General features: G+C 42.7%; 7 protein-coding genes and 4 long non-coding RNA genes across 23 annotated transcripts in view; 7 read left to right on the forward strand and 4 right to left on the reverse strand.

Annotated features, from left to right (window-relative positions):
* Window positions 1-9,667: 9,667 nt before the first annotated feature.
* On the forward strand, window positions 9,668-16,663 carry LOC115200920 (GATOR complex protein WDR24). Of its 3 annotated transcripts, none has more exons than XM_029764039.1 (12): window positions 9,668-9,761; window positions 10,477-10,599; window positions 11,072-11,147; window positions 11,492-11,975; window positions 12,209-12,386; window positions 12,582-13,254; window positions 13,779-13,888; window positions 13,996-14,111; window positions 14,753-14,875; window positions 15,061-15,401; window positions 15,673-15,857; window positions 16,016-16,663. In XM_029764039.1, exons 4-12 carry the CDS (start codon window positions 11,495-11,497, stop codon window positions 16,182-16,184), a joined length of 2,376 nt encoding a protein of 791 aa, XP_029619899.1. In that variant the 5' UTR covers window positions 9,668-9,761; window positions 10,477-10,599; window positions 11,072-11,147; window positions 11,492-11,494; the 3' UTR covers window positions 16,185-16,663. The 3 variants fall into 3 exon arrangements, with proteins under 3 accessions (XP_029619899.1, XP_029619900.1, XP_029619901.1); XM_029764040.1 differs by having other exon boundaries at window positions 15,064-15,401; XM_029764041.1 differs by having other exon boundaries at window positions 14,771-14,875.
* Window positions 16,664-17,746: 1,083 nt separating this feature from the next.
* Window positions 17,747-19,300, reverse strand: LOC115200923 (uncharacterized). Of its 3 annotated transcripts, none has more exons than XR_003879631.1 (4): window positions 18,444-18,798; window positions 18,179-18,357; window positions 17,954-18,049; window positions 17,747-17,862 (listed from the first exon to the last, which is right to left on the reverse strand). It is a non-coding gene; the product is annotated as an uncharacterized LOC115200923 (long non-coding RNA). The 3 variants fall into 3 exon arrangements; XR_003879630.1 differs by adding an exon at window positions 18,947-19,300 and having other exon boundaries at window positions 17,773-18,049; window positions 18,444-18,657; XR_003879629.1 differs by having other exon boundaries at window positions 17,773-18,049.
* Window positions 19,301-24,965: 5,665 nt separating this feature from the next.
* On the forward strand, window positions 24,966-31,895 carry LOC115200921 (histone H3.3). Of its 3 annotated transcripts, none has more exons than XM_029764044.1 (5): window positions 24,966-25,122; window positions 25,972-26,118; window positions 26,201-26,354; window positions 29,977-30,132; window positions 31,652-31,895. In XM_029764044.1, exons 2-4 carry the CDS (start codon window positions 25,991-25,993, stop codon window positions 30,103-30,105), a joined length of 411 nt encoding a protein of 136 aa, XP_029619904.1. In that variant the 5' UTR covers window positions 24,966-25,122; window positions 25,972-25,990; the 3' UTR covers window positions 30,106-30,132; window positions 31,652-31,895. The 3 variants fall into 3 exon arrangements, with proteins under 3 accessions (XP_029619904.1, XP_029619903.1, XP_029619902.1); XM_029764043.1 differs by lacking the exon at window positions 31,652-31,895 and adding an exon at window positions 30,795-30,997 and having other exon boundaries at window positions 24,967-25,122; XM_029764042.1 differs by lacking the exon at window positions 31,652-31,895 and having other exon boundaries at window positions 24,968-25,122; window positions 29,977-30,997.
* Window positions 30,881-33,003, reverse strand: LOC115200922 (uncharacterized). Its single transcript, XR_003879628.1, has 2 exons — window positions 32,748-33,003; window positions 30,881-31,874 (listed from the first exon to the last, which is right to left on the reverse strand). It is a non-coding gene; the product is annotated as an uncharacterized LOC115200922 (long non-coding RNA).
* A 23,247-nt stretch (window positions 33,004-56,250) lies between these two features.
* Window positions 56,251-69,563, forward strand: LOC115200924 (3-phosphoinositide-dependent protein kinase 1). Its single transcript, XM_029764046.1, has 14 exons — window positions 56,251-56,755; window positions 62,205-62,483; window positions 64,163-64,205; window positions 64,355-64,492; window positions 64,644-64,788; window positions 64,988-65,085; window positions 65,235-65,310; window positions 65,437-65,505; window positions 65,693-65,789; window positions 65,948-66,121; window positions 66,303-66,526; window positions 66,698-66,755; window positions 67,037-67,189; window positions 67,349-69,563. The coding sequence occupies exons 1-14, from the start codon at window positions 56,732-56,734 to the stop codon at window positions 67,460-67,462; spliced, it is 1,692 nt and encodes a 563-aa protein (XP_029619906.1). The 5' UTR covers window positions 56,251-56,731; the 3' UTR covers window positions 67,463-69,563.
* Window positions 69,564-69,935: 372 nt separating this feature from the next.
* On the forward strand, window positions 69,936-122,137 carry LOC115200926 (BTB/POZ domain-containing protein KCTD5). The gene is made up of 6 exons (XM_029764051.1): window positions 69,936-70,205; window positions 105,616-105,724; window positions 105,876-105,967; window positions 110,883-110,978; window positions 114,651-114,776; window positions 119,745-122,137. The coding sequence occupies exons 1-6, from the start codon at window positions 69,984-69,986 to the stop codon at window positions 119,772-119,774; spliced, it is 675 nt and encodes a 224-aa protein (XP_029619911.1). The 5' UTR covers window positions 69,936-69,983; the 3' UTR covers window positions 119,775-122,137.
* A 746-nt stretch (window positions 122,138-122,883) lies between these two features.
* On the forward strand, window positions 122,884-145,493 carry LOC115200925 (SUMO-conjugating enzyme UBC9-B). 3 transcript variants are annotated; one of them, XM_029764047.1, is made up of 8 exons: window positions 122,884-123,037; window positions 127,189-127,368; window positions 138,060-138,138; window positions 143,502-143,585; window positions 143,894-143,966; window positions 144,124-144,233; window positions 144,326-144,405; window positions 144,680-145,493. In XM_029764047.1, the coding sequence occupies exons 1-8, from the start codon at window positions 122,898-122,900 to the stop codon at window positions 144,741-144,743; spliced, it is 810 nt and encodes a 269-aa protein (XP_029619907.1). In that variant the 5' UTR covers window positions 122,884-122,897; the 3' UTR covers window positions 144,744-145,493. The 3 variants fall into 3 exon arrangements, with proteins under 3 accessions (XP_029619907.1, XP_029619908.1, XP_029619909.1); XM_029764048.1 differs by having other exon boundaries at window positions 127,318-127,368; XM_029764049.1 differs by lacking the exon at window positions 127,189-127,368.
* Window positions 145,494-159,697: 14,204 nt separating this feature from the next.
* LOC115200927 (E3 ubiquitin-protein ligase BRE1B) lies at window positions 159,698-183,259 on the forward strand. Its single transcript, XM_029764052.1, has 20 exons — window positions 159,698-159,977; window positions 160,659-160,817; window positions 160,924-161,091; window positions 162,683-162,896; window positions 163,126-163,323; window positions 163,482-163,603; window positions 163,808-163,954; window positions 164,285-164,359; window positions 164,520-164,639; window positions 164,970-165,149; window positions 165,685-165,820; window positions 166,165-166,286; window positions 166,605-166,867; window positions 167,016-167,133; window positions 167,307-167,456; window positions 179,060-179,272; window positions 179,532-179,657; window positions 179,868-180,008; window positions 180,889-180,990; window positions 181,147-183,259. The coding sequence occupies exons 2-20, from the start codon at window positions 160,677-160,679 to the stop codon at window positions 181,321-181,323; spliced, it is 2,913 nt and encodes a 970-aa protein (XP_029619912.1). The 5' UTR covers window positions 159,698-159,977; window positions 160,659-160,676; the 3' UTR covers window positions 181,324-183,259.
* Window positions 183,260-198,393: 15,134 nt separating this feature from the next.
* LOC115200928 (uncharacterized) lies at window positions 198,394-210,760 on the forward strand. 3 transcript variants are annotated; one of them, XR_003879633.1, is made up of 5 exons: window positions 198,394-198,552; window positions 209,070-209,168; window positions 209,289-209,471; window positions 209,592-209,644; window positions 209,832-210,760. It is a non-coding gene; the product is annotated as an uncharacterized LOC115200928 (long non-coding RNA). The 3 variants fall into 3 exon arrangements; XR_003879632.1 differs by having other exon boundaries at window positions 209,289-209,432; XR_003879634.1 differs by having other exon boundaries at window positions 209,289-209,432; window positions 209,592-209,640.
* Window positions 210,761-226,730: 15,970 nt separating this feature from the next.
* On the reverse strand, window positions 226,731-238,121 carry LOC115200930 (zinc finger protein 646). 2 transcript variants are annotated; one of them, XM_029764054.1, is made up of 4 exons: window positions 237,516-238,121; window positions 233,988-236,774; window positions 231,235-232,341; window positions 226,731-227,925 (listed from the first exon to the last, which is right to left on the reverse strand). In XM_029764054.1, exons 2-4 carry the CDS (start codon window positions 236,570-236,572, stop codon window positions 227,034-227,036), a joined length of 4,584 nt encoding a protein of 1,527 aa, XP_029619914.1. In that variant the 5' UTR covers window positions 236,573-236,774; window positions 237,516-238,121; the 3' UTR covers window positions 226,731-227,033. The 2 variants fall into 2 exon arrangements, with proteins under 2 accessions (XP_029619914.1, XP_029619913.1); XM_029764053.1 differs by having other exon boundaries at window positions 237,430-238,121.
* A 43,914-nt stretch (window positions 238,122-282,035) lies between these two features.
* LOC115200931 (uncharacterized) overlaps window positions 282,036-288,358 on the reverse strand; it is a 10,666-nt gene continuing 4,343 nt past the window's right edge. For both annotated transcript variants that reach the window (XR_003879636.1, XR_003879635.1), the window contains 2 exons: window positions 284,058-284,134; window positions 282,036-283,921 (listed from right to left, as the gene is read on the reverse strand). This is a non-coding gene — a long non-coding RNA (uncharacterized LOC115200931). The remainder of the gene's footprint in view (window positions 283,922-284,057; window positions 284,135-288,358) is intronic.

The following is a 288,358-nucleotide window of genomic DNA, read 5'->3' on the forward strand; positions in this document are numbered from 1 at the left end:
GCTGCATCCAAACACAGTAGTACTAGCAACACATCTTCTACAAAAGCCAATCCAATCGCACTCTCGTTTTGGTTGAGATGCCTCTGCTTTGTCCAGACATCCGAGGATCTGGAGGGAGAGGCATAAATGCTGTGATGAAGGAGCAAGTGTCATTTTCAGGCTGACATATGTGACCGCTTTAGATGGTGCGAATGTGTGTCTGTGAGCGATGGTGGGAGAGGGGGAACAGAGGAGGAGGATCGGAGATGGCACCACTCATAAAACACTATTGGGGTCAAAGCAACTGTGTGTGCCTTCATATCTTGTCTTATTCCCATCACAACGCCTTGGGCGTCAGAAATGATGTTTGGCTGTTACGTGGGGCTCTGTTCTACCAGGACCCGGGGCTCCACCACTGTAAACATGATCTCTTTTTCTTTAAGTAGATGTGAAAGGCTGCATGATGTTGATTTAATTGCTGTCTTTTATGTGACACGTTTGTTTCATCGACATAGGGGGACCTGGTGAAGAATAGGATGAGTAGGATAGGGGCCAGCCAACCATACCATGTGATCCATTATAGAAATGATGCTCTATTGATTAGAACCCCACCACCACCTCTTTAGTGAGTGGTCTACTGACCACACCCCTCCCCCTTCACATTCACTATATAAGCAAAGCTATGCGGACACCCCTTCAAATTAGTGGATTCAGCTATTTCAGCCACACCCGTTGATGACAGGTGTATAAAATTGAGCACGTAGCTATACAATCTCCATAGACAAACATTGGCAGTAGAATGGCCTTACTGAAGAGCTCAGTGACTTTCAACGTGGCACCGTCATAGGATGCCACCTTTCCAACAAGTCAGTTCCTCAAATTTCTGCCCTGCTAGAGCTGCCCTGGTCAACTGTCAGTGCTGTTATTGTGAAGTGGAAACATCTAGGAGAAACAACAGCTCAGCCGTGAAGTGGTAGGCCACACAAGCTCACAGAATGGGACCGCCAAGTGCTGAAGCGCGTAGTGCTTAAAAATCACCTGTCCTCGGTTGCAACACTCACTACAGAGTTCCAAACTGCCTCTGGAAGCAACATCAGCACAAGAACTGTTGGCCGGGAGCTTCATGAAATGGGTTTCTTTGGCAGAGCAGCCGTACACAAGCCTAAGATCACCATGCACAATACAAAGTGTTGGCTGGAGTGGTGTAAAGCTCGCCGCCATTGGACTCTTGAGCAGTGGAAACACGTTCTCTGGAGTGATGAATCAGGCTTCACCATCTGGCAGTCTGACGGACGAATCTGGGTTTGGCAGATGCCAGGAGAAAGCTACCTGCCCCAATACATAGTGCCAACTGTAAAGCTTGGCAGAGGAGGAATAATGGTCTGGGGCTGTTTTTTATGGTTCGGGCTAGGCTCCTTAGTTCCAGTGAAGGGAAGTCTTCCATACAGAAATGGTTGGTGTAGATCGGTGTGGAAGAACTTGACTGGCCTGCACCGAGCCCTGACCTCAACCCCATCAAATACCTTTGGGATGAATTGGAACACTGACTGTGAGCCAGGCCTAATTGCCCAACATCAGTGCCCGACCTCACTAATGCTCTTGTGGCTGAATGGCGGCAAGTCCCCGCAGCAATGTTCCAACATCTCATGGAAAGCCTTCCCAGAAGAGTGGAGGCTGTTATAGCAGCAAAGGGGAGACCAACTCCATATTAATGCCCATGATTTAGAATGAGATGTTCAACAAGCAGGTGTCCACATACTTTTGATTATGTAGTGTATTTATCAGTGTCCATGCATAGCCTAACATTTTGAAGGAAGGAAGGACCGTTATTGAACCACATCACCATTTAAAGGACGTCACTGTTAAAACCAATGATATATATAAACCCTTGATTGCTGATGCTAATGTATGTATTGGCCAATGACAGGCTTTGAAGCCACTGGTCGGTCATATTGGCACTCCTCAGAAAAGCAGTCCTCAATAAGAATGAATGGAATTCTAAATCTTCTCTAGTGTGTATATATAAATCATTGGTTAAAACAAAAAGTGGGACCAACATACCACCTTGCCATGTGCCCTCCATTTTCCTTGGATGCATCAACCCCATAGTTGACATCATTCTATGTGGCCGTTCTCAAACCACTTTCCCTGTTTATCCTTTCTGTGTTCATGTCTAAATGCAACAAAACTTTTGTAGCAAGCATATTTGAGATGTATACTGTTATTAGATACTCCAAACTCTTGTGCTTTGACATGAGTGAGCTTTTTTGCACTTGTTGTAATGTGGTAAACTGACATGTCATCGTGCCAATATGTTATAGTGCCATTTTGTTCTTTATGCTTTCATTGGTATTACCTCCTTACCCCAATTTGTTGTGCTCTTATGGATAATGCCTTGTTACAACTAGTGCATCTACATTCTAAACTTAGCAATGGGAGAGGGGGCTTGGCTTTTGCGTTTGTATGTGATTAAAGGCATCAGGTTATGAGGGTCACTGCACTGCGTCACTGATCTGATCTTTATATAGTATGGATATGTAGATCAACCAACCTTAATTATATCAATATGCAGTACTAAGTACTAAGCTGATGCTTGTGAACAAGCAGGTTGCCTTCTCCCAGTACGTGTCAGTGGTGTACAACTTGAACATGGGGTACTTTAATGCTGTACTGTATGAGGCAGGCTACTGTAGCTCATTAGACAGATAAACTGTTATTTTAAATAAAAATCAAAGCAAGCAAACCAGCGATTTACTTTTCCAGGATCAACTTCTAATATTAAATAATTTGAGCGCAGTGGAATCCACACATGGTTTGACCAACATACAACAATCACCAGTGCTGAATAGTTATCCAAGTTGTTTTCATCTATCTCTAGACCATTAGAATACCAGTATATGGAGGTTTTGAATGCAGCATATGGTACAGCAGTTATGGATAACTGAGGCCGTTTGGTTTATGGTCATATGTGTGCTGCTGTGGTAGTTTTCACTGGCTGTTCTCTTGCATTGATAAAAATGTTGCCAAGCTTAGGAGGTTAAGTCTCCAAATCCAGACCAGAGGTTGTACCAAAACAGCGTTTACAAAAAAAGAATAAAAAATGAATAGAGAGGCTATTTTTCTCTGGGTCACAAAATGTATGTAAATATGGATAGTTTATATTAAATTCCTCATTAATTATTTAATGATGTATTGTACTTTTTAAATGTTCTGAATTGAACCCTTTTATATTGTATATATTTATGTTTTATTTTGTACTGTTCATTGTACTTGCTTTAATTTCGGAACAATACGAATAAAGAACAATACTGTGGAAATGTCTCATCTTCCCACTGCTATATTACTAGCCTCCTTGTCCTTGTACATATTATCAAGTGGGCACTGGGCACTACACATTGTGGGTACATGGGGTGAGTTAACCAATCACAGTGCCAGATGCAAAATCAATCCTGTTTAATATCAAAGATTTATTTGCAAGTTACACTATACAAATCTACTGTAGACGTAAAGACAAAATACTACACTGCTCAAAAAAATAAAGGGAACACTTAAACAACACAATGTAACTCCAAGTCAATCACACTTCTGTGAAATCAAACTGTCCACTTAGGAAGCAACACTGATTGACAATAAATTTCACATGCTGTTGTGCAAATGGAATAGACAACAGGTGGAAATTATAGGCAATTAGCAAGACACCCCCAATAAAGGAGTGGTTCTGCAGGTGGGGACCACAGACCACTTCTCAGTTCCTATGGTTCCTGGCTGATGTTTTGGTCACTTTTGAATGCTTGCAGTGCTTTCACTCTAGTGGTAGCATGAGACGGAGTCTACAACCCACACAAGTGGCTCAGGTAGTGCAGCTCATCCAGGATGGCACATCTATGCGAGCTGTGGCAAGAAGGTTTGCTGTGTCTGTCAGCGTAGTGTCCAGAGCATGGAGGCGCTACCAGGAGACAAGCCAGTACATCAGGAGACGTGGAGGAGGCCGTAGGAGGGCAACAACCCAGCAGCAGGACCGCTACCTCCGCCTTTGTGCAAGGGGGAGCAGGAGGAGCACTGCCAGAGCCCTGCAAAATGACCTCCAGCAGCCCACAAATGTGCATGTGTCTGCTCAAACGGTCAGAAACAGACTCCATGAGGGTGGTATGAGGGCCCGACGTCCACAGGTGCGGGTTGTGCTTACAGCCCAACACCGTGCAGGACTTTTGGCATTTGCCAGAGAACACCAAGATTGGCAAATTCGCCACTGGCGCCCTGTGCTCTTCACAGATGAAAGCAGGTTCACACTGAGCACGTGACAGACGTGACAGAGTCTGGAGACGCCGTGGAGAACGTTCTGCTGCCTGCAACATCCTCCAGCATGACCGGTTTGGCGGTGGGTCAGTCATGGTGTGGGGTGGCATTTCTTTGGGGGGCCGCACAGCCCTCCATGTGCTCGCCAGAGGTAGCCTGACTGCCATTAGGTACCGAGATGAGATGCTCAGACCCCTTGTGAGACCATATGCTGTTGCAGTTGGCCCTAGGTTCCTCCTAATGGAAGACAATGCTAGACCTCATGTGGCTGGAGTGTGTCAGCAGTTCCTGCAAGAGGAAGGCATTGATGCTATGGACTGGCCCGCCCGTTCCCCAGACCTGAATCCAATTGAGCACATCTGGGACATCATGTCTCGCTCCATCCACCAACGCCACGTTGCACCACAGACTGTCCAGGAGTTGGCGGATGCTTTAGTCCAGGTCTGGGAGGAGATCCCTCAGGAGACCATCCGTCACCTCATCAGGAGCATGCCCAGGCGTTGTAGGGAGGTCATACAGGCACGTGGAGGCCACACACACTACTGAGCCTCATTTTGACTTGTTTTAAGGACATTACATCAAAGTTGGATCAGCCTGTAGTGTGGTTTTCCACTTTCATTTTGAGTGTGACTCCAAATCCAGACCTCCATGGGTTGATAAATTGGATTTCCATTGATTATTTTTGTGTGATTTTGTTGTCAGCACATTCAACTATGCAAAGAAAAAAGTATTTAATAAGATTATTTATTTCATTCAGATCTAGGATGTGTTGTTTAAGTGTTCCCTTTATTTTTTTGAGCAGTGTATATTGTCATGATGTTGAGGTAGCCTTCTTTCATCAGTCATATTCTCCATAGTTAAAGGCTTAACAAGGTTGTTTGTTGAAGTAAAACCGGGTTTACTTTGTCCTCTGTCTCTTAGCTGGCCTGTCATTGGTCTCTGGGTCTGTCTTATTGCTGAGGCTGCTCTCTAGATTGACGTCCTTCATCAGGGGAAGCTGCAGCTGATTGGCTACAGCCCATGCCCACAAACACAGCTCCACCCTGTTCGCTGTTCACTGAGCGAGATGGAGGAGGCGGGTCAACAAACAACATCAGCATAGACTACAGCACAGGGTTTTCACATCCTCATGTCTCTCACACAAACAAACCAGGAGCAATGGACATGGAGCAATACTACAATGTTGCAGATAGATCATATTTTCACCCACTGAATATGTATCCACAAATGTGCATTCCAGAGCACAGGTTCACACTCTAACCAAGTTGCTATCTCACCTTTGTTAAGTGTTTAACTTAAGTGTTTTACTTTTAAACTCGGACAAAACAGAGATGCTTGTTCTAGGTCCCAAGAAACAAAGAGATCTGTTGAATCTGACAATTAATCTTGATGGTTGTACAGTCATCTCAAATAAAACTGTGAAGGACCCTGATCTCTCTTTTGACGAACATATCAAGACTGTTTCAAGGACAGCTTTTTTCCATCTATGGAACATTGCAGAAATCTGAAACTTTCTGTCCAAAAAGGATGCAGAAAAATTCATCCATGCTTTTGTCACTTCTAGGTTACACTACTGCAATGCTCTACTTTCCGGCTACCCGGATAAAGCACTAAATAAACTTCAGTTAGTGCTAAACACGGCTGCTAGAATGACTTGACTAGAACCCAAAAATGTGATCATATTACTCCAGTGCTAGCCTCTCTACACTGGCTTCCTGTAAAGGCAAGGGCTGATTTCAAGGTTGTATTGCTAACCTACAAAGCACTACATGGTCTTGCTCCTACCTGTCTTTCCGATTTGGTTCTGCCGTACATACCTACACGTACGCTACGGTCACAAGACGCAGGCCTCCTTACTGTCCCTAGAATTTCTAAGCAAACAGCTGGAGGCAGGGCTTTCTCCTATAGAGCTCCATTTTTATGGAATGGCCTGCCTACCCATGTGAGAGACGCAGACTCGGTCTCAACCTTTAAGTCTTTATTGAAGACTCTCTTCAGTAGGGCCTATGATTGAGTGTAGTCTGGCCCAGGAGTGTGAAGGTGAACGGAAAGGCACTGGAGCAATGAACCGCCTTTGCTGTCTCTGCCTGGCCGGTTCCCCTCTCTCTGCCTCTAACCCTATTACAGGGGCTGAGTCACTGGCTTACTGGTGCTCTTCCATGCCGTAGGAGGGGTGCGTCACTTGAGTGGGTTGAGTCACTGACGTGATCTTCCTGTCCAGGTTGGCGCCCTTAGTTGCTGCTGACCTGAGGCGGTGGCTGGGCCCAGGGCTTTGAGAGAGCTGAGTTCTGTGATAGCTGCCTGTATGTCAGGGAGGAAACTGAAGGCCTTTCTGGAGCAGTTCTCCATATCTCCTCACTGTTAGTGGCCACCAGCTGCTGCAGCCACGGGCGGAACTTCCCCCTCTGCAGGGATAAAGTGCCAAGACATTTCACAACCAGTCAGGGAGCAGGGAGTTTAAAGAGATTCCTCTGCTCATGCAAAGTAAGTAAAGCACAGCTTTATTTATCTTAGTATGAGATGTTTTCATTTCACATTATTACCTTGAATTTCAGAAACATCGAAAAAATGCCATGCACCACTTACTATTGAGTCAATAAGGCTCTGCATCTATCTGCACTACAGTACTTACAGTGAGAATCCACTCCATCCGTTTCACCAGCTCTGGTTGGGTGATATTTGTAAGGACACACAGCGATGGCTGCATGCAGCTCTTGATACTTGGCTGGAGACAAGTCTCAGACTCAATATCCCATGTTAACTTACATCAATCAAAAAGCATGGCAAATAGTGCTCCATTCATTGCTGTACAGGGTTAATGGTGGGCTGAAACTACCTCAGACCTGGGGAGACAGCACACACAAGGGAATGTTGTTATTACCCAAAACTCCTGAGGGGGTGCTTTTTTCCCCTGACACACACTGCGAGGACTGCCGCTGTCTAAACCTTCATGCATTGGAGAACAGAAACCAGTGTTGACAAGCCTCATTCTCAGTTCAGTACTCTCTGTATTGATATTAATTTTGGCCAAAAATAGCATATTCAATGGATGCCCATGAACTGAAACTGTATGAAAGAACACGAAAAATGTACTCAGCTGCAACTTCAAAGACAGTCATGATGCCAGAATAATAAACGTTAGACAAACACTTACCATGTGTGGCTGCAACCTGGTCTCAGAGCATTTCGTATTATTCTGTATGTAAATCCGAGACACTCCATTTAGTATGATATGTTGCATTCGCATCATTCGCCCAACCACCCTACTTTCGCGTTATATGCCCGCCCACCCTACTTTCTTTAAGTAACCATCTGTCTTATGTATGGAGGAGAGATTTGGAAATGGTGGCGAGTAGTGCGGGCGAAATGGAGGAAATGGATAAAAAGTTGGTGAAGCAACAGCTGTGCTGGAATGCGACCAATATTGGTGTCAGTTTGCATAGTATGGAGTGGGAGGATGAGGGTCAAGGACCGTAATGGTCAGTAGTGGAAAGACATAGGAAGAAGAGAGATTGTGATACAGTAAGCAGTGGAGCATCTAGTAAGGAAAGCATAAAGACGGCCAAGGTAGGAAGCAAGAGTATTGATATGTTAGGGTGGAAAGTGGGGATAGTGTTTGATGAGACCACATGGCCTCATTTACACCCTATCTAACTAACTATTGCCATAGAGAAATAGGTAGGGGAAGTCAAATTAGTTTGGTTCATTGGAAATGGTCAATTGTTCATATGTTGTGGTAGCCAGGCTCAGTAAGAGAAGATTCTGAAAATGGAAAAGCTTAATGGGAAGAAATTAAAAGCCATGTTCCTGGTGCTTATGCTAGACTGAGGGGAGTCATCACTGGGGTCCCAATATCTATGTCCGTAGATGATAATAAAGAAAATGTGAAGGGGGAAGAGTGATTGAGACCGAAAGGTTGATCAGTAGGAAAGAAGGTCAAAGAAGTGAAAGCCTATCAGTGCTGCTGAGGTTTGAGAAGCTTATGCCTGGAAAAGTACAGAGAGGATTCCTTAGTTTCAATGTCAGAGAATTTTTCCCATCTGTATTGCGGTGTTTTAAATGCCCAAGAATGGGACATGTAGCTGTTCAATGTAAAGGAAAGAAAAGATGTGCCAAGTGTGGAGGGAACATGATTACAGTGAATGTGGGAGCAAAGTGAAGGTTAAGTGTTGTAATTGTGTGGGGGAACATTGTGCATCATTTGGTGGATGCCAGGTGCAAAAAGAGGCTAGAGAGGCTCAGGGATATATAATTAGTCATGCTGTATCGTATGTTGAGCCTGTAAGACAGATTGGTGGAACTACAGTGTGGAATGATGGAGCTTCCACGGCTGGTCCTGTACTAAGTGGACCTAATGTCAGTGCTGGGTCATTCCTAGTAAGAGGTGCCTTTTCTGTCCCCAGGAAATATCAGTTCTTATTTAGTGTAAAATGTGGATTCCAAAAGTCTTTAAAACACCAAATATGGATCCTGAAAGGGAATTTTATGCATTTTAAACACTTTTTGTCAGTGGATGTAGATGTTTTTGCCATGTCCCCAGGTGTTATTTATTTATTTTATTTTAATTTCACCTTTATTTAACCAGGTAGGCCAGTTGAGAACAAGTTCTCATTTACAACTGCGACCTGACCAAGATAGAGCAAAGCAGTGCGACACAAACAGCAGAGTTACACATGGGATAAACAAACATACATTCAATAACACAATAGAAAAGTCTATATACAGTGTGTGCAAATGTTGTAAGATTAGGGAGCAGCATGTAGACTTCGGTATAAGCCTTAAAATAATAAAATGTTTCAAATGTTTCTTCATTATTTAATAGTGATAGTTAAAGTATCTTTCATCAATAATCTTTTTTTCATGATTATTGTATTTATTTTATTTTATTTAAGATTTTCTGTTTGTCCCTGATACCACTTTCCACCCTGTTAGTTTGTTGTAATTCTCCATTGAAGAAAACAACCACTTCCTACAATGATACCATATTCAGGAAGTGTCATAATTTCTTTGGTGGGAAAACAATTGTGCGAAGCTCAATCAATATAAACACTCAGTTGTATCTATTTGTCATGTTTCATGTTGTTCGTCTGTATGTCCCACTCATACATTTCCACCCTACTATCCTAAATTATAGAGAAAAACATTATAAAATACAAAAAATTTAAATATGTTTGATAGAGAAGGTAAAATCCGGTTCAAGTGTTCACCATTATGCTAGCTCAATCTTGCTCACTCACAGAGCCATGGCTAATTTATTGATTGGTCGTACATTCCAGCACAGTATGTGGCGGCATGCACTTAAACGATTGTTTGTGGACCGCCATGATATCGAAGAAGAAGAAAATGAAAACGTGATGATGAGTGAATTCCTTTTAGAGCATGTACTTCCGTTTTGTAATGCTTGTTTTTGTTAAATTCATGTGAATGACACTTATAACTTCCGGTTCTCCAGTGCCGTGAATTATTTGTTGTTGTTTAGAAGCAAGGTAAGTCCTACAAAATTAGGGCCAATTATTGTGTACTGAGAACATTTATGTAGAGAAATAACAGTAAATATCTCGTCACGCTAATGTTCTGAACCTGTTAGTGAAAGATTTAGCAACATTGGTCATCTGACTGTGATGTTGCAACTAGCTACTTTAACAAGCCAGCGACCTAGCTTTGAATTTGGCTCCCAGGTGATTTCTACCTGCAAATTAGAAGACAAATGTTCGATATTGATGTGCACTCATTGGCTGTGTGTCTCAGTCATGTTGTGTTTGGTGTAAGGTAATTCTGAGAACATAAACACCAAAATGTGCATGACAGCCACCCTAGCCAGATGCTAACTAGCTTAGCTCTATTTATATGAATACTTCAAATGACAATCAACGTCCCTAAACATTGCATAGTTTAGTGGCTACATTGTTTTAAGCAATTTATGTATATCTCGGGTTTATGCATCTTGATTTAGGTAGAACTGGAATTATCACAAGGTTAACAGGCCATGTTTATGTTGTTAAACTCATGCTCACCCCTATACCAGACCTGACCATAGGTCATGGACTGTGGTCATGCTAATGTCATCATCAACAATTACTCTAGGCTTAGGGACCCACATGACAAAGTATAGTGTGTGTTTCCACAGACTGTCCAGGATCATTTGCTTTAGTATGGAGTAAAGCTGCATAAACCATAACAAGGCTCTCCCTCCTCTTTCAGCACCTTAGTGTGTCATTCTTTGCTGTGGTCCAACCTCAACCAGGGCCCCTCTGTTATAATCACACAGGACTCTGGAGAGCTGGGAGCATTAAGCAGTCTGCTATTCACCTCTGGAAAATGGAGGTGAATATTCTCTTAAGCCATTTTATAGAAGACTATTGGGTTGTAGGTAAGCTTAATGTGAATGTTCAATCTGGTTGCAATATTTGATGTATCAGTGTAGCTACTCTTGAGAGAACTTTGATCTTGAAGAGTTGCTATGACAGTCAGGCTTTTTGCTCCAGCTTGGACATCAGCACCTGAACAGGAAGGAACATTGTCTTAGTAGAGACTGGTTAGGCCTTGGTTCTATCAGGTCGTGGCTGGCTGGCTGGTGGGTTACCTTTCTCAGCTCTACAACATGAACATAAGTGTGGATAATTGTTGAAGTGGATGATTTATTAATTCAATTTTTGTACTTTTTACATTTGTGTATATTGTTAGATATTACTACACTGTTTGAGCTAGGAACACAAGCATTTTGCTACACCCGCAATAACATCTGCTAAATGTGTATGTGACCAATACAAAGTGATGATAATGTCCCTTTTCTCAGGTAACTTCTGACAGGACTGTATGAGGAGGCCTCTGTGTTTCTTTAGAGGCAGAGAAGACCACCGCTGCTATTTGAAGTAAGTCCATTGGAATTAATTAGAGAGGGATTAGAGGGTCATATAAATATGTGACAGACCACTGCCAGCAGCACGGCTCAAGTACCAAACTGAGCTCACCTCATAGGTGTAGTGCCATCTTCTGGTGGAACTAGGGGCATTCTTTTAAAATTTCCCAATAAGCTAGAATGGCTTTGTCCATGTATTAGAAATGTGGTGGTTGTTGAATGCTGTTCTGACTTTGCCATTGAAAAACAGTTATTTGGAATGTGCATGATCAATTTTTGTTTGCTTGTTGTGTACCTCTGCTGCTTTGAGTCTAGCACCTTCCCTGAACCAAACCACCCTTCTATGTCCCCAACCAGGCCATGGAGAAGATGTCTCGGGTCACTACGGCCCTAGGCAGCAGCGCCATCAGCGGGCGCACCATGTTCTGCCACCTGGACGCGCCCGCCAACGCCATCAGTGTGTGCCGCGATGCCACGCAGGTGGTGGTGGCCGGCCGCAATATCTTCAAGATCTACGGCCTGGAGGAGGAGCAGTTTGTGGAGAAGCTCAACCTGCGCGTGGGCCGCAAGCCCTCGCTCAACTTCAGCTGCGCCGACGTCATGTGGCACCAGATGGAGGAGAACCTGCTGGCCACGGCTGCCACCAACGGGGCAGTAGTCACCTGGAACCTGGGCAAACCGTCGCGCAACAAGCAGGACCAGCTGTTCACCGAGCACAAGCGCACAGTCAATAAGGTGTGCTTCCACCCCACCGAAGTTTACATGCTGCTTAGTGGCTCCCAGGACGGCTACATGAAGTGCTTCGACCTGCGCAAGAAAGAGTCTGTCAGCACCTTCTCAGGTATGTGTGTGGGGACTCTTTGCACTCTGAGGTTTAACACAGGAGTAACACCTTCAAAATACCTACCTGCTTATGTCCAGGAATGCCGCTGGGCTACAAAACAAACAGCATCTTATTTGTTACTACTGTCTTAAATGACATTTTTCAGACAGTATCTTAAACCGCACGTTTTGACATGGGAATGAACCTGGCCTGAGGACTTTTTTTTTTTTTTTCTATTTTATTTCTCTCAGGTCAGTCAGAGAGTGTAAGAGATGTTCAGTTTAGCATGAAGGATTACTTTACTTTCGCTGCTTCCTTTGAGAACGGTAATGTTCAGCTGTGGGACATACGGAGGCCAGACCGGTATGAGAGGATGTTCACAGCCCACACCGGACCTGTGTTTTGCTGTGACTGGCACCCCGATGACAGGTAGGGAGAGACTTTTTAGAGAAAATTTAGTGAAAGACATGTCAATACATGTTGAAAAAACATTGATGTTTGCATTAGTTGACCATTAATCTAAAGTGAATTTGCTTTAGATACAGTAATCATTCTTGCTTACAGTGTGGCTGTTAATACACTTAAATGATTGTGCATTGCTAATGTATTGGTCTCTGTCTGCAGGGGCTGGCTGGCCACTGGTGGCCGGGACAAGATGGTGAAGGTGTGGGACATGACCACCAACCGGGCCAAGGAGATCTATTGCGTCCAGACTATCGCCTCGGTGGCCCGGGTCAAGTGGCGTCCTGAGAGGAAGTGGCACCTGGCCACCTGCTCCATGATGGTGGACCACAACATCTATGTGTGGGACATCCGGAGGCCCTTCATCCCCTTTGCCACCTTCGAGGAGCACAAGGACGTGACCACAGGTATTGTGTGGCGCCACCAGCACGACCCCTACTTCCTATTGTCAGGTTCCAAGGACAGCACGCTCTACCAGCACATGTTCAAGGATGCCAGCCGGCCCGTGGACCAGGCCAACCCTGAGGGACTGTGCTTCGGCCTGTTTGGCGACCTGGCCTTCGCTGCCAAGGAGAGCCTCATCAGTGGCGACGCCAACAGGAAGCCGTACCCGGGTGGTGACCGCCGCTACCCCATCTTCTTCTTCAAAAAGCCCGACCTGACAGAGCAGTTTGCCCACGTGTCCAGCGCCCTCAGTGTGTTTGAGTCGTCTTTGGAGTGCAGGCGCATGGACTGGTTTGTCAAGACGGCACGCCTCTACCTCCTCAGCGGCAAACCCTTTGCCGAGTTGTGTGACCACAATGCCAAGATGGCCAAGGAGCTCAACAGACCTCAGGTCAGTCAGACTGCCCTTAAGAGATGAGCTGCATTCATTGGGGGGAATAATATATACACTACCATTCAAAAGTTTAGGTCACTTAGAAATGTCCTTGTTTTTGAAAGAAAAGCAAAATAAATTGTCAGTTTAAAATATCATCAAATAGATCAGAAATACAGTGTAGACATTGTTAATGTTGTAAAGGACTATCTACATGGGTGTACAGAGGCCCATTATCAGCAACCATCACTCCTGTGTTCCAATGGCACGTTGTGTTAGCTAATCCAAGTTTATAATTTTAAAAGGCTAACACAACGTGCTACAATAGTTATTTACAACATTAACAATGTCTACATTGTGTTTCTGATCAATTTGATGTTATTTTAAAGGACAAAATTAGCTTTTCTTTCAAAAACAAGGACATTTCTAAGTGACCCCAAACTTTTGAACGGTGGTGTATATCCTATTCAACATTTTTGAGGAACTAAGTCGAGTTTTGATGATCAATAGCAAACCTCTTTCATATTCCCCCCCACTTGAAGGTTTCCACTACATGGACGATGCTTCGGATCATGTTCTCAGACCCAGCAAACCTCTCAACGCCGGGTCCAAATCACATTGGCAAACTGGGCACCCTTCCTTTAATGAACAGGTACTTCCCACATGCTTCACATAAACGCATAGGCTGTACAATTGTGTGGACAAACAAACTAAAGACTTAAAAGTAAAATCTTTAATCCTTTTTTTTGTCTGCCCTAGTTTCAGTATGAAGGAGATGGGCATGGGGACGGAGAGCAGGCTGGACCGCAGTAAAGGAGAGAGCAGACAGGACAACATTCACCTAGAGCTTGGGAACTCCCTAATCAACAACGATGGTGAGAGTGAGCTCTAAACTCAAGCTGCTCCCACTTCACTGAAGAAATGCATAAACATAAACACAGTGTACAAAACATTAGGAACACCTGCCTAATATTGAGTTGCACCCCTCTTTTCCCTCAGAACAGCCTCAATTTGTCAGGGCATGGACTCTTCAAGGTGTTGAAAGTGTTCCACAAGAATGCTGGCCCATGTTGACTCCAATGCTTTTCACAGTTGTGTCAAGTTGCCTGGATGTCCTTTGGGTGGTGGACCATTTTTTTATACACACAGGAAACTGTTGAGCGTGAAACCCAGCAGTGTTGCAGTTCTTGACACACACAAACCGGCGCCCCTAGCACCTCCTACCATACCCCGTTCAAAGGCACTTAAATATTTTGTCTTGCCCATTCACTCTCTGAATGGCACACATACACAATCCATGTCTCAATTGTCTCAAGGCTTAAAAAACCTGCCTCCTACCCTTCGACACTGATTGAAGTGGATTTAACAAGTGACGTCAATAGCTTTCACCTCGATTCACCTGGTCAGTCTATCATGGAAAGAGGTGTACCTAATGTTTTGTACACTCAGTGTAGGTGGTTCTTGTGAACTACATTTAGTAACATGTGACTTACTATGCTAGATGAGTAAAAAATAGATATTTGTCCCACTGCAGAGAATGAAGAGACAGAGGGAAGTGAGGGCCAGGCGGAGTACATGTTTGGTGATGCTGAGCTGGACGACGATGACCTTTACTCTATGGAGCACGACAACCAGGCCGGTGAGTCTCTGACCCCTATATAGGTCCTATACATTGAACATTGACAACTTGGATGTAGCCACTAGCCACCACTAACCTTACATGTCTATTGTCATAAAAAATGTAAGCTACAGCCATGATTGAGGGCTGGTCTATGATCTACCCCAAGTACTTTCTGAGCATGTTCTTCTCTCTGGTGTTTTCAGCAGAAGAGCAGGAGTACACGCTCCCCCAGGAGGCCTTCCCACTGCGCCACGAGATCATGGACAACCCGTTGGCGCCGGAGCACCTGCAGCAGGACAAGGCCGACTCGCCGCATGCCAGCGGAAATGAGGCAGAGGTCATGTGCTTGACGCCCATCGAGTCCTTCTCCCTGATCTCAATCTCCCAGCCACTGTTCAGCCCCCACCTTCCTGCCCACTTCTTCTGCCCTGTGGTCAGGGAGATGCTGAGCCATTATGCCGAGCAGGGCGACGTGCAGATGGCTGTCTCAGTGCTCATCGTCCTGGGAGACCGCATCCGCAAGGAGATTGACGACCTCACTCAGGTCAGAGCTAGGGATATAGTGTTCTATAACACTATAATAATGTTAAAATCTATGGTCGGTTCCTGAAGTAGAATCCAGATTCTATGATTATGCGTTGCATAAAATTTATTGGGATGCTCTTGAGAATTCTATTTGAACGATTTAACATGGTTGATTGCTTGATAGAAAAAGTTATGATGGAGATTAGTCTTGGTAATCTGAATATTCTCCAAGCTGGCAAATATGTTGTTCATTTCGGCATGTTCTAATAATAGAGGTGACCCTATTTCAGGAGCACTGGTACATGTCCTACATTGACTTGCTGCAGCGTTTCGAGCTGTGGAACGTGTCCAACGAGGTCATCAAGTTGAGCACGTGCAGCACCATCACCTGTCTGAACCAGACATCCACCACTCTGCATGTCAACTGCAGCAACTGCAAACGGCCCATGAGCAACAAGGGCTGGATCTGTGACAGGTATAACTTAAAACCATAACGTATAACTTTGACCCACCTGACACAGTAAAGGGAAGGGTTAATAACCTATTAGAAACAATATAGAGCTCAAAGTCAAGAGAACATTTGGAAGTTAGACCAATATGTCTTACCACTCGACATCTTTGCCCATTCTCCAGATGCCACCAGTGTGCCAGCGTTTGTGCCGTGTGCCATCACGTGGTGAAGGGGCTGTTCGTGTGGTGCCAGGGCTGCAGTCACGGCGGGCACTTGGAGCACGTGAAGAACTGGCTAAAGAGCAGTTCCCACTGCCCGGCCGGCTGCGGTCACCTGTGTGAGTACACCTGACCCTCCGCTCCACCCCTGCCCAGCTTGCTCTCTGTGTGAGGGAGCACCACACCTCAGTGCCTGGCTCACCCTGGCCTGGGTCTCACACTCCAGGCTGGCGTCTCCTGAGACTGGGGTCCACAAGGGTCTGGCCATGGTAGCAAGATGGCTACTATTAGAAGACAGGTGGGTAAGACTGGAGTCCAATCCACAGAACCAGTCTGAGAGGAGGACATGTATGTACCGTATGGAGCACTGTTAAAAGTTTGATGGGCCCCTGCCCTACTCAGTGCTCACCTTGACAATGACAGAAACTTGAAGTTAAGTGAAAACAATCATTTGTGTGTGTGTATATATATGCATATGCTGAAATGGCCTTTATTTTATTTTTAATTTCTTCAATGTATTGCTCAGCTGGCCTTGTCTCTCACACACACAGCTGGGCAGACCTCCATGTTCAGCACAGAGTTTTCTATGGCAATAAAACATTTTAGACCGAAGCTCCGCTGTCTCTGTACCATTAACCATGTGAACTCGTATTACCGCTGTCAGTGACCTTTTGAATGGGACACATTGCCATAACAATTATTATGGAACTAATATTTTAAAAGGAATAAGTTACACTATATTAGACAGGTTAAATTGTGTTTACATCTTATTCATTAATAAGACTTGTGTAACTTTCATACTAAAATGTTGAGAAATTACTTTTTGTTAGGGATGAATAATAGCCTGGAAAGTTAAAATGTGCATTAGATTTGATCATTGAATAGGTTCACTGACACGATGCAAAACGTGGATTTATTGAGCTTATGATTACACACCCACACAGAACACTAAATTCACTGTGGTCATGCTTAAAGAAAGATGTAAACATCAATAACAATAAAATGGGAAGTTTGTGTGGTTCAGAGAGAAATATCCCAGAAAAACATTCCAGAAGAGACAAGTAACATAGGCGTAGTGAAAGATTAACACTGGAGGTTACGGACATTGTTTTCCTCTTTTGGGATTTTCTGTTCCAGACATTACATTCAGAAGGATGACACTTCCTAACATGAAACAGAATACATTAAGATATTTTATTTTAAAGACCACAACTGATTTTAGGGGATATCAAAAATGAATTTACATTTCTCTTCCTGTCAAAGATCAGGTTAGTTAGAAACATAAGTGATCTTTAATTTGTTTGGCTGCGTCACTGATCACAGCATGTGCATTCAGACAGACCCCTTCCCTTTTTCCACATTTTGTTAAGTTACAGCTTAATTCTAAAATATTTTTTTCCTCCCTCAATCTACACACAATACCTCATAATGACAAAGCGAAAAAACAGGTTTTTAGAAATGTAAAAAAATACCTTTATATAAGTATTCAGTTCCTTTGCTATGAGACTTGAAATTGAGCTCCGGTGCATCCTGTTTCCATTGATCATCTTTGAGATGCTTCAAGAACTTGATTGGAGTCAATTCAATTGTTTGGACATGATTTGGAAAGGCGCACACCTGTCCTACAGTACCAGTAAAAAGGTTGGACACACCTACTCATTCCAGGGTTTCTTTTTTTACTATTTTCTACATTGTATAATAATATAACACACATGGAATCATGTAGTAAGCAAAAAAGTGTTAAACAGAGTAGCTAATCTTGGCATTCTCTCAACCAGCTTCATGAGGTAGTGAAGCCAGACCCTGGCTCTCTGCAGGTGAGAAACGTGTCATTACACACCTCATGATTGAGTAGTTGGACATAGATTGTTGTGGTTGTATTCATTAACTGAAGATACTCACTTTACATTGGCATTATGGGCCAGCAGGAACTTAACCATCTGCTGATGCAGTGGAGCAGGGCTGTCCAGCCTTGAGTCTTCAGCTCCAACTCAGCACCTTGTTTTTGGGAGAAATCTTTCCATAATGTACAACACCACCACCCATTACACTAACGTTCAACCTAAACTTGAGGTTAATTTGTGTTACAAATTAAAACAATATTTGATTCAGAGAAGTAAATCTGACCTGCATTAGGAAGTATGCAGGATTTTCATTCCCACAGCTCGCTGCCAGCATAAGGGGTGTCAGGCCTTTGCCAGTGGTGGCATTGCCCTTCAGTTTCCAGCAAGAGATTAGCAATCTATGAAGCATACATCAGCGGAGTCCAGCCACCAATGTTCTTTCTATCCACGTTCACCTCCCCTCTAAAAAGACATAGTATCACATTACTATCAATGAATGTTGTGAGAAACATCTCTCACACCAAATTCAACATTGATGAGGTACTCACTTTTTAATACACTGATGCTACATCATACTGGCCAATGTAGCAGGCAGTGTGGTGGTGGAGTGGTACATCCAATTCCTCAGGTCGTACTAAAGTGTTAATGTCCCCTAGCCACAGGGAGAGGCTGACACCAAACTGCTCCGATTCACTCGCATCATCGCTCTATTCCGACATTCTTACCCCAGCACAGAGCTGCAATCTGCACACAGGTGCCCAACTAAGAAAGAAAGCAGTGGAGAAATTGTTTCTAGCTAGCCAACTTTAGCCTGGTCCCATACTGTATGTGCTGTAACCAACTCTTCTGTAGCTAGCTTACAGGCCAAGCTAATTTGTTGCGCCCTTTTTGGGGGATGGGACTAAAAGCTACCAACTAGCTAGCTATTTGCAATAAGATACCGACCCCACCGTTACGCTTGTTTAAAGTGAGCTGCACTGGGGTCTGAACACAATCATGGTTACATTAAGACACTGTGGAGCCAGCGCGAGATATTGGTCGGAAAACATACCTCAATGCAGGGATGGGATATGCCACTGTACTCCAAATTGTACCTTTATCCACACTGCTCCGTCGAGAAGATTGAAATACTGCTAGTTTTCCCAGAAAACTGCCCTTTTCTTCTAGCTAGCTAGCAGTAGTCACCGTAGCCATTTTTGGAATGGCACGTGGCATTGGAACTGATCCAGGGCGAGGGATCCTAAGAGGCTCCCTGTGAGTAGACAGAGGCAATAGAGAGTGATAAAAATGAACATGTATTTCAGTAAGGTTGGCTTCTTAGTGTTCATAGCCATGGTTATCAACTGTAACACAGAAATGGAAAGGAAATCACAGAAAATAGATATAGTGGTGGCCGCCACAGAGAAGTATTTAGCTGTACAAGATTTTACTGCAGAAGAGTTACAAGGTGTGTTGAATGATAGTGTCCTGTCCTCCCAGGCAGCCGGCCTGGTGTAGAATCAAATAGGGCCAAGTAGTGGAATAGTGGTGAGGTTTTAATGGGTGTCCTGTTGGTAGGGCAATTTTTCTTCCCTATCCTTTTTCCCTTCCCTTTGTGTCACAAAGTGTAATGATTTCACATTCTAGAACAGTAGGCGAAAACAAGTGGCGTAGCGGGGAAGTTTTGTTAAGAGCCCTGACACTCAATCGAAACATTAAAACGTGTTGCTTGCGGTACGGTTTTGGAAGCATGAGGACCTTATCTTTCATATCAGCTAAAATAATATATATGGTTAAATTGATGCACACAGCCACCTGTGCTATTTAACTATTTAGCATGCTCCGAACACCTGTTTGTAAGTGTAGCGGAAGTGCAGCTTTGTCGGATGGAAGTACCCATAGCAGTATGGATCTATGCAAAACTGCTACAGTAAGTATAATTTTTCGCTGATTAAAGATAAGTGCCATATATTTCGAAAGCCGTATCACAAGCAATGATTTATTGAGGTTTCTAAACTTTAAAACACAGCGTTGGGATTGAAGTTCACATGAGGTTGTCGTGGGCGAAGATAGTGGCTGAAAACTGTAGGGAGAAGGCCGCCTAGAGTTTGAGAGCTACGTGGGGGGGTGTTACGCCATTGGCAAAAACGCATGGCTAGATAAGAGAAATAGATTAATAGTTGTTAGGCAAAAAAAAGACACGTGCGCAACTATAGGGTAAAACAGACTGTTGGCTTAGTTGACAACATGTAAACTATATTTTGTCTCCAATGTTTATTGACAACAAATACATCAGCCAAAACACCTCAAAACAATACATTGTGTCAAGAACAAGATGAAAGGAGTAATTTACGATTACCCACATGGCAGTTTCTTGTCATTGTTGGTAGCTATCTGGCCATCCAGAAATCACAACAACAACGGACTTCTGACCCATTGAAGCATGCTCGTGACGTTTTCAGCTAACCCATCTATAGGGAGACCGGCCTCACACTCCAGTACAGTAGGTGGCGGTGTATGCACCGTTCAGTTGGATACGATCTGCCAATATAAATTTAAAGAAGGAGGAGGAGCTGATTGGGAGCTTGTAACAGTAAACATGGATCGAAAGGGTCTTAGCCAGAAAAAAATGATTGAGGATGAAAATGGCATCCCTTGAGAGGGTAAGAATGAGATATGTTAGAAGTGCAATATTATCATAAGGAGATATATACTTGGAATACAGAAGAGGAATGGAGGGAAAAAGAGGCAGAGGAGGTCAAAGAGAGAGTGGGAGGAAGATGGTATGTCAAAGAAGAATGTTAGAAAGTGTAAGCAGAGTGAGTCGTACGCTGGATCGAGATCTAGAGGAGAAATGGAAGTGAATGAGGGCGAATTATCGGGGGTGGCTTCTGTGTTAATCCTTGGAGCATGAGGTTTGCATCGATGGTCAGGATAAAGATGAGTCTGTGACAGTAGGAGTGACATTTTTGAAGGTGGGCTACTGCCTTTTGGCTGATCCATTTGTGGTTTCAGGGTGGGTGAAAACGGAGTTGGGTGCTGTGGAATCGCTGAAGGTAACCCGAAGTGGTCTTGTGATGATTGTTTGTGCTTCTGCTGGTCAGGGGGAGTAGGTGCTTCGCGCCAAACGAATTGGAACAAGAGATGTCTTGTTTTGCTCTCAAGAAAAGGGCACCATTGAAAGGAGTGATTACTGGGTTAGCGGTAAATGTGAAAGTGCTGTTTCCTAGATTAGTGGTGTTTGTGATGCTCATCATTTAGTGCAACGCAGACAGGGTGGCGTGAATGGTGAAACAGAAAAGTCATTGTCTGTTCTTTTGAGTCCCAAGGAGTCCGGAAAGCACTGACCGATACAGTCTGGCCACGACCAGATCAAAGACAGTATAATATGAAGATAGGCTAAAAATTGCTTGTAGGCAAAGTTGGCTAGCTAAGCTCATGCTTAGAAACTATATGGGTGCAACTCGGGCCTGCAATTCGGGACATTCCTGCATGTGGAAGCACTCTTTTATACTTCTATTGGAATTGCGGGCACTGTTTCCCCGCAGATCTGTTAAGGCATTTGGCAGGGCAGGAGCGAAGGACACTGTGCTAGCTTAACCAGCTAGTCCTAAGGAGGACTCCGGTACACTGCAGATGGGGCAACTAGTGTGCTAACTAGTGTTGGGTTATATTTCATTAAACTAGATGTGTTGCATAGCATATGAATACATTAATGTTAAACATAACAGGTTTGTATTGCATTAACATAGAATAGACGTGACTAACTGGAGGGTTGCTGGGCAGCTAGGGTGTAGGCTGAGTAGACTCGTGACACACACACACACACTGCCTGGTTGTGGAACCACTCAAGGACATGTGTACGTGAGGGACTGGTAGAATGGAAGATAGCTGTAGCACAAAAGCAGAAACTGTCCTAACTGTAGCATAAAAACAGACACTGTCCTTGGGTGTATGACTCTCGGGTACACACACGAAGATAAGCTAGAAGACAACTATGCTTGGCAATAGTGATGCGCCAGGAGGCTGGGACCAGCCTGTGCGCCTACGATAGGCTGAGTAAGTCTAAACCACACTCAGCCTCTACTCTGACAGGCCCGCTCCGAGCGGGAACTATCTCTGTCCGAGTATTAAAGAAGAACTTTGTGTTTGAACAGTTAGTTCTCTGTTTTGCCCTGCGTGGTGTCACAGTGAGCCCGTATATACAAACATCATACTTACCATTTATAAATCATTGCATTAATTAAAATACAAAGAAACAGAAGTTGCTCTGTGCTGACTGTTTTTGTTCTAATACCAGATTCGAATTGACGCAACCTAACACTAGCAAGCAGTGTCGCTCCCACCTGCTATGTTTTTAAATTATTATTATTATTACATTTTACCTTTATTTAACTAGGCAAGTCAGTTAAGAAAAAACTCTTATTTACAATGACAGCCTAATGGGGAACAGCCTTGTTCAGGGGCAGAACGACAGATTTTGTTGTCAGCTCGGGGATTCGATCCAGCAACCTTTCGGTTACTGGCCCAATGCTCTAACCACCAGGCTACCTGCCACCACTATGTACCTGAGTAGCTAGTAGTAGCTGTCATTCACCCCCACATGTTCAGGCAGGGTTTTCTCCGGTACACAGCAGGCGGGAGGAAATGTGTCGCTAACTAGGATGTGGGGGTGACCGGTAGACAGTGTCCTTTGTCCCTGTTGGGCACGGTTTTCTCGGGTACACAGCAGGCGGGAGGAGAGGGCGACACCGTGTATACATTTTATTAATCAAAAGGTTTACAATACATAGTCAAACCATGACCAATAGCATTATCACGACCAAAGCAAAGAACTTTATAAGACCCTCAAAATAGTTTCTCAGAGCAAATCAGAGGAAGTTGAAGCAGAACTCTTCCTTAGCAGAGGTGAAGACCAAAGTTGAGTTCTCCTGGTTCTGCACACTTGTGTTTTGAGTTTGTGCCTGGAAAGTATCTTGTTGACTCTTTGCAAAAGCTATGAAAGCTATGATCCGATAATGAGGTTAAATCCACTTCAATCAGTGGAGATGATGGGGAGGAGACAGGTTAAATAAGGATTTTTAAGCCTTGAGACAATTGAGACATGGATTGTATGCCATTCAGAGGGTGAATGGGCAAGACAGACTTAAGTGCCTTTGAACAGGGTATGGTAGTAGGTGCCATGCGCACCAGTTTGAGTGTGTCAAGAATTGCAACGCTGCTGGGTTTTTCACACTCAACAGTTTTCCATGTGTAACTCAATATTAGGAAGCTGCTCTTAATGTTTTGTACAATCAGTATATTTGAGGATGGTGTGTATCCCTGGAAATAATCAGAATTCATGTTAACATTACAGTTTTGAAACGGAGCCTGTCCAAAAAGGTGGCATCTTGGCACAACTTACCCCCGGGTATGGAGTATGTTAAATCGTGGGACAAGGTAAGTTAAGCTGCCTGCCTACAAACTTCTGTACTGAATTAAATATTAACACTACCTTTTTTAAAAGCATGTCTATCTTTATTTCCCAAACACAATTCAACACAATCGCTTTTTTGTATTTTAATTAATCATTTTAAGCATCTTTTAACACAGGCTTAACATCTAACAAACACTTCGTTTTTTTAACACTTTTAACATACGCCATTGCCCTTTTGTTTCCTCATATCCCAGCGATAATGCCTTGCAATAGGCCTGGGAAGAAAACACTTACATTTGCTCAACTTGCCATTGGCTCAATCATTGGCTCAACTTACCCCATGGCCATGGGGCTGAACTTTTCCCTGTCCTTAGTTCCATTCAATTTATTTTTACCCAAAAAACTCCCCAGTCCTTAAGGATTAAAAGCATACCCATAACATATTGCAGCCACCACTATGCTTGAACATATGGAGAACGACACTGTAATGTATTGGATTTGCCCCAAACACAACGCTTTGTATTCAGGACAAAAAGTTAGTTGCTTTGACACATTTTTTGCATTATTACTTTAGTACCTAGTTGCAAACAGGATGCATGTTTTGGATTTTTTACAATTCTGTACAGGCTTCCTTCTTTGCACTGTCAATTAGGTTAGTATTTTGGTGTAACTACAATGTTGTTGATCCATCCTCAGGTTCTCCTATCACAGCCATTAAACTCTTAACTGTTTTAAAGTCACCATTGGCCTCATGGTGAAATCTGAACAGTTTCCTTCTTCTCTGGCAACTGAGTTAGGAAGGATGCCTGTATTTCTAGTGACTGGGTGTATTGATATACCATCCAAAGTGTAGTTAATAACTTCACCATGCTCAATGTCTGATTTTTATTTTATTTTACTCAATGTCTGCATTGAAAAACCTCCCTGGTCTTTGTGGTTGAATCTGTGTTTGTAATTCACTGCTTGACTGAGGGACCTTACAAAAAAATCAAATGTTATTGGTCACATACACATGGTTAGCAGATGTTAATGCAGATGTAGCGAAATGCAATTATTTGTATGTGTGGGGTACTGAGATATTCATAAAAAAAATCACGTTAAACACTATTATTGCACACAGAATGAGTCCATGCAATTTAAGTGACTTGTTAAGCAAATGTTTACTCCTGAATGTATTTAGGTTTGCCGTAACAAAGGGGTTGAATATGTATTGACATTTCAGCTATTCATTTTTTTAAATTCATTTCAAACATTTCGAAAAACATAATTCCACTTTGACATTATGGGGTATAGTGTGTACAAATGTGGCAAAAGTCCAGAGGTGTGAATACTTTCTGAAGGCTTTGAAAAAATGCACAATGCTATTTCAAGCAGCCAAATTACTACCATGTCAGTCTTTCTTCGATAGGAATGCATCGACCTTTTTACACGTTTTCGTTATTCCGACAAGTAAAAGTTTCCAAAATACTTTTGTTTCCACTATTCAGATTTTTGTTGCTAGATGCCAGTTTCTATATAGGAAATGAACCACAATGTATTATATTTATTAAACTACTTTAATCTCATATTTAGCTTGGAAATGCCTTCTAGAAATGTGATTCAATTTGTAAACAAGTCTCGGCGTCGTAGGGCGTCATTTTGGTTTGACCAATACATATGCGTTTTGCTGGTGTTTGTGGGCAGGTCTACAAATTAGACGTCAAGAAAAGTATAAACACAAATACCATTTCTTGTTCAAAACTCTACCAAACTGTAACGGTGTATCTGGCATCTAAGAACATTGTAGTAGTGGTTTGTTCTCAGTTAAGATTTTACCAAGCTAAATACACTAGGTAAGTGTTTTGTGGTTGTTCATATTGAAATATAGTTAGCCAAAACTACTATTTTTATCCGTTGTTGGTAGCTAATTAACGTCGAGCGTTAACTAAAAACAGGTGGTTTGCGTGGGCACTAGTTTGTCAACCTGGCTTATTTAGCTATCCACGTTAACTAACTACTGTAGGTAACTTAAATAAACCAGGCCTTGCAGGCAATTTTGAAATGCTGCTTGGCTAACTAAGGTAGCTAACGTTACATTGAAGATAACGAGGTTACAATCTCGTTATGGTAGCTTGAATAACGTTAGTGTAGACATTTGAACTATTGTTAACATTTGCTAGGTAACGAACGACAGTTCGCCTTGTTTGGCCTTTCTCAATTTTAGTGTCTAGTTTGTTACTTATTTGATGTTAATGCTAACACTATCTAGCTGGTTTTAGAACCAATATGGGGGTAACAATCGGACGTAGCTTGCTACCTAACGTTAAATTGTCTGCTAGTGCGTGATAGAATAATGCTACCTTCAGTTGAACCGCCATACGGGGTTAGAAAGCTGTCGCCCTGCGTCCAATATGTTTAAACATCCTGTGTTGCTAGCTAGCCGACTGGGTGGGTGGGGTCTCGGCTAGCTTCTTGGCGCCATTAGCCTTATGAAGCTAGTAGTAGCCTTTTGGCACTTTTTTTTATGGTGTAGTTGCATGCCTGCTGATATAGGTATCACCATTTATTTGGCTGTCTAATGCAACCACTACGATTGGTTTCAAAACTCGAGAGATTAAATGTGCTGGCCATCCGTAACCTTGTTTATTGAGTAGTGACGCCACGTGGTTTATTGTGCATTTTAGAATTTCACCTATTTTCAGATAAGTCTACAAGTGAGCTATGGCACGTACCAAGCAGACCGCCCGTAAATCCACTGGTGGAAAAGCACCCAGGAAACAACTGGCCACCAAGGCTGCAAGGAAAAGTGCTCCATCTACTGGCGGTGTGAAGAAACCTCACCGATACAGGTAACGCTTCTCACCTGGACCTTTCTCAATTTGCTGCAACAGGACACTTCTTGGCATGTGTACTGACTGTGTGTGTGTGTAGGCCGGGTACAGTGGCTCTGAGAGAAATTCGTCGGTACCAGAAATCCACTGAGCTGCTGATCAGGAAACTGCCTTTTCAGCGGCTGGTCCGTGAGATTGCCCAGGACTTCAAGACAGACCTCCGCTTCCAGAGTGCTGCCATTGGTGCTCTGCAGGCAAGTTAACCATAGGATTTGAGTTGAAACAGGTTGCTTATGGATAGGTGTAGTCCAGGGTTTCTGTTTTTGCCCAAAAAGCCTGTTGCAGCTGAAAACAGGAAAAAACAAATAGATAAATAGTGCTTTTATTCACTGCTGGCAATACCAGTCGATTTAAGTAAATTTGACTTATGCTTATTGGTCTATAGGTTAATTTGCATAATTTATTGGTATTAAGTTGGCCTGTATTTTCTTTAGTCATGGATCTTATTTATCCAACACAACTACAACATGTGCACAGTATACAGAGCCTATTTTGCACTGGATCTCTTGTATGTCCTAAGCTGGTTGCTGCTGGAGTGAAATATAATTTAAAAAATAGTTGCACAATAATTCTAAATGCTATTGTGCATTCAATTTTGGTGCGCAACTAAAGAGACTATATTTCTCAACTGCCAACTGAAGTGTGCCTCCCATTCAAGTAAATGCTCGCAGCCCATCACCCACCACCATTTCTCTAGACACTGATCTTGCTTCAAAGTAGCCTATAGGCATAATCTGACAATGTCAACATGGATGCAATAATTTTGTCAGTTTTAAGGTTGGGGAAAGCTAGCAATTTATCTTAACATTTACTACTTTTTAAGGGGGTGGCAGGGTAGCCTAGTGGTTAGAGCATTGGGCTAGTAACCGAAAGGTTGCAAGTTCGAATCCCCGAGCTGACAAGGTACAAATCTGTCGTTCTGCCCCTGAACAAGGCAGTTAACTCACTGTTCCTAGGCCATCATTGAAAATAAGAATTTGTTCTGAACTGACTTGCCTAGTTAAATAAAGGTAAACAAGTGCAGTTAGGATTTTCATATGTGCAGTTTTGTTTTCTTAATCAGTCATGTTAATCATGAACCTGAGTTCAAATGATAGAAATCTGAAAGTTAAGCAAACTTCAGATTTCATCACCAACCTCTGCCATATGGACACAGATACTAGAGGTCGACTGATTATTGGAGGACCAAAAAAAGCTGATGCAGACATTTATTTGTAATAATGACCATTACAACAATACTGAATTAACATGTTTATTTTAACTTGCTATATAATACATCAATAAAATCAATTTCGTTTCAAATAAATGAAACGTGTTCAATTGGGTTTAAATAATGCAAAAAGTGTGGAGAAAGTAAAAGTGCAGTATGTGCCATGTAAAAAAAATAAAAACTAACGTTTAAATTCCTTGCTCAGAACATGAGAACATATGAAAGCTGGTGGTTCCTTTTAACATGAGTCATCAATATTCTCAGTTAAGTTTTAGGTTGTAAATATTATAGGACTATACCATTTGTATTTCATATACCTTTGACTATTGGCTGTTATAGGCACTATAGTATTGCCAGCCTAATCTCGGGAGTTGATAGGCTTGAAGTCATAAACAGCGCTGTGCCTCAAGCATTGCTAAGAGCTGTTGGCAAACATAGAAAAGTGCTGTTTGAATGCTTACGAGCATGCTGCCTACCACTGCTCTATCAAATCATAGACTTAATTATAATATAATAAACACAGAAATACGAGTCTTAGGTCATTAATATGGTCAAATCTGGAAACTATCATTTCAAAAACAAAACGTTAATTCTTTCAGTGAAATACGGAACCGTTCCGTATTTTATCTAATGGGTGGCATCCATAAGTCTAAATATTGCTGTTACATTGCATAACCTTCAATGTCATAATTGTGGCACATTAATTACGGTGTTGGCCTTCAGTTTACAACGAGCCAGGCGGTCCAAACTGCTGCGCTTACCCTGACTCGGCTTGCGCAGAACGCAAGAGAAGTGACAATTTCCCTAGTTAATATTGCCTGCTAACATGAATTTCTTAACTAAATATGCAGGTTTAAAAAATATATATACTTGTGTATTGATTTTAAGAAGGGCATTGATGTTTATGGTAAGGTATATTGGTGCACTGGTAGTGCTTTTTTCACAACTGCGCTTGTTAAATCATTACCCTGTGATTCGATGATAAATTAACAGGCATTGCGTTGATTATTTGCAACGCAGGACAAGCTAGTTAAACTGGTAATATTTTTACATTTAAGTCATTTAGCAATTTGGTAATATCAACCATGTGTAGTTAACTAGTGATTATGGTAAGTTTTAATGCTAGCTAGCAACTTACCTTTGCTTGTTGCTGCACTTGCGTAACAGGTGGTCAGCCTGCCACGCAGTCTCCTCGGAGTGCAATGTAATCGGTGTCCAAAAGTGTTTAAGAACTTGAAATCGGTCATGCTGATTAATCGGTCGACCTCTAACAGATACATTGATCCATTGGCAGCTAAATGAGTGCACAGAACTCGTAGCCTCCTAACTTCTATTGCGTTTTCACGCTGAGGATTGTTGGCGGTTGTTGGAAATATTTTTCTAATAGGTTACCGTGGAACTAGTTTTAATAAAATATAGTTCGCAGTGGATGTTCCTCTTTCCTACATTTCCACACAGCAGGCAAGGTACTTCTATGCATGCACGCTCCCTCAACATCAGGACTGAGAAACCAGACATGCGCATTGCTCACATGGAGCACTCCAAACAAAAGACAATGAGAAATTGACAAATCTCATAAATGGTTATGAAATAAACCAAAACTCACAAGTGTAGAAGGTTGTAAACTCTGCAAACAGTGTTTCTATTCAATGAGAACAGTAAAATGACTAATGCATGCATTAAGCAGAAATTGTAACCAAATGACAGCTTAACAGTACATTTACTAAAATCAAAGGGCAAACAATTTACACTGAATTGGCGGGAGACAGCTGAGCAATTCTGTAGACTCGACCATCTTCGCCACACACCCCTCCCCCTTGTCCCAACATTTAAAAATTATACTCCAGACAGCTTCACACATTTTAGATTTTCAAGACAGCCGTAACTCAATCAGCTAGGTCTTATTGCCCTGCGTTTACCAAATTGCAGACTTCCCAAATGGGTATCGGCCTACGTGCTTGTGATTTTGAAACGATCCACAGCAACAAAAAAAAAGTAAGATGCCAATGATCCTCGGTTCCTTTCTGGGGAAGTGTGTCGAATGGTCTTATTCCTCTATGGACAAGTACTTTTGACATGCATTTCCATTCCCTATTGGGCCCACCCCTATGCCATTAATCCCGTTCTATTGGTTTTCATATTTACTTTATTTCGTTGTCCAGAAGCAAAAGGTACAATCCTAGTCATATTAGCAACCCATCCAAGTTCAATCTTTAGATTCCCCTGCCTTCTAACTTGAAAATAGTTTTATTGATTGCTGCGACAAATGCGTTGCTTTTTCTGTTAAGATGCATTGCTATATTCTGAGCACTGTGGGTGGATGCCCTAATGGTTTATGCATACGTGTCTGGTAAATTTCTCTCTTCCCGGTCACATTGTCTGGAAACTTATTCTACCCCCCCCCCCCCAAATAGGAACCTTGGTTCAGTCCCATTGGCTGTTGCTCTAACATGGGCAGACAACCCAGGCAGTGGTGTGCCAGATTAGCCTTGGTCCCAATTATGTAGCAGGTAAATCATGACTTGGTTAGCTGCTGCTGCTGCACTTAAATTAATATGTACTGATGCCAATAGATTCTGATTATGGGCTTTTCTCTCCCCATACAGGAAGCCAGTGAGGCATACCTTGTTGGCCTGTTTGAGGACACCAACCTGTGTGCCATCCATGCCAAGAGGGTCACCATCATGCCCAAAGACATCCAGCTGGCCAGGCGAATCCGGGGCGAGCGTGCATAATATGAACTTTGAACTCTTGGCGGGAAGGTGGGTGAGATTGGCTGGGGTGTTCAACCATAAATTACTATGCTGGACAAAGATGTATAAATGCAACAATTTCATTGCTTTTACTGAGTGCATAAGGCAATCAGTCAATTTTAAATAAATTCATTAGGCCCTAATCTATAGATTTCACATGACTGGGTACAGGTATGCATCTGTTGGTCACAAATACCTTAGAATGGGACTCAGGATCTCATCGGTTTTGAGCATTCAAATTGCCATCGCTAAAATGCAATTGTTTTCATTCTGTAGCTTATGCCTGCCCATACATAACCCCACCATGGGGCACTCTGTTCACAACATGAACATCAGCAATGGTTGAGGCCAGTTGGACGTACTGCCAAATTCTCTTAAACAATGTTGGATGCGGCTTATCAGCTCTGGTGGACATTCCTGCAGTCAGAATGCCAATTTCATGCTCGCCCAACTTGAGACATCTGGCATTGTGACAACTGTGCATTTTAATTGGCCTTTGTCCCCAGCACAAGGTGCCCCTGTGTAATGATCATGCTGTTTAATCAGCTTCTTGATATGCCACACCTGTCAGGTAAATGGAAAATGAGAAATGCTCACTAATGGGGATGTAAAACAATTTGTGCACAAAATTTAAGATTTGTGTGTAAAATATCTTTATTTTTTTATTTCAGCTTGAACTTGGGACCAAATCTTTGTTCAGTGTATGTAGTCATTTTTGTATGGTTTCATGCAAAAACATTCCTACTCTTTTCTCTCAGGTTTTGAAATATTTTTATTTTTTAAAATTGGTAATACTTTTAGGTCATCTTAATGTAGTATTCATATCACATTATGGCCATTTGTTGTAAATAAACTTTCCACTACCTCACTTGGACTACATTGTTTATGACCCTCATTTATGCAAATTCTAGGCTGAGCTATACTTTCTTAGCCATGGCTGAGGCAAAATTGACTATGCCCAGGATTGGTGTTTGTTGATTTTAAAGTGAGGCAGTATGTTAAGTACAAGGCTCTGCATTAACATTTTAAAACCAACAGTCTACAAGGCATTGCTACAAATACACAGCCAAAGACTATCTTCTGCAAAATTACATCTAATTCATATTGTACACAACTTGGTTTCACCATATGTTTATGACTACTTGCCTGAAGGTTGGACGGAAGCATGGTTAGTGTTACCTTTCCTTCACGCGATTGACAATGTTGAGTGAGGTTCATAAAGTCTAAATCTTGGATAGTAAACATTTTGAATGATAATTGCATTTTGCTCCTTAATTATTGAACCTCGGCACTTACAGGTGGATGGCCAGAGCATTAATACCTCAGGCTCACTGCTCATCGACATGGAAGCATACACAAATTGTGTATTCCAGACATTGCCTAATCTAGCTAAAATAAATTACCTGAAATTAAACTTTCAGTTGCACAATATTAGCTAGATTTGCTTTGTTCTTCATCCAAGAGTAAGCCAGGTAAATGTTCATAGATTCTTCTCAAGCTGTCCATCAAAGTCTGTCTCGCCCCTCAGTGCACACCACAGCAAGAAGCTCACCCCAAAGAGACTGATGGGGAGGACTTTCCACCACGGCCGCTGATACTTGCTTCCAAGGGACTGGTCTACATCCCAAGTCTTGTGACTGGCTTTGCTGGTACTGAACTTGATGGGATGACTGAGCTCCTCACCATCCTCATCTGCTGTTGACTTAGCCAGCCTCTGGGAGGTAAGGGAGAGGGTCCGTGCATGGTTTAATCTAAACATTTAAAAAAAAAAATCTATAATAAAAAATTTTAAAAAAACAAGCCACCGTTACATTTCAATAAATGGCATTGAACAGAATGCCACTCCCCACCCCTAAATTCCCCCCCCCATATAGTGACTTTACTGATGCTACTTTGAGGAAAAACGTACTTTCTATGACAGATGTGGTAGCACTGGATAAGAGCGTCTGCCAAATAACTAATGTACTATTTTAGGAGCTGGGCGTCTAGGATTTTTTTTGCCAGCCTACAGAAAGCTGTTACGCAATATCGTATTCCCCCCCCCCCCCCCCTCATATTTGAACGTTTGAAAAGGCTTCAGATATGCAGCTACTCAAGATCCTGGGGCGGCATGTAGCCTAGTGGTTAGAGCGTTGGGCCAGTAAACGAATGGTTGCTAAATCGAATCCCCGAGCTGACATGGTAAAAATCTGTTTTTGCCCCTGAACAAGGCAGTTAACCCACTGTTCTTAGTCCGTCATTGTAAGTAAGAATTTGTTCTTAACTGACTTGCCTAGTTAAATAAAATAAAAACATGACCGTAGGAAATGTAGCTAGCAAGCCATCACTGTTAGCTAATGTGTGAGTCAGTCGCTCCTGGTTGATCACGTGGGGTGCAGGAAGGTCGAAGAGCCCCTTAATCTAATAGGTAAAATAACCAGCGTCACTGAACACTGAGTGATGGTTTTAAAACCTGAACCAAATGTGTACACCTTTGCTAGCTTGGTTTCAGTCAGGTTTGTTTGATTCACTGAACTACTCTGTCCATGATGAAACTGAACTGTATAGCTAGCTGCCTAAACGCAACTCCTGGAGTTTAATTGAGTACTGCATAGGTAGCTGTATATTTATCATATTGTACATACCTCTGCTTTGTCATGTTAACATAAATCACAATCTCACGATGGTGTGACAAACTAGATAAAACAGTCCTACTCTCGACATCGTGAAGAATGGCCATCACAGGTCAAAATTCTCAGTTCGAAGCAGATCATGTAACATTTCGTTGTGTAACACTGAATTGTGTTCGTCAAAAAAGCTAACGAGAAAATGATTCCTAAACATTCGACAGGTAGTTGAGGCCTTTTAATTTTACAGTATGATCACAGATGCTGCCAATATATTTAAACAAAACTAGAATATTATATTTTTTACATTTAATCTATGGTGGACGTCAAATTCTTATGATAAACAATGCAAGATACTGTGCTTGCATAAAATGTTGGATAATATTGCCATCTACTGTCATCTATTGGAATTGCAAGAACACTCAGACAATTATGTAGCCTACGGGTCATGCTTAAAACCAGTGCTTAATTTGTAAATCGCAATGTGCCAGAACAAGTAAGCAAGCGGGGTGACTTGGTATCAGAACGCATAGGAGACGATCTGTTTTATGTTAAAGAATTGTAAGCAAATCAAAGCATTTGTGTTGTGGCATAGAGCAGCATAGAAGTTGCACACATGGGGAGCATTTTTAGTAGCCTAGGGTCCTGGATAAATGCATTTCATGCAATTCTGTGTCATTTTACATGACTGGAAACTTTGGCAGAGTTTATACTGAACAAATTATCAAAATGACAGGCTACTTTTTGACACTGACAAACTGAGAATCTGAGATCAATATAAACAACCTTGTCTTGAATCCAATAACAGCGAAGGCTCCTCAGAGGAAGGAGAGGGCCATCCTCAATGAATTTCATAAAAATAGTCAAACATGAGAAAATATGATTTTTAGCTAAATCTATACTAAATATGTTAACGTCACCAAATAATTGATTAAAACACAGTCTTACAGTGACTGTCTACAGTAGCCTCAACAGCACTCTGTAAGGTAGCACAATGGTGTAGCTGGAGGACAGCTAGTTTCTGTCCTCCTCTAGGTACATTGACTTCAATACGAAACCTAGTAGGCTCATGGTTCTCACCCCTTCCCATAGACTTACACAGTAATTATGATAGGTTGGAGGACGTCCTCCAACCTAACAGAGCAGATTGTCCACCCAATCAAAGGATCAGAGAATGAATCTAGTACTGAAAGCATAAGTGTGACTGTTCTTCCATGCCGTCCCTGGGAGGGGTGCGTCACTTGAGTGGGTTGAGTCACTGACGTGGTCTTCCTGTCTGGGTTGGCCCCCCCCCTTGGGTTGTGCCATGGCGGAGATCTTTGTGGGCTATACTCGGCCTTGTCTCGGGATGGTATGTTGATGGTTGGAGATATCCCTCCAGTGGTGTGGGGGCTGTGCTTTGGCAAAGTGGGTGGGGTTATATCCTACCTGTTTGGCCCTGTCTGGGGGTTTCATCGGATGGGGCCACAGTGTCTCCTGACCCCTCCTGTCTCAGCCTCCAGTATTTATGCTGCAGTAGTTTATGTGTTGGGGGGCTAGGGTCAGTCTGTCACATCTGGAGTATTTCTCTTGTCTTTTCCGGAGTCCTGTGTGAATTTAAATATGCTCTCTCTAATTCTCTCTTTCTTTCTCTCTCTTGGAGGACCTAAGCCCTAGGACCATGCCTCAGGACTACCTGGCTTGATGACTCCTTGCTGTCCCCAGTTCACCTGGCCGTGCTGCTGCTCCAGTTCCAACTGTTCTGCCTGCGGCTATGGAACCCTGACCAGTTCACCGGACGTGCTACCTGTCCCAGACCTGCTGGAACCCTGACCTGTTCACCGGACGTGCTACCTGTCCCAGACCTGCTGTTTTCAACTCTCTAGAGACAGCAGGAGCGGTAGAGATACTCTCAAAGATCGGCTATGAAAACGCCAACTCACACTTACTCTTGTGTTACTGACTTGTTGCACTCTCGACAACTACTATGATTATTATTATTTGACCATGCTGGTCATTTATGAACATTTGAACATCTTGGCCATGTGCTGTTATAATCTCTACCCGGCACAGCCAGAAGAGGACTGGCCACCCCTCATAGCCTGGTTCCTCTCTAGGTTTCTTCCTAGGTTTTGGCCTTTCTAGGGAGTTTTTCCTAGCCACCGTGCTTCTACACCTGCATTGCTTGCTGTTTGGGGTTTTAGGCTGGGTTTCTGTACAGCACTTTGAGATATCAGCTGATGTAAGAGGGGCTATATAAGTACATTTGATAAGCTATAGCTAGCTAGCACTGCAGTACATAAAATGTGGTGAGTAGTTGACTGAGAGAAAGACAATAGTTGAACAGTTTTGAGCAAATATATTTCTTCAAAAATGAAGGACGAGAGAGACCGTTAGCTAGCTATATTTCTTGGTACAGTGCCTTCGGAAAGTATTCAGAAGTCTTGACTTTTTCCACATTTTGTTACGTTACAGCCTTATTCGAATATGGATTAAATTCATTTTTTTCCTACACACAATAACCCATAATGACAAAGCGCAATGTTTTTTTTGTTGAATTTTTTACAAATGTATTAAAAATAAACAAACCTTATTTACATAAGTATTCAGACCTCTTGCAACTTGAAATTGAGCTCAGGTGCATCCTGATTTCATTGATTATCCTTCAGATGTTTCTACAACTTGGAATCCACCTGTGGTAAATTCAATTGGTTGGACATGATTTGGGAAGGTGGACACCTGTCTAAGGTCCCACAGTTGACAGTGAATGTCAGAGCAAAACCCAAGCCATGAAGACGAAGGAATTGTCTGTAGAGCTCCGAGACAGGACTGTGTCGAGGCACAGATCTGGGGAAGGGTACCAAAAAATGTCTGCAACATTGAAGGTCACCAAGAACAAAGTGGCCTCCATCATTCTTAAATGGAAGAAGTTTGGAACAACCAATCTTCCTAAAGCGGTCCGTCTGGCCAAACTAAGCAATCGGGGGAGAAGGGCCTTGGTCAGGGAGGTGACCAAGAACCTGATGGTCACTCTGACAGAGCTCTAGAGTTCCTCTGTGGAGATGGGAGAACCTTCCAGAAGGACAGCCATCTCTGCAGCACTCCACCATTCAGGCCTTTATGGTAGAGCGGCCAGCCAGAAGCCAATCCTCAGTAAAAGGCACATGACAGCCCGCTTGGAGTTTGACAAAAGGCACCGAAAGACTCTCAGACTATGAGAAACAAGATAATCTGGTCTGATGAAACCAAGATTGAACTCTTTGGCCTGAATGCCAAGCGTCACATCCGGAGGGAAATTGACACCATCCCTACAGTGAAGCTCGGTGGTGGCAGCATCATGCTGTGGGGATGTTTTTCAGCGGCAGGGACTGGGAAACTAGTTAGGATCAAGGCAAAGATAAACAGTGCAAACCTGCTCCAGAGCGCTCAGGACCTCAGACTGGGGTGAAGGTTCACCTTCCCACAGGACAACGACCCTAAGCAAACAGCCAAGTCAACGCAGGCGTGGCTTCGGGACAAGTCTCAATGTCCTTCCTTGAGTCGCCCAGCCAGAGCCCTGACTTGAACCCGATCGAACTCTGGAGAGACCTGAAAATATCTGGGCAGCAACGCTCCCTATCCAACCTGACAGAGCTTGAGAGGATCTGCAAAGAAGAATGGGAGGAACTCTGTGCCAAGCTTGTAGCGTCATTCCAAAGACTCAAGGCTGTAATCGCTGCCAAAGTGCTTCAACAAAGTACTGCGTAAAGGGTCTGAATACTTATGTAAAAATGATATCAGTTTTCTATTTAATACATTTGCAAAAATGTCTAAACCTGTTTTTGCTTTGCCATTATGGAGTATTGTGTGTCTATTGATGAGATTTAATTTGAAAAAAAATACATATTAGAATAAGGCTAATGTAAAAAATGTGGGGAAAGTCAAGGGGTCTGAATACTTTATGAATGCACTGTATATAAATATTTGCGCATAAGTGTTTCCACCGACACTTCTATCATTCATTTTACCGACACAAAAGATCCCACCTTGTCTAGCATATTGTTTTTTCAACATTTCGAAAGCTGAACGAAAAATGTTCTGTTTTCATCAGGCCTGTTATGACATTTTCTTATCTGATATGTACTTTATGGACATATCGAAATTTACTGGGTGGGAGGGGCTGGTCCAACTCAAGGTGGCATAAAAAAATGCACTGCCCTTCTCAAAGTAAAACATATTTTGACATGACACTCCCCTATACTGTAAAAGAATTTGAACAAATTGCAATATTTTCATAACCATCTTTGTAGGCCAATTTTGAACGAAGAGCCATTTGGGAGCCAAATGAACGGCTCTTACGGAGCCAAATATCCAGTCTATTCCAGTGTTTCTCAATCCTGGTCCTGGGGATCCAAAGTGCACATTTTTGTTTTTTTCATGTAAACCATGTATTTGATACCATTCCATTTATTCTGCTCCAGCCATTACGACAAGCCTGTTCTCAACTAAGGTGCCACCAACCACCTGTGATCTGGACATACCCTACGATTGCAACTCTGTAGTTAAGTAGCCCTGCTTATGGCTTGACAAAATATACACCTACATTTTACAATATCACTGATTTCCAGTGGAAGAACTCAAGAAGAGCTGGGACTCTCTCCAAACTCAATATACAAGATATACAAATAATCTGAAGAAAAGACTAAGAGACAAAAATGGGTCATGGACAAGCTGCAGTTTTTATACCCCCACACAAAACACAGCATCAAGGTACAGTAATTGGCTACAGTTTACACAAAATAACATGCAGTGCCTCATGACATTTTACCTCAATGGGTCAAAATGCATAGTTTGTGTCTTGCAATTAACAGAGAGGTCCATCGTCAGAAGATTATTATCCGGGTGACAGCAATGACAGTGGTGGTGAGGTGCTGTCAGCGGTGGAGGTCCCACTGGACGATGTAGATTATTTTGATGGTGAGGAGACTGGTAAATCAAAACTCAACACTGCCGTTAGAATAAGAAAATATGTAAGCAGCTGCTGAGGACCAACCTGTAAGGAGGATGACAGCGCCGTGACAAGAAGCCTTTGAGAAGCAGCCTGTGAGGAGGATGACATTTCTCTTTACATCACCCATCTGGAGTGCAAACTGAGAAAACTACAAGATCCAAGAGTTCTTCTGGAGATTCAGAACCAAATCAACCAAGCTTGTTTCCAGGCACTGATCAGCCAGATGCCTCAGAAGAACCACAATGGACAAGGGTCCTCTTTCCAGTAAAGGTATCCTTGCCACTGACTTGCATGTGCCTGCATTGCACACAGACAAACTGAGCTGATGTGCTGGTTAAAGCACCTTAATGCATTTTACGACAAAAGCATTGGCATTTTCTCAAGGCTGTACCTTTTTTATTTTCTTAAAGATGTTTTCTCAAACATTTGGCATATTCCTTGTCCTTCCTTTGTTAGCAGAGGTATGATTTTAGCCCAGACAGACAGTGGAGTTGAAAGAAAAAAATATTTCTAAGAATGTATGTCAAAGGAGAGCACTGGTAGTCCTCACAGTCAATAAAGCAATGTCGCAACTCAGGTGTCGATCCTACACAGTAACACTCACTGGACTCTTCACCTTATCTGTCCGCGGAGGGAAGGAAGGGTGCAAACATGTTAACGTTGTATTGACCAATGAAATCATAACATGTTACTTAAGAAGGGATTCCTTTCCTACATACAGTCCCGAGTGGCGCAGTGGTCTAAGGCACTGCATCGCAGTGCTAGCTGTGCCATTAGAGATTCTGGGTTCAAGTCCAGGCTCTGTCGCAGCTGACCGGGAGACCCATGGGGCAGTGCACAATTGGCTCAGCGTTGTCCGGGTTAGGGGAGGGTTTGGCTGGCAGTGATGTCCTTGTCCCATTGCGCACTAGCGACTCCTGTGGCGGGCGCAGTGCACGATGACACGGTCGCAATGTGCACCGTGTTGCCTCAGACACATTGGTGCGGTTGGCTTCCGGGTTAAGTGGGCATTGTGTCAAGAAGCAGTGCGGCTTGGTTGGGTTGTGTTTCAGAGGACGCATGGCTCTCGAACTTTGCCTCTCCCGAGTCCGTACGGGAGTTGAGCGATTAGACAAGATTGTAACTACCAATTGGACACCATGAAATTGGGGAGAAAACGGGGTTAAAAAAAAGTTGACTCACCTACTCATTCCAGGGTTTCTCTTTATTGGTACTATTTTCTACATTGTAGAATAATAGTGAAGACATTCTTCAAAGTAGCCATTCTTTGCATTGACAGCTTTGCACACTCTTGGCATTCTCTCAACCAGCTTCATGAGGTAGTCACCTGGAATGCATTTCAATTAACAGGTGTGTTTTAAGGTATCAAGGTAAGACCCAAGTGCAGACTGTGTGAAGTAACAATGTTTATTGTAACAACAGGGGCAGGCAAACGACAGGTCAAGGTAGGCAGGGGTCGATAATCCAGAGATGGAGGAAAGGTACAGGACGGCAGGCAGGCTCAGGGACAGGCAAGGGTCAAAAACCAGTAGGATGAGAAAAAGAGCGGCTGGGAACAGCCAGGAGCTGACAGGACAAACGCTGGTAAGCTTGACAAACAAGACGAACTGGCACAGACAGACAGAAAACACCGGTATAAATACCCAGAGTGGTGAAGATGGGTGACACCTGGAGGGGGTGCAGACAAGCACAAGGACAGGTGAAACATCAGGGCGTGACAGGTGTGCCTTGAAAGTTAATTTGTGGAATTTCTTTCCTTCTTAATGCGTTTGAGCCAATCAGTTGTGTTGTGACAAGGTAGGGGTGGTATACAGAAGATAGCCCTATTTGGTAAAAGACCAAGTCCATATTATGGCAAGAACAGCTCAAATAAGCAAAGAGAAACGACAGTCTATCATTACTTTAAATTAAGACATGAAGGAAAATTTGAAGAACTTTGAAACTTCAAGTGCAGTCGCAAAAACCATCAAGCTCTATGATGAAACTGGCTCTCAAGAGGACCGCCACAGGAAAGGAAAACCCAGAGTTACCTCTGCTGCAGAATATAAGTTCATTAGAGTTACCAGCCTCAGAAATTGCAGCCCAAATAAATGCTTCACAGAGGAACAAACACATCTCAACATCAACTGTTCAGAGGAGACTGCGTGAATCAGGCCTTCCTGGTTGAATTGCTGCAAAGAAACCACTACTAAAGGACACCAATAAGAAGAGGAGACTTGCTTGGGCCAAGAAACAAGAGCAATGGACATTAGACTAGTGGAAATCTATCCTTTGATCTGATGAGTCAAAGTTAGAGATTTTTGGTTCCAACCGCCGTGTCTTTGTGAGACGCAGTGTAGGTGAACAGATGATCTCCGCATGTGTGGTTCCTACCGTGAAGCTTGGAGGAGGAGGTGTGATGGTGCTTTGCTGGTGACACTGTCAGTGATTTGTTTAGAATTCAAGGCACACTTAACTAGCGTGGCTACCGCAGCATTCTGCAGCGATACGCCATCCCATCTGGTTTGGGCCTAGTGGGACTGTCATTTGTTTTTCAACAGGACAATGACCCAACACACCTCCAGCCTTGTAAGGGCTATTTGACCAAGAAGGAGAGTGATCGAGTGCATCAGATGACCTGGCCTCCACAATCACCCGACCTCAACCAAATTGAGATGGTTTGGGATGAGTTGGACAGCAGAGTGAAGGAAAAGCAGCCAAGTGCTCATTATATGTGGGAGCTCCTTCGAGACTGTTGGAAAAGCTGGTTGAGAGAATACCAAGAGTGTGCAACGCTGTCATCAAGGCAAAGGGTGGCTACTTTGAAGAATCTCAAATATAAAATATATTTTGATTTGTTTAACACTTTTGTTTACTACATGATTCAATATGTGTTATTTCATAGTTTTGATGTCTTCTACAATGTAGAAAATAGTAAAAATAAAGAGAACCCCTGGAATGAGTAGGTGTGTCCAAACTTTTGACTGATACTGTATATATTTTAAAAAATGAAGCAAATTGAGGTGTCTTCAGGAGTTGTCGAAGTTGACTGTAAACAATGTCCACAGAATTGCCCGAGCCGAAAAACAAATTGGAGAAGGGCTTTAAATTCTACGTGTTGTCCAATTTAACGGCTTACAAAGGTATGTATACTTATCATTATTAGCAAACTGCCTAGCTCAGTACTTGCCAACATTAGCCGGCTCGCTAAACTAGTAAACAAAACAACCAAAGTGAACTTACTAACTGGCAATCTAAGCAGAGTTGTGTCAATGAGGAGATCGGTTCTCAGTTGGCAAACACGTATCACAGTGTTTGTGCAGGCAGAAATATGGTGTGTTGAGATCAGGGATGCACGCTATATCGGTGAACATATCAGAATCGGACGATATTAGCTAAAAATGCCAACATCGGTATCAGCCCGATGTCTGGTTTAACGCCGATGTGCATAACCGACGTGCATACTTATATAAGGTAGGTACAGTGAGGGGGAAAAAGTATTTGATCCCCTGCTGATTTTGTACGTTTGCCCACTGACAAAAATGATCAGTCTATAATTTTAATGGTAGGTTTATTTGAACAGTGACAGACAGAATAACAACAACAAAAATCTAGAAAAACGCATGTCAAAAATATTATAAAATGATTTGCATTTTAATGAGGGAAATAAGTATTTGACCCCTCTGCAAAACATGACTTAGTACTTGGTGGCAAAACCCTTGTTGGCAATCACAGAGGTCAGACGTTTCTTGTAGTTGGCCACCAGGTTTGCACACATCTCAGGAGGGATTTTGTCCCACTCCTCTTTGCAGATCTTCTCCAAGTCATTAAGGTTTCGAGGCTGACATTTGGCAACTCGAACCTTCAGCTCCCTCCACAGATTTTCTATGGGATTAAGGTCTGGAGACTGGCTAGGCCACTCCAGGACCTTAATGTGCTTCTTCTTGAGCCACTCCTTTGTTGCCTTGGCCGTGTGTTTTGGGTCATTGTCATGCTGGAATACCCACCCACGACCCATTTTCAATGCCTTGGCTGAGGGAAGGAGGTTCTCACCCAAGATTTGACGGTACATGGCCCCGTCCATCGTCCCTTTGATGCGGTGAAGTTGTCCTGTCCCCTTAGCAGAAAAACACCCCCAAAGCATAATGTTTCCACCTCCATGTTTGACGGTGAGGATGGTGTTCTTGGGGCCATAGGCAGCATTCCTCCTCCTCCAAACACGGCGAGTTGAGTTGATGCCAAAGAGCTCCATTTTGGTCTCATCTGACCACAACACTTTCACCCAGTTGTCCTCTGAATCATTCAGATGTTCATTGGCAAACTTCAGACGGGCATGCATATGTGCTTTCTTGAGCCTTACGGGCGCTGCAGGATTTCAGTCCTTCACGGCGTAGTGTGTTACCAATTTGTTTTCTTGGTGACTATGGTCCCAGCTGCCTTGAGATCATTGACAAGATCCTTCCGTGTAGTTCTGGGCTGATTCCTCACCGTTCTCATGATTATTGCAACTCCACGAGGTGAGATCTTGCATGGAGCCCCAGGTCGAGGGAGATTGACAGTTATTTTGTGTTTCTTCCATTTGCGAATAATCGCACCAACTGTTGTCACTTTCTCACCAAGCTGCTTGGCGATGATCTTGTAGCCCATTCCAGCCTTGTGTAGGTCTACAATCTTGTCCCTGACATCCTTGGAGAGCTCTTTGGTCTTGGCCATGGTGGAGAGTTTGGAATCTGATTGATTGATTGCTTCTGTGGACAGGTGTCTTTTATACAGGTAACAAACTGAGATTAGGAGCACTCCCTTTAAGAGTGTGCTCCTAATCTCAGCTCATTACCTGTATAAAAGACACCTGGGAGCCAGAAATATTTCTGTTTGAGAGGGGGTCAAATACTTATTTCCCTCATTTAAAATGCAAATCATTTTATAACATTTTTGACATGCGTCTTTCTGGATTTTTTTGTTGTTATTCTGTCTCTCACTGTTCAAATAAACCTACCATTAAAATTATAGACTGATCATTTCTTTGTCAGCGGGCAAACGTACAAAATCAGCAGGGGATCAAATACTTTTTTCTCTCACTGTACATGATGTAATGACGCCACGTAAAATTTTGCGCTACATGTGTAACACAGCATTCCTAACCTAGCCCACAATGTCTTCTGTGTAGATTGAGCAGTCAACAAGTCAATAGGTCATTTGAAAGAGTAAGAGATTTTCAGTGAGACAACTAAAAGGCATAATCCATTAACGCCAAAATAATGGAATTCACTGCCCTTGACAATCAACCGTTCTCTGTTGTGGGTAATGTTGGCTTTCGCCGACTGGTCGAGCAAGTGTGCTAGTTTTCAAACGTTGCCCTACCGGAGTTACACAATAATACAGTCACTGCTATTAGCTTCACCACTGACATTTGGACCAGTGATATCAGCCCCATGAGCATGCTGAGTCTGACAGCACAGTGGGTCGTTGAGGATTTCGTACTGAGGAAAGTTGTATTGCATGCTCATGAATGATGGTTGTCATACCGCTGCTGCCATTTCAATGGCATTTGAGAACATGTTTGAAACATGAACACACTAGCTAGCTCCATTCAAACAACTGACTCGAGAAATAAGCTCATCAACTGCGCCTGCAGCTGACGTGATGCCCTCTGGCATGGATTTGAAATGCCTGCTCAACAAAACTGCCAACACAGGCTGTGAACAAGCGATTCGGTGGCATTCTCTCTTTACTGTGTTGCCACCATGCTCGATGCTTGGTACAAGGACCGCTACTTCGATGCAGACAAGAAACGGGGTTTACGTGAAATGTTACATACGCAGCTGGACAAGATCAAAACGGACACAGTGACTGTGGGCACCGAGGAAGAGAGGCCACGGACAGACGGAGCTGAAACTTCACTACTTGACATGTATGATGAAATCCTAGTTGAGAATGAAACGACTGAACAAATGATCAATGAAACAGCACAGCAAGTAAGTGAAAGAAACAGGGTTTGATTATGTTTTACTGGTAATGGGGACGTGTGTGTGTGTGTGTGTGTGTGTGTGTGTAATCTTTATTTAATTAGGCAAGTCAGTTAGAACATATTCTTATTTACAATGACAGCCTACCCCGGTCAAACCCAGACGATGCTGGGCCAATTGTGAGCCACCCTATGGGACTCCCAATCATGGCCGGATTTGATACAGCCTGGATTCGAACCAGGGACTGTAGTGACGCCTCTTGCACTGAGATGCAGTGCCTTAGACTGCTGTGTCCATGTGTGTGTTAACTATTTAACTGTACTAGAATTCTTTAAAACGTCACAAAAATTGTAAATATCGGTTATTGGTATTGTTTTTTTGGGCAAGGAACATATTGGATATCGGTATCGGCGCTTCACTAGTTGAGATACTATCAGCAGTGGTGTAAACTAAAGTACCAGTACTTAAAGATGCACTCCAGGATCTTAAGCACAACAAACTTGTAACATATGTTACGAATCCAATTCGTACTATCATAGGAATTGCACACAAAAAAATTGATGACGTAGTACACAAAAAAAGGAAAATGGTCCAATTCACACACTTATCAAAACAACATCCCTGGTCATCCCTACTGCCTCTGACCTGGCGGACTCACTAAACACAAATGCTTTGTTTGAAAATTATGTCTGAGTGTTGGAGTGTGCCCCTGACTATCCATTATATTTGTTTTATTATTATTGTGCCATCTAGTTTGCTTAATATAAGTAATGTGAGCATATTTAAGCACATTTAAAACCAAATACTTTCAGACTTTTACTCAATGAGTATTTTACTGGGTGACTTTCATTTTTACTTCAGTCATTTTCTATTAAGGTATCTTTACTTCTATTCAAGTATGAGAATTGGGTACTTTTTCCACCACTGGCTATTGGTGCACTATAATTACAAGTACCCCTCAAGATAAACTTCATTATAACTAGCCAAGTTCTGTGTAACACCTAGTAATTACATTGTACTTATGCAGATATTACATGTACTGTGGTGTGCTCTTGTATTTATTCTCCCACTTGGATCTCGCTTCCACAAGCTTTTAAATAGAGGGACAGATTCTCAGTATGGGTAATGTACTGTATAAGTACGCAAGTTTAGTTACAAGTTAGTACTCCTCAAGATACACTTAATTTTAACTAGCTAAATCCTGTGTAACAATTAGTAATTACATTGTACTTAGGCAAACATTACATGTGCTTTGAAATAGTGTCCTATTCCTCGTCTGGGATGACACTCGAATTAAATCTGTTTTCGTTAGCTCAACCAAGTTAACCCAGGTGGTATGCTTTTTGGGGGGGTCAAGTGCTAGCAACAATGTGGACTGGAGATATATTTTGTACAGTGCACATTCATGATTTAATTAGAGCCTATTGAACATAAGCTATAATCTCTCAGACACCCAGCACATCCACAAGGGATCCCAACCTTTGTCACAGTTGTTAATGACTCAGATGCATCTGAGAAGAAGTAAAATACTAAGTTGGTGAATTTAGTGGAAACCTGCCCATTTGTAACAAGCATGGTAACAAGCATTCGCTGTTATACTTCTGTAATTACAGACCACAATTACTACCAGGTAGTTATTACATTGTAACTATGAGTCATTACACTTAACTACAGTATTGTTAGTGTAATTACAAAAAGGACCCTTTAAAAGGAAGTGTTACCATGTTTTGCATTTACTTTCCCGAACCTAAATATGCTGCACTTTCCGCGAATTCTAAAACATTGTCTTCTCTGAATTTTTTTTAACTACAGTAGGCCTGCTTACAGTGGTAGCCTACACACTTCAATGCAAAATATCAACTGTCTGTTCACCTGTTAAGTTCTACTGTATGTTATAAACCGCGTTGCCTTTCAGATGCATAGAGCAAAAACTTTAAGTTATAATATGTTATCTAATAGGCCCAATTAAATGAGAGATGTGCATGGTAATTCGTTTTTTGGCTACTTCGGAAATATTGTGCATGGGAGAAATCCTCACTATCACTGTATAAGCAATTTGGATGTACGCACCGAACATTGCTCTGGGAACCGAAAGGGGTATCTCAGTTTCAAGGTCTCAGCTTTGAGAGAAGAAGCCCCATCAGTCACATGCAGGAACCAACTATTAATAATGTAAATCATGCTTATATGACTTGTTTTGTATAGCAGTATATAAGGACTGAACGGGAACGCCCTTTTCAGAGTTTTCATCAAGCTTGGATTGAATTTGTGAACCTCTCCGGCCGTGATAATAAAGATTGATTCATTTACATTGAGTTTGAGTCCTTAGTGGTGAATTTCCACGACATTTGACATTACAGTATTCAGGCGTAGCCTACAAATGGCAACGGTGAACCGTCTGTTCTATTGTTAAACTGCACTTCGGATGAGATCACATAAAGCAAAATACTTTAAATAGCTTATCTAGTTACTACTGTGAAGTGGGTCCAATTAGATGATAGATAGGATAGGCTACCATTCGTCCGATCTAACTTGTTGTATGCCTACAGGCTATTTCGTGAGTATGAAACCATCACAGTCAGAAGAGGTAAGGAATTTATTCTGCAATGATCATGGAAGTTAAATAATCTGAGAAAAAAAAATCTATTTTTTTTTTATAATGTAAATATTTAAAAATGATTTTCCCTCTTCTCACAAATGATAGCATCCTGTTATTATATTTAGCTACTTGTTATTTTGTTTTGAATAAGTCATCATATATTCCCCATTTGCGCAAGGCAACTAGGCTACTTTTGTCTTCTTGCAATGCAATACTTCAGCCAGTAGACATTGTGTGTACGCATGGTTTGAAGTAGAATAAGCACATTCTCATGTCAAGTTCAGTTTTTTATAAATGGCAACTTTTGTCAAAATAACTGATGCACGTGTCAGGGGTTCGCCTTGGGGTCATGATAGGGGCTGTACCAAATGTTTGATGTACTATAATAATTGATTATGCTTATGTTGTATGAATAGAAGGGAGGGGTTATAAGACCCCCAGACTACAGATTAACTATCTCTATATATATATATATATATATATATATATATATACACATTATGAGGTTTAATATTGTTCCACAGTACTTTTCTAGTCTCTCTGCCTCCTATGAAGAAACTGTGTGAAATGTGTGACTGTGAAGACGATTAGTCAGACATTCCACATTGGACATTTACTACTAAGCTTTTAGATAACACTAAAAGTCTTGTTTATATAGCTGTGTAGACATGGTTTTGGTCTAATGAGCAGAAGGTAATGACGTAGACAGTGACATCACTAAGGCTGGACTTTGGGTTTAATAAAATAACTTGGACCCTTGACTATTTTGCAGAACTTACTCGGGAACATGCGTGTTATGTTCCTGTTGTCAACTTCTGTCTGCAATTGAATTAATAAAGGTTTTTGAATGATTTAATTAAAGATATTGTCAGAATGCTAATTTCACCAATGAGCCAATGATTGACAAGGAACAAGGGAATGTATGTATGTTTTGTGCGTATGCAATGCTTATAAATGAGGCCCCAGGTGAAGTTTCCCTACCTCTTGTGAAGTGTAGATTATTAAGATTATTGGAGCATATCTCAATAGTATATGTGACAGGAAACTAGGCGTATGTCGTGCATCACTACTTCACAGGAGAGGCATTTGAATGTAAAAAAATAAATTAAAATGTGTTTTTTTGCAAAAATGCCTTCTGGAACATGTGAACTGTCAGGTGCCTTAATAAGAAACGTGTATACTATCTGTAAATACAAATAAAATAATACAATTATGAGCCTAATTGGTTTAGCCATGGAAAAAGTTAGGAACCTTCCCGCTAGCCATGATTGGCTGAGATAATGGTTGGGCTGGACATGCCAAGAGATGAGTTCGGATTGGTATGCCATGTAGCGTGCTTCTGTCTATAGCATGAGCTGCTCAGTATGTGAAGGTAATTTTGGACCAGCAGGCTGCTGAAGTCATGCAGCCTGTCATTTTTGTGTTTATACTTCTTCATAATGACAACGACAAGTTTGATATCAGACAACAATAGAATGTTCATGTCGTCACTGCGACAACTGTATACAGACATGTATGATAAGCTATTTTCTAGCTCTGTGAGTCCCTACTTTTATCCAATGTAAAAAAACACAATTTCAAATGTTTCTACATAACACCGAATTGAGCTGGTCGGTCACATATGTAAGTGTTTGAATAGTTGGAAATCAGAGTCCTGTGCTGTTTTTATTTTTCTGGGACATTGTAGCTCTGAATCGACTGGCTGTCATTGACTGCGCTTGGGCTAAACTCGAGGAGACACCCTTCAATAAGATGATAGGTAGTCATCCTCAGTTGCAGCCAACCCAGTGAACTACGGCAAGCCCTGCAAGCTGTCTTGTGTGGAGGCTTTTGCTGCACATTCTGCATTGTAGGTAAGGCTTGAGCTATTCTGCAGTTAATTCATAACCCGTGGTATCGTATCGCATGATCCATTACATTTACCTGGATAGAAGATTTTACGCAAAATGCTCATCTATACAAATTAATTGGTTTTACCATCAGATTACCTTAGTAGTGGTAAGTGTTGGCAGTGTCATCATCAATCAGGAATTAGCATGTCTGAAATGCAGGCTTTCGGGACCTGGCCATGATTCTGCTGAGGAAGTTTAAGTGGGGGACAATGCTGGAGCCCTATGCAACTTGTCAGTCAGAGGAGCTGCTGGCTGTGGAGAAAGCATACCTCAGTATCCCTCCTGAAGAAGTGGAGTTCGGTAATTTACTGTAAGGTATGTTTTGGGCCAAATCCCAGGAAATCTCTTGCCCTCATCTGTAGGCACCTGTTGACTCGTCTTAGGTTGAGAGGTGATCGGTTAGCCATACAAGGGTTTAAGAAAACCGTGATACGCATTTAGAGCGAAGAGCAATATAGATATGTAAAGCTTTAACATATTTTACTTTAAGTGGAAATATTTAATGTTTGTGTATTTCTTCAGAGACCGTTTTGAACCAAAAAGTCCATCCATTGTCTTTGCAGAGCCATTCGATGCTGACTGCATGAATCTCAACAGACCCCTTCGTTAATAAGACATGTTGCTTTGTATTGCATTGAAAATCATAATATGTTTAATTGTCTCACATTTGTTGTGACAACTACACTACCGGTCAAAAGATTTAGAACACCTACTCATTCAAGGGTTTTTCTTTATATTACTATTTTATACATTGTAGAATAATAGAGAAAACATAAACTATGAAATAACAAATATGGAAATATGTAGTAACCAAAAAAGTGTTAAATCAAAATATATTTTATATTTGAGATTCTTCAAATAGCCACCCTTTGCCTTGTTGACAGCTTTGCACATTCTTGGCATTGTCTCAACCAGCTTCACCTGGAATGATTTTCCAACAGTCTTGGAGTTCCCACATATGCTGAGCACTTGTTGATGGCTTTTTTTCTCACTCTGCTGTCCAACTCATCCCAAACCATCTCAAATTGGTTGAGGTTGGGGGATTGTGAAAGCCAGGTCATCTGATGCAGCACTCCATCACTCTCCTTCTTGGTCAAATAGCCCTTACACAGCCTGGACATGTGTTGGGTCATTGTCCTGTTAAAAAACAAATGATAGTCCCACTAAGCCCTAACCAGCATATCGCTGCAGAATCCTGTGGTAGCCATGCTGGTTAAGTGTAAATTATAAATAAATCACTGACACTGACAGTGTCACCAGCAAAGCACCATCACACCTCCTCCACTCCAGACCAAAGGACAAATTTCCACCAATCCATTGCTCGTGTTTCTTGGCCCAAGCAAGTCTCTTCTTCTTATTGGTGTCCTTTAGTAGTGGTTTCTTTGCAGCAATTCGACCATGAAGGCCTGATTTACACAGTCTCCTCTTAACAGTTGATGTTGAGATGTGTCTGTTACTTGAACTCTGTAAAGCATTTATTTGGGCTGCATTTTCTGAAGCTCGTAAGTTTAACCTTTCTGGCGCAGGCGTTCCGCTAGCGACCCATCTCAACAACATCCGGTGAAATTGCAGAGCGTGAAATTCAAATGACAGAAATAGAAATATTTAACATTCATGAAAATACAAGTGTAATACATCAAAATAAAGCTTCATTTCTTGTTAATCCAGCCGCTGTGTCAGATTTCAAAAAGGCTTTACGGCAAAAGCACACCATGCGATTATCTGAGGACAGCGCCCCACATTCAAAAGCATGAAAAACATTTTTCAACCAGGCAGGTGCGCCACAAAAGTCAGAAATAGCGATATAATAAAAGCCTTACCTCTGAAGATCTTCTTCTGCTGGCACTCCAAAAGATCCCAGCTACATCACAAATGGTCCTTTTGTTCGATAAAGTCCTTCTTTATAACCCCAAAAACTCAGTTTAGCTGGCGAAATTCATTCAATAATCCACCGGTTTCCCTCCTTGAAATGAATCCCAAACGTTACCAATAAACTTCTCCAAACAAGACAAACAACGTTTATAATCAAACCTCAGGTACCCTAATACGTAAATAAACAATACAATTTTAGACGGAGAATCGTTAATGTCTTTACCTGAGATAAACAACAAAGAACACGCTTTCATCCACGCGCATGAAAACACTACAGCCAAAATGGGAGCCACTTAGAAAAACTAGAAATTCTAGCTCATTTTTCCCAAAACAAGCCTGAAACTATTTCTAAAGACTGTTGACATCTAGTGGAAGCCCTAGGAACTGCAATCTGGGAGGATTTCGCCTCATAATACATTTACATTTACGTCATTTAGCAGACGCTCTTATCCAGAGCGACTTACAAATTGGTGCATTCACCTTAGGATATCCAGTGGAACAACCACTTTACAATAGTACATCTATATCTTTTTTGGGGGGGGCGGGGGGGGGGTAGAAGGATTACTATATCCTAATAAACATGAAAGCCAATGGAAACAATGGTAGGCTGAAATTTCTTTGGGGGGGATGGTTTGTCCTCGGGTTTCGCCTGCCATATCAGTTCTGTTATACTCACAGACATTATTTTAACAGTTTTAGAAACTTTAGAGTGTTTTCTCTCCAAATCTACCCATTATATGCATATCCTAGCTTCTGGGCCTGAGTAACAGGCAGTTTACTTTGGGCATGCTTTTCATCCAGGCGTCAAAATACTGCCCCCTAGCCCAAAGAGGTTAAAGAAGAAGGGTAGAAAGTGTAAGCAGAGGGAGATGAAGAGAGGAGGAGAAATGGAAGTGAATGAGGGGGAAGTATCGGAGGTGGTAGGTGTGGTGAAGTTATCGGAGATCGAGGTATGCACCGAGGGTCAGGATAAAGATGAGTCTGTGACAGTAGGAGTGAACTTAATGGAAAAAGTGGACTCTTGCCTTTGGCTGATCCATTTGTGGTTTCACGGTGGGTGAAAAAAAGAGTTGGGTAATGTGGAATCGGTGAAGGTAACCAGAAGTGGTCTAGTGATAATTGTTTGTGTTTCTGTTGGTCAGAGGGAGAATGTGCTTGGAGTAAAACAAATGGGGTAAGAAAAGTATTTTTGTATTTTTTCACTCTCAAGAAAAGGGCACCAATGAAAGGAGTGATAACTGGGGTAGCAGTAAATATAAAAGTTGACCAGCTGAGGAGAAAGATTCCCGGTGTATGGGATGCTCGTCGCATCACACAGACAGGGTGGCAAGAGTGGAGAAACAGAAGAGTCATTGTCTGTTCTTTTGAGTTTTGAAGTTGAGTCTTTGCCCGACAAAGTGAAGTTAGGATATATAAGTTATCCTGTACGAGCATATGTGCCGAATACATTACGATGTTACAGGTGTCAAGCTTATGGGCATGTGGCAGCAGTGTGTAGGAGGGAGGGTCCAAGGTGTGAGAAGTGTGCAGAAGGGCATGAGACAAAGAAATGTGTACTATTGGGGAAAGTAGTGGAATGTGTTAATTGTAGGGGTGCCCATGGGGCTGGGGATCAGAAATGTCCTGTGCGAGAGAGGCAGGTTGAGGTTTCCAGGGTTAGAGTGGTGCAGAAGTTGTCATATGCTGAGGCAGTGAAGAAAGTAGAGGAAGATGGGTAAAGGGGATGCGTGGTGAGAGTAGTAGCGCTATACCAGTACAGAGGGATAGGCCAAAAAGTGATATAAGTTTAAGTAAGATTGGACTTTTAGCATTTATAGCAACGGTTATCAACTGCGCTGCAGGGATAGAACGAAAGTCGCAGAAAATTGAGATTGTGGTGGTAGCTGCAGGGAGGTATTTGGGTGTGTGAGACTAGATATCAGAAGAGCTACAGGGTGTGTCAAGTGGTGATGTCCCATCCTTTCAGGATGATGGCATGAGGTAGGAATAAATACATTTAATTAGATGGTAGGGTATTTATTTTGTACATTTTTATTTTTCAAGCAGTGTGAGTTGTACTCCAGTCTAGTAGGTGGCGGCAATGCAGAAAATTGGATGCCAAATGCCGTTAAACCTCATAGAAGAAGGAGAGGGTCTACTTCGTGTATCCACCCCTCTTTGCGTTTCAACAGAACTTTATAAAAATGTAGACCGTGACGGTCGTTTTAGGAAAGGTCATCAATTTCGTACAAACCCTGTTTCAAAGTGCCTTTGCATTGCATAACTTTTATTTTGTCCTGTGCCATGATTGCGTCTTAATTGCAGTTCCATGTCGGCAGGCAACAGTATACCAAACATTAGGAACACCTTCCTAATATTGAATTGCACCCAACCTTTTGACCTCAGAACAGCCTCAATTCATCGTGTCGAAAGTGTTCCACAGGGATTCTAGCCCATGTTGACTCCAATGTTTCCCACAGTTGTGTTAAGTTGGCTGGATGTCCTTTGGGTGGTGGACCATTCTTGATACACACAGGAAATTGTTGAGTGTGGAAAAACCCAGCAGCGTTGCAGTTCTTGACAAACTGGTGCTTCTGACACCTACTGTCATACCCTGTTCAAAGGCACTTCAATATTTTGTCTTGCCCATCGCCCTCAGAATGCCACACACACATACACAATCCATGACGCAATGGTCTCAAGGCTGTCTCTTCCCTTTCATCTACACTGATAGAAGAGGATTTAACAAGTAACATCAATAAGGGATCATAGCTTTCACCTGGATTCACGTGGTCAGTCTGTCATGGAAAGAGCAGGTGTCCTTAGTGTTTTGTACACTCAGTGTACATTCATTATCATTGAGTATCAGCAGGATACAAAAAACTTTGTTTCAAGAATAATAGGCCAATACTGTATACTATTCACACTGTACATACTCCATGTCATGATCTTCTCTTTCAAATGTTTACCTTAAAAGGGATGGCATTTTAGCAATGAAGTATTTTTTGCTACTTACTCAGAGTCAGATGAACTCATGGATACCATTTCTGTGTGCAGTTTGAAGGGAGTTGAAAGTAGTTTCTGGAGCCATTGCTAACTTGCGTTATGACTGGAAGTCTACAGGAGTAGCTAGTGTGCAATCTCGAACTATCCCTTTAATAAATAGGTCCATCGCATGTTCAAATATATTTTCTACCATCCACACACTTTCATTTTCATACTAAATCTCTTCTTTTTGCTCTTGATGCCTGTCATTCATTTTTTATTTAACTAGGCAAGTCAGTTAACAACAAATTCTTATTTACAATGACAGTTTACCAAGAGGTAAAAGGCCTCCTGCGGAACGGGGGCTGGGATTAAAACATAACAAATATATATATAGGACGAAACACACATCACGACAAGAGAGACAACACAACACTACATAAAGAGAGGCCTAAGACAACAACATAGCAAAGTAGCCACACAACATGGTACAAACATTATTGGGCACAGACAACAGCACACATTTCACAGGGAAGAGAAAATAACACGTTATAACAGTTTCACACCAACCTTGCTAAGAATGAGATTGTAGCTTGGGCTAACCTTGCAAAAATCTAGTGGCTCTCTTCACATTTTTAGGGCACAGCTCTGTCTCTAGAAGCCTTGCCTTTCCAAATTATAATTATTGATACAGTTGAAGTGGAAAGTTTACATACACCTTACAGGCTGACTACACCGCTGGCGTCGCATGCGCGAGCGTTGCAAAATAAATTTAGAAATCTATATCATTCAATTATTGCACCCACGCTGCGTTGCCAAGGGCTAAAATAGAAGTCAGTTCCATTTCTGACGCAGATCGCACTGCAAGTCCTGCCTCTCCCATCTCCTCATTGGTTTATAGAAGCAGGTACCCATGTGCCATCTCCTCATTGGTTATACCCACGTGGGTGACTGAAAGACGGACGAACGAGGTCGGTGGCGGTAATGCACCTAATTTATGAAAGTTGCCAATCGCAATATAAAGTCAAGAAAAGAAAAAGCCTAGGGGGAGAGATGACTAGAAACGATTCGGTTGACCGTTTTATGTGTGGATTAATTATTGGAGTAGAGGACCTTGTGCATTTCAGGTAAAATAACAAGTCAATGTTTATATCCCAGGACAAATTAGCTAGCAACAGCAAGCTAGCTAAATAGGACAAATTAGCTAGCAAGTGCAAGCTAGCTAGCTAAATTGCCATAAAGGTTTAATGCTTTTCAACCTATCCCCAAATTAATGCAATTGGTTCAGAGTTTGTTTTGATATTTTAACCTACGTGTCGTGATCGCATTTGGTGTGGGGGGACAAAATAAATGTATGCACGATGGCGCACGTGCGTAGCCGGTTTGGGTTCCTTGTTAGCCAAATACATTTAAACTCAGTTTCTCACAATTCTTGACATTTAATCAGAGTAAAAATTCCCTGTCTTAGGTCAGTTAGGATCACCATTTTATGAATGTGAGTAGAGAGAATGATTTATTTCAGCTTTTATTTCTTTCATCACATTCCCAGTGGGTCAGAAGTTTACATACACTCAATTAGTATTTGGTAGCATTGCCTTTAAATTGTTTAATTTGGGTCAAAGATTTTGGGTAGCTTTCCACAAGCTTCCCACAATAAATTGGGTGAATTTTGGCCCATTCCTCCAGACAGAGCTGGTGTAACTGAGTCAGGTTTTTAGGCCTCCTTGCTTGCACACGTTTTTTCAGTTCTGCCCACAAATTTACTATGGGATTGAGGTCAGGGCTTTGTGATGACCACTCCAATACCTTGACTTTGCTGTCCTTATGCCATTTTGCCACAACTTTGGAAGTATGCTTGGGGTCATTGTCCATTTGGAAGACCCATTTGCAACCAAGCTTTAAGTTCCTGACTGATGTCTTGAGATGTTGCTTCAGTATATCCACATATATCCACGACCTACCCCAGCCAAACCCGGAAGACGCAGGGCCAATTGTGTGCCGCCCTATGGGACTCCCAATCACGGATGGATGTGATACAGCCTGTATTCGAACCAGGGACTGTGGTGACACCTCTTGCACTGAGATGCAGTGTCTTAGACCGCTGTGCCACTCGGGAGCCCCTATTTACTAATAGCCTATAGATGGGTTAGCTGACAACATCACAAAACAATGTGCATGCTTCAATGGGGCAGAAGTCTGTTTTGTTTGTGATTCTTCATGGCCAGATAGCTATTCACAATGACAAGAAGCTGCCATGTGGGAAATCGTAATGTAGGTGGCTCATTTCAGCTAGTTTTATCTTTTTCTTAGGTGCTTTGACTTGATGTCACGTCTATGCTAATATTGCTAAAATTCACTACCTAGCTAACCAACAACTGTAACGATGTATTTGAGAGACAAGTGCTCATTGTGAAAATGTATTTATGTTTTCAATAAACATTGGAGACTAAATATACTGCAGTTTACATGTTGTCAACAATCTAAGCAAACCATGTCTGTTTTTTTTGTTGGCATTCCCTCAACCAGCTTCATGTGGTAGTTACCTGGAATGCATTTCATTTAACAGGTGTGCCTTCTTAAAAGTTAATTTGTGGAATTTCTTTCCTTCTTAATGCATCTGAGCCAATCAGTTGTGTTGTGACAAGGTAGGGGGACATACAGAAGATAGCCCTATTTGGTAAAAGACCAAGTCCATATTATGGCAAGAACATCTCAAATAGGCAAAGATAAATGACGGTCCATCATTACTTTAAGACATGAAAGTCAGTCAATACGGAACATTTCAAAAACATTTAAAGTTTATTCAGGTGCAATCGCAAAAGCCATTCATGCGCTATGATGAAACTGGCTCTCATGAGGACCGCCACAGGAATGAAAGATCCAGAGTTACCTCTGCTGCAGAGGATAAATTCATTAACAACCATCTCTTTTTTCCCGCCATTTTTATCATACTCAAACTCACCCTCTTCCCTTTCTCTCTTAGACCTCTCCCTATCCTTTTCCCTCCTCCGTTTTCCAAGTATACATGTTCTTATACTGTACTACTCCTGACAACCATCTTGTTCTTGCTTTCTCTAGGGACTCCATTTCCGCTGAGGTGTCTTCGCTCTCCGTCCAACCCAATTTCTACCTCGGTCCCGTTTGCCGCTTTGTGGACAACCGACCTCTCCGATCCTCTCCCTTCTTTGCTGGATTAGTTATAAACATCTTGAGTAACGTCACATACTTTTCAAACTCAGGCGAAACATCGCGATATTTACAGGAACGCGTCGGCAAGCAGAATCGACAGACCACACATAGGTTTTGCAAGGCAAAGGGAGAAGTGAAAATTCGTTCTCAAATTCTAAAGGCAAAACCTAGATTAGAGAAAATGTCTTAAACAGCTGAACCTGTCATCACTACAACGCCGTGAAAGTAACAAACTGACACGTTTTAATTTTTGACGAAAAATACACGTTAAATCGAAGGAGTATCTTTCGTTTGACGGCATGCAGATGCGCAGTTCGGCGCAACACAACCGTTAGACCCGATGACGTTTTATTGCGCATGAGCTATGCTAGCTAACGTCGCAATGACATCGCCTACACGTTTGATGAGGGATTTCTATTGGAGAAGCAGTTTCTGCATATCTTCATACTAGATTGTCTTTGGTAACATTGTTGTGGAACGACGTCACAGTTGGAAAATGAAGGCGCAGAGGCAGCCATTATTGGAGGTTCTGTAATTATTTTATTCCAAATAAATAATCGAGGGAAACTTCCATGGCAAGGGCCACAAGTCAAATTGTGAGTATTGCAACGTTCATCCAAATGTCAATGTGAAGCCGTTGTCCAATACGTATTGTATGGCGGCAGTTAGACAACATTTTCGATGTGTTACTGTTAGGCCCTCATTTCCAAACAGCGGTAAGAGGACCTCTGACTAACGCATTAGCTACCTAGCTTAACGTTAGCTTAATCGACAGACTTTGCGCGTTGCTATCTAGCAACTAGGTAGCATGCTAGCTCGCTGACGTGAGATGAAATTCCTGTTAATTAATTAACGTTAACTAGCTAATGTACGGTCAACTGGCTAGCCAGCAAGCCAACTTGGCGGTTACACCTAACGTAGTTAAAGTTTCTAGCTAGCGTCGACGTTACGTTAACTGGCTAACAATATTCGTCGCTACCCTGTGATAATGGATTGCGAACAAATTAATGTGTTCATTAACGTTATTTACATTATACACTAGCTCACTATCTAGGTATTTGGCTAGTAATTTCATCTAGGTAGCTACTGTTAGTACTTTACATGGCTATTGTACTAAATTATTACTATTAGGACTTGTAAGTTAGCTGTGTCAACTTACAATCATCATTAGCTACTTTCGCAAGCTAACTTGTTGTATAAATACAGTACCTGACGCTTCAGCTATAGAATTAGCTGAGGATGCTAACAAGACAACATTAGTTGCTAGCAGACTGCTTATACTTTCCCGTGAAGTTGCATCCCCAGCTAGCTACATGTCTTAATCAACATGTAGTAACGTAAGCAAGCGAACGGTAGCTAGTTTACCGATAACAATTACACGTGGATGACTACCTTTGGCTAGCTCGAGATTTCACCTCACCGTGTTTTCAAACAATCCCGTTTCCTAAACTGGCTAGCTACAGACCTACGCTAGGTAGCTACCTAGCTTCTAATTTCCCAGGCCTATGACTGTAGCCAGCTAACGTTAACTCCGTTTAATATTTTGTCAGTGGATTCAGAATTTAAAGCTTTTCCTTTGGTTGGTGTTTAAATCGTACTTGTATGTTTTAATATCATTTTTAAGAGGGACTGGCTTGCTAACAATTCGTGACGCTTGCTGCTCACTAAAAGAAACCACCTATTTTTGCGTTGGCGTCCTTACTCACATTCACAAGCTGTAAGCCAATGCTAAACGTTAGTTAACGACTTGATGCCATGTAGCGAAAATGCACCACATAATATATTTAATTTTTGTTTACCAGTCAATCAACTTTGTTAATATTGTCTGTAATTTATTTTAAATCCATCGTCAAATTTGAGTATTTTGTGTCTGATTGGAGGAGGACGTAAATGGGATTTTTCATCCAGGGAAATGTTTGGGTCCTGAATTTTTTTCATCTACTTCACGTTTTGTCTACAAGATTCATCTCCACACTGAGTTGTTAAATTGCTCAATAGTGAACATAAGGTATGAGGTCACTTACTGGTCAGATTGAACTTAAATAGCTTGATTCAAGGCTGAATGTCCACATTGTTAAATTAATACGTTGACGTTTTGCCTCATCCTCAACAAAGCAAATATTGTCTGGAGTGGAACATGCCATAGGTTGTACAAAGAATATAATATTCAGTCAGGTTAAAGATATGCCCAAGCCCCCCACAGCTATTCTTTCCCCTCAACTTCCCATCTTAATTCTCAAAACATGTGCTGCTCTTACTTGGGCTGGGAGCCCTGCCAGTTATTGTCAAGAGAGGCAGTGATTTGTTTTCAAACACCTACCAGACATAAAATTGTTAACATGAAGGATGACTCAAAGGTGCTATGGGAATCGTATCCCCTGGCAGTGGCGATTAAAACTTCTTAGGGATCAAATCCTGTTATTAACGGGATCGATTTGACAACAGCCAGTGAAAGTGCAGGGCGCCAAATTCAAACAACAGATCTCATAATTAAAATTCCTCAAACATACAAGTATTATACACCATTTTAAAGAAACTTCTTGTTAATCCAACCACAGTGTCCGATTTCAAAAAGGCTTTACGGTGAAAGCATACCATGCGATTATGTTAGGTCAGCACCTAGTCACAAAAAAAACATACAGCCATTTTCCAGCCAAAGAGAGGAGTCACAAAAAGCAGAAATAGAGAATTAATCACTAACCTTTGATGATCTTCATCAGATGGCACTCATAGGACTTCATGTTACACAATACATGTATGTTTTGTTCGATAAAGTTCATATTTATATCCAAAAATCTCAGTTAACATTGGCGCGTTATGTTCAGTAATGTTTTGCTTCCAAAACATCCGGTGATTTTGCAGAGAGCCACATCAATTTACAGAAATACTCATCATAAACGTTGATGAAAGATACAAGTGTTATGCATAGAATTAAAGATAAACTTCTCTTTAATGCAACCGCTGTGTCAGATTTCAAAAAAGCTTTATGGTGTAAGCACACCATGCAATAATCTGAGTACAGCGCTCAGTCACCAAAACAAGCCATACAGATACCCGCCATGTTGCGGAGACAGTGAAAGTCATAAATAGCGTTATAAATATTCACTTACCTTTGATCTTCATCGGAATGCACTCCCAGGTATCCCAGTTCCACAATTAATGTTCGTTTTGTTCGATAAAGTTAATCTTTGTCCAAATACCTCCTTTTTGTTCGCGCGTTTAGTTCACTATTCCAAATGCACAAGGCGCGGGCACTAAGTCCAGACGAAAAGTCAAAGTTCCATTACAGTTTGTAGAAACATGTATAGAATCGATCTTTAGGATGTTTTTATCATAAATCTTCAATAATATTACAACCTGACAATTCCTTTGTCTTTTGAAATTAAATGAAAGGGAACGGAGCTCGTGCTCACGGCCGCACGCGTGACTAAACTAAAGGCTTTCAGCCAGACCACTGGTTCAAACTAGAGGTCGCCCAATTATGATTTTTCAGCGCCGATACCGATTATTGGAAGACCAAAAAAAGCCGATACTGATTAATTGGCCGATGTTTATTTTCATTTATTTGTAATAATGACAATTACAACATTACTGAATGAACACTTATTTTAACTTAATATAATACATCAATAAAATCAATTTGATCTCAAGTAAATAATTAAACATGTTCAATTTGGTTTAAATAATGCAAAAACAAAGTGTTGGAGAAGAAAGTAAAAGTGCAATATGTGCCATGTAAGAAAGCTAACGTTTAAGTGCCTTGCTCAGAACATGAGAACATATGAAAGCTGGTGGTTCCTTTTAACATGAGTCTTCAATATTCCCAGGTAAGAAGTTTTAGGTTGTAGTCATTATAGGAATTATAGGACTATTTCTCTCTACGATTTGTATTTCATATACCTTTGACTATTGGATGTTCTTATAGGGACTTTAGTATTGCCAGTGTAACAGTATAACTTCCGTCCCTCTCTTCGCTCCTACCTGGGCTCGAACCAGGAACACATCGACAACAGTCATGCAGAGCAAGGGGAACAACTACTCCAAGTCTCAGAGCGAGTGACGTTTGAAACGCTATTAGCGCGCACCCTGATAACTAGCTAGCCATTTCGTATCGGTTACACCAGCCTAATCTCAGGAGTTGATAGGCTTGAAGTCATAAACAGCGCAATGCTTGAAGCATTGTGAAGAGCTGCTGGCAAAACGCACGAAAGTGCTGTTTGAATGAATGCTTAAGAGCCTGCTGGTGCCTACCACTGCTCATTCAGACTGCTCTATCAAATCAGACTTAATTATAATATAATAAACACACAGAAATACGAGCCTTAGGTCATTAATATGGTTGAATCCGGAAACTATCATCTCGAAAACAAAACGTTTATTCTTTCGGTGAAATACGGAACCGTTCCGTATTTTATCTAACGGGTGGCATCCCTAAGTCTAAATATTCCTGTTACATTGCACAACCGTCAATGTTATGTCATAATTACGTACAATTCTGGCAAATTAGTTCGCAACAAGCCAGGTGGCCCAAACTGTTGCATATACCCTGACTCGGCGTGCAATGAACGCAAGAGAAGTGACACAATTTCACCTGGTTAATATTGCCTGCTAACCTGGATTTCTTTTAGCTAAATATGCACGTTTAAAAATATATACCTGTGTATTGATTTTAAGAAAGACATTGATGTTTATGATTAGGTACACGTTGGAGCAACGTCAGTCCTTTTCCGCGAATGCGCACCGCATCGATTATATGCAACGCAGGACAGGCTAGATAAACTAGTAATATCATTAACCATGTGTAGTCAACTAGTGATTATGATTGATTGATTGTTTTTTATAAGATACGTTTAATGCTAGCTAGCAACTTACCTTGGCTTCTTACTGCATTCGCGTAACAGGCAGGCTCCTCGTGGAGTGCAATGTAATGCAGGTGGTTAGAGCATTGGACTAGTTAACCGTAAGGTTGCAAGATTGAATCCCCGAGCTGACAAGGTAAAAATCTGTCGTTCTGCCCCTGAACAAGGCAGTTAACCCACCGTTCCTAGGCCATCATTGAAAATAAGAATGTGTTCTTAACTGACTTGCCTAGTTAAATAAAGGTGTGTCAAAAAATCGGCAAATCGGTGCCCAAAAGTACCGATTACCGATTGTTATGAAAACTTGAAAACGGCCCTAATTATTTGGCCATTCCGATTATTCGGTCGACCTCTAGTTCAAACAGCTCTTATTCGCTCCCCTTTCACAATAGAAGCCTGAAACAACGCTCTAAAGACTGTTGACATCCAGTGGAAGCATTAGGAAGTGCAATCTGTCCAAATTTACACTGTATATTGGAAAAGCAATCACTTGCAAAACTACAAACCTCAGATTTCCCACTTCCTGGTTGGCTTTTTCTCAGGTTTTCGTCTGCCGTATGAGTTCTGTTATACTCAGACATCATTCAAACAGTTTTAAAAACTTCAGAGTTTATCCACATCTACTAATAATATGCATATCTTAGCTTCTGGGCCTGAGTAACAGGCAGTTTACTCTGGGCACGCTTTTCATCCGAACATGAAAATACTGCCTTCCAGTCCAAAGAGGTTGAAGTAGTTTAGACTCTATATGCGAGAGAACATGTCTTTTATTATATTCCCTTATGCACATGTTAATGGTTTGGTAGGGGGGGAAAGGGGATACCTAGTCAGTTGCACAACTGAATGCATTCAACCGAAATGTGTTACGCATTTCCTGCACATGTGTAGCTTGAGTTAGTCTGCCTCCTCATGGGGCCCTCAGTCCCTCCAGAGAGCAGAGCTTGAACTTTTTGTTCACACCTAGATTCTTAAAGGACTGTCTGTGACTGAACATGGCATAGCCATGTTTCCTCAATGTTTTTTCAAAGTACCCAGAGTTTAGGGACAGGGTAATGCCAGAACGACAACCTAACGTTAAATGAAGACTTAGACAAGTCTAGACAATTATGCCCAGTACGTTCCTCTACCTGTTCACCCTCATCTTTTAGTTGTAATGTCACCTAATGCCCCCACCTCTCCCATACAGTATGATGTTGTGCCCATTCAATCCAGCGTGGTCATCTGTTCCTGCCCACATCCATCAATGGTAAGAAATCAGCCTGACTCCTGCTCGCCACTTGCCATCCCAGGCGCAAGTAGCAGCCACAGTACCAGCATGGAGGGCCCCACCTCTGAGTCCCGGGCCCCGGGAAAACCTGCCAGCCTGGGCGCTGAGCTCCGGGCACAGCAGGCCCCTCAGCCGCGCAAGAAGAGGCCAGAGGACTTCAAATTCGGCAAGATACTGGGAGAGGGCTCCTTCTCAACCGTAAGCAGACCAGCATTCCATTTCAGTTATAAATTAGCCCTAGATAGGTGTTGTTACATGCAAGCATTCTTGTGGTCATATACTCCAGTGACTCATCTTCAATTCATGCTAGTTGATCAGGAATGACTGAGTAGTTTCAATGGAATTTAAGTTAACCTGGCACATAATTTACTATGGGGATGAAGTGGTCTACTGAGTGAGTTGTAGAAATATATTTTCTAGTAACAATGTACAGTGCATTCGGAAAGTATTCAGACCCCTTGACTTTTTCCACATTTTGTTGCAGCCTTATTCTATAATTGACTTAAAAAATATCATCAATCTACACACAATAGAAATGTTGGAATTTTTGCAAATGTATAATTTTTTTTTTTTTTTTTAAGTATTTGCACCCTTTGCTATGAGACTTGAAATTGAGCTCAGGTGCATCCTGATTCAATTGATCATCCTTGATGTTTTTACAACTTGTTTGGAGTCCACCTGCGGTTAATTCAATTGATTGGATATGATTTGGAAAGGCACACACCTTTCTATATAAAGTCCCACAGTTGACCGTGCATGTCAGAGCAAAAACCAAGCCATGAGGTCGAAGGAATTGTCCGGAGAGCGCCGATACAGGATTGTCGAGGCACAGATCTGGGGAAGGGTACAAAAACATTTATGCAGCATTGAAGGTCCCCAAGAACACAGTGGCCTCCATCATTCTTAAATGGAAGAAGTTTGGAACCACCAACTCTTCCTAGAGCTGGCCGCCCGGCCAAACTGAGCAAACGGGGGAGAAGGGCCTTGGTCAGGGAGGTGACCAAGAACCCAATGGTCAATCTGACAGCTCTTGAGTTCCTCTGTGGAGATGGTAGTACCTTCCAGAAGGACAACCATCTCTGCAGCACTCCACCTTTCAGGCCTTTATGTTAGAGTGGCCAGATGGAAGCCACTCCTCAGTAAAAGGCAGCCCACTTGGAGTTTGCCAAAAGGCACCGAAAGGACTCTCAGACCATGAGAAACAAGATTCTCTGGCCCAATGAAACCAAGCATCACGTCTGGAGGAAATCTGCCACAATCCCCTGTGGGGATGTTTTTCAGTGTCAAGGACTGGGAGACTAGTCAGGATCAAGGGAAAGATAAACGGCGCAAAGTACAGAGATATCCTTGTTGAAAACCTGCTCCAGAATGCTCCGGACCTCAGACTGGGGTGAAGGTTAATCTTCCAACAGGACAATGACCCTAAGCAAACAGCCAAGACAATGCAGCAGTGTCTTCGGGACAAGTCTCTGAATGTCCTTGAGTGGCCAGCTAGAGCCCGGACTTGAACCCGATCGAACATCTCTGGAGAGACCTGAAAATAGCTGTGCAGCGACGCTCCACATCCAACCTGACAGTGCTTGAGAAGAATGGGAGAAACACCCCAAAATACAGTTGTGCCAAGCTTGTAGCGTCATACCTAAGAAGACTCGGCTATAATCGCTGTCAAAGGTGCATCAACAGTACTGAGTAAACGGTCTGAATACTTATGTAAATGTGATATTTCCGGGGGGTTTTTTGTTATACATTTGCAAAGATTTCTAAACTTGTTGCTTTGCCTTTATGGGGTATTGTGTATAGATTGGGGGGGAACATTTGAATCAATTTTACAGTAAGACTGTAAAAGTATATATTTTTTTTAAATTTATGTTTTATAGGTTGTCCTTGCAAGAGAACGTGCAACGGCGAAAGAATATGCAAGTAAGTTGTAATTTCGGCATTAAGTTAGAACTTGGCTTCCATGTCATACTTGTTTTTACGGATTGTCTTAAGTGCGAAGTTGCTGTTTATCCCTTTTGTCTTTTATGCTGTATTTACCCTAAACTTTACTTGTAATTTTTCTCTTCCAGTAAAAATTTTGGAGAAGCGGTATATTATGAAGGAGAACAAGGCGCAGTACGTGAAAAGAGAAAGGGATGTGATGTCGAACCTAGATCATCCATTCTTCGTCAAACTGTACTTTACATTTCAAGATGATGAAAAGTTGTGTATCCTTTAAAAACAGACCATGATGACTTGGAGCCTGACTGCATCACCAACTTGTTTAGCAACGTATCTTGTCTTGGTTGTATGGTAAACATGTTTTCTTGTGTTTACTAATTCCTTTGAGATGTGTAGTTTTCCTTAACTTGCTATTAGATTTTGGCCTTAGCTATGCTAAGAATGGAGAGCTTTTGAAATATATTCGCAAAATCGGTTCTTTTGATGAGACCTGCACTAGATTCTACTCGGCTGAAATTGTTTGTGCACTAGAATATTTGCACGAGAAGGGGATAATTCACAGGTAAGCAATGTCAGAACCTGTATATCTTTAATGATATGTTACAAGTTATCGTAGTTGAATTTATATCCTGATTATCAATTTTTATAAAAGAATTACAACATTTGTATAAATAAGGTGACTTAAACTTGCTGCCACTTTTTACACAAATGATCCCTTTTTGAAAATGTAGGTTGACTACGTTCCTTTTTTGTCTTTTCAGAGACCTTAAACCTGAGAATATTTTACTGAGCGAAGACATGCACATCCAAATAACAGACTTTGGAACAGCAAAGCAGTTATCTGCAGATGGCAAACAAGGTACATGTATAGACTTATCAACATGAAGCATTCATTGCGATTTATTTCTACCTGAACATTCCACAATTCTATGATGTTCTTACTTTTAATACACATCAGTCTCAAGTCGAGTGTGTTGTCATGTTAATACCCTTCTTGTTGTTTTGCAGCAAGAGCAAACTCCTTTGTGGGAACTGCGCAGTACGTGTCTCCAGAGCTGCTGACAGAGAAATCGGCCTGCAAGAGGTAACTGGGACTACAATTGAGAACCTTTGAGTGTTGTGCCAATGCATTATTTGCCCATGCAGTTAGTGAATGTCTGTCCTTCTCTGATAGGATATTATATTGATATCAACTGGTTGTGTGTTTCAGCTCCGACCTCTGGGCATTGGGATGCATAATTTATCAGCTAGTGGCTGGGCTACCACCCTTCAGAGCTGGGTAAGTAGAGCACGATGGCTGCTCTTGGCCTCTTTCACTGTTTTGTTTTAGCTTTTGTGATAAGCTGTAAGCCTATCTGGATATTATGTTTTATGGGGTTGCTCTTACCTCCACTTCACTCACTGTCCTTTCTCTGCCCCCCCCCCCCCCCCCCCCCCATGACTTATCTGTGCTTACTTCGGACCAGAAACGAGTACCTAATATTCCAGAAGATAATCAAGCTGGAGTATGAATTCCCTGAGAAGTTCTTTCCCAAAGCTAAGGATCTTGTTGAACAGCTTTTGGTAGGTTTTCATCAATATACTCAGTGTAATTCTGTAATATCAGCACTGCAGATTAGGATGCATATTATGGTCTATCTATCAATCATCCACACACTGGTTTAGTTAGTTGTAGTAAGAGTTGAAGGCTTTGGGTCAGTGAACGGGATTCTGTTTCTCAGTCGCTGGACCCCTCCAAGAGAATTGGTTGTGAGGAAATGGGAGGGTACGAACCCCTGATGGGACACCCGTTCTTCGAGACCATCTCTTGGGGAGACCTCCATGTGCAGACGCCCCCCAAGCTCACTCCATACCTGCCAGCCATGTCCGAGGATGACGAGGACTGCTATGGAAACGTGAGACACTTCCACACATACATTGAACATGGCAAATGAAACGGGCCTCCACGTCATTGTGGCTTGTGATGATTTTTCAAGAATCCTGTTCATCAAGGGATCCATATCTTTGTGCCATGCAAAAGCCCATGCTTTAAACCAACTTTACTACCTTCTGCCCACATCTCCTGTCTTTCCCCAGTACGATGACCTCCTGAGCCAGTTTAGCAGCATGCAGGTGACCCAATCCAGCTCATCCCACTCGCTCTCCACGCCTGAGACCATTCCCCCAGCGCCACAGAGGTCCAGCAGCAACATCGAGCAGTACATCCACGACCTGGACAACAACTCGTTTGAGCTGGACCTGCTGTTCTCTGAGGAGGAGAAGCAGCTGCTGCTGGAAAAACAGACCAGTAGGAACCCCTGGTAAGCCCCACTCTGAAGCACTCTCTCCTATTCACATTTGTTTCTTTTGCATTGACCATGAGAATTTGATGTTGAATTGGTAGTTTGTGTTTTGTAAAGACTTTGTTTCCATCACTTTGCTTTCATTTGCTTGGAAGTACTTGCTCGTAACCCTTACACTGACTTACACAGGCACCAGTTTGTTGAGAATAATTTGATCCTGAAAATGGGCCCAGTGGATAAACGGAAGGTGAGTGGAAGCCAAACCAGTGGTATTGAATATTTTACACCACATCTGAGTTTTTAACTCAAAGTAAATCACTTCATAAAAGTAGTCTTTTTCGACTTACCTAATTCTTAGTTGTTGACAATGAGGAGCAATGTTTGTATATAGTTTCACTTGTTAGAGTTGAAGAAAGCTGATCCTAGGTCAGCAGCTAGGGGGAATTCCACCTCTGGTGTGGAACATTACACTTGGCACTAGCTCCCTCTGGTGCTCATCTCATGCCACGTCTCATGACTCCATTGCAGGGTCTGTTTGCTCGGCGGAGGCAGCTGCTCCTTACTGAAGGGCCACACCTGTACTACGTGGACCCTGTCAACAAGGTCCTGAAGGGGGAGATCCCCTGGTCCCCCGAGCTGCGCCCAGAGGCCAAGAACTTCAAGACCTTCTTTGTCCACACGGTAATTGTGAACTGCAATTAACGCTTATTGATGACACTAATGGCTGAATCATATTTCAAACTAACATTATTACATAACCTCAGGTTTCTTGTCAAACAATATTGACTTTGTCTCAGCTTTGGATGTTTTTATTTAATCTTTGTTGTGATTTGTTTACAGCCCAATCGAACATACTATCTGATGGATCCCAGTGGAAACGCTGACAAGTGGTGTAAGAAGATACAGGAAGTGTGGAGAAAGATCTACCACAAGCACCAGAATCCTGGCCTATAGGAGAGCAGTTACTCCTGCGGCCACTCCTTCCTCCAAGCTCTGAGGCCAATCGCAGAGTAACATCCTCTTTAGTGCCCTTCATCACCGCAATGTAAACAAACTCTTTGAGACGCTGGCATCTAGACCTTGTTTATTTTCCTTTTCTGAAATGAGCAGAACCAATAGGAAAAAAAGACCATGGGATTCAGGGTTGCTTTGCTTGTTCTTTGTGCTCTGTGTGACTTTTAAATGAATTTTTTTCATGTGGATGATTACTGCTTCCATGCACATCGGCATTTTATACATTCTGCAGGGGTAAGAGAGAGGATAGGCTTTGTAGAATTTCACTGGTGTAGGTACCATTTAAGACCAGTGCAAGGACTGGTTTCCTTCTTCAACCATAACAAAACACAATCCAGCATTGCTTGTACACTAGAGTTTATCCCAATACAGTATGATACTCAATCCAGATCCTAATCCAACATTGTATCCCTCTGTAATTTTACCTGAACTCGACACACGTACTATAGACTAGTGCCTGGTTCAGTATTACACTGCAACCAGGCGCTTACCCAATAAAGTATATTTTTGTCAGACCCCCATTGTCCACATAGTGTATATATGAATTGGTTCTCAACGCTCTTGGTACTTATGGTTTGCAGTCTGGTTTGGGTCTGTATGTTAATGTTTCAGGGCAGAGCGCTGGTCCCCAAAGTGAGGCATAGATATGAATAGCACTCAATTGCTTCAGCGTGGGTTCTCCATACACTGAGACTGTGAGGACAGTCCCTAATAGTAAACCATTACATTGCAAATAAGGGGTGGGTGAACATGCCACTAGCTTGTACTCGTATCATAAGACTCGCTTAGCTTTCCTGCACGGACATTTTTTAGCTTAGCATTGTCTGCTTCTCTCCCAGGGCACTGGAGATATAGTTTTATTAAAGTTAAGGTGGGTATTTTGATTGCATTGGCAACCATAGATAATAATATTGAATTATTTGGCTGTTCTTTACCATTCACTGGCTATTTCTTTGTGGTTTGAATCATTTTCGTTTTATTTGGTGGGTTTGACGGTTAATCTTCAGTGTGTCCTGTTTAGAACAACAGAATGCTGACCACCCTATTATGAACATCTTTGGCGATAATGAAAGCTTCAAGAGTTACATCCACAATACTATACTATCATTTCTTGGAAGCAATCACAGTACAGCTGTAGTCCCAGGGAAAGTTGTCAGCTTTGCCTCGTTGGGTTATCAAGGTTCATTAGGAATGTCCCTGTCATTTTTCTACAACATGACATCTGGCCCAATATGTATTGATCGATTTGACTTTTGCTCTCTTTTTTTTTAAGAGATGTATAATAGTAATACTTTAAATTCTGACATTACCTAAGGTCCTCTCGAGAGATATTCCTCCAGCTCTTAGTCTGTGTGTGCGACTGGAGCAGGTGAATAATAGCCTCTGGCTTGGCTAAACTTGCTTGAACATCAACTAAAGGGTATCTGATCCAAATAAGATGAAATTGCTGTATCTGTCTCTAAAGTAAGGAAACACTATAGAAAGTGTTTGCTTACTTTAGACTTGATTTAAGTGTTTAAATCAAGTTGGGCGGCAAGTCGGTTACATTGTGTATGTAATACTCTACCTGGTTTGTAACCGACTAGAACTGTGATGTACAGACGATGTATTATTGAAATCTGAAGCAAGTAATGCAATGATATTAGGATACAGTTTTTGTATTTTTATTCTTGTATAAGGTTATTTGATGGCTATTGTTTAGCCTCTAGTTCATTCTGTGTTATTTAAATTCTAATATATGAATCATATTTGGATTGAAGTCATGTTCAGGGGCCATGTTGTGTATGTATTGAGATGTAAAGCCTTTGAATGTGAATAATTATTGTAAACTATAATATTTTACAGCTTTTTTTCTTACTATATCATATACATTTTCTATTTGCTCAGTGATTTAATCATATTTCTGATAATTTAATGACTCTGTTCATTCTCTCTCTGATTGTTTGTGCGCTAGGTCAGTAGTTGTTGAATGATGAATTTTCCACGTAATGCTTGGTAGTCCAGTAATTAAAGCATGTAGGGATTTAGGCATACAATAATACCATGCCTCCTGTCTTCTGTTACAACCTGACTGCTGAAACATTACAAATGTATCTTTCCATCAGTTTTCTGCATAGTATTACATTTATACAATATAAAAGGCTTGTAAGAAAGAGTACATTTCCATTCCAACAGGGCTAGCTGGTCAATCTTATAACTAGTTATACTGTATCCACCTGATTTTAATGTCATGTAAACATTTTTTTTAAACAATATAAATATGATAGGGATTGTATGCGTTTTGTCATATTTTATATGTCTGAAATAATTCTGCTTTTGGTCTAATGCATATTCTGTTATTGTTGATAAAGTGGAGTGGTAGGCAGCTAGTAGGTGGATGGAGTGGAGACAGCCTACTTAACTGGAGAGGAGAGGCTTCCTGTCAACAGCCTCAGTCATACCGGAGGGCAGAGAAGAGGGGATGGCAGAAAACAGCGCCGATACTTGTGGTTCCGTTTATCGGAGGTGTTTGACTCATTCTCCCTGGGAAAAACCCCAGTCAACCAGTAACGGGGCTTCCAAATGGGTTCGCTTGAACGTGGGGGGAACCTATTTCTTAACAACACGACAGACGCTGTGCCGAGACCCGAAATCATTTCTGTACCGACTGAGCCAGGCTGACCCCGACCTCGACTCTGATAAGGTAGCTAAGTTAATGTTAGCCGTGCTAGCCTTCTCCGGGTCTCGTGTGTGAATGTCTCTGTGGGTTTGCATAGGGTGTCTTCAAAGCAAATGTAAGTAGCTATATAATGGTCTTAAAATAACTTTTTAACGCATCTATAAACTGTTAGTTTACTAATTCCTGATGCCGACACGACAGATGTCAAACGACGTACTGCTAGCTAGTTACAGTAGTAGCCTGTTAGGTAACCAGCAACAGATCTGGGCCCGGTTACCCAAAAGCATTTTAAAGCTAAGATCTTACCCTTAATATGTTTCTGGGTAACCGGGCTATGATACCCCGGTTGGCTACGTTAGCTAGCTAGTGCAGATAGCACCACATTGTAAAGAATTGGTTGCTACTAGCGTTATACAACGACGTAGCAGTAGCTCACAAGGAAACGTAATTATTATCACATTTTCAACTCCAAATAGGTAATTAACGTTAACTTCTTGCACTATGTATTTTCGGTGGCAAAATTTAAATTAGTCCTTTTTGTCTCTGTGACCATGATCAGTTTGTATTGAGGATACTGGGGGGATTCAGACCAAGTCTGGTAATAGGTGGTGGGCCATAGCAAGCTATCTCTGCTTTAGTTTTCGTGATGATCGACCTTTCGAGGGAGTAAATGGTTTTTACATATTGTGTATATTTATTTCTGCTGAACACATTCTCCGTTTGATGGCAATGTCAATTCTTGCAAATGTTTTCTAAATACTTTTATGTTAGCTAGCTATACCGGCAAACGCTGCCAAGTAATACACTTACATTGGTGAGTTCGTAAATTCGCTCTGGCTAACTACTCCGATTTAAGAGCACTCGTCTTAGTGTCAGAACGCAGAATAACTGATGAATTTATGAACGCTCAACACTCGTTGAATATGGCGGGTGTCAGTAAACGTCGGCAAAAAGCGTAATTAAATTGTTGCCAGTAGCACAGTTAGTCACCAACGCTCTGGATAATATGAAAACAGCCTAACCAGCTCTGCTAGGGCGAGTAAAATGGTCAGTGAGGTGTTCTCATTTTGTCTGGAAGTAGCTAGCCAACGTTTGCCAGTTAGCTTGAGTGCGTGACCGCAGTTGTGAGGTCAGAACGCTCGGATAAACCCTAATTCTCGGCTAGAGCAACCAGTGTGCGTTCTGAACGCCCAGACCGCACTCTGAGTACCATGGCTTTGTTGAATACTTTTCTGATTTGTTTGAAGTGCATTATTTCCCTTTATAAACTGGGTGGTTCGAGCCGACTGCAGATTGGCTGAAAGCTGTGGTATATCAGACCGTATACTGCACATATGACAAGTTATTTTTACTGGTCTAATTACATTGGTAATCAGTTTATAATAACAATAAGACACCTCCGGGTTTGTGGTATATTGCCAATGTACCACTGCTAAAGGCTGTATCCAGGCACTCTTTGTTGCTTCATATATAAGAACATCCCTTAGCTGTGGTATATTGGCCCTATACCACACCCCTTCTGTGTTCCCGAGTGGCGCAGCGGACCAAGGCACTGCATCTTGACGCTTGAGGCATCACTACAGACTCCCTGGTTCAATTCCAGGCTGTATCACAACCAGCCGTGATTGGGAGTCCCATAGGGCGGCGCACAATTGGCCCAGCGTCGTCTGGGTTTGGCCGGTGTAGGCTGTCATTGTAAATAAGAATTTGTTCTTAACTGACTTGCCTAGTTAGATGTAAAAAAAAAAATTGCTAAAATAACACAGTATATCAGAAGGGTAGAATTCAATGTCTAAAATTAATTTTCTATTGAGCTGCTTTTGAATTGAAAATATTATTGGTATTGTTGAATTCGATTTTCATAATGGCAAGCTAGGACTGATTAGCTAAACTAGCAAGTCTGTTTGGTTACAAAGGCAACTACTTTTATTTCTTTTATTTAACTAGGCAAGTCAGTTAAGAAAAACGTATTTACAATAATGGCCTACCAAAAGGCCTCCTGCGGGGATGAGGGGCCTGGGATTAAAAATAAATATAGGACAAAACGCACATCACAACGAGAGACAACACTACATAAAGAGAGACCGAAGATGACAACATAGCAACACATGGCAACACAGCATGTTAGCAGCATAACAACAACATGGTATCAGCACAAAACATGGTACAAACAACTGCACAAAGGGCAAGAAGGAAGACACAATACATCATACAAAGCAGCCACAACTATCAGAGTCCATGATTTGAGTCTTTGAATGAAGAGATTGAGATAAAACGGTCCGGTTTGAGTTTGTTGCAGCTCGTTCCAGTCGCTAGCTGCAGCGAACTGAAAAGAGGAGCGACCCAGGAATGTGTGTGCTTTGGGGACCTTTAACAGAATGTGACTGGCAGGACGGGTGTTGTATGTGGAGGATGAGGGCTGCAGTAGATATCTCCGATAGGGGGGGAGTGAGGCATAAGAGGGTTTTATAAATAAGCATCAACCAGTGGGTCTTGCGACGGGTATACAGAGATGACCAGTTTACAGAGGAGTGTAGAGTGCAGTGATGTGTCCTATAAGGAGCATTGGTGGCAAATCTAATGGCCGAATGGTAAAGGAACATCTAGCCGCTCGAGAGTAATCTAGCATGGGTAGGATGGTCATCTGAATCAGGGTTAGTTTGGCAGCTGGGGTGAAAGAGGAGCGATTTACGATAGAGGAAACCAAGGCTAGATTTAACTTTAGCCTGCAGCTTTGATATGTGCTGAGAGAAGGAGAGTGTACCGTCTAGCCATACTCCCAAGTACTTGTATGAGGTGACTACCTCAAGCTCTGTACCCTCCGAGGTAGTAATCACACCTGTGGGGAGAGGGGCATTCTTCTTACCAAACCACATGACCTTTGTTTTGGAGGTGTTCAGAACAAGGTTAAGGGTAGATAAAGCTTGTTGGACACTAAGAAAGCCAGTCAGTTTATTATTGCTGAGTTTTTCCAACACTTTTGATAAACAGGGCAAAATCAAAATAGGCCTATAACAGTTAGGATTAGCTTGATCTCCCCCTTTAAATGATGGATGAACGGTGGCTGCTTTCAAAGCAATGGGAACCTCCCCAGAAAGGAGAGACAGGCTTGGCGATGATAGGGGCAGCAACATTAAAGAAGAAAGGGTCTAAACCATTTTACCCAGACGTTTTTTTGGGGTCAAGTTTAAGGAGCTCCTTTAGCACGGATTCAGTGACTGCCTGCAGGGAGAAACTTTGTAGGGGAAAAAGAGGGATAGTCGCATTAGAAGGGGTGGGAGATTAGGAAACGTTGGACGGGCAAGGAGGAATGGCTGAGTCAAATAGGAATCCTGACTTAATGAAGTGGTGATTAAAGCGCTCAGCCATGTGCTTCTTGACAGTAACAACCACATCAACATTAAGGGACATGGGCAGCTGTAAGGAGGAGGGTTTATTCTCCAGGTCTTTAACTGTTTCCCAGAACTTCTTGGTTAGCTGATCAAGCTGATTCTATACCAATTTACAACGGCCAGGTCATGAAGGAAGGCTTGCTCATTAAAGTTTTTTAGCAAGCGTCTATGACAAATCAGAACGAGTCGTTTCACTGAGCAGCCATTTCAAACACAGGCTGTAAAACAGTGATCTCTAAGGTCATTACAGAAAGGTACTAGTCTGGTGTTATCAGGATTATTTGTGAGGATAACATCAAGGAGAGTAGGCTTTTCTGGGTGTTTTGTAGTCATACCTTGTGGGATTGGTGATAATCTGAGAAAGATTTAGGAAGTCCCATTGCTTTAGGACTTGGTCAGGTGGTTTAAGCATGGCCCAATTTAGGTCACCAAGCAGGGCAAATTGACTTTGTGTAAGGGGCCAGGAGAGCGCTTAGGGCAGGTAGGGTACAGGCTGATGGAGGACGAGAGCACCCTGCAACAGTCAACGAAGAGCTATTTAAAAGTTTAATGCTTAAAACCAGAAAATCAAATTGTTTGGGGACAGACTTGGTGGAGACAACCGAAGCACTGAAGGTGATCCTTGGTAAAGATTGCCACTCCCCCACCTTTGGAAGATCTGTCTTGCTGAAAAAGGTTATAGCCAGAAAGGTTAACATCAGTATTCAAAACACTCTTCCTAAACCACATCTCAGTAATGACCAACACATTTGGATTGGAGCTGTGATCCCACACTTTCAATTTATCCATTTTAGGTAGTAAGCTTCTAGTGTTAATGTGCAGAAAACCCAGCCTTTTACAAGAGCAGAAATCAGTGAAGCAGATATCAGAGCACAAGTCAGAATTGGGTCTAGCAACAGATGGGCCAGGTTGTACATGCACATTTCCAGATATCATCAAAAGTAATACAATCAAGGCACGGCAAAGGACAGGGAGAGCTCTGCAGTGCTGATTTGACATCTGAATGTGCATCAGATGGCAACAAGATCATATTGTACAGCAATTTCCTCAGGTAACATGAATATCAGCATGTTAAATGTGCAACCAGGGGGAAAAGAACTCTGGACCACCTATACTCCACACACAGATGCATACAAAGCTCTCCCTCGCCCTCCATTTGGCAAATCTGACCATAATTCCATCCTCCTGCTTACAAGTGAAAATTAAAGCAGGAAGCACCAGTGACTAGATCAATAAAGTGGTCAGATGAAACAGATGCTAATATACAGGACTGTTTTGCTAGCACCGACTAGAATGTTCCGGGATTCCTCCAATGGCATTGAGGAGTACACCACATCTGTCATTGGCTTCATCAATAAGTGCATCGACGATGTCGTCCCCACAGTGACTGTACGTACATACCCCAACCAGAAGCCATGGATTACAGGCAACATTCGCACTTAGCTAAAGGGTAGAGCTGCTGCTTTCAAGCAGCGGGACTCTAACCCGGAAGCTTATAAGAAATCCCGCTATGCCCTCCGACGAACCATCAAAAAGGCAAAGCGTCAATACAGGACTAAGATCGAGTCGTACTACACCGGCTCTGATGCGGATGTGGCAGGGCCTGCAAACCATTAGACTACAAAGGGAAGCACAGCCGAGAGCTGCCCAGTGACACGAGCCTACCAGACGAGCTAAACTACTTCTATGCTCGCTTCAAGGCAAATAACACTGAAACATGCATGAGAGCACCAGCTGTACCTGATGATTGTAAGACCTTTAGACAGGTCGACATTCACAAGGCCGCAGGGCCAGACGGATTACCAGGACGTGTACTGCGAGCATGCTCTGACCAACTAGCAAGTGTCTTCACTAACATTTTCAATCTCTCCCTGTCCGATTCTGTAATACCAACATGTTTTAAGCAGACCACCATAGTGCCTGTGCCCAAGAACACTAAGGTAACCTGCCTAAATGACTACTGACCTGTAGCACTCACGTCTGTAGCCATGAACTGCTTTGAAAGGCTGGTCAAGCTCACATCAACACCATCATCCCAGAAACCCTAAACCTGCTCCAATTTGCATTCTCCCCCAACAGATCCACAGATGATGCAGTCTCTCTTGCACTCCACACTGCCCTTTCCCACCTGGACAAAAGGAACACCTATGTGAGAATGCTATTTATTGACTACAGCTCAGCATTCAACACCATAGTGCCCTCAAAGCTCATCAATAAGCTAAGGACCCTGGGACTAAACACCTCCCTCTGCAACTGGATCCTGGACTTCCTGACGGACCGCCCCCAGGTGGTAAGGGTAGGTAACAACTCATCCGCCACGCTGATCCTCAACACAGGGGCCCCTCAGGGGTGCGTGCTCAGCCCCCTCCTGTACTCCCTGTTCACTCATGACTGCACGACTCCAACACCATCCATAAATTTGCCGATGACAACAGTGGTAGGCCTGATCACCAACAATGATGAGATGGCCTATAGGGAGGAGGTTAGAGACCTGGCTGTGTGGTGCCAGGACAACAACCTCTCCCTCAATGTGATCAAGACAAAGGAGATGATTGTGGACTACAGGAAAGAGAGGACCGAGCACCCCCCCCCCCCATTCTCATCAACGGGGCTACTGTGGAGCAGGTTGAGCGCTTCAAGTTCCTTGGTATCCACATCACCAACAAACTAACATTGGTCCAAGCACACCATGACAGTTGTGAAGCGGGCACGACAAAACCTATTCCCCCTCAGGAGACTGAAAAGATTTGGCATGGGTCCTCAGATCCTCAATATTCTACAGCTGCACCATCGAGAGCATCCTGACTGGCTGTTATGGCAAATGCTCGGCCTCCGACCGCAAGGCACTACAGAGTAGTGCGTACGGCCCAGTACATCACTGGGGCCAAGCTTCCTGCCATCCAGGACCTCTATACCAGGCGGTGTCAGAAGAAGGCCCTAAAAAGACCCCAGCCACCCTAGTCATAGACTGTTCTCTCTGCTACCGCATGGCAAGCGGTACCAAGTCTAGATCCAAGAGACTTCTAAAGCGCTTCTACCCCCAAGCCATAAGTCTCCATAAGTCTAGTAAAATGGCTACCCAGACTATTTGCATTGCCCCCCTTACCACTGCCACACTTGTCATCTATGCATAGTCACTTTAACTCTACCTACATGTACATACTACCTCAACTAACCGGTGCCCCCGCACTTTGACTCTGTACCAGCACCCCCCTGTATATATTTGTTTTTACTGCTGCTCTTTAATTACTTGTTACTTTTCTCATTCTTATCTGTATTTTTTTTTTTAACTGCACTGTTGGTTAGGGGCTCACTGTAAGCATTTCACTGTAAGGTCGACACCTGTTGTATTTGCTGCATGTGACTAACATTTGAATACATAGCCGGTGAGAAGTGGTTAGGATGGGAGGCCAAAAGTCTGTAACCAATAGTCCCGACTGTCTGAACAAACAGTCTGTCCCATGGTTGGGTAAAGAAAGTTCATAGTCAACTAAGTAGGAGTCATGAGGCAAAATGCACAAGAAAAATATAAAATATATAACGACTTGGGCTAGCCATTGTAAGTTCAGTCACTCGCCCCAACAGTGCCTGAGTTCTGGAGGTGAGTGAAAGCTCGAGAGAGGGGTGAGTGTGGTGGGGTTACCTGTATGAGACAGGCCAGGGCAGATGGTGAACAGATCGCCAGGTATAATCCAAGCAGCACTGCAGCAGGCAACGGGACTAGGTGTCACACCCAATTGAGAGAAACTTTTTTTTATTTCTGGAGACAGATTTCTTGTAGAAAATGCCAGTGAATGGTCTTTGAACAGCAGGAGGGGGCTTCAGAGGATGCTTCAAAGACTTCTGCCACTTGTTGGGCCCAAAGGCCTCGACACTGTTTACGTCACATCTTAGTGCTAATTTTAATTTGTATTTTGTCTTTCCTTGCAAGCCTGGGATCCTTAACTCAGCATTCAGTCCCCATTTTAAAATATAATTGTAATGTACTTTATTTTTAATTTTTCTTGGCTTTCAAAATAGCATGAGACCAAACACTACTCACTCAGTTCCAGGTTGCATGGTGTCCTCAAGTCTGTTTGCTAGAGCACCCTCCGTATAGCTTGGAAAAAGAACCATGGCCACAATCTCTGGTTAATTTTGGTCAAAATTAGGTTGTGGGTTTAGAGTTTTGATCTGGAGCGATCATACTACTGTAGTGATCTAGTAAACTTGCTAGCTACTTCAGTGGATGTTGAACACATTTCTACCTGCAAATGAACACATTTGTGTTAAATTATAGCTATGGCATGAAAGGGATAATCAACTCAGGGGTTCTCTGAAAAATAATGCAACTCAGTGGAAGGTTAGTTCAACTCTGCTAGCGGATCGTGGAACGCACCTTCCATGTCGTTCATCAGCAACCACAACTAATAAATTCATTGAAACCCTTAAAGAGTTGCAGTCTGTTTTGGAATGGGTGGCCAGTAATAAACTGGTCCTGAACATCTCAAGCTAAGAGCATTGTATTTGGTACAAATAAGCTGAATCTGGTAATGAATGGTGTGGCGGTTGAACAAGTTGAGGAGACTAAATTACTTAGTTTACAATCTAAGGTAACACCGTCACGGTCAAAACATAGATTCAACGGTTGCAAAGATGGGGAAGAGGTCTAGCCGTAATAGATACTCTGCTTTTTTGACGCCACACCCCAAAAAGCAAGTTCTGCAGGCTCCAGTCCAGTGCCTTCTTCCATATGTCTGGGGAGTCTCCCACAAGCCTTTTGGCAAACACCAAACATGTTTGCTTATTTTCTTCTGCCCACTCTTCCACAAAGCTGAGCTCTGTGGAGTGTATGGCTTAAAGTGGTCCTATGGACAGATACTCCAATCTCCGCTGTGGAGCTTTGCAGCTCCTTTAGGGTTATCTTTGGTCTCTTTGTTGCCTCTGATTAATGCCCTCTTTGCCTGGTACGTGAGTTGTGGGTAGCCCTCTCTTGGCAGGTTTGTTGTGGTGCCATTTTCTTTCCATTTTTTTAAATAATGGATTTAATGGTGCTCCATGGGATGTTCGAAGTTTTGGATATTTTTTTATAACCCAACCCTGATCTGTACATCTCCACAACTTTGTCCCTGACCTGTTTGGAGAGCTCCTTGGTCTTCATGGTGTCGCTTGCTTGGTGGTGCCCCTTGCTTAGTGGTGTTGCAGACTCTGGGGCCTTTCAGAACAGGTGTGTGTGTGTTTGTATACTGAGATTGTGACAGATCATGTGACACTTAGTTAAAGTCCACCAGTGTGCAATCTATGTGATTTTGGAAGGTAATTGGTTGCACCAGATCTTACTTAGGTGCTTCATAGCAAAGGGGTGAATGCATATGCACGTACCACTTTTCCTTTTTGTAATTTTATTTCTTAACAGGTAATTTTTTTTCATTTCACCAATTTGGACTATTTTGTGTGTCCATTAAATGAAATCCAAATAAAAATCTATTTAAATTACAGGTTGTAATACAACAAAATAGGAAAAACACCAAGGGGGATGAATAATATTTCAAGGCACTGTAAAAAGCAATGAGTCTCATATAACATAAGAACGTTTAGCTTAAAATGTTCATATAAGCGCACAAGGCAGTAGGCTACGTGCAAATGTTTGTTTCTAAATGCAATTAGTGGGGAAATACAATTTGAGATATTTCATTGTGACCGTGATGAAATGTAAAAAGCAGGATTATCTAAATATGCTACAACTAGCATGGGTTGCTAATATGTGACTCACCACCTGGATTCGGTCTTATGTAGAAAAATGAGTTTTTTTTTTACATTGGATAAAAGTAGAGACTCAGAGCTACACAATTGTATATCATACACTGCATTTGAGGAGCAATGGGAAAGTAATTCTGCTTGGAAAGATGATCAACTTGTAAACTCACTTTTGACAAAATTGCCTTTGAGTGTTTTGGTATCTAGTGAAGAGCTCTTTGTCTATACCCATTCAGTGTCGTTCACACCCTCTTAAGCTTTAGCCCCACCCATCTCATTTCGCTCTTTGGAACGCACACTAGACGCTCTGACCGATGATTTGTTTACCTCTTGATAACATGGAAATAATTTCATTACGCTTTTTTTGCAGACGTTTACTGACACCGGCCATATTCAATGGGTGTTGTACTCACGTAACGTTAGCTAACCAGGCAGCCAACATTAGCCAGTTAAACAACAATGAACAAAGGCAGTGTTGGCACTAACATTAGGCTCGAATTAGAAAAGCAAACAGCTCTGGGAAACGAATAATAACATCTGCTAGGGAGCCAGCCAGCTAACACTAGCAAGCTAACAGTACACTTTAGCTTAAGACATATAGCTAGCTGGGTAAACACTGTTAAGACCACACACGTCACGTAACGTTAGCTAACGAGCCAGCCAGCTAACGTTAGCTAGTTAACCAAGCGTCCCACCTACTCAACAGCCAGTTGAATCCCGTGGCGCGTTATTCAAATACCTTAGAAATGCTATTACTTCAATTTCTCAAACATATGACTATTTTAAAGACAAGACTCTCATTAATCTAAGCCTTTTGTCCGATTTCAAAAAGGCTTTACAATGAAAGCAAAACATTAGATTATGTCAGCAGAGTACCCAGCCAGAAATAATCAGACACCCATTTTTCAAGCTAGCATATAATGTCACATAAACCCAAACCACAGCTAAATGCAGCACTAACCTTTGATCTTCATCAGATGACAATCTTAGGACATTATGTTATACAATACATGCATGTCTGTTCAATCAAGTTCATATTTATATCAAAAACCAGCTTTTTACATTAGCAGGTGACTAGCATGTGACTAGCATTCCCACCGAACACTTCCGGTGAATTTACTAAATTACTCACGATAAACGTTCACAAAAAACATAACAATTATTTTAAGAATTATAGATACAAAATTCCTCTCTGCACTCGATATGTCCGATTTTAAAATAGCTTTTCGGTGAAAGCACATTTTGCAATTTTCTAAGTAGATAGCCTGGCATCACAGGGCTAGCTATTTAGACACCCAGCAAGTTTAGCATTCACCACAGGGCTAGCTATTTAGACACCCAGCAAGTTTAGCATTCACCAAAGTCAGATTTACTATAAGAAAAATGTTATTACCTTTGCTGTCTTCGTCAGAATGCACTCCCAGGACTTCTACTTCAATAACAAATGTTGGTTTGGTCCCAAATAATCCATTGTTATATCCAAATAGCGGCGTTTTGGTCACGCATTTCGTGACAAAAAAATTCTAAATATTCCATTACCGTACTTCGAAGCATGTCAACTGCTGTTTAAAATCAATTTTTATGCCAAAAGCGATAATATTCCGACCTGCAAATCATTTTTTTTATTACAAAGAGAGTGAAAGTAAAAGCATGCTATCCCCTCATGCACGAGCCTCATTCTAATGGCCCTCTGATAGAGCACTTGCCAAACGCGCTAGTGTGTTTCAGCCTGGGCCTTGAATTACGTCATTCAGCTTTTTCCCGGGTTCTGAGAGCCTATGGGAGCCGTAGGAAGTGTCACATTACAGCAAAGATCCTCAGTCTTCAATAAAAAGAGCCAAGATGAACAAGAATTTGTCAGACAGGTCACTTCCTGTATGGAATCTTCTCAGGTTTTTGCCTGCCATATGAGTTCTGTTATACTCACAGACACCATTCAAACAGTTTTAGAAACTTTAGGGTGTTTTCTATCCAAAGTCAATAATTATATGCATATTCTAGTTACTGGGCAGGAGTAGTAACCAGATTAAATCGGGTACGTTTTTTATCCGGCCGTGTAAATACTGCCCCCTAGCCCTAACAGGTTAATCAACAAAGTGGCAACAATACCACAGTGCTGGGAGCTAACCAACCAGGTCCAATGTTAGCTAGCAAACATTACTCTAACTAGAAAAGCAAACGGCTCTGGGAAACTAATGTCAGCTAGGGAGCCAGCCAGCTAATGTTAGCTAGCTAACAGTACACTTTAGCTTGAAATTAAACCACTTTCTGTTAAAATTAGAAAAGTGTGATATATGATAGTCTAGCGATAGCTAGCTAATGTTACATTATCTTACCTGCATACATCGTCATGGACGTGTCTCCGTCAGGAATGCCATACCACTGTTGCCCTTAGTTTGAAGATGTAATCCAGAGATTAATTTTATTCGTATTTACAGATGGCATACAAGTTTAAGGCACATGAAATTCACATGTTAAAGAAGGAATTTCTGCCAAAAAAACACATTTTGATAACTTTTTTTACGTTCAAACGGCTCTCCTGTGAAGTTGTGACTTTTGACATACGCCTAGGTTCCTGAATCGGGTCACACATGACTTGGATTTTGCCTTTGGCTATTCAACAATTTAAGACATGCTTCATAATGTAGTAAAACTTTCAGGTTTCAGACAATTACGTTTTCAAATTGCCTTCAGCTCATTGAAAAGTGGCATTACGCGCTGAAGCCTGCCTAGTTCCATATGCACCTTGAATGGCAACTGGGAAGTGCTCTTCAATTATCAGTTGTAGCTCTTTTTTTTTCCCCTTTAAAAAAAAAAAATGGTGGCCATTTTATTATTTGTACTTTTTTTTTTAAATTGCCTTTTAGAACTGTTACACAAAGATTGGGTGTATTGTCAATGCTATGTCATAGAAGCCACATTTTTGCCTGCTTTAAAGACTATCTCATGCACATGAAACAACATGAATTGACCCATAGAATATGGGTGGATCTTTAAGATTAATTACCATAACCTAAATGTGATTTCTGGCGTTCAGAGCACCGTGGGTGGATGCTCTATTCAGGTTTGTCCAAACAATTCATATGGATCCGGTAAATTTAAAATGCTGCCAGTTAAATTTCCGGCGCAAGATTTTCCCACTGGAAACCCTGATGTGCACGCTTCCATGGGGCAGAAGTTGTGATTCTGGATGGCCAGATTGCTATCAAGAAGGACAAAACTGCCTGTGGGGAACTCGTAAGTGGCTTGTCTCCTCTTGTTCTTGATACCGTGTCTTGTCTCTGTCATAGTTAGCAGAATAATGAACGGATTGGCAAGATTTTGGCAATGTCAACTTTTATATAGGGTTAGTAGGGAAGTTAATCAGTTACCGTTTACCGTCTTAACAAGCGGCTGCTTGTGTTTTGTGCCGTCCGTCCAGGAAGCCCATTCACAGCTGTAGATTTTCACCCTCTCTGGTCCCTTTTCGCCACTCCTGGCAAGCTCGCCATTTATGTCATGGAAATATTTGGTCAATCATATTTCACAAATACCGGAGCATGTGAGTTCAAATAGACTTTTTATTACTTCATAATAAAAGCCGAGCTGGATCATGAATACAACTGCCTTCCAGTCTTGGCACAGACTTCTTATACATTTGTCCTCCTTACGTCATACTCATAGTAACTCTTCTTAATGGCTCATCACCTCTGGCATTTAGCCACCGTTTCCATATTGCCTTCATATTAGGACATGGAACCTGTAGAATCACAGAAATAGTTTCATGCATGTAGGACCATAGCAACAGGCCTTGGCACTCTACAGGAATAACCAATACATATCCTCCTGCTAACTCATCTGAAAGGGACAGCCCTGTTCTGGAAAAGACCCAAGAGGTGTAACCATGTAAATAGTTGGCCATAACAGTTACAAGAATAACCAGCCGTGCATGTCTAATGGTGTCAAATGACCCAAAGCACATAACTAGTTTTGCTGGCTCCTTCTGAAATAAATAATTGCCACATACAGTTGAAGTCGGAAGTTTACATATACTTAGGTTGGAGTCATTAACTTGTTTTTCATCCACTCCACAAATTTCTTGTTAAGAAACTATAGTTTTGGCAAGTCGGTTAGGACATCTACTTTGTGCATGACAAAAGTAATTTTTCCAACAATTGTTTAGACAGATTATTTCACTTATAATTCACGTATCACAATTCCAGTGGTTCAGAAGTTTACATACACTAAGTTGACAGTGCCTTTAAACAGCTCGGAAAATTCCAGAAAATGTCATGGCTTTAGAAGCTTCTGATAGGCTAATTTACATAATTTGAGTCAATTGGAGGTGTACCTGTGGATGTATTTCAAGGCCTACCTTCAAACGCAGTGTCTCTGCTTGACATCATGGGAAAATCAAAAGAAATCAGCCAAGACCTCAGAAAAAATATTGTAGACCTCCACAATTCTGGTTCATCCTTGGGAGAAATTTCCAAACGCCTGAAGGTACCACGTTCATCTGTACAAACAATACTACGCAAGTATAAACACCATGGGACCAAGCAGCTGTCATACCGCTCAGGAAGGAAACGCGTTCTGTCTCCTAGAGATGAACGTACTTTGGTGCAAAAAGTGCAAATCAATCCCAGAACAGCAAAGGACCTTGTGAAGATGCTGGAGGAAACGGGTACAAAATTATCTGTCCTATATTGATGTAACCTGAAAGGCCGCTCAGCAAGGAAGAAGCCACTGCTCCAAAACCGCTATAAAAAAGGCAGACTATGGTTTGCAACTGCACATGGGGACAAAGATCGTACTTTTTGGAGAAATGTCCTCTGGTCTGATGAAACATAAATAGAATGGTTTGGCCATAATGACCATTATTATGTTTGGAGGAAAAAGGGGGAGGCTTGCAAGAAGAAGAACACCATCCCAACCGTGAAGCACGGGGGTGGCAGCATCATGTTGTGGGGATGCTTTGCTGCAGGAGGGACTCGTGCACTTCACAAAATAGATGGCATCATGAGGAAGGAAAATTATGTGGATATATTGAAGCAACATCTCAAGACCTCAGTCAAGAAGTTACCCATAAGAAGTTATGTGGGACGCTACCGTCCCACTTGGCCAACATCCGGTGAATTTGCAGAGCGCCAAATTCAAAAACAGAAATACTCATAGAAATTCATTAAACATACAAGTGTTATTCATCGGCTTAAAGATGAACTTCTTGTTAATCCAACTGCGGTGTCAGATTTCAAAAAGGCTTTACGGCGAAAGCATACAATGCGATTATCTGAGGCCAGCACCCAGCACACAAAACATTACAGTTACCAGCCAAGTATTGGAGTTACAAAAGTCAGAAATAGCATTAAAATCAATCACTTACCTTTTGATCTTCATATGGTTGCACTCACAAGACTCCCAGTTTCACAATAAATGTTTGTTTTGTTCGATAAAGTCCCTCTTTATATCCAAAAACATCAGTTTTTGTTGTTTCGTTCAGTAATCCAATTGCTCAAAGGCAGTCACAACAGGCAGACGAAAAATCGAAATAGTATCAGTAAAGTTCGTAGAAACATGTCAAATGATGTTTATAATCAATCAGGTTGTTTTTAGTCATAATAATATTTCAACCGGACAATAGCTTCGTCAATATAAAAGAAAAACAAGAAAGGTGCGCTCTCGGTCGTGCACAGCAAACAGGTCTGGGGACTTCCCAGGGTCCACTCACTAAGTGGTCTTACTCCCTAATTCAGAATACAAGCCTGAAACCATTTCTAAAGACTGTTGACATCTAGTGGAAGCCATAGGAAGTGAAATTTGAGTCCTAAGTCAATGGATACTGTAATGGCATTCAGTAAACTACAAACATAAATAAATCCCACTTCCTGGATGCATTTTTCTCAGGTTTTCGCCTGCTATATCAGTCTGTTATACTCACAGACATTGTTTTCTATCCAAATCTACCGATGTCTTTTATTTTTTTTTATTTTTTTTTTATATGCATATCCTAGCTTCTGGGCCTGAATTGACAGGCAGTTTACTTTGGGCACGCTTTTCATCCGGAGGTGAAAATAGTGCCCCCTACCCTAGTGAGGTTAAAGCTTGGTCACAAATGGGTCTTTCAAATGGACAATGGCACCAAGCATACTTCCAAAGTTGTGGCAAAATGGCTTAAGGACAACAAAGTCAAGGTATTGGAGTGGCCATCACAAAACCCTGACCTCAATCAAATAGAAAATGTGTGGGCAGAACTGAAAGCGTGTGTGAGCAAGGAGGCCTACAAACCTGACTCAGTTACACCAGTTCTGTCAGGAGGAATGGGCCAAAATTCACCCAACTTATTGTGGGAAGCTTGTGGAAGGCTACCAAAAATATTTGACCCAAGTTAAACAATTTAAAGGCAATGCTACACTCAATTAGTATTTGGTATGTAAACTTCTGAACCATTGGGAATATGATGAAAGAAATAAAAGCTGAAATAAATCATTCTCTACTATTATTCTGACATTTCACATTCTTAAAATAAAGTGGTGATCCTAACTGACCCAAGACGGAATTTTTCCTCGGATTAAATGTCAGGAATTGTGAGAAACTTAAATGTAGTTAAAATGTATTTGGATAAGGTGTATGTAAACTTCCGTCTTCAACTGTATGTACTGAAAAATCCACAATATAGGATATATCTCATGGTGAGGAATGAACCATTTTAGTGCCCGATGATGCGCAGGCTGACTGTTTTATAAGACGGGTTGGTTGTTTAGCCCCGTAGCAACCATGGGGCAAAACAGATGGTTGTTTTTGATTCTTGACAACATGATTTGTAAACAGTATTTAGTCTCAATGTTTTATTGAAAACAAATACATTTGTACAATGAGCACTTGTCTCAAGTCCATTGTTACAATGGTTGGGTTAGCTAGTGAATTTGACGTATAAGTGTAGAAATGACGAGTCCCTGTCTTTCGGTTTTTCCCTCAGTTTACAGACAAGCAGATTCCCGGTCGGAATATTATCGCTTTTCTACGAGATAAATTGCATAAAAATTGATTTTAAACAGCGGTTGACATGCTTCGAAGTACGGTAATGGAATATTTCGAAATTTTTTGTCACATTCTGCGCCATGCGCACGACCGTGATTTACCATTCTGATAGTGTCTAGAACGCACGAACAAAACGCCGCTGTTTGGATATAACGATAGATTATTTGGGACCAAACCTACATTTGTTATTGAAGTAGAAGTCTTGGGAGTGCATTCTGACGAAGAACAGGAAAGGTAAGACCATTTTTCTTATAGGAAATGTGATTTTGGTGAAGGCTAAACTGGGTGGGTGTCTAAATAGCTAGCCCGTGATGGCTGGGCTATCTACTTAGAATATTGCAAAATGTGCTTCATCCGAAAAGCTATTTTAAAATCGGACATATCGAGTGCATAGAGGAGTTCTGTATCTATAATTCTTAAAATAATTGTTATGCTTTTTGTGAACGTTTATCGTGAGTAATTTAGTAAATTGTTAGTAAATTCCCCTGAAGTTTTCGGTGGGTATGCTAGTTCTGAACGTCCCATGCTAATGTAAAAAGCTGGTTTTTGATATAAATATGAACTTGATTAAACAGACATGCATGTATTGTATAACATAATGTCCTAGGTGTGTCATCTGATGAAGATCATCAAAGGTTAGTGCTGCATTTAGCTGTGGTTTTGTTTTTTGTGACATTATATGCTAGCTTGAAAAATGGGTGTCTGATTATTTCTGGCTGGGTACTCTGCTGACATAATCTAATGTTTTGCTTTCGCTGTAAAGCCTTTTTGAAATCGGACAGTGTGGTTAGATTAACGAGAGTCTTGTCTTTAAATAGCTGTAAAATAGTCATATGTTTGAAAAATGGACGTTTTCGGATTTTAGAGGAGTTTGTATTTCGCGCCACGCCCATCATTGGATATTGGAGCAGACGTTCTGCTAGCGGAACATCTAGATGTAAGAGGTTAAAGAGGTCAATGGAATGCAAACTGTGGGGGATAGAAGGACACCAGATTGGCGCACATTCTACTAATCTGATCTAACAAAGTGGATATTTGTAAAATCCATCAAGATTGATGTATTGTACAGGGATGCAAACTTGTCAACTTTCGGGGGAAATTCGCCGTTTTGTATCCAAAATAGGTCACCTATTGATTTGTGTAGATCCGATGAGGAAAGTTTGGGAGGGGGCTTTGGATCACTACTGTCTGTAGTAAGTGAACGAGTGATGAGCATTTGAAGCAATACTGGCTATATCCAAGGTTCAGCCAATCGTTCACAACAGAATGCAGCACAGCACACGACTGAAGAGAGAAGAGACAACGAACTTGCTAGTTACAGCATCAGCGCATGCTCTGGAAAGACAGCGGAGAGTGGCAAGGCAGCTTGCCAGTTACAGCAGCGAGTCCCCTGAACGATAACGAAGCGGTCATTTTAGGTGAGAAGCCTGACCACGGAGACGGGGGTGACAAGGTGATGAAGCCTACTTCATGAGCTGTAACCGAAAAACAGCTGGCATTTGGAAAGTTTGAGGTGAGGGAGAAAGTGTGGCGGACCAAGTATTGTTAAGTATCTTGCTAGCTGGTTCGAATTATCTGTTAGCTAGCCAGAGAAATGTTGTGCAACATCAGCCAACTAATCTGATCAAATTATTCAGTTCATGAAAATTAGCTGGCTAATAAAGTCACACAGCTAATGTTAGCTAGCTAACTAACATTAAAACATCAGATGAGCTAGCATTAGTAACCTAACCAATTCGCTATAGTATTAACTAATATACGACTCCTTGCCGTTCCTCAAGTCATAACGTGTTAGTTGCTTACTGGACCCTGGCAATCTGTGTGAAATGTTAACTAGCTAACGAACTAACCACTCTGTTAACTGTTTTCCCTCTACAGTATGTGGTTAACCTTCAGAATGAGAGAATTAGGTGAAAAAGTGGATTCAGGGATTAAATGTAGCTGGAGCTGGTCCTGGCTTAAGGTGGATGCCACTATAGAGGTGAAAGAAACACCACACACTTTCCCTCTTTCTCAATACAGTGGATAAAAATGGGTATGCTAGGTGTACTCTGCCTGAAAGAGATCAATTATGCCAACAAATGGCATCCTGCTCTGCTGGCACTTTGTAGAACAAATGTCCACAGGCAGAAAGTGTACAATGTAATAATGTGCAGTGTAGCCCAAAGATATTGCTTTTGTTGTGTTGAATTTGACAGTAACGTGTGTGTGTGTGTGTGTGTGATTTGAGGGGGGATTATAAAATGTTTTACTCTGAACTTGATCGTCAACTATAGTGGCCACTATAATAGAGCAAAAATAGAATGCCTGTTTGTTTCATTCTATTTCTATTTTTTTCCCCAAGTGCAATATTTAGATGTGTGTGTGGTCACAAGCGCTCTATTATAAAGGCTGTCATGACTAGAGGTCGACCGATTTTATGATTTTTCAACGCCGATACCGATTATTGGAGGACCAAAAAAGCCGATACCGATCAATCGACCGGAAAAAAAAGAAAAAAAATTGTATTTCCTTTTTAATTTTTTAATTTATTATTTATTTTTTAAAAAAAATTGTTTTTTCTTTACTTGTTTTACTTTTTATTCTTTAAAAAAAAAAAAATTGTGTACACATACATACATACATACATACATACATACATACATACATACATACATACATACATACATACATACACAGCTCTGAAGTGACAACGATACTGAAGTCTGCTTAGGAGACAAATACTCAACTGTTTGAATAATAAAAATAGAGTTTAAGTTACCTGTGATGAATGCTGAAAGCAAACTGTAATTTCTATATGCAGGAAATCCTATTTTTAATAATGGGCATGGTAAGAATTGACTACCAAAGTGCGAGTCATAATTCCCATGACACCTTCTAGCAAAATCTGAAAAGCGGTTCCTTCATTTATTCCATAGGATATATTTTGATTAACTTAAAATAAGGTCTGTGTTTAGTTTAGGCTTACACCACCTTGCCAATTTTATAACTGTGTAGATATCCATAGGATATAACTGATCAATATAAGCGAAGATACATTTTTTTGTAGAGTGGATTTATGAAAATATGTTGACAAACGTTACCTAGTGAGATTTACACAGGTATCAAATCGCCGAGGCGGTTTAAGCACAAAACACAGACCTTTGTTTGAAGTAGATCAAGACATTCTCTATGGAAGACATGAACGATAAAATAATGAAGGAACCCCTTTCAAGTTCAGCCGCAAGTTATTACAGGAATTATGACGCGTCGACTATTTCTCTCTAAACCATATACCTTTGACTATTACAAGCCTGCTGCTGCCTACTACCGCTCAGACTGCTATATCAAATCATAGACTTAACTATAATATAATAAACCTTAGGTCATTAATATGGTCAAATCCGGAAACTATCATCTCAAACATTATTCTTTCAGTGACATACGGAACCGTTCCGTATTTTATCCAACGGCTGGCATCCATAAGTCTAAATATTCCTGTTACATCGCACAACCTACAATGTTATTTCATAGTTCCGTAAAATTCTGGCAAATTAGTTCGCAACGAGCCAGATTCTGTATACCCTGATTCTGCGTGCAACGAACGCAAGAGAACTGACACAATTTCACCTGGTTAATATTGCCTGCTAACCTGGATTTCTTTTAGCTAAATATGCAGGTTTAAAAATGTATACTTCTGTGTATTGATTTTAAGAAAGGCATTGATGTTTATGGTTAGGTACAGTTGTGTAACGATTGTGCTTTTTTTCGCAAATGCGCTTTTGTTAAATCATCCCCGTTTGGCGAAGTTGGCTGTCTTTGTTAGGAAGAATAGTCTTCACAGTTCGCAACAAGCCAGGCGGCCCAAACTGCTGCATATACCCTGACTCTGTTTGCAAGAGAAGTGACACATTTTCCCTAGTTAAAAGAAATTCATGTTAGCAGGCAATATTAACTAAATATACAGGTTTAAAAATATATACTTGTGTATTGATTTTAAGAAAGGCTTTGATGTTTATGGTTAGGTAAACGTCGGAGCAAAGACAGTCCTTTTTCGCGAATGCGCACCACATCGATTATATGCAAAGCAGGACAGGCTAGATAAACTAGTGATATCATCAACCATGTGTAGTTAACTAGTGTTTATGATTGATTAATTGTTTTTTTTATAAGATAAGTTTAATGCTAGCTAGCAACTTACCGTGGCAACGTAAAGCAGGTGGTTAGAGCGTTGGGCTTGTTAACGTAAGGTTGCATCCCCAAGCTGACAAGGTAAAAATCTGTCATTCTGCCCCTGAACAAGGCAGTTAACCCACCGTTCCTAGGCCGTCATTGAAAATAAGAATGTGTTCTTTAACTGACTTGCCTAGTTAAATAAAGGTAAAAAAAAAAATACACTAAAAAAATTAATCGGCAAATCGGTGGCAAAAATACCGATTACCGATTTTTTTTTTTTTTTGTTTTTTTGTTATGAAAACTTGAAATCGGCCCTAATTAATCGGCCATTCCGATTAATCGGTCGACCTCTAGTCATGACTAACTGCAATATTAGTATATTGTTTTGTTCCTCAAGATTTGAGTGTTATTTTCAGTAAAGTCTCGGCAACAAATAACATTGGATTGCTTTCTTTACTTTTTTTTTTTTTAGCTGTGAGTTAGGTTCACATTAACCACTTTTTATTTTACACACAGACTGATCATGTAGATCATATTCTTTGTTGTTTAATTAGTTAACCTGCATTTCCCCCTAGCAGGGATTTTTTGTTGTTGCATGTTTCAGTGCAAAAAAGTGTCACCTTTTTGGGCCCTCGCCAGTTTGCATCCCTGATTGTAACACGCCCACAATGTGGTCCGATTTGGCTGTTTTTGGTGAAGTGACCGCTTAACTCCCGTTCGTATACAGTGCATTCAAAAATTATTCAGACCCCATTACTTTTTTAACTTAGACTTTTCCCCCCCTCAATCTACACAAAAGCCTACAACGACAAAGCGTGAACGCAGGTTTTTAGAATTTTTTGCAAATTTACATAAATATATTTACATGAATATACAGACCCTTTGCTATGAGACTTGAGGTTTAGCTCAGGTGTGTTCTGTTTCCATTGATCATCCTTGAGATGCTTCTACAACTTGATTGGAGTCCACCTGTGCTAAATTCAATTGATTGAACATGATTTGGAAAGGCGTACACCTGTCTATGTAAGGTCTCACAGTTGACCGTGCATGTCAGAGCTAAAACCAAGTCCTGAAGTCGAAGGAGGTGTCCGTAGAGCTCCGAGACAGGATTCAGTCGAGGCACAGATCTGGGGAAGGGTACCAAAACGTTTAAGGTCCCCAAGAACACAGTGGCCTCCATCATTCTTAAATGGAAGAAGTTTGGAACCACCAAGACATTTCCTAGAGCTGGCTGCCCGGCCAAACTGAGCAATCGGGAGAGAAGGGCCTTGGTCAGGGAGGTGATCAAGAACCCAATGGTCACTCTGACAGAGCTCTAGAGTTCCTCTGTGGAGATAGGGGAACTTCCAGAAGGACAACCACCTCTGCAGCACTCCATCAATCAGGCCTTTATGGTAGAGTGGCCAGACGGAAGCCACTCTTCAGTAAAAGGCACTCCTCAGTAAAAGGCACATGACAGCCCGCTTGGTTTTCCAAAAGGCACCTAACGGACTCTGACCATTGGAAACAAGATTCTCTGGTCTGATGAAACCAAGATTGAACTCTTTTTGGCCTGAATGCCAAGCGTCACATCTGGAGGAAAAGCTGGCACCATCCCTACGGTGAAGCATGGTGGTGGCAGCATCATCCTGTGGGTATATTTTTCAGCGGCAGTGCCTGGGAGACTAGTCAAGATCGAGCGAAAGATGAACGGAGCGCTCAGGACCTCAGACTAGGGTGAAGGTTCACTTTCCAACAGGACAACGACCTTAAGCAAACAGCCAAGACAACGCAGGAGTGGCTTCGGGACAAGTCTCAATGTCCTTGAGTGACCCAGCCTGGAGAGACCTGAAAATAGCTGTGCAGCGACGATCCCCATCCAACCTAACAGTGGTTGAGAAGAATGGGAGAAACTCCCCAAATACAGGTGTGCCAAGCTTGTAGCGTCATACCTAAGGCTCGAGGCTGTATTCACTGCCAAAGGTGTTTCATCAAAGTACTGAGGAAAGGGGCTGAAATGCTTATGTAAATGTGATATTTAAGTGTTTTCTGTAGATGAGGGGGGGGGGAAACAATTTAATAAATTTTAGAATAAGGCTGTAATGTAACCAAATGTGGAAAAAGTCAAGGTCTGAATACTTTCTGAATGCAGTGTAAGCTGGTAGCATAGCTAGCGTACAGAAATCTGTGGTAGTAGTCAGTCGTTTTTAACTACTGTTGATTGGTGACAATGGCATGAACATGTATTGGGGTTGACATCCATACAAGCATTACACTCCCATTTTTATCTCAACATATAAACAATAGCCCAAATATAGGCTAATTTTGCTGAGCCACAGCATCTTGTTTCAGTTGTTGGTTGAGTTCCATTTACTTCTTTACTGCCGCTATCTGACCGTTCAGAATCATAACGCTATAAGACCATCTGCCTCATTGACGCGTGTGCATCATTTTCGTGACCTTGTCAGCCAACCCGTTGATAGACTTTAGTTTGAGAGCTTACATGAATGAAAATTCTGAGCAAGTGTGGTGAATTTCCTATTCATCCGTTGGGCATTTCTGTACATGGGCAGCATCAGTTAGTGTGATGCTACTTACGCGATGATGATGATGATGATGATTTAACTGTTTTTCGAGGTTAACTCAAGTTAAATGTCCAATGCAGCTGTTTTTATCTCAATCAAACAATTTCCTGGTAACAATTAAGTACCCTGCTGTGATAGTTTTCAATTAAAGTGGTCAAAAAGAAACCGCTTCTTAGCTGTTGGTCTGTCTGAGTGGGGATTTTTCCTATTTGTCTATTAACGAATTTACCGCCTGGTGACGTCACCAGTCAGGCCAAAACTCCATCCCACCAAAACAGGCTGAAATTTCAGTCTTTTCAAACAGCGGTTACACTAAAAGGGCATTAATTTTCACAGTAGTGTGGGAGGGAAATCACAGGAAAATTGTTTTTGGCTGCACTGGGCCACCATATCTATGTGACTGTCTTTGTTATCCTTTCTCCCATGTTAGCTCTCATACGCACACAAACATATACAATGACCACCATCCTCAGTCCCTTTTACCCTCTGGCTGTGTGTCTGGTCTGTAAGGAGCAGCATGTATGGATGCCCTCTCCCTCCTACTGGCTTAGTGTTCCAGCCTTTTACCATGTGTGTTTCACTTCTCCCGGCACGGCTTTGTCTGTTTTTAAAAGCATCCTTGTGTGTTTCTCTTACTGCTCCATCACAGTCCGTTGCTCTCATCTAGCCTACTAGCACTGTTAATCTCTATCATTACCCTACATTCCCTGGATTTGCTGTTGTCTCAGTTCCTTTCATATTTATATGTATTCATCCAAATCTCCTAATCCCTCAATAGCCTAAATCGGTGTGGTTTACCCAAACGTGAACAGCTAATCATAAATGGAGCAGCCCAGCCCAATCCCCTGCCTACATGCAGATTGGGCTCTTACGCTAATGCTCTACATATCTGTCTGGTGGCAGGTTTGACTAATAGTCGCCTTTTGATATAAAAAAGATCTATTCCTGACAACCATAGTCAACTCCTTTTAAAAATGTTAATACATGAATTAGTGTGAGGCATGTGTTTCTGTCACGTTACACAACCCAACCCTGAATAGGAAGTGCCAAAGATTGATGGCTAATTCAAGTTCTATGTTTTTTGGCAGACTCAGTAGTGTTTCCCACCTCAGGAAATGAGTTGCTTGGTCTTCAGTCACGCAGGCTGACTTGCTTCAGGATGAGATCTGCATTATTCATGTTGTTAGCTAGACTGTTTAGCACATTGGGGTAAGCCAGACACAGATTGCTTGGAGGGGGGAGTTGTACACTCTCATGCAGTCAGGACAACTGACAGATACTCCCAAATTCTTGTTTCCAGAGGGATTGAGCCAGCAAAGTGTGTGTGTGTGTGTGTGTGTGTGTGTGTGTTACAGTACCAGTCAAAAGTTTGACTCATTCATGGGTTTTTCTTAATTTTTTACTATATTCTACAAAATAGTGACGACATCACAACTATGAAATGACACATATGAAATCATGTAGAAACCAAAAAAGTTTTAAACAAATCAAAATATATTTTACATTCATCAAATAGCCACCCTTTTGCCTTTGACAGCTTTGCACACTCTTGGCAGACATAGTCAAATTCCCAGATGGCCTGGTCAAAGTCCAGAAATAATCCCAATTGAGATGTTATGACAGGACTTGAAATGAGCAGTTCATGATTAAAAACCCACAAATGTTGTTCCGTTAAAGCAGTTCTGCATGCATTAGTGAGCCAAAATTCCTCCACAGCGACGTGAGCAACTACAGGAAGCATTTGGTTGCAGTCTTGTTTATTTAACTAGGCAAGTTAAGAACAAATTCTTATTTACAATGACGGTCTACCAAAAGGCCTCCTGCAGGGCCGGGGATTTAAAAAATTACAATATAAATGTAGGACAAAACACATCACAATGAGAGACCCAACACTACATAAAGAGAGACCTAAGACGACAACAGCAAAAGATGACAACACAGCATGGTAGCAACACAACATGGTAGCAGTACAAAAACATGGTGCAAAGTCAACTGCACAAAGGGCAAGAAGGTAGACACAACAATACATCATACAAAGCAGCCACAACTGTGAGTGTCCATGATCCAGTCTTTGAATGAAGAGATTGAGATAAAACGGTCCGGTTTGAGTTTGTTGCAGCTCGTTCCAGTCGCTAGTTGCAGCGAACTGAAAAGAGGAGCGACCCAGGGATGTGTGCTTTGGGGACCTTTAACCTCCCTGGGCAAGGTGGGACGTTTGCGTCCCACCTAGTCAACAGCCAGTGGAATCGTGTGGCGCGAAATACAAATGCCTCATAAATGCTATAACTTCAATTTCTCAAACATATGACTATTTTACACCATTTTAAAGACAAGACTCTCGTTAATCTAACCACACTGTCCGATTTCAAAAAGGCTTTACAACGAAAGCAAAACATTAGATTATGTCAGCAGAGTACCCAGCCAGAAATAATCACACAGCCATTTTCAAAGCATGCATATATGTCACAAAAACCAAAACCACAGCTAAATGCAGCACTAACCTTTGATCTTCATCAGATGACACTCCTAGGACATTATGTTATACAATACATGCATGTTTTGTTCAATCAAGTTCATATTTATATCAAAAAATAGCTTTTTACATTAGCATGTGATGTTCAGAACTAGCATACCCACCGCAAACTTCCGGTGAATTTACTAACTTACTCACGATTAACGTTCACAAAATACATAACAATTATTTTAAGAATTATAGATACAGAACTCCTTTATGCAATCGCGGTGTCAGATTTTAAAATAGCTTTTCGGCGAAAGCACATTTTGCAATATTCTGAGTAGATAGCCCGGCCATCACGGCTAGCTAATTTGACACCCACCAAGTTTGGCCCTCACCAAAGTCAGATTTACTATAAGAAAAATTGGATTACCTTTGCTGTTCTTCGTCAGAATGCACTCCCAGGACTTCTACTTCAACAACAAATGTTGTTTTGGTTCGAAATAATCCATAGTTATATTGAAATAGCTCCGTTTTGTTCGCGCGTTGAGGTCAGTATCCGAAGGGTGACGCGCTGGCGCATTTCGTGAAATGTTCCATTACCGTACTTCGAAGTATGTCAAACGCTGTTTAAAATCTATTTTTATGCGATTTTTCTTGTAAAATAGCGATAATATTCCAACCGGGTGACATTGTATTCGTTCAAAGAGAGAAAGAAAAACATGGAGTCCTCTCGTGCACGCGCGCTCCAGTGTCAGTATTCCCTGCCTGACCACTCACAAACTCCTGCTTTTTTTCGCCCAGAGACTGCAGAGCTCTCATTCCACTTTCTGGCGCCTTCTGAGAGCCAATGGAAGCCTTAGAAAATGTCACGTTACAGCACAGATGCTGTATTTTTGATAGAGATGCCCTAGAAGGACAACAAATTGTCAGACAAGGCACTTCCTGTATGCAATCTTCTCAGGTTTTGGCCTGCCATATGAGTTCTGTTATACTCAGAGACACCATTCAAACAGTTTTAGAAACTTTAGAGTTTTCTATCCAAATCTACTAATTATATGCATATTCTCGTTTCTGGGTAAGAGTGGTAACCAGTTTAAATCGGGTACGTTTTTTTATCCGGCCGTGCAAATACTGCCCCCATAGCCCGAACAGGTTAACAGAATGTGACTGGCAGGACGGGTGTTGTATGTGGAGGATGAGGGCTGCAGTAGATATCTCCGATAGGGGGGAGAGTGTTAAGAGGGTTTTATAAATAAGCATCAACCAGTGGGTCTTGCAACTGGTATACAGAGATGACCAGTTTACAGAGGAGTGTAGAGTGCAGTGATGTGTCCTATAAGGAGCATTGGTGGCAAATCTAATGGCCGAATGGTAAAGGAACATCTAGCCGCTCGAAAGTAATCTAGCATGGGTAGGATGGTCATCTGAATCAGGGTTAGTTTGGCAGCTGGGGTGAAAGAGGAGCGATTTACGATAGAGGAAACCAAGGCTAGATTTAACTTTAGCCTGCAGCTTTGATATGTGCTGAGAGAAGGACAGTGTACCGTCTAGCCATACTCCCAAGTACTTGTATGAGGTGACTACCTCAAGCTCTGAACCCTCCGAGGTAGTAATCACACCTGTGGGGAGAGGGGCATTCTTCTTACCAAACCACATGACCTTTTGTTTGAGGTGTTCAGAACAAGGTTAAGGGTAGAGAAAGCTTGTTGGACACTAAGAAAGCTTTGTTGTAGAGCATTTAACACAATATCCGGGGAGGAGCCAGCTGAGTATAAGAGTGTATCATCTGCATATAAATGGATGAGAGAGCTTCCTACTGCTTGACCTATGTTGTTGATGTAAATCGAGAAGAGCGTGGGGGCTAGGATTAAACCTTGGGGTACTCCCTTGGTGACAGGCAGTGGCTGAGACAGCAGATTTCCTGACTTTATACACTGCACTCTTTGAGGGGTAGTTAGCAAACCAGGCCAAAGACCCCTCAGAGACACCAATACTTGTTAGCCGGCCCACAAGAATGGAATGGTCTACCTTCTACCTCATTGCAGCTAAAGGTGGCACAACCAATTATTCAGTGTAAGGGGGAAATTAATTTTCCACACAGGGGAATTGAGTGCAACAGCATAACTTTGTTAATTAGTATCCTTTTTAATTTTTGTAAACTGTTTCCTTTATCTAATATTTAGGTTTTGGTTGAAGCGCTGATAACATTCAGTATATATGAAAAAAAAATATGCAGAAAGGGGCCAAATATTTTTTATTTATTTATATATATATATATATTATTTTATTTGTGTGTGACATTTATTCTTGTTTATTTTTCAGAAATTAATGTAATTACACCTACCACATCTTTTGACAGATTTGTGCACAAGAGTTGTGGATGGTCTGCTATCTAATGACTTTAGGACCATAACAAGCTTACAGGACCTCATCACTTCTGCCTTTGTTAATTTAAGAACAGGCTACTCCTCTCAACCAAATGCAGGACCACTCAAATTAAATTCCAGTTCTCTGGTTTTGATCGCAACATCAATATTTAAAGAATTCCTTAGCATAAAATGTATTGTTCCTTTCACATCTAATTATTTTCATATTCCTCTCCATTTGCTGGCTGAGAAGGCCCTCGCCACAGTGTGTGAGAAGCATGGTGCGCATTTAGTGCTGGGTTCATGCTTTTTCCACACCTGAGCACACTGCGGGAGGGAAGCAGGGTAAATATTTAACATTATCAGCTCCCTGTTCCTCCACTTCTGCCTTCAAACTGCCACCGCTCAACACAATGCCACAGTGCTGCTGTCACTGACAGAATGAGTTAAAAGTCAGCACCACTTCTGTGGCGATGTCACACTGGCAACTTACAAAAAAATGATAATTATGGATGACTGAACATGCCATGTTGGCCCGGTGATATAACGCTCCGAAAGTTATCGAGCTCAGTTGGTCACGTGATAGAGAAGCAGAGTCAGCTGTTATGGTCTCCCTGTCGACTGATGGTAAATATTTTACATTGTGCTGCTTTCTCTTCTTCGATACAGTACTCTTCCCCACCTAGAGTGCTCTGGACAGCAGTGATTTCCCCTTTGCCAGCCCAACCGTGATGAAACTCTAACGGCCTCTTATGATGGGAAAGCTTTCAGGGGCTTCTAAAAGGAGCTGTTAATTTGAAACATTTATCTGTCATAAATTGTTCAGTTAAATGCAAAGGCTGAGAGCCTGGTGAATGATCTGTACCTTAAATGGTCAAGGAAAGCAGAGGGGGAAAAAAACCAAGGAAAGGTCAGACTACTAAAAAAAAAAAAGACCGTTTTGAAAATTGAGATGGTTCCACACAGTTTTGTCACGTGCACAAGTACAGTGAAGTCTTTATTGCACGCTCTAAACCCAATGATGCAGTGCTCAATATCAATGTAGTAAAAAAATAAATAAGATGGGTGTGGATTATTTAGCAGTTATATTTGACAGTGAGTTTTTAGGTGTACAACTAAGGGGCATCTGCTCCAACCCTACAATGATCAGACTTCCACTAAGTGCTAGTTTCAGTCTTGTGACTTCTGGAAGGTCTATTCCTCTGTTCTGATATCTGTAGCTGCTTACTCAGATTCAAGTTCCCTAGCTACCCTTTTTTCACAACTGATGCTTAAAATGTTGGAGTGAAATTTGAACTTCTACTTTGAGATTTCAAGTGCTAGGCATTTTCAAGCTCCAGCAAACGTTTGACTTTCATGCCGTTGAAGGGTGGGCCACAGTGGTATTTCCTGCAGGAGGATATGTATTGTGTGTGGGAGAACGATTAGGGAATGCTTTAAGGCTTTCCCCTCTCAGATGTGTATTTCCCCTTCTAATTACACCTTGTTTACCCTCATGTCTTTGGGTTTGTTAAGCACTTTGTTCTATTACACAGAACAAAAATATAAATGCAACATGCAACAATTTTAAAACATTATTTTACTGTGTTACAGTTCATATAAGGAAATAAATAAATTAGGCACTAATCTATGGATTTCACATGACTGGGAATATAGATATGCACCTGTTGGTTGCAACTTTTTTTTTTTTAAGTAGGGGCGTGGATCAGAAAACCAGTGTGACCACCATTTTCCTCATGCAGTGCTATACATCTTCGCATAGAGTTGATCATGCTGTTGATTGTGGAATGTTGTCCCACTCCTTTAATGGCTGTGCGAAGTTGCTGGATATTGGAGGGAACTGGAACACTATCTCTCGTACACGTTGATCCAGAGCATCCTTAACATGCTCAATGGGTGACATGTATGGTGAGTATGCAGGTCATGGAAGAACTGGGACATTTTCAGCTTCCAGGAATTGTCTACAGAACCTTATTACATGGGGCTGTGCATTATTACGCTGAAACAGGAGGTGATGGCGGTGGATGAATGGTACGATAATGTGCCTCCAGGATCTCGTCACGGTATCTCTGTGCATTCAAATTGCCATTGATGAAATGCGATTGTGTTCGTTTTCTGTAGCTTATGTTGACATCAGCAAACTGCTCACCCACATGACTCCATACACTGTCGGTCACCTGCCCGGTTAAGTTTTAAAACCGGGATTTATCCGTGAAGAGCACACTTCTCCAGCGTGACAGTGGCCATTGAAGGTGAGCATTTTCCCACTGAAGTTGGTTACGACGCCGAACTGCAGTCAGGCCAAGACCCTGGTGAGGAAGACAAGCACCCAGGTGAGCTTCCCTGCAACTGTTTCTGACAGTTTGTGTGAAAATTCTTTGGGTGTGCAAACCCAGTTTCAGCAGATGTGCGAGGGGTGGCTGGTCTCAGATGATTATGCAGGTGAAGAAGCTGGATGTGGAGGTCCTGGGCTGGCGTGGTTACATGTGGTCTTCAGTTGTGAGGCTGGTTGAACTTACTGACAAATTCTTTAAAACAGCGTTGGATGTGGCTTATGGTAGAACTGAACATTCAATCCTCTGGCAACAGCTCTGGTGGACATTCATGCAGTCGGCATGCCAAATGCATGCTCCCTCAACTTGAGACATCTGTGGCATTGTGTTGTGACAAAACTGCACATTGTAGTCTTTTTTTTTTTTTTTTTTTTCCAGCACAAGGTGCCCCTGTGTAATGATCATGCTGTTTAATCAGCTTCTTGATAATCCATCCACCTGACATCCACCTGACAGGTGTGGAATGCCTCAGGGCACTATGAGTACCTCGTCATGCCATACGGGTTGATGAATGCTCCATCAGTCTTTCAGGCTTTTGTTGATGAGATTTTCATGGGACCTGCACAGGCAGGGTGTAGTGGTGTATATCGACGACATTCTGATATACTCCGCTACACGCGCCGAGCATGTGTCCCTTGTGCGCAGGGTGCTTGGTCGACTGTTGGAGCATGACATGTACGTCAAGGCTGAGAAATGTCTGTTCTTCCAACAGTCCGTCTCCTTCCTAGGGTACCGCATTTCCACTTCAGGGGTGGAGATGGAGAGTGACCGCATTTCAGCCGTGTGTAATTGGCCGACTCCCACCATGGTAAAGGAAGTGCAGCGGTTTCTAGGGTTTACCAACTACTACCGGAGGTTTATCCGGGGTTTTGGTCAGGTAGCGGCTCCCATTACCTCACTGCTGAAGGGGGGCCTGGTGCGACTGCAGTGGTCGGCTGAGGCGGACAGGGCTTTTGGTCACCTGAAGGCTCTGTTTACCTCGGCTCCCGTGCTGGCTCATCCGGATCCCTCTTTTGCGTTCATAGTGGAGGTGGACGCGTCCGAGGCTGGGATAGGAGCCGTGCTCTCTCAGCGCTCGGGCACGCCACCAAAGCTCCGCCCCTGTGCTTTCTTTTCGAAGAAGCTCAGCCCTGCGGAGCGAAACTATGATGTTGGGGACCGGGAGCTGTTGGCTGTTGTCAAGGCTCTGAAGGCGTGGAGACATTGGCTTGAGGGGGCTAAACACCCTTTCCTCATCTGGACTGACCACCGCAATCTGGAGTACATCCGGGCAGCGAGGAGACTGAACCCTCACCAGGCAAGGTGGGCCATGTTCTTTACCTGTTTTGTTTTCACTCTGTCCTACAGACCAGGTTCCCAGAACGCTAAGGCAGACGCACTGTCCCGGATGTTTGACACAGAGGAGCGGTCCATGGATCACACTCCCATACTTCCGGCCTCTTGCCTGGTGGCACTGGTGGTGTGGGAGCTGGACGCGGACATCGAGCGGGCATTACGCACAGGGCCCACTCCCCCTCAGTGTCCAGCTGGGCGCCTGTACGTTTTGTCTGCTGTCCGCGACCGTCTGATCTATTGGGCCCACACGTCACCCTCCTCTGGTCATCCTGGCATTGGTCGGACGGTGCGTTGACTTAGTGGGAACCACTGGTGGTCCACCTTGGCCAAGGACATGAGGGTTTATGGTTCCTCCTGCTCGGTGTGGAAGTTACAACCCCTACCCGTTCCACAACGGCCGTGGTCGCACCTGTTGGTGGACTTCCTGATGGACCTTCCTCCCCTCACAGGGCAACACCACGATCCTGGTCGTTGTGGATCGGTTTTCAAAGTCCTGGAGAGCGTTCATGGAACGTCTGGGGGTCTCGGTCAGCCTCACCTCAGGTTTTCACCCCGAGAGTAACGGGCAGGTGGAGAGAGCCTTCCCTGTGGCTCAGTTGGTAGAGCATGGTGTTTGCAACGCCAGGGTTGTGGGTTCGATTCCCACGGGGGGCCAGTACAAAAAAAATAAAAAATGCATGAAATTAAATGTATGCAATGTATGCATTCACTACTGTAAGTTGCTCTGGATAAGAGCGTCAGCTAAATGACTAAAATGTAATGTAAAATGTAATGTGTGGAGGCCTGAAGATTCTAAATGTGTTTGTTAATTAACAGTCACTTACTGTGAGACTGCCAGTCTTTTTCATGACAATAACCGGCTGACAAATTTCATGACCGCCACTGCCCCATCTAATGTATCTGGCAACAGACTGTATATCTTGCTGCCAATATCTTGCTCATGAACTAAGAGCAATTTTTCCATCTTTGGTGTACTGTTTGGCATTTTCCATCCACTGTCGATTTATATTCACCACTGTCACGTGTGCTCCCTCTCCTGCCTCTAGGTCACCAGGCTGCTCGTTATGGCGCACACCTGTCACCATCGTTACGCGCACCTGCGTGTCATCAGACTCACCTGAACTCTATCACTTCCCTGATTACTTTCCCTATATATGTCACTCCTTTGGTTTCTTCCCCAGGCGTCATTGTTTCCGTTTCCTGTCTGTGCTTTGTTAGCGTTTCTTGCTTTGGATTGTTTATTTTATTAAAACACTCACTCCCTGAACTTGCTTCCTGACTCTCAGCGCATATTGTTACAACCACAGTATGTTCACTTCACTGATCTAGCTGCTGTTGGCTTTATCTAGTCTTTACCTACCTATCCCTGTGGTTCTAGCTTTATTATATCTGGCCTTAGATGACAGTGCAGCCATTGGGGACCACAAATGGACTGGGCATAAATTAATGATGTTTTCTGTCCTTCAAGAAGGTTTGATGGGAGTTTTAAGTTACTCCCACAATGGCATGTTACATTATTCATTAGACTTGTCAGTCTTTCTTTGAATATCCTTGTGTCTTCCACCTGAGCTCATTCAAATATCATAAGTGACTTTTATGGTATCACTACCGAACATTCTTGGATGCTCCCCATCAGCATCTTAGTCTTACAACAACCACCACTTGTGATCACTTAATTTAGCTGCTTCAATTATTTCCCCTTTCTTACTCTCCTATCCCATTCTATATCACTACGTGTCCACTCTGTTACTCCCCCTCTCAATTTCCCTATGGTTTTCTCCCTTGTCCTTTCGTCCCCTTCCCTGTGTTTTGTTGACCGGTGCTCCCACAGAGGGAGGCTCTTGTTTTTCATTAAAACACTGTGCCCTTTGTGTGTGGTCCACATCAATCACGCGCCACTGCTCCTCTAATCACCACTCTCCCAAAAACAGGGTTACTTCAAGTGGGGACTCAACCACAGGGCCATGAGCATCCAGAGGACCCAGCCCAAATGAACCAACTCAAGGGGGTCCCAGCAAAGGATTAGACAGAAAGAGGCGTGTGGAGCTCACCTCATTTGCAAATGTGCAGCTTAGAGCTGACACACCGACAAGAGACAATGTACAGATATGGCATCACTAAGGCATGCTTCTACATCTAGGTGGCATGTCCGTATTGAAACTTTTTATGACCCCTCATTGTTGAACATTGACACGTACAAACATGGCAATAGATGTATTCACTATGGACCTGGCTCAGCACTTAAGTCAGTAAGTGATGTGGAGGTGCCACAACACCAGAAGATGGAAGTCTTAACTGACCTATTTCTGTTCTCCTGTACTCTCCACATGTACACTACTGTTAAAAAGTTTGGGGTCATTGAGAAATGTTATTTTTTTTATTTTTTTTAGAAACTCACATTTCTTGTCTGTTTTTAAAACAATCAGAATTACAGTGTAGATGTTGTAAATGACTATTGTAGCTGGAAACGGCTGATTTTATGGAATATCTACGTAGGTAGATATAGAAAACCCTTTTGCAATTATGTTAGCACAGCTGAACACTGTTGTCCTGATTAAAGAAGCAAACAAACAAATGCTGATGCTGCAGATACTCAACTAGTCTAAAGAAGGCCAGTTTTATTGCTTCTTTAATGAACACAACAGTTTTCAGCTGTGCTAACATAATTGCAGAAGTGTTTTCTAATATTCAATTAACCTTTTAAAATGATAATCTTGGATTAGCTAACACAACGTGCCATTGGAACACAGGAGTGATGGTTGCTGATAATGGGCCTCTGTACACCTATGTAGATATTCCATGAAAAATCTGCTGTTTCCAGCTACAATAGTCATTTACAACATTAACAATGTCTACACTGTATTTCTGATCTATTTGATGTTAATGGACCAAAAATGCGCTTTCAAAAACGAGGACATTTCTAAGTGACACCAAACTTTTGAATGGTAGTGTACCTGTGGTTAAACTTTAGTGTCTGCAGAATAATAAGAAACTGACTCAGAGCATTTAGGCTAGTTCATAACCCATGGGCTCCACTGGGGTATTTTTGCCATGGAAAGGAGGCCAGTCAGCCAAAAAGGTTCAGGTTCAGCACTATAGAGAATGCTTTGAGACAGTTTCTCATTATAGGAAAGACTAATTGGGTTTCACAACAGTTGGTGACAGTCTATCTGGTGACGGTAGCTGTGAATAGATGCATGTGTGTCAGTTGGAGTTTGCCTAGGTTTGTTAGGCTGTGACTAAGGCCTGAAAAGTATGAAAATGAACCGTGTGTTCTAGTTCCTCAGACAATTTGTCTAGATCACTCCTGAAGTCAAATACTCAACTTCATGCAAACTCACACATCCTGTTGTATTAAGTGGATTTGCACAACATTTGTTTTGTTTCACCCCTCCCCCACAAGTTTTTTTTTGTAAATGACATCCACACACCATTTCTATTTAATCCTTACTTGAATTATCTTTTAATTCTCTCCTCAGGGGACAGGTGTTACTTGCAGGTTGCTGACAAACTGTCTCAATGACTTATGTGTTTTAATGGAATGAAGAGGGTGGTTGTGTAATTTGTTACGTCTTGTAGGCCTACAGTATGTAAGATTGTGTTGCGTTCTGCAGTCTTAATTGTTTTGCATTGAAGAGGGTGCAGTAGTGTTTTCCTCTTGGTCCCCTCTGGATTCGGCCTCCTGTTCCAAATCTCATTCTGTTCTGCTCTAATTGTTTTAACCTCCCATTCCCCAAGGAGCTAACGCTGTTCTAATCACAGTACTTACAGGAATATGGGATTGCTCACTGTTTGAGCGCGAGGATCAAACCCCAAGTCCTTGTGGGAATATAGGCTAGAATCGATTGTGGAAGGCCATGGTGTTTGTGACAAGTTCAACCCATGCAGGGATTATGATCCCAGGCGCTTTCTCCATTTATATGGGCTGATGTTAGGGCTTCTGTTTCCTGATATACTTGGTGTGGTTATGTATTCTACTAACAGCTGGCCAGTGGATTTCCTCTCTTTACTCAACTTGGTCTTCATCGTCCAACAACGGTCTTGACTAAAATGAATTTTCTTTCTGTTCCATTTTCAGGATGACACTGGTGCATATCTTATAGACCGAGACCCCACATACTTTGGGCCGGTGCTGAACTACCTGAGGCATGGCAAGCTGGTGCTCAACAGGGACCTGGCTGAGGAAGGTAAGACTGGGCATGTGATATGCATATTACTGCCAAGGTGCACAGTGAAGCAGTTGGTTTCCAATGTCAGCTTTCAAGTATTATCTGTAGCAGTCCATTCAGTATGTTGATAATTCTTGCCAGGATAGATTCTAAATGTGTGTTTTTGAAGGTGTCTTAGAGGAAGCCGAATTCTACAATATCACGTCATTAATAAAGCTCCTCAAGGACAAGATCAGGGAACGTGACTGCAAAACATTACAGGTAGGTGAACTTCTCAATCGACACATTGCGCTCTATTGATTTTGTATTCATTTATTTGAAACCCTTATCAATTGTATTTGTCACATACACATGTTTAGTGAATGTTATTGCGGGTGTAGTGAAATGCTTGTGCACAAAAAACAAAATACTGGCAAGTTGCTTAGAGTAGTTCTGCTTCTAGCTCCTATCTGTCAGCGCCATCTTGTGATTTTATCTCTTTGGGGGTTCCTGGCCTTGGTTGAGTCCACTGTTAGAGTAAATGCACCTGCTCCATCCCATGCTTCAGTATCTCTGTGAGTCTGTGTGCGCGTCTCTGTGTGCGCGTCTCTGTCTCTGTGCGCGCGTCTGTCTGTGTTTCCGTTGGCTTTCAATTGCTAGCAAAAAAGAAAGCCAAAAAATAAAACTGTTGGCTTTCAATTGCTAGCAAAAAAGAAAGCCAAAAAATAAAACTGTTGCCCAAAAGGGCCGGGAGAAAATAAATCCCATTGCAAAATAATGCTTTTTATTAATTGATGGCAATACCAGTCAATGGAAATACATTTGACCATCATGGTTATTGGTTTATAGGTACATTTGCATAATTTAGTGGAAATAATTTGGCCTGTGTGTATTTTCGTGTGTATCTTATTTATCCAACACAACTGTCACACCCGCACAGCATACAGAGCCTATTTTGAGCAGGAAATTCTCCAGCAGTGCCTCAGCTGGTTGCTGCTGGAGGAAAACATGTGCTTTTATAAGCACATTCATTCAAATCGCGTGTTAAACGTTTTGGTGCGTGATTAAAGATCTACTGTTTTTAATTTTCAACTGGTAATTGAAGCGCGCCTCCTATTCAATTGCAGGAAGCAGCCTACCAGCGTGTCACCCACCACTTTACAATGTGAGTTGGAGGCCGTGTGCATTTTGAAAAAATACTTACACCTGAATGTTTTATTTCATATTATGAGTCATGTCTTACCTCCCGTCAAAGTAGCCTATAGGCAAAAACTTCATAGGCCGCTCATGAGTTTCAAGTTTGGGGAAGCTTACAATTTATCCTACCATTTCTACCGTTCTGCATGCCAGTTATGATTTTCATGTGCGCATTTTCGTGGAACAGTTTCATTTCAAAAATAACGTTTTCGTTTCGCAAAATCATTGTCATGTAGTTTATCATAGAAATCAGAATTAAAATGACACAAAGCTCAGTCAACATTGATACACTGTGATCCATTGGTGGCTAAAGAAATGAGCGCATGGAACTCAGACTGTAGGCCAATGCAGCAGTAAGCCTATAACTATCATTGCTCTTTCACACTGAGGACTGGTGATTATCAAGGGGGAGATTGTTGGACAGGTTTTTCAAATAGCTTACTGTGAGGAACTAAAATAAAGACATATACAGTTGAAGTCGGAAGTTAACATACACCTTTAGCCAAATACATTTAAACAATTTTTTTTTCACAATTCCTGACATTTTAATCCTAGTGAAAATTCTCTGTCTTAGGTCAGTTAGGATCACCGCTTTATTTTTAGAATGTGAAATGTTAGAATAATAGTAGAGGATGATTTGTTTCAGCTTTTGTTTCTTTCACCACATTCCCAGTGGGTCAGAAGTTTACATACACTCAATTAGTATTTGGTAGCATTGCCTTTAAATTGTTTAACTTGGGTGAAATGTTTCGGGTAGCCTTCCACAAGCTTCCCACAATAAGTTGGGTGAATTTTGGCCCATTCCTCCAGACAGAGCTGGTGTAACTGAGTCAGGTTTGTAGGCCTCCTTGCTCACACACGCTTTTTCAGTTCTGCCCACAAATTTTCTATAGGATTGAGGTCAGGGCTTTGCGATGGCCACTCCAATACCTTGACTTTGTTGTCCTTAAGCCATTTTGCCACAACTTTGAAAGTATGCTTGGAGTCATTGTCCATTTGGAAGACCGATTTGCGACCAAGCTTTAACTTTCTGACTGATGTCTTGATGTTGCTTCAATATATCCACATAATTTTCCTACCGTATGATGCCATCTATTTTGTGAAGTGCACCAGTCCCTCCTGCAGAAAAGCACCCCCACAACATGCTGCCACCCCCGTGCTTCGCGGTTGGGATGGTATTCTTCGGCTCGCAAGCCTCCCCCTTTTTCCTCCAAACATAACGATGGTCATTATGGCCAAACAATTCTATTTTTAGGATTGATTTGCACTTTTCGCACAAGTACGTTCATCTCTAGGAGACAGAGCGCTTCTCTGTCCTGAGCGGTATGATGGCTGCGTAGTCCCATGGTGTTTATACTTGCATACTATTGTTTGTACAGATGAACGTGGTACCTTCAGGCGTTTGGAAATTGCTCCCAAGGATGAACCAGACTTGTGGAGGTCTACAATTTATTTTTCTGAGGTTTTGGCTGATTTCTTTTGAGAAAAAAAAAGACTTGTCATGCACAAAGTAGATGTCCTAACCGACTTGCCAAAACTATAGTTGGTTAACAAGAAATTTGTAGTAGTTGAAAAACAACTTTTAATGACTCCAACCTAAGTGTATGTAAACTTCCGACTTCAAGTGTGTGTGTGCCAGTCAAAAGTTTGGACACCTACTCATTCAAGGGTTTTTCTTTATTTTTACTATTTTCTACATTGTAGAATAGTAGTGAAGACATCAAAACTATGATTGGACATTAGACCGGTGGAAATCTGGCCTTTTGGTCTGAGTCCAAATTTGAGATTTTTGGTTCCAACCGCCATGTCTTTGTAATGCAGAGTAGGTAAACGGATTATCTCCACATGTGTGGTTCCCACCGTGAAGCATGGATGAGGAGGTGTGGGGGTGCTTTGCTGGTGACCCTGCCAGGGATTTATTTAGAATTCAAGGCACACTTAACCAGCATCGCTACCACAGCATTCTGCAGCGATACACCATCCCATCTGGTTTGCGCTTAGTGGGACAATCATTTCTTTTTAAAATTACATTGAGCCAACAAACCTCCAGGCTGTGTAAGGGCTATTTGACCAAGAAGAGTGATGGAGTACTGCATCAGATGACCTGGCCTCCACAATCACCTGATCTCAAACCAATTGAGATGGTTTGGGATGAGTTGGACTGCAGAGTGAAGGAAATGTAGCCAATAATTGCTTTGCATATGTTGGAACTCCTTCAAGACTGTTGGAAAAGAATTCCAGGTGAAGCTGGTTGAGAGTGCCAAGAGTGTGCAAAGGGTGGTTGAAGAACACTTTTTTTGCTTAGTACATGATTCCATATGTGTTATTTCATAGTGTTGATGTCTTCACTATTATTCTACATTGTAGAAAATAGTGGAAATAAATGAAAGCCCTTGAATGAGTAGGTGTCCAGACTTTTGACTGTGTGTGTATTGTATTTTACCCCCCTTTTTCTCGATCTTGTCTGATCGCTGCAACTCCCCAACGGGCTCAGGAGAGGCGAAGGTGGAGTCATGCGTCCGCCTAACAACACTCCTTAACAGCCACCAGCTTAACCCGGAAGCCAGCCGCACCAATGTGTCGGAGGAAACACCGTTCAGCCTGCAGGCACCCGGCCCGTCACAAGGAGTTGCTAGGGAGCGATGAGCCAAGTAAAGCACCCTCCCCTAACCCGGACGACGCTGGGCCAATTTGTGTGCCGTCCTATGGGACTCCCAGCCACGGACGTTTGTGGCACTGCCTGGGAATGAACCCGGGGCTGTAGTAACGAATCTAGCACTGCGATGTAGTGCCTTAGACCGCTGTGCCGCTTGGGAGGCCTCATCAACTATAGTTTTTGTTTTTATATCGTTCGCAATGGATGTTAAAACACTTTCCTACATTTCCGCCAGCAGGCCAGGTACTTCTATGCGTGCCCAGGCACGCATGCTCCCTCAACATTATCAGGACATAGAAAGCAGACATGCTCATTGCTCACATGAAGCACTCAACACAAAAGACAAATCTGGTAAATGGTTATGAACTAAACCAAAACTTGTTTCTCTCACAAGTGTAGCAGGTTGTGAACTCTGCAAATAATGTTTCCACTCCAAAAATGTTAAATGATCCAAGGGTATACGAGTCGCCCAATGAATGTACAAAAATTGGTGGGAGACAGCTGGGCCATTCTGGAGAGAGACTCATCTATATCTTCGCCACATACCCCTCCCCTTTTTGTCAACATTTTTAATTATAATCAAGGCATATTTTAGATGCTTTTCACTGACAGCTGCGACTGAATAATCAGCTAGGTCTATTGTGATTTGAAACAATCCACAGCAATTTTTTTAAAGAAGCTAATGATCCTCGATTCCTTTGGCGGTCATGCTTTTTGTTGAAGTATTTTGAATTATTCTATTTCTGTGTAGACAGATGTACATTTTCTTCCCTATTGGACCCACCGCTATGCCATTTATCTTCTGTTCTATTGGTTTTCATATCAACTTTATTTCATTGTCCAGAAGCCAAAGGCACAATCCTAGTTATATTAGCAACCCATTCTAGTTGTTGCATATGGAACCGATATCCGGTTGCCTGTTTAGAATGGTGTTTTCAAATCAAAATCAAATGTTATTTGTCACACGCACCAAATACAACAGGTGTAGACCTTTACAGTGAAATGCTTATTTACAAGGCCTTAACCAACAATGCCGTTAAGAAAATGCAAAAAAAAAAGTAAGCGATAAGAATAACAAATGATTCAAGAGCAGCAGTAAATAACAATAGCAGGGGGTACCGGGTCAGAGTCAATGTGCGGGGGCACCGGTGTCGAGGTGCATGTTGGCAAATTTTCGAATATTACTTTTTATTGGCTGCTTCGTTACTTAAGTTGCATGTTCTGTTTCGATGCATTAGCATTATCTAAATGTTTTTTTGTCATTTTGAACAACATGGGTGGACGTCCTAATGGGTTATACACCCAATGCATATGGGTTGGGTAAAGCTCTCACTCTCTCCCCAGGCTCCAGTGAAGCATGTGTACCGGGTGCTGCAGTGCCAAGAGGAGGAGCTCACCCAGATGGTGTCCACAATGTCAGACGGCTGGAAGTTTGAGCAGGTAACGCTGCCTCCTACCATAAGGAGACAAATGTTCTTTATTTGTACTTCCCTCACCCCGTAATCCTCACATCACCCAAACAATCCAATACATTAATTTCAAATGGTACTTTTTTTGTCTTGTATGTGATCTGCGCATCCCTCTGTGCTCTGATTGGTTGTTGCAGCTTGTCAGTATAGTTAAGGCTGGGCCCAGCAGTCAGTTTCTGCTGAATTGTGAAAGGGGAGGAGTCTACTTTCCCAAACCACAGTGGAAAGGTGTGTCCCACAAAGGTTCTGTCCTTGGGCTGGTGACTGTATGTCTCCTATGTACCCATTCACAACCCTTTTGGCCTCTGTGTATCCCAGCTTTATGCACACGAGGTGGCCATTTTGAGTTGATTTTAAGATGTGTACTGTTTGTCTGACAAAGGACCCAAATGAACACGGCACCCTTTGTCTCTGTTTGACTATCCTCCCTCTTCACATTTTATTTTCAGTTTCAGGTAATACTCCTTGTTATTTACATGTTTTTCTTGACAATGTATTGTCTTGAGGACATTTTTGGGACCATGTTTAATCTTTAACATACAGTGCATTCAAAGTATTCTAAAATGGATTAAATAAAAATCCTCATCAATCTACACTCAATACCCCATAATGACAAAGCAAAATGTTTGTTTTATTTTTTTATTCATTAAAAATGGACATGCCTTATTTACATAAGTATTCAAACACTTTGCTATGAGACTTCAAATTGAGCTCAGGCGAATCCTATTTCCATTGATCATCCTTGATGTTTCTACAACTTCATTGGAGTCCACCTGTGGTAAATTCATCAAAACATTTCTGCAGCATTGCAGATCCCAAAGAACACTGTGGCCTCCATTATTAAACGGAAGGAGTTTGGAACCACCAAGACTTCCTAGAGCTGGCCGCCCAGCCAAACTGAGCAATCGGGAGAAGGGCTTTGGTCAGGAAGGTGACCAAAAACCCGATGGACACTCTGACAGAGCTCCAGAGTTCGTCTGTGGAGATCGGAGGCACATTACAGCCCGCCTGGAGTTTGCCAAAAGGCCCCTAAAGACACTCTCGGACCATGAGAAACAAGATTCTCTTGTCTGATGAAACCAAGATTGGACTCTTTGGCCTGAATGCCAAGCGTCACGTCTGGAGGAAACGTGGCACCATCCCTACGGTGGAGCGTGGTGGTGGCAGCATCATGCTGTGAAGATGTTTTTCAGCAGCAGGGACTGGGAGACTAGTCAGGATTGAAGTAAAGATAAGCGGAGCAAAGTACAGAGATCCTTGATGAAACGACCCTAAGCATACAGCAAAGACAACACAGGAGTGGCTTTGGGACAAGTATCTGAATGTCCTTAAGTGGCCCAGACTTGAACCCGATTGAACATCTCTGGAGAGACCTGAAAATAGCTGTGCAGCAACGCTCCCCATCCAACCTGACAGAGCTTGAGAGGATCTGCAGAGAAGAATGGGAGAAACTCCCCAAATACAGGTGTGCCAAGCATGTAGCCTCATACCCAAGAAGACTCGAGACTGTAATTGCTGCCAAAGGTGCTTAAACAAAGTACTGAGTAAAGGGTCTGAATACTTATGTAAATGTGATTTATTTCAGATTATCAAAAAAACTAAATTTGCTAAAAATTCTAAACCTGTGTTTTGCTATTGGGGGGAAATGTAATTTTTTAAACAAGGCAGCAATGTAACAATGTGAAAAAAGTCAAGGGGTCTGAATACTTTCTGAATGCACTGTATGCTAGTTGAGGAGTGAAGGAACATATTGAAGCCTGATTAGGCGATACATTGTAGTTTAAACATGGATTCTGTTAGTGGTACGTTCCAAAGCACTTAGTTTTCCAGATTCAAATTTGTCATTTTGGTCAAGCACTTAAACGCTCTTGAAAGAATTTGGAGTGTAAGTGTGTGCGCGGGTAAGCACTGATTGAGTCTTCCCTGACTCCACTGTCCCTATGGGGAGAGGATCAATGGATCTCCCAGACAGCTGGAATGTTACTAATAGTCTTACAAGGGTCAGACAGGAAACCTCTTAAAACACATACTTGACCTAAGCTTAAGGCTCAGCAGCAGTGAGCCTAGTCATCTGGGGATATGTAACCAATTACTCCTCATTCAGAGCCACTCAGTCCTGGGTTGTTAATTAGGGCACGTTTTCCAACAGAAAATTAAGACTTTTTTTTTTTATTGGAGAAGTTCAGATAGTACTGCCCAGTTTCACACCTTTTTCTGATCTTTTTCTTCAATCTGTGCTACTGAACCCGATCCTGGGCTGGCTTCAGGTTTCTAAATACTCTTGCTATGTCCACGGATCACCCACGCTAGATTGGTTGAGAAAGGTTCTTGAATCACGTTTATTTAATTTTTTTAACTAGGCAAGTCAGTTAAGAACAAATGTATTATTTTCAATGACGGCCTACCCCGGCCAAACCCGAACGACTATGGGACTCTCAATCACGGCCAGTTGCAATTCCGCCTGTAGTCGAACCAGGATCTGTAATGACGCCTCTAGTACTGAGATGCAGTGCCTTAAGCTGCCTAGTGGTGCAGCAGTCTATGTGGTGTATGAATGCTTATTCAAAGTTGGACTTGAATGGCTATCGCGATGGGTGAGAACTGAGACTGGTTGTACTTGGTACAGTAGCTGGTAGCTATAACATTTAGCATCAACATAGAGTAGCTTAATACTCTTGCCTCCTGTGTGAGACATCTCTTGGGAACAACATGGCTCCTGCAGAAGTGGCTAATGAGGTTGTGCATGTCGAGACATGCACACCCACAGAGTACACTGTACTGTACACATACTGACTGGCTGAACACAAGTTTAAAGCATTCGACTAAGAGGAGGAACAGAAGTTTGTCTGACATTGTCATATGTATTTTGTAGGCCGAAGTACTCCGCTTTGATTTGCATGACATCACCTCACTGTCTGCATGTTTGTTTAACAATCTGTTATCCCTGTCTGTTGTTTTATGTCCTTAAAAAGTTAACCATTTAAAGACCCACTCCAGCTATTTGGGAACGTTTCCTGTTGAAAAATAATATTCCAAGTATAAATACAGTACTCTCACTTAATGGTAAATAGTTGGCAATTCAAGGAGTTGGTCTGATGGGTGCACATTTTAGTTGTGAACGCCATACTGTAACTAGATCACCTGGCTGCACAACAGTGAGTGACTCACAAGGCTCTGGTCTCTCTTCATTGGTTGCTTGTAAACAAACACCATGTGATTGGGGACTACCAGTAAGCTTCATAATGAAAAGTTGTGACCGGTGAAATGAAGAACGCAATCTTTATCTCCTAACGTATCGCACAAGTTGACTGCAGGTATTTACTTAAATGTAGCTACAAATATTCAAATGTATTATTATAAAAAAAAACGTAAAATTGTTTTGACGGTATTGGAAAACCATCTAGTGGCTAATTCCAAAAACCCCGGTGTACGGTATATTACCGAAGCCTATAGCCAATTCACATTTTGTGTTCTGAACTGTTTCAAGCTCTGTCATGTTTTCTACCTATTATCTAATGCTTTTTATTACTGTTCGAACTCATCACATTTCTGTTATCTAAGTACACTGTAACCCACTTTCTGTCCTCATTTTGTCTCTGAAGCTAATTATTTCTGTGTGCTCTCTCTCCTCTCACCCCCCCAGCTGGTCAGCATTGGCTCCTCTTATAACTACGGAAACGAAGACCAATCTGAGTTCCTTTGTGTGGTCTCCAAGGAGCTGCACAACCAATCATACGGCACAAACAGTGAGCCCAGTGAGAAAGCCAAGGTGAGTGTGAACACCGGCAGTCAGGCAAGTGAGAATTCCATGACAAGCTTGTCTGAATAGTGGCTTGTTCTGGATGTCTAAAAATACCACATTTACTAACCCTGCTTCTATGGGACAGTGATAAATGGATCTGGTTTGCTGATTGACTCCTCTATGAGCGTTTACATTTTAAAGATGGGTTTGGACTGCTGCACAGAGTAATTCATTGGTGAATTTTGTATTTTCTGAAAAGTATAAAACGTTGGTCAATTAGTTAGGTTAGCGATTGAATTAGCCTTCATTGAATCAAGCCAAGTCCTTTTTCATAGCAGTTAACATTTACTTTCAACAATTTGGTGTCTAAATCAAAAGGACAGTTCTGTTAGTGTAAAGTTATCAGTCAGACTACACTCAGGCCTAAGTGCATTTCTCCAGTATTACAAGATTGATATAATGTTAGATTTGACCTTAGACCGAACCCCCCGCCAAAAAAAAAATCAAATATCCATGTTAGTAGGACCTTGAACATGGGCTTGAGGATTACTGGGACAATTAGTGGGGAAGTTCATTCTCTCTGAGGGCTTTTGGATCAAAGTAGCAGGCCTAGCTGTGGGAATTACTAGTCCCATCTGCAGGTCCCCATGTGTGCCCAGTCCTCCAGGGCATGCTTCACTCACTTATTTTCATCAGGCTCCTTCTGGTCCCAGATTTGGTTATTCTATTGAATTGTTGCAAATAAGCTGCGATTTAAGGGTGTTTTCACACACAGTTTCGAGCTATAGTTCGAATCAGTTAGATTATTTGTTGTGTTGTATTTTTTTCATTTTGGTTCGTTTGGTTTCATATTGCCAAATGTCAAACAAACAAACTAAAATGCCCCACCAAAAAAACACGTGTTCATGCAAGTAATTTGTTTATTGGAGAAAAATTCTAACGGGAAATCCGTCTGACTATCAAGAAGCATAACTTGTGTGTCCCAAACTTCATATGGCTTTCGTCTTCCGACAACATGCGAGAGAAAATGGCACAATAGCCTCTGAGGTAAATGGGGGGTTGGGGAGGTGGGCAGGCAGGCAATGAGAGAAGGCATATCGGCTCGATTGCAAGTGAATCTGACTGACTTGAAGGCTATAGCTCCAGTCTTCCCTAATCTGCATCAGATGCGCCCATAAATGCAGTGCTACTTACAATGTTTCAGAAATATTAAGTTATGATAGGCTTCTGCTTGCATTTCATCAAATGCATACAGTCAAACAACCAATATTCTGCCTACTACACGCCTCTGTTTGGTCCGGACTGCATTCACACCTGCAGCTAACCGTACCATGGTACAAATGGAATCTGACCAAGACCGCCATTTTTGTGTGAACTACGGTGCATTGTTTAGTGCGCTCCGGATAGTGTTCACACCAGTCCAAACGAACCAAAACTATTTGGTGTGAAAGCCCCCAAGAAGTCTCAGATTCAGTCAGATTTAAATGTCACATGGATGTAATTGAGTTAATACCAGTTCTAGAGATTGTATTTTCTATTGATAGGAATTTCAATGCATTTATACCACAGAAAGAGGCTTTTCGCTTGAGTTCTAAACAGCGGTTTATACACATTACATTTTTAGACTAAATGGACTTTGGTACGGAGCAAAGCAATCACAGAGACCGCTTAAGAGGGCATATCGGCTCGATTGCAAGTGAATCTTACTAGATGTGAAAGTAGCCTACCCTCCGACCCGTCAATGTCCAAATGTAGCGATTTATTTTTTTTATTTTTTATTTCACCTTTATTTAACCAGGTAGGCTAGTTGAGAACAAGTTCTCATTTGCAACTGCGACCTGGCCAAGATAAAGCATAGCAATTTGACACATACAACAACAGAGTTACACATGGAATAAACAAAACATAGTCAATAATACAGTAGAGAAAAAGAAAGTCTATATACAGTGAGTGCAAATGAGGTAAGATAAGGGAGTTAAGGCAATAAATAGGCCATGGTGGCGAAGTAATTACAATATAGCAATTAAACACTGGAATGGTAGATGTGCAGAAGATGAATGTGCAAGTAGAGATACTGGGGTGCAAAGGAGCAAGATAAATAAATACAGTATGGGGATGAGGTAGGTAGATGGGCTGTTAACAGATGGGCTATGTACAGGTGCAGTGATCTGTGAGCTGCTCTGACAGCTGGTGCTTAAAGCTGGTGAGGGAGATATGAGTCTCCAGCTTCAGTGATTTTTTTTTTGCAGTTTGTTCCAGTCATTGGCAGCAGAGAACTGGAAGGAAAGGCGACCAAAGGAGGAATTGGCTTTGGGGGTGACCAGTGAGCGCGTGCTACGGGTGGGTGCTGCTATGGTGACCAGTGAGCCGAGATAAGGCGGGGCTTTACCTAGCAGAGACTTGTAGATAACCTGTAGCCAGTGGGTTTGGCGATGAGTATGAAGCGAGGGCCAACCAACGAGAGTGTACATGTCGCAGTGGTGGGTTGTGTATGGGGCTTTGGTGACAAAACGGATGGCACTGTGATGGACTGCATCCAATTTGTTGAGTAGAGTGTTGGAGTCTAGAACTGTGAGGTGAACACCTTTTTGAGAATCAAGTCCAAGAGGCGTAATAGTAGTCAGTTGCTAGGTTTCCATCCAATTGGTGACAGATTTTAGTGCAAGTTTTCAAAAAATCTGCATAAAAAAGTTGGTGCATGCGCTCTTGACAACAGTTCACTGATAAAGTGGACAGGGTAGGTTATATGATGGAGGGATGGATAAGAGCAATATCATTTGTAATTTGCAGCCAAGCATAGATCATGTCACCAGCATTCAAATAATACCCTCCAATATTTATTAGAAAATTTGCATCAAGCTTATCACTGTCCATCACTTTAACCACCATGAAGTTCATCATACCTTATTTAATCTGTATATAAACTCTTAATGCTTTTCTATGTGGTGGTGGTAGTACAACCTAACATCTCATTGCGTGACTCCAAGTTTACTTCTACATGATGGTTTATTTTATTTCAATATTTGCGCATAAAGGAGTTTCCACCGCAATTGTCGCAAAAACAATTTCACCGACCAAAAAATGATCCTACTTTGTCTAGAATGTTTTGTCGACAATGGGAAATTTTACACACTTCTGCTGTTTCTATCAGCCCTGTTGTGAGTTTTTATGCATCAGGTAATTCATTTGCATGGAATGGTTGGATGGAAACCTGGTTAGTGATGCATCCCCAGTCGGAGAGTCTTCATTGGACAGATGTTAGTTAGTTGGTTGGTTGGAAGGTGAATGTTTTTGTAACGTTTACACAACACAATCTGTTGTCCCCCCCACTTTACCCTTGACATTTTCTCCCCATTCATTTTCGTTCTTGTAAAGACTTGTCTTCTTCCTGTGCCATTTGCATGCTGCATGTTGCTCAGAGTGAAGATGAAGAGACGGATTATGAAATGAATGACTCTGATTAGGGTTGAGCACTTATGACTCAACGGTGAGAGCTCAGCTCTGCTGCCCTCCTAACTCCTGCCCCTCCTTTCTTTCGACTCTCGTACTCTTACCTTTTTCTTTCCATAACTCCACAATGCGTCTTTGCCCTGGTGCTTGCAACCCTGGTCCATGAGAGGATTGTGTCTGGGATTTGGGTCCTGTCAGGCTTTCAGTCACTTCGTCTTTCAAATCAAATGTTATTTGTCACCTGTTCCGAATACAACAGGTGTAGACCTTACAGTGAAATGTTTACTTACAAGCCTTTAACCAACAATGCAGTTTTAAGGAAATGCCAACAAAAAAAGTAAGAAGAATTGCAAATAATTGAAGGGGAGTAGTAAATAACAATAGCGGGGCTATATACAGGGGATACAGAGTCAATGTGTGGGGGCACTTGTGTCGAGGTAATATGTATATGTAGGTAGAGTTATTAAAGTGACTATGCATAGATAATAACAGAGTAGAGGGGGCAATGCAAATAGTTTGGGTAGCCTTTTGATTAGCTGTTCAGGAGTCTTATGGCTTGGGGGTAGAAGCTGTTTAGAAGCCTCTTGGACCTAGACTTTGCACTCCGGTACCGCTTGCCGTGGGGTAGCAGAGAGAACAGTCCATGACTCGGGTGGCTGGAGCCTTTGACAATTTTTAGGGCCTTCCTCTGACACCGTCTGGTTCAACACACTCTTTAGGACCAAGGTTGACTACACCTGTCAAGCTTTTCATTTAGCATGTGCAAATACACTGATCATACCGAACATTAGGAAAACCTTCCTAATATTGAGTTGCAGCCCTTTTTGCCCTCAGAACAGCCTCAATTCGTCAGGGCATTGACTCTACAAGGTGTCTAAAGCGTTCCACAGGGATGCTGGCCCATGTTGACTCCAATGCTTCCCACAGTTGTCAAGTTGGCTGGATGTCCTTTGGGTGGTGGACTATTCTTGAGACACACGGGGAAACTGTTGAGTGTGAAAAACCCATCAGCGTTGCAGTTTGACACAAATCGGTGCGCCTGGCACATACTACCATACCCATTTCAAAGGCACTTAAATCTTTTGTCTTGCCCATCACCCTCTGTATGGCACACAATCCATGTCTCCAGGCTTAAAAATCCTTCTTTAACTTGTCTCCTCCCCTTCAACTACTTTGATTGAAGTGGATTTAACAAGTGACATAAATAAGGGATCATAGCTTTCACCTGGTCAGTCATGGAAAGAGCAGGTGTCCTTATTGTTTTGTACACTCAATGTATTTGCTTTATATTGCTGGCATGGATGGTGTGGTTAGCTTAGAAAACCCCTAAACATATCCTTTCCCTCTACTCGTGTGTGTGTGTGTGTGTGTGTGTGTACCAGACTTAAAGATTACATTCATTACTTCTAACATACTGTATGCCTGTCATATGTAGCTATGAGCCTGCTGTAGTATAGTTTCTTATTTACAGTTAGGTAATTGCAGGAATATGTTTTTACATTTTATTTTAACATTAACTGATTTTAATTCCTTTTGCCTTTGCAGATTCTTCAGGAGAGGGGATCCCGAATGTGAAGGATCAGTATTACAAGCTCCAGGTATAACGATGCAAACATATCATTGACGAGGAAGAACCTTTCACTCAACAGAGAAGACATTAGTCGAGAGGGACTTACATTTGTTTGTTTTTACTCCATTTTATATTTTATTATGTAAATAAGTCTGTTTACAGACTTTTTGTGCCTGTACAGTTAAACTGGATTTTTTTGAATTAGTGACAAGTTGTTTTCAACAAATGATGAATTATAATCATTGAAATATTTTATGCTATAAAACATGGTCATACACGGCCAATGATTCACTCAGGGGCTACTTTTGAGTTTTTCTTACACCTTCTAACTCAAGGGAATCTTGTAAGGGATCATGATGGTCTATCTATATTATCAAGCTTAAACCTGTACTGTCAGTAGTTAAAAATATTTTTTAGAGGGAAATTCATTTAGGTTTCAAACAAGTTTAATACTTCCTTAACTGGTTTATTCTTTGTATTTTTAGAGGGTACATTTTGTTTAATAAAGTATTTTATTTGGGGTAAGATATTTTAGGGAAAGGTTGGGGTTTGCTAATATTTTTTTTTTAAGGTAATGGTGAAGGAATATCTTTTAATATCCTTAGGTTTTTTGATGTACATAATCTAAAAATTCCAATATTCATATTTAACTCGAACTGCACATTTTGTACACTGTATAGTTAAACACAACTACAAATGTACGTTGTTGTACTGGATCTTACAAGCTAGAAAGTCTTGACAATTAAATTATGTTGATTCGAGTTTTGCAATGTTTGTACAGAGGTCTCTGCATATTAAGATTTGTAAATCAGGATTTCAATTGTTGATGCTCAATATGTTTTAGTTAGATCACACCTGGAACGTCTTTTGTAATCCAATAAGAGGAAATATACCTTGGCTCAGACGTTGACTGTTAAGTTGTACAAAGATGTATTTGTCTTGCAAGGCTACACATTCTTTGAGGCATTTTGTATTGTGTAGACTTCATACACAGCATTTCAAGCTCTACAATAGGAGGAACACTGTGCACAATGCTTTCCTTATCCTGCAACACTGTTAAGGGGAAATACTGCATTTCAGGACCCTTTTAAAGAAAATATACACACATACATACATACATACATACATACAGTGAGTTGTTTCTGGCCTGAGATGTGGCATTGCTCTGTTCGATATTTCATTCACTTCTAACGTTTGATAGTGTTGCCTTTTCCCATGCAGTGATGACCAAATACAATGTCTTATGTGCAGCTTACACATTAACTTTTAGTGTCGGGATAAGAAAACAACAACATTTCTGGCTGCAGGCACACTCTGTGCAGCAGGACACAGACACAACTCCTTTCACACACACCCACACTCTTTTCACGTAATCATTTTATATAATTAAAGGTTATTGGATGGATGCATTTCTTATTATTTTTTTTATTATTTTTTTTTTACACACAAGGGCTTATAAAGTGGAAATTATGAAATCTGCAAAGAAGTTCAATCAAATAAGAGTGGGTGTTTTGCCGGCGCTATGTTTACATTTGCTATAGTATTCTGAAGCCTTCCAGAGATCTTGCACACCCTCACATACCGTAACAGATACAGACTTGTTTTGACTGGAGCAAAGAAAACAAGCACTCCCCACTCCAGATTAATTTTAAACACATGTTAATAGTTACTGTTAATTTATGTTTACATATCATATACATTTCAAAGTGGTTTGCTACCACTTCAATATTAAAGTGCAAGTAATCTCTTGAGGACAGACTATGTGAATCTAAATGGTACTGCCCAAATTATGTGAGATTTTAATTTGAGATTTTTTTTTTTTTGTGATAGTGATTATCAGTGGAATGGTGACTAGCTCAGTCAGCTCGATGAGACTAGTTTTGGTCTAATGAGTTTTGTTGCAGTGAGATTCTTTTTTGGTTTAGTTTACTTGGCTCCATCTTAACCTTAGCAGTCTGTGTATGTTGGTCTGATCTGTATAAGCTGGCTGCACTACTTCCTCAGCAGCATCCTTCTCACTGCTAGACTACATGCCATGGAGAAATAACAATTATATTTTGTGCACCAAAGTATCCAGTCAAGTTCCCAGTATATGATGAGTCAGCTGGTTACTTCATCACAGAACACTGCAATGCATGATTGAAGATGGTCACATTTAGGCCTATTATTCCAGAGTAGATGGAATTTATTTATTCTTTAATCAGAATGATGATGCTGTTGATATCAAAGATGATCATGATGTCATCACTACATCAGTCACTTCTGACTAATACCATGTTTTTATGCAATGTTTAAAATAACTAATGTTACTGGGATAGATTTATGGTATTGCATAGGGTAAGTCCAATAAAATGGTTTGTCTTTCACATTTGGTATGTGTGTGTGTGTGTGTGTGTATTTTAATACAGTTTGTAGCAGCGCACATTTTTTTATATGATTGTCTGAATTACACAACAGCAGACAGCAATACTTCAATAAAATGATCAATTGTAACTTAAAGCTACACAGTTGAATATGAGGCATAAAAAAGACAAGTCCAAAAACTTGAGGAAACTATGACACTCACTAGTGACAAAAGTGCAAGCTCTGTCTTAAATGGAGAAAGAAACAAGTTAACATACAAACATCATAGCACCCTGTGTGGTAGACTAAACATAAAAAACAATGGATTCGACAGAGAACATTTTGTTTTATCAAGCGTCAATGAATGGAACTGATAACGTAAACAAATAGCGCCCTCTAGTGTTATTTATTGAAAAATGCTCGTACTGCACCTTTAAATCTTTAGTGGTCTACGAAATTGCCGGTTTGAGCTTATTTGTTATTGAATTTTTGGGACTAGGTCTAAAATTATTCAATTGATATGCACATATTGCATAACTTAAATGATCGGACAAAGTAATAAGGCAATCTTCATCAGCTGTCCCTTACGAATGCAAATTGTGCCCAAATCAATGCAGACCACATGAACGTTGTACCCAAATCAATGCAGACCACAGTATGAACGTTGTACCACTTAATTATCAGTTATTTCAATTAACACAAACTAGTAACGTGATAATGGTTCATCGATCCCTGCAGAACCCCCACTTCATTAGAATTATTTTCAGGCGGTTGGGAGATTGCCTATGTTACTGGTCCTGTTATTTAGCTTGGGCAGGAACGGGTGTTTTTTTCAGGAGGGAAACTTCACCGGGCTTTATCCCGATTTAAACACGACTAATTCATCCAGTAAAAAAAATACGAGTCATTATAGCCATATTGAAAGGTAAGAGAATGTCGCCCGTGCCCTTACAATTTTGTATTTATGTAATACGAGGTTATATAATCTGCCTTGAGTTTGCGCCATTTTCGTTAGTTGGTTGATGCGTAAATGTGCGCCAGTTTGGGAAGCCCTTGGTCCTTTGTCCTGCTCAGTCATGGGTGGTATTATTGCACATTTGTGAGTTCCCGTTTTAAACTAAAGAAAGCGGACAAACATAGCAACTCTTATTTATGGGCTTCAGATGATGAGAAGAACGAGTCTCGTTGCCACAACAAGATGTGAAAAAACAACGACAAGTGCTCAAGCAGACTCTGTTCTCCAACCGCGCTCCACATATGGCCAGGGTAGTTGCACATGTTGTTGGCCAGTTTCTGACCTGGAATTTGCACCAAGAGTAATTTCTTTCGTAGGTAATTTGTGTCGTCGCTGGCATAGCTGCAAGGTATTTTGCGCAAAAATGTTGGGAGTTTCTGGCGCAGATTAACAGCCCGATGTTACGTTATGATGCTAGCTAGCTCTGATGATTGCTGTGTGCTCAGTCCATGTCAATATCGTAGTGTCAAACCCAAAAGTGGCAAATTATCAGGAAAATCCCGTCAATTTGGCTGGATTCTGTGCAATGATTAAGTCTACTGGCTACCTGACTGGCTCATTTTCCTGTTGAACTCATCTTCTCGAATCCGTAGGACATAAAGCAATATAAGGTTAGATGGATATCGAGTTTGAGACATGCCATGTAGTATTTTAATATACGCTTTTCATATTAATTCAAAATCTCTGTTGTTTTGGTAAGCTTTCTCAAATCTCTGTGAAATGTCAACGGAGAAATGAGTTTATACCAAGCTTTTTATTTTCAAAGCCTTTACATTTTAATTCAGCTCGTGTCATGCTAATTTAGCTTTTGCGATCCGCGAAAACAACTTTTGAAGACAATTTTACATTTTGTGGTCATTATCAAAAGTTACCTGCACCGATATGTCAACAGAGCTAGGTGCTTATTATGTATTAGGTTACGAAATAACACTTTTTGGATATAATGTTGATATGTTAGAGACCACTCAACGTTTCAGAACATGAAAAATCATATTTGTCTTGGTAAAATGTATTTTTAATAACACAAGGAAGTTATATTTCATCACCATAGCGCGTTTTCACCCACTCTAGGCAGAGTTGGTGGACACCCTAAGTTGGTGGACACCCTAACACCAGGACCTTTCTAGGGAAGTCAACATGGTAGATATAATTAATAGAAGTTGCTATCTATGAATGTAAAACTCTAGTCTTCGAGGGCCACTGTTTTATACATGTTTTTGTCTTTTGACTAATATAGGCTAGACTTTGTAAACCAGGTATTTACCCTTGTGTACAGAATCAAATAAAATGGTATTTGTCACATGCGCCGAATACAACAGGTGTAGACGTTACTGTGAAATGCTTACTTACGAGCCCTTAACCAACAATGCCGTTAAAGAAAGAGTTAAGAAAATATTTACTAAATAAAAAGTAACAAGAAAATAACAGTATCGAGGCTATGTACAGGGGGTACCGAGTCAATGTGTGGCGGTACAGGTTAGTCAAGGTAATTTGTACATGTATGTCTTAAAGGGACTATGCATAGATGATAACCAGCGAGTAGCAGCAGTGTAAAAACAGGGGGGGGGGGTGAATGCAAATAGTCCGGTGACCATTTGATTAATTGTTATGGCTTGGGGGGTAGAACCTGTTAAGGAGCCTTTTTTTGACCTAGACTTGGCGCTCTGGTACTGCTTGCCATGTGGTAGCAGAAAGAACAGTCTATGACTTGGGTGACTGGAGTCTTTGACCATTTTTTGGGGCCTTCCTCTGCACCGCCTAGTATATAGGTCCTGAATGGCAGGAAGCTTGGCCCTAATGATGTACTGGGCCGTACGCACTACCCTCTGTAGCGCCTTGCAGTCGGATGCCGAGCAGTTGCCATACCAGGCGGTGACGCAACCGATCAAGATGCTCTCGATGGTGCAGCTGTAGAACTTTGAGGATCTGGGCACCCATGCCAAATCTTTTTCAGTCTCCTAAGGGAGGAAGGGTGTTGTCGTGCCCTCTTCACGACTGTCTTGGTGTGTTTGGCCCATGATAGTTTGTTGGTGATGTGAACACCAAGGAACTTGAAACTCTCAACCCGCTCCACTACAGCCTTGTGAATGGGGCCGTATACGGTCCTCCTTTTCCTGTAGTCCACGATCATCTCTGTTGTCTTGCTCACGTTATGAGAGTTTGTTGTCCTGACACCACACTGCCAGGTCTCTGACCTCCCTATAGGCTGTCTTGTCAGTGATCAGGCCTCCACTATTGTGTCGTCAGCAAACTTAATGGCATTGGAGTCGTGCTTGGCCACGCAGTCGTGGCTGAAAAGGGTGTACAGGAGGGGACTAAGCACGCACCCCTGAGGGCCCCCCGTGTTCAGGATCAACATGGAAGATGCGTTGTTGCTTAACCTTAGGACCTAGAGGTGGCCCGTCAGGTAGTCCAGGATCCAGTTGCAGAGGGAGGTGTTTAGTCCCAGGGTCTTTAGCTTAGTGATGAGCTTTGTGGGCACTATGGTGTTGAACACTGAGCTGTAGGCAATGAACCGCATTCTCACATAGGTGACACATTCTCGATCGTGTCATCGGTGGATCTGTTGGGGCGTCATGCGAATTGCAGTGGGTCTAGGTTTTCCGGGATGATGGTGTTGATGTGAGCCATGACCAGCCTTTCAAAGCACTTCATGGCTACTGACGTGAGTTCTATGGGGCAGTAGTCATTTAGGCAGGTTACCTTTGCTTTCTCAGGCACAGGTACTATGGTGGTCTGCTTGAAACATGTAGGTATTACAGACTCGGTCAGGGAGAGGTTGAAAATGAATACACTTGCCAGTTGGTCCGCGCATGCTCTGAGTACACGTCCTGGTAATCCGTCTGGCCCAGCGGTCTTGTAAATGTTTAAAGGTCTTACTCACATTGGCTATGGAGAGCGTGATCACACAGTCGTCCTGAACAGCTGTTGCTCTCATGCATGCGTCAGTGTTACTTGCCTCGACGCGAGCATGAAGGGCATTTAGCTCGTCTGGTAGGTTCACATTACTGGGCAGCTCGTGGCTGAGTTCCTCTTTGTAGTTCGTAATAGTTTGCAAACCCTGCCACGTCAAAGCATCAGAGCCGGTGTAGTAGGATTCAATCTTAGTCCTGTATTGATGCTTTGCTTGTTTGATAGTTCATCTGAGTGCATAGCGGGATTTCTTATAAGCGTCCGGATTAGTGTCCCACTCCTTGAAAGCGGCAGATCTAGCCTTTAGCTTGGTGTGGATGTTGCCTGTAATCCATGGCTTCTGGTTGGGATATGTACGTACGGTCACTGTGGGGACGACGTCGTCGATGCACTTATTGAAGAAGCCGATGACTTAGGTGGTATACTCCTCAATGCCATTGCATGAATCCCGGAACATATTCCAGTCTGTGCTAGCAAAACAGTCCTGTAGCATCTGCGTCATCTGACCACTTCCCTATTGAGCGAGTCACTGGTACTTCCTGTTTTAGTTTGTGCTTGTTAGCAGGAATCAGGAGGATATAATTATTTGTATGTGTCTGTGTGTGGAGTAAAGGTGGTCTAGAGTTTTTTTTATTTATTTTTTTATTTTTTTTCCCCCCTCTGGTTGCACATGTGACGTTGGTAGAAATTAGGTCAAATGGATTTGCCTGCATTAAAGTCCCCGGCCACTAGGAGTTCTGCTTCTAGATTAGCATTTTCTTGTCTGCTTATGGCCTTATGCTGCTCGTTGAGTGCGGTCTTAGTGCCAGCATCAGTTTTTGGTGGTAAATAGACGGCTACAAGAATATAGACAGTGTGGTTTATAGTTTATCATGAGGTACTCTACCTCAGACGAGCAATATTCGACATTGCTTACCAGCTGTTGTTGAAAAATAGACACAACCCCACCCCTTGTCTTACCAGACGTGGTTGTTCTGTCCTGCCGATGCTAGGAAAACCCAGCCAAATGTATATTATCTGTGTTGTCGTTCATCCACGACTCGGTGAAACATAAGATATTACAGTTTTTTAATGTTCCTTTGGTAGGATAGTCTTGAACGGACATCATCCATTTTTTTTTCCCCCCGTGATTGCACGTTGGCCAATAGAACGGATGGTAAAGGCGGGTTTCCCATTCGACGACGAATTCTAACAAGGCACCCCAATCTCCGCCCCCTGTATTTCCATCTTTTCTTCACGCGAACAACTGGGATTTTGGCCTGGTCTCGGAGAAGCAGTATATCCTTCACGTCGGACTCATTAAAGAAAAAATCTTTGTCCAGTTCAAGGTGAGTAATCGCTGATCTGATATCCAGAAGCTCTTTTCTGTCAGTAGAAACAGTAGCAGCAACATTATGTACAAAATAAGTTAAACAATGCAAAAACGCACAAAATAGCACAGTTGGTTAGGAGCCCGTAAAACGGCAGCTATCCCTTCCGGCGCCATTATGCTCAATTATATAAAGTGCCTTCGGAAAATATTCAGACCATGTTTTCCACATTTTGTTACATTAAAGCCTTTATTGTAAAATGGATTTTAAAAAATCCTTAGCAATCTACACACAATACCCCATAATGTCAAAGCGAAAACAGGTTTTTAGACCTTTTTTACACATTTATTAAAAATAAAAAAACAGATGCCTTATTTACATAAGTATTCAGACACTTTGCTATGAGACTCCACATTGAGCTTGGGTGCATCCTGTTTCCATCAATCACCATTGAGATGTTTCTACAACTTCATTGGAGCACCTGTGGTAAATACAATTGATTGGACATGATTTGGAAAGGCACACAACTGTCTATATAAGGTTGACAGTTGACTGTGCATGTCAGCAAAAACCAAGCCATGAGGTCGAAGGAATTGTCCTTGGAGCTCCGAGACGACAGGATTGTGTCAGAGGCACCGATCTGGGGAAAGGTACCAAAACATTTCTGCTGCATTGAAGGTCCCCAAGAATACAGTGGCCTCAATCATTCTTAAATGGAAGAAGTTTGGAACCACCTAGACTCTTCCTAGAGCTGGCCTCCCGGCCAAACTGAGCAATCGGGGAAGAAGGGCCTTGGTCTGGGACGTGATCTAGAACCCGATGGTCACTCTGACTGAGCTACATAATTCAACTGTGGAGATGGGAGAACCTTCCAGAAGGACAACTACCTCTGCAGCACTCCATTAATCAGGCCTTTATGGTAGAGTGACCAGACGGAAGCCACTCCTCAGTACAAGGCACATGACGGCACACTTGGAGTTTGTCAAGACGCTTACAGACTCTCAGACCATGAGAAACAAGATTGTCTGGTCTGATGAAACCAAGATTGAACTCTTTGGCCTGAATGCCAAGGGTCATGTCTGGAGGAAACCTGGCACCATCCCTACAGTGAAGCATGGTGGTAGCAGCATGCTGTGGGGATGTTTTTCAGCAGCAGGTACTGGGAGACTAGTCAGAATCGAGGCAAAGATGAAAGGAGTGAAGTACACAGAGCTCCTTGATGAAAACCTGCTCCAGGGCGCTCAGACTAGGGTGACGGTTCACCTTCTAACAGGACAACGACCTTAAGCAAACAGCCAAGACAATGCAAGAGTGGCTTCGGGACAAGTCTCTGAATGTGCTTGAGTGGCCAGCCAGAGCCCGGACTTGAACCCGATCGAACATCTCTGGAGAGACCTGAAAATAGCTGTGAAGCAACGCTCCCCATCCAACCTGACAGAGCTTGAGAGGATCTGCAGAGAAGAATGGGAGAAACTCCCCAAATGCAGGTGTGCCAAGCTTGTAGCGCCATACCCAAGAAGACTCGAGGCTGTAATTGCTGCCAAAGGTCGATCAAAGTACTGAGTAAATGGTCTGAATACTTATGTAAAGGTGATATTTCCGTTTTATTTTTTCATAAGTTAGTGAAAGTTTTTGCTTTGTCATTATGGGGTATTGTCTGTAGATTTTTTTTGGGGGGGGGGGCAATTTAATACATTTAATACAAGGCTGTAACGTATCCAAAATGTGGAAAAAGTTAAGGGGTCTGAATACTTTCCGATTGCACTTTGTGTGTATATACACTACCGTTCAAAAGTTTGGGGTCACTTAGAAATGTTTTTGAAAGAAAAGACAACATTTTTGTCCAATAAAATAACATAAAATGTATCAGAAATACAGTGTAGACATTGTTAATGTCGTAAATGACTATTGTAGCTGGAAATGGCTGATTTATGGAATATCTACATAGGCGTACAGAGGCCCATTCTCAGCAACCATCACTCCTGTGTTCCAATGGCACGTTGTGTTAGCTAATCCAAGTTTATCATTAAAAATAAGGCTAATTGATCATTAGAAAACCCTTTTGCAATTATGCCAGCAGCCAGTGAAATAGCAGAGCGCCAAATTCAAAACAACAAAAATCTCATTCAAATTTCTCACACATACAAGTATTTTACACCATTTTAAAGAATCTTCTCGTTAATCCAACCACACTGTCTGATTTCAAAAAGGCTTTATGGCGAAAGCATAGCATTAGATTATGTTAGGACAGCACCTAGACAAGAAAAACCACTCGGCCATTTTCCAAGCAAGGAGAGGCGTCACAAAAACCAGAAATACAGCTAAAATTAATCACTAACCTTTGATCTTCATCAGATGGAACTCATAGGACTTCATGTTACACAATACATGTATGTTTTGCTCTAGAAAGTTCATATTTATATAAAAAAATATATAATTACATTGGCGTGTAATGTTCAGAAATGTTTTGCCTCCAAAACTGCCTGTGAATGAGCACATCAATTTACAGAAATACTCATCATGAACTTTGATAAAAGATACAAGTGTTACGCACAGAATTATAGATAAACTTCTCCTTAATGCAACCATGTGTCAGGTTTCAAAAAAGCTTTACTGCAAAAGCAAACTTTGCAATAATCTGAGTACAGCGCTCAGACATCAAAACAGATACCCGCCATTTTGGAGTCAACAGAAGTCACAAATAACATAAATATTCACTTACCTTTTGATCTTCATCGGAATGTACTCCCAGGAATCTGTTCCACAATAAATGTTTGTTTTGTTCGATAAAGTTCATCTTTATGTCCAAATACCTCCTTTTTGTTTGTTTTGTCGAGTGATCCAAATCCACCGTGCTCGTGCAGTGAGTTCAAAGTCAAAAAAGTTATATTACAGTTCGTAGAAACATATCAAACGATGTATAGAATCAATCTTTAGGATGTTTTTATCATAAATCTTCCATAATATTCCAACCGGACAATTCCTTTGTCTTCAAATAAGAAAAGGAACACAGCTAACTCTCACGGGAGTGAGCGCCACTGAGCTCATGTCATTTTCTCAGTCATCTGATTCCAAGACCTCTTATTCTCTCCCCATTCACAGTAGAAGCATGAAACAACATTCTAAAGACTCTTGACATCTAGTGGAAGCCTTAGGAAGTGCAAAATGACCCCACAGACACTGTGTATATTGGATAGGGTATCACTTGAAAAACTACAAACCTCAGATTTCCACACTTCCTGGTTGGATTTTTTTCTCAGGTTTTTGCCTGTCATATGAGTTCTGTTATACTCACAGACATCATTCAAACAGTTTTAGAAACTTTAGGGTGTTTTCTATCCAAATGCATATTATTAGTAGATATCTTAGCTTCTGGGACGGAGTAGCAGGCAGTTTACGCTGGGCACCTTCTTCATCCGGACGTCAAAATACTGCCCCCTACCCAAGAGAGGTTAAGACACTAACATCTGGGGACTGCAGATGTGACCAGGGCAATAAATTGCAATGTCTGTACTGTGAGACGCCTAAGACAGAGCTACAAGGAGACAGGACGGACAGCTGATCGTCCTCGCAGTGGCAGACCACGTGTGACAACACCTGCACAGGATCGGTACATCCGAACATCACACCTGTGGGACAGTTGCAGGATGACAACAACAACTGCCCGAGTTACACCAGGAATGCACAATCCCTCCATCAGTGCTCAGACTGTCTGCAATAGGCTGAGAGGCTGGACTGAGGGCTTGTAGGCCTGTTGCAAAAACAGGTCCTCACCAGACATCACCGGCAACAACGTCGCCTACGGGCACAAACCCACCGTCGCTGGACCAGACAGGACTGGCAAAAAGTGCTCTTCACTGACGAGTCGCGGTTTTGTCTCACCAGGGGTGATGGTCGGATTCGCGTTTATCGTCGAAGGAGTGTTACACCGAGGCCTTTACTCTGGAGCGGGATCGAGGTGGAGGGTCCGTCATGGTCTGGGGCGGTGTGTCACAGCATCATCGGACTGAGCTTGTTGTCATTGCAGGCAATCGCAACGCTGTGCGTTACAGGGAAGACATCCTCCTCCCTCATGTGGTACCCTTCCTGCGGGCTCATCCTGACATGACCCTCCAGCATGACAATGCCACCAGCCATACTGCTCGTTCTGTGTGTGATTTCCTGCAAGACAGGAATGTCAGTGTTCTGCCATGGCCAGCGACGAGCCCGGATCTCAATCCCATTGAGCACGTCTGGGACCTGTTGGATCGGATGGTGAGGGCTAGGGCCATTCCCCCCGAATTGTCCGGAAACTTGCAGGTGCCTTGGTGGAAGAGTGGGGTAACATCTCACAGCAAGAACTGGCAAATCTAGTGCAGTCCATGAGGAGGAGATGCACTGCAGTACTTAATGCAGCTGGTGGCCACACCAGATACTGACTGCTATTTTTGACCCCCCCCCCCCCCCTTTGTTCAGGGACACATTATTCAATTTCTGTTAGTCACATGTCTGTGCAACTTGTTCAGTTTGTCTCAGTTGTTGAATCTTGTTAGGTTCATACAAATATTTACACATGTTATGGTTGTTGAAAATAAACGCAGTTGACAGTGAGGATGTTTCTTTTTTTTGTTGAGTTTACATTTCCCACCCTGGACTGTGAATGTTTACATGGTGTGTTCAATAAAGACATGAAAACGTATATTTGTTTGTTATTAGTTTAAGCAGACTGTTTGTCTATTGTTGTGACCTAGATGAAGATCAGATAACATTTTATGACCAATTTATGCAGAAATCCAGGTATTTCCAAAGTGTTCCCATACTTTTTCTTGCCCTGTGTAACACACACACACACACACAGTAGGTATTCAACCCTCTTGGGATATTTTTATTTTGTTGAATTAAAATTATTTAACTGAGTTGTATTTATCGTTGATCTAGACAAAACTACTCTTTTTTTTTTTTTACCTTTATTTAACTTGGCAAGTCAGTTAAGAACTAATTCTTATTTTCAATGACGGCCTAGGAGCAGTGGGTTAACTGCCTGTTCAGGGGCAGAATGACAGATTTGTACCTTGTCAGCTCGGGGATTTGATCTTGCAACCTTTCTGTTACTAGTCCAATGCTCTAACCACTAGGCCAACCTGCCGCTTCATTATGTCAAAGTGAAAAGAGTTCTATAAATGTGGACAAATTCATAAAAATAAACTATAATATAGTTTCATAAGTATTCACACCCATTGTTAAGGCAAGCCTAAATTAGTTTAGGAGTATTTAGCTGAAGTCACTTAAGATAGATGGACTCACTCTGTGAAATGATATGGGTTGACATGATTTTTGAATGACTAACCCTTCATCTGTCCCTGTGAATTTCTTCACATTTTGTTACAAAGTGGGATTACAAGAAATGTAATTGTTGACCAAAAAATTACAATATACACAAAATACTTTGACAAAGTGGAAGTAAAATTTGACTTTATTTTTTGATAGTTTTTTTATAGGAGCGGAATACGAATGCATGTTACAAACAACTTTGGCGTCGATTACAGTTGAGTCTTATGGATAAGTCTAAGAGCTTTGCACACCTGGATTGTGCAATGTTTGCCTTTTTTCTTCTTAAAATTATTCAAGCACTGTTGGGGTACATTGCTATATGCCAATTTTCAAGTCTTGCCATAGATTTTCAAGCAGATTTAAGTCAACTTTTACTTGGCTACTCAGGAACATTCACTGTCTTCTTGGTACGCAACTCAATGTACATTTTGGCCTTGTGTTGTAGGTTATATTGTCCTGCTGAAATGTGCATTTCCTCTCCCAGTCTCTGGTGTAAAGCAGGCTTTCCTCTAGGATTTTGCCTATGCGTAGCTCATCCTGTTTTATTTTTGTCCTGAAACTCCCCAGTATTTGCCTTTTGTCAAGCATACCCTGATTCAGTAACCACTATGCTTAAAAAGGAGGCAGTTACTCAGTGTTGTTGGATTTGACCCAACCATAAGGCTTTGCATTTAGGCCAAAAGGTGTATTACCTTAACATTGGAGCATTTTATGTAGATTGTTGGAAAAATGGAAATTTTAAAATCCATTTTAATCTAACTTTTGTAACACATTAAATGTGAATAAATCCGAGAGGTCTGAATACTTTCGTACGGTCTCTGTCAAGTGTTGAATATTAAGCACAGATTCGATTACAAAGACCAGAGCTTTAAAGATGGGCAGTGATTGGTAGATGGGTAACGATAACAAATCAGACAATGAATATCTCTCAAATTAATAATTATGTTGTGGATGATGTATTAAACCACCCAGAAACGTAATACGGAGAGAGAAAAAAAGCACTTTATCCTAAATGCCTTATGTTTGGGCCAAACACATTCAGGGTTTCTGTTAGGACAATGTGGGGCAGGACATTTGACCGGCAACATTTAATTTACTGGACCCATATGCATTGGGGAATGACTGAGATCTCATTTAGAATATGGTAATTCATATTAACAGAACATGCAAGTTGAGGATGCAGCGATGTGCGGTCCTTCATACTTTGAAATTTTAGAATAACTTTCCATTTACTTTTCCTCAGCCAACAACACAAGTAACAAACAGCAAAATCACTAGCCTATGTCAATCTACTGTAGTAGAATAGTTTAGGCTACCTATTCTATTGATCAGCTTGTTGAAATAGCCTATTCCAAAACACTCTGGGACAGTTGTGGGATGATGGGTCCCAAATTCATACAATCAGTAGGCCTAGGCTACATGAAATTAAACAGTTTACAAGCAAATCAGTCTGATGCAACAGATCAAAATATTTAGCTTAATGTAGCTAAACATTATAAGCACAGCAATGTGCACATGGCAGTAGACTACACGCGAATGTTTATTCCATAATGCAATTAGCGGGAAAATACCATTGTCAAAAGGGCACTGCACATGCGAGCGGTTTCATGTGACGGATGAAAATATCTGTCAGAAATATAGGAAGAGATCTAATAGGCTACTTTGAAGCAAGGTAAGACATGCCTCGTTTATTGAAATGTTCAAGATTTTTTTTTTTTTAGGTATATGATTTCAAAATACACTGCTCAAAAAAATAAAGGGAACACTAAAATAACACATCCTAGATCTGAATGAATGAAATAATCTTATTAAATACTTTTTTCTTTACATAGTTGAATGTGCTGACAACAAAATCACACAAAAATAATCAATGGAAATCCAATTTATCAACCCATGGAGGTCTGGATTTGGAGTCACACTCAAAATTAAAGTGGAAAACCACACTACAGGCTGATCCAACTTTGATGTAATGTCCTTAAAACAAGTCAAAATGAGGCTCAGTAGTGTGTGTGGCCTCCACGTGCCTGTATGACCTCCCTACAATGCCTGGGCATGCTCCTGATGAGGTGGCGGATGATCTCCTGAGGGATCTCCTCCCAGACCTGGACTAAAGCATCCGCCAACTCCTGGACAGTCTGTGGTGCAACATGGCGTTGGTGGATGGAGCGAGACATAATGTCCCAGATGTGCTCAATTGGATTCAGGTCTGGGGAACGGGCGGGCCAGTCCATAGCATCAATGCCTTCCTCTTGCAGGAACTGCTAACACACTCCAGCCACATGAGGTCTAGCATTGTCTTGCATTAGGAGGAACCCAGGGCCAACCGCACCAGCATATGGTCTCACAAGGGGTCTGAGGATCTCATCTCGGTACCTAATGGCAGTCAGGCTACCTCTGGCGAGCACATGGAGGGCTGTGTGGCCCCCCAAAGAAATGCCACCCCACACCATGACTGACCCACCGCCAAACCGGTCATGCTGGAGGATGTTGCAGGCAGCAGAACGTTCTCCACGGCGTCTCCAGACTCTGTCACGTCTGTCACAGGTGCTCGGTGTGAACCTGCTTTCATCTGTGAAGAGCACAGGGCGCCAGTGGCAAATTTGCCAATCTTGGTGTTCTCTGGCAAATTCCAAACGTCCTGCACGGTGTTGGGCTGTAAGCACAACCCCCACCTGTGGACATCGGGTCCTCATACCACCCTCATGGAGTCTGTTTCTGACCGTTTGAGCAGACACATGCACATTTGTGGCCTGCTGGAGGTCATTTTGCAGGGCTCTGGCAGTGCTCTTCCTGCTCCTCCTTGCACAAAGGTGGAGGTAGTGTTCCTGCTGCTGGGTTGTTGCCCTCCTACGGCCTCCTCCACGTCTCCTGATGTACTGGCCTGTTTCCTGGTAGCGCCTCCATGCTCTGGACACTACGCTGACAGACACAGCAAACCTTGTTGCCACAGCTCGCATTGACGTGCCATCCTGGATGAGCTGCACTACCTGAGCCACTTGTGTGGGTTGTAGACTCCGTCTCATGCTACCACTAGAGTGAAAGCACCGCCAGCATTCAAAAGTGACCAAAACATCAGCCAGGAAGCATAGGAACTGAGAAGTGGTCTGTGGTTACCACCTGCAGAACCACTCCTTTATTGGGGGTGTCTTGCTAATTGCCTATAATTTCCACCTGTTGTCTATTCCATTTGCACAAAGGCATGTGAAATTTATTGTCAATCAGTGTTGCTTCCTAAGTGGACAGTTTGATTTCACAGAAGTGTGATTGACTTGGAGTTACATTGTGTTGTTTAAGTGTTCCCTTTATTTTTTTGAGCAGTGTAGATACTGCCTCCCAGCTCATTGCAAGGTGGTGTGAAGGCTGCCTTGTGTTGCCGTTAGATGCAGAGTTCAAAACAACTCAGGAAATCTCAGACTTCTTCAGTGCATTCAAGACAACTCGGAACTGGGGGGAAAAACTTGCTCCGACTGGGCGGGCAAAATGGTTTTGAACGAACGATCATCCAACTCAAACGCCAACTTTCGGACCTAAAGATCACTGACGTCATGATTTGACCCAGTTGTCTTGAAAGCACCAAGATGCTGCAGCTCTTGCACTGTCTTGACAGATTTTTCACTCAAAGATGCATAATGAATATACTGTACACACGTGCCAATTTAATTCCACAAAATTATGCAAATGAACCCATAGACGGGGATCATCAACTAGATTCACCCGCGGGCCGATTTTTTTTATTTTTATTTTTTTAATTTTTTTTTTATTTTTAATATATATTTATTTACATTCTTGAGCAGATGGTCGGGGGGGGCTGAAATGTAATTGCGCAATAAGACCTGAGGGGGTGTGGTATATATTCAGAGGTGGAAACTTCCGTGGGAATATATGGGAATTCACAGGAATACAGTTCAAGTTGGAAGTTTACATACACCTTGGCCAAATACATTTAAACTCAGTTTTTCACAATTCCTGACATTTAATCGTAGTAAAAATTCCCTGTCTTAGGTCAGTTAGGATCACCACTTTATTTTAAGAATGTGAAATGTCAACATAATAGTAGAGAATTATTTCAGCTTTTATTTCTTTCATCACATTCCCAGTGGGTCAGAAGTTTACATACTCAATTAGTATTCGGTAGCATTGCCTTTAAATTGTTCAACTTGGGTCAAACGTTTCGGGGAGCCTTCCACAAGCTTCCCACAATAAGTTGGGTGAATTTGGCCCATTCCTCCTGACAAAGCTGGTGTAACTAAGTCAGGTTTCTAGGCCTCCTAGCTCGCACATGCTTTTTCAGTTCTGCCTACAAATCTTCTTCTATGGGATTGATGGCCACTCCAATACCTTGACTTTGTTGTCCTTAAGCCATTTTGCAACAACTTTGGAAGTATGCTTGGGATCATTGTCCATTTGGAAGACCCATTTGCGACCAAGCTTTAACTTCCTGGCTGATGTCTTGATGTGGCTTCAATATATCCCCATAATTTTCCTACCTCATGATGCCATCTATTTTGTGAAGTGCACCAGTCCCTCCTGCAGCAAAGCACCCCCACAACATGATGCTGCCATTCCCGTGCTTCACGGTTGGGATGGTGTTCTTCGGCTTGCAAGCGTCCCCCTTTTTCCTACAAACATAACGATGGTCAAAACATAATCATTTCAAACCTTGCTTATATTTGTATGCGATCACGTCTCTGTGTGGGAATGGTTGGGAATAAAAGCTAGCATTACCAAGAACACAGTGAATGTTCCTGAAAAGTTCTTGAACAATTTTGAAAAGAATGATGGGCAAATATAGCACAATCCAGGTGTGCAAAGCTCTTAAGGTGTTTGCATGCTTCCCAGTCAAAACAGTTCGGAAGAGTTTGTGCATATAATATGACTACATTTTGATATTTTTGTTCAAACACGTTTTTGTTCCAACATCTTAGTTAATGTCAAATTAGGCGACTAAGATCTCAGCAAAAACGTCAATTAATGACATTTCTTGAGTTATCTTAGTAATTTTTTATTTTAAAAAATGTTGTTTGCGTATACTGGCTATGGCGTCTCAAAGTGGACAAACAGTACAATTGGCGCTTTTTTTCCCCCGAAGGTCTTAAGGGAGTATAAAAGCACATTTGTTCGGTTCTCGGCTAGGCTCCATCCGAACTGAAGCATTCTGCCGCCTTTAGACTTACCCATGAACTGACAGCTGTAATCGCTGCCAAAGGTGTTTCTAACATGTATTGACTCATGGTGAATGCTTATCTAATCATGGTGTTTTTTATCTTTAAAACATTTAAAGTTTTCTTCCACTTTGGCATTGGAGTAGGTTGACAAAATTATACATTTAACCTAATTTCTTAGATTTTGTATTTACATGTCTTTGAAAGCACACTTGTTTGTTACTTCTGCTGTTTCAGGAGCCCACCAGTCATGTCAGGCATTGCATTGAGCCGGCTTGCCCAGGAGCGCAAAGCATGGCGGAAAGACCACCCTTTCGTGAGTATTTATGCCAGTCAAGCGTCACATTTTCAGTGTGTAGTTCTGGACCAGGGTTGTCGAGCATACAGCCCACATCCAGCACGCGAGGGGGTCCACGGATGGTTTGAGTAAAAATATATATATATATATATATATATATATATATATATATATATATATATATATATATATATATATATATATATATATATATATATATATATATATATATATATATACTGAGTGTATAAAACATTAAGACCACCTTCCTAATATTGAGTTTCACCCCCTTTGCCCTCAGAACAGCATCAATTTGTCGGGACTGAAATCTGCAAGGTGTCAACCATTCCACAGGGATGCTGCCCATGTTGACTCCAATGCTTTCCACAGTTGTCAAGTTAGCTAGATGTCCTTTGGGTGGTGGACCATTTTTGATGCACATGGGAAACTGTTGAGTGTGGAAAAAATCCAGCAGCATTGCAGTTCTTGACACAAACCGGTGCGCCTGGCACCTACTACCATACCTCGTTCAAAGGCACTTAAATATGTTGTCTTGCCCATTCACCCTCTGAATGGCACACATACACAACCCATGTCTCAAGGCTTAAAAACCCTTTAACCTAATCTCTGCCCCTTCATATAAACTGTTTGAAATGGATTTAGCAAGTGACATCAATTAGGGATCATAGCTTTCACCTGGTCAGTATGTAATGGAAAAAGCAGGTGTTCCTAATGTTTTTTTACACTCTGTGTATATACATACATGCATACATACATACATGCATACATACATACATACATACATACATACATACATACATACATACATACATACATACATACATACATACATACATACATACATACATACATACATACATACATATAAACAGTGCATTCGGAAGTATTCAGACACCTTGGCTTTTTCCACATTTTGTCACATTACAGCCTTATTCTAAAATTGATTAAATAAATAAAAAATCCTCTATCTACACACAATACCCCATAATGACAAAGTGAAAAAAACGTTTTTATACATTTGTGCAAACGTATTAAAAATTAACTGAAAATCCTTATTTACATAAGTATTCAGACCCTTTGCTATGAGACTCTAAATTGAGCTTAGGTCCATCCTGTTTCCATTGTTCAGCCTCAATGTTTCTACACCTTGATTGTCCACCTGTGGGAAATGAAGTTGATTGGACATGATATGGAAAGGCACACATCTTTCTATATAAGGTCCCACAGTTGACAGTGCATGTCAGAGCAAAAACCAAGCCATGAGGTTGAAGGAATTATCCATAGAGCTCCGAGACAGGATTGTGTTGAGGAACAGATCTGGGGAAGGGTACCAAAACATTTCTACAGCATTGAAGGTCCCCAAGAACACGGGCCTCCATCATTCTTAAATGAAACAAGTTTGGAACCACCAAGACTCTTCCTAGAGCTGGCCGCCCCGGCCAAACTGAGCAATCGGGGGAGAAGGGCCTTGGTCAAGGATGTGACCAAGAACCCAATGGTCACTCTGAAATAGCTCTAGAGTTCCTCTGGAAATGGGAGAACCTTCCAGAAAGACAACCACCTCTCAGCACTCTACCAATCAGGCCTTTATGGTAGAGTGGCCAGACAGAAGCCACTCCTCACATGACAGCTCGCTTGGAGTTTGCCAAAAGGCACCTAAAGACTCTCAGACCAGTCGAAACAAGATCCTCTGGTCTGATGAAACCAAGCTAAAACACTTTGGCCTGAAGGCCAAGCATGACATCTGGAGGAAACCTGGCACTATCCCTACGGTGAAGCGTGGTGGTGGGAGCATCATGCTGTGGGATGTTTTTCTGCAGTAGGGACTGGGAGACTAGTCAGGATCAAGGGAAAGATGAACAGAGCAAAGTACAGAGATTCGTGATGAAAAACTGCTCCAGAGTGCTCAGGACCAGACTTGGGCCCTACGCACAGAGCCAAGACACAGCAGGAGTGGCTTCGGAACAAGTCTCTGAATGTCCTTGAGTGGCCCAGCCAGAGCCTGGACTTGAACCCGATCGAACATCTCTGGAGAGACCTGACAATAGCTGAGAGGATCTGCAGAAAAGAATGGGAGAAACTTCCCAAATAGAGGTGTGCCAAGCTTGTAGCGTCTTACCCAAGAAGACTTGAGGCTGTAATTGCTGTCAAAGGTGCTTCAACAACTTTCTGAGTAAATTGTCTGAATACTTATGTAAATGTGATATTTCAGTTCTATTTATATTTTGCTAAAAAAAACAAAACTGTTTTGTCATGGGGTATTTTGTGTGTAGATTTGGGGGGGGGGGCTATTTAATAAATTTTAGAAGAAGGATGTAACTAGGGATTCACAATATATCGGTGAGCATATCGTAATCGGCCGATATTAGCCAAAAATGCCAACATCAGCATCGGCCCGATGTCTAGTTTAACTTCTTTGGGATAGGGGACGGTATTTTGACGTCCGGATGAAAAGCGTGCCCAAAGTAAACTGCCTGCTCCCCCTTTCCAGAAGCTAGGATATGCATATAATTGGTAGATTTGGATAGAAAACACTCTAAAGTTTCTAAAACGGTTAAAATAATGTCTGAGTATAACAGAACTGAAATGGCAGGCGAAACCCAGAGGACAAACCACCCCCCCCCCCCAAAAAAAATGTTCATCCTACCTCTGATTTCAATGGCTGGCACTTTTATAATAGGGTGAAATCATGCCCGATTGCAGTTCCTAGGGCTTCCACTAGATGTCAAGTCTTTAAAGAGTTTCCGGCTGGGTTTTGGAAAAAATGGTTTTTCTAGGTGGCTCCCATTTTGGTTGTAGTGTTTCCAAGCACGTGAATGAGAGCGCGTTCTTTGGTATTTTTCTCCGGTAAAGACAAAAGCGATTCTCCGTCTTAAATTTTGTTTATTTGCGTATTAGGGTACCTATTGTTTGATTTATAAACGTTGATTGACTTGTTTGGATAAGTTTATTGGTAACGTTTGGGATTGATTTTGTATGCATTTTGAAGGAGGGAAACCAAGTGGATTATTGACTGAAGCGCGCCAGCTAAACTAAGTTTTTATGGATATAAAGAAGGACATTATTGAACAAAAGGACCATTTGTAATGTAACTGGGACCTTTTGGAGTGCCAACAGAAGATCTTCAAACGTAGGGCATATATTATATCGCTATTTCTGACTTTCGTGTCGCAACTCCCTGGTTGAAAATGATTTGTTATGCATTTGTGTACTGGGCGCTGTCCTCAGATAATCACATGGTTTGCTTTTGCCGTAAAGCCTTTTTGAAATCTGACACAGCGGCTGGATTAACAACAAGTTAAGCTTTGTTTTGATGTATTGCACTTGTGACTTCATTAAAGTTTCATATTTATAGTAATTCAATTTGAATTTGGCGCTCTGCAATTTCATCTGAAATTGTCGAAATGGGACGGTAGCGTCCCACTAATCCGCAAGAAGTTAACGCCGATGTGCAAAACCGATGTCAAAGCTGACGTGCATACCTATATAACGTTTGCAGATGAGGCCACGAAAAATGCAGCGCTACACAGAACAAAAGTAGAAAAACACTAAGCGCACACTTCCAACTAAACAAGTTCAAGTCGAGCAGTCATTTGAAAGAGTAAGACATTTTCAGCAAGACAACTCAAAGGCGAAATCCATTAATGCCAAGGTAATGGAATTCATTGCCCTTGACAATCAACCGTTCTCTGCCGTGGATGATGTTGGCTTTCGCTGACTGGTCAAGCACTAGTACACACTACCAAGTAGGTGCTCTTTTTCAGATGTTGCCCTACCGGAGTTACACAGTATTGTTGAAATGCACATCCATGAGCTACTTGCTATGGGTATCACTGCTATTAGCTTCACGACTGACATTTGGACCAGCGATGTCAGCCCCATGAGCATGCTGAGTCTGACAGTACAGTGGGTCGATGAGGATTTTGCATGCTCAAGAATGTGCTGGTTCTCATACCGCTGCTGCCATTTCAATGGCATTTGAGAACATGTTTGAAACTTGGAAACATGAACACATTCCTAGCGCCATTCGAACAACTGACTCGAGAAATAAGCTAATCAACTGCGTCTGCAGCAGACGTGATACCCCCTGTCATGGTATTGAAACGCCTGCTCAACAAAACCCCATGGCCTGTGTCTGCAGTTAACTTACAAAGTACTCGAGGCTGTGAACAAGCGATTCAGTGGCATTCTCTCTCTACTGTGTCGCCACCATGCTAGGTACAAGGACCGCTACTTCGATGCAGACAAACAGGGTTTACGTGAAATGTTAGACACAGCTGGACAAGATGGAAATGGACACAGTGACAGTGCGCACCGAGGAAGAGGCCACGGACAGGAGGGGCTGAAACTTGACATGTATGTTGAAATCCTGGTTGATAATGAAACGACTGAACAACGAAACAGCACAGTTGTATTGAGCGGTTAACACCTGCTCGCTCAACCCGGAAGCCAGCTTCACCAATGTGTCCCAGTAAACACCGTTCAACTGATGACCGAAGTCAGCCTGCAGGCGCCTGGCCCGCCACAAGGAGTTGCTAGAGCGGGATGAGCCAAGTTAAGCACCCCCGGCCAAACCCTCCCCTAACCCAGACGACTCTGAGCCAATTGTGCGCCACCCTATGGAACTCCCGGTCACAGCCGGTAATGACACAGCCTGGGATCGAACCCCAGGCTATAGTGATGCTGCAACACTGCAATGCAGTGCCTTAGACTGCTGTGCCACTCGGGAGGCACTATATTTAGATTTAAATTTTATTATAATAAAATAAATCAATTTTAAGGCTGCATGATGCGACTAATGATTTCAAAAAAGTTGCATGAAAGGCATGAGCTCTGCTTTGTTTCTTGTGCAGGCTGAAAAAACTTCATTAGTCTCTCATTCACATTTTGACAAGCACTTGATAATATTCTCACCAGGCCTCTAATTTCCCGGCGACATCCCCCTTGTGTGGCCGTAATGCCCCCTAAAAACAATCCATGCCTTTTGTGGCCAAAGGGTTACCATGACTAAACGGTCACGTGGAATTTGACTGCGGTCATGACTCGTGACCGCCGGTGTGGCGGGTAATATAGTCACCGAAACAGCCCTATGTCCAACCGGCCTCGCAACCGCAGACCACATGTATGGTGTCGTGTGGGTGAGCAGTTTGCTGACGTCAACGTTGTAAACAGAGTGCCCAGTGGTGGAGTTATGGTATGGGCAGGTATAAGCTACGGACAATGAACACAATTGTGTCTTATTGATGGCCTTTTGAATGCACAGAGATACTGTGACGAGATCCTGAGGCCCATTGTGCCATTTATCCACCGCCATCACCTCATGTTTCAGCATTTTACTGATTGATGCACCTCTTTCTCAGGGCTTTGTGGCTGTGCCGACGAAAAACCCAGATGGAACGATGAACTTGATGAACTGGGAATGTGCTATTCCTGGGAAGAAGGGGGTAAGTAAAGCCATTTCTCTACACATGCAGTTAAAAATAGTCATTGTTTATAGCACTCCATATGTGCATAGTTGGTAGTAGATCATTGAGAGGAAATGTTTTGCACCTGCATATGTAGTAGTTTCATACACCAACACTGAAAAGTGGATATCTTGTATGAAACCAAAGATTGCTAGGATGGGTCATGGCTCATCCTTGACCCTCACATAGTTCGCAAGCGTTTCTGGTCCATTATTAAATAAGAATTTATTTTTAACTGACTTGCCTAGTTAAATATATTTTTTTAAATGCTTATGACTCGTCCCCAGACCCCTTGGGAAGGAGGCTTGTTCAAACTGCGGATGCTGTTCAAGGATGACTATCCTTCCTCGCCCCCAAAGTGTAAGTTCATTTTTTTTTTTCTTCTCCCCCTCGGGAATTTCAGGTGAAATTGGTGATCACAAAGGTTGGGAGGATGTGTTGGAACAGGACTTAGAACTTATCTCATGACCTATTTTCCCCATAATGATTCCCTCTTGTTTTTTTTTCTATTTTATAGGTAAATTTGAGCCTCCACTCTTCCATCCTAACGTATATCCGTCAGGCACAGTATGCCTATCCATTCTAGAGGAAGACAAGGACTGGCGACCAGCCATCACCATCAAGCAGGTTAGGATATCCTGGTGATTGACTTACAAACTATAGGCACCAAATGGCTATGCCCAACTAACATGATCTTTATGTATTGTCATATCTTACAGATCCTATTAGGAATACAGGAACTCTTAAATGAGCCCAACATCCAGGATCCAGCCCAAGCAGAGGCATACACAATTTACTGGTGAGTCCTGCTAGTATCAAATCTAATTTTATTTGTCACATGTGCCGAATACAACAGGTAGTAGACCTTACAGTGAAATGCTTACTTACAAGCCCTAACCAACAATGTAGTTTTAAAAAAATACTCCCAGAAATAAAAGTAACAATTAATTCAAGTGCAGCAGTAAAATCGAGGGGATTCCTTCCAGTTTGCAGTCTTGTTTTTGGATAGGGATGTGGATGTAACACTATATTGCAGTTGTTTTACTAAACCCCTAATTTTTTTTTTCCCCCAGCCAAAACAGAGTAGAATATGAAAAAAGAGTTCGAGCACAGGCCAAAAAATTCTCCCCTTCATAAGGGTGAAGATAGTTCGGCTTCGGCAGAAGGAATGGATCAAACGTGGATCACCACCACCCCTGTTTCTCTATGAATGTGCCCCTCTCACATCGGGACTCGCTTATAAGGACTTCTATTTAAAACTCTTGACAGGCATTCTGTGCCATCTTCTACTCTGACCTACCCCCCTTTTTTTTAACTGCTGGGCTGGTGTGTGGCGGGTGCTAGGAGGAAATGGGTGCCGTAGCACCCCGGCCGCTTCCTTTTAGCTGTAGTACTTGTCTTATGGTGCGAGGGACATGGCAAAGTACCGGTTTCACCATCGACTCAAAAATAACCCGATCTTCATCCTCTTTAGAGGAAGAGAACGTCTTGGTTGTCTTTAGGTTTTTTTTGGTTGTTTTTGCTCTCAAAGATGGTCTATTCCTTAAACCCCTCCCCTCATATTTCCATGATTTTAATTATGTAAAATGTGCTAATTATGTAATTGTCAGTATTTCAACTGCTGTATAATGAATGGCACTTTTATACTGTCATCTCACAATTGTCTCTAGTTTGCTTTGTCTGATTCTCTTATGCAGGTTTTCTATTCAGCATGCTGTAATATAAGATAATCTGCTGTCTTTGTTATTTGGGGTGTTTGCTATGAAAAAAGAAAATGGCCACATTGACTCGCAAGGCAGGTAGGCTTACGTCTGTATCAGTCTTTATGTTTATATGGTGCTTTGTTCATGTATGTGTTAGAGTAAATAAACTGTTTCTATAAAGCCACTGTCTCGAGCAGTAAAACTAGTGGTTAACAAATGTTGGCATAGAAATGTTATTATAGCTGACCCCCCCACCCCCCCATGAAAATCTATTTAAGACACTTTCTATATACCATATTTTGTACAAATAGTATATTAAAACATGTTTTTTGTTTGTGCATCATGATACAGAGTAAGACCGCACGCTTTATCAACTGGCAAGACATTTGAGTTCCATCTTATTGAGAGTGAAGAAGAAAAACAATGGTCATAATAAAGGATATTTGCCCCGTATTTACAAAAAACAAACATTTTAAAACCAATTTAAGGATATTATTCCATATGCGTAAGAATTAATAACTTTTTCTGTAGATTAAGTGCAAATGCGGATTATTTACAATACGTTTTCTAGCCTCATACGTTAGAATGGAAGTTGGGCACAATATGCCTATCCATTCTAGGGGACAAAAATTCTAAATCTGTTTTCACTTTGTCATTATGGGGTGTTGTGTGTAGATTGAGGAAATTGTTTTATTTAATACATTTTAGAATAAGGCTGTACCGTAACAAGTGTGGAAAATTCGAGGTCTGAATACTTTCCGAAAGCACTGTATACATGATCCATGATGGCCCCAAAGACGACCAGTCTAACCCAGCATCTGATGCACTTGTCCTGGGAATTTCTAATGCCTTGTTTCTGGGGCACTGCTCCTGGCTCACAGATGGCCCACCGGAGAGTGTGTCTGAGGCAGTCTAGACTTGACAGTTCATGCAGCTTTTGTATTCTGATCATGGAATTGTGGACACGTCATGAAAATACACCTACATTTTAAATGTCTACCATGTCACGTGCGACTTCAGCTATCAAACGTTGAAGGTTGCATTGACACGACCGGTCTAGACACAAGTCGCATTGTGGTTGGATTGTGTTCAGATCTGGCTGACAACTTCAGGAGGTGGTCAGGGACTAATTATGTGCGGATTGTTCCTTAAGACAATTAAGGCAAGGGCTGTTTGTCATCTTGTTCTCAACACCAATTTGCTGGTTAACTTTGCTATTATGCACATAGCAACTTGGTCTAGGAAAAGGTGCCAGTTCAACAGCGCACTGATGTTTCAGAACCGCCGACAGCGACCACTATCCAACGCGGAAGTGGTGGTCGTTTGACCACAGACCCATTACGGACGCAGGCAATGAGGCAGTGATCGGTGAGATCCTGGTTGAAGACAGCAGAGGTGTATTTGGAGGGCAGGCTGGTTAGGATGATATCTATGAGGGTGCCCGTGTTTACGGATTTAGGGTTGTACCTGGTAGGTTCATTGATAATTTGTGTGAGACTGAGGACATCAAGCTTAGATTGTAGGATGGCCGGGGTGTTAAGCATGTCCCAGTTTAGGTCACCTAACAGCACAAGCTCTGAAGATGGATGGGGGGCAATCAATTCACATATGGTGTCCAGGGCACAGCTGGGGGCAGAAGGTGGTCTATAGCAAGCGGCAACAGTGAGAAACTTGTTTCTGGAAAGGTGGGTTTTTAAAAGTAGAAGCTCAAATTGTTTGGGCACAGACCTGGATAGTAGTACAGAACTCTGCAGGCTATCTCTGCAGTAGATTGCAACTCCGCCCCCTTTGGCAGTTCTATCTTGTCGGAAAATGTTATAGTTAGGGATGGAAATGTCAGAGTTTTTGGTGGTCTTCCTAAGCCAGGATTCAGCACGGCTAGGACATCCGGGTTGGCAGAGTGTGCTAAAGCAGTGAATAAAACAAACTTAGGGAGGAGGCTTCTAATGTTGACATGCATGAAACCAAGGCTTTTACTGTAACAGACATCAACCAATTAGAGCGCCTGGGGAATCGTAGTGGAGCTAGGCACTGCAGGGCCTGGATTAACCTCTACATCACCAGAGGAACAGAGGAGGAGTAGGATAAGAGTACGGCTAAAGGCTATAAGAACTGGTCGTCTAGTACGTTCGGACAGAGAGTGAAAGGAGCAGGCTTCTGGGCACGGTAGAATAGATTCAAGACAATGTACAGACAAAGGTATGGTAGGATGTGAATACAGTGGAGGTAAACCTATGCATTGAGTGACTGAGAGATATTGTCTCTAGAAACATTTAAGCCCCGTGCGGTCACAACGTGTGGGAGGTGGAGGTGGAACTAAAGGGTTAGCTAAGGCGTATTGAGACTCTACAGTGAAATAAGGCAATAATCACTAACCAAAACAGCAATGGACAAGGCATATTGACATTAGGGAGAGGCATGCGTAGCCGAGTAATCATAGGGGTCCAGTGAGTAGCTCGGCGGGCTGGAGATACGGCGATTCAGACAGCTAGCGGGCCGGGGCTAGCAAGCTAGCGGAAGGGCCTTAGAGGGATGTCGCGACGGAAGAAGTCTGTTGTAGCCCCCTTCTGCTGTTACGTCAGCAGACCAGTCGTGAAGGATCAGCAGGGCTCCGTGTGGTAAAAGGGGTCCAGGCCAATTGGCAAAATGGGTATAGTGGCCAAAGAATTTGTCCGATGGGCTTCTTCAGCTAACAGTCCGACATGCTCTAGACAGCTAGAGGGCCGCGGCTAGCAGATGGGCATTCAGGGGATGACGCGACGAAGGAGCCAGTTGAAAAAAACCCTCGGGCAGATTACGTCAGTAGTCCAGTCGTGATGGATCAGCGGGGCTCCGTGTCGGTAGTAAAAGGGGTCCAGGCCAATTGGCAAAATAGGTATTGTAGCCCAAGGAGTGGCTGATGCACCTCTTCGGCTAGCCGGGAGATGGGCCTAGCAAAGACTAGCTCCAGGCTAATTGGTTCTTGCTTCGGGACAGAGACGTTAGCCAGGAGTGGCCTCTCGGATAGCAGCTAGCTAGCTGCGATGATCCAGGTGAGAAGGTTCAGAGCTTGCAGTAGGGATCCGGAGATATGGAGAAAAATACGTCCGATTTGCTCTGGTTTGAATCGCGCTGTGCAGACTGGCAAGAGTTGTCCCTGCTAAAGGTTAGCTTCTTTTGGGGGTTCCGGTTCAAAAGAAAAGAAAATTGCAGATCCATACCACATTGGGTGAGGCGGATTGCAGGAGAGTATGTTGAGGTTAAGAAAAATATATTTTTTTAAATATTTTTAAATGCGAAGGAAAAATATATAAAAAGATATATACAAGACGAGGACAAAGACATCTGACTGCTACGCCATCTTGGAAACACTCAATTAGGTTATGTAAATTTCTGACCCACTGGGAATGTGATGAAAGAAATAAAAGCTGAAATAAATCATTCTCTCTACTATTATTCTGACATTTCACATTCTTAAAATAAAGTGGTGATCCTAACTGGCCTAAAACAGGGAATATTTACTAGGATTAAATGTCAGGAATTGTGAAAAGCTGAGTTTTAATGTATTTGGCTAAGGTGTATGTAAACTTCGGACTTCAACTGTATACACACACACACACACACACACACACGTTTGGACACACTTACTCATTCCATGGTTTTTCTTTATTTTTAACTTTTCTACATTGAAGAATAATAGTGAAGACAAGTATGGAATCATGTAGTAACCAAAAAAGTGTTAAACAAATCAAAATATATTTTATAATTGAGATTCTTTAAAGTAGCCACCCTTTGCTTTGATGACAGCTTTGCACACTCTTGGCATTCTCTCAACCAGTTTCATGAGGTAGTCACCTGGAATGCATTTCAAATAACTGGCCTTGTTAAAAGTTCATTCATGGAATTGTTTTCCTCCTTAATGCGTTTGAGTTACTGTAATGTTTAAGTCTCCGTGAGGAGTATCAATGCATCAAGGTTGAAGTAAGATTGAAGTCTTCCTCACAGAATCTATAAAGGTTCAGGAAGTATAGCGCTGGAGTTGGGATGAATGCAGTTTTATTCAACCTGCAATATAAGATTATATTTCAATTACTCATTTGGTCGCTCACTTTGGGGTATCATCCCTTTAGGGGTGGAGTCTAGGAAGATCCAATCACACAACATCTGTGGTAGACAGACTGGAGCAACGGCCAATAGTGGACCACTCCACTTCTCATAGGAGTGGACTGCGGCCCCTTATATCTTAACTTCTTTCAACTTCTTCATCACAGATTTGATTAAGATTCTACGACTCTTCAGCTATCGACTTGGACCTCTGCTTTCTTGCTCACCTGTTCACAGGTGGACCGTCAAGGACTCAAATGAAAATGATCTTCAGCTAACAGCTTGCTTGCTATAGCTAGGCTACTAACCCACGAGGTGAACGCCAGCTACCTAACAACAGGACTACTAGCAACACCGCTACAGCATCGAACAGCACACACATAGCCCTGGTGTTCATACCGGAGCTATGGCTAATGCTACCCCTACACAGGGCGAAACCAGCACACTCTCACCCATTCCCATGTGGCGCTCTCGGATGACTTGGTCCGTGCATCAGTACCGGGATATAGTAAAATACAGTATAATAATAATAATTTGGGGGTGGTTACATTTGTTCTGTTACACAAGTGTGTAGTGGAAATGTTTTTGTTGTTGTTGCATAACCCACCTCCCCCTGAGACACCCGCAGGGTGTGGGGTCACGGCCAGGGGTTAAATAGCAGGGCCATGCCCCCTCTGTCCGTCCGGTTTGACGACCTAGCAGGGGAAGATGACTTGGTCATAGATGAGGATGAAGATGATATTCTGCGTGATGGAGAAGAGGAGGACCCCCACCCCAGGCTCCCACCTCCAGACCTAACAGGGTGGGGGGTACAGGCCCAGAAGTACGGGCTCGTTGATGTGTGCAAATGGACTTCAGCCAAACTTAACATTGATTGGCCTGCTTCGTTGGGGGGGCGAAAACATTTAGAGACTGGTTGAAAAGAGGCTTCTGTCCCATACCACCCCTGGAAAACAGAGTATCCCAGCCTCACCAGTCTGCTTGGCGCAGGCAACATGCAACTGGGACAAGCCCCTCTCTGGCAAGGTCGTAGCCGGGGACACCGGTGCTATAGAAATGCATGATCTGGAGGACATGGGGTTCTGTCATGGAAAGCTCTCTCTGGCCAGCCACCTCAACCCTGAGTGCCGTGCCTCCACCCTCTCCGCCCTGTCTCTCCAAGGCAAGATGGAATAATTTTCTGCCTCCATCCACCAGAAGGCGTATGCAACCACAGTGCGCCTTGTTAGGGCACTGAATGTCACCGCTCTACTGATGTCATATCAGGGCAAGCTAGGTGATTGGTTCACTACAGTCGATCTACAAGGTGCCTATTTTCACATAAGCATTTTTGCCAGAACACTGGAGATTTCTCAGGTTTGCCTTCCAGGGCATGACCAAGGAATATCTTGTTGTCCCGTTCGGACTATGACTAGCCCCAAGCACGATCAGAAAATTTGTGGAGGCGGTGCTGACCCCCTTGAGGTCCAGAGGAGGCTCAGAAGCTCTGCCTACATAGACAACTACCTGCTTTGTGCTCAGATGTGGGAGCAGGCAGTGAGAGACACAGCTAGCCTTACAATCCACCTCACAGAGCTAGGTTTCAGGATAACTCAGATAAAGAGTGGTTGGTGCCCAGACAGAACATATCATTTATTCTGATACCCAGATATTCTATTTCCTTCCGGTCCACCCTATCAGATGGGCGAGTCATATCATTCCGCCAGTGCCTCACCTTGTTCAAACTAGGGCACACGGTCACACTATGGACATGTCTCCGTATACTAGGGTTGATGGCCTCCACCATATCAGTAGACCCACTGGGATTATTGATGATGAGAGAGTTCCAACGCTGGGTTTATGTCCAATGCTTGTGCCCCCATCGTCACCTCAAACAACAGATAAAGGTGTCCTCGTCCTGCTTGGCTGCTCTAAGTCACTGGAAGGACACCAAAGGCTCTCCCCTAGGGGTAGTAGCTATAAGGAATGTGGTGACGACAGATCCATCTCTCACAGGGTTGAGAGCAGTTTGCAAGGGCAAAGTTGCGAACGGATTGTGGCTTCCACAACTCCACCCCACTCACATAAACAACCTTGACTTGCTTATGGTAGACCTAAAGCAAGTTCTGCCTTTTCTCCAGAATTGTCATGTCTTGTTCAAAACAGACAATACGACTACAGTGGCATACATCAACCGCCAGAGGGGCACCCAATCTCTGCGCCTGAACAAACTAGCCCACAGACTCCTGTTGTGAAGCAGCGCACATCTACTGTTGTTATATGTGACCCATGTCCCAGGTGTAATGAATACAGGAGCAGACTTGTTGTTCAGGGGGAATCCCTTATACAGGCATGGGAACTTCTTTCCCAGATAGTGGCCTAAATATTGGAGGAATACGGACAGGCATCAGTAGATCTCTTTGCATCGCAAAAAAATTTGCACTCCCCACTCTTTTCACTGACAGGCAAGGATGCACACCAATGGCCAAGGATACAGCTTTACGTGTTCCCCCTCTAATTCTCCCCACTCTCTCCAGAGTGAGAGAACAACAGTTATCTCTCATTCTGATAGCCTCTCTGTGGCAAGGACGGCTATGGTTAGCAGAGATGATCTTTCTCCTATACGACCAGCCCTGGCAGCTACCGTTATGCAGGGATTTGCTGACCCAAGCGAACGGAGGGATTTTCCATCCCCATCCGGACATGGTGACTCTTTGGGCCAGGTCCGTGAGAGGATGAATCTTAATGCTACAGGTCTACTGCTGAAAGTTGTGGAAAGTGCCCCTGCCACACACTCACTATATGACAAGTGGCGTGTATTTGAAAATAAGGGAGAGCCGCACACCCTAGGAGCTCAGATGCAAAAATGTAATGTCCAACGTTTCGACAGCCAAGCTGTCTTCATCAGGGTATGATCACAAACACTGCGAGATGACTCGTTTATATAGTGTCAAAAGACACACAGGTGTCTGTAATCATGGCCAAGTGTGGCCTAATATCATTGGTTAACTCTGAAATATTAAAATGGCATACAAAGAACAGCATACAAAAAAACAAATGGATAGCATACGATCATAGATTCATTTTAGACAACACAAGCTTACAAACAATTACAATGGCAAAGTCACAATAATCACAAGAATGGCTTCAGATCAAAGTCTACGTTGAGACCGAAGGGAGCAAGGGTCTTTAAATTAAAGATCCAGGCAGCATCTCGTTTTAACAATAAATTGTCGAGGTCACCCCCTCTCCTAGGGAGGGTGACATGTTCGATGCCAATATAACGCAGAGACGAAATCGAGTGGTTTACTTCCAAAAAGTGGGCCACAACTGGGTAAGTCAAGTTTTTGCACCTAATGGTGCTACGATGCTCTGAGATACGTACTTTTAATTCATGCTTTGTTTTACCCACATAATTTTTACCACAAGGACAAGTTATAAGATAAATAACTGCCTTAGTGGAGCACATGATAACACCTTTGATTGGGATCTGTTTCCCTGTTTGGGGGTGTTTGAAGGATCTACATTTATAAGTGCCATTGCATTGAGCACAGCCATTACACTTGTAATTTCCATCCAGTATGGGCGCAAATAGACGTTGTTCAGGAATATCTTGGGGTGGTAAATCAGAGTGTACCAATTGGTCTCTGAGATTTCTGCCCCGCGAGAATACGACCAAGGGAAGGTCCGAAAACACATTACCGAGACTATCATCGGATTTTAGAATGTGCCAATGTTTGTGAACATTCCCTTAATTTGTTCAGAGCACTTTGAATAGCGGGTAGTTAGAACGCAAGCATGCGTCTTTTTGCGAGACTGACCTTGAAAAATGTCACGTCTCGTTTATTTTGAATTTTCTCAATGGCAATATTAATCTGATCATTTTTGTACCCCCTCTCCTTGAACTTATCCTGCGTCTCAGCCATATTTCTGTCGAAATCTGATTGTTTTATACAATATCTTTTGATTCGACAGAATTGGCTGTAGGGCAAACTATTTTTCAAGGGAAGTGGGTGACAACTGTCAGCCCTCAACAAACTGTTACGATCAGTAGGTTTCCTGTAAAGATCAGTGTATAGTACATTATTTTCACACAATATCAGAAGATCAAGAAAACTGATTTGACGTGTATCAGATTGCATAGTAAATCTCAAATGTTCAGAACAGGAGTTAAGAAAAGCATGGAATGCCTGGAGCTGTTCTGCATCACCCCTCCATAGAACAAAAATATCATCAATATACCGTTTCCAAATAATGATGTTAGGCAAGAAAACATTTTTGAGAGGATTGAAAATAGACTGTTTCTCCATGTAACCCACATACAAATTACCATAGTTAGGAGCCATGGGGGATCCCATAGCAGTACCCTTCATCTGAATAAAGAAATAATTTTTAAACATGAAATAGTTATGTGTGAGTACTATTTCAGCCAATGTTATAATGCAGCACTGGAATGTAGTTCATTAGGGTCACGTTGCAGAAGAAAATGTTCCATGGCTTCAATACCGCCCTCGTGTGGAATATTTGTGTATAACGACTCAACATCAAAAGTAACTAACAAGGTGTTCTCAGGCAGAGGATCAAGAGATACAATGATAGAGATCATACTGCTGGTGTCCTTTACAAAGGAGGGGAGCTGTTCTGCGAGTGGTCTAATAAAAAAGTCAACAAAAGTAGAAGTGGCGTGTATTTGAAAGATGGTGCAATCAATAACAAATCGTTCTCTGCTTTCTGCAGAACCTTTTAGACAAGGGGAACGCCTTTTCAACTATAAAGATGTATTTGGCTTCCATCTCTGCCTGTCATATAGGCTTTAACAACAATACAGTGGGGAAACATCCACTGATCAGTCATTTTATGAAGAGCGCCTATGACCAGCACCAAAACAGCTAGTTCCATCCTGGGATCTTTCTGTTGTGCTCGAGGCCATTTCACAGTTGCCGCTGGAAAGTGTGGAATTTAGATTTCTCTTGTATAAAACTGATTTGCTTTTAGCCATTACATCTGCAAAACGAGTAGAGAAGCTGCACACATTGTCAGTCCACCACTTGTGCCTACACTTTCCCCCTAGTGTATCCAACGATACCTTACAACCTAACCCTGCTTTTGTGCCTAAAGTTAGTAGTGCTTATAATCGCCTCACTTTAGAGCTATTGGTTTTTCAACTTTTCTTAGCATAGAGGAAGAGCGTCTCCGACGCTTGTATCCAAGGCGCGCCATGTGCATCTACGTGGAGCCCTACATAAGAGCCTCTTTGACTCTTGGGCACCTCCCCATGCAGGGAGCCCCATTTCTTGCCAGCGCTTATCTCGTTGGATAGCGGATAGTGACATATAATAGTAAGGGTTGGAGTCCTTTGGAGGGCTTCAGGACGCACTCCACCAGAGGTATGGCTACATCATGGGCATTGTTCAAAGGCATCTCTGTTCAAGAGATCTGTAATGTGGCATGTTTGGGTACCCCCCCATACCTTCATGGGATTTTACCCACATGGACATCATTGTGCTCTCGTTAGTGCATACGGTGCTTAGTGTCGCGACTTCTGAGGGTTGATCCTGTCTAGACCAGGGGAGAACGACTGCCCCCTCTCATTGAAGCCACGGAAGTTCAAGGCTAACCTCAGTACCGCAGGCATTGTTTTCCTAAAACAGGATCCCCATTATAGTGAACGGAAAAATGGCAATCTTAAGTGTATTTTCTTTAAGACAATCATGGTACAAATAATAGCTTCTAATAAACCAGATGTATGTCCTTGAACCGATTTGTTTTAAAATTGCACACAGACAAAGTTATGGATAATGTTGTTGCTAATGTCAGCATATGAATGAATGGCATCATGTGATCGATGGCATTGTCCATTCATAAACAGTACCAGTCAAAGTTTGGACACACCTACTCATTCAAGGGTTTTTCTTTATTTTTACTATTTTCTACATTGTAGAATAATAGTGAAGACATCAAAACTATGAAACACATATAGAATAATGTAGTAACCAAAAAAGTGTAAAACAAATCAAAATATATTTTAGATTCTTCAGTGCCAGTCTAATGTCCATTGCTTGTGTTTCTTGGCCCAAGCAAGTCTCTTCTTCTTATTGGTGTCCTTTAGTAGTGGTTTCTTTGCAGCGATTTGACCATTAAGGCCTGATTCCTCTGAACAGTTGTTGAGATGTCTCTGATACTTGACCTCTGTGAAGCATTTATTTGGCTGCAATTTCTGAGGCTGGTAACTCTAATGAACTTATCCTCTGCCGCAGAGGTAACTCTGGGTCTTCCTTTCCTGTTGCGGTCATCATGAGAGCCAGTTTCATCATAGCGCTTGATGGTTTTTGCGACTGCACTTGAACAAACTTTCAGTTCTTGACATTTTCCGGATTGACTGACCTTCAAATCAAAGTTTATTTGTCACGTGCGCCGAATACAACAGTTGTAGACCTTACAGTGAAATGCTTACTTACAGGCTCTAACCAACAGTGCAAAAAAGTTATTAGGTGAACAATAGGTAAGTAAAGAAATAAAAACAACAGTAAAAAGACAGTGAAAAATAACAGTAGCGAGGCTATATACAGTACAGTATATATATACAGTAGCGAGGCTATATACAGTTCATGTCTTACAGTAATAACGGTCTGTTTCTCTTGCCATAATATGGGCTTAGCCCTATTTAGTAAAATACCATCTTCTGTATACCACCCCTACCTATCACAACACAACTTATTGGCTTGAACGCATTAAGAAGGAAAGAAATTCCACAAATGAACTTTTAACAAGGCACACCTGTTAATTTAAATGCATTCCAGGTGAGAATGCCAAAAGTGTGGAAAAGCTGTCATCAAGGGAAAGGGTGGCTACTTTGAAGAATCTCATATAAAATATATTTTGATTTGTTTAACACTTTTTTTGGTTACTATAGGATTTCATATGTGTTATTTCATAGTGTTGATGTCTTGACTAAAGAAAAACCCTTGAATGAGTAGGTGTGTCCATACTTGACTGGTACTGTATATATACAGTTGAAGTCGGAAGTTTACATACACCTTAGCCAAATACGTTTAAACTCAGTTTTTCACAATTCCGGACATTTAATCCTAGTAAAAATTCCCTGTCTAGGTCAGTTAAGATCACCACTTTATTTTAAGAATGTGAAATGTCAGAATAATAGTAGAGAGATGTCACGTCCTGACCAATATTTAGGTATTATTTGTATTATATTTTGGTCAGGACGTGGCAGAGGTATATTTGTTTTGTATTTTGGGGTTTTGTGTGTGGTGTAGGGGGGTGTTAGTTGTTGGTATAGGTTCTAGGTTTGTTTTTCTATGTATAGTTAATTGGGGTTGGACTCCCAATTGAAGGCAGGTGTGTTGAGTTGTCTTTGATTGGGAGTCCTATATAATAGGGTGTGTTTGTCTTTGTGTTTTGTGGGTAGTTGTTTTTTGCACTGCTAGGTATAGCCTGCGAAACTGTCATTCGTTGTTCTTGTTTTCTTGTTTTCACGTGTTCTCATTCGTTTAATAAATTATGATGTTGAACACGCAACCCGCTGCGTATTGGTCCACTTTCTCCGACGATGATTTCGCTATATCGTCTGACGACGAAGAAATCCGTGACAGAACTACCCACCACAACAGGACCAAGCAGCGGAGTAAAGAGCGGGACGCGGAATATATGGATTATTCCGAAAAGTGGACTTGGGAAGAGATACTGGCCGGAGAGGGCCCGTGGAAGAAGGCTGGGGTGGAACGGGAATGCTATGTTGGGACACGTCTGGCTAGGAAGCCGGAGAGGCACCCCCAAGAAATGTTTTGGGGGGGGCACACGGGTAGTTTGGCTGGGCGTAGGAAGAGCCATAAGCCAGCTACCCGTGAGTGCAGGAAGGGGCGAAGAAGGTGGAGAGCGCCGTGTTTCGCTGAGGTGCGCACTATCTCGCCCATACGCACGCACAGCCCAGTCCGCCCTGTACCAGCACCCCGCTTGTGCAGGGCTACTAGTTCCATCCAGCCAGGACGGGTTGTGCAGGTGATGCGATCACGGCCACCTGTGCGCCTCCATGGCTCAGTTTTTCCGGTTCCTGCCTCTCGGAGTATCCCGGGAGTGAGTACTCCCAGTCTAGCACGACCAGTACCAGCAACCCGGACCAAGCTTCCAAATAGTCAGCCTAGTCCTGTACAGCCTGTTCCCGCTCCCCGCACTAGCCCTAAGATGCGTGTGCCCAGACTGGCACATCCAGTACCAGCCCCACGCATCAGGCATCTAGTGCGTCAGCCCAGCCTCGCCAGTCTGGTGCCGCCAGAACCGCTCGCCAGTCTGGAGCTGCCAGAGTGGCCGGAGCTGCCAGAGTGGCCCGCCTGCCCGGAGCTGCCAGAGTGGCCCGCCTGCCCGGAGCTGCCAGAGTGGCCCGTCTGCCCGGAGCTGCCAGAGTGGCCCGTCTGCCCGGAGGGGTCTGTTTGTGACCCAGAACCGAAGGGGTCTACCTGCGACCCGGAACCAAGGGGGTCGGCCTGCGACCCGGGACTGAGGGAATCTGCTTGTGACCCAGAACCGGGTGAGTCTGGCTACGATCCCAAATTTGAATTAAGTAACTGTGACTGTAATGAGTCTGCCTACAGACCGGGACCGAAGGAGTCGGCCTACGACCTGGAACCGAAGGAGTCTGCCTACTGTCCAAAGCCAAGCAAGTCTGTCTATGGTCTGGAGGGCAGTAGGCCAGAACCGGAGCCACCTCCAATATAGGTGGGTTGGGGAGGGGGGGTTTAGCCACCCTCCCTTCCCTCCCTTTAGTTTAGAAATTAACCAGACTTGTGGTGCCAAGGTCCAGCCCCGTGCAGAATTTCCTCCCAGGTCCATTTCTCCCGCCAGTCCATCTCAAAATCCCTCTGCTCCTTACTCCGCTGCTTGGTCTTTTTGTGGTGGGTAGTTCTGTCACGGGTGTCGTTGGGTAAAGATGACCAAAACGCAGCAGGAATGTGGATGCTCATCTTTACATTTATTAAATAAAGAGAACACGAAAAAACCAACAAAACAAAGGATGGCAGACGACAGTTTCACAGGCTATACTCAGCAGTGCAAAATACAACTACCCACAAAACCCCAGGTGAAAACAAGCTCCTTATATATGACTCTCAATCAGGAACAACGAAGTACAGCTGTTCCTGATCGAGAGCCACACAGACAACAAAGAAATACACAAACCAGAAACCCTAGAATACCAATAACCAGAACATACACCCAAAACCCTGGAACACATAAATAAAACACCCCTCTACAATACACACAACCCCCGAACCACATAAAACAAATACCCTCTGCCGCGTCCTGACCAAACTACAATAACAAATACTCCCTCTACTGGTCAGGACGTGACAACAATAAAGACAACACAAATGGACAATGAAACGTAGATCGGCGGCGGCTAGAAAGCCGGTGACGTCGACACCCGAACGCCGCCCGAACAAGGAGAGGCACCAACTTCGGCGGTAGTCGTGACATAATGTTTTTTTTTCATGGTTTGGGCTAGGCCCCTTAGTTCCAGTGACGGGAAATCTTAACGCTACAGCATACAATGAAATTCTAGACGATTCTGTGCTTCCAACTTTTTGGCAACAGTTTGGGCAAGGCCCTTTCCTGACAATGCACCTGTGCACAAAGCCATGACATCATAATTTTCTGGAATTTTCCAAGCTGTTTAAAGGCACAGTCAACTTAGTGTATGTAAACTTATGACCCACTGGAATTGTGATACAGTGAATTATAAGTGAAACAATCTGTCTGTAAACAATTGTTGGAAAAATTACTTGTCATGCACAATGTAGATGTCCTAACCGATTTGCCAAAACTATAGTTTGTTAACAAAAAATTGGGGAGTGGTTGAAAAACGAGTTTTAATGACTCCAACCTAAGTGTATGTAAGCTTCCGACTTCAACTGTATGTAATCCTGTACGAGTGTATGTGCCGAATACATTACGATGTTACAGGTGTCAAGCTTATGGGCATATGGCAGCAGTGTTTAGGAGGGAGGGTCCAAGGTGTGAGAAGTGTGCAGAAGGGGAGGAGTAGTGAGAGTAGTAGAGATATACCAGTACAGTGGGATAAGCCAAAAAAAAGTTATATAAAGTTCAGTAAGACTGGATTTTTAGCTTTTATAGCAGTGGTTATCAACTGTACGGCAGGAATGGAATGGAAGTATCCGAAAATGTAGGTTGTGGTGGCAGCTGCAGAGAGGTATTTGGGTGTGCGAGACTTGACATCAGAAGAGTTACAGGGTGTGTTAAGTGGTGATGTCCCATCCTTTCAGGAAGTAGGAAAAAATACATTTAATTAGTGGAGTAGGGTGGTGTTAATTTTATTTTATATAATTTTGAAATGAGTGAGTGTAGTGTTAGATGGTAGGGTATTTATTACATTTTATCTAGCAAGCAAAGTGTAAGGAAGTTGTACTCCAGTTAGTAGGTTGCGGTAATGCAACAAATTGGATGCCAACCGCTGTTAAACCTCATTGAAGAAGAAGAAGAAGAAGAAGAAGAAGTACACTTACCGTGCTATACAGGAAATAGCTACTGTCATCATCTCCGGTTAGTGGTAATGTTGTACGAGGTCTCTTTCTGAAAGGTTTGTCATATTTCTTAGTGATCGGGAAATAAAAACGTGAATTAATTAATACTACCTTGTATATGATTGCATTTAAAACTGATTCGAGGAAATCCGCCGTATTGTACTCTCAGCCATTGTACTCACAGTTGCTAATCTGCTAGCATTCTTTACAGCCAGCATTAGCCTGTTAGCTAGATAGATTCTTGCAAAAGCTATACTGGGTAGGAAAACATAACTAAGACGCAACTACCGCTATTTAGGTAGTTAACGTACATACGCATGCCAAGTTTTTGATGGTCACTTTGCAAGTTTAGGTGCACATAATTTTAACATCGGAAACTGGATAGCTTGCAAGTTAGCTAGCGGGACATTCTGGCCTTAATTGAATTGACATTTACTAATCTAAATTTATTCGCCAACAATTGTAAGAAATCAACATAAATTATTTGTAGTTAGATACCAGATAGTCGTTAGCTTCAGTAACATTAGCTAAATTTAACTTCAAGAGTTGGTGACACAATGACAAAACCTAGTGTTGTTGACAAGGGGAGATAATCAGTCTTGTCATCAACGCTAAATGTCTATATTGCTAAATGTCTCTTTCGCCATCACAGAGTACATAGTCAGCTGATGAATTATGTTAAAACGAAATGTACATTTTTCATCAGCTTTGTGTCCTAAAACAACTGTCACACTTAGGTTGCATAATAAGCAGCAATGATGTCTGGCACTGGGGGAGGGAAGCGAGCCTCAGGTGGGGACAGCCCCCCTGGTCCACCTGAGAAAAAGAGTAAAAAAGAGGAGAAGACCACCACCACTCTCATTGAGCCAATACGCATTGGGGGAGTGTCCTCTACGGTTAGTCACTATTTTTGGCCTCCACATCTTGGTCTTGTCTATAATGAAGTATATTATCCCTCCTACGTGGTTATCATCTTCATTATCATGTATTTCACATCTGCAGGAGGAAATGGACATGAAAGTGATCCAGTTTAAGAATAAGAAACTGAGTGAGCGTCTGGAGCAGAGGCAGACCATGGAGGACGAGCTGCGAGAGAAGATCGAGAAGCTGGAAAAGCGACAAGCCACTGATGATACCACACTGCTCATTGTGAATCGTTACTGGTCCCAGGTACGTACATTCCACAATAGTTTACTGCCTTGAAGGATCATAGACATACAGTACCAGTCAAAAGTTTGGACACAACTACTCATTCAAGGGTTTTTCTTGATTTCGACTATTTTCTACTTTGTAGAATAATAGTGAAGACATCAAAACTTTGAAATTACACATAGTGTGTAACCAAAAAGGTGTTAAAACAAATTCTTCAAAGTAACAACCCTTTGCCTTGACAGCTTTGCACACTCTTGGCAGTCTCTCAACCAGCTTCACCTGGAATGCTTTTCCAACAGTTTTGATGGAGTTCCCGCATATGCTGAGCAGTTGTTGGCTGATTTTCCTTCACTCTGCGGTCCAACTCATCCCAAACCATCTCATTTGGGTTTAGGTCGAGTGATTGGAGGCCATGTCATCTGATGCAGCACTTCATCACTCTCCTTCTTGGTCAAATAGCCCTTACACAGCCTGGAGGTGTGTTGGGTCATTGTCCTGTTGAAAAACAAATGATAGCCCCACTATGCCCAAACCAGATGGGATGGCGTATTGCTGCAGAATGCTGTGGTCATGCTGGTTAAGTGTGCCTTGAATTCTAAATAAATCACCAACAGTGTCACCAGCAAAGCACCATCACACCTCCTTCTCCATGCTTCACGGTGGGAAACACACATACGGTGATCATCCACTCACCTACTCTGCGTCTCACAAAGACACGGCGGTTGGATCCAAAAATCGCAAATTTGGACTCATCAGACCAAAAGACAGATTTCCACCGGTCTAATGTCCATTGCTCGTGTTTCTTGGCCCAAGCAAGTCTCTTCTTTTTATTGGTGTCCTTTAGTAGTGGTTTCTTTGAAGCAATTTCACCATGGAGGCCTGATTCATGCAGTCTCCTCTGAACACTTGATGTTGAGATGTCTTGTTACTTGAACTCTGTGAAACATTTATTTTGGCTGCAATTTCTGAGGCTGGTAACTCTAATGAACTTATCCTTTGCAGCAGAAGTAACTCTGGGTCTTCCTTTCCTTGCGCTTGATGGTTTTTGCGACGGCATTTGAATAAACTTTCAGTTCTTGAAATCCTCTGGATTGACTGACCTTCATGTCTTAAAGTAATGATGGACTGTCATTTCGCTTTGCTTATTTGAGCTGTTCTTGCCATAATATGGACTTGGTATTTTACCAAGTAGGGCTATCTTCTGTATACCAACCCTACCTTGTCACAACACAACTGATTGGCTCAAACGCATTAAGAAGGAAAGAAATTCCACAAATGTACTTTTAACAAGGCACACCTGTTAATTGAAATGCATTCCAGGTGACTAACTCATGAAGCTGGTTGACAGAATGCCAAGAGTGTGCAAAGCTGTCATCAAGGCAAAGGGTGGCAACTTTGAAGAATCTAAAATAGATTTTGATTTGTTTAACACTTTTTTTGGTTACTACGATTCCATATGTGTTATTTCAGTTTTGATGTCTTCACTATTATTATTTTTTTTTTAAAACCCTTGAATGAGTAGGTGTGTCCAAACCTTTGACCTGTACTGTATGCTTAACCTAAAATTGAACCCCCACACATACTGAATTACTCTTTCTTTAACTTCCAGTTGGAAGAAAATGTTCACGTCCTGCGCCTGCGCATTGACCCCACGGTGGTCCCAGCACCGCCTGCTATGCCGGTCTCTGCCCCTACCCCAATAGAAGAGGATGGTATGATGATCCCACCACCCCCTCCTCCAGCACCAGAACACGAGGAGCAACAGCCTCCCCCACCTGATGTTATGGAGAAAGCTCCTGAACCACAGCAGGACTCGACAACAGGTAAAGATGATCCCTGGTCTCTCGCTCGCTCAACCTTTATCTATGCATATCTAGCCACTGATCCACAGTAATAATACCTCCAAGTCCATTGCTTTGCCACCTGTAATAACTGATGTGAGGTATGGAAACGTAACAAAGCAGTACACCTTTCTAGCACTTATGCTACATTTATATTTTCAACCACATCCTAAGTCATCCCATCCATTTTTACTTATCACCATGTCTGTAGCACCGCCGCCAACTACTTCCCTCAGTGAGAGTGCCAAGGCCTTCCTCTCCATTCTGGACAACAGCAGTGAGGAGGAGCTCAGCCTGCAGCTGCAGGACAGGATGCAGTTTAGCAAAGAGGCCGCTGCTTGCATGGTCTGCGTTTTCGACAGGTTGCACAGCCGCATCGACGGCCTATGCACCCAGATCCAGTCCGCGGGTAACTGTTCAGACTCACTCGTGACTAGGGACAATATTTTTTTTCACTTTGTTGTTGTAGAAGCATTTGGGTTCTAAATGTGGCATAAACATGTAGAGGAGTTCCCTACTGTGACATTCACAGTTGAGTAACCCTAGTAACTGTGTTGTTTTTGTCAGTATGTGAGGACGACGGCCAGGAAGAGCTGCTCCGTCTGAATCGCACTCTGCTGGAGGAGAATAGCAGACTGCAAGACCTGGCTTCCTCCCTGCAGGGCAGACACCACAAGATGTCTATGGAGGTACTTTGCCTCACCCTATAATGTAGTGTGTGTGGGTGGGTGGATTGGGAATGCCCACATCTCCATGGTGTGTTCTCTCAGGCTTTTGTATCCTCAATATGAATGTCTGCCATTTCTCATCGGTGGTAATACATGGCGATTGTGTAAACTCATCCAGTCAATTTCTTAATCAAATGTTCTCTCATCTGTACTTCTCTTGTTCAGTACAATGAGCTTGTGGATAAGGTGACGAGCTCGGAGACCAAGGTGTCTGAGATGGAGACTGCTGTGGAGGATCTGCAGTGGGACATTGAGAAGCTCCGTAAAAGGGAACAGAAGCTCAACAAGCATCTAGCTGAAGCACTTGAGCAGGTTTGTTTAATAATTTGTGTGCGTGGGTGGGTGTGTATACTTTGTTTGTGTATAGTCCTGTATCTCATCATTGCTGATGTCACTCTCCATTATGCATCTATTACCAGCGATAAGGCTGATGCATCAGAGCATGCCAGCCATTGAATCGCAGCTGTGTGTGTTTATCTATGTCCTGCTGTATGTACATGGGTAAAATCATGTTTTGATATTGTATAGTCTAAATGAAGACTGTAACCACATCTATATTACTATTGTAATATTTCTGGGTTAGTGTCTGTACTAATGTACGGGCCAAGTTCGCTTAACACCTCTTATGAATGTTCTGTCCAGTTGAACTCGGGCTACTACACCACTGGCAGCTCAGGGGGGCTACCCGGAGGCCAGATCACTCTCAATATACAGAAGGTGAGTGCAGACTTGTTAATTTATTGTCCAACCATATCCTTGAGCTTCCCTTCAGTCTTGTTTTGATACGTTGTTGTATTCCAACCCAGTCATATGGAGTTAAATTGGTGCCAAAAGTGATAATAATTTAACTTCATACTGTCATTATTATGTCTGTTAGTTTGAGAGCCTGAATGCAGAGTTGGAGCAAAACCAGGAGCTGGCCAACAACCGCATGGCGGAACTGGAGAAACTACAGCAGGAGCTCCAAGAGGCTGTGAGGGAGAGTGAGAAGCTCAAGGTACAGAAGTCGTCTCCTCTGAGGGAATACAAGACTAAACTCACTGCAATACTCTGTCTGCTTAACAAAGGATATGCTCACTATTTAGACCGTCTTGATGAGTCAGGTGTCAAGTCAAGGAAGACAATAATTGTAGAATGTATAAACACTAACTTGTGTTTGTCATTATGATCATTGAATCTATACTCTGTATGTAATATCATTGAATGTATTTACTTTTCTGTTTGCTCTATCCCAAATTGATAGCATTTATATAGTTTTTCACCCGGTCCCAAGGCATCTTACAGTGTATGGGGGGAGGGGCAACTCACTCACTTAACTCCTTTTCAGTTGGACCTGAAAAATATTCCAGAGGAGGTGGTGAAGGAGACAGCGGACTACAAGTGCCTGCAGTCCCAGTTCTCACTGCTCTACAATGAGTCTCTCGGGGTGAAGACCCAGCTGGACGAGGCCCGGGCCCTGCTCCTCACCGCCAAGAACGCCCACCTCAGACAGATAGAGCATATGGAGGTCAGAAGCACTAATTTAGCAGATAGGTTTTACTTGCAGTCATTGTGAACTTGGTTGTTTTACCTCCCTTTGTTCAATGCACTGGTTGTTGCTTTGGATAAGAAACTGACACATGACTTAAGTGTAGGAGGGAGCCACTGATTTTAAAATCCAAATTTCAGCATATCAGACCCGTTTTTTTTTTTTATATATGCTTTAACTGCGCTTGATTGAGCCTGTCTGGGGTACCAGATGGATGGGTTTTGAACTTTTGGGACTATTCCATTGGTTCCATTGTGCTTGATTGAGCTTGCCTTGCACATCTAAAGTATTTGATAGAGAACTAATACTACTTGAACCCAGGTCTGGCACGTATATCATGAATACAAAAGGAATATATGTGGTTGGAAAGGTAATGCCGTGGCGACCGTGAAAGTGGATTACGTCACAATCTATAAAAAATGGCCAACACTAGCAGTCAGGATGTCAGAGATTGGTGTGATGTCGCTGTTTGACAGCCGTCAACACAAGTTGGTGTTGTTCGTCATCTTTTCAGAGTGACGAGCTGTCACTACAGAAGAAGCTCCGCACTGAGGTCATCCAGCTGGAAGACACGCTGGCCCAGGTGCGCAAGGAGTATGAAATGCTGCGTATCGAGTTTGAGCAGAACCTGGCGGCCAACGAGCAAGCAGGTAACGTATCATCTGCACAACACCTCCCACTCCCTTGGCTTGTTTCTATCACTAAAGGTTTCTCATAAAAAGCAATGTTTTTCTGTGAGATGTTTGAATGAACGATTTTCAGTGATCTTATGTGCTTAGTAATATATGCATGTCTTGTTTATTTAAAAATGTTCTGTAACCAAGGATGTTGACTGTGTGTTTGGGAGGAATGTATCCTATCCTGTTATCACTATCCATATTGCTCACAAGTTTAGTGCACCAGACAATAGTTGGACAAAACACTGCGACAGCGCTGACTGAAACGCATGGTCATTATCTTATCGACACCTCTGTCCCTTTGATTTTTCCCTTAGGCCCAATCAACAGAGAGATGCGACATCTCATCAGCAGCCTCCAGAACCACAACCACCAGCTGAAAGGTGACGTGCAGCGCTACAAGCGGAAGCTCAGAGAAACACAGATGGAGATTAACAAGGTAGGCAGCTGATCCTGCACGTGAGACCAATAGACTTTCTTCTGCTCTCTAAGAATATTTAATCAATATGTGTAGTTCATAGATGGAGCCATAGGACCTGACCAGGTCATACACTCTGGACCCTTATTATAGGTTAACTACAGCCTGGAGTTTGCCCTGGTGAGGTGGTTAGGTCATGGTTCAACAAAACTTGAGATGCACAATATTTGGTTAATAATTAAGGATAAACATGACACTTGAATCATGATATTTGTTACGACAATGTGATAAATGCGATCGATGTCCCAAAACCATTTTCTATCCCTGTCCCTTTGTCAGTTGCGGTGCCAGAGTGGTGACACTGGGCTTCTGTCGTTGGAGGAGCCGGTGAGCGACAGCCTGGAGGTGAAGAAAGAAGAGGATGAAGACCAAGAAGAAGAGGAGGAGGAGAGGAGGAGGGAGCTGGAGAGACAGCGGTCCCGGGAGAGAGAGAGGGAGGCCGAGAGGGAGCGAGAGAGGGAGCGAGAGAGGGAGCGACAGCGCAGCGAAGAGTTGAAGAGAAAAGATTCGGACACTCTGAAGATGCTGAGGGCGGAACTTAAGTATGTTTAGTTTTCGGTCACAGAACACACAACTCATATTTTATATAGAATTAAGGGTACTGTCATATAGTAGAGGACTTAACTCATTGTCTTATTCTGGAGTTAGGTAGTGCTAACTCTTCTACTGTTCATTCTCCTTTCCCCTCAGGAAAGCCCAGGAGTCTCAGAAGGAGATGAAGCTACTTTTGGACATGTATAAATCAGCTCCCAAAGAGCAGCGAGACAAAGTGCAGCTTATGGCAGCAGAACGCAAGTCTAAAGCCGAGGTTTGTCCAACTATGCTCTTTGACTTCTTTCTTCAAATTCCAACCTGAACTGTAGGTTATCATTGAAAGTCAATTCATGAGATGGTTAGTGTTATCTGAATCTACCCCCCACTACAAGCTGAAGTAGTGTCTCAGTCCGTGTGTTACGCCTAAATCCACCCTCTGTGTCCCAGGTGGATGAGTTGCGGGTGCGGGTTCGAGAGCTGGAGGAGAGGGAGAGGAAGGAGAGCAAGAAGCTGGCTGATGAGGACGCTCTCAGGAAGATCCGCGTGGCAGAGGAGACGATCGACCACCTACAGAAGAAGCTCACTGCCACCAAACAGGTACTGTATTTCCACTACACATTCAAACCTTTTGCAGAGGTGCTGAATATGTTCAATATCACAATTGCGGTGGGTTTGCCTTGGCTTTGCCATTTTTTTTGTTTCTTTTGACCGGGGATTTCAATGGAATAAGTGAGGTATCGCAATAGGGGAGGGTGGGGTTTCAAATTGGTAGGGTTATGTTTCTCTTGTCCATAAAAATACTCATCAGTGGCCTCCCGAGTGGCGCAGCAGTGTGCTAGATGCGTCACTACAGATCCGGGTTCGATCCCGGGCTGTGTTGCAGCCGGCTGCGATTGGGAGACCCATGAGGCAGCGCACAATTGTCCCAGCGTTGTCCGGGTTAGGGGACGGTTTAGCCAGCTGGGATGTCCTTTTCCCATCGCGCTCTAGCGACTCCTTGTGGCGGCCTGGTGCATGCGCGCTGACTTCGGTAGCAGCTGTATGGTGTTTCCTCCAACACACTGGTGCGGCTGGCTTCTGGGTTAAGCAAGCAGTGTGTCAAGAAGCAGTGCAGCTTGGCGGGGTTGTGCTCTCGACCGTCGTCTCTGAGTCTGTACGAGAGTTGCAGCGATGGGACAAGACTGTAACTACCAATTTGATATCATGAAAAAGGGGTAAAAAGTAATAAAACAAATAAACTCAGCAAAAAAAAAAGAAACGTCCTCTCACTGTAAACTGCATTTATTTTCAGCAAACTTAACATATGTAAATATTTGTATGAATATAACATGATTCAACAACTGAGACATAAACTGAACAAGTTCCACAGACATGTGACTAACAGAAATGGAAAAATGTGTCCATGAACAAAAGGGGGTCAAAATCAAAAGTAACAGTCAGTATCTGGTGTGGCCCCAGCTGCATTAAGTACTGCAGTGCATCTCCTCCTTATGAACTGCACCAGATTTGCCAGTTCTTGCTGTGAGATGTTATCCCACTCTTCCACCAAGGCACCTGCAAGTTCCCGGACATTTCTGGGGGGGGAATGGCCCTAGCCCTCACCCTCTGATCCAACAGGTCCCAGACGTGCTCAATGGGATTGAGATTCGGGCTCTTCGCTGGCCATGGCAGAACACTGACATTCCTGCTTTGCAGGAAATCATGCACAGAACGAGCAGTATGGCTGGTGGCATTGTCATGCTGGAGGGTCATGTCAGGATGAGCCCGCAGGAAGGGTACCACATGAGGGAGGAGGATGTCTTCCCTGTAACGCACAGCATTGAGATGGCCTGCAATGACAACAAGCTCAGTCCGATGATGCTGTGACACACCGCCCCAGACCACCCTCCACCTCTAAATCGATCCCGCTCCAGAGTACAGGCCTTGGTGTAACTCTCATTCCTTCGGCGATAAACACGAATCCGACCATCACCCCTGGTGAGACAAAACCACGACTCGTCAGTGAAGAGCACTTTTTGCCAGTCTTGTCTGGTCCAGCGACGGTGGGTTTGTGCTCATAGGCGACGTTGTTGCTGGTGATGTCTGGTGAGGACCTGCCTTACAACAGGCCTTACAAGCCCTCAGTCCAGCCTCTCTCAGCCTATTGCGGACAGTCTGAGCACTGATGGAGGGATTGTGCGTTCCTGGTGTAATTCGGGCAGTTGTTGCCATCCAGTACCTGTCCCGCAGGTGTGATGTTCGGATGTACCGATCCTGCGCAGGTGTTGTTACACATGGTCTGCCACTGCGAGGACGATCAGCTATCCGTCCTGTCTCCCTGAAGCGCTGTCTTAGGCGTTTCACAGTACGGACATTGCAATTTATTGCCCTGGCCACATCTGCAGTCCTCATGCCTCCTTGCAGCATGCCTAAGGCACGTTCACGCGGATGAGCAGGGACCCTGGACATCTTTCTTTTGGTGTTTTTCAGAGTCAGTAGAAAGGCCTCTTTGGTGTATTAGGTTTTCATAACTGTGATCTTAATTGCCTACCGTCTGTAAGCTGTTAGTGTCTTAATGACCGTTCCACAGGTGCATGTTCATTAATTGTTTATGGTTCATTGAACAAGCATGGGAAACAGTGTTTAAACCCTTTACAATGAAGATCTGTGAAGTTATTGGGATTTTTACAAATTATCTTTGAAAGACAGGGTCCTGAAAAGGGGTCGTTTGTTTGTGTGTCAGTCAGTAAAATGTAAGTCGAAAGTGTAGAATTATCGTGTTGTGAAAGCCTACTCTCTGATCAGTTAGCCTACTTATATACGTCCAACCGGCCTCACGTCCAACCGGCCTCACAACTGTAAACCATGTGTAACCACACCAGCCCAGGACCTCCACATCTGGCTTCTTCACCTGCGGGATCGTCTGAGACCAGCCACCCGGACAGCTGATAAATCTGTGGGTTTGCACAACCAAAGAATTTCTGCACAAATTGTCAGAAACCATCTCGGGGAAGCTTGTCGGACGACATAGCTTAATACATTTCAATACATGTATGGTAGTTAGACTATTAACATAATGCAAGAGAACAATGTAGATTGTAGAAAGAGCGGATAGCACCAAAGCAGCGCAAAATGTCAGACAGGGCCTAACATGTTTTTTTCCCCCTCTCCAATGTCAGATGATCATGGGCCTTTTGCAGCTAACAATTAGTTGTCTGGCTTATTGTTTTAAAATCTTAATTTCCCCTTTCTCCACAATCTTCATTTGAATCTGTGGGTTTGCACAACTGAAGAATTTCTGCACAAATTGTGTACGACAGCATGTTCCAGTTCCCGCCAATGTTTAGCAACTTCGCAACTATTCAAGAGGAGTGGGACAACATTCCACAGGCCATAATCAACAGCCTGATCAACTCTATGCGAAGGACATGTGTAGCGCTGCATGAGGCGAATGGTGGTCACACCAGATACTGACTGATTTTCTGATCCACGCCCCTACCTTTTTTTTAAGGCATCTGTGACCTACAGATGTATATCTGTACTCCCAGTCATGTGAAATCCATAGATTAGGGCATAATGAATGTATTTCAATTGACTGATTTTCTTATATGAACTTTAAAATATTTGAAATGGTTGCATGTTGCGTTTTTATATTTTTGTTCAGTGTAGTTAAAATGACTGTGTGAGATGCGTTCAGGTACATTGCAAGATATAGTGCATTCAGAAAGTATTCAGGCCCCTTGACTTTGACACATTTTGCTACATTACAGCCTTATTCTAAAATTGTAATAACATGTAATTTATCCTCAATCTACACACAATACCCCATAATGACAAAGCAAATGTATTAAAAGTAAAAAACATACCATATTTACATAAGTATACAGACCCTTTGCGATTAGACTCGAAATTGAGCTCAGGTGCATCCTGTTTCCATTGATCATCCTTGAGATGTTTCTACAACTTTATTGGAGTCCACCTGCGGTTAATTCAATTGATTGGACATGATTTGTAAAGACACACACCTGTCTATATAACGTCCAACAGTTGACAGTGCATGTCAGAGCACAAACGAAGCCAGGAGGTCGAAGGAATTTTCCATAGAGCTCCGAGACAGGATCATGTCGAGGCATGAGGCACAGATCTGGGAAAGGGTACCAAAAGATTCTGCAGCATTGAAGGTCCCCAAGAACACAGTGGTTTCCATCATTCTTAAATGGAAGAAGTTTGGAACCACCAAGACTCTTTGGCCGCCCGGCCAAACTGAGCAATCCGGGGAGAAGGGCCTTGGTCAGGGAGGTGACCTAAGAATCCGATGGTCACTCTGACAGGGCTCCAGAGTTCCTCTGTGGAGATGGAAGAACCTTCCAGAAGTCCAACCATCTCTGCAGCACTCCACTAGTTCACCTTCCAACAAGACAACGACCCTAAAGCATACAGCCAAGACAATGCAGCAGTAGCTTCGGGACAAATCTCAATGTCCTCGAGTGGTCCAGCCAGAGCCCGGATTTGAACCCGATCGAACATCTCTGGAGAGACCTGAAAATAGCTGTGCAGCGGACTCTCCCCATCCAACCTTGAGAGGATCTGCAGAGAAGAATGGGAGAAACTCCCCAAATACAGGTGTGCCAAGTTTGTAGGGTCATACCCAAGAACACATGAGGCTGTAATCTCTGTTAAAGGTGCTTCAATAAAGTACTGATTTAAAGGGTCTGAACAACTATGTAATTGTGATATTAGTAAGACTAATGGAGCCAGAGGAGATGGCTGCCATTTTACGGCCTCCTAACCAATTGTGATTGTGTGTTTTGCGTTATTTGTAACTTATTTTGTACATAATGTTTCTACCACCATCTCTTATGACCAAAAAAGAGCTACTGGATATCAGAACAGCGATCACACACCTCTTACTGGACAAAGATTTTTTTCTTTAACGAGTCGGACACGAAGGATTTTCTTCAGACACCTGACAAGGACCAAATCCCTGGCATTCGCATGAATTGTATTTATTTATTTCACCTTTATTTAACCAGGTAGGCAAGTTGAGAACAAGTTCTCATTTACAATTGCGACCTGGCCAAGATAAAGCAAAGCAGTTTGACACATACAACAACACAGAGTTACACATGGAGTAAAACAAACATACAGTCAATAATACAGTAGAAAGATAAATCTATATACAATGTGAGCAAATGAGGTGAGATAAGAGAGGTAAAGGCAAAAAAGGCCATGGTGGCAAAGTAAATACAATATAGCAAGGAAAACACTGGAATGGTAGATTTGTAGTGGAAGAAAGTGCAAAGTAGAAATAATGGGGTGCAAAGGAGCAAAATAAATAAATACAGTTGGGGAAGAAGTAGTTGTTTAGGCTAAACTATAGATGGGCTATGTACAGGTGCAGTGATCTGTGAGCTGCTCTGACAGCTGGTGCTTAAAGCTAGTGAGGGAGATATGAGTTTCCAGCTTCAGTGATTTTTTTTTGTAGTTCATTCCAGTCATTGGCAGCAGAGAACTGGAAGGAGAGACGGCCAAAGGAGGAATTGGCTTTGGGGGTGACCAGAGAGATATACCTGCTGGAGTACGTGCTACAGGTGGGTGCTGCTATGGTGACCAGTGAGCTGAGATAAGGGGGGACTTTACCAAGCAGGGTCTTGTAGATGACCTTGAGCCAGTGGGTTTGGCGACGAGTATGAAGCGAGGGCCAGCCAACGAGAGCGTACAGGTCGCAGTGGTGGGTAGTATATGGGGCTTTGGTGACAAAACGGATGGCACTGTGATAGACCTCATCCAGTTTATTGAGTAGGGTATTGGAAGCTATTTTGTAAATGACATCGCCGAAGTCGAGGATCGGTAGGATGGTCAGTTTACGAGGGTATGTTTGGCAGCATGAGTGAAGGATGCTTTGTTGCGAAATAGGAAGCCAATTCTAGATTTAACTTTGGATAGGAGATGTTTGATGTGAGTCTGGAAGGAGAGTTTACAGTCTAACCAGACACCTAGGTATTTGTAGTTGTCCACATATTCTAAGTCAGAACCGTCCAGAGTCGTGATGCTGGGCGGGCAGGTGGACGCAGCGATCGGTTGAAGAGCATGCATTTAGTTTTACTTGTATTTAAGAGCAGTTGGAGGCCACAGAAGGAGAGTTGTATGGCATTGAAGCTCGTCTGGAGGGTTGTTAACACAGGGTCCAAAGAAGGGCCAGAAGTATACATAATGGTATCGTCTGCGTAGAGGTGGATCAGAGACCCACCCACAGCAAGAGCGACATCATTGATGTATACAGAGAAAAGAGTTGGCCCAAGAATTGAACCCTGTGGCACCCCCATAGACTGCCAGAGGCCCGGACAACAGGCCATCCGATTTGACACATAGAGTTCAATCAGAGAAGTATTTGGTGAACCAGGCGAGGCAATCATTTGAGAAAGCAAGGCTATTGAGTCTGCTGATGAGAATGTGGTGATTGACAGAGTCGAAAGCCTTGGCCAGGTCAATGAATATGGCAGCACAGTATTGTTTCTTATCGATGGCGGTTACGATATCGTTTAGGACCTTGAGCGTGGCTGAGGTGCACCCATGACCAGCTCTGAAACCAGATTGCATAGCGGAGAAGGTGCGGTGGGATTCGAAATGGTCGGTAATCTGTTTGTTGACTTGGCTTTCGAAGACCTTAGAAAGGCAGGGTAGGATAGATATAGGTCTGTAGCAGTTTGGGTCAAGAGTGCCCCCCCCCTTTGAAGAGGGGGATGACTGCAGCTGCTTTCCGATCTTTGGGAATCTCAGACAACACGAAAGAGGTTGAACAGGCTAGTAAAAGGGGTTAAAACAATTTCGGCAGATAATTTTAGAAAGAAAGGGTCCAGATTGTCTAGCCCGGCTGATTTGTAGGGGTCCAGATTTTGCAGCTCTTTCAGAACATCAGCTGACTGGATTTGGGAGAAGGAGAAATGGGGAAGGCTTGGGCGAGTAGCTGTGGGGGGTGCAGTGCTGTTGACCACGGTAGGGGTAGCCAGGTGGAAAGCATGGCCAGCCGTAGAAAAATGCTTATTGAAATTCTCAATTATAGTGGATTTATCAGTGGTGACAGTTTCCTATCCTCAGTGCAGCGGGCGGCTGGGAGGAGGTGTTCTTATTCTCCATAAACTTTACAGTGTCCCAGAACTTTTTTGAGTTTGTGTTGCAGGAAGCAAATTTCTGCTTGAAAAAGCTAGCCTTGGCTTTTCTAATTGCCTGTGTATATTGGTTTCTAACTTCCCTGAAAAGTTGCATATCACGGGGGCTGTTCGATGCTAATGCAGAACGCCACAGGATGTTTTTGTATTGGTTAAGGGCAGTCAGGCCTGGAGAGAACCAAGGGCTATATCTGTTCATGGTTCTAAATTTATTGAATGGGGCATGCTTATTTAAGATGGTGAGGAAGGCATTTCAAAAAAATAACCAGGCATCCTCTACTGACGGGATGGGGTCAATATCCTTCCAGGATACCCGGGCCAGGTCGATTAGAAAGGCTTGCTCGCTGAAGTGTTTCAGGGAGCCTTTGACAGTGATGAGTGGAGGTCATTTGACCACTGACCCATTACGGATGCAGGCAATGAGGCAGTGATCGCTGAGATCTTGGTTGAAAACAGCAGGTGGTGTATTTAGAGGGCAAGTTGGTTAGGATGATATCTATGAGGGTGCCCGTGTTTACGGCTTTGGGGTGGTACCTGGTAGGTTCATTGGTAATTTGTGTGAGATTGAGGGCATCAAGCTTAGATTGTAGGATGGCTGGGGTGTTAAGCATGTCCCAGTTTAGGTCACCTAGCAGCACGAGCTCTGAAGATACATGGGGGGCAATCAGTTCACATATGGTGTCCAGAGCACAGCTGGGGGCAGAGGGTGGTCTATAGCAGGCGGCAACGGTGAGAGACTTGTTTTTAGAGAGGTGGATTTTTAAAAGTAGAAGTTCAAATTGTTTGGTTACAGACCTGGATAGTAGTACAGAACTCTGCAGGCTGTCTCTGCAGTAGATTGCAACACCGCCTCCTTTGGCCGTTCTATCTTGTATGAAAATGTTGTAGTTAGGGATGAAGATTTCCATGTTTTTGGTGGTCTTCCTAAGCCAGGATTCAGACACGGCTAGGACATCCGGGTTGGCAGAGTGTGCTAAAGCAGTGAATAAAACAAACTTAGGGAGGAGGCTTCTAATAACATGCATGAAACCAAGGCTATTATGGTTACAGAAGTCATCAAAAGAGAGCGTCTGGGGAATAGGAGTGGAGCTAGGCACTGCAGGGCCTGGATTCACCTCTACATCACCAGAGGAACAAAGGAGGAGGAGGAAAAGGGTACGGATAAAAGCTATGAGAATTGGTCGTCTATGACGGCCGGAAAAGAGCGTAAAAGGAGCAGGTTTCTGGGGGCGATAAAATAGCTTCAAGGTATAATGTACAGACAAAGGCATGGTAGGATGTGAATACAGTGGAGGTAAACCTAGGCATTGAGTGATGATGAGAGAGATATTGTCTCTAGAAACATCATTGAAACCAGGTTATGTCATAGCATGTGTGGGTGGTGGAACTGAAAGGTTGGATAAGGTATAATGAGCAGGGCTAGAGGCTCTACAGTGAAATAAGCCAATAAACACTGACCAGAACAGCAATGGACAAGGCATATTGACATTAAGGAGAGGCATGCTTAGCCGAGCGATCATAAGGGTCCAGTGAGATTCAGACAGCCGGGCCATAGGTAGCAAGCTGGCAGAAGATGGAGGGAGCTCTGTTTTTAGCCACCTCGTGAGTTTCCGTCTGTAGATTAGTGGGGTTCCGTGTAGTAGAGGGGACCAATCCAATTGGCAAAATAGTTATAGTTATAGTGGCCCAAGAAAATTGTCTGATAGACCTATTCAGATAGCAGCCGATAAGACAGCTAATGATTAGCGGCGGAGGGGCCAGTTGGATAACTCCCTCGGGCAGATAACGTCAGTAGTCCAGTCGTGAAGGCCCTGTGGGGCTCCGCATCGGCAGTAAAACGGGTCCGGATAGGTGATTGTAGCCCACGAGTGGCTGATGGAACTTTTCAGCTGGCCAGCTCCGGAATAATTGATGTTTGCTCTGGGACCGACGTTAGCCAATAGTCACTCGGATAGCAGCTAGCTAGCTGCAAGATCCAGGTGTAAATGTCCAGAGCTTGCAATAGAAATCTGGGGATATGGAGAGAAAAATAGGTTCAGTATGCTCTGGTCTGCTTCGCGTTGTACAAAACTGGCGATAGCTATTCGAGCTAAGGGATAGCTGATGACCGCCAACCGTGGTTAGCTGAATACTAACGCTAGCTTCTGGCTAGCTTCTGTTGTGGATTTCAGATTTGAGGTGAATAATACTTTTTTTTTTATTGGTGAGGCGAGTTGCAGGAGAGTGCTTTGAAGTTGAGTTTTTAGAAGAAAAAAAAAATATAAAGATATGCAAAGAAAAGTATACATACACACACACACACACACACACACACACATGGGACAAGACGAGGACAAAAGACGTCTGACTGCTATGCCATCTTGGAAAGATGAATAAGAGTCAGAGATGTAGGTCGGTGTGCCTTGTAAGAATCCGACGGCGAGTGGGTAACCCGCCTCCACCTTCCGTACTATTAGCCAACGTGCAATCATTGGATAATAAACTGGATGAGCTACGATGAAGATTATCCTAGCAACGGGACGTTAACTGTAATATCTTATGTTTTACCGAGTCGTGGCTGAACGACTACATGGATAACATACATCTGGCTGTGTTTTCCGTGCATCGGCAAGATAGCCACCCCTCGTCTTACCGGAGGCAGCTGTTCTATCTGTGTCTATTTGTCAACAACAGCTGGTGCACAAAATCTAATATTAAGGAAGTCTCGAGGTTTTGCTAGCCTGAGGTAGAGTATCTCATGATAACCCATAGACCACACTATTTACCAAAAATAGGTTCCATCTATATTTTTCATAGCTGTCAATTTACCACCACAAACGAATGCTGGCACTAAGACCGAACTCAATGAGCTGTATAAGGCCATAAGCAAACAAGAAAATGCTCAGCCAGAGGCGGTGCTCCTAGTGGCCGGGGACTTTAATGGGGCGGCAGGTAGCCTAGTGGTTAGAGCGTTGGGCCAGTAACCGTAAGGTTGCAAGATCGAATCCCCGAGCTGACACGGTAAAAAATCTGTCATTCTGCCCCAGAACAACCCACTTGGCCGTCATTATAAATAATAATTTGTTCTTAACTGATTTGCCTAGTTAAATAAAAAATAATTCAGGGAAACTTAAATCTCATTTCTACCGGCATGTTATATGTGCAACCAGAGGGGAAAAAAACTCTAGACCACCACCTTTACTCCACGCACAGAAGTGTGCAAAGCTTTCCCTCGCCCTCCATTTGGCAAATCTGACCATAACTCTAACCTCCTGATTCCTGCTTACAAGGAAGAACTAAAGCAGGAAGTACCAGCTAAATAGGGAAGTGGTCAGATGATGCAGATGCTACAGGACTTTTTGCTAGCACAAACTGGAATATGTCTACGGGATTCTTCCGATGGCATTGAGGAGTACACCACATCAGTCACTGGCTTCATCCGTACTGAGTTAAAGGGTAGGGCTGCCACTTTCACGGAGCAAGACTGTAACCCGGACGCTTATAAGAAATCCCGCTTTGCTCTCCGAACCATCAAACAGGCAAACCGTTAATACAGGACTAAGATGGAATCATACTACACCGGCTCCGACACTCATCTGGATGTTGCAGGGCTTGCAAACTATTACGGATTACAAAGGGAAGCACAGCCACGAGCTGCCCAGTGACACGAGCCTACCAGACAAGCTCAATTACCTCTATGCGCACTTCGAGGCAAGCAACACTGAATGCATGAGAGCACCAGCTGTTCCGTACTACTGTGTGATCACGCTCTCCGCAGCCGATGTGAGTAAGACCTTTTAAACAGGTCAACATTCACAAGGCCGCAGGCCCAGACGGATTACCAGGACGTGTACTCAGAGCATGCGCTGACCAACTGGCAGGTGTCTTCACTGACATTTTCAACCTCTCCCTGACCGAGTCTGTAATACCTACATGTTTCAAGTAGACCACCATAGTCCCTGTGCCCAAGAAAGCAAAGGTAACCTGCCTAAATGACTACTGCCCCGTAGCACTCACGTCAGTAGCCATGAAGTGCTTTGAAAGGCTAGTCAAGGCTTACTTCAACACCATCATCCCGGAAACCCTAGACCCACTCCAATTCGCATAACGCCCCAACAGATCCACAGATGACGCAATCGCTATTGCACTCCACACTGCCCTTTCCCATCTGGACAAAAGGAACACGTCGTGAGAATACTATTCATTGACTACAGCTCAGTGTTCAACACTATAGTGCCATCAAAGCTCATCACTAAGTTAAGGACCCTGGGACTTTAACACCTTCCTCTGCAACTGGATCCTGGACTTTCTGATGGACCAACCCCCAGCTGGTAAGGGTAGGTAACAACACATCTGCCACGCTGATCCTCAACATGGGGGCCCCTCGGGTGCGTGCTCACCCCTCCTCCTGTACTCCCTGTTCACCCATGACTGCATGGCCAAGCACGACTCCAACACCATCATTACGTTTGCAGACGGCACAACAGTGGTAGGCCTGATCACCGACAACGATGAGACAGGGTGGTCAGAGACCCGGCCGGGTGGTGCCAGGATAACAACCGCTCCCTCAACGTGAAGTAGGACCGAGCACGCCCCCATTCTCATCGACAGGGCTTTGGTGGAGCAGGTTCAGAGCTTCAATTACCTTGGTGTCCACCAACGAACTATCATGGTCCAAACACACCAAGACAGTCGTGAAGAGGGCACAACAATGCCTATTCCCTTTCAGGAGACTTTGCAACAGATTCTAAAAAACTGTTTTTGCTTTGTCATTATGGATTATTGTATGTAGATTGAGGGTAGAAACTATTTAATCCATTATAGAATAAGGCTGTAACGTAACAAAATGTGGAACAAGTCAAGGGGTCTGAATACGTTCCCGAATGCACTGTAAATAACACTGATCTAATGTGTTCATCTGGCATATTGTAACAGGTGTCTGTCTCTCTCTCTCTTAAGGAGATTTTACCTCAATGAAATGAAACTACATAACTAACCGTTAAATAAAAAAACAAAAACAAATGCCAACTCTATTCCAACCTCCCACCCCCTGTGCCTCTCCATTGTGTCCAGGAGGAGGAGGCCCTACTGAGTGAGATGGATGTGACAGGTCAGGCCTTTGAGGACATGCAGGAGCAGAACAGCCGGCTGATGCAGCAGCTGAGAGAGAAGGACGACGCCAACTTCAAGCTGATGTCGGAACGCATCAAGTCCAACCAGATCTACAAGCTGCTGAGGGAGGAGAAGGAGGAGCTGGCCGACCAGGTGCTCACCTTCAAGACCCAGGTGAGAGGGACTATGGAGGATGGACTCGCTTCGTGTGTTTATTTCCAGGGCAACTTGCAAAGCGGATTTAAAAAAGGTGCACAACTTATTTGGCAAGGGAAACGTTTTTATCACGAAAACCTTGGCCCAAAAAACATCTCGGGCCACATTGGCTATTGAAATAAAATAAAAATACACACTTCACAGTGTCCGGATAATACTTGTGTTTCTGAGCCAATGAGGAAGAGGTCTGATTGGTTCCCTTTGCTGTCTGTCACAGGTGGAAGCTCAGCTATTGGTTGTACAGAAGCTGGAGGAGAAGGAGGGCATCCTCCAGAGCTCACTGGCCACTCTGGAGAAAGAGTTAGGAGTCCGCACACAAGCACTAGAACTAAACAAGAGGAAGGTAGGAAAACAATACCTCTACTACTACTACTAAGATGCTTTTAAACTCTTCTTCTTCCACAGTTACCTTACCAATACTACTGCTTTTACTATTTATGCTGTAATACCATGGTTACTAAGGACAATACGAGCAATTGTATTGCTGGTCACTCTTCTTGTAACGTTCTGTTGGGAGTATCTCTGAGTGTTTCTTGCCCCTCCATGTCCCCAGGCTGTGGAGGCAGCCCAGCTGGCTGAAGACCTGAAGGTGCAGCTGGAACACACCCAGTCCAAGCTGAGAGAGATCCAGGTTTCTGTGTCCGAGAACCGCACTGCCAGAGAGAGGGAGTTGGGCAACCTCAAAAGAGCACAGGTACACACAACTACTGACAAGTCTGTCCTTTCTAGATATGTATCCTTTATTTAACCAGTCCCATTGAGATGAGCATATATTTTTTGAGGGAGCCCTGATATGTTAATTTGTCAAACCCCTAAAAGTCTTCTGTGAATACAATGGGAGAGAAAATTAGAGCGTGTGAATGTTAACAGTAGGTTTAATATGGTCGTGAAGAGGGCACGACAACGACTATTCCCCCTCAGAAGACAGAAGATTTGGCATGGGTCCTCAGATCCTCAAAAAGTTATACAGCTGCACCATCGAGAGCATCTTGACTGGTTGCATCCCCGCCTGGTATGGCACCTGCTCGGCCTCCGACCGTAAGGCACTACAGAGGGTAGTGCGTACGGCCCAGTACATCACTGGGGCCAAGCTTCCTGCCATCCAAGACCTCTATACCAGGCTGTGTCAGAGGAAGGCCCTAACAATTGACGGACTCCAGCCACCCTAGTCATAGACTGTTCTCTCTGCTAGCGGCACTAAGTCTAGGTCCAAAAGGCTTAATAACAGCTTCTCCCCCCCAAGCCATAAGACTGCTGAACAACTAATAATATGGCTACCTGGACTATTTGCATTGACCCCCCCCCCCCCTTTACGCTGCTGCTACTCCTATGTACATATGACCTCAATTACCTTGACTAAACTGTACCCCCGCACATTGCCTTGGCACTCCCTGTATATAGCCTCGTTATTGTTATTTTATTGTTACTCCTTTCTTTTTTTCCTTTAGTTTATTTAGTAAATATTTTCTCAACTCTTATTTTTCTTACAACTCCAGGGCTTGTAGTAAGCAATTTGGCGAATGTGACATAACATTTGATTTGACTACTAAAGTATTTGACTGTCTAACTTATAGGAGGACCTGTCCAGGCTACGACGAAAGCTGGAGAAACAGAAGAAAGTGGAGGTGTACACTGATGCTGATGAGATCCTGCAGGAGGAGATTAACCAGTACAAGGTGAAAAAAGAAACTTTACGTATCTTGATGGAATAGCCTTGCTTTTGTTTTGTCAATTGCATGAGATGGTACATGTGAGAAGGTTCACATATTGTCTATTGTGGTACATTTTCTATCCAAATTGACCCTGTATTTTCTCTCATCCACCCCTTTCAGGCGAAGCTGCGTTGTCCGTGCTGCAACACCCGCGACAAGGAGACAGTGCTCACCAAGTGCTTCCACGTGTTCTGCTACGAGTGTCTGAAGACGCGCTACGACACCCGACAGAGGAAATGCCCCAAATGTAACTGTGCCTTCGGGGCCAACGACTTCCACCGCATCTACATCACCTAACTCCGTTACACGGAGAGGAGAAAAAGAAGAGAACAGTGAACAGAGCCTAAAGGAGAGGAAGAAAAAAAAAATGTATGGTTGGAGAGGTGTCTGGAGAGTTTTGTTTTTTCTCGGTTTTAATCGCTCCTTTTGGAAAGACTTTCTTAAATTGCATCATTGCCGGTTGGTGCTAGTGACCAAACAGAGCGTTGTGATTGATTGCGATGTACGGTAGGTAGTAGTAAGAACAGATGTGCTCATGCTCGCATACCAAGGTATTACTACTTCTGTTTTTCTGGCCAATCTTAGTTTGTCAGATCTTGCCCATGTGGAATTCTTAACATTTAACTGAGCCCATTTTTAAACTGTCATTCACCTTGTAAAAGTGAACTGGGAAGTTGTCGTGGTGCTGTATGATTTGTAGACAGACTTACCCAGAATCATCCTTTAGAATACCTGTATGTGCTTGTTTTGGATATTCAAAGAAAAGACGACCATTCTCAAGAACTGAGATTCCATTACTGGACACGTATCTAGTTCAGTTGCTATGTTGAGTTGTGTACATTACGACTCCATTCAGTTGAAATTGAGTTTCTTTCATTATCGTAACAATCACGTTATGCACCTGTGCAGAGATTTCACCGGATAATACTATTGTCAATACCTAGGAATCATTAGACTTGAAGTTGGCAGTTTAGTTTGACTTTGCCTGTGGCTAGCAGATCGAGCACGTCAGTCACACACAACATCTGCAGGTTTTAGTGCCCCATTACTGATGACATTTCAGTGGAAGAGTCAGCTCACGATTGCCATTCTAAGTGGGCCATCCCATCCAGCTCTTTCAAGACAACTTAAAGATTAGTGGAACATTAAAGGAGCTATATGTAATATTTTGCATTGTAATTTCAGAAAATGTCCTTAATATATCTACAGTAATAGTGGAATGATAGTTTCACTATATTTCTTCCCCAAAACATTTTTTGAGCCCACACAAAATTCCAATCTAATGGTGCAGACTTCTTGACCGGGCCATCAAAGGGCAAGCGTCAAACACGTAGAAATCACTCAGCTCCAGTCAATTGGACAACGAGATTTGCTGGCCCCAGTCAATTTGACAACTAGAGACGGTCCGTTGTTGAATTGTCACATATAGTACCTTTACAGTCTCAACATATGTTACAACCATATTCTGCCTTAATGGAATCTCTGAACCCCCTTTTCCTCAGTTCTGATGATGCTAGCCATTTAATGAGAGCTTGGTGATGTTTGACGTTAGCTCCTGTGAGAACCAAAATCATAACTGGCCTCAAAAAAAACACAGCGAGACTCTTGTGATCTAAAGTCAATGGCAAAAAAACCCCATCATGCATCTGTTCAAAATAAGACTTCTAGAATGTTTTGATGTAATGTTTGAGTTTTGTGACAGGATATTTGGATTGGTATTAATAAGTGGATAGTGTGGGCTCTGTGTTATGAACATACATGTCATAGACAAAGGAGCAGTTCTCATTCAGAACATAGTGATCATTTTGTATTTCACAGAGTGTAGATTTTGTGAGTTTCCTAGTAAAAACATACAGTTGCGCATCATGAGTTGACTGTTGAATACATTTACTCATCATGGGGTTTTCTGACCTTCTGGGAGTTGAACAATGGGAAAACATTTGATTTTGCTAAAACAAAGTAAAGTGATGTGAGTGGTAATAGCCGGCTTTTAGTAATAAAAAACCCCCAGTAAAGCCAATAAATAAAATTTGCACCAGCAAATTGTCCAGAAGGGAAAAAAATCCCATTGAAAAATAATGCTTTTTAGCCTATTCATTGATGGAAATACATTCGACTGGTCATGCTTATCGGTATATGGGTTAATTTGCATAATTTTGTGTAATTAAATTGGTAATGTATCTTATTTATAACATGCGCACAGCATACAAATACAAGGCCTTTGAGCGGAAAATCTGCCAGTCTGCGCTTTATAATCCCAATAATTGCGCAACAATTCTAAATGCAATTGTTGTGTTAATAGTTGTGGCCATGATTAAAATGAGCCAATATTTTTTTTTTTCTCAACTGGTAATTGAAGTGCACTTCCCATTCGCCATTCAAATGCATTGGCAATGGAAGGCAGGCTTGAGCTTCAAAGTAGCCTTGGCAAAATCTTACCATATCCGTGGAGGCAATTATTTTATGCCATTGAAATTGGTATTTCTCTCATGTTTTTTTTGGTTTTCAACTTTCGTCAATTGTCTGGTAGCCAAATGCACTTTCACGCTTAGCCTACTGCCTTGTGCACATTGCTGCGCTAATAATGTTGAGAAATAACAGTTTCAGAACATTTTAAGCTAAATGTTCTGATCTGTTGCATCAGATTCATATCGTTTTTAGGCCTACTGGTTGTATGAATTTTGGATCTATCGTCCCACAACTGTCCAAGAGTCTGTTTGGGCAATTGCCTTCTTGACAAGCTGACCAATAGAATAGGTAAACTACCATGGGGGATAGTAAATTGACATACAGTGCATTCGGAAAGTATTCAGACCCCTTGACTTTTTACACGTTACAGCCTCTAAAATTGATTCAATTGTTTATTTTCCTCATCAATCTACACAATACCCCATAATGACAAAGCAAAAACAGGATTTTCACATTTTTTGCACATTTCATAAATATACCAAACTGATATCACATTTACAGTTGAAGTCGGAAGTTTACATACACCTTAGCCAAATACATTTAAACTCAGTTTTTCACAATTCCTGACATTTAATCATAGTGAAATTTCCCTGTCTTAGGTCAGTTAGGATCACCACTTTATTTTAAGAATGTGAAATGTCAGAATAATAGTAGAGAGAATTATTTATTTCAGATTGTATTTCTTTAATCGTATTTCCAGTGGGTCAGAAGTTTACATACACTCAATTAGTATTTGGTAGCATTGCCTTTAAATTGCTTAACTTGGGTCAAACGTTTCGGGTAGCCTTCCAAAAGCTTCCCACAATAAGTTGGGTGAATTTTTGGCCCATTCCTCCTGACAGAGCTGGTGTAACTGAGTCAGGTTTGTAAGCATCCTTGCTCACACACTTTTTCAGTTCTGCCCACACATTTTCTATAGGATAGAGGTCAGGGCTTTGTGATGGCCACTCCAAAACCTTGACTTTGTTGTCCTTAAGCCATTTTGCCACAACTTTGGAAGTATGCTTGGGGTCATTGTCCATTTGGAAGATCCATTTGCGACCAAGTTTTAACTTCCTGACTGATGTCTTGATGTTGCTTCAATTGATTGGACATCATTTTCCATAATTTTCCTTCCTCATGAGGCCCTCTATTTTGTGAAGTGCACCAGTCCCTCCTGCAGCAAAGTACCCCCACAACATGATGTTGCCACCCCCGTGCTCCTCGGTTGGGATGGTGTTCTTCGGCTTGCAAGCATCCCCCTTTTTCCTCCAAACATAACAATGGTCATTATGGCCAAACAGTTCTATTTTTGTTTCATCAGACCAGAGGACATTTCTCCAAAAAGTACAATCTTTGTCCCCATGTGCAGTTGCAAACCGTAGTCTGCCTTTTTTAATGGCAGTTTTGGAGCAGTGTGTTCTTCCTTGCTGAGCGGCCTTTCAGGTTATGTCGATACAGGACTTGTTTTACTGTGGATATAGATACTTTTGTACCTGTTTCCTCCAGCATCTTCACAAGGTCCTTTGCTGCTGTTCTGGGATTCATTTGCACTTTTCGCACAAAAGTACGTTCATCTCTAGGAGGCAGAACGAGTGGTATGACGGCTGCATGGTCCCATGGTGGTTATACTTGCGTACTATTGTTTGTACAGATGAACGTGGTACCTTCAGGCGTTTGTAAATTGCTCCCAAGGATGAACCAGACTTGTGGTCTACAATTATTTTTATGAGGTCTTGGCTGATTTTCTTTTGATTTTCCCATGATGTCAAGCAAAGAGGCACTGAGTTTGAAGGTAGGTCTTGAAATACATCCACAGGTACACCTCCAATTGACTCAAATGACGTCAATTAGCCTATCAGAAGCTTCTAAAGTCATGACATAATTTTCTGGAATTTTCCAAGCTGTTTTATGGCACAGTCAACTTAGTGTATGTAAACTTCTGACCCACTGGAATTGTGATACAGTGAATTTTAAGTGAAATAATCTGTAAACAATTGTTGGAAAAATTACTTGTGTTATGCACAAAGTATATGTCCTAACCGACTTGCCAAAACTATACTGTACATAATTTTTCTGACCCTTTACTCAGTACTTTGTTGAAGCACCTTTGGCAGCGATCACAGCCTTGAGTCTTCTTGGGTATGCCGGTACAAGCTTGGCACACCTGTATTTGGGGAGATTGTCCCATTCTCTGCAGATTCTCTCAAGCTCTGTCAGGTTGGATGGGGAGCGTCGCTGCACAGCTATTTTCAGGTCTCTCCAGACATGTTCGATCGTGTTCGTCCAGGCTCTGGCTGGGCCACTCAAGGACATTCAGAGACTTGTCCCGAAGCCACTTCTGCGCTGTTGTGATTGGGCTTAGGGTCGTTGTCCTGTTGAAAGGGGAACCTTCCGCCCTAGTCTGAGGTCCTGAGCACTCTGGAGCAGGTTTTCATCAAGGATCTCTCTGCATGTACTTTGCTTCGTTCATCTTTCCCTCGATCCTGACTAGTCTCACAGTCCCTGCCACTGAAAAACATCCCCACACTATGCTTCACCGTAGGGATGGTCCCAGGTTTCTTCCAGACATGACCCTTGGCATTCAGGCCAAAGAGTTCAATCTTTGTTTCATCAGACCAGAGAATCTTGTTTCTCATGGTCTGTGAGTCTTTAGATGCCTTTTGGCAAACAAAGCGGGCTTTCAAGTGCCTTTTACTGAGGAGTAGCTTCTGCCTGGCTATTCTACCATAAAGGCCTGATTGGTGGAGTGCTGGTTGTCCTTCTGGAAGGTTCTCCCATCTCCACAGAGGAACTCTAGAGCTCTGTCAGAGTGACCATCGGGTTCTTGGTCACCTCCCTGACCAAGGCCCTTCTCCCCCGATTGCTCAGTTTGGCCGGACTGCCAGCTCTAGGAAGAGTCTTGGTGGTTAAATTAATCACGTAACAATTAACTCATTAGCAATCTTGGGGCACCATGAAAAAGTTTATTTAATGAGTTACTATTTCCCGAATTAACTCAAGAATATCAGAATATATCGTTATTAGTCATCCATTCATTATTATTACCTCATCAGTCTCATTCTGAATGTACCTGACTTAAAATCTGCACAAACCCTAGTCTACGTGACTCAAGCCAATTTGTATTTGCTATATATTTACTAACTAAATAATCACACAGATTTACATAAACACACACACACACACACAGGATAGGTTAAATTGATTACTAACATAATGCAATGAAAAGTCTCTAGAGGACTAACCCGATATGGCGGCTGGCTACACAATGAAAGGGGTGGGGAAAGAAAGAGCGGGAGAAGGAGAGCCAAAGGAATTCAACTAGCGTACATACAGTTGAATAATACGCTCATCGTAAATATGGATATTTAGCACCCCAACAACCGCTCATTCGGATTTAGAAATGCAATGTACATATTTATGCTTATGTCTTTGTTGTCTCCCTCTCTGTTGAAATCGCCCGATCCGTCTGTGACAAATAGTTCGACAAAGTCTCTGGTTGTCCACCAGAGGTCACCATGTCCTTAGTAGTTATAGTAGTAGCTTTCTTTGTTCTGGAAGTGTTCGTTAGACTGGATACATCAGACGTTCCAATGATCGTTTGAAAAGATCTTCCTTGTGTCCTTAGTCAAAATTCTAGACTACTTTACATGCAGAGCTGCAGGTGGTGCATGTCTTAGTTTTCACTCAAGTTTCAGAGTCGTGTAGATTTAGACCATTTATCACGTATTCAGCTCGAGCTGCACGTATACTGGTCTAGTAGTTTTAAACAATTTTACACGCCAGTAGCAACCTGGTCTACATTTAAATTGCAACCATTTCAACGTGTAGCCACCGCTCCACGTTTTCTGGTCTTAGTGGTCGATTATTCAGGGTACAGCTAAGACCAGCAGCAACCCGGCATGTTTGGTCTAATGTAAATTTCGTAAGGAGTCCTTTGGAAAAAGGGGCATTCCATCCTTTTGGCATCGTCTGTGCTCACTTGGGCGTGGCTACTGACTGGGTAAAACTTTCCATGAAAAACAATTCTCATTTAGAAGGCTAGAATCACATTTCATCTTCTCACAGTTTTATATTTAATCATATGTTTTACAACATTTAGATGTAACTCTGACATATACATTGAAAGCTCTTAGTTACCAATGTTTCCATTTATAACATCTTTAATGATATCACCAAACAAATGATCTGATTTGATTGATCTTTAAGTCCCTCCCGACCATTTCCAACATTCTTTGTGTTAGGAATATTGTTTCATTGTCCACTTTTGGATGTTGTAGTTTTGGTGGGAAGAATCTCCTTGTAACAAAAGGGTTCTTTCCCCTCAATACTGCATGGCCAGGGAGAGTTTCTGCAAGGTATTTACGAAGTCATAAAACTGGCCGACTCCCCCAGGAAAGGGGGGTCTTGAAACCTTTGGTTAACCGGCACCTTTGATCTCCATACAGGAGGGCAAGTCATGACAACTGTCAACTGGGGGACCTTATATAGACGGGTGTGTGCCTTTCCAAATCATGTCCAATCAATTGAATTTACCACAGGTGGATTCCAATCAAGTTGTAGAAACATCAAGGATGCATTTGAGCTCAATTTCAAGTCTCATAGCAAAGGGTCTGAATACTTATGTAAATAAGATTATTTATTAATTTGCAAACAATACAAAAAAAACTATTCGCTTTGTCATTATGGGTTATTGAGGATTTGTATTTATTTAATCAATTTTAGAATAAGGCTTTAAAGTAACAAAATGTGGAAAAAGTCAAGGGGTCTGAATAATTTCCGAATGCATCGTAGGCTCATAGGTGGTGAGTCCATAAGGCTAAGATTTCCCTAAGTAAATTGAATTAAATTGGCAAAATTATATAGCCTAATTAGCCTACTCCTGTAAATACATGATTTTGCCACAGAGGATCATTAGCTTCCCCTAGCCTTAAAATAAAAAGGTTTTGGATTGTTAAAAATTGGGTCCACGCAGCAGACTGCTATATCGGTCCGCTAATACAGGACTTCTAGGCCCAGTGCACTACTTTTGTGATTTTAATTTTAAATTTAATTAGTATTAAAAAAAATTATTCTGACTTTTCAGGGGATGCTCCAGAACCATAAGCACCGCAGTAGTGTAGTGCACTGGGCCAAGAAGTCCTGTATTAGCGGATCGATATAGCAGTCTGCAGCGCGAACCCATTTTATATCAATCCGAAATGTTTTTTTTTTCTCCCGTGGCAATGATAGCCTAGCTTATTGGCACCAGGAGGCCATATACCCGGTACATATTCATTCTTTTTCCTTGTTGGGTCACTGCCACTTAAGTTTGTTTTTGGAAAATGTCCTCCAGTTTAGATGGACGTCATATTCTGTTTGTCTCCCCTTCTCATAGGCAGTTTATATGGATAACGTTTAAATTGATCTGTTTGTCAGTGGCAGCAGAGTAGGCAACCCTGTAATTTGTATTATTTAAAAAAAATCTGCATATGTCTCCAGTCATGTAAAGTGTACTGGAATTGCATAAAATGTGTTTTTCCCATGCAAAGAAAGGAATGTAGGCCTATCTGATATAGCCTATAGCCCAGACCTCTACCCTATAAGCTCAGCTATGCATTGCAAGTTTTTTTGTTGCAAACATTGATTGATTTATATTATTAGCCTAAATTTTGACTATCCAATCTACTCATCACATTACATACTGTACCAGTCAAGTTTGGATACACCTACTCATTCCAGGGTTTTTCTTTATTTTTACTATTTTCTACATTGTAGAATAATAGTGAAGACATCAAAACTATGAAATAACACAAAAAAATGTTAAACACTCAAAATAGATTTTCGATTCTTCAAAGTAGCCATCCTTTGCCTCGACAGCTTTGCACACTCTTGGCATTCTCTCAACCAGCTTCGTGAGGTAGTCACCTGGAATGCATTTCACTTTACAGGTGTGACTTGTTAATTTGTGGAATTTCTTTCCTTAATGCGTTTAAGCCAATCAGTTGTGTTGTGACAAGGTAGGGGTGGTATACAGAATATAGCACTATTTGGTAAAAGACCCAAGTCCATATTATGGCAAGAACAGCTCAAATAAGCAAGGAGATACGACAGTCCATCATTACTTTAAAACACGAAGGTCCGTCAATACGGAATATTTCAAGAACTTTGAAAGTTTCAAGTGCAGTCGCAAAAACCATCAAGCGCAATGATGAAACTGGCTCTCATGAGGACCGCCACAGGAAAGGAAGATCCAGAGTTACCTCTGCTGCAGAGTAAAGTTCATTAGTTACCAGCCTCAGAAATTGCAGCCTTAATAAATGCTTCAGAGTTCAATTAACAGTCACATCTCAACATCAACTGTTCTGAGGAGACTGCATAAATCAGGCCCTTCATGTTCGAATTGCTGCAAAGAAACCACTACTAAAGGACACCAATAAGAAGAGACTTGCTTAGGCCAAGAAACAGAAGCAATGGACCTTAGACCGGTGGAAATCTGTCCTTTGGGCTGATGAGTCCAAATTGGAGATTTTTGGATCCAACCGCTGTGTCTGTGAGACGCAGAGTAGGTGAACAGATCTCTGCATGTGTGGTTCCCACCGTGAAGCATGGAGGTGTGATGGTGTGGGGGTGCTTGGCTGGTAACACTGTTGGTGATTGATTTAGAATTCAAGAACACTTAACCAGCATGGTTACCACAGCATTCTGCAGCGATACGCCATCCCATCTGGTTTGGGCATAGTGGGGCTATCATTTGTTTTTCAACAGGACAATGACCCAACACACCTCCAGACTGTGTAAGGGCTATTTGACAAAGAAGGAGAGTGATGGAGTGCTGCATCAGATGATCTGGCCTCCACAATCATCCAACCTCAACCCAATTTGAGATGGTGTGTGATGAGTTGGACCGCAGAGTGAAGGAAAAGCAGCCAACAAGTGCTCGGCCTATGTGGGAACTCCTTCAAGACTATTTGAAAAGGATTCCAGGTGAAGCTGGTTGAGAGAATGCCAAGAGTGTGCAAAACTGTCAAGGCAAAGGGTGGCTACTTTGAAGAATCTAAAATATATTTTTGGTTTTTGGTTATTACATGATTCCATATGCGTTATTTCATAGTTTTGATGTCTTATTTAAACATGAAGAAAATAGTAAAACATGTAAAAAGCCTTGAATGAGTCTGCAAATGTAAGTCTGCGAATGCGATGATGCATGGCATGCTTTATTATAAAGATACATTTTTAGGGTGAAAATGTACTTACCCAAACTTGAAACTCACACGCTGCCTATACATAGGCTAGTGATTTTGCTGTTCGTTACTGGTCTTGTTGGCTGAGGAGAAGTAAATGTGGACAGTAATTCTAACATCTTCAAATTGCGCAGCAAGGACAAGTCATTGCATCCTTGATTTACATGTTCTGTTAAGATTAATTACCACTATCTAAATGTGATTTCTGTCATTCTGAGTACGGTGATGGACACCCTAATCTGGTTACGCACCCAATGCATATGGGTCCAGTAAATTAAGATGCTGCAGGCCAAGTGTCCAGTGCCACATTTTCATTATGGAAACCCTGATAGGAAGGGTTTGTTTGTGTTGGAGGGTTTCGTGTGGCTCAGTTGGTAGAGCATAGTGTTTGCAACGCCAGGGTTGTGGGTTCGATTCCCACGGGGGACCAGTACGGAGAAAACAATGTATGAAATGTATGCATTCACTACTGTAAGTCGCTCTGGATAAGAGTGTCTGCTAAATGACTAAAATGGAAATGTAAATGTTGTAGAGCATGAACCTACAGGATCGGGTCACCGCCTTGATGTTAGCGGAGAACGACAGGGTGTTGTCCAGGGTCACGCCAAGGCTCTTAGCACTCTGGGAGGAGGACACAATGGAGTTGTCAACCGTGATGGCGAGATCATGGAACGGGCAGTCCTTCCCCGGGAGGAAGAGCAGCTCCGTCTTGCCGAGGTTCAGCTTGAGGTGGTGATCCGTCATCCACACTGATATGTCTGCCAGACATGCAGAGATGCGATTCGCCACCTGGTTATCAGAAGGGGGAAAGGAGAAGATTAATTGTGTGTCGTCTGCGTAGCAATGATAGGAGAGACCATGTGAGGATATGACAGAGCCAAGTGACTTGGTGTATAGCGAGAATAGGAGAGGGCCTAGAACTGAGCCCTGGGGGACACCAGTGGTGAGAGCACGTGGTGCGGAGACGGATTCTCGCCACGCCACCTGGTAGGAGCGACCTGTCAGGTAGGACGCAATCCAAGAGTGAGCCGCGCCGGAGATGCCCAACTTGGAGAGGGTGGAGAGGAGGATCTGATGGTTCACAGTATCAAAGGCAGCAGATAGGTCTAGAAGGATGAGAGCAGAGGAGAGAGAGTTAGCTTTAGCAGTACGGAGAGCCTCCGTGACACAGAGAAGAGCAGTCTCAGTTGAATGACCAGTCTTGAAACCTGACTGATTTGGATCAAGAAGGTCATTCTGAGATAGCAAGAGAGCTGGCCAAGGACGGCACGCTCAAGAGTTTTGGAGAGAAAAGAAAGAAGGGATACTGGTCTGTAGTTGTTGACATCGGAGGGATCGAGTGTAGGTTTTTTGAGAAGGGGTGCAACTCTCGCTCTCTTGAAGACGGAAGGGACGTAGCCAGCGGTCAAGGATGAGTTGATGAGCGAGGTGAGGTAAGGGAGAAGGTCTCCGGAAATGGTCTGGAGAAGAGAGGAGGGGATAGGGTCAAGCGGGCAGGTTGTTGGGCGGCCGGCCGTCACAAGTCGCAAGATTTCATCTGGAGAGAGAGGTCAAAGCATAGGGTAGGGCAATGTGAGCAGGACCAGCGGTGTCGTTTGACTTAACAAACGGGGATCGGATGTCGTCAACCTTCTTTTCAAAATGGTTGACAAAGTCATCCGCAGAGAGGGAGGAGGGGGGGGCAAAGAGCTTCCTAGGGTTAGAGGCAGATGCTTGGAATTTAGAGTGGTAGAAAGTGGCTTTAGCAGCAGAAACAGAGGAAGAAAATGTGGAGAGGAGGGAGTGAAAAGATGCCAGGTCCGCAGGGAGGCTAGTTTTCCTCCATTTCCGCTCGGCTGCCCGGAGCCCTGTTCTGTGAGCTCGCAATGAGTCCTCAAGCCACGGAGCAGGAGGGGAGGACCGAGCCGGCCGGGAGGATAGGGGACATAGAGAGTCAAAGGATGCAGAAAGGGAGGAGAGTTGAGGAGGCAGAATCAGGAGATTGGTTGGAGAAGGATTTAGCAGAGGGAAGAGATGATAGAATAGAAGAGGAGAGAGTAGCAGGAGAGAGAGCGCTAAGGTTGCGACGGCGCAATACCATCTGAGTAGGGCAGAGTGAGTAGTGTTGGAGGAGAGCGAGAGGGAAAAGGATACAAGGTAGTGGTCGGAGACTTGGAGGGGAGTTGCAGTGAGATTAGTAGAAGAACAGCATCTAGTAAAGATGAGGTCAAGCGTATTGCCTGCCTTGTGAGTGGGGGGGGGGTGAAAGGGTGAGGTCAAAAGAGGAGAGGAGTGGAAAGAAGGAGGCAGAGAGAAATGAGTCAAAGGTAGACGTAGGGAGGTTAGTCACCCAGAATTGTGAGGGGTGAGCCATCCTCAGGAAAGGAACTTATCAAGGCGTCAAGCTCATTGATGAACTCTCCAAGGGAACCTGGAGGGCGATAAATGATAAGGATGTTAAGCTTGAATGGGCTAGTGACTGTGATAGCATGGAATTCAAAGGAGGAGATAGACAGATGGGTCAGGGGAGAAAGGGAGAATGTCCACTTGGGAGAGATGAGGATTCCAGTGCCACCACCCCGACTGACCAGATGCTCTCGGGGTATGCGAGAACATGTGGTCAGACGAGGAGAGAGCAGTAGGAGTAGCAGTGTTTTCTGTGGTAACCCATGTTTCCGTCAGTGCCAAGAAGTCGAGGGAGGGTAGCATAGGCTGAGATGAACTCTGCCTTGTTGGCCGCAGACCGGCAGTTCCAGAGGCTGCCGGAGACCTGGAACTCCGTGGGTCGTGCGCGCTGGGACCACCAGGTTAGAGTGGCAGCGGCCATGCGGTGTGAAGCGTTTGTGTGGCCTGTGCAGAGAGGAAAGAACAGGGATAGACAGACACATAGTTGACAGGCTACAGGAGAGGCTACGCTAATGCAAAGGAGATTGGAATGAAAATTAACTAAACAACTGGGGAAGCGACAGAGCAGGGCCTCCCTCACTAACCATTCGCTGAAACACTCAAATATAACTTTTCCAACTTCCACTTTAGAAATTATAATTGATGTAAACTACAGTGGTTCAATGTTTCCAGGAATAGGCTCAAACTTCGTTTATTCAGCTAGATAACTTGGTACAGTATTCTTCCGTGAAACCCACCCAGTGCACCGTGTCCTATGACGCCGTAGCTAACTAGCATGCTAGCATCTAATAACACAAGGTTAGCACCAATACTTGGTTACAACAAACTACCAATGGATCATTCGTGTCCGTGTCTAGTTCCTTTCATAATGCAGAAGTAATTAAACGTTGGCTAGCTAACACAAAGTCAGTTCTGCTAGCTACACAAGTGGACCACACAACTCGAAAGTTCAGAAAGAAATTTTCGCTAGGTACAAATTCCATGAGAAAGTACAGGGAGCTAGCGAGTCTTTTGAACAGTTTGTGACTGAGCTGCGTCTGCTTGTGAAAGACTGTGATTATGCAAACGAAATTGCCCAGCTAAAGGCAAACAGTGTACTAAATGTGGTAAATGGAATCACTTTGCAAAAGTGTGCAGAGCTTACCGTGGAAAAACAGTACACACAGTGAGTGAAGATGAAATGTCAATCAAAGAGTCAAATGATGATGAACTGTTTATTGATTCAGTGACACAAAAAAGTCACATATCAGAGACAGAGCAAGCCTTTGCTGACATTGAGATAGGAACACAAGGCACAAAGCTAAAGTTCAAACTAGACACTGGTGCACAAGTAAACATTATTCCTCTGAATAAGTACCACAGCTTGACATCTGAGTGCGAGCTACAGCCCACCATGCACAGACTGACTGGTTATGGTGGTGGACAGCTCCCAGTAAAAGGCACATGCACTTTCAAATGCAAATACAAGGAAAGTGACATGATGTTGGACTTTTACATTGTTGACACTAGAGCACCTGCAGTGCTAGGTCTTAAAGCATGTTTAGACATGGACCTCATCAAGCTAGTTTTATCAGTAACAGCACCAGTAGAGACAGAAAATGTACTGGAGGAGTTTGCTGATGTCTTCACAGGAATAGGATTATTCCCAGGAGAATGTACCATTCACCTTGACCCAGACGCAACCCCTGTGGTCTACCCCCCGAGAAAGATTCCCCTTGCTCTCTGTGCCCGTCTGAAGAAAGAGTTGGAGAGCATGGAGCAATCTGACATAGTCACCAAGGTTACAGAACCGACCGACTGGGTAAACGCGTTAGTGGTGGTGGAGAAACCACGCACAGGCAAGCTCCGAGTATGCCTCGACCCAAGAGACTTGAACAAGGCTATCAAACGGCCCCATTACCCTTTACCGACGCTAGATGGCATCACACACAAGCTAGCGGGAGCACACTACTTCAGTGTCATGGACGCTAGATCAGGCTACTGGGCTATCAAGCTCACAGAAGAGTCATCTAAGCTCACAACATTCAACACACCGTTTGGACGCTACAGGTTCCGTCGCCTGCCTTTTGGGATTATCTCAGCCCAAGACGAGTTTCAGCGAAAGATCGACGAAGTGTACGAAGGCCTCGACGGAGTTGTGGCAATTGTGGATGACATCCTTGTCTATGGTCGAACCAAAGAGGAGCACGACCAAAACCTCCGCGCGATGCTGCAAAGATCCCGCGAGAGAGGAGTGCGGCTCAACCCAGAGAAGTACACAGTCGGCACTACAGAGGTCAGCAACTTCGGACATCTTCTCACAGCGAATGGAATCAAGCCAGATCCACAGAAGATCTCAGCCATAAAAGAAATGGAGCCACCAAAAAACCGTGCAGAGCTGGAAACAGTGCTTGGCATGGTCAACTACTTATCCAAGTTCGCACCCAGCCTCTCCAATGCTAATGCACCCCTGCGTCAACTGCTAAAGCAGTCCAGTGAGTTTCTCTGGGACAAGCAACACGACATTGCTTTCCAGAATGTGAAAGACTTGATCACGAGAGAACCAGGACCAATCCTTGCCTACTAAGACCCCAACAAAGAGCTCAGACTCCAAGTGGACGCGTCGAAGTATGGACTAGGTGCAGTGCTACTGCAAGAAGGAAAGCCCATCGGCTACGCTTCCAAATCTGTTAAATCAACTACGCTCAAATTGAAAAGGAGCTCTATGCCATTCTGTTCGGATGTAAACGTTTCCATCAGTACGTATATGGACGACAAGTCATTGTGGAATCCGACCACAAGCCCCTTGAGTAAATCATGAGGAAACCACTAGCTGCAGCCCCGCCAAGGCTACAGAGAATGATCCTTCAACTACAAAAATACGACTTCACAATCACTCACCGTCCAGGCAAAGACATCCCTGTCGCAGACACACTCTCCAGGAAGTTTCTTACCTACAAGGACAGCAGCCTCAGTGAAGGCATGGACATGCAAGTACACACTGTGTACAGCAACTTACCAGTTAGTGACACAAAACTGAAGGAGATCCAAGCAGAAACAGGAAAGGACTCTCAACTCACACAGCTGAGGGAAGTCATACAGGATGGATGGCCTGAGGAGAGGAGAAAATGCCCTCAGAGCGTCTCAGAATTCTGGAACCATCGTGATGAACTATCACAGATCAACGGAATCATTTTCAAAGGAGAGAAAATCATTATTCCTACCAGTCTCAGAGAAGAGATTTTGACAAAGATCCATGCTGGACACATGGGCATGGAAAAGTGCAAACAGAGAGCACGGGACATTATGTTTTGGCCTGGAATGTGCAAACAAATAGAGGACATTGTTGGTAGATGCACCATCTGTCTTGAAAGACGCCCCTCAAACACCAAAGAGCCAATGTTACCTCACTGTATCCCAGACCGACCCTGGCAGGTCGTGGCAACCGATCTGTTCACCTGGAACAACGAGGACTACATCGTAACAGTGGACTACTACAGCAGATACTTCGAACTCGACAAGCTTCACAGCACCACATCTGCAGCTGTGATACACAAGCTAAAAGCAGCCTTTGCCAGGCATGGCATTGTAGAGACTTTAATATCTAACAATGGGCCCTGTTACAAATCAAATGAGTTTGAATCCTTCACAAAAGCATGGGAGTTCACACATGTCACCACAAGCCCACATTACCCTCAAAGTAATGGCCTTGCTGAAAAATCTGTGCAGATTGCTAAATCACTCATGGACAAAGCAAAAGCAGACAAGAGAGACCCCTACCTCAGTCTCCTTGAATACCGCAACACTCCAGTTGACAACTTCAAATCACCAGCCCAGCTGTTGATGAGCCGCAGACTTCGCTCAACCCTTCCCAGCACCAACCAGCAGCTGCAACCTGAGGTCGTCAGCTACAATGAAATGCATGGAAAACGTGCACAGAGACAACAACAACAAAAGCGATACTACGACAGGTCAGCTAGACCACTGCCACCACTGATCGACGGAGAGTCAGTTAGAATCCAGGAGCATGGCCTCTGGAAACCAGCAGTCGTCATCCAGCCAGCTGACACTGAACGTTCATATCACGTCCGCACAGCAGAAGGAGCAGTGTACCGCCGCAATCGTCGTCACTTACTGAACACAAAAGAACAACACACTGATGAGATGAACTGTTCCCCTGAAAGAGAACGTGATGGACTAAACACACACACAGCACAACATACACCATACTTACCTGCAACACCACAAGAGCTGTTGACTGACACAGAAGCATGCTCAACATCATATCGCACAAGGTCAGGAAGAGAGGTCAAGCCCAGAGCTGTCCTCGACCTGTGAAATGTCAAAGGGTGTAGGCGGATCGCTGCCCTAAAAGAGTTCCAGACTGTAAAATTGTTATTGAAAGTTCACTTGAAATGCTTTGGTATTGTATTTGTTTGAAATGTTAAGATGTCATTTCTACAGTGAAAGCTGAGTTGCTGAGAATCCCTTGTTCTAAAAGTAACAGTATGTTGGATCATTGTTTCAGAGTCTATGTTGATTCAGTTGGTGTATTATGCAATATAAATGGTTACTTACCTTGAGTTCAAACTACAGAGCATGTATTCAAAAGAAAAGCTTAGAATATTGTAAACATTTGTATTTTGTTTTAAAAGAAGGGGGATGTAATATTCATATGTGAATACATACTGAATTATAATTGGATGCATTTTACCGCCGTATCCTACTGTGCAGTGATTGGTTAAGACCACCCAGACGGTTAGGGCATCGTCAGTTGATCGTGGTTGGAGATAGGCGAACATGTAGTTGTAGCTAGTTAATAAAGAGTTATGTTAAGAAACATCCTGTAGTTCTGCGTTTTATTATTTGTACAAAGCGTACAAAACAAGACAAAGCTTACGTTGCAAAAATCTTTGACGAAAAATGATACAGTACTGCTAGCTGGTAAAGTTGGCTAGCTAGCAGTAGCTGCATTTACCTTTACCTTTAATACAAAGACAACCATGTAGCTAGCTAACATTACACTAATCAAATCGTTCCGTTGTAATGTATTTAGTTTCTACAGTACTGCTAGTTGGTAAAGTTGGCTAGCTAGCAGTGGTTGTGGTGTTGACACGTTGAATGATCCATTGACATTTCTCTCTTTACAACATTTCAGTTTCGTTTATTGTAGTATCATTAAGTTTCCTGCCTGTCCAGACCGCTGTGCTTCATGCGCAATACACTGAGAATTTCAGTACAGTACATAGGAAATGACTCATAGGAGTTCAACTGTTAGCGTGGGTGTGTACTCTATTAAAACAAGGCTCAGACTACTCCGGATGACTCAGTGCGAGGCTAGCTTTCAATGGTGAAAACCAACACGGTGTGTTCATCAGATGAACTTTCAGGAATTGCGTTTATACAAGAACGATGGCTTCATACATTCTCTGTGCGCTTTGTGGACTGATCATTGCGACAATAGTGAAACTAAATGGAGTGAATGGGCAAAGTAAGTCAAATATTTTTTCTTAAACTTTGATGTGCTAAAATGTAATTGTACAAAGTTCGTTTACGTTGACATGTCTATGTAAGGGCAAGTAGAAAAAGACTTGTAAGAAATGTTTTATTTGAAAAGCGAAAACTTTATTTTCTCTCACTTTTAATCGCATGAAAATTCGTGTTTTATTTAAGAACATGTAATCATCGCATGGCCTCTCAAATTGAGTCGGATAAAAGGGTTGCTTATCGAGTTTTCTACCAGCTGCCTTCTCACCGGTTCCGCATTCTAATCACCTTATTTCACTCCATCCATGCCAACGGGTGAGGACAGACCTAATTGAATGGTGTAGCCTACTTGTAGTTGGCAACAGAAAATAAATATAACTTCTTTACTTGCTTGAGGATGTATAAATTATTAGCATAATTGGTGACTTTGAACTTGAGAAAAAAAATTCTCCCATTCCCAGCACATTAAGAATTCCTTTATTTTCTAGGGTGGCTCTCAGTTATGAGAACTTGATTATTTATTGCATGCATGTGAGACTGTTTAAGCATTGACCAGACCAGGTAAACAATGTTGAAAATGCTGAAATAGGCTTGCCCTTGATCATGACTCTCAGTTCCATTATATTACACATAAGAGTCATTGGATGAAGGCGTCTTCTGTAAGGGGGAGTTTTGTTAAGATCCTCGAAGCTCAATCTGAACATAAACAAGTGTCGCTTGCGGTACGGGTTTGGAAGCATAAGGACCTTATCTTTCATATCAGCGATAAATAATTTTCAAAAAAACAAAACGTTACATTTATACACACCTTGTTAGGGTTAGTGTTCCCCACTACCATATCTCCATATTCCAGCGATTGTTTACGGAAGACATGAGGCGACCAACTGTACTAAGTATCTAGCATGCTCTGAACACCTGAATGTAAGCGTGACATGGGAAGTGTAGTTGCGTCGGACGGAGGCCCGGTATTGAGCTGTGCAAAACTGCTACAGTAAGTGTGTTTTATTTGAAGGATTCTTTCTTGCTGATGAAATATAAGGGCCATATGTTTCGAAAGCCGTGTCGCAAGCGATGATTATTGACGTTTCGAAACTATAAAACACAGCTTCGGCATGTTACTGGTTGAGAACTGTAGGGAGAAGGCAGAATGCCGTCTAGAGTTTTCCGAGATTTAGCTTGCACCCTCGACCCACGGGTGAATTGGAATTGTGCAGGTGGTGGGGCTGACACTATAGGCTACCAGTGTTGATTTCCTATGATTATTTATCAAATATAAATCTAGTTATCCTCCCCCCTCTTTTCAAGTGACACCTTCTCATGCAGAATATGAAGGCCTAACAGCTAGCACACGTCAATTCTAACATTAGCAGTCATGGAAGACAGACGAAGATGAGAAACCCTTGAAAAATAAAACACTTCCTGATAACATGCATCATCTGCTATCTTACCATGGAAACCCAGACTGACTGTTTGATACTGTAGATTTCATGCAAGTGCTGACTTGTCTCCAATTTCCTGCACTCTTATCTCACACCTTTGTCTTACATCATTGTGTCACTCAGTACTGACCTTTTGGTATCGTTTCACTGAGTTACAAAGCAGCTGATGCTAAATGCAACTAAAATAAGAATCCTGTAAGTATGACTGATCAACACCACACCAATCATAGCCTACATTACACCCATGATTAAAGTAATGTGGAATGGTGAGATAATGGTGCAGGTCATGAAAAAGTATGCATCCTTCCAACTGTTTGCCGTTCATGTTGAAAATTGTCAACATTTTCTCAATTAAGTACATTGCCCATGTGGTAACATGCTGAATTACAAAATAACAAATGACATTGTCAACACCTGATTACACTGGATAGCTAGACCTTTAACCCTTGTGTGACCTTTGAGCTCAAGAAAAAGCAAACGATAATCTTCATCTTATTTAACTCTATCTTTACATCATGTCAATGATTGAATCTATTGATGTGAAGACGTCAAAGTGATCTATTAACTCTGTAAAGTAACAGGTTTTTCATTACATTATTTACAAGTTTGTTTAGTGCTGTGATCACATTTCATTTACCATCATGCTTTATTCTTTACTGAGTTTAATTAACATTGCAGACCTTTTCCTTCAATACTTCTTCACTTTACATATTTATTTAAATGTGCCTTGTCTAAACTACACTGCTCAAAAAAATAAAGGGAACACTAAAATAACACATCCTAGATCTGAATGAATGAAATAATCTTATTAAATACTTTTTTCTTTACATAGTTGATTGTGCTGACAACAAAATCACACAAAAATAATCAATGGAAATCCAATTTATCAACCCATGGAGGTCTGGATTTGGAGTCACACTCAAAATTAAAGTGGAAAACCACACTACAGGCTGATCCAACTTTGATGTAATGTCCTTAAAACAAGTCAAAATGAGGCTCAGTAGTGTGTTTGGTCTCCACGTGCCTGTATGACCTCCCTACAACGCCTGGGCATGCTCCTGATGAGGTGGCGGATGGTCTCCTGAGGGATCTCCTCCCAGACCTGGACTAAAGCATCCGCCAACTCCTGGACAGTCTGTGGTGCAACGTGGCGTTGGTGGATGGAGTGAGACATGATGTCCCAGATGTGCTCAATTGGATTCAGGTCTGGGGAACGGGCGGGCCAGTCCATAGCATCAATGCCTTCCTCTTGCAGGAACTGCTGACACACTCCAGCCACATGAGGCCTAGCATTGTCTTGCATTAGGAGGAACCCAGGGCCAACCGCACCAGCATATGGTCTCACAAGGGGTCTGAGGATCTCATCTTGGTACCTAATGGCAGTCAGGCTACCTCTGGCGAGCACATGGAGGGCTGTGCGGCCCCCCAAAGAAATGCCACCCCACACCATGACTGACCCACCGCCAAACCGGTCATGCTGGAGGATGTTGCAGGCAGCAGAACGTTCTCCACGGCGTCTCCAGACTCTGTCACGTCTTTCACATGTGCTCAGTGTGAACCTGCTTTCATCTGTGAAGAGCACAGGGTGCCAGTGGCGAATTTGCCAATTTGCGAATTTGCCAAACGTCCTGCACGGTGTTGGGCTGTAAGCACAACCCCCACCTGTGGACGTCGGGCCCTCATACCACCCTCATGGAGTCTTTCTGACCGTTTCAGCAGACACATGCACATTTGTGGCCTGCTGGAGGTCATTTTGCAGGGCTCTGGCAGTGCTCCTCCTGCTCCTCCTTGCACAAAGGCGGAGGTAGCGGTCCTGCTGCTGGGTTGTTGCCCTCCTACGGCCTCCTCCACGTCTCCTGATGTACTGGCCTGTCTCCTGGTAGCGCCCCCATGCTCTGGACACTACGCTGACAGACACAGCAAACCTTCTTGCCACAGCTCGCATTGATGTGCCATCCTGGATGAGCTGCACTACCTGAGCCACTTGTGTGGGTTGTAGACTCCGTCTCATGCTACCACTAGAGTGAAAGCACCGCCAGCATTCAAAAGTGACCAAAACATCAGCCAGGAAGCATAGGAACTGAGAAGTGGTCTGTGGTCACCACCTGCAGAACCACTCCTTTATTGGGGGTGTCTTGCTAATTGCCTATAATTTCCACCTGTTGTCTATTCCATTTGCACAACAGCATGTGAAATTTATTGTCAATCAGTGTTGCTTCCTAAGTGGACAGTTTGATTTCACAGAAGTGTTATTGACTTGCAGTTACATTGTGTTGTTTAAGTGTTCCCTTTATTTTTTTGAGCAGTGTATATACAGTGCATTCAGAAAGTATTTAGACCCCTTGACTTTTTCTACGTTGTTACGTTACAGCCATATTCTAAAATTGATTAAAAAAAAAAATCCCCCTCATCAATCTACACACACTTCCCAATGACAAAGCAAAAACAGGTTTTTAGACATTTTTGCAAATGTATAACAACAAAAAAAGCGGAAATATTGCATTTACATAAGTATTCAGACCCTTTACTCAGTACTTTGTTGAAGCAACTTTGGCAATGATTACAGCCTCGAGTCTTCTTGGGTATGATGTTACAAGCTTGGCACACCTGTATTTGGGGAGTTTCTCCCATTCTTCTCAGCAGATCCTCTCAAGCTCTGTCAGGTTGGATGGGGAGCATCGCTGCACAGCTATTTTCAGGTCTCTCCACAGAGATGTTTGATGGGGTTCAAGTCCGGGCTCTGGCTGGCCACTCAAGGACATTCAGAGACTTGTCCCAAAGCCACTCCTGCTTTGTCTTTGCTGTGTGCTTAGGCTCATTATCCTGTTGGAATGGGAACCTTCGTCCCAGTCTTAGGTCCTGCGAGCTCTGGAGCAGGTTTTCATCAAGGATCTCTCTGTACTTTGCTCCATTCATCTTTCCTTCAACCCTGACTAGTCTCCCACTCCCTGCCGCTGAAAAACATTCCCACAGCCTGATGCTGCCACCACCATGCTTCACCGTAGGGATGGTGCCAGGTTTCCTCCAGACATGACGCTTGGCATTCATCTTTTTTTTCCCTTGTTTTTTTTCGTTTTATCTGTCGGCCCTAGCCCCAAACTCAGGCCCTGTGTGTAGTTAACCGACCCTCTCTGCCCATTCATCTCCATTTTACCTGTTGTTGTTGTCTTAGCTGATTAGCTGTTGTTGTCTTAGCTAGCTCTCCCAATCAACACCTGTGATTGCTTTATGCCTCGCTTTTTGTCTCTCTCAAATGTCAATATGCCTTGTATACCGTTGATTAGTATAGTTATCATTGTTTTAGTTTACAGTGGAGCCCCTAGTCCCACTCTACATGCCTCAGATTCCTCCTTTGTCTCACCCCCCACACATGCGGTGACCTCACCCAGTATAACCAGCATGTCCAGAGATGCAACCTCTCTTATCATCACTCAGTGCCTGGGCTTAACTCCACTGTACCCGCACCCCACCATACCCCTCTCTGCACATTATGTCCTGACTCTATTCCACCACACCCAGAAATCTGCTCCTTTTATTCTCTGTCCCCAACGCACTAGACGACCAGTTTTGATATCCTTTAGCCGTACCCTCATCCTACTCCTCCTCTGTTCCTCGGGTGATGTGGAGGTTAACCCAGGCCCTGTGTGTCCCCAGGCACTCTCATTTGTTGACATCTGTAAGCCTTGGTCTCATGCATGTTAACATCAGAAGCCTCCTCCCTAAGTTTGTTTTACTCACTGCTTTAGCACACTCCGCCAACCCTGATGTCCTTGCCGTGTCTGAATCCAGGCTTAGGAAGGCCACCAAAAATTCTGAGATTTCCATACCCAACTACAACATTTTCCGTCAAGAAAGAACTGCCGAAGGGGGAGGAGTTGCAATATACTGCAGAGATAGAACTTTGCAAGCTGTCATACTTTCCAGGTCTATGCCCAAACAGTTAGTCTATCATTTTAAAACTTAATCTCTCCAGAAATAAGTCTCTCACTGTTGCCGCCTGTTATAGACCCCCCTGAGCTCCCAGCTGTGCCCTGGACACCATATGTGAATTGATCGCCCCTCATCTATCTTCAGAGTTTGTTTTGTTAGGTGACCTGAAATGGGATATGCTTAACACCCCTGCAGTCCTACAATCTAAGATAGATGCCCTCAATCTCACACAAATCATCAAGGAACCCACCAGGTACAACCCTAAATCCGTAAACATAGATATTATCCTGACCAACTTGCCCTCCAAATACACCTCTGCTGTTTTCAATCAGGATCTCAGCGATCACTGCCTCATTGCCTGCATCCGCTATGGGTCCGTGGTCAAACGACCACCCCTCATCACTGTCAAACGCTCCCTAAAACACTTCTGCGAGCAGGCCTTTCTAATTGATCTGGCCCGGGTATCCTGGAAGGATATTGACCTCATCCCGTCAGTCGAGGATGCCTGGTCGTTCTTTTAAAATTAATTTCCTCACCATCTTAAATAAGCATGCCCCTTTCAAAAAATGTAGAACTAAGAACAGATATAGCCCTTGGTTCACTCCAGACCTGACTGCCCTAACCAGCATAAAAACATCCTGTGGCGAATAGTCCCTGCGATATGCAACTGTTCAGGTAAGTCAGGAACCAATACACGCAGTCAGTCAGGAAAGCAAAGGCTAGCTTCTTCAAACAGAAATTTGCATCCTGTAGCTCTAACTCCAAAAAGTTTTGGGACACTGTAAAGTCCATGGAGAACGAGAGCACCTCCTCCCAGCTGCCCACTGCACTGAGGCTAGGTAACACGGTTACCAATAAGCATTTCCCTATGGCTGGCTGCCCAGCCCAACAGCTCTACCCCACCCCCACCCCGCAGCTACTTTCCCGAGCCTCCCCAGCTACTCCTTCACCTAAATCCAGATTGCAGATGTTCTAAAAGAGCTGCAAAACCTGGACCCGTACAAATCAGCTGGGCTAGACAATCTGGACCCTCTCTTTCTAAAACTATCCGCCACCATTGTTGCAACCCCTATTACCAGTCTATTTAACCTTTCTTTCGTATTGTCCGAGATCACTAAAGATTGGAAAGCTGCCGCGGCCATCCCCCTCTTCAAAGGGGGTGACACTCTAGACCTAAACTGTTATAGACCTATATCCATCCTGCCCTGCCTCTCTAAAGTCTTCGAAAGCCAAGTCAATAAACAGATCACTGACCATTTTCGAAACCCACCGTACCTTCGCTGTGCAATCCGGGTGCACCTCAGCCACGCTCAAGGTACTAAACGATATCATAACCGCCATCGATAAATGACAGTACTGTGCAGCCTTCTTCATCGACCTGGCCAAGGCTTTTGACTCCATAGCCTTGGTTTCTCAAATGACTGCCTCGCCTGGTTCACCAACTACTTCTCTGATAGAGTTCAGTGTGTCAAATCGGAGGGCCTGTTGTCCGGACCTCTGGCAGTCTCTATGGGGGTGCCACAGGGTTCAATTCTCAGGCCGACTCTTTTCTCTGTATACGTCATTGATGTTGCTCTTGCTGCTGGTGATTCTCTGATCCACCTCTACGCAGACGACACCATTCTGTATACATCTGGCCCTTCTTTGGACACTGTGTTAACTAACCTCCAAACGAGCTTCAATGCCATACAACACTCCTTCCGTGGCCTCCAACTGCTCTTAAACGCTAGTACAACCAAATGCATGCTTTTTAACCTTTCGCTGCCCGCACCCGCCCACCCCTGACTAGCATCACTACCCTGGGCGGTTCTGTCCTAGAATATGTGGACAACTACAAATACCTAGGTGTCTGGCTAGACTGTAAACTCTCCTTCCAGACTCATATTAAACATCTCCAATCCAAAATCAAATCTAGAATCTACTTTCTATTTCGCAACAAAGCCTCCTTCACTCACGCCGCCAAACTTACCCTCGACTTCGGCGATGTCATTTACAAAATAGCTTCCAATACTCTACTCAGCAAACTGGATGCAGTCTATCACAGTGCCATCCGTTTTGTTACTAAAGCCCCTTATACCACCCACCACTGCAACCTGTGTGCTCTAGTCAGCTGGCCCTCGCTACATATTCGTCGCCAGACCCACTGGCTCCAGGTCATCTCAGCTCTACCTTATCTCAGCTCACTGGTCACAATAACAACATCCTGCCGTAGCACGCACTCCAGCAGGTATATCTCACTAGTCATCACCAAAGCCAACACCTCCTTTGGCCGCCTTTCCTTCCAGTTCTCTGCTGCCAATGACTGGAACGAATTGCAAAAGTCGCTGAAGCTGGAGACTTTTTTTTTATATTTCCCTCACTAACTTTAAACATCAGCTATCTGAGCAGCTAACCGATCGCTGTAGCTGTACATAGTCCATCTGTAAATAGCCCACCCAATCTACCTACCTCATCCCCATATTGTTTTTATTTACTTTTCTGCTCTTTTGCACACCAGTATCTCGACTTGCACATCATCATCATCTGCTCATTTATCACTCCAGTGTTAATCTGCTAAATTGTAATTAATTTGCTACTATGGCTTATTTATTGCCTACCTCCTCACGCCATTTGCACACTCTGTATATAGACTTTGTTTTTTTCTATTGTCTTATTGACTGTATGCTTGTTTATTCCATGTGTAACTCTGTTGTTGTTTGTGTCGCACTGCTTTGCTTTTTCTTGGCCAGGTCGCAGTTGTAAATGACAACTTGTTCTCAACTAGCCAACCTGGTTAAATAAAGGTGAAAAAAATTGGAGTGCTGAAAGATGGTTGTCCTGGAAGCTTCTACCAGCTCCACAGAGGAACTCTGGAGCTCTGTCAGAGTGCCCATCAGGTTCTTGGTCACCTCCCTGACCAAGGCCCTTCTCCCCCAACAGCTCAGTTTGGCCGAGCGGACAGTTCTAGGAAGAATCTTGGTGGTTCCAGACTTATTCCATTTAAGAATGGAGGCCACTGTGTTCTAGGGGACCTTCAATGCTGCAGACATTTTTTGGTACCCTTCCCCAGATCTGTGCCTCGATACAATCCTGTTTTGGAGCTCTACGGAAAATTCCTTCGACCTCATGGCTTGGTTTTTGTTCTGACATGCACTGTCAACTGTGGGACGTTATATAGACCGGTGTGTGCCTTTTCAAATCATGTCCAATCAATTGAATTTACCACAGGTGGATTCCAAGTTGTAGAAACATCTCAAGGATGATCAATGGAAACAGGATGCACCTGAGCTCAATATCAAGTCTCATAGCAAAGGGTCTGAATACTTATGGTATTTCTGTTTTTTATACATTTGCAAACATTTCTAAACCTGTTTTTGCTTTGTCATTATGGGATATTGTGTGTAGATTAATGAGGAAACCTTTTTTATTTAATCAATTTTAGAATAAGGCTGTAATGTAACAATATGGAAAAAGTCAAGGGGTCTGAATATTTTCTTAATGCACTGTATACAAAAGTATGTGGACACCCCTTCAAATTAGTGGATTCAGCAATTTCAGCCACACCCATTGCTGACAGGTGTATAAAATTGAGCACACAGCCATGCAATCTCCATAGACAAACATCGACAGGAGAATGGCCTTACTGTTGAGCTCAATGACTTTTTCAATGTGGCACCGTCATAGGATTCCACCTTTCCAATAAGTCAGTTAGTCAAATTTCTGCCCTGCTAGAGCTGCCCCGGTAAGTGCTATTATTGTGAAATTAAATATCTAGGAGCCATATTGGCTCAGCTGCGAAGTGGTAGGCAACACAAGCTCACATAACGGGAGCGCCGAGTGCCTAAGCACGTAAACATTGTCTGTCCTCGGTTGCAACACTCACTACGAGTTCCAAATTGCCTCTGGAAGCAACAAAAACTGTTTGTCGGGGGCTTCATGAAATGGGTTTCCATGGCCGAGCAGCTGCACACAAGCCTAAGAGCACCATGTGCAATGCCAAGCATTGGCTGGAGTGGTGTAAAGGTCACCGCTATTGGACTCTGGAGCAGTGGAAATGCATTCCCTGGAGCGATAAATCATGCTTCACCATCTGGCAGTCCGACGGATGAATCTGGGTTTGGCGGATGCCAGGAGAACGCTACCTGCCCCAATGCATAGTGCCAACTGTAAAGTTTGATGGAGGAGGAATTATGGTCTGGGGCTGTTTTCATGGTTTGGCCTAGGCCCCTTAGTTCCAGTGAAGGGAAATCTTACCACTACAGCATTCAATGTTCGATTCTGTGCTTCCAACATTGTGGAAACAGTTTAGGGAAGGCTCTGTTTCAGCATGACATTGCCCCCGTTCACAAAGCAAGGTCCATACAGAAATGGTTTGTCGATCGGTGTGGAAGAACTCGACTGGCCTGCACAGTGCCTTGACCTCAACCCCATCGAACACCTTTGGTGTCCACATACTTATGGTCATGTAGTGTATATTAGTCTGGTACTGCTGCCTGTGGCTTCTCTAAAAGGATATATGAGGTTTCAGTTTGTAGTGTCTCAAGGGATGTAGCCATTTTTATCTAGTTTATGACGTGTGTCAGTCAGGGAGGAACCACCGTTCAATGCCGCTATGCTTTCAGTCTCACCAACTTCTTTAGAAGTCAAACACCCAAAACAATGCGGCAAAGCTGGTCTTGATGACACATCCTGCCTGTCTCACCATGCTTGTACACACAAAGCCAGTGAGTAATGTTAATTTACGTGTAAGTGCAAAACCAAAGGAATTCCCCAACTCATTTTATAAGAAGAGGAAACCCACAGTTTCTCGGATCTTCTCAATTTCTTTAGACTTGATGTCATACGATTTCTTTATTATTGGGCCAAAACAATTCCTTTCAGAGACCACACAGACTGAGTGCATACCTTTTTTATTGGCAGGTTTTAAAAACATCTACATACTTAGGATGCTGTCCAAAGACTTCAAGCAGATCTATGATTCTCACTGTGCAGGACACTGACCAATGTTGAAGGAAAATAATATATACACACTCCATTCCAATAGTTAATTTGCTTTGGTGAGGTAGAGGAACATTTTCCAATGAGCAAATGTACAGTATGAGGCACAAATTGTGGTCATTCAAAGGGTAAATGCTGTCAGAGGATTAAGCCTCTCCATTTGTTTTTTTTACAGGCCTATGCACCAGTAAAGAGTTCTGGAGTTCAGACATAGACCAATGCGTATCCTGCTCAACATGCAAGCAGTATCCAAAGACCCCTTCATGTAACACTTGTAAGTTAAGTTTGAATGTTCCTTAGCTAATCATTTAACTTACAACTAAATCTTGCACATAACCAATGCTTTATTGTATGCCTAAAACTGTCCCCTTTGACCAATATGTCCCCTTTTCAGGCACATTTACAGAGGAGAGATCTGATGTCTGGAGACTGGCAGCCATTTCCAGTTTCTCTGTGCTGGCAGTTGTTCTGCTCATTGCAGTATTGATCATTGGGGTCATGGTGCATCGATGCACCGCAAACAATAGGCCCCTTCGTGGTAGGGCTCACGGCTACCATCTCCTGATAAACTAACATTGTCAGTCATGAAACTTATTGTAGCATGATGAGGCACACATTTTTTTGTAGCATTTTGACCTCTTTGGGTTCTGGTGAAAATACAGTAAAAATGTTCAGCATTTTTTTTGTTGTTCTGCAGAACCTATTGAAGAGACAACGGGACCTCTTTACCAAGCTTAAACATTTCAGTAGGTATGCATTCCCGCAAATTTGTTGATGTGAACAATTGATAACTGCTATCAATTATTATACATAATTAAATAAGTGTATGTAAGTAGCCTCGATAAGTATGCAAATAGTTTTGTACAAATTGTAATTGTTTTGAAATAATGGGGGATGTTGAGTGAATTAACCAACAAATCTCTCATTACTTTCTCAGCTTCATCTTCCTCCTGACATCGATGTGACAGAACCAAGGGAACACCTTTTGAGGACCAATCGTCAGAAGAAGTTCTGTACAATGGACTGTGGGTATTATTTGAGTAGAGTTTGACCATAATGAATTTATACTGCTAGTTAGTAAAGATGTCCTCACACTCATTAGACTGTTACAGAACCGAGCTCTCACATAGAACTGTGTTGACTCACGCTATCAATCCCGTCTTGTCTGAAGTCAGACTGTACTCTGAGGAAGACCATGTGGTTAGTAAAGAGTAGCTCTCACAGCTCTTTTTGTATTAATGTCCTTTGAGTAGTGATGCTAGTTTTAGCCAGTGTAGATATTCCAATCTATCGATAAGTCATTTGTTCAACAATAAGTAGGTTCAAAAACAGTAGTGAACATGAGACACATCTTGAATGATTTGTATTTATTACCATAACTGTCAATGCTTGAACACCTATTACTGTATTGGTGTCAGACATATTGTACATTTAGCTTATTAGGTAGAATACCAGATAACACACTGCCTCGACTTGCCACAAGCAGGATGAATGTGAATACAGCACAATCAAGCTTTCTGGGCCAGGTTTGACCTACTGTACTTCTAAGACTAAAAGGTTTATATTTGCTGGTCATATATAACAACCTCTTGGTGAAGTATACAAGTGATATGTTAGATGAGTGGTCACCAACCAGTCGATCGGTTATATAAAATATATTTTGATTTGTTAAAAACTTTTTTGGGTTACTACATGATTCCATGTGTTATTTCCTAGTTTGTCTTCACTATTATTCTACAATGTAGAAAATAGTAAATATAAAGAAACTTTGGAATGAGTAGGTGTGCCCAAATGTTTGACCGGTACTGTATATCATTTCCTGAGCTTTCTTATATCTCCTAGATAAAGGACAAACACGTAACCTTGTTTCTTATTTATTTTTTGAATGTCTTTTTGCCATTTATGAATGTGTTATTCAGTATCTTTGGGTTATAGTAGTAAAGGCCAAATTCAATATTATATCAAATGTTTAAATTTTTTTTATACCTAAAGGGGTACTACAATTCAAATAGCTAAATGAGCCACCTTATGATCATCTTAAAATGATTCCATATGTCAGCTTAGAACCCACCCCACCCCCAACAATGCAGAGAAAGTAGATAAATAATATAAAAAACACATAATACAAGTAACAATAGATGCACAATGAGTGACGATAACTTGGCTATATACAAGGGGTAATAGTACCGAGTCGATGTTCAGGGGTACGAGGTAATTGAAGTAGATATGTACATATAACTAGGAATAAAGTGACAGTAGTAGCAGCAGCATATGTGATGAGTCAAAGTTAGTGCAAAAAGGGGTCAATGCATAGTTAACCAAATATCTACTCGGACAAACTATTTAGCAGTCTTATGGCTCGGGGTAGAAGCCGTTCAGGGTCCTGTTACTAGTTTAAACGATTCATTTTTAAAGGAGTAGAATGTTAACATTTGTGCACTGTAGTCTTCCAATCAAGAGGCAAAGGGAAAATAAGTTGTGACTATGAAACTGCTGAAATATATTGGACATTCTTTAACAGGTAATTTTACCATTATACTGTAAAATGTAGACACTGTGTAATGTGTGCACTATGCAGGATAAGTAGCATAACATGGGGGTTCCCAAACTGTTGTGATGGAAAAGTTCTAGGTGGTCCAGAATTCTGTATAGTTTATATCTAAGCATTTAACTCATTCCCAGAAGGAAACAAATAGGGAATCCTTACCACTGTGTTCTGATTCAGAGGGGTTGGGTTAAATGCAGAACACATACACTACTGGTCCAAAATTTTAGAACACCTACTCATTCAAGGGTTTTTCTTTATTTTGAACTATTTTCTACTTTGTAGAATAATAGTGAAGACAACAAAACTATGAAATAACACATAAGGAATCATGTAGTAAGCAAAAAAGTGTTAAACAAAAAAAAAATATATATATATATATATTTGAGATTCTTCAAATAGCCACCCTTTGTCTTGATGACAGCTTTGCACACGCTTGGCATTCTCTCAACCAGCTTCATGAGGTAGTCACCTGGAATGCATTTCAATTAACAGGTGTGCCTTCTAAATTTGTGGAATTTCTTTCCTTTTTAATGTCTTTGAGCCAATCAGTTGTGTTGTGACAAGGTAGGGGAATATACAGAAGATAGCCCTATTTGGTAAAAGACCAAGTCCATATTATGGTAAGAACAGCTCAAATAAGCAAAGAAAAATGACAGTCCATCATTACTTTAAGACATGGTCAGTCAATATGGAAAATTAAGAACTTTGAACGTTTCTTCAAGTCCACTTGCAAAAACCATCAAGCTCTATGATGAAACTGGCTCGCATTTGGACCGCCACAGGAAAGGAAGACCCAGAGTTACCTCTGCTGCAGAGGATAAGTTCATTAGAGTTACCAGCCTCAGAAATTGCAGCCTAAATAAATGCTTCAGAGTTCAAGTAACAAACACATCTCAACATCAAGTGTTCAGATGAGACTGTGTGAATCAGGCTTTTATGGTCGAATTGCTGCAAAGAAACCACTACTACAGACACCAATAATAAGAAGAGACTTGCTTGGGTCAAGAAACACGAGGAATGGACATTAGACTGGTGGAAATTTGTCCTTTGGTCTGGAGTCCAAATTGGAGATTTTTGGTTCCAACCACCGTGTCTTTGTGAGACGCAGTGTGGGTGAACAGATGATCGCCGCATGTGTATTTTCCATCGTAAACCATGGAGGGGGTGTTATGGTATGGGGGTGCATTGCTAGTGACACTGTCTGTTATTTATTTAGAATTCAAGGCACACTTAACCAGCATGGCTACCACAGTATTCTGCAGCGATACGCCATCCCATCTAGTTTGGGCTTAGTGGGACTGTCATTTGTTTTTCAACAGGACAATGACCCACAACACACCTCCAGGCTGTGTACGTGCTATTTTACCAAGAAGGAGAGTGATGGAGTGCTGCATCAGATGACCTGGCCTCCACAATCCCCCAACCTCAACCAAATTGAGATTGTTTGGGATGAGTCGGACCGCAGAATAAAGTAAAACCAGCTAACAAGGGCTCAGTATATTTGGGAACTCCTTCAAGACTGTTGGAAAAGCATTCCAGATGAAGTTGGTTGAGAGAATGCCAAGAGTTTGCAATGATGTCAAGGCAAAGGGTGGCTACTTTGAAGAATCTCAAATATAAAATATATTTTGATTTAACACTTTTTTGGTTATTACATGATTCCATGTGTTATTTCATAGTTTTGTCTTCACAATTATTCTACAATGTAGAAAATAGTAAAAAAAGGAAAACCCTTGAATGAGTAGGTGTTCTAAAACTTTTGACCGGTAGTGTATTTTGGTTGAATGCATTGTTGTGCAACTTACTCAGTATTCCCTTTCCTTTGAAACAATGGAGATGAGTCAATGCTTGTGTGACAATGTTTGTAACACTATTAGTCACCGAATGTTAACCCAGGAAGGAACATTGACAAGTATAACCATAGTTTGAAGCTAAGTACACAGTTATACTAAGTCAGAACACAATTTTAAGGGTTGTGTGTCAGGAGAATGTGGATGGCTGAATAATTACCTATTGCATGTTACTGACAATTACTTCGTTATCAATATTAAGTGGATATGGATAACTGCAGCAAGAAAAGGACAATGTGTATACAGAATTATTTATTTAGAATTATATTTTTGAATGTTTATAGTTTGTGGTAACAGCTAAATGTCTGGATAAATACTGTCAAAGGGACCCCTGCAAAGTTGTTTGTAAAACCAGTGACACCAGCTGACCAACTTTTTGTTACTGAGCAATAACTAACAAGTTGTTAGTTTTTTTGTTTGTTTGTTTGGTTTATGTACATGGGTTAGTGTAGTAATAAGCAATGTTACATGTGAACTCTGGCTGACTTTTGTGTATTATGTTAAGAATAAAATGAGCTGATTTCTTGATATCAACCTTGTATTAAGTTGTTAAACAACAACCAGGTACTGTGCTTCGTGTAGGGGCTTGGTTTGAAACCAAAGACTGTGTGTAGGAGACAGGGTGTGGTTTGGAACCAGGTATAGGAAATGGTAAAGTTTGGAAGCAGTTTGAAGGAGAAAGGGATTGGTTTGGAACCAAGTTCTGCATGCTTTGTTATAAAACTTTAAACAAAATAAAAGGTTGGAATCCTTGGAAAAGGACATTAACTCAATTACCAACACAATATTTTTTGAAGTCATTTAATTTCAACAAACTGATTGGCTAAGGTTCTAATTAGCTAAGTTCATAGTCCTAACCTGGAAGTAAAAATCTACATTTCAAAGTGACAAAATATATAGAGTATTATATTAATAAAATATTTCAGATGAGTTTTTGAACACTAAATTCAAATCTTTGTGGTATATGCTTTTTATTACACTATAGCTAGTTTAGCGGAGAGTTCCTTGTGTAAAGGAGAATCCTGCTATGAATGTACAGAGAACCCAACCAATGTTTCATTCCAATATTTACAACTGTGGGAGATGCACATGACACATACAGTACATAGGGGTTGTCATCCTGGCAAAAAAGTGAAGTGTACATTAACAAGTGCCAGAAGAGATGGAACCATAGTAATCAGACAATGCCACTTGCAAGGTTTAAACTGAGATCTGACATTAACACTACATGCAGACCATAAAATGTTAATGGTTTATGAAAATACATGTTGCAATTTGGATATGCGAACCGTATTACAGAACTTAACCGTAATGGCGCCGATAGAGGGCAGCCGTGCTTCTAGCCCCCAGGCAATTTTGCAGTATTGTTTTTTACGTGTTATTTCGTACATTATTAGGCCTGATGTGTGTTATTACAAACAGCCGGGAATAACATTTGGATATCAGAGTGGCGGTAACTCCTCAGCATTTACGACTAACAATACGACTTTCCCGAATCGGATCCTTTGTTCGTACCCCCCAGGGCAATTGAACTGATTCCAGAGGCTGACCCAAAGCATCACCGGCTGTGAAGAGGTACTCGGAGTGGACTTCTAGTCCAACTCAGAAGGCGCGCACACCACCCACCGCTTCCAAGTATATTACTCGCTAAATTTCAGTCTCTGGATAATAAAGTTGACGAGCTCAGGGCGAGGATCTCCTTCCAGAGAGACATCAGGGATTGTAACATAGTAAATCCAGAGTTGTTTCAAGGAAACATGGCTATCTGAGTCCGTACAACCAGTTGGGTTCTTAGTTCATCATGCACAGGAATAAATATCTCTCTGGGAAGAAGTGTGATTGTGATAACATTCAGGAACTCAAGTCATTTGTTCACCTGACCTAGAATACCTCAATCAAATGCCGACCGTATTACCTCCCAAGAGAATTCTCTTCGGTTATAGTCAAGCCGATACCACGAGGGCCCTCAAAATAACTTCAATGAACTTTATGCAAACCACATATCCTGAGGCCGCATGTATTGTAGCTGGGGATTTTAAAGCAAATTTGAAGAAAGTGCTACCGAAGTTCTATCAAACACATCGATTGTAGTACTCGTGCTGCTAAAAACACTCGACCACTGCTACTCCAACTTCCGGGATGCCTACAAGGCCCTCCCCCGCCCTCCATTCGGCAAATCTGATCATGACTCCATTTTGCTCCTCCCTTCCTATAGGCAGGACTATTCAACGCTGGTCTGACCAATCGGAATCCACGCTTCAAGATTGTTTTGATCACGCGGACTGGAATATGTTCCCGGGGAGCCTCCGAGAATAACATTGACAAATATACTGATACGGTGACTGAGTTCATCAGGAAGTGTACAGGAGATGTACCCACTGTGACTATTAAAACCTACCCTAACATTCGTTCAAAACTGAAAGCACGAACCACCGCATTTAACCATGACAAGGTGACTGGGAATATGGCAGAATACAAAGTGTAGTTATTACCCCCGTAAGTCAATCAAACAGGCAAAACATCTTTGTCTCTTATCAAGTAGAGTTGCAATTCAATGGCTCAGACACGAGACGTATATGGCAGGGTCTACAGCCAATCAATCACGGACTACAAAAGGAAAACCAGCCCCGTCGCAACCACCGACGTCTTGCTTCCGGAAAAGCTAAACATCTTCGCCCGCTTTGAGGATAACACAGTGCCACGGACGCGGCCCGCTACCAAGGACTGTGAGCTCTCCTTCTCCGTAGCGGACGTGAGTAAGACATTTAAGCGTGTTAACCCTCGCAAGACGATGCCGGCCCAAACGGCATCCTTCGCCGCATCGTCAGAGCATGCGAAGACCAGTTGGCTGGTGTGTTTACGGACATATTCAATGTCCCAATTCCAGTCTGCTATCCCCACATGCTTCGAAATGGCCACCATTGTTTCAGTACCCAAGAAAGCAAAGGTAACTGAACTAAATTACTATCGTCCCGTAGCACTCACTTTGAGAGGCTAGTCAAGGATCATATCACCTCTACCTTACCTGACACCCTAGACCCACTTCAATTTGCTTACCGCCCTAATAGCTCCCCAGACAATGCAATCGCCATCGCACTGCACACTGCCCTATCCCATCTGGACAAGAGGAATACCTATGTAAGAATGCTGTTCATGGACTACAGCTCAGCCTTCAACAGCATAGTACCCACCGAGCTCATCATTAAGCTTGAGGCCCTGGGTCTGAACCCCACCCTGTGCAACTGGGTCCTGGACTTCCTGACGGGCCTCCCCCAGGTGGTAAAGGTAGAAAACAACACCTCCACTTCGCTGATCCTCAACACTGGGGCCCCACAAGGGTGCATGCTCAGCCCTCTCCTGTACTCCCTGTTCACCCATGACTGCGTAGCCACGCACGTCTCCAACACTCAATGATCAAGTTTGCAGATGACAACAGTAGTAGGCTTGATTACCAACAATGATGAGACAGCCTACAGGGAGGTGGTGAGGGCTATGGGAGTGTGGTGTCAGGAAAATAACCTATCATTCATCGTCAACAAAACAAAGGAGATGATCGTGGACTTCAGGAAACAGCACGTCGATGGGACCACAGTGGAGAAGTTGGAAAGCTTCCAGTTCCTCGGCGTACACGTCACTGACAAACTGAAATGGTCCACCCACACAGACAGTGTGGTGAAGGTGCAACAGCACCTCTTCAACCTCAGGAGGCTGAAGAAATGTGGCTTGTCACTTAAAACCCTCACAAACTTTTACAGATGCACAATTGAGAGCATCCTGTCAGGCTGTATCACCGCCTGGTACGGCAACTGCACCGCCCGCAACCGCAGGGCTCTCCAGAGGGTGGTGCGGTCTGCCGGACGCATCACCGGGGGCAAACTACCTGCCCTCCAGCACACCTACATCACCCAATGTCATAGGAAGGCCAAAAAGATCATGAAGGACAACAACCACCCAAGCCACTGTCTGTTCACCCCGCTATCATCCAGAAGGCGTGGTCAGTACAGATGCATCAAAACTGTGACCGAGACTGAACAACAGCTTTTACCTCAAGGCCGTCAGACTGTTAAATAGCCATCACTAGCACATTAGGGGCTGCTGCCTATGTGCATAGACTTGAAATCACTGGCCACTTCCATTTTTGTTTTTACTCTAGTCACTTTAATGTTTACATAATTTGCATTACTCATCTCATTTGTATATACTGTTTTCTATTCTACTGTATTTTAGTCTATGCCGCTCTGACATTGCTCGTCCATATATGTATTTATACTTAATTCCATTCCTTTACTTAGATGTGTGTGTATTGCTGAGAAATTATTAGATATTACTGCACTGTTGGAGCTAGAAACACAAGCATTTCGCTACACCTGCAATAACATCTGCTAAATGTGTATGTAACCAATAAAATTGGATTTGATGCATGTCAAAAACAGTCTGTTTAGATAGAATAGCTTACTATGGTGATGGCAGACTAAGTGTACAGTAGTTCCTACTGTTGTAAACCTTTAAAATTCAGAGCTATTTTATGTGAGTTGTACTTTCCCTGTGTCAGGGTGGCAATGTGTTTCATCTTCTGAATGAAGTAATATAAATTTGACCCAGTGGGAAAGCATGTTTGAATGGTCCGACAGAAATTACTAATTAAAATCATCAAGATGTGCACTTACTAATATGGTACCATGTACTGACAAAATTAGCATTAAACATTTCTTAAAATGTCAACATATTGCTTATAATATTGGTAGACTGGGCAGAACAACTTACATGTATCTCGACTGCCCACATGCAATTAGAATTTGAGGTGTTGAGAGCTGATGCCTTATTAACAATGTGCTCATGATACAGGCCTACCTGACTTTAAAAGTTTGAATGATTACAGTACTGAATAGATAAGTTTATTTAGGAAAGATTATATCTTTAAATATCAGTTGTTGAATTGGCAAGGCTGTGAGGTATTTCATACTCTTACTGGTCGCAGAAATATTTACAACTCATAATACACTACATGACCAAAAAGTATGTATGCAGACACCTGCTCGTGGAACATCTCATTCCAAAGTCATGAGTATTAATATGGAGTTGGTCTCCCCTTTGCCGCTATAACAGCCACCACTCTACTGGGAAGGCTTTCCACTAGATGCTGAAACATTGCTGCAGGGACTTGCTTCCATTCAGCCACAAGAGCATTAGTGAGGACGAGCACTGATGTTGGGCGAATAGGCCTGGCTCGCAGTCGGCGTTCCAATTCATCCCAAAGGTGTTCGATGGCATTGTGGTCAGGGCTCTGCGCAGGCCAGTCAAGTTCTTCCACACCAATTTCGACAAACATTTCTATATGGACCTCGTTTTGTGCAAGGAGCATTGTCATGTTGAAACAGGAAAGGGCCTTCCCCAAACCGTTGCCACAAAGTTGGAAGCATTTAATCATCCAGAATATCATTGTATGCTGTAGCATTAAGATTTCCCTTCAATGGAACTAAGGGGCCTAGCCTGAACCATGAAAAACAGCCCCAGACCATTATTCCTCCTCCATCAAAATGTACAGTTCGCACTATGCACTTGAGCAAGTAGCGTTCTCCTGGCATCCGCTAAACCCAGATTCATTGGCTCCAGAGTCTAAAGGCAGCGAGTTTTACACCACTCCAGCCAACGCTTGTGTGCAGCTGCTCAGCAACGGTAACCCATTTCATGAAGCTCCCGATGAACAGTTATTGTGCTGACGTTGCTTCTAAAGGCAGTTTGGAACTCGGTAGTGTGTTGCAACCGAGGACAGGCGATTTTTATGCGCTACAGCACACGGCCCTCCCGTTCTGTGAGCTTGTGTGGCCTACCACTTCGCAGCTGAGCTGTTGTTGCTCCTAGACGTTTCAACTTCAGAATAACAGTATGTACAGTGAGGGGAAAAAAGTATTTCATCCCCTGCTGATTTTGTACGTTTGCCCACTGACAAAGAAATTATCAGTCTATAATTTTAATGGTAGGTTTATTTGAACAGTGAGAGACAGAATAATAACAAAAAAATCCAGAAAAACATGTCAAAAATGTTACAAATTGATTTGCATTTTAAATGAGGGAAATAAATATTTGACCCCTCTGCACAACATGACTTTGTGATTGCCAACAAGGGTTTTGCCACCAAGTACTGAGGTCAGACATTTCTTGTAGTTTGCCGCCAGGTTTGCACACATCCCAGGAGGGATTTTGTCCCACTCCTCTTTGCAGATCTTCTCCAAGTCATTAAGGTTTCGAGGCTGACGTTTGGCAACTCGAACCTTCAGCTCCCTCCACAGGTTTTCTATGGGATTAAGGTCTGGAGACTGGCTAGGCCACTTCAGGACCTTAATGTGCTTCTTCTTGAGCCACTCCTTTGTTGCCTTGGCCGTGTGTTTTGGGTCATTGTCATGCTGGATTTACCCATCCACGACCCATTTTCAATGCCCTGGCTGAGGGAAGGAGGTTCTCACCCAAGATTTGACGGTACATGGCCCCATTCATCGTCCCTTTGATGCGGTGAAGTTGTCCTGTCCCCTTAGCAGAAAAACACCCCCAAAGCATAATGTTTCCACCTCCGTGTTTGACGGTGGGGATGGTGTTCTTGGTGTCATAGGCAGCATTCCTCCAAACACGGCGAGTTGAGTTGATGCCAAAGAGCTCCATTTTGGTCTCATCTGACCACAACACTTTCACCAGTTGTCCTCAATCATTCAGATGTTCATTGGCAAACTTCAGATGGGCATGTATATGTGCTTTCTTGAGCAGGGGGACCTTGTGGGCGCTGCAGGATTTCAGTCCTTCACGGCATAATTGTTTTCTTGGTGACTATGGTCCCAGCTGCCTTGAGATCATTGACAAGATCCTCCGTGTAGTTCTGGGCTGATTCCTCACCGTTCTCATGATCATTGCAATTCCACGAGGTGAGATCTTGCATGGAGCCCCAGGCCGAGGGAGATTGACAGTTCTTTTGTGTTTCTTCCATTTGCGAATAATCGCACCAACTGTTGTCACCAAGCTCCTTGGCGATAGTTTTGTAGCCCATTCCAGCCTTGTGTAGGTCTACAATCTTGTCCCTGACATCCTTGGAGAGCTCTTTGGTCTTGGCTATGGTGGAGAGTTTGGAATCTGATTGATTGATTGCTTCTGTGGACAGGTGTGTTTTATACAGGTAACAAGCTGAGATTAGGAGCACTCCCTTTAAGAGTATGCTCCTAATCTCAGCTCGTTACCTGTATAAAAGACACCTGGGAGCCAGAAATCTTTGATTGAGAGGGGGTCAAATACTTATTTCCCCTCATTAAAATGCAAATCAATTTTTTTTACATGTGTTTTTCTGGATTTTTTGTTGTTATTCTATCTCTTACTGTTCAAATCAACCTACCATTAAAATTATAGATGATTATTTCTGTCAGTGGGCAAACGTACAAAATCAGCAGGGGATCAAATACTTTTTCCCCCTCACTGTACAGTTGACCGGGGCAGCTCTAACAGGGTAGAAATTTGACTAATTTAGTTGTTGGAAACGTGGCATCCTATGACGGTGCCACGTTGAAAGTCACTGAGCTCTTCAGTAAGGCTATTCTACAGCCAATGTTTGGCTATGGAGATTGCATGGCTGTGTGCTGAATTTTACACACTGGTCAATAACGGGTGTGGTGAAATAGCCTAATGCACTAATTTGAAAAGGTGTCCACATACTTGTATATACAGTGCATTCGGGAAGTATTCAGATCCCTGGACTTTTTTCACTTTGTTACGTTACAGCCTTATTCTAAAATGGATTAAATAAATACAAATCCTTAGCAATCTACACACAATACTCCATAATGATAAAGCTACAAACAAATACCTTATTTACATAAGTATTCAAACCCTTTGCTATGAGACTCGAAATTGAGCTCAGGTGCATGCTGTTTCCATTGATCATCCTTGAGATGTTTCTACAACTTGATTGGAGTCCACCTGTGGTAAATTCAATGTATTGGACATGATTTGGAAAGACACACTCACATAAATGGTCCCACAGTTGACAGTGCATGTCAGTGAAAAAAAACCGAAGTCACAAGTTCAATGGAATTGTGCGTAGAGCGCCGAGACAGGATTGTGTTGAGGCACAGATCTGGGGAAGGGTACCAAAACAGCATTGAAGGTCCCCAAGAACACAGTGGCCTCCATAATTCTTAAATGGAAGAAGTTTGGATCCACCAAGACTCTTCCTTGAGCTGGCCGCCCGGGCCAAACTGAGCAATCGGATGGTCACTCTGACAGTGTGCCAGAGTTCCTCTGTAGAGATGGGAGAACCTTCCAGAAGGACAACAATCTCTGCAGCACTCCACCAATCATGCTTTTATGGTAGTGGCCAGACGGAAGCCACTCCTCAGTAAAAGGCACATGACAGCCCGCTTGGAGTTTTCCAAAAGGCACTTAAAGACTGACTTTGAGAAACAAGATTCTCTGGTCTGATGAAACCAAGATCCCTACGTGAAGCATGGTGGTGGCAGCATCATCATGCAGTGGGGATGTTTTTCAGCAGCAGGGACTGGGAGACTAGTCAGGATCGAGTAGACAGATCCTTGATGAAAACCTGCTCCAGAGTGCTCCGGACCAGACTAGGGTGAAGGTTCACCTTCCAACAGGACAAATGACCCTAAGCACCAAACAAACAACGCAGGAGTGGCTTCGGGACAAGTCTGAATGTCCTTGAGGGGCCCAGCCAGAGCCTGGACTTGAACCCAATCGAACATCTCTGGAGACCTGAAAATAGCTGTGCAGCTACGCTCCCCATCCAACCTGACAGAGCTTGAGAGGATCTGCAGAGAAGAATGCAACAAACTCCTCAAATACAGTTGTGCCAAGCTTGTAGCGTCATACCCAAGAAGACTCAAGGTTGTAGTCACTGCCAAATGTGCGTCAACGTATGGAGTAAAGGGTCTGAATACTTATGTAAATGATGTTTATTTTTTGTAAATGTGCACACAAAGCAATCTATTTCAGAATAAGGCAATAACGTAACAAAATGTGGAAAAGTCAAGGGGTCTGAATACTTTCCGAATGCACTGTATAGTGTATATTAAATATAGGATAAGGCATAAAGAATGCCAAGAAAAACACATTGTGGTGTCAGTTACACATTTCATAAATGTACTGGGACCACAACCTCAAACAAGGTTTTAAACCTAAAGGATCTACACTTGCTACTTGTGTTTTACAAAAAAAAGTGCCATTACAGTGGGACTGAAAAGATGCACTACTTTGTACATGATAAGCACCTTATTTTATTCTACACCTTTTCTGGTAAGCATTGCAAACTAAAATAAATACTAGATTTAACTTAATTGCACATTTATGTAAAGGTTATATGACCACAAATTGCTTTTTCCAAAGGCCCCAAACCATTTCTCAAATAGCTGTGATCAACATCTGCTTCTGGATACACACTGCTGTCAACATGGTTGAAGCAACCAACTGGATGTGGACAAGTTGAACACTGAAGCTTGTGTCCATGAAACATTAACAGAAATACAATAACCATTCAAATATGACAGAAATAAATACTTTGTATTATAAATATAAGTAGGCTAACTGATCAGAGAGAGTAGGCTTTCACAACACGATAATTCTACACTTTTGACTTACATTTTACGGACTGACACGCAAACAAACTCAGCAAAAAAAAAGAAACGTCCCCTTTTCAGGACCCTTACAGATCTTCATTGTAAAGGGTTTAAACACTGTTTCCAATGCTTGTTCAATGAACCATAAACAATTAATGAACATGCACCTTGTGGAACGGTCGTTAAGACACTAACAGCTTACAGACGGTAGGCAATTAAGGTCAGTTTTGAAAACTTAGGACACCAAAGAGGCCTTTCTACTGACTCCGAAAAACACCAAAAGAAAGATGCCCAGAGTCCCTGCTTATCTGTGTGAATGTGCCTTAGGCATGCTGCAAATGGGCATGAGGACTGCAGATGTGGCCAGGGCAATAAACTGCAATGTCTGTACTGTGAGACGCCTAAGACAACGCTACATGGAGACAGGACGGACAGCTGATCGTCCTCGCAGTGGCAGATCACATGTAACAACACCTGCACAGGATCGGTACATCTGAACATCACACCTGCGGGACAGGTACAGGATGGCAACAACTGCCCGAGTTGCACCAGGAACGCACAATCCCTCCATCAGTGCTCCGACTGTCCGCAATAGACAGAGAGGCTGGACTGAGGGCTTGTAGGCCTGTTGTAAGGCAGGTCCTCACCAGACATCACAGGCAACAACGTTGCCTATGGGCACAAACCCACCATCGCTGGACTAGACAGGACTGGCAAAAAGTGCTCTTCACTGACGAGTCGCGGTTTTGTCTCACCAGGGGTGATGGTCGGATTCACGTTTATCGTCGAAGGAATGAGCGTTACACCGAGGCCTGTACTCTGGAGCGGGATCGATTTGGAGGTGGAGGGTCCGTCATGGTCTGGGGCGGTGTGTCACAGCATTATCGGACTGAGCTTGTTGTCATTGCAGGCAATCAACGCTGTGCGTTACAGGGAAGGCATCCTCCTCCCTCATGTGGTACCCTTCCTGCGGGGTCATCCTGACATGACCGTCCAGCATGACAATGCCACCAGCCATACTGCTCGTTCTGTGTGTGATTTCCTGCAAGGCAGGAATGTCAGTGTTCTGCCCTGGCCATTGAAGAGCCCGGATCTCAATCCCATTGAGCGCGTCTGGGACCTGTTGGATCGGAGGGTGAGGGCTAGAGCCATTCCCCCCAGAAATGTCTGGGAACTTGCAGGTGCCTTGGTGGAAGAGTGGGGAAACATCTCACAGCAAGAACTGGCAAATCTGGTGCAGTCCATGAGGAGATGCACTGCAGTACTTAATGCAGCTGGTGGCCACAGCAGATACTGTTACTTTTGACCCCCCCATTTGTTCAGGGACACATTATTCCATTTCTGTTAGTCACATGTCTGTGGAACTTGTTCAGTTTGTGTCTCAGTTGTTGAATCTTATGTTCATACAAATATTTACACATGTTAAGTTTGCTGAAAATAGCCACAGTTGACAGTGAGAGGACGTTTCATTTTTTGAAAGTTTGATAAGTCAAAAGCATGTGTTTTGTATTGTAAAGGTTTGCAACATTTCTGAAAATTGTCAAGGGTGATTGTGGACAAGAAAACCAACAATTCTTATTTGAACAAGACATGGGTGAGAAATGGCACCTGTAAAAATAAAGTAATGCCCAATTCAGACATGGATAATTATCTAGAATGCTTTGCACATCAGACATTTTAATGTGGCAAAACCACAGTGCTGGCAAGACCACTGTCCTTGGCAAATGCATTCCTACCTGTGTTGGAGTCACACCAATTGAGAATGGAATTACAGATTGAGGAATTTCCTTAAATGCTACATAGGATATTTTTTAAGAGTCAAGGTAGAATTCATAGAAACTGTGATATATCAAAGTACACACAGAAAAATAGAAAATAAGTCAAAAGAACAGGAATAAATAATGAAATATGTCCATTTAGCATACAAATGTCACTCAAAAGGTGTACCCAAATACCACCATCACTAAAACCATTTGATTACCACCAACTTGATTACATGATTTCAGTAAATACCTTTGATATCATCCTCTGGGTAAGACTAGGAGGTCATCCTTATTGAAGCCACATCAGAAAAGGTCAAATTGATCACTTTTCTCTAACCTACGGCAAAATATTGAGAACAGCCCGCACTTTTGATAAGCTGGGCAGAGAATTGAACCTATGGAGGCACTGAACACAGTAATAGATAGCGAGAGGAAATGACCATTTCTGAACAGCACTTTTCTCATAAAAATATGAGTCATTAATGTGTAAATCAAGCTCACATGCAGGAACTGAGCTGAAGCAGTTCTGTTACGTCGGTTCACTTTGGTTGGGAAATTGACTGTCTACCTTGTGAGGACATTGATACAGTCAGTATGGAAGGAAGTCCAATAGTTCTCACTCCTATAGCGTTAACCTCACTAGGGTAGGGGGCAGTATTTTCACGTCCGGATGAAAAGCATGCCCAGAGTAAACTGCCTGCTACTCAGGCCCAGAAGCTAGGATATGCATATTATTAGTAGATTTGGATAGAAAACACTGAAGTTTCTAAAACTGTTTGAATGATGTCTATGAGTATAACAGAACTCATATGGCAGGCGAAAACCTGAGAAAAATCCAACCAGAAAGCGGGAAATCTGAGGTTTGTAGTTTTTCAAGTGATTGCCTATCCAATATACAGTGTCTGTGGGGTCATATTGCACTTCCTAAGGCTTCCACTAGATGTCAGTCTTTAGAACATTGTTTCATGCTTCTACTGTGAATGGGGAGAGAATAAGAGCTATTGGAATCAGGTGTCTGGAAAAATGGCATGAGCTCAGTCACGTGCACAGCCCGTGAGAGCGAGCTGAGTTCCTTTTCATTTCTGAAGACAAAGGAATTGTCCGGTTGGAATATTATTGAAGATTTATGATAAAAACATCCTAAAGATTGATTCTATACATCGTTTGACATGTTTCTACGAACTGTAATATAACTTTTTTGACTTTGTCTGAACTTAGTGCTCACGCATTTTGCATTTGGAATAGTGAACTGAACGCGCGAACAAAAAGGAGGTATTGGGATATAAATATGGACTTTGCCAAAACAAAAACAAACATTTATTGTGGAACTGGGATTCCTGGGAGTGCATTCCGATAAAGATCAAAGGTAAGTGAATATTTATAATGCTATTTCTGACTTTTGTTAACTCCACAACATGGCGGGTATCTGTATGGCTTGTTTTGGTGACTGAGCGCTGTACTCAGATTATTGCAAGGTGTGCTTTTGCTGTAAAGCTTTTTTGAAATCTGACACAGCGGTTGCATTAAGGAGAAGTTTATTTTTAATTCTATGCATAACAGTTGTATATTTTATCAACATTTATGATGAGTATTTCTGTAAATTGATCTGCTCATTCACCGGGAGTTTTGGAGGCAAAACATTTCGGAACATTACACCCCAATGTAAAATGGGGTTTTTGGATATAAATATGAACTTTCTCGAGCAAAACATACATGTATTGTGTAACATTGAGTCCTGGGAGTGTCATCTGAAGAAGATTGACAAAGGTTAGTGATTCATTTTAGCTGTATTTCTGTTTTTTGTGACGCCTCCTTGCTTGGAAAATGGCTGTGTGGTTTTTCTTGTCTAGGTGCTGTCCTAACATAATCTAATGGTATGCTTTCGCCGTAAAGCCTTTTTGAAATCGGGCACTGTGGTTGGATTAACGAGAAGTTTATCTTTAAAATGGTGTATAATACTTGTATGTGTGAGAAATTTGAATTATGAGATTTGTTGTTTTGAATTTGGCGCTCTGCTAGCGCCCCACATACCCCAGAGAGGTTAAACGATTCAATGACAATGTGCACTCCATGCGAAAACAATCTTATAATGATTTGACAGACACCGTCGCCTGTGCCGGTCTGGAAATTTTAACAGTACAACAATCCCTGCTAGAGGTAAGATCGGAAATCCTTCTACCACTCCAAAAGTGTATGACCAAAGCATAATCAGAAAAATTAAATGTTTGTGAGGCAGCTTTGAAGAGTTCAACATCAAGAGTAAACGCTGTCTCTACTGGGGCTTTGTGGAACACGCCACTTTACAATTACTGATAGGGGTCCAGTGAATGGTGAGAATAATATAGTAAGTATTTGACACGGAGTCCTGGCTCAGAGAAAAGAGCCCATGTCCAAGTCCATAAAACTGTTAGTATCCATGCCGAAGGAGGACTCGTAGTCCTGGCCACCACTCTGGTGCATCTTCTGGTGGTGGCGCAGGTTTGACTTGCTGGAGAAGCGCTTGTCGCACAGCAGGCAGGAGAAGGGCTTCTCTTTGGTGTGGATCCTCCGGTGGCAGATGAGCTGGGTGGACACGCGGAAGGCCTTGCCGCACTCCAGGCACTGGTAGCGCTTGGGCTCCGTATGGATGCGCCGGTGGTTCTTCAGCGCCATCAGGTTGGTGAACTCCTTCTGGCACACGGAGCAGAAGAAGGAGCCGGTCTTGTGACTGTTCTTGTGGTTGAGGAGGGAACCTGCATGGCGGTAGGTGCGGCCGCAGTGCTCACACACGTGGCTCTTCTCCCCTATACAGTGCGCCTCGTTGTTCTCCTGCTGGTCGGGCATGCCACCGTGCATGTGGGCAAACGCCGGTACCAGCTTGGGGATGCCTTGGAGCTCCATGGTTTGGTCTAGTCCCGATTCCCAGCCTAGGTCATCCTCCATTTGCATGTTGTGTTGTTGATAATGCCCTTGGGCCCGGTGGTGCAGTTCCTGGTGTTGTTGGTACCTGGCTGGGTTGGGGAAGCTCTGATGGCAGGGGCTGCAGACCAGGGTGCGGTCCTTGGAGTGCACCTCCATGTGGTTCTGCAGGTGCGAGATGAGACAGAAGGTCTTGCCACAGTCTGGACAGCAGTGGCGCTTCATCTGGGAGTGGATCTGGAGGGCGATGGGGTCAGGGAAAGTCTGGAGGCACCAGGTACAGTGGTGGAGGTTTTCGGAGTGAGTCTTTTTATGGTTGAGTAGGGAGCCAGCATGGTGGTATGAGCGTCCACAGAGGTCACACCTGCAGCAGAGAGATTTATTAAAATCCCTGTTTATGAAAATGATTTAAATTGGGCATAAAGTGGCTTTTTCTTACTGTACCAAAGGCCCACTTAACAATTAGATAATCACAGGTGTATCTTTACTAATAGAATTTAACTATGAGGAAATAATTACACACAGATTTATCCTAACACTGAACATAGCCATTAACACAAGAACTGCTAAAGTCGTCATTTGGACTGCTCACGAATAAAAAAAAGTTACTTTGCCATTTTTAAAGTCACCTCTCCCTTAAAAAAGTCAATATAAATACACTGTCGTTGTTACAATCAATAGCACAAACAGAACTGGACTTATAACCAGTTTTAGGAGGGCATGCCTTTTTAAAAAAAAAAATTATGGTTTCCCCCCATTACCCCTCTTCCTCCTGACAGTAGGGCCTGTTCCCCTCCTCCTGACAATTAAAGGTGCCCTGCCCAGTTGATAATCACCCTGATAATTGCCTCAAAACTAAACCTAACCAAATCAAAATCCAATTTTAATTGGTCACATGCAGAGGTTATTGTGAGTGTAGAGAAATGCTTATGCTTCTAGATTCGACAGTACAGCAGTATCTAACAGGTAATATCTAAATATTCCACAACAAAACATAATACACACAATCTAGTAAAGGAATGGGAAGAGAATATATAAGTATAAAATATATGGATGAGCAGTGACAGAGCAGCATAGGCAAGATTATATAAAATATAGTATATACATATGAGATGAGTAATGCGAGGTATGTAAACATTCTTAAAGTGGCATTAAAGTGACCAGTGTTCCATTTATTAAAATGGCCAATTATATCAAGTCTGTAGGTAGGCAGCTGCCTCTGTGCTAGTGGTGGCTGTTTAACAATCTGATGGCCTTGAGATAGAAACTGTTTTTCAATCTCTGTCCCAGCTTTGATGCACCTGTACTCGCCTTCAGGGTGGAAGCGGGGTGAACAGGTAGTGGCTCGGGTGGTTATTGTGCTATTGCCTTTCACACATATACAGTGCCTTCAGAAAGTATTCACCCCTTGACTTATTCCACATTGTGTTACAGCCTGAATTCAAAAACGGATTAAATAGATGTATTTCCCCCTCACCCATCTACACACAATACCCCATAATGACAAAGTGGAAAAATATATATATATTTTTTTGTTTGCAAATTTATTGAAAATAAAATATGGCATCCCAAGTGGCGCAGTGGTCTAAGGCTAGCTGTGCCACTAGAGATTCTGGGTTTGAGTCCAGGCCCTGTCCCAGCCGGTCGCGACCGGGAGACCCATGGGGCAGCTCACAATTGGCCCAGCATCGTCCGGGTTAGGGAAGGGTTTTGCCGGCAGGGACGTCCTTGTCCCATCGCGCACTAGCGACTCCTGTGGCGGGCTGGGCACAGTGCACGCTGACACGGGCACAGTGCACGCTGACACCGTCACCGGGTGTACTGTGTTTCCTCCGACACATTGGTGCGGCTGGCTTCCGGGTTAAGTGGGCATTGTGTCAAGAAGCAGTGCGGCTTGGTTGGGTTGTGTTTTGGAGGACGCACGGCTCTCGACCTTCGTCTCTCCTGAGTCCGTACGGGAGTTGCAGCAATGAGACAAGACTAACTACCAATTGGATACCATGAAATTGGGGGGGGGGGGGGGGGAGAAATTATATATATATATATATATATATATATAATTATTTTTTATTTTTTTAAATAAGGAAATATATTTACACATGTATTCACACTTATTTGGAGTCCACTTGTGGCCAATTCAATTGTTTAAAAATGATTTTTAAAAAGAAACACCTGTCTATATAAGGTCCCACAGTTGACAATGCACGTCAGAGCAGAAACAGAAGTCCAAGGAACTGTCCGTAGATCTCTGAGATAGAATTGTGATGAGGCACACTATATCTGGAGAAGGATATAAAACTATTTCTAGAATGTTGAAAGTTTCCAAGAGCACAGTGGTCTCCATCATTGGTAAACTGAAAAAAATATGGAACCATCCAGACTCTGCCTAGAGCTGACCGTCCGACCAAACTGAGCAAGAAGGACATTGGTCAGGGAGGTGACCAAGAACCCAATGACCACTAACAGACCTACAGAGTTCCTTGGCTGAGATGGGAGAACCTGCTTGACAATAGTCTCTACAGCACTTCACCAATCTGGGCTTTATGGGAGTGGCCAGACAGAAGCCACTCCTGAGAAAGGCACATGACAGCACACCTGGAATTTGTAAGGCATGTTCAAAGACTAAGGCAAAAGATTCTGTGGTCTGATGAGACTAAAATGGTGGAGGCAGCATCATGCTATGGGGATGCTTTTCAGCAGCAGTGGCTGGGAGACTGGTCAAGATACAGGGAACAATGAATGGAGCCAAATACAGGCAAATCCTTAATGAGAACCTGCTTCAGAGTGTAAATGACCTTAGACTGCGGTGAATATTTATGTTCCAAAAGGATAATGTCCCCAAAGCATACAGCCAGAGTAATGCTGGAATGTCTTCAGAACAATAATGTGAAAGTCCTTGAGCGGCACAGCCAAAGCCCAGACTTGAATTGCATTGAAAATCTGTGGAAAGACTTGAAGATTGCTGGTCACCACCGCTCCGCATCCAACTTAACAGAGCTTGAGAAAATCTGCAAGGAAGAACGGGATAAAATCCCCAAATCCAGATGGGTACGTCTATCAGCTTTGCACAAGTTGACTCAAAGCTGTAATCGCCACCAAAGGTGCTTCTACAAGGTATTGACTCAGGGGTGTGAATACTTATGCAAATTAGACATTTCTGCATTTTTCAATAAATTAGCAAATATTTTTTTTTACTTTGTCATTATGGGGTATTGTGTGTAAATGGGTGAGAGAATAAATATATTTTATCAATTTTGAATACAGGCTGTAACAAAAATGTGGAATAAGGGGTATGAATATTTTATGAAGGCACTGTAACAGATGAAATATATGAAGTATGATAGGGAGAATGGGTGAGTTGAGCGAGGGGAAGTGAACGATATATAATTATGTAATCAATTGTGAATGAAGAACAGGGCGGGCCATTTATTGTATTGATCTATTTTAATCTCAAATTGGTATGTACCCTATATCAGCCCACCGATTCCAAGCACTCTTATCAGTCTACTCTGGCCTACTTGGAGTACACAGCGAGAGCGTGCCTTAAGGCCCAGAGGTTCTAGTGTTAAAGCCATGAAAACAGAAGACAAAAAAAAAAGTGATAATTCTAATAAGATCCATGAAAAAGAATCATGCCTTACATGATGAGCTGATTATGAAACAAGTAACTCACGTGAAGCACTTGTCTCCACTCTCTCTGTGATAGCTGTCACAAGCTCTAGCCGAGTCATCCTGACCCCCCCGGCAGCGGTGCCTCTTCAGCCCAGACTTGCCCTGGAAGGTCTTGCCACATTCTGGGCAGCTGAAGTGGTTGGCCACCCTGGTGTGGACTTTCTGGTGGTTATGGAGGATACTGGCCAACCGAAACGCCTTCCCGCAGGTCAGGCAGACATGCTTCTTCTTCTGTGTGTGGATTCGTGTGTGGTTGCGTAACGCCATGGGGTTAGAGAAGGGCTTGGAGCAGAAAGTGCAGCTGAAGTGGCCAGACTTATGAGTGTTTTTATGATTCAGGAGACTGCCTGCGTGGCGGTAGCTGCGATTGCAGATGATGCAGGCGAATGGTCGCTCCTCCCTTTTCAAGGACATACTCGTTTGTCCATCACTGCCCTCTGATGAGTTTGCCAGTGACCCACAGGTATGGGCTGTCAGTTGGTCAGCAGATATAAACATCTGTCTGCACTGCTTACATTTAACGTTTCTTGCTCGTCTGCGACCTCTTCCCCTGACCCCACCTGGCATATCCTTTCTGAGGTGTGCACAAATATGGCTAGACAACGGCTTCTTTCCCCTAAAGGCCTTACCACAGTCTTGACAACTGTGCTTTTTAACTGAGAAGTGGATGCGCAGGTGGTTCTTCATAGCCAGCTGGTTGGAGTAGGTGTTGTTACAAACAGAACAGTAGTATTCACCCGTCTTGTGGGAGTTCTTGTGATTGACCAGACTTCCTGCGTGTCGATACGTTCGCCCACATTGGTCACAGGAGTAGGGGCGAGGGTCGCCTGCTTCCACTGATTTGACTCCAGTCTGAGCCCCCTCCTCCACACTGGGTTTCTTTCTGTTGAGGGTTGGCCTACGCTTTTTGTGGGTGGTGGTGGCTTGATTGGCAGGTGCATTAAGCAAGCGCATTCCTCCCTCTGACCTCGTGCCATTCATCTGCATGACGGCCTGAATCTGGTTGTTGAGCTCTTGTATTTTGGCATGGTTCTCCTTGTGAATTCTTAGGTGGTTCAATAGTTGCTTCTGTATCTTGAATGCCTTCCCACATTCATTGCAAGTATGTCTAAAAAAAAAAAAAAAGAAGAGGGGACAAGTAGAGAGGTTAATCCTATGTTTACAAAGCACAGAACAGTCGAGCATGAATGAAGTAATGACAAAACACATTACTGCAATGTAGACAGGGCTCCAAAGTGCCCCTATATATTTTGCTTTGGGACCTGGGAGCACCTGTGCGACCCAGATAATAATTGTTGTAATGATAAGCTTCACTGTGCAGTTGTATCCGAGTGCCCTAAAGAGAAAAAAAACGAGCGCAGATTTGTTTAGTCCAACGCCTACATATAACGAATATTAAAGAATGCATCAGTAATTTGTATTTCTTGCAACCTTCTGAAGATGCATCATAGGAATGCCTGGGACTACCACTTTGTGTAGCCAGTTAGCAATGCTGAGGCTTTCCCCATTAGACCTTCCAAATTAAATGTTACCTGCAAAGTAGGCTTACCTGGCAGAATATGATATCATATCATGATGATTTGTAACAAATCGGGTGGTGTCTTGTTTTGCAAACTCCGCTATTAGGCCGTAGGCTGTCATCGTAAATAAGAATTTGTTCTTAACTGACTTGCCTAGTTAAACAAAAATAAATATTGCGCATGCAGTACAACCACCACCAGCCAAACACCAGTCACTTGAGGTGAGTAATTAAAATGAAACAAAAGTAGTCTCCTGGTGTGGTTTAAGCATTGTTATGGACTTAGAATATCAACTGTTGTTTTTCTATAAAAAATTAAATAAGTATGATTGAATGAAAAAAGAAAACTGGAAATCCAAACCCTGGAAAAACATACCCGAGAAAACACTGAAAGCCACACAAAGTTATGGTGATAAACACTATTGGCTGGTAAGATTTTTTTCCATCTACCTGCCAAAGTGGCTGGTGGACCAAAAAATATTGTTTTTAGGCCCTGTTCATAAACCATTTTGCGGGTCGTTCCAAAACCACTCACAGGCATTTGTTTACACCTTGTTCAGTCATGTTACCTCATTACCAGTATATGTAAACATTTGGGGGCACAGAAAGAAAGGAAAAGGGATAGCTTCTTTAGAAGATCAATGATCATAGCAATGAATGAATGTGTGATCTATTGCATGTCGTCGCTTGACGCTCTTAAGAGACAATGTACAAATTTCAATGTAATGCATCTCAATAGGTAGTGCTTTAACACAATGAAGAAACCTAATATTCCACAAATGACTGCAATTTCAATTACATGTTTTGTATCAACGTCTTAGCTTTTTATAATAAACATCTTCAAAAGTAGCTAGAATTCATATGCTATATCTCAATCAATTAAAAAAAGATGCATCTTCTGGTGCTCCTAGATTGTATGTTGTGCTCCCAACTTGTGCTACCAATTAACATTTTTAACTTAGAGCATTGAATGTAGACAACCAATTGTACAGGCAGTGTATCCTTGGATTAGTTTACAAGCACTGGGTAACTCTTCATTGAAAATGTTAGCTGTTAGGGCACGGTAAAAGTGCAATAACCTAAACCTTGAAATGTAATATTACAATTAATTGCATCTCCCGCATGTTTAATACACTATAGGTTCTCTGTTTATTTACTTGATATGTCAAATAACATGGATACTTATCAGTAGAATAGAATATTTCTCTGTGTTATCAATCAGGTTTAGAAATTACCTCTTAACATCAAAGTGGGTCCTCTGATGGTTCTTAAGGGCCAGTAGATTGTAGAAGCGCTTCTGGCAAACCATGCAGCGGAACACTCCAGTTTTGTGGGACTTTTTGTGGTTGAGAAGGGAGCCAGCATGTCTGTATGCTCTTCCACACTGATCACACTTGTACTGGCGATCCCCATTGTATAAATTCTCTTTCATGTGTCCTAATTCTTTACCGTTGACAGAGCCGCCCATTTCATTTTTTTCAACACCGTTTGCAGATTCACTTTTCCCATTTGTTGTACATTGATGGGTCTTAAGATGATGGTAACTGGTGCAAAATATACCACACTTTCCACAGATGCTGCTGTCCACCTCTTTGTACTTAGTTCCATTACTATTGTCCAGATGTATGTGTTTAGCATCATCTGCCTGTGCTTTGTGTATAAGCTGATGGGCAAGCATGTCCTGCTTCTTGGCAAAACTCTCTCCGCAAGTACTGCAGATCATCAGACCCCCATCCATCTGATGTCTCTTTCCAGGGTCCTCTTCTTTTTCAGCCTCTAGGGAGGACATGGAGGAGGGGCCAGAGCTTGTAGGAGTACCATGGGATTGAGTGTGGCCACGAAGATGGCTCCTCAGAGCCCTCATGCTTGTGTAGCGGTTCCCACACGCTGAGCACTGATAGAGCTCTCCGTCATCATCCTCTTCATCCTCTTCTTTGCCATCACCATTTAACTGCTCCCCATTCAGGCCTTCATGGAAGTCATGTTCACCACAGTACCTTTGTCTAGGGCTGCCATTCAGTCCCTGGAACTCTACATGATCCCCTGGATTTCCCATGGTGCATCGGCCATTAGTGTCCAAGAAGGTTAAGTTACTGTCATAGTCATTTAACATGGCCTCTTGCTGCGGTTGTAGCAGGGGGCATATGTGCAATTTGATTCCTGCGATGTCTGCAAATGTTTCACCACAGTCTGCACACATGTGACTCTCCATCAGGCGTTCGTTGTGAGGTAGGTGCACAGTTCTGTCCTGGGGAAAGGAGGAGTCAAACTGCACATGGCATGATCCTCCAATGCAGTGTTCACTCGTGTTCTCCTGAGCGAGAATCATCATATTGCTAGCATCTCCCTCCTGAGAGGAAAAGCAGGCCTGCTGGTTCTCCAGCGTTAGGGGCTCAGAAGAGAGCCAGTCTCCTTCAGAGCCGAGGTTAAAGGAGGACGGATGGGCCCTGTGGATGCGGACATGGCTGCGGAGGGCAGCCATGTGTGGGTAAGTCTTGCGGCAGATGGAACACTGGTAAATGCCTGTCTGATGAGAACGCTTGTGGTTGATGAGACTCCCGGCATGCCGGTAGCTTTTGCCGCAGACCTGGCACTTGAAGCGGCGCTCACCGTTTTCTGTAACTGAGGACTTTTCTGCCTTACTTAGATCGTCAGCAGGAATCTCTGAATCCAAGATTAAGGGCTCTCCCTGAGTATTCAAGGTGGATTTGTTACTGGAGTGGTCAGAGTATATTTCAATATCATTGATCTGCTCCCCTTGATGATCCATCAATGGAGCATTGCTTAGAGGTGGTGAATAAAAGTTTGAGTCAGGAGAAGGAGTGACACTAAGGTTATAAGAGTCATGATGACCCTCAGATAAACCTTGATCGTGCCCAAAGGAAATAGAGGAAGAATTATGCTTTCGGATGTGTTCCTGGAACTCATCATCATTAGGAAACATCACTTGACACAGGTGACAGAAATGCACTGGAGCATCCCTGTTCAGGGGTGAAAACTGCTCTGGTGCTCTGCCTGCGTAAGTGACTTCCAAGGAATGGTTGTCTGGCCCACTTTTGGACTTGTTGTGGGTTCTCTGGTGACTCTGGAGAGCAGCAAGATTATTGAACTGCTTGAAACAGATAGGGCACTCAAACATCCCTACCTGGTGAGACTTCTTATGATTGATCAGGCTTCCATGGTGTCTATATGACTTTTCACACTGATCACATTTGAAAGGTCGATCCCCTGCTTCAAAGCCTAGGTTTTCACAATAATTTGCTGAGTTGGGGATAACCTCTGCCTCCTCTTGGCTAAGGTTATTATCAGACACAATATCCATCCCCGTGTCTTGCTGGTCAGCCACCAAGATCGACGGCTTTTCAAAGTTATCATGATCTTCAACTTCATCACTATTCTCAATTGGAGAATATTCTGTAGTGGCCTTCCAACCGGCTCTCCTCTTTGATTGCCCAGAGAGATGGACCTTTTGATGTGTGGCCAGCTGAGTAGCTAGCCTAAAGGCCTTCCCACAGTCCATGCAGGAGTACTTCTTCTGTGATGTGTGGATGCGCAGATGGCTCTTCAGGGCCAGAGGGTTTGAGAGCTTCCTAGCACATTTTGGACATTGAAAAGAACCCAACTCATGTGTTTTCTTGTGGTTAGCCAAGCTACCTGCATGCCTGTAGCATCGGCCACATTCATCGCATTTGAACTTGCGATCTTCTTCTTGCTGGAAGTGACTATCCATGTGTTCCAGAAGGCTTGGCATGTTGGAGCACACTATGCCACAGTGTTTGCAAGGGAAGCCTTTAGTCCTGCCAGGCTCTTGCATAGCCATTACAGTATAGTACTGTAAATATTTGAGCTAGATAATTGTGGGGGAAATACATCAGATTCCCAGATCCTCCATATCACAAGCGCTTACATTCATTGTACGGTCCAAATAGGAAGGCTGCACAAGAATGGGATCAATTTAGTACCACTCCATTGAATATGAATTTACTTTCTGTGGTATCATGGATGCAGGTACAACATGAGTGCTGTGGAAAAAAAATAGAGAACCGATTGGTTAGTCGTAATCACGTGCAGTCAATGTATTATTTATGGGATAATCGTGGACCATATGCTTACTAATATAATGGGTACAAACCTCAATGCCAAATATGGCTAATAAAAACTTGTCGTATATCTAAATTCGGCATTTAAAAAATTTAAAACAACTCAGATCAAATATCGGTTTACTCTGTTTAGTCACATAATGACACATGACAATTGTTCCATTCATTATAGTGTACAGTGTCAATACTTATTAACATTTATAATATATCAGAATTTAGTTTGTTACTAGCCAAGATATATTTTGCCCGATTCAAACTTAAGGTGGCTAGCTAACGTTATATTGTCACAATACCCTAGCGCGACTGCTAGCCGCCTAACTATGTCAATACTGTGGGGAAACAACACCTCGGCCAAAACAACGTAAACATTTTTCTTGTTGAATTCCATTAGCTACATTTCACATGCAACTTAAAAACACGCACCATTACGGAAAAGTTATCCGTTGGTTTGCGAACAAGCCAACGCTGGATACAATAGCCGCTAGCAAACAAGTAACGGTTAGCATCATCATGCTTAACAAGCTAACGTTAGCTAAACAAACATTGCATCAAAAAAGAGAACGCTACCCTGTCTTACCATCTATTTGATTCTTGCGTCCAGCCAAATATGTTCTGGAATTTCAAATGTATGGTATTTAAATCCAGCACTATGTTTTTGCTCACCACAAAGTTATTTATATTCCTAAAAGACCAGTCTTCTTTGATTGTCTTTTTTCTTCCATCCCATTCCACATACTTCCTGCTCGTTGCTAGGAAACAGGAAATGTGTACCACAAAATAAGTCCCTCTTCGTGGTTCTGTCATACGCACATAACTGTGTGTTATGTATAAAACTATTTTCTATTTTCGTGGATTTGCTATGTAAAATTACAAGATAGCCTGCTACGTAAAATGCATTTTTAAAACGCATATACAAGTACTAAAATGTTATCCATCCCCTTTACAGGTTTAGCTCATTCCAAATTAACAATAATCCACGTGACGTGAAATTGCAACTTATAGAAACGTTCAGCAAAACAGGAGCGTGCTATTTCATTCTTTCCTCTGTCTATAGTTCTTTCTAGTAAATCCATTCACCGACGTCTTCTCACTAACTGTAAAGCGCACTACAGTCGGTAAGATATGAGCAAATCCATCAAGCGGTATTTTATGTTTGTTACCGCCACGCAAGTTCTGCACTGTTGCACGTTCGAGAATAGCCTAGGCTACCGCATGGAAATGACAAGAAATTGAGTCCCAACGTCGCGGAAAGTCGAGTCATGGTTAACTACATACTTGGAGTGTGTATGGAAGTGGGCGTATGAACATAAGTAGGTGTATGGAAAGCGAGTCAGTTAATTGGGCAGATTTTAGATTTTTTTTGTATTGGGCAGATTTGTTGACACTCAAGATCATGTCGTGTCCCTGATAGGTTGGGACCAAATAGGCAATTTTCATTATAACATTGGAGGAAATTACGTTCCTAGCATTTGATTAACGTGTTTGCTGGTCTCATGCTAGCCAGTTAGCTAATATTTAGAAGAGAACATGTTTGACTAGAGCTAGCTAGCTAGCCAGAACATATATTACAGCAAATAATACACTCTTATATATATATATATATAAAAAAGGGTTATTCGGCTGTCCCCATAAGTGAACACTTTTTGGTTTCAGGCAGAACCCTCTGTGGAAAGGGAGCTATAATACATGGATCCCAAAAGGGTTCTACCTGGAACCAAAAATGGTTCTCCTATGGGGACATTTCTTGGAGAGAACGTATAAGGAAGGTATCATGATTATGAATGACACTGTAAACAACGACGGTAGAATTGTCACACACACAATTAATGACACTGTAAACAACGACGGTAGAATTGTCACACACAATTAATCCAGGTATGCTCAATGCAAAATTAAAACCAACACATTGCAGCTGTGCCACAAAAATGGGAGGCAATTACTTAAGAGAAAGGAATTAGTTTGTCTGCCACCAATTAAAAATAAATGGCTTAAAATGACTAATATAATCATAAATGTATCCGTTTCCCTTACCGTCAAGAGAGTTGATACTATGCTGCATAACATTAAAGATAGTTGGGAACAGATTTTCGATGTCCCAATTCCATGGCATCGGGTTTATGAACTAACATACAAAACAACAATTGACGCATCAATTCATTATTTTCAAGTTATGCTATTATATAAAATTCTCTCTACAAAAAGAATGCTCAGTATATGGGGCATTGAACAATCAGACCTGTGCAGACTGCCACAAGCAAATATCAGGTTACGGTTAGACCTGCAAACTGTATTGTTGGGGGATTTGAAAGACAACAGTCACTCATTAGGAAATATAATTTTGTTGTAGGGTAAAATGTTTATTTTCATGGCAATTTCGGCAGAAATGTTGCAGATTTGGAGGTTCAAGTCGCTAGTGAGACACCATGGTAGAATGAAGGGATGTATTACGAGAGGAAATTGTAGAATTATGATTTACTGAGAAAGATAGGTTCATCTGTGGCTGTCTGAAAGTTGGAATTAATAAGTGTTGGAATAAACACACCCACAGAATACATGTTTGAGGTCCTCCAATCAGGGGTGAGGGTGGGGATGTGATTTATTGTATGTTTTGTTTAAACAATGTTGTGTTTTGGTTTCACGTTGTGACCGGTGTGTGTGCTGCGTCCGGGGGGGCTTAGTCCTTTTTTCTTTTTTTTAGGGGGTGGATCAGCTTTGATATTGCGGATAGATTGTTGCTTCCATCAATGTAATTGTCTGCATCATTTCCAATCCCCCATATATTTTTGGGATATATATATATATATATATATATATATGAGAGAGAGAGTTGAAGTCAGAAGTTCACATACACTTAGGTTGGAGTCATTAAAACTCATTTTTCTACCACTCCACAAATTTCTTGTTAAGAAACTATAGTTTTGGCAAGTCGGTTAGGACATCTACTTTGTGCATGACACAAGTAATTTTTCAACAATTGTTTACAGACAGATTATTTCACTATCACAATTCCAGTGGGTCAGAAGTTAACATACACTATGTTTACTGTGCCTTTAAACAGCTTGGAAAATTCCAGAAAATGATGTCATGGCTTTAGAAGCTTCTGATAGGCTAATTGACATAATTTGAGTCAATTGGAGGTGTACCTGTGGATGTATTTCAAGGCCTACCTTCAAACTCAGTGCCTCTTTGCTTGACATCATGGGAAAATCAAAAGAAATCAGCCAAGATCTCAGAAAAACTATTGTAGACCTCCACAAGTCTGGTTCATCCTTGGGAGCAATTTCCAAACGCCTGAAGGTACCACATTCATCTGTACAAACAATAGTATGCAAGTATAAACACCATGAGACCACGCAGCCGTCATACCGCTCAGGACAGAGACGCGTTCTGTCTCCTAGAGATGAACATACTTTGGTGCGAAAAGTGCAAATCAATCCCAGAACAACAACAAAGGACCTTGTGAAGATGCTAGAGGAAACGGGTACAAAAGTATCTATATCCACAGTAAAATGAGTCCTATATCAACCTAACCTGACAGGCCGCTCAGCAAGGAAGAAGCCACTGCTCCAAAACTGCCATAAAAAAGGCAGACTACGGTTTGCAACTGCACATGGGGACAAAGATTTCTCCAAAAAGTACAATGTCCTCTGGTCTGATGAAACAAAAATAGAACTGTTTGGCCATAATGACCATTGTTATGTTTGGAAGAAAAAGGGGTCTTGAAATCGCAACCAACTTTCTATGGCTTGTTTTAAAAATAGCGATATTTGGGAAATTTATTTCCTTTTCAAATAACTAAAGTTGTAAGATGAATAAAGAGAAAAGGCCTTTCTTGAACATAGGGTGAGACATTCTTACTAATTTGCTAGAGAACCAGTTCGGATTTAAGTATACATTTTGTATGACTGAAGCCTTTAGTGAGAGGTCTAATGCTTTAATATTTAATTTCTGCCTGCCGAATTCATATTCATTATAGAAAATAGGCCCGTTTAATTTTGTCTTGCTTGCCGTTCCAAATAAAATATTTTTTTTATTCTCATAATTTAAAAAAACGGTTTGCTAGGTGCTGGCAAGGCCATAAGCAAATGGGTAAACTGGGATATGACTAAAGAGTTAATAAGGGTGATTTTTCCACAAATAGAAAGGTATTTACCTTTCCATGGTAGCAAGATCTTATACATTTTTGCTAACTCTCTATTAAAATGTATTGGAGTGAGAATGTATTTATTTTGGGATATGTATACCGAGTATATCACCATCAGACCATTTTATTGGTAAACTACATGGTAATGTAAAAGTTGTATTTTTTTGTGATCCAATACGTAATATAGTACATTTATCATAATTTGGTTGTAATCCAGAGAGGTTAGAAAAATTATCTAGATCCTCTGAGGCTGTGGAGGGATTCTAGTTGTGGATTTAAAAGAAAACATGAATCATCAGTGTACAATGACACCTTTGTTTTTAAGCCCTGTATTTCTAATCCCTTAATATTATTGTTGGATCTGATTTTAATAGCTAACAATTCAATGGCCATAATAAATAGATATGCCGATAGTGGACAACCTTGTCTTACTCCTCTTGACAGTTTAAAACTTCTGAGAAGTAACCATTTACTATTTTACACCTAGGGTTGCTATACATGATCTTAATCCATTTTATAAAGAGATTCTCCAAAATTGAAATGTTCCAGGCATTTTTATATAAACTCCAGTCGTACTTTATCAAAAGCCATTTCAAAGTCCGCTATAAATAGCAGGCCGGGTTTTCCAGATTTTTAATAGTGTTCTATTGTTTCCAGTACTTGCCTTATATGATCTCCAATGCGTCGTCCATGTAAAAAAAAAAATGTCCGACAATACCTTTTTTAATTCTATGCGCTATACATTTTTGCATCACAACACTGAAGTGTAAGGGGCCTCCAATTTTTGAAATTGACTGGACCTTTATATTTCCCACATGTATCCTGTTTCAGTAATAATCAATTCAGACCTTCTTGTTGAGTGTGATAATCTACCATTTACATAGGAGTGGTTAAAACATGCTACTAATGGTCCTCTGAGAATATCAAAAAAGGTTTGGTATACCTCAACTGGTATGCTATTTAGCCCTTGAGTTTTCCCTGACTTAAATGCTTTAATTGCATCAAGAAGTTCCTCTGTAATTTCACCTTCACATGAGTCTTTCTTTGAGGCTGTTAATTTTACATTATTAATAGAAAAATCCATACAATTAGCTTCGGGTAGAGGAGATGGAGGAGACTGAAACGAAAACATATGCTTAAAGTACTTTCAAAATATAATTTGGTGAATCATAGGTGACGCTTTAAGTAAATCATTATTGGTAGCATTTCTTTGTTGAAGATTAGAAAATAATTTGGTGCATCATTTGTTTTTCAACAGGACAATGACCCAACACATCTCCAGGTTGTGTAAGGGCTATTTTACCAAGAAGGAGAGTGATGGAGTGCTGCATCAGATGACCTGGCCTCCATAATCCCCCGACCTCAACCAAATGGAGATGGTTTGGGATGAGTCGGACCGCAGAGTGAAGGAAAAGCAGCCAACAAGTGCTCACCATATGTGGGAACTCCGTCAAGACTTTTGGAAAAACATTCCAGGTGAAGCTGGTTGAGAGAATGCCAAGAGTGTGCAAAGCTCTCATCAAGGGTGGCTATTTGAAGAATCTCATAAAATATATTTTGATTTCTTTAACACTTTTTTGGGTTACATGATTCCATGTGTGATTTCATAGTACATGTCTTCACTATTATTCTACAATGTAGAAAATAGTAAAAATAAAGAAAAACCCTTGAATGAGTAGGTGTTCTTTTTTTCATAATTTTTTTTAACTCCTTTTTCTCCCCAATTTTCGTGTTATCCAATTGGTAGTTAGTCTTGTCCCATCGCTGCAAGTCCCATACGGACTCGGTAGAGGCGAAGGTCAAAAGCCATGCGTCCTCTGAAACACAACCCAGCCAAGCCGCACTGCCCACTTAACCCGGAAGCCAGCCGCACTAATGTGTCGGAGGAAAACACCGTACACCTGGCGACCGTGTCAGCGTGCATTGCGCCCAGCCTGCCACAGGACTTGCTAGTGCGCGATCGGACAAGAACATCCCTGCCGGCCAAACCCTCCCCTAACCCGAACGATGCTGTTCCAATTGTGCAATTGTTCCAGCGGCCAGCTGCGACAGAGCCTGGACTTGAACCAGGATTTCAAACCAGGGTCTCCAGTGGCACAGCTGCGATGCAGTGCCTTAGACCACTGCGCCACTTGGGAGGCAGAGTAGGTGTTTTAAAACTATTTAAATATCTAGTGTATCTTAATTTCCAGCATTAACAATTAATATGCGTAATAATGTCAGCAGTTTGTGCAAAGGATCATTACCTATAACCAGGATTGCCATTGCATTACATTTTTGTCAAGGAATTATTATTTTAGCAAACAATTGTGGTTCCTCGTATATTGTCCCTAACATACGTATCTCCTTGCAATATACACACACACACACACACACACACACACACACACACACACACAACCCCTTTCCCCCACAATCAACCATGAGCTCAGATGCTCAACGGATGTTACATCCCAGGGCCCAACTCAAGAAAGAACCTGATTTATGAGTGCATATACAGTTACAGCTGTTTGAGAAAGCATGCAAGGTAGAGCAAAGATTTGAGATTTGATTAACCATTGTCAAGTCCTAGGTGATGGAGATCAGATCCACCCCATTCCCCTGAAACACACACGCTAGTCCCCCGATATGACCATTTTCCCAAGCATCTCTGTGCAGTCAGATTATTTTGTGCTACCAGGGCCGCAATAGTATTTTAATGATTTATCGTAGATGAACTTGGACATCGGTCTTCTGTGACAAAGCTCCAGCACGTCTGTCACCATACAGGGCTCGAGGAGACTGTTGGCTACTGGCAGAGCTGCTTTTAAGCGACGAGCCATGAGGCGCTGGGCAGGGCTGCTATTCATGCCTTCTGTTGGGGTATTGCGCCACTGCAGGTCCGCTTTCCAGGCAACCTAGAGATATCTCAGGCTTTTTTTGCAGAGGTTCTATACGATTTCGACTGCCGACTCTGCCTTCCCATTAGCTTTTGGGTGTCGTGGCGATGAGGTGATATGCTTGAATTCCCATTCTGCAGCAAATTTCCGGAACGCAAAGCAGGAGAATTAGGGTCCATTATCTGAGATTACCCTATCTGGCTGGCCATAGTGGGCAAACTAGGTCTTGCAGCGTTTGATCGTCGTCTCTGCTGAGAGGTCGGGGAGGAGGTCAATCTCCCAGAAGTCTGAGTAATGATCGACTAACAGAAGAAAGTCTTTGCCACTGTGCTGGAAGAGATCAAGACGTACTATCTGCCAGGGGAGCGTCGGTAGCTCGTGGGACATCATTGTCTCTCTGTTGCTAAATGGCATATTCAATGCAGATTGTGCATTTACTGACAGTCTTTTATTTCACTCTGCATTCCTGGCCAATAGTGTGTCACGTGCTTGTCTGCAACAGGCCTCACCTCCAATGTGACTTGAGTGCATACGCGCCAACATCTCAGGGCGCAGGGAATAACTACTCTCTGACCCTTGAAAATCACTCCATTTTGAACATAGCTCCTTTTTGACTGGCCAATATTCTCTGATGGCTAGAGCAGCTTCTTCCTTGCATCCAGGCCAGGCCATCAGAATCAGACTTCAATACCTGGAGGTGCTTGTCCCTGTCTGTGTGCGGTCTGATTTGTACAAGGCACATTGAGGTAGTCTGCCTTGTCGATGTGTTCAACATTCACTTGCTCTGTTTTTAAACTGCACACTGTATTTTGTTCATGCATGGAGCGTGTGTGAGTGCCTGATGCCGTATCCCTGCTGAGCGTGTCACTCACATACATCTCCGGCCCTGGCTTATACACCAACTTGAGGTTGTAGCTTTGTAGAGCCAGTAGCATGCTTTGCTGGCCTTTCGGGGTGTTCAGGAGAGGCTTGCTGAATATAGCAATAAGGGGCTTGTGACCTGTCTCTGCGGTAATGTTGTGTGTCCGTACAGGTTTGTGGTGGAAGCGATGGCATGCAAAAACAATGCTGAGGCACTCCTCTATCTGGGCATAATTCTGCTCTGTTGGAGTGAGTGCCCTAGAGGCGAATGCCACAGGCTTACCCTCCTGCATGAGGCAACAGCCCAGTCCATACTGGCTCGAGTCACTTTGAATCGTGACATATTTTGACACATCCTAGTATCGCAGTACAGGTCTCTGGGTGACCAGTTGCTTTATTTCCCTTACCGCTGTGTTGTTTTTTGGGAGCCAATGCCAGATGGCGCCCTTGTCTATGAGCCTCCTTAGTTGCTCACACACCCCAAAGAGCCGCGGAAGGAACTTGGCCAAGTAGGTGACGAAGCGCTGCAGTGCCTTTACGTTAGATGAAGGGGGCATGTCCAAGACAGCCTTGACTTTCTCAGGATCCACCTTCAATCCGGTGGAGGAAAAGATGTGCCCGTGGGAGCAGACCTCTGGCACTTTGAACTGAAGTTTTTTTATGCATAGCCTTAGCTTGACCTGTCTGCATCTGTCCATCAAGGCCAGCAGCTTGGCGTCATGCTCACATTCTGCCTCATCACTGTCCCCACAGCCCACTACGACAATGTCATCTGCTATGGGTTCCACGCCACTGAGTCCCACCAGCAGCTTGTGCTGTTTCCGCTGATACAGCTCTGGAGCCACAGAGACCCCAAACGGGAGCTTCAGCCACCTCTTCCTGCCCCAGGATGTCCAAAAGGTGGTCATGTAGCTGATGGGCTCATCAAGCTTGCACTGCAGGAAGACATCTCTGGCATCAGTGAGCGTGAAAACTGGCCTTTGGGAGCTTGTAAAGAACATCCTCCAATGTGGGCAAAATGCAATGTGAACATCGCAGAGCCCAGTTGAGGCCTTTAGAATAAATGCATATCTGTAGCTTGTCTGGTCTCTTGACGATAACCATATTACTTTTCCAGTCTGTAGGCTCAGTGATGTGGCCATCTGCTTCATATTTGTCAAGCTGAGCCTTCGCAGCTGCTTTCATGGCCACTGGTATTTTGCGGGATGCACACTGGACAGGCTGGTTTGCTGCATCCAACTCGAAGTGAAATTCACCATGAACTGACTTGACCGGTGCGTTGCAGACATCATGTTATATACCGAGCACTATCCTATCTCTGATCAGTTCCTCTCTTAAAGCACTATATTCAGATGTAGCTGCTGTTAGGTTCAGGTTGTGTTTGTATAGGTGTTGGCATTCAACTCCCATTATAGTCCTCAAAATGTCAGCCACTACATCATCATCCTTTTCCAGAAGTCCTCCCATTCACGTCTGAACGTTTCCCAGTTCGTGCTCCAATCTCCGCTGTGCTTCATAAGTGGGAGGGGGAGTTTTCACAGCCATGTCTTTCCGATGCCAACAACACTGACGCTAACTACTAACTAGCAAACTCACGGTAGCTAAGGTGAATTCCGCCAATATTTTACTCACGGACGCATAAACCTGCGTAAACCCGAATAGTTCGCTCTAATTTGCTGAAGTCATGAATAGTTATGTCACTTCTGACAGCATATTTGGAAGTTAAATGATGACACAGTCATTGACGCGAGTAACCAGTCTTGTTCAGCACATTGCAATACATCCGGGTATATCAGTACACCGGTAAAAACACGGGCGTTGCAGTAATTAATATTTACCAACAGATGGCATCAACGTGCCATCTTACACCCATAACAATTGAGCTGTGTTCGAATACTCATACTAACGACACTATTTGTGACGGAAATTGAGTATGTAGTATGCTTATTGGTCATAATTTGGATAGAGTTAGTATGCCTAAAGTTCCCGGATGTCGTACTACATTCGCCAAAATACGAAGTATACAAGCAGTGGACACTTTCTGTGCTTTTAGGGCCCGTAATGCAATTCTTCAGAAAATGGCAGAAAATACAGCGAATACAAATTCATTGCTTTAACTAATTCTGACAAATGTTAAGAAAATGTTGAGCAATGTAATAGTGTAATGACTTTTCAAATAAGTTATGCTACACGTTATGTTGGCTGACAATTTGTTGGCTATGCTATCCTTACAAAACGCATAACATCATTTCAGCAGTAGGTACCGGTATGTTAGCTAGCCAGTATATTAACTATATGCTATCTAACTAACTACCCAACGTTTATTGACTTGATTATTCACGTCATTCTTAGCTAAGTGGTATAGTCGTTGTACTATCTACTTCGGACATGTGGACATACATTCCCTCTTAACTATCCACTCTTTTGAGTGTGCCAGAGAGCAAAATAACTGATACATTTATGAACACTCAACAGCCGTTGAATATGGCCGATGTCGGCAATTCTTTTAAATTGAAATGGTTGCCAGCAGCACAGTTACTAACACTCTGGATAACATGGAACCAGCCTAACCAGCTCTGCTAGGGTGAGTAAATTGGTCAGAGTGAGGTGTTCTCTCATTTGTGTCTGGAAGTAGCTAGCCAGTTAGCTTGTGTGCTTGACTGCCGTTGTGATAGTCAGAACGCTGGGATCAACCCTACTCCACGGCCAGAGCGTTCAGTGTGCGCTTTGAACGCTCCGAGAGAGAACTGACAATCTGACAATGCTCTGAATTTACAAACGCCCAGAGAACACACTGGCACTCGAGATTGAATTTACGAACAGACCCGAAGTCGTAAAATGTCTAGCTAGTAATTTGTTATGCTAACAAGCTAGCGAGAGGTTGCATAGCAACAGCATCAACTTACGGTAAACAGACGTAGCGCCAGTATGCTCAACTGAAAGTATACCGTTCGTTTAGAGTATACTAAAATGTACTTATAGTATATACTCATTAAGTATGTAGTATACAGTATGTTAATATGGGTTTTGGAACACAGCCTTGTTTTACACAAGTATGGGTCAGGACGTCAAAGTTAGAGCGCAAAGAGTGTAGTGCCGCTTCAGCAATAAGGCTACATATTGTAATGACCTGACTAGATCATAAAGGAACAATTGTCCAGACAGAGGATTGCGTTTACGAATTGACGGTTTATTAACCCAACTTTACACAGGCTACTGTTTGGCCGTAGCCTACGCCAACTAAATGAAAGATACCGTTGTAATATTCATATGTGAATACATACTGAATTATAATTGGATGCATTTTACCGCCGTATCATACTGTGCGGTGATTGGTTAAGACCACCCAGACGGTTAGGTCATGGCCAGTTGATCATGGTTGGAGATAGGCGAACATGCAGTTGTAGCTAGTTAATAAAGAGTTATGTTTTAAGAAATATCCTGTATTTCTGCGTTTTATTATTTTGTACAAAGCGTACAAAACAAGACAACCGTGACCTCTTGTGAAGCCCAGACGTAAGAGACAGAACAATGTCTAAACCTGGTCTTAACTTCCAATGCTCCATCCCCCCTCCATCCCCCTGTTTCTGTGAGGTAAAAAAAGCATGGCTGCGAGCTGAAACTAATCGTCGGATTACTTTCGATTTCTAGAAAGTGTTTTACTCAATTATTTTGATCAACGGTGAGCTCACCCGTGATGTGATTAATTGTACATAGTAATTGCTATTATGTGTTGCGTCAATCTTTCCTCAGCGCTAGGACAAATGTAGCCTACATTTTTCCGGTTAGGATGATTGTGTTATGCTATAGATACTTCTGTGAATATCTGAACATTGCATCCAAAAATAAACTGCTCACATTCTGGACATAACTTTGTAAGGACTGTGTTTGTGTAAATAGTTTTGGAAAAAAGTGTGGCCAGCTTAAATGTTGATTGTTGCCTCATTCGAAACTGGCCGTTCTAAATGAGCGTGTGATCATACCTTCAGGGACCACTGTAGAACGATCACATCATGTGTGATGGTACGTGTGAAAGGGTTAACACCTCCCTAATTTGAAATGCAGTCTGCCCCCATGGTTTAACAATATCTCTCCCCCCCAATTTGCATGTGAGCTTTTATCTATGTAGGCTATTATACATTATTTTAGCCAGCTCCTGTTATTATTTTGGATGTGCATAAAACCCCTCCATGTAGGTTTAATTCCCCACTTGAACTAGAGATAAGATGTGACACTGGTATTTAGAAATATTTCAATTCTGTTCCTGTAACAATTGCTTGTTTTCTGTTTCATTTGATTAAAAAAATAACATTTTGTAAGCCACCCTTACCATACTATAACGAAAGCTGGTTTAACAACAATGCATCTGTCTTTCTTATCCTGGCCATGCATTACCCACGTAGCCTATCGATAAAAGATTTCTAAATGGTCTACTTGTGAGGCTTCTGCAATCATGCTTTTGCGTTATTCAGATAGGCCTACCTGCAGTGCATTGGCCTACTCCATTCGGCTTGTATCCTTTCCATTTCCAAAGAGAACCTCTATTCCAGTTACCAAAGAAGCGCTCCTGCAAACATATTCAAAATGTTCAGGCCTAATCAATGGTTGGCCTAGGTTATATCTTGCTTTTTGAGAACGTGCCTCACGCATACAATACAATTTACAGGAAGGAGCCTAGTATTTTTTATTTGAGGAGAAGTGCGATGCATAAAGGCCTAATTGAAGCCAACTACTAAAATGTCCAAACATATTGAGCAAACACTGGATGTTTTTTTTGTTTTTTTTACCGTTGCTCTCACTCTTTACTGTAGCCTATGCGATTTAATAAACTGTAGTGTCAATCCACAATGGACGAGATGATGAGAATTTTCCAACGCAAGGCCATCATTAACCTATAGAACTTGAGACAAACACATGCAATATTAAGCCATGGAAGGCTTTGATTTACCAGTGAATGGCTAAGCCCTCATCACACCTACAACTTGTTTATTAATTCAAACCCAGCCGTTTCGTGCCACCGCTCCGCCAGCTATTGCGCCCATAATATTTCTGACACACCTACGGACCTCTAAAGCTACCACAAAGCTTAGATTCACCATTGCATTAGGTTTGTTATAATAGAACCCAAGTTGACAAATGTCTATGTACTGCAAAATTGACCAGCCAAGGCACGCAGGCACACACATACACACACACAAATAAAAAAACAGACCTTGTTCACTAATGTGAATCCTGCTGTCAGTCTCACTCACTAATTAGCTCCCATTCTGAGGCACTCTCTCTTCAAACACACATAGACATAAACTTGCTGCTTTCGGTCAGCCTTCTCACTAAATAATCACTCACAGGGCTCTCTTTATCAGTTTCCTCTGCATCACCCACTCTCTCCCGGTGTCTCGGAAGCGACCCCTGACAGCTAGAATGGCGCTGGCCTGGGATGAGTTGAGCTGAATGATGGCCAGAAACAGCGAGAAGGGGACCACTGAGCTGAGAGAGGAGAGTTACAGCTTTACTATTATGACAAACAACATGGTGGTTCTCATCATCATTCTCCTTATCACATTGCTTTAGTCCCTCCAAAAACTGGATTGTGATGTTTAAAATGTTCTTTGACTTTAACCAAGGCTGATGGTCTAGTCTTTCTGGTAGACAAACTACCAACAAAAGGTATTTTGAACATACTGTCATGAGTTCTGGGAGTATCACATTATTGCCTGTCTGCAATCAGTACTCTGAGCACACTGTCTGTATCTCAGCTGCAGCTGGACAGATACACAGCCACATTCCAATGGGGCTGTCACTAAATATCAGCGAAAGATAGTTATACTTTCATCCTCTGGTGAATCTGGTACACAATCCCTTAATTCTTTGACTTCCTCCTCATCATCCCTCTGTTCCCACCCTCTCCCTGTGAATCGTGTTCCTTCACTCCAAACTGGAAGGTGATTTCAGTGTCTGATGCCACATTGCCCACCTCTAGTCCCACTTTTCCCAGCCTCTCTCTCTCCTCTCACACACCTAGTGGAAGGATGAATTAGGGCCTTTTCCAGTCAAGTCATGTTTCTCTGTTCAAATGTATCGCTGGTGTGAGAGTGCTAGATTTGCCATTTACAATTTATGATTGTCAATTCACAAAAACATTTCTTGAGGATCAAATAAAATAAAAATACAATTGTATTTGTCACATACGCTGAACACAATAGATGTAGACTCTACCGTGAAATGCTTACTTACACGCTCTTTCCCAACAATGCAGAGTTAAAAAGTAAGAAAAGATTAGCAAATATATATTTTTTAAAGGAAAGAAAATAGTAACACAAAATAATAACGAGGCTATATACAAGGAGTACCGGTACCGAGTCAATGTGCAGGGGTACGAGGTAGTTGGGGTAATTGAGGTATTATGTACATGTAGGTAGGGGTAAAAGTGACTAGGCAACCAGGATATATAATAAACAGAGTAGAAGCAGCGTATGTGTAGAGTGTGTCTGTGTGTGGCATCAATATGCATGTGTGTGTGTGAGCGTATGTAAGGTGGGAGTGTGTTTGTATACTGAATGTGTGTTGGAGTGTCAGTGTAGTATGTGTGAGTAGAGTCCAGTGAGTGTGCATATTATTTTTATTTAACTAGGCAAGTCAGTTAAGAACAAATTCTTATTTTACAATGACTGCCTACCCCGGCCAAACCCTCCCTTAACCCAGACGACGCTGGGCCAATTGTGTGCCGCCCTATGGGACTCCCGATCACGGTAGGTTGTGATCAAACCAGGGTCTGTAGTGACGCCTCTAGCATTGAGAGGCAGTGCCTTAGACCGCTGCGCCACTCGGGAGCCTCAAGACAAAGGAGAGTCAGTGCAAGAATGCCAATGCAAATAGTACGGATAGCCATATGATTAACTGTTCATCTGTCTTATGGCTTGGGGGTAGAAGCTGTTCAGCCTTTTGGACCCAGATTTGGTGCTCTGGTACCGCTTGCCGTGCGGTAACAGAACAGTCCATGACTTGGGTGGCTGGTGTCTTTTACAATTTTTAGGGCCTTCCTCTGACACCCCCTTGTATGGTGGTCCTGGATGGCAGGGAGCTCGGCCCCAGTGATGTACTCAGTGATGTCATCCAAACAATGCTCAAATAATGACAAATTGGGTAGTTAAGACTACCCTCTGTATCGCCTTATGATTGGATGCCAAGCAGTTCCCATACCAGGCAATGATGCAGAAAGTCAAGATGCTCTCAATAGTGCAGCTTTATAATCTTTTGAGGATCTGAGGACCCATGCCAAATCTTTTCAGCCTCCTGAGGGGAAGAGGTGTTGTCGTGCCCTCTTCACGACTGTGTTGGTGTGTTTGGACCATGATAAGTCCTTAGTGTTGTGGACACTGAGGAACTTGAAGCTCTCGACCGCTCCACTACAGCTCTGTCAATGTGAATGAGGGAGTGCTTGGCCCTCTGTTTCCTGTAGTCCATGATCAGCTCCTTCGTCATGCTGATGTTGAGGGAGAGATTGTTGTCCTGGCACCACACGGCCAGGTCTCTGACCTCCACCGTGTAGGCTGTCTCATTGTCGTCGGTGATCAGGCTTACCACCGTCGTGTCGTCAGCAAACTTAATGATGGTGTTGTAGTTGTGCAGTTGTGGGTGAGCAGGGAGTACCAGAGGGGACTAAGCACGCACAACTGAGGGGCCCCCATGTTGCCTACCCTCACCACCTGCGGGCAGCCAGTCAGGAAGTTCAGGATCCAGTTGCAGAGGGAGTTGTTTAATCACAGGGTCCTTAGCTTAGTGATGAACTTAGAGGACACTATGGGGTTGAACGTTAAGCTGTAGTCAATGAACAGCATTCTCACGAAGGTGTTCCTTTTGTCCAGGTGGGAAAGGGTATTGTGAAGCCCAATAGAGATTTGCGGCATCTGTGGATATGATTTCATCATCTGTGGATCTGATTGCGTCATCTGGGGATCTGATTGCGTCATCTGTGGATCTGTTGGGGAGGTATGCTAATTGGAGTGGGTCCAGGGTGTCTGGGATGATGGTGTTGATGTGTGCATTTCAAAGCATTTCATGGCTACAGATGTGAGTGCTACGGGGTGATAGTCATTTAGACAGGTTACCTTGGCGTTCTTGGACAGGGTGGTCTGCTTGAAACATAGTGATGGTCTTCTTGAAACATGTATGTATTAGACTGATTCAGTGCGCACCTGCCATTACAAGGGCATAGGCCTATAGTTCTCATGGGTAGTAGCCTACAACTGCAAAGTTTTTTAGGACATCAAGTTTACTGTTGACTGAATACATGGCTTCTAGCAGTGGGTATTATTTTATTTTGCATTAGCAATCTAGTTGATGTGTTTTGAGTTTTAACTTCCTCAGATGTTGAACCCCAAATTAATTAGCCTATGACATTAGTTAGTGCACATAAAGATGTATGCAATTAAACAAACAAAAAATCTATATTACGCTATATTACCATAGTGTAATTGTCAACCCAAAATTCATGACAATCTGGATTAGGTGCACATAAAAATATCTATAATCATGCATTCCTGCAAGGATGTGTTTGATTAAACAACTTATTTCTTGAATACCTCAGTGTTCTATTTATTATAGCTCACTATGAATGACTGTATAAGATGATTACTTGTGATTTGAGTCTGACCAAATCATGAGCTGGTGCAAGGTTTGCTAGGTTTGGACACACCTACTCATTCCAGGGTTTTTATTTATTTATAATATTTTCTTGTAGAATAATAGTGAAGACATCAAAACTATGTAACACATATGGAATCATGTCGTAACACCCTTTGCCTTGATGACAGCTTTGCACACTCTTGGCATTCTCTCAACCAGCTTCATGAGGTAGTCACCTGGAATGCATTTCAATTAACAGGTGTGCCTTGTTAAAAGTTCATTTGTGGAATTTCTTTCCTTCTTAATGCGTTTGAGCCAATCATTTGTGTTGTGACAAGTTAGGGGTGGTATACAGAAAATAATATATTTGGTAAAAGACCAAGTCTATATTATGGCAAGAACAGCTCAAATAAGCAAGGAGATACGACAGTCCATCATTACTTTAAGACATGAAGGTCAGTCAATCTGGAGAATTTCAAGAACTTTCAAAGTTTCTTCAAGTACAGTCGCAAAAACCTTCAAGCGCTATGATGAAACTGGCTCTCACGAGGACAGCCACAGGAAGGCCAGTGGTGTAAAGTACTTAAGTAAAAATACTTTAAAGTACTACTTAAGTAATTTTTGGGGGTATCTGCACTTTACTTTCCTATTTATATTTTTGACAACTTTTACTTTGCTACATTCCTAAATACAATAATGTATTTTTTACTACATATATTTTCCCTGATACTTGTTACATATTGAATGCTTAGCAGGACAGGAAAATGTGGTCTAATTCACATACTTTTCAAGAGAACATCTCCAGTCATCCCTACTACCTCTGCTCTGGCGGACCCACTAAACACATGCTTCTTTGTAAATTCTGTCTTAGTGTCGGAGTGTGCCCCTGGCTATCTGTAAATAAAAATAACAAGAAAATGTGTCCATCTGCTTTGCTTAATATAAGAAATTTGAAATGATTCATACTTTTACTTTCGATACTTAAGTATATTTTAGCGATTACATTTACTTTTGATACTTAAGTGTAAATATTAAACAAAATAATTTTAGACTTACTCAAGTAGTATTTTACTGGGTGACTGTCACTTTTACTTGAGTCATTGTCTATTAAGGTATCTTTACTTTTGATCAAGTAAGACAATTGGGTACTTTTTCCACCACCGAGGAAGACCCAGAGTTACCTCTGCTGCAGAGGATACGTTCATTAGAGTTAACTGCACCTCAGATTGCAGCCCAAATAAATGCTTCGCAGAGTTCAAGTAACAGACACATCTCAACATCAACTGTTCAGAGGAGACTGCGTGAATCAGGCCTTCATGGTCGAGTTACTGCAAATAAACCATTACTAAAGGACAACAATATGAAGAAGAGACTTGCTTGGGCCAAGAAACACAAGCAATGGAAATTAGACCGGTGGAAATCTGTCTTTGGTCTGATGAGTCCAAATTTGAGATTTTTAGTTCCAACCGCTGTGTCTTTGTGAGAAGCAGAGTAGGTGAACGGATGATCTCTGCATGTGTGGTTTCCACCATGAAAATAAAGGAAAGCCGCACACTCTAAGAGCTCAGATGCAAAAATGTAATAACTAACGTTTCGACAGCGAAGCTGTCTTCATCAGGGTATCATCACAAACACTGCGAGATGAGTCATTTATATAGTGTCAAGAGACACACAGGTGTTTGTAATCATGGCCAAGTGTGGCCTTATATCATTGGTTAACTCAAATATTTAAAAAAATGGCATACAAAGAACATACAAAAAGACAAACAAATGGATAGCATACAATCATAGCATTTGTAGTCTAAAATGTATCTAACAAACAATTACAATGGCAAAATCACAATAATCACAAGAATGGCTATGTTGAGACCAAAGGGAGCAAGGGTCTTTAAATTAAAGATCCAGGCAGCCTCTCGTTTTAACAATAAATTATCAAGGTCCCCCCCTCTCCTCGGGAGGGTGACATGTTCGATGCCAATATAACGCAGAGACTAAATCGAATGGTTTGCTTCCAAAAAGTGGGCCGCAACTGGGTAAGTCAAGTTTTTGCACCTAATGGTGCTACGATGCTCTGAGATACGTACTTTTAATTCACGCTTTGTTTTACCCACATAATTTTTACCACAGGGACAAGTTATAAGATAAATAACTGCCTTAGTGGAACACGTAATAACACCTTTAATTGGGATAGATTTCCCTGTTTGGGGGTGTTTGAAGGATCTACATTTATAAGTGCCATTGCATTGAGCACAGCCATTACACTTGTAATTTACATCCAGTATGGGCGCAAATAGACGTTGTTCAGGAATATCTTGGGGTGGTAAATCAGAGTGTACCAATTGATCTCTGAGATTTCTGCCCCGCGAGAATACGACCAGGGGAAGGTCTGAAAACACATTACCGAGACTATCATCATATTTCAGAATGTGCCAATGTTTGTGAACGATTCCTTTAATTTGTTCAGAGCACTTTGAATAGCGGGTAGTGAGAACGCAAGAATGCGTCTTTTTGCGAGACTGACCTTGAAAAAGGTCATGTCTCGTTTTGTTTTGAATTTTCTCAATGGCAATATTAATCTGATCATTGTTGTACCCCCTCTCCTTGAACTTATCCTGCGTCTCAGCCATATTTCTGTCGAAATCTGATTGTTTTATACAAATTCTTTTGATTCGACAGAATTGGCTGTAGGGCAAACTATTTTTCAAGGGAAGTGGGTGACAACTATCAGCCCTCAACAAACTGTTACGATCAGTAGGTTTCCTGTAAAGATCAGTGTATAAAACATTATCTTCACACAAGATCAGTGTCACGTCCTGACCAGCAGATGGAGCTATTGTTTTAGTGTTGGGGTCAGGACGTGGCAGTTTTTGTGTATGTGAATGTTTGATTGTTGATTTGGGACTTCCAATTGAAGGCAGGTGTGTTGAGTTGCCTTTGATTGGAAGTCCTATATAGGTGTGTGTGTTTTTCTTTGGGGTTGTAGGTGGTTGTTTTGCACTGCGTTTTTTTTAGCCTGCAAACTGTTGCTACTGTTGTGTTTATTGTTTCCTGTGGATGCTTTACTCCTTTTGTTGGGTAATTAAAAATGAGTATTCACATACCTGCTGCGCCTTGGTTCATTTCAGAAGACAGCCGTTACAATCAGAAGATCAAGAAAACTGATTTGACATGTATCAGATTGCATAGTAAATCTCAAATGTTCAGAACAGGAGTTAAGAAAAGCATAAAACGCCTGGAGCAGTTCTGCATCACCCCTCCATAGAACAAAAATATCGTCAATATACCGTTTCCAAATAATGATGTTAGGCAAGAAAACATTTTTGAGAGGGTTGAAAATGGATTGTTTCTCCATGTAACCCACATACAAATTAGCATAGTTAGGAGCCATGGGGGATCCCATAGCAGTACCCTTCGTCTGAATAAAGAAATCATTTAGAAACATGAAATAGTTATGTGTGAGTACTATTTCAGCCAATGTTATAATGCAGCACTGGAAGGTAGTTCATTAGGGTCACGTTGCAGAAGAAAATGTTCCATGGCTTCAATACCGCCCTCGTGTGGAATATTTGTGTATAACGACTCAACATCAAAAGTAACTAACAAGGTGTTCTCAGGCAGAGGATCAAGAGATTCAATGATAGAGATCATACTGCTGGTGTCCTTTACAAAGGAGGGGAGCTGTTCTGCGAGTGGTCTAATAAAAATGTCAACAAAAGTAGATAGAGGGGCTGTTACTGCATCAATGCCCGCTACAATAGGGCGCCCTGGAGGGTTTGTAACATTCTTGTGTAATTTCGGCAAAGTATAGAAAGTGGCAATTTTAGGGTGTTGAATGGCCAGAAAGTCATATTCTTTTTTGGTTATCTGACCAGAATTTAAATAACCATCTAGGACAGTAAAGATAGTATTCTGAAATTGGGAAGTAGGGTCACTTCTGAGTTTCTTGTAAAAGGTGTTGTCAAGCAGCTGTCTATGACACTCATTTACATAAGCTGTCCTATCCATGAGTACAACCGACCCACCCTTATCAGCAGGACGAATAAGGACTGACGTATCGGATTGTAAATCAAGCACAGCTTGTTTTTCATCCTTAGGTAAATTATGGAAAGATTACGAAGTCCTGTTTATTCTTAAGGAGATGAGCAACATCTTTTTCAACAAGTCTGCAATATGTCTCGATAGAGTGATTGCGATTGGCTGGAGGTACAAAATAACTTGCTTCTAAAAGGAGTCGGAGTATGTACAGGTAAGTAACCTACTGGTTCAATAGAAGTGTCAGGATTGGGGGAGCTAAAGTATTCCCTTAAACGGATGTTTCTAAAAAAAACTTGAACATGTCTACCTTAACGTCAAAATCGTTACACTGTGTTGTAGGCACAATAGATAACCCTTTATTAAGCAGACATGGGCAGGGCTCAATATCTTGCTTGATAAATTAAAGACACTCAGTCCCGTGGGTTCTGGGACCGTGTGAACGGTCTCCTCTGCCTCTGATAGTTGTTTCTTCTTACCCCGGTCGGGTGCGGCATCTCGTCGATGCGCGTGCCTGCGGCCACCTGCGCCCTTCCGTTGGCCCAGTCTCTCGTTGAATATAAACTGCCACTGGAAGCCGATGAGGCGCTGGTTGTAGAGTGTTGGTCAGACGGGGGTGGATCAAAGTAAGTGTCATCCCTCCTGCGTCTGCCATGGAGAGGAGCAAGACCTTTATCAGGGTTTCTCCAAAAGTAGACTTTATCCTCGGCCTTGTCTTTTTTGTATTGGTTGAATTTCTTGATTTTGAGTTCCTTTATTTCTGTAGACAGCTTGTCCTGGAACGCTTGGTTAGTTTTCATCAGTTCATTGAATATGCCATCATCATTAACAGCTATTTGTAGAGCTGTGCGTTTGTCTTTAATCGTATTATCCATTTCACTAAAATCCTTTTTCAACTGGTCAACAATTAATGTCATTAAATCAATAGAGCACTTGTTCAGGATGGCACACCAGCGCTCACAGAAATCATCTGTGCGCTGTCCCAATGATGGCTCTTTTTGCCACCTGAGTCCCCGTGGAATAATGCCTTGACGCACGTAATCACCAAGAGTGACTATATGTAAATGCATTCTCGTCTGGCGCTTAGATAAATGTAACAGTTCTTTCGAGAGGTCAGAATTACCTCCCGGCATATCAAAAAGGGACTCCGAAACAATGATTTTATCACGCTCCTTTAGGCTATATTCAAAGTAATCTTGTTTGGGTCTGTGACCAGTGTCAGGAAAATAATTGTCATTCGGCATCGTTTTAGAGCTTTTTTGTCGATAGGGTGCTGTTAACTGGGTAACAGAACAATCTAGAAAAAAGAAAAGCACACCTATAAAGGCGAGGTGCTGGCTAGCGGAGTAGAAAACTAGAAAATAAAGGAAAGCCGCACACTCTAAGAGCTCAGATGCAAAAATTTAATAACCAACGTTTCGACAGCGAAGCTGTCTTCATCAGGGTATCATCACAAACACTGCGAGATGAGTCATTTATATAGTGTCACAGGTGTTTGTAATCATGGCCAAGTGTGGCCTAATATCATTGGTTAACTCAAATATTTAAAAAATGGCATACAAAGAACATACAAAAAGACAAACAAATGGATAGCATACCATCATAGTTTCCACCATGAAGCATGGAGGAGGAGGTGTGATGGTGTGGGGGTGCTTTGCTAGTGACACTGTCTGTAATGTATTTAGAATTCAAGGCACACTTAACCAGCGTGGCTACCACAGCATTCTGCAGCAATATGCCATTCCATCTGGTTTGCGCTTAGTGGGACAATCATTTGTTTTCAACAAGACAATGACCCAACACACCTCTAGGTTGTGTAAGGACTATTTGACCAAGAAGGAGAGTGATAGAGTGCTGCATCAGATGACCTGGCCTCCAAAATCACCCGACCTCAACCCAATTGAGATGGTTTGGGATGAGTTGGTCCGCACAGTGAAGGAAAAGCAGCCAACAAGTGCTCAGCATATGTGGGAACTTCTTCAAGACTGTTGGAAAAGCATTCCAGGTGAAGCTGGTTGAGAGAATGACAAGAGTGCGCAAAGCTGTCATCAAAGCAAATGGTGGCTACTTTGTTTCACACTTTTTTGGTTAGCACATGATTCCATATGTGTTATTTCATAGTTTTGGTGTCTTCACTATTATTCTACAAAGTAGAACATAGTAAAAAATAAAAACACAGTTAGTGTTGAGTTGTACTTCCAGTGGTGTTTTTACATGAGCTGGTTAAAAAAGAGTAAGAGGACCATGTCTCATCAGTCACTGGTGCAGAAATGATTGAGAAACACTTTACTGTTCTGCCAATGTTATGTGTCAGCACTAGTGCCTGTGTCTAAGTAGGCTGTGTAGAGTCAGGGTGTATGTGTGGGGCTGGGTTATGTGTGTATGGCTGGTGGTCTGCACAGTGATGTGGACTGGTTTTGATAAAATGCCAGGATTCTTGTCCCAGTCCGCCCCTGACCACACACATACATACATATACTATATTTGTAAATACACGATGAATATACCGATGTGTAATTCAACACTTACAGAGTTGTGGGGAGCAGCAAATTGACACTACAATGTGTAGCTATCGTCCTGTTCTCTATAATCTCAAATTCAGTGTGTAGTTCATGTGGACTTGCTATCACCACCTAGGGGGAAAAGAAGACACATACAGTACCATATTAAAAGACACATCTTGCACAACTGACTCTGATCACGAACAAGCCAAGTAGATTTGTAGCTCAAAGAAAATACACAGAGAGTAATGTAAGATTGTTTATTGCAGGGCACTCCAACCCTGTTCCTGGAGAGCTACCGTCGTGTAGGTTTTCGCTCCAACCCCAATCTAGCGCACCTGATTCTAATAATTAGCTGGTTGATAATCTGAATCAGGTTAGTTACAACTGGGGTTGAAATGAACCTACAGGAGGGTAGCTCTCCAGGAACAGGGTTGGAGAGCCCAGCTTTATGTATCACAAACCTTTCCGCCTGTACGATCTGCTGGTCTCCCCTGCTCATCAAGTCTGCAGTCTTTCCCCTCAATAGCCAACACTGCCACTGTCACCCTATGAGAGAAAGGGTAACATAAGTGATTGCTTACAGTATTCAATTACTACATATCATTTCTGTTAACACCTTAAAGACTATCAACATAGCCTGTATGAAAATGTGTTAATTCAAGGTAAAATAGGTTCTCCACTGCACTGTGATACTCAAATAGAAGTGAAAATTGAGCTAGTGAAGACAGTAGAGTTGCACCAACCCCTGGCTAGCAGCATACTCGCCCAGGTCTTGGTAGAAGATGGTGGAGTAGAGGAAATATCGAGCTTGTTGATTGTTGTCCTCCACCTCCAGATTCCCCAGGTCTGTGTAGGCCTTTCCATCTGTGCAAATAATCACCTGGGAAGACGACAATATATTCCATTGGTACGATGTCATAAACAAGACAGATACAGTATGTATTCAGGGGCACTGGAACTATAGGACTGTCTGACTTTTGACCCTGGTTGCCGAGATGCCATCGCTATGGCTACAAGCTGGACCTAGAGCCGAGGCACCACTTTTAGACAATCTTTTAATGAAAAGAGAAGTGTCAACATACCGTTATTTCATTAAATTATTCCTTCATTTGACCAGTTTTAAAATAAGTCCATGGCTTATTTGCTCTTGGACCACATGGGCCCTTGAATTAAAATGTAGAGTTTGTTTGTTCCCTTATTGCCTCTCTCACGTGACCTTAGAATCTCGGCACCTCACAAAAAACGCGAGGAGAACTTTTCCTATCCATGCAGTCACCTGGCAAGACAAACATGAGTGGATGATCTTAAGATACTGATCAAAACAACTTCAGATTCACAGCTAAGTATTGGATGAATGTGTCCAAATATTGACTCAAAATCAGTGGAGGCTGGTGGGAGAAGCTATAGGAGGATGGGCTCATTGTAATGGCTGGAATGGAATGAACATATCAAACATATGGAAACCACAATTCCATGCCAGCCATTACAATGAGTCTGTCCTCCTATAGCTCCTCCCACCAGCCGCATGTGAAATGCCACGCAGAAAATATAGTTTTAATACCTACAGCCAATGAATGTAAAGAGCATGAAAACACAATTTCATTAGATATCAACAAGCAGAAAAAGTAAATCATGTCAATGGGAAACGGATGTAACATTACACCTGATTGTTGAATGTGATGAGTCCTAATCTCATGTGTGGTTGTCTCTCACCCAGCTTCTGAACACTCTGTAAGACTGCTTCCTGAACAAACTGGTTTAAAACCCACATTGGTGTTATCATTAACAGCATCTACACAACCACAGACCATTGTCAATTCTAGCAAGGCACATTATTGTGAATCTGCCAACAAATCTGTCACAAGTGCAGCACATAGGCTGATCCACTTAGTATTTAATTTACTGGTAGTGACTTCGATCATCACAATATCTCCCAAATGTAGCCAGTAATGCCCATCAAAATAATAAAAGATGGTTGACCTGAAGATGTGGTCTGTAGATTGGCTGTTTTCCTTCAAACACCTGGGCCAAGATAGAGAAAGAATTTCACTGTTCATCTTAATCTCCCAAAGAGGGTTGTAGTCAGTACATACTGTGGTCTGTATAAATGGTCAATACATACCCAGCTTCACAACGGAGGGGAAAGGGGGCTTAGACCCCTCAGTTGAAACTTGTGCCCCCTCAGTTTTAGTTTAATGTCCATATATAAAAATTGCTAAAAAAGTTAAAGCGATTGAGTGACAGGTTTGCGCAAAATCTGTATCTCCACTGCCATGTGTCAGCACAATGGACAGAGCGCGCTGTGATGTGTGTAGGGGGGCTTTGGAATTGGAAAGCTACTGGGGCGGTTAGGTATGACTCCTTTGGGTTTCCATAAAAAGTTGGAAAAAATGCTTCTCATCTGTGGTAGGCTATGTGAATAACTTGATACGCCTCCACCTGTAATATTTGATTTTGATTTATAAGGGCGGGGTCAAGTTTACCATTGAAGCAGCTTCACTCAACTCTGCCTCACGCCCCACCAATACAGAGTTTAGTTAGCTTCTTAGCTAGCTGTAAAAAGCATTAGTGTTATTAGCCTTAGCCTATTTAGCTAGCTCGAACCAGCTGCCATGATGGATATCTGAAATTGGCTTCCCAAACAAAGCTAATGGAGTAGGAGAGCAATGAGCAGCAGCAGCATCAAACCACCACAGAGGCCGCCACCAAGCCCAGCAGCGATGATGCTGCTGAGCTCCAGCTATCTCTGCGCCAGGATAATGGCTCGTTAGCCCCCTGCACCTCCGACTGTTCATGACGATCTTGGAACAGAGGAGCCAGCCCAGGTTAGCCTAGAATCCTACCCTAGCCGCAGATTCTCTGTCCAAAAACTTGAATTTAATAGCAACTGGTTCATAGGAAGAGAATGGACCTGACAACTGGCTACTGTATCAGTGGTTGTTAAAGTTGTGACAGCATTGTGAAGTTCCTCTCTGACATCGAATGCACGTGTTCGTACAACACAGATGTAAGACTCGAGACTACAGCGCTGCTTAAGGCAATGACGGACCCCGGGTTTAAGTTTATCGCCAACATGGTGCACAGAATCCTCAGTCTTCTCGTTCCATCCTCCAAACAAATTACACCAGGCAAAAGCAACGGATCTTTACACTGGAGTCAAAGTGGTCCAAAGTGGTTTGGAGTGCGTCAAAAAGCTGAGGTGTGACAGTGAGTTCGAAGCCGTTTGGGCCACCAGCTCCAAGTAAACGATGATGTTATGCGAGTACAAATCTCCAGCTATATGGTGGATAGTACAGTAGGCCAGCAGGACAGAGGAGAAGAGACCGAGTGTAAAAGACTGTACTTCAGCACGTTGAATGCTGTCATTGGTGAGAATGTCAGAACGATTCTGTCTCGTCCTGACCAGTAAAGGGGTTATTTGTTATTGTAGTTTGGTCAGGACGTGGCAGGGGGTGTTTGTTTAGAGTGTTTCGGGGTTTGTTGGGCTATGTTCTTATGTAAGAGGGGTGTTTGTTTTATGTGTTCCGGGGTTTGTGGTTAATGTTCTATGTTAGTATATTTCTATGCTCGTTCTAGTCTTTCTATTTCTATGTTTAGTTAATGGGGTTGACCTTCAATTGGAAGCAGCTGCTCCTCGTTGCTTCTAATTGAAGGTCCTATTTAAGAGGGGGGGGGGGTTCCTATGGAATTTGTGGGTAGTTGTTTCTTGTTTAGCTGTGTGCCTGACAAGACTGTTATCATTGTTGTATACGTGTGTTTTGTTTCGGTTTTCCTTCTTTCTGCTGAATAAAAGAAGATGCGTATACACATTCCCGCTGCATTTTGGTCTAATTCCTACGACACCCGTGACAGATTCAGCGAACGCAACAGCCAACTGGTGGAGTCCTTGTGTGCCCTTGACCCAGAGAGCCATGACTTTCTAGATGTGAAAGAGGTGAAACCACTTCTGGATCTAAGCAAAACAAATTTGGTGGAAGCTGAGTTTAGTGTCGCTCGCCAGTTTTTGCAGACTGAAATCGCCTGCTCCAAATGGACCCCACTTGATATCCTGCAATGATTCTCTAGGCCTATCTCTGCTATGCTTACTACATTGAAACAGGTATTGACTTTTTGGGCGTCCACAGCCACATGCGAGAACTCATTTTCCATTGTGATATATTCCTTTTATTGTGATATAGCATGATATAAGCAGAACTCAATATAATTCCAATGCAAGAAACCAAATAACACCACTGGGTATAGCTACATATCAGTATGTTTCATCATAGAAATAGATACATTCTATTATGGTTTTCTTGGTAGCCTATTGGTTTTCGTGGTTGTGAATGGAACTGTACGTATTGGAAACGTGTTTATGGTAGGCTGGCTTAATTGATTACTCGAATTTGATCCACAGAAATGTACACTGCTCAAAAAAATAAAGGGAACACTAAAATAACACATCCTAGATCTGAATGAATGAAATAATCTTATTAAATACTTTTTTCTTCACATAGTTGAATGTGCTGACAACAAAATCACACACAAATAATCAATGGAAATCCAATTTATCAACCCATGGAGGTCTGGATTTGGAGTCACACTCAAAATTAAAGTGGAAAACCACACTACAGGCTGATCCAACTTTGATGTAATGTCCTTAAAACAAGTCAAAATGAGGCTCAGTAGTGTGTGTGGCCTCCACGTGCCTGTATGACCTCCCTACAACGCCTGGGCATGCTCCTGATGAGGTGGCGGCTGGTCTCCTGAAGGATCTCCTCCCAGACCTGGACTAAAGCATCCGCCAACTCCTGGACACTCTGTGGTGCAACGTGGCGTTGGTGGATGGAGCGAGATTGGATTCAGGTCTGGGGAACGGGCGGGCCAGGCCATAGCATCAATGCCTTCCTCTTGCAGGAACTGCTGACACACTCCAGCCACATGAGGTCTAGCATTGTCTTGCATTAGGAGGAACCCAGGGCCAACCGCACCAGCATATCACATATCACAAGGGGTCTGAGGATCTAATGGCAGTCAGGCTACCTCTGGCAAGCACATGGAGGGCTGTGCGGCCCCCCAAAGAAATGCCACCCCACACCATGACTGACCCACCGCCAAACCGGTCATGCTGGAGGATGTTGCAGGCAGCAGAACGTTCTCCACGGCGTCTCCAGACTCTGTCACGTCTGTCACATGTGCTCAGTGTGAACCTGCTTTCATCTGTGAAGAGCACAGGGCGCCAGTGGCGAATTTGCCAATCTTGGTGTTCTCTGGCAAATGCCAAACGTCCGGCACGGTGTTGGGCTGTAAGCACAACCCCCACCTGTGGACGTCAGGCCCTCATACCACCCTCATGGAGTCTGTTTCTGACCGTTTTAGCAGACACATGCACATTTGTGGCCTGCTGGAGGTCATTTTGCAGGGCTCTGGCAGTGCTCCTCCTGCTCCTCCTTGCACAAAGGCGGAAGTAGCGGTCCTGCTGCTGGGTTGTTGCCCTCCTACGGCCTCCTCCACGTCTCCTGATGTACTGGCCCGTCTCCTGGTAGCGCCTCCATGCTCTGGACACTACGCTGACAGACACAGCAAACCTTCTTGCCACAGCTCGCATTGATGTGCCATCCTGGATGAGCTGCACTACCTGAGCCACTTGTGTGGGTTGTAGACTCCGTCTCATGCTACCACTACAGTGAAAGCACCGCCAGCATTCAAAAGTGACCAAAACATCAGCTAGGAAGCATAGGAACTGAGAAGTGGTCTGTGGTCACCACCTGCAGAACCACTCCTTTATTGGGGGTGTCTTGCTAATTGCCTATAATTTCCACCTGTTGTCTATTCCATTTGCACAACAGCATGTGAAATGTATTGTCAATCAGTGTTGCTTCCTAAGTGGACAGTTTGATTTCACAGAAGTGTGATTGACTTGGAGTTACATTGTGTTGTTTAAGTGTTCCCTTTATTTTTTTGAGCAGTGTATAATGCCGTAACACAACGTGTTGCTGAACTCATGAGTGGCTAATTTTCCATGTTTGAAGGGGGCAGTGTTTATTTGGCAAGACAGCTGTGCATTGCTGCATCTCATTGTTTTGGTCATTTGGATCTCCGTTCGCCTTTTGTTTACTGCTAATGTAACTAGCCTAAATATAGATTGTCATGCCTTATCAATCTGATATTTTGTTTACTAGGCCTACTACTTGGTACCACTGTTTTCTTCTGTTCTCATTCATTTGTTCACATTCACAGTTGTGTCGGTATTTTAAGCCAAACTGCTATTCAGCATTTAGTTTGCAATTATTCTGGTAAGACAGCTGTGTGTATGGCTGCGTTCACATAGGCTGTTTGTAATTGGTGAACAACCCCATCTATCTTGTAGCCTATGTTCATTACCAAAACAGCCTTGCTTTAGTGTGTAAGGCACACAGTGTGATGATACTACGGCAATGGAGATTGACGCAAAATCTGCAGCCTAACTCTTCGTCACTTTAAAAGCACTCAATGGTTCTCGGCATTTAAACTTTGTTTATTGTCGTATGGCGTGATATAAGTATAATTCCAATGCAAGAACGCCGATTTCAACTGCCCCCTTAGTCACTTTATTCTGGCGCCGGGTCTGGGTCAGTATATACAGCTTCAACCAGCATTGAATGTGAAACTACATAAAACAAAACAATATTGATTATACAGAACAACATTTATTATGGAGGTATCCCTATCACATTCTTTTAATCTAGCCTTACCACACTCATGTTTCCGATACACATATAGCCTTTTCTCTCCTCACCAGCATCTGACTGCATGCTCTAAGCGGGGACGCGTGTGATTGGCCAGCATGTGCATGCCATGCAGAGTGAGAGAGCCCGCTTGTGATTGGCCAGCATCTTCTGTGCATGTAGAGTGAATGAATGGACTTCAAGTGCCTCTCATTGGGGGAGGTACCGTAGTCTAGTTTTTGTTGTATTAACAGTGTCATAGAAAGGAGAAAATTGCAGCCGCTTGCGATATGGATATTGCACATGCCAATATCTCAATTTCAATCTGAATTCGATTAATCGTGCAGCCTTCTATGCGGCCCTTTATGGTGAGCAGTGTGATTAGACAGAAGTTGGTCAACACAGACAAGCATGTTAGACTGTGACATACTGAGAGACAGTGAAAAGTCAGGTCAAAGACATTGGGTATCATACACAAAACATTATTCCAGAATGATAGCAGGAATATTCCACTAACCATTTGTCCACAGACTGACTAGGATCAGATTTGGACTCCCTGGCAATGGCTCCCCTGATCCTGTGTAGTAAATGGTCACAAGTAGTTCCAGTTGCACTTAAAATGTAAATTGTCAATGAGTAATTACCTAATTAACTGTGAAGATATTCTAATGCATGTCCATAAGGAACAAATTAATGAATACAAACCTGTAGCCAGGTCACAGGAAGGAACTGAGGAGGATTTATTGGGGAATGAGGAAGAAAACATTGAAGAGGCGTAAGAATCAAGCAACAAGACTAGGGATTCTGGACAGGACCTCAAAGTAAGGTCTTCGTGGCAAGGCTGGAGCTAGAAGTATAGAGAATCAAATGTCAACGCTGGTTGTCTTCAGAGTGCGAATTACGGGGAGCCGGAGGAGGCTCAGCTCCCCTGAATGAGACGTTAGCTCCCCTAAATGCAAATATGTTTTACAGTGGTAAATATGAAACTGAAAGCTTCCAAATTAAACAAACACCCCCAACTCTCTGTCATGGTTTAAACCATTTCCTTCTATGTGGCTGTATATACCGTCTCCATGTCCACTGAGCTAACCACTTAGTAGCGTCGAATTTGACCTCAGCTGAGCTCCTTTAAATGCATAGATTTTTCTTTGTACTTGCTCATTTTCGCCGTTTGTTTGCCATGAGCCCTTGATTAAAAATAGCCTTTATTCCAAAACATTAGATGTATCTGTTGATTTATCATTGTTTGCTTTTGTCAGTCAGCTGTTTAGAGCGCTCATTGATTTGTTTTTCAGGTGCGCGCGGGTATTGGTGTTCGAAAATGCTGTCCGTGGCCATAAGAAGTATACCATTTATTTTGCTTTATTTTCTATCAATATTTTATTTTCTGGATCAGCTCATGATGGCCTCCAATATCACTAGACAACTATCCTACAGCTACACACCAATGTGCATCCAATCCATCCAACATCAATGACAGTAGGCCTATAGTTGACTCTTTCGGTAAGAAGCATTCGATTTTGCAAAGGCATATGCCTACATTATTTTGGATTTGTGTTGCCCATGAGAACTGTTTTTACGTCCAAACGTAATGAAATGTTACATAGGCATAGTTACACTTACAGTACAGTGAATTTTCAGAGATTTCCGATATCCAGGAATCATACAGGATTTAAGTTCAATGTTCTGATGTTGTAATAATTACAAATAACACTGTCATGAATGTCAATGTAAGGAAAGGAAAGTAGTGTTTTGTGTCACACGACCCAGCATTCAATTCATGAATTATGGACAACTCATGATGTCACGCCCTGGCCATAGAGGTTTTTATTCTCTATTTTGGTTAGGCCAGGGTGTGACTAGGGTGGGCATTCTATGTCCTTTTTTCTGTTTTTGTATTTCTTTGTTTTGGCCTGGTATGGCTCTCAATCAGGGACAGCTGTACATCGTTGTCGTTGATTGGGAGCCATACTTAGGTAGCCTGTTTTCCTTTGGATTTTGTGGGTGGTTATTTTCTGTTTCGTGAGTATTACCTGACAGAACTGTTTGGCTGTCGTTTTTGTTATTTTGTCTAAGTGTTCACTAGAAATAAATACATGATGAGCACTATCCACGCTGCGCCTTGGTCTACTCTTTCAGACGGCCGTTACACATGAACTATGGTACAAACATGTTTTGATTCAACTGGTGTATTATATTGAATGTAGGGTACCTGTTCCACACAAGTTCATGTGTGTAAAATTGCCTCCCTCTAGTGGAGGGTGAACGCAGTTTACTCAGATTTTTCAGAAAAATGCCCACCTATTTTATTTATTTTAAATTTTTTTAAATGTACCACTACATTAATGGCTACCGGTAGCCCCAGTTGAAGTTCATGCTAATAGGCCTACACATTGTAGCCTAGTCTAGTAAATTGGCTGTGTGTTTTTTAGGGTGACCATCCCATTTTTCCCTGGACAGTTTCAGACCCATTTGGGGGGTGTCCCGACTTCAGGCTACAAAAAAGGTGAATTTGTTAGTAAGCTGCATCAATTAACGTAGACCTAATCAATGACAATCACCCAATGTCATTAGGCACACTTTTTGGTGTTTTGTAAACAGATATCTATTTCCATTAATCTAATGGCGCAAGTGTACATCCATTGCACTGTTTGGATTATTTTGGTGTGGACGAACATGTACAGGTAGCCTTCTTTTTGAAGTGATTTGTTTGACAATCAGATGAAAGTATCATGACTGTGTTCATGCTACATTAAAATGGTAAATAATTTTTACCGTTAAATTGTCTTTATTAGGCCCATACATTTTTTCTGCACTCAATAGAGACCACTTTGAATGTCACGGTGTAATTCACGCTCTGGTTGTCATTATAATCTTTGCCATATCTTCATCTGTCATCACATGCAAGACTCTTTGTTTTGTTGGCATCTTAATATGTGGATAGCATGAATGCCAGTATTGTCTGACTATACTAGCTTTAAGCCTACCAAAGAATGTCTCTTTAAAGCACATTGACCAGCCATCTGACTCCACTGTTGACGGTGGTGTTTAAATGCTTCATCCCTTCCCCACTGCCTTCTGGGATATTGTATGAGTAGTCTGGATCCCATGGATGATCCCCAATGTCTGGTTCCTCCTTCGAAAGGTCAGCCTCTGGTTATTGGAAGGGGTGCCTGGGATTGGCTGGATGTAAGCAGGTGATTGAGATCGCATGAATGGAGGAAGTAGAGCTGAGGAAGGTAGAGATGGACACAATGTTAGCCACAATACTGATACAATGTCAAGAGTTCACTCATGATTTTTGAGACTCCAATTGAACTGAATATAAAAATGACATTATTGCTAGGCAAACCTGTCAAAACAAATCAAGTTGTATTTGTCACATGTGCCAAATACAACAGGTGTAGACCTTACCATGAAATGCTTACTTACAAGCCCTTAATACTTCTTCAGGCTAGGGTCTATTTTTCTCCATTTCCACCTGACTGACGTGCCCAAAGTAAACTGCCTGTTGCTCAGGCCCTGAAGCCAGGATATGCATATAATTGGTACCATTGGAAAGAAAACATTCTGAAGTTTGTAGAAATGTTAAAATAATGTAGGAGACTATAACACAATAGATATGGTAGGAGACAATCCAAAGAAAAACCAACCAGAAATAAAACATTTTGAGAGCCAATGCTCTTCCATTAGATCGTATAGGGAAAAAATGTAATCTAGCTCTTAGTATGCAATTCCTATGGCTTCCACTGGATGTCAGTGGCTTTTGTTCAAGGTTTTAGGCTTGTTTCTTCCCAAACGAGGAAGAATTATGAGATTTAGTACTAGGATACAGACTTAGAAATTAGTCTATGCGCACGCGACGAAGAGGAGGCGCACCTGCTAATATTGTTTTCCTATTGAACATACTTCTTTCCATATGAAATATTATAGTTTAATTACATTTTAGAGTATCGGAGGGTTAAATACAAACTTATTTTGACTTGTTTTAACAAAGTTTAGCGGTAGCTTTTTGGATTCCTTTCTCTGCATGTTGAACGAGTGGATTACTCAAATCGATGGCGCCAACTAAACTGACTTTTTGGGATATAAAGAAGGATTTTATCTAACAAAAACGACACTACATGTTGTAAATGGGACCCTTTGGATGACAAATCAGAGGAAGATTTTTTTTAAAGTAAGTGAATATTTAATCGCTATTTGTGAATTTATGAAACCTGTGCTGGTGGAAAAATATTTTGATGTGGGCTGCTGTCCTCAAACAATCGCATGGCATGCTTTTGCTGTAAAGCCTATTGTAAATCGGACAGTACAGTTAGATTAACAAGAATTTAAGCTTTTAACCGATATAAGACACTTGTATGTTCCTAAATGTTTAATAGCCATAATTTGTATGATTATTTATTTGAATTGCATGCCCTCCAGTTTCACCGGAAGTTGTCCTGCTAGTGGGACACCTATCCCAGAGAGGAACCAACAATACAGTTCAAGAAATAGAGTTAAGAAAATATTTACGAAATAAAATAAAATAAAAAAATAATCAAAAAGTAGAAAATTACATAAAAATAATGAGGCTATATACAGGGGGTACCGGTACCGAGTCAATGTGCGGGGGTACAGGTTAGTCAAGGTAATTTGTAAAGTGACTATGCATCGATAAAACAGCGAGTAGGAGCGGTGTAAAAACAAAGGGGGGGGGGTCGTCAATGTAAATAGTCCGGATGGCCATTTGATTAATTGTTCAGCAGTCTTATGGTTTTGGGGTATAAACTGTTAAGGAGCTTTTTGGACCTAGACTTGGCGCTCTGGTACCGCTTGCCGTGCGGTAGACTGTTCTCTCTGCTATGACTTGGGTAACTGGAGTCTTTGACAATTTTTGGGGCCTTCCTCTGAGCTGTTTGAGATGTGAGCTGTTTGAGCGAGCCTGGAACATCAACTCCTCATCTAAGATGGAAGGCTGCATTCTCAAACAGTGGCGAGGAGTTGGGAGCTCTCTTCACCTCACCATTTTTAAATGTGATTTTCTGCTCTGGAAAGGGGGCTGTTGTTTTTGAGATTCTGAGGAGGGTGCTGGAGGGGTAGGACAGCAGGGACACCCTCTGTTTGGGGGAGGGAGGGGAGCTGGGAGAGATGAGAGAGAGCATTGTTAATGTGGACTACACAAGATTCATTAATGAACTGGAAAACATTAGTTGGTTTACTGACAAGAGTTCGGTGATCTTTTTGTACACAGCAGTATCTAGGGTAGGGGTGGTAGCAGTGAACAACGTTAGCAAGACTTCATTTGAAGTGTGCCGGAAAAATCATAACTTACCTGAACGTTTAATTGCAATTGGTGATTTCCTTTTGACTTCCCCCTGATCGGTTGATGGAGGGATGAAGACAAACCCATAGGCAAATTCCATTGGTGGCCATACCACTTAAGGTAAGGACAGTCACCCTGATGTTGACATTTCTATCAAAATGCCAAACTCTTATTTCTAAGCCTTATGTCATTGTGATTGTGAATAAATGTTGATTTATTACAGCTGATGCCAGCTATGACAAGCATTTCGCTACACTCGCAATAACATCTGCTAACCATAATGCCTCCATTTCTTATGACCGAAAACAGCTTCTAGACATCAGAACAGCGATCACTAACCTCAATTTGGACAAACATACTTACATTTACATTTACATTTAAGTAATTTAGCAGACGCTCTTATCCAGAGCGACTTACAAATTGGTGCATTCACCTTATGATATCCAGTGGAACAACCACTTTACAATAGTGCATCTAAATCTTTTAAGGGGGGGGGGGGTTAGAAGGATTACTTTATCCTATCCCAGGTATTCCTTAAAGAGGTGGGGTTTCAGGTGTCTCCGGAAGGTGGTGATTGACTCCGCTGTCCTGGCGTCGTGAGGGAGCTTGTTCCACCATTGGGGTGCCAGAGCAGCGAACAGTTTGGACTGGGCTGAGCGGGAACCGTGCTTCCTCAGAGGTAGGGGGGCCAGCAGGCCAGAGGTGGATGTACGCAGTGCCCTTGTTTGGGTGTAGGGCCTGATCAGAGCCTGAAGGTATGGAGGTGCCGTTCCCCTCACAGCTCCGTAGGCAAGCACCATGGTCTTGTAGCGGATGCGAGCTTCAACTGGAAGCCAGTGGAGAGAGCGGAGGAGCGGGGTGACGTGAGAGAACTTGGGAAGGTTGAACACCAGACGGGCTGCGGCGTTCTGGATGAGTTGTAGGGGTTTAATGGCACAGGCAGGGAGCCCAGCCAACAGCGAGTTGCAGTAATCCAGACGGGAGATGACAAGTGCCTGGATTAGGACCTGCGTCGCTTCCTGTGTGAGGCAGGGTCGTACTCTGCGAATGTTGTAGAGCATGAACCTACAGGATCGGGTCACCGCCTTGATGTTAGTGGAGAACGACAGGGTGTTGTCCAGGATCACGCCAAGGTTCTTAGCACTCTGGGAGGAGGACACAAGGGAGTTGTCAACCGTGATGGCGAGATCATGGAACGGGCAGTCCTTCCCCGGGAGGAAGAGCAGCTCTGTCTTGCCGAGGTTCAGCTTGAGGTGGTGATCCGTCATCCACACTGATATGTCTGCCAGACATGCAGAGATGCGATTCGCCGCCTGGTTATCAGAAGGGGGAAAGGAGAAGATTAATTGTGTGTCGTCTGCATAGCAATGATAGGAGAGACCATGTGAGGATATGACAGAGCCAAGTGACTTGGTGTATAGCGAGAATAGGAGAGGGCCTAGAACAGAGCCCTGGGGGACACCAGTGATGAGAGCGCGTGGTGCGGAGACAGATTCTCGCCACGCCACCTGGTAGCAGCGACCTGTCAGGTAGGACGCAATCCAAGCGCGGGCCGCGCTGGAGATGCCCAACTCGGAGAGGGTGGAGAGGAGGATCTGATGGTTCACAGTATCAAAGGCAGCAGATAGGTCTAGAACAGTGGTTCTTAACCTTGTTGGAGGTACTGACCCCAACCAGTTTCATATGCGCATTCACCGAACCCTTCTTAATTGGAAAAATGTCTCTCTTCACCTTGAATTCAGCGAGCGTTGTGTTCTTGTATTGTCCATCTCCATGCAGCTTAAGGAAATGTTCTCTTAGTTTTGCCGGTGCTAGACTAGAATTGCTCAACTTGGCATTGCAAATCATGCAGTTAGGACGCTGACTCTCATCACGTTCCGTTATACATGTGAATCCATATTGTACATATTCGTCCGACCACTTTCTTTTTTTGCTCGACATAGTTAGTATGAAGGGATTAAAATATTAATCAAGAAATCACACGACGTACCATCACGACAGTCACAATTCGACTACTGAGCGCGCCAAATTCCCTGCAGCACAGATAGGCCAAGCGATGTTGCGTGATCACCTGCAGCCAATGATGGCCAAGCGGGGCGTGTCATCACGAATCATATGAGTCGGGTGTGTGTCTTGACCTCCGCCGAACCCCTGAGACTGACTCACCGAACCCCTGGGGTTCGATCGAACCCAGGTTAAGAACCACTGGTCTAGAAGGATGAGAGCAGAGGAGAGAGAGTTAGCTTTAGCAGTGCGGAGAGCCTCCGTGACACAGAGAAGAGCAGTCTCAGTTGAATGCCCAGTCTTGAAACCTGACTGATTAGGATCAAGAAGGTCATTCTGAGAGAGATAGCAGGAGAGCTGGCCAAGGACGGCACGTTCAAGAGTTTTGGAGAGAAAAGAAAGAAGGGATACTGGTCTGTAGTTGTTGACATGGGAGGGATTGAGTGTAGGTTTTTTCAGAAGGGGTGCAACTCTCGCTCTCTTGAAGACGGAAGGGACGTAGCCAGCGGTCAAGGATGAGTTGATGAGCGAGGTGAGGTAGGGGAGAAGGTCTCCGGAAATGGTCTGGAGAAGAGAGGAGGGGATAGGGTCAAGTGGGCAGGTTGTTGGGCGGCCGGCCGTCACAAGACGCGAGATTTCATCTGGAGAGAGAGGGGAGAAAGAGGTCAAAGCACAGGGTAGGGCAGTGTGAGCAGGACCAGCGGTGTCGTTTGACTTAGCAAACGAGGATCGGATATCGTCAACCTTCTTTTCAAAATGGTTGACGAAGTCATCCGCAGAGAGGGAGGAGGGGGGGGGAGGGGGAGGAGGATTCAGGAGGGAGGAGAAGGTAGCAAAGAGCTTCCTAGGGTTAGAGGCAGATGCTTGGAATTTAGAGTGGTAGAAAGTGGGTTTAGCAGCAGAGACAGAAGAGGAGAATGTAGAGAGGAGGGAGTGAAAGGATGCCAGGTCCGCAGGGAGGCGAGTTTTCCTCCATTTCCGCTCGGCTGCCCTGTTCTGTGAGCTCGCAGTGAGTCGTCGAGCCACGGAGCAGGAGGGGAGGACCGAGCCGGCCTGGAGGATAGGGGACAGAGAAAATCAAAGGATGCAGAAAGGGAGGAGAGGAGGGTTGAGGAGGCAGAATCAGGAGATAGGTTGGAGAAGGTTTGAGCAGAGGGAAGAGATGATAGGATGGAAGAGGAGAGAGTAGCGGGAGAGAGAGAGCGAAGGTTGGGATGGCGCAATACCATCCGAGTAGGGGCAGAGTGAGAAGTGTTGGATGAGAGCGAGATGGAAAAGGATACAAGGTAGTGGTCAGAGATTTGGAGGGGAGTTGAACCAGTTACTTCAACCAGTTGGCAGCTCTGGACGTTCTTCTTACTCCGGACCAGGCCTTTATCCCTGGGACTCAAAAGAGAACGTTACGGCGAAAGAGAGGCATGCGACCCAGCACCCTGACGAGACTACGTCGGCAAGCAAATACACCACCATTGGCGAATGTACTGTAATGGGAATAATGTTTGCGCTTTTCATAACTAATTTCTGTGTTCTATTCATGTGCTGTTCTAAAAAAAACAATGTGTTCATGCATTATGCTAAATCATGCAACTTTAACTTGTCTGTGTATAGCCGTATATAAGACAACTGCTGGGACTGCCCAGAAGAGCTCCTGATTAACGTGTACTATGGTGAATTGAGTTGGTTGGAACCTCTCCAGCGCGCTGACAATAAACAATGATTCATTTAAGATTGACTTCGAGTGTCCCTGTGTAAGAATTTTTCCAGAACAGTACAATCACTGGAGAACAAACTGGATGAGCTCCATTCGGGTCTATCCTATCAACGGGACCTGAAAAACTGTAATATACTATGTTTCTCAAAGTCTTTGCTGAATAAGTACATGGATATACACTGAATTGCACCCTCTTTTGCCCTCAGAACAGTTCATCATGGCATGGACTCTACAAAGTGTCAATCGTTCCACAGGGATGCTGGCCCATGTGGACTCCGATGCATTTTCTAAGGCTCCCATAGGCTCTCAGAAGGCGCCAGAATGGGGAATGATGACTCTGCAGTCCCTGGGCGAAAAACAGTAGGGGATTTGGAAAGTGGTCGATCTGAGAACAATGACACGGGTGTGCGCGTGCTTGTGAAGAGTCCATTTTACATTTTCAGTGTTTGAACGAAAACAAGGTCTCCCGGTCGGAATATTATCGCTATTTTACGAGAAAAATGGCATAAAAATTGGTTTTAAACAGCGTTTGACATGCTTCGAAGTACGGTATTGGAATATTTTGCATTTTTGTCACGATACGCACCGGCGCGTCACCCTTCGGATAGTGTCTTGAACGCAAGAACAAACACAGCTATTTGGATATAACTATGGATTATTTGGAACCAAAACAACATTGGGTGTTGAAGTAGATGTCCTGGGAGTGCATTCTGACGAAGAACAGCAAAGGTAATCCAATTTTTCTTATAGTAAATCTGAGTTTGGTGAGTGCCAAACTTGGTGGGTGTCAAAATAGCTAGCCATGATGGCCGGGCTATCTACTCAGAATATTGCAAAATGTGCTTTCACCGAAAAGCTATTTTAAAATCGGACACCGCGATTGCATAAAGGAGTTCTGTATCTATAATTCTTAAAATAATTATGTTTTTTGCGAACGTTTATCGTGAGTAATTTAGTAAATTCACCGGAAGTTTCGGCGGGTATGCTAGTTCTGAACGTCACATGCTAATGTAAAAAGCTGCTTTTTGATATAAATATGAACTTGATTGAACAAAACATGCATGTATTGTATAACATAATGTCCTAGGAGTGTCATCTGATGAAGATCATCAAAGGTTAGTGCTGCATTTAGCTGTGGTTTAGTTTTTTGTGACATTATATGCTAGCTTGAAAAATGGGTGTCTGATTATTTCTGGCTGGGTACTCTGCTGACATAATCTAATGTTTTGCTTTCGCTGTAAAGCCTTTTTGAAATCGGACAGTGTGGTTAGATAAAGGAGAGTCTTGTCTTTAAAATGGTGTAAAATAGTCATATGTTTGAAAAATGTTAGTTTTCGGATTTGAGGATTTTGTATTTCGCGCCACGCCCATCATTGGATATTGGAGCAGGTGTTCCGCTAGCGGAACGTCTAGATGTAAGAGGTTATTAAGAAGTGCATCGACAACTTCGTCCCCACAGTGACCCTACCAGAAGCCATGTATTACAGGCAACATCCGCAATGAGCTAAAGGAACTGCCGCTTTCAAGGGGCGGACACTAATCCGGACACTTATAAGAAATCCCGCTATGACATCCTACGAGCCGTCAAACAGGCAAAGCATCAATACAAGACTAAGATCGAATCCTACTACGCCGGCTCTGATGCTCGATGGATGTGGCAGGGCTTGCAAACTATCACAGATTACAAAGGAAAAACCGGTAGTGAGCTGTCCAGCCACTGGAGCCCACCAGACAAGCTAAATGCCTTTTATGCTAAATGCCTTCTGATCGTGGACTACAGGAAATGGAGGGGCGAGCACGCCCCCATCCATATCGATGAGGCTGATGTGGAGCAGGTCGAGAACCTCAAGTTCTACAGTTGTGAAGAGGGCACGACAGCACCTTTTCCCCCTCAGGAGGCTGAAAAGATTTGGCATGGGCCCTCAGATCCTCAAAAAAGTTATACACCTGCGCCATTGAGAGCATCTTGACTAGCTGCATCACCACTTGGTATGGCAACTGCAAGGTACCCGACCGCAAGACACTGCAGAGGGTGGTGAGTACTTCCCATTACATCACTGGGGCCGAGCTCCCTGCCATCCAGGACCTCTATACCAGGAGGTGTCAGAGGAAGGCCCAAAAAACTGTCAAAGACTGCCACCCAAGCCATAGACTGTTCTCTCTGCTGCCGCAAGGCAAGCGATACCAGTGAACCAAGTCTGGAACCAACAGTAACCTGAACAGCTTCTACTGCTGATTTTGTACTTTTGCCCACTGACAAAGAAATGATCAGTCTATAATTTTAATGGTAGGTTTATTTGAACAGTGAGAGACAGAATAACACAAAAAAATACAGAAAATCGCATGTCAAAAATGTTATAAAATGATTTGCATTTTAATGAGGGACATAAGTATTTGACCCCTCTGCAAAACATGACTTAGTACTTGGTGGCAAAAACCCTTGTTGGCAATCACAGAGGTCAGACGTTTCTTGTAGTTGGCCACCAGGTTTGCACACATCTCAGGAGGGATTTTGTCCCACTCCTCTTTGCAGATTTTCTCCAAGTCATTAAGGTTTCAAGGCTGACATATGGCAACTCGAACCTTCAGCTCCCTCCACAGATTTTCTATGGGATTAAGGTCTGGAGACTGGCTAGGCCACTCCAGGACCTTAATGTGCTTCTTCTTGAGCCACTCCTTTGTTGCCTTGGCCGTGTGTTTTGGGTCATTGTCATGCTGGAATACCCACCCACGACCCATTTTCAATGCCCTGGCTGAGGGAAGGAGGTTCTCACCCAAGATTTGACTGTACATGGCCCCGTCCATCGTCCCTTTGATGCGGTGAAGTTGTCCTGTCCCCTTAGCAGAAAACCCCCCCCAAAGCATAATGTTTCCACCTCCATTTTTGACAGTGGGGATGGTGTTCTTGGGGTCATAGGCAGCATTCCTCCTCCTCCAAACACGGTGAGTTGAGTTGATGCCAAAGAGCTCCATTTTGGTCTCATCTGACCACAACACTTTCACCCAATTGTCCTCTGAATCATTTAGATGTTCATTGGCAAACTTCAGACGGGCATGTATATGTGCTTTCTTGAGCAGGGGGACCTTGCGGGCGCTGCAGGATTTCAGTCCTTCACGGCGTAATGTGTTACCAATTGTTTTCTTGGTGACTATGGTCCCAGCGGCCTTGAGATCATTGACAAGATCCTCCCGTGTAGTTCTGGGCTGATCCCTCACCGTTCTCATGATCATTGCAACTCCACGAGGTGAGATCTTGCATGGAGCCCCAGGCCGAGGGATATTGACATTTCTTTTGTGTTTCTTCCATTTGCAAATAATCGCACCAACTGTTGTCACCTTCTCACTAAGCTGCTTGGCGATGGTCTTGTAGCCCATTCCAGCCTTGTGTAGGTCTACAATCTTGTCCCTGACATCCTTGGAGAGCTCTTTGGTCTTGGCCATGGTGGAGAGTTTGGAATCTGGTTGATTGATTGCTTCTGTGGACAGGTGTCTTTTTTATACAGGTAACAAACTGAGATTAGGAGTACTCCCTTTAAGGGTGTGCTCCTAATCTCAGTTCGTTACCTGTATAAAAGACACCTGGGAGCCAGAAATCTTTCTGATTTGAGAGGGGGTCAAATACTTATTTCCCTCATTAAAATGCAAATCAATGTATAACATTTTTGACATGCGTTTTTCTGGATTTTTTGTTATTCTGTCTCTCACTGTTCAAATAAACCTACCATTAAAATTATAGACTGATCATTTCTTTGTCGTTGGGTAAACGTACAAAATCAGCAGGGAATCAAATACTTTTTTCCCTCACTGTACCTCCAAGCCATGAACTGCTGAGCAATGCTGCTAAATAGCTGATCAAATGACTACCTGCATTGACCCTTGCACAGACTCTATGAACACACATTAGACTCTACCCCCTCTCTCACACATACTTACACTACACACACACACACACACACACACACACACACACACACACACACACACACACACACACACACACACAAAGTCACCACATAGGCTACTGCTACTGCTCCACATACGCTACAGCTACAGCTCAGCCTATTATCTTGTTGCTTAGTCACTTTACCCCTATATGTACAGTGCATTCGGAAGGTATTCAGACCTCTTGACTTTTTTCACATTTTGTTACGTGACAGCCCTATTCTAAAATGGATGAAATAAATACAAATCCTCAGCAATCTACACACAATACCCCATTATGACAAAGCGAAAACAGGTTTTAGATATTTTTGCTAATTTATTATAAATAAAAAACAGAAATACCTTATTTACGTAAGTCTTCAGACCCTTAGCTATAAGACTTGAAATTGAGCTCAGGTATATGCTGTTTCCAGTCATCATCCTTGAGATGTTTCTACAACTTGATTGGAGTCCACCTGTGGTAAATTCAATTGATTGGATATGATTTGAAAAGGCAAACACCTGTCTATAGTATAAGGTCCAACAGTTGACAATGCATGTCAGAGCAAAAACCAAGCCATGAGGTCAAAAGAATTGCCCATAGAGCGCCGAGACAGGATTGTGTCTAGGCACAGATCTGGGGAAGGGTAACAAAACATTTCTGCAGCATTGAAGGTCCCCAAGAACACAGTGGCCTGTCACATCTGCTCCTGAAACGCCCTCTACTGCTCATCCTGTGTCTCCTTGACCTGCCGCCACTCCCCCAGTACTCTCTCCCTCTCCCTCTCTCTCTTTCTTGTGATTGTGTGGGCGGAGACAGGTGTGCTGGAGTCAGAGTAGATCCCCACCAGCTGCAACCTGTTCCATAATCAAGACCTCTACAAATACTCAGCCCTGCCACTTCCACGCTGCCAGATCGTAATCTCTGCTCAGTTAGTCTTCGCTTCGAGCTGTTTGTTACTGTTAGATCCTGTTGTGCCTGTTTTCCTTGCCTGACGCTGTTTTCCTCTCCACTACAGTTCCGCCCGCTCTGACTCTGGTCCTTGTCTCCAGTTCGATGTCTCGTTATCCTGCTACTCTGTCCTGGATTCCCCACTCCCCTCTGGACCTGCTTACCCTGTCCCAACCCCTCTCGCTCCAGCCTCAGCCTCCGCACTTGGTTTCCTGCAACCCGCCCGAGTTTCCCCTGGCCTGCACTCCATCTTCCCCCTGTGTTGCAATAAATACTTTGGTTACTTCATCCCAGTTTCTTCGTCTGAGTCTGCTCTTGGGTTCCCCTGTTCCACTCCGCGTAACAGTGGCCTCCATCATTCTTAAATGGAAGAAGTTTGGAACCACCAAGACTCATCCTAGAGCTGGCCGCCCGGCCAAACTGAGCAATCAGGGGAGAAGGGCCTTTGTCAGCAGCAAGGTTTATACAAATCTCTGCTGTTGAAAACTAAATGTTAGTCTAAAAGAAATGTGAGATAATGTCTAGATGCTTTTTATAGTGGAGATTAAGTTTATAAATTGCTTGGACAATGGATTGCACAGTCAGATGGAACAGAGTAAAAAGGCATTTTAGGCAACTTGTGGAGTAGACTGACTGAAATGCGTTTTTAACCAATCAGCATTCAGGATTAGACCCACCCGTTGTATAATTAAGTGATAATGCCCAAGAAGCCGGTGCTAGGAGGATAAAATAATGATTGACATATTTTCATTCTAAATGTTATATTGATGAATTTATTCATACTATTTCATCCTTCCACAAGATATAGTCCCGACACAAATCTAGGGTTGCTACCCAAGCCGGCTGGTCATTCGTTCTATCGGTTCGGTTGCCAGAGACGCGACCCAGTTAAGTCTTTTTGTTCTAATTCTATGGACGCGTCATTTCGTGTTTTCTGGGCTGGCGTGGTTACACGTGGTCTGCGGTTGTGATGCCGGTTGGACGTACTGCCAAATACTCTATAACGACATTGAATGTGGCTTATGGGAGAGAAATGAACATTCAATTCTCTGGCAACAGCGCTGCTGGACATTCCTGCAGACAGAATGCCAATCGCGCACTCCCTCAAAACTTCAGACATCTGTGGTATTGTGTTGTATGACAAAACTGCACATTTTAGAGTGGCCTTTTATTGTACCTAGCACAAGGTGCACCTGTGTAATGATCATGCTGCTAAATCAGCTTCTTGATATGCCACACCTGTCAGGTGGATGGATGATCTTGGCAAAGGAGAAATGCTCACTAACTTTTTCTGCGTATGGAACATTTCTGGGATCTTTTATTTCAGCTCATGAAACCAACACTTTACATGTTGCATTTATATTTTTGTTCAGTATAAAATAACCTGTTGAACAAGATAGTCAAAAGGAGTGTACTGATGATGTAACAGAATGTAAACAAAACATGTACACTGTAAAATAAAACGTAAAATAAAGTCAGTGCAGAGATTGCAGTGGACATTGCTTTAACAAGTTTATACATGTTTATGTTTAGGCTGGGAGTCAGTGCGGGACAAGTGGTTTAATTTAATGAGAACATAATTTAATGAGAACTCATGATCTGAACATGTTCAATCAAAGAATGTAGTTAAACAGCTTGATAGCTGTTCCTTTTTCCCCCAAACGTGTAGCAACAAGTTGGTGTTCATATAAAATAAGACAAAAACATAAGTTTAATAAAGAGCTAGGACTACTATTTTGAAAATGAAACCCAATGCCAGTTGTTAGATTCATTAAGAATTCTATTTCCATCTATTATATGTGTAAACATACAGCTTTCAGATTGTAACATCAGCATACACAATTCACTGTAAACCTGTGTTTATTCCTGGTCAAGGGTAAATACTGATCATTAAATCATTTTAAAGTAGTATACAGAGGCAACCAAACACACTAATCTCTTCTGTCTTTCTCTACCGCTCTCACACACAAACAGGAGAGATCCTGCAAAAAAGTACACACAGTGAGTGATAGCCATTTATTTATAAGTTAATTCATATTGCACAAATATTGTGTATTTAGTTTGTTCCTTTGGGTTTGTTTTTGTGCGGGATTAATTGTTTGTCAGCGGGCAGTGGTGGTTGACGCTGTTGCTAGGTTTTCCTCCAGCGTATTATATTGGATTTATTATTTTTGCCGGGCTGCGCCCCGTGCGTATTTTTCTTCATTGGTGGAATTACCTGTTTTCCCTTTTGGGGTTTCGTGCGCTCCCTGTGCCTTTTGACCATCGAGTGTTTTTGGTTGAATATACTTCGGCACTATTGGACAATAGTCTCCTGCATTTGACTCTGCTCCTTCCTCCTGCCCTAAGTATCCGTGACAAAAGGCCCCTTTAATAATATAGACCACATGGAAAATTCAGTAAATCCGATTTTTTTATATGTGCAAAGATTTGCTAAACTGACAAAACCCGTTTTTTTTTAACTTCTAGGAAGATTTTAACCCACTTAACCCCAACATTTCTCAGTTTTCACCATCATTATGGGGTAGCCCTTGATATTTTGTTGCTTTGACAAATTATTTTTATTATTTATTTAATATGATTATTTTATGAATGAATTCATGTCTGTACCTCATTTTAAGCTCAACCCTATTACATGAACTGAACTCTTTAAAAAAAATGTTTTTATGAACATTGAACATACAGTAAGTCAAATCATAATGTAAAAGTAGGTGTGTGGTTCTACTCTTTTTGGCAGTTGGTGTTTTGTGGTAAAAAAACTGACCGTGTCAGGCATAACACTTCAACCCTCTTACCCATAGATAGATAGGCTACAAATGTTTAACAGTATCATTTTTGGGATGAAGCATGAATTCAATTGACTCTCCCTGTTGTACACAACAAGCTTTCATTCCCCAGGTCACGAGGCGATTTATGGCTGATTGAAGATTCATTTGTTAACCCTTTTACGGTCAACCCTGTTACTTACTTTGGCATTTATTAGGCACTTACTACAGTATTTTTTGTATTTACCTCTTGAGATGGGAAAACATGTTTGTTTTTTTATGAAGTTGAACATGTGTTCTTTGTGCCAGAATGTAAAAATGTTGTGATATAAAATTAGATAATTGAGGGTATCAATCTTTAGATAAAAATGTACATTGCATATTTCAGCATGATGATTATGATAACATTGTGGGCGTTAACATTTCATTGGTAAGATGTCAAAGTCAAATCAAAATTCGAAATTGTTTTTGCACCAAAGTGGATTTGTCAACACAACACATGCACATTTTGTAAAATATGTCACTGACGTAGCACTTGAGTGTGGGCGAAGCAGGATGACATCATCACTGCACAACAGCCTCAATGTAATTAGCTGGGAAGAAGCCGTCCTTTCCTCCATCCAGCATCCCCCTGCACCAGCCCTGGTCATCCTCCTCCTCAAACTTCAGGAACACTTCACCTGGAATAATACAGGTATGGAAACAGACATGATTCAGGAGGATACACTTGAGACATTGGACTGGCTAAAGGAACCATCATCTCTCAATGCTTTAGACATAATGCTGAATTGAACTGAGATTGTGGTCTCAGGTCACCTGCTTTAAAGGACAGCTCATCACTTTCTTCTCCCACATAGTCATACATAGCTCGCACCTTCACTCCAATCATCACACTAGAGGAAGGAGGAATGATAGACTGAATAAGGGAGTTTATTTAAAAATGTATTTATCAATTGTAATGAACATGGTAATACGTATGTATATGCGCGCGTGCACACACACACACACACACACACACATACACACAGCCATGTTTTTCATAAACCAAAACATTTCTGCAGCATTGAAGGTCCCCAAGAACACAGTGGCCTCCATCATTCTTAAATGGAAGAAGTTTGGAACCACCAAGAATCTTCCTGGAGCTGGCCGCCTGGCCACCTGGCCAAACTGAGGGATCGGACGAGAAGGGCCTTGGTCAGGGAGGTGACCAAGAACCCGATGGTCACTCTGACAGAGCTCTACAGTTCCTCTGTGGAGATGGGAGAACCTTCATGGAAGCCACTCCTCAGTAAAAGGCACATGACAGCCCGCTTGGAGTTTGTCAAAAGACACCTAAAGACTCTCAGACCATGAGAAACATGATTCACTTTGGCCTGAATGCCAAGCGTCATGTCTGGAGGAAACCTGGTACCATCCCTACGGTGAAGCATGGTGGTGGCAGCATCATGCTGTGGGGATGTTTTTCAGTGTCAGGTACTGGGAGACTAGTCAGGATCAGTTTTTTTATATTGTATAAATTAGCTACAATTTCCAAAAACTGTTTTTTCTTTGTCATTATTGGGTATTGTGTGTAGATTGATGAGGGGGAAAAAAATATTTTATACATTTTAGAATAAGGCTGTAACCTAACAAAATGTGGAAAACGTCAACAGTTCTGCATACTTTCCGAAGGCACTGTATAACACACATTTCAACATGAATTTGGTTAGGTAACAGAAAAAGTTACATATCAAATTAAACTTTATTTGTCACATGTGCCAAATACAACAAATGTAGACCTTACCGTGAAATGCTTACTTACAAGACATTAACCAACAGTGCAGTTCAAGAAGAGCTAAGAAAATATTTACCATGTAAACTAAAGTAAAAAATAGGTCATGAGTTTTATTTTCCAATGATTGCACGTTAGCCAATAGAACAGATGGCGGTGGGAGTTTACTCGCTCGCCTATGAATTCTCAGAAGGCAGCCCGACCTCTGCCCCCTTTTTCTCCATCTTTTCTTCACGCAAATGACGGGGATTTGGGCCTGTTCCTGGGAAAGCAGTATATCCTTATCATTGGACTCGTTAAAAGAAAAAGCTTCTTCCAGTTCGAGGTCAGTAATCACAGTTCTGATGTCCTGAAGTTATTTTCAGTCATAAGAGACGGAGGCAGCAACATTATGTACAAAATAAGTAAAAAAATAAGCTACAAACAACAACAAAAAACTAACAAAGTAGCACAGTTGGTTAGGAGCATGTAAAACGTCAGCCATCCTCTTCGGCGCCATCTTAACAAAACATATTGCAGCTTTAAAAATAAAATAGCATTTGAACTTTTCAGATTTTTTCTTGTTTTCCCATCTTGTCACGACATTCTGGTCACTTGACAGGACATTCTGGTTGTGACAAGATAGGAAAACAAGTCCACACACACACTGCTTACGTTTTATCCTTCTGGACTTTCTCTTTTTTTATTATTTGGCTTTTTTACAGGTGGGACCCATTCCTGATGACACAGATTAGCGTTAGTGCTTTCTCCTCATTAACTTTCTCCATATCATTTCACACAACACATAGTATGTATACAGTAGTAACCAGAGCTCTATATATGGCTGGCAGTAAAAAGCCTATCAACACTAGCAAAGTTCAAAGGTCACTGTAATGAGTTACAGTTGTATGCCTCAATCGTTGGCCAGTCAGTAGGCATGCCTGGGCCGTGGTTGTTCTTCCACCATCTCAGATCGTCCGTCTCACTGATGGACATGAGGTTGTGGTGAAGTTCACTATACACAGTCTTCACACTGACAGACAGAATGGGAGAGGATATTAATATACTGTATATACAGTGCCTTTGGAAAGTATTTGTTTTATTTTCAATTTGAATTTTATATAACCTTTATTTAACTAGGCAAGTCAGTTAAGAACAAATTCTTATTTACAAAGACGGCCTTCCAAAAGGCAAAAGGCCTCCTGCGGGGACAGGGGCTAGGATAATTTTTTTTGAAATACAACATAACACACATCACGACAAGAGAGACACCACAAAACTACATAAAGAGAGACCTAAGACAACAACATAACATTGCTACACCACATGCCAACAACATGGTAGCAACAAAACATGGCAGCAGCACAACGTGGTAGCAGCACAAAACATGGTACAAACATTATTTGGCACAGACAACAGCACAAAGGCAAGAAGGTAGAGACAACAATGCATTCCGCGAAGCTGCCACAACTGCCAGTAAGAGTGTCCATGAGTGAGTTTTTGAATGAAGAGATGGAGGTAAAACTGTCCAGTTTGAGTGTTTTTTGCAGCTCATTCTAGTCGCTAGCTGCAGCGAACTGAAAAGAGGAGCGACCCAGGGACATGTGTGCTACAGTATGGGGACCTTTAACAGAATGTGACTGGCAGAACGGGTCATTCATACCCATTGACTTTTTCCACATTTTGTTGTTACTGTCTTACTCTAAAATGGATTCAATATTTTTTTCTACACAAAATACCCCATGATGACAAAGCAAAAAACAGGTTTTAGACATTTTTGCAAATGTATTAAAAATAAAAAAAACATATATACCTTATTTACATTAGTTTTATGACCCTTTGCTTTGAGACTCGAAATTGAGCTCAGGTGCATCCTGTTTCCATTGAACATCCTTGAGATGTTTCTACAACTTGATTGGAGTCCACCTGTGGTAAATTCAATTGATTGGACATGATTTGGAAAGGTACACACCTGTCTATATAAGGTCCCACAGTTGACAGTGCATGTCAGAGCAAAAACCAAGCCATGAGGTATTGTCCGTAGAGCTCCAAGACAGGATTGTATCGAGGCACAGAAATGGGGAAGGGTACCAAAAAATGTCTGCAGCATTGAAGGTCCCAAAGAACACAGTGGACTCCATCATTCTGAAATGGAATACGTTTGGAACCACCAAGACTCTTCCCAGAGCTGGCTGCCTGGCCAAACTGAGCAATCGGGGAAGAAGGGCCTTGGTCACGTAGGTGACCAAGAACCTGATGGTCGCTGACAGATCTCTAGAGACCTGAAAATAGCTGTGCAGTAATGCTCCCCATCTAACATGACAGAGATTGAGAGGATCTGCAGAGAGGAATGGGAGAAACTCCCCGAATACAGGTGTGCCAAACTTGTAGCGTCATACCCAAGAAGACTCGATGCTGTAATCGCTGCCAAAGATGCTTCAACAAAGTACTGAGTAAAGGGTCTGAATACTTATGCAAATGTAATATGATTTTTTTTTAAACGTTGTCATTATGGTGTATTGTGTGTAGATTTATGAGGGAAAAAACAACTTAATACATTTTAGAATAAGGTTGTAACATTTCTAAAATGTGGAAAAATTCAAGGGGTCTGAATACTTTACGAATGCGCTGTAGATAGGGCTGTGGTGGTCATGAACTTTTGTCAGACGGTTATTGTCATGCAAAAGGCTGCCGGTCTCACAGGAATGCCCATTAATTAAGATGAACACGTTTAGTATTTCCAGGCCTCCACGTATACAAGCTGTATACAAGTCGCTGATGCGTGCCTTTGCAACAGCTACATTTTAGTTTTAGGTTCTAAATAACTGGGTAAAAACTGACTGACAACTGTGAAGAGCTCAAACCAAGTGTATTCACCCAAAGGGTCAGACAGCTGAACAGACAAAGACATGTTAACACAAGCACTGGAATTCAACCCTTCCTCCTATTTAAGTCTCCTCCTTACACATCTGAACAGCCAATACACCTCTGTTGCTAGACAGAACTTTAGTGATATCTGTTCTTCCTCACTTCATCTGACCTGACCTCGGCCCAAATTCCTCACTCCTCCCCAACTCACGGCTGTCCTGTTGACTTGAACTAGACTGTGGCTCTTCTCCTTTCCATAGGATCTCTGATGTCTAACAATAACATATTCTGACAGAATGTAAGCATTCTACTTTCCCTTCTCTCCCTCAGTGACATGAATAAGGATATTTCATATTTTCAAGTTTAGAAGTCAGAACCCATCAAAACAATTGAATAAATCAATTGAATATACACCATCGCATTAAATCCATTTAGTCCGGTCTAAATACATTACGATATGAAGAGAATGTATTTCAGAAGAACAGAATATGAGATGGTC

Source organism: Salmo trutta, chromosome 10 (genome assembly GCF_901001165.1).
Source record: "Salmo trutta chromosome 10, fSalTru1.1, whole genome shotgun sequence".
Lineage (NCBI taxonomy): Eukaryota > Metazoa > Chordata > Actinopteri > Salmoniformes > Salmonidae > Salmo > Salmo trutta.

What these genes read in the sequence shown, in the direction of transcription:
- LOC115200920 (XM_029764039.1), top strand. Translation starts at nt 11,495, where the DNA reads ATGGAGAAGATGTCTCGGGTCACTACGGCCCTAGGCAGCAGCGCCATC. An exon ending in ACCCTTCCTTTAATGAACAG is followed by an intron (nt 13,889 to 13,995) that starts GTACTTCCCACA and finishes TGTCTGCCCTAG; the next exon opens with TTTCAGTATGAAGGAGATGG. An exon ending in CTCCCTAATCAACAACGATG is followed by an intron (nt 14,112 to 14,752) that starts GTGAGAGTGAGC and finishes AGTAAAAAATAG; the next exon opens with ATATTTGTCCCACTGCAGAG.
- LOC115200921 (XM_029764044.1), top strand. Translation starts at nt 25,991, where the DNA reads ATGGCACGTACCAAGCAGACCGCCCGTAAATCCACTGGTGGAAAAGCA. An exon ending in AAGAAACCTCACCGATACAG is followed by an intron (nt 26,119 to 26,200) that starts GTAACGCTTCTC and finishes GTGTGTGTGTAG; the next exon opens with GCCGGGTACAGTGGCTCTGA. An exon ending in CTGCCATTGGTGCTCTGCAG is followed by an intron (nt 26,355 to 29,976) that starts GCAAGTTAACCA and finishes CTCCCCATACAG; the next exon opens with GAAGCCAGTGAGGCATACCT.
- LOC115200924 (XM_029764046.1), top strand. Translation starts at nt 56,732, where the DNA reads ATGGCAAGGGCCACAAGTCAAATT. An exon ending in TCAAGATGATGAAAAGTTGT is followed by an intron (nt 64,493 to 64,643) that starts GTATCCTTTAAA and finishes ACTTGCTATTAG; the next exon opens with ATTTTGGCCTTAGCTATGCT. An exon ending in GCCCAGTGGATAAACGGAAG is followed by an intron (nt 66,756 to 67,036) that starts GTGAGTGGAAGC and finishes ACTCCATTGCAG; the next exon opens with GGTCTGTTTGCTCGGCGGAG.
- LOC115200926 (XM_029764051.1), top strand. Translation starts at nt 69,984, where the DNA reads ATGGCAGAAAACAGCGCCGATACTTGTGGTTCCGTTTATCGGAGGTGT. An exon ending in CCGACCTCGACTCTGATAAG is followed by an intron (nt 70,206 to 105,615) that starts GTAGCTAAGTTA and finishes TTCCATTTTCAG; the next exon opens with GATGACACTGGTGCATATCT. An exon ending in GTGACTGCAAAACATTACAG is followed by an intron (nt 105,968 to 110,882) that starts GTAGGTGAACTT and finishes CTCTCTCCCCAG; the next exon opens with GCTCCAGTGAAGCATGTGTA.
- LOC115200925 (XM_029764047.1), top strand. Translation starts at nt 122,898, where the DNA reads ATGTTACTGGTCCTGTTATTTAGCTTGGGCAGGAACGGGTGTTTTTTT. An exon ending in AAATCTTTGTCCAGTTCAAG is followed by an intron (nt 127,369 to 138,059) that starts GTGAGTAATCGC and finishes CTGCTGTTTCAG; the next exon opens with GAGCCCACCAGTCATGTCAG. An exon ending in GAGGCATACACAATTTACTG is followed by an intron (nt 144,406 to 144,679) that starts GTGAGTCCTGCT and finishes TTTTTCCCCCAG; the next exon opens with CCAAAACAGAGTAGAATATG.
- LOC115200927 (XM_029764052.1), top strand. Translation starts at nt 160,677, where the DNA reads ATGATGTCTGGCACTGGGGGAGGGAAGCGAGCCTCAGGTGGGGACAGC. An exon ending in CACCCAGATCCAGTCCGCGG is followed by an intron (nt 163,324 to 163,481) that starts GTAACTGTTCAG and finishes TGTTTTTGTCAG; the next exon opens with TATGTGAGGACGACGGCCAG. An exon ending in GGCGGCCAACGAGCAAGCAG is followed by an intron (nt 165,821 to 166,164) that starts GTAACGTATCAT and finishes TTTTTCCCTTAG; the next exon opens with GCCCAATCAACAGAGAGATG.
- LOC115200930 (XM_029764054.1), bottom strand. Translation starts at nt 236,572, where the DNA reads ATGGCTATGCAAGAGCCTGGCAGGACTAAAGGCTTCCCTTGCAAACAC. An exon ending in ACCCACTTTGATGTTAAGAG is followed by an intron (nt 232,342 to 233,987) that starts GTAATTTCTAAA and finishes TTTTTTTTTTAG; the next exon opens with ACATACTTGCAATGAATGTG. An exon ending in AGTGGAGACAAGTGCTTCAC is followed by an intron (nt 227,926 to 231,234) that starts GTGAGTTACTTG and finishes TCTCTGCTGCAG; the next exon opens with GTGTGACCTCTGTGGACGCT.